The sequence below is a fragment of the Eulemur rufifrons genome, chromosome 1 (genome assembly GCF_041146395.1).
Source record: "Eulemur rufifrons isolate Redbay chromosome 1, OSU_ERuf_1, whole genome shotgun sequence".
Classification (NCBI taxonomy): Eukaryota; Metazoa; Chordata; class Mammalia; order Primates; family Lemuridae; genus Eulemur; species Eulemur rufifrons.
In genome coordinates, this window is record NC_090983.1 from 20342869 (window position 1) to 20631226 (window position 288358).

At 37.2% G+C, this 288358-nt stretch overlaps 1 protein-coding gene and 1 pseudogene across 1 annotated transcript; both read left to right on the forward strand.

Moving 5' to 3' along the window:
- The first annotated feature begins 46871 nt into the window (after positions 1 to 46871).
- Positions 46872 to 212529, forward strand: ABCA12 (ATP binding cassette subfamily A member 12). The gene is made up of 53 exons (XM_069467475.1): positions 46872 to 47361; positions 57952 to 58045; positions 97674 to 97827; positions 107130 to 107218; positions 109194 to 109291; positions 111977 to 112162; positions 113897 to 114075; positions 124383 to 124495; positions 128908 to 128983; positions 133760 to 133878; positions 134950 to 135056; positions 139904 to 140160; positions 140255 to 140367; positions 141585 to 141709; positions 143941 to 144114; positions 147217 to 147381; positions 147707 to 147917; positions 148860 to 148999; positions 150786 to 150905; positions 153631 to 153721; positions 155848 to 156027; positions 156573 to 156888; positions 159636 to 159750; positions 165529 to 165858; positions 167385 to 167454; positions 167543 to 167677; positions 168588 to 168734; positions 169671 to 169857; positions 171981 to 172199; positions 173411 to 173607; positions 174384 to 174544; positions 175930 to 176166; positions 176502 to 176652; positions 178952 to 179204; positions 179841 to 179927; positions 180706 to 180799; positions 184385 to 184512; positions 185871 to 185958; positions 187708 to 187813; positions 191957 to 192011; positions 192584 to 192761; positions 194252 to 194367; positions 195398 to 195557; positions 196667 to 196920; positions 199089 to 199293; positions 200523 to 200632; positions 200934 to 201075; positions 202127 to 202261; positions 204542 to 204645; positions 205905 to 205997; positions 207083 to 207188; positions 209834 to 209971; positions 211348 to 212529. Exons 1-53 carry the CDS (start codon positions 47293 to 47295, stop codon positions 211453 to 211455), a joined length of 7785 nt encoding a protein of 2594 aa, XP_069323576.1. The 5' UTR covers positions 46872 to 47292; the 3' UTR covers positions 211456 to 212529.
- A 37023-nt stretch (positions 212530 to 249552) lies between these two features.
- Positions 249553 to 250091, forward strand: LOC138382844 (signal peptidase complex catalytic subunit SEC11A pseudogene; annotated as a pseudogene).
- Positions 250092 to 288358: the final 38267 nt, after the last annotated feature.

Below are 288358 nucleotides of genomic sequence, written 5' to 3' on the forward strand. Positions count from 1 at the left end.
GAAAAGAGATGTGCTTCGATCAGCAATGGTTTCTGAAGTGTCCCTCTTCTCAGTGTCTAAGGATTCTTTTTACCTACTTTGCCTATCCCTGTCCCTATCAGAGATTGTGGATCCCTGTTTGAGGAGTTTGGGATTAACTAGAGTGATCAGTGATCTAGCTGGATTTGGTTCCAGCAACCAAATCTAAAACCCACGCTTGTCGTCAATTGGCCATTCTAGACTTCTTAATGCTAAAGTGCTATTTTGCACTCTTTGGGAAAAGTTCAAGGCTTGTTCCAAGAGGCAGTATAGCTCAATAGTTAAGGATTCTGGTTCTATAGCCATACTCTCTAGGTTTGAATTTTGGTTTTACCCCCTGTCAGTCACGTGGGCTTGGGCAGGTCACTTAACTTCTTTCTGCCTTAGGTTCCCTAATTGTAAAACAGGGACAATAGTTGTGCTTTTCTCATAGAGTTGAAATGAGGATTAAATAAGTTGATGTGAATAAACATACCTGACATATCTCAACTATTATATACATGTTAGCTTTTGTTCTAAATTGACAGTTTTAGTTCAGAAGATCACACTTGAAGGAATGTTTCCATAAGTAATAGACTTTCAGATATGTTCAAACACAAACATGTATATAATAAATTATATATACACACATACATATCAGAGATGTATAGATATCAACTATATATATTTACTTACCAGAGTTATATAGGTAACTATGTGGGAACATCTGCCAGAGAAACTTAATCAATAGGACACACACATACACATACATACACTCATATAGAAAGAGAGAGAAAGAGAGATTTATTTCAAAGAATTTGTTAACAGAATTGTGGGGTCTCGGTAGGCAAGTCCTAAATCCATATGTCAGGACAGCCAACTGACCACTCTTGGGCAGCAGCTGACACTACAGTCCACAGGTGAAGCTTTTTCCTCCTCAGGGAAACGTCAGTTTTTCTCTTAAGGACTTTCAACTGATTAGATTAGGCTCATGCAGATTATCAAGGATAATCTCCTTTGTTTAAAATCAACTGACTGTAGATGTTAACCACATATACAGAATACCTTCACCTTCTTAGCAACACCTAGATTGGTATTTGATTGAATATCCAAATGCTATAGTCTAGTTACGTTGACACATAAAACTAACCATCACAAGGAGCTTTCCATTCTAGGCCCTCTTTTTTGATGTCTAGGCTTTTTAATAAGGGATTGTGAGAGAGACTTTCATCCTGGCACCACTACTACTACTACTTTGCTGGCATCAATTTGGCTGGCATCATTTGTTTTTGATTCTAAGAGATATAATTAAGTAATTATTTGTTGACAATATCCAGAAGCTATTTTTTCTTAATTTTTTCCCACTTGAGAAGCACTGTAAGAAAATCTTCAGGAAGAAATAAATTGTTCTAGGCACAAGGGTTTGTCACTTTCCATCACCCACTTGGGTGGACAACTTCCGTTGTAGTAACTAAAGAGAGCCTTGGAGTTGGGAGGTAGGGTCTTGCTTTTCTTCACTTATGAATCCCAGAATTGTAGAATTTCAGCTGAAGAGCCATCCTCCTTCCTCATCTTACAACAGCGGCACTGAAGCCCAAAGTGTTCAAAATTACAAAGCAGATGCATGTCTGAAACAGGAATATAACCAAGTTTTCTACACATTTCCCCCAGCTATTCAGATCATAATAACAAAAGGCATGGCATTAAATCTGATGATGCTATAAAACATCTTCAGACTTTTTCAGGAAAGTTAATGTTAAGTCCAGGTAGTTATAATTTCATTATTTTGGCTTGTTTTCTTGCAGTGAATGGAGGAATACTTGGCGATATGGTGCTATATATAGATAAGCATAAGAAGATCTGAAGAGAGAACAGATACTTGAACTTGAATCACTATGAATCTAAATGAATCTTCATTTCTAAAATATGTAAGAAAGGATAGAAATCTTTGTTCCATTAGTTTATAGAACCAATAAGAGCTACAAAAGGTATCATCCAGGAACCAGTAAGATTCATTTTACATGAACACTCACCTATGTGAACGGAGAGGACACAGTCAGTCTTGTATTATTATTACCTGTAGGTATTTCCATGTCCTTATGCAACATACAAGAACCCTTAGATGATCAAGTGCCATTCATCCTTTTTAACCTCAAGCAACTAGAACAGTCCTTGGGATATCATATATCTGGCCATTAATAAGCATATGAGGTGAGTTAAGTGCCCTCCTAGCACTAAGGCTCTCTATTTGCCTTAATATAGGTGGTTAGTAAGGGCAAAATATTTCCTAGTTCTTCTGAAATGGAGCACATAACCATTGCTTGTTAGTTATCTGTAAGATATACTCTTCAGAAATAGGTTGGATGTATTTATACCAGAGCTATCTTCAAAGGTTTACAAAGAGGAATGACAAGGCATGAGATAATATGACCTTAAAAATAACACCATGAATTACAACCTGACTTCTTTGTATACAGTGAGAATGGGAAATGAGATCTATTACAGATTTTTGTGAATATTTTCCTTTTGTCTGTTAAAATGGAGTTTAATGATAAAGATAAGAAATATTAATGTTTAGCATTTACTTCATGCTATTGCACATGTAATTAAATGTTGGGCTTGCAATATATAACCAAACAATTTTCCAAACTGCTTATGAGAGGTCTTTGTTGTTTCAAGGACTGAGAAACTTTGACACAGTCCTGGATGTCTGTGAACACCTAAAACTTCACATGTTCACAGCTGACTCTTTCTCCTCCCATTCCACCACTCTGGCCCTGATCATGCCTTCTCTTCTTTCTTTCTTCCTTCTTTTTTTCTGTTACTGGGGCTACCATTCACATGGTCACCAAGATTAAATATTGACATCTTTAAATTGCTCCTAATATTCTTTTTTTTTTTTTTTTTTTTTTTTAGAAACAGGGTTGTACTTTGCTGCCCAAGCTGGAGTGGAGTGGCTCAATGATAGCTCACTGCAGTTTTGAACTCCTGGGCTCAAGCGATCCTCCTGCCTTGGCCTCCCAAAGTCCTGGGATTAGAGGTGTGAGACACCATGCCTGTCCTACTCCTGATATTTATTAATAATCTGTTGCAAAGCTCTATAGTGTCTTCTCTGCAGTGTGCCTTGAATGTATCTCTGACTTTTCCTACCTATTTCTTTTCTTTTTTTTTTGAGATAGAATCTCACTCTGTTGCCCTAGCTAGAGTGCGATGGCATCAGCCTAGCTCATAGCAACCTCAAACTCCTGGGCTCAAGTAATCCTTCTGCCTCAGCCTCATCAGTAGCTGGGATTACAGGCATGCGCCACCATGCTCAGCTAATTTTTTCTATATATTTTTAGCTGTCCAGCTAATTTCTTTCTATTTTTAGTAGAGACTGGGTCTTGCTCTTGCTCAGGCTGATCTCGAACTCCCGAGCTCAAAGGATCCACCTGCCTCAGCCTCCCAGAGTGCTAGGATTACAGGCGCGAGCCACCGCGCCCGGCCTTTTCCTACCTATTTCTACTACTTGAGCTCAGTGCTCATTGCTTCTCCTTTGGGAAATTCATTTTCTGACTAGTTCTCCTACCCCCTTCCCTGTTATTATTTCAGTTCATCCTAACATTATGCCAAGATTCATCCTAAAACTAAGCTGTGATGATCTGTCTCCTCTGATTTTTAAAAATAATTCTTTTATCTCTTTCATATATGAAATTATGCCCAAATTTCTCACTTGAGGCGGTGGGGAGATGAATCAAGACCTTGATTCCTGCTGCTATCAGGAAAGATTTGGGGAATTTTTCAACCAGAGAGAGCCATTATCCACGAAGGTTGTGGCCCTCACATTCCAGCAGCCACAGGAAACAGTCACATGCTTCTTATCATAATAAGCCCTGGTGGGTATTTCATAAGCAAGGCAATCAAGGCCGTGTTACAAAGAGAAATATGATTTCCTGGTAGTAGACTAAATTGTAAGGTTTGCTCTAATGAGATGTGTTTGCCCTTGAGTAACGTGATAGGAAGACAGCTGTAGCCTTTGCTGATTCAGCGTCTTCCCCGCCCCGGAGACCAGAACCCACGGACCTCTCTTCAGAGCCTGGAAATCCTAAGCAAAGAAAAGTCTGCATTATTATTTGGTTGAAGATCAAGGCTCCAGTGGAAAATACAAGATGGGAAGTAGCTATTTTCTTACAGGAAAGGGGTAGAGTTTTTAGTGACAGGGATTGAGAGTCCAGATGTAGGGAATGAGATAGAAAGGGATTATGAGATGATTGTGAGAGGGATTTAAAAGATAAACCACGGTTGGGAATGAGAGGGCAACCTCTCTCTCTATGACTCTCTAGAAATATAAACTCTTACTCTGTTTTTCTTTTCTTTTCTCTCTTTCTCCTCCTCTTCCTTCTCTTTTGCCTTCTCCTTCCACCAATCTTCTTCCTCCTCCCCTTTTTCCTCCTCCTTTTCCTCTCCTCATTTTTCACCACATGACTTTATAAACCAGTTTACCTGATTATTATCGCTCTCCCTCTATTAAAATGTAAGCTCCACGAGGGAAAGGAACTTAATGTCATTCACTGCTTTCTCCCTAAAGCCTAGAATAGAGCCCAGCACAAGTTAGGTGCTTTGTAAATACATGTTGAATGAATGAAGAAAGCATGAAAGAACTTCAGAAGGCACAAACTTTGAAGTCTGTCCCCATATTGTACATATAAAAGACTGAGTTGGGACTCTTTGTCCTTCTCCACTATTCAGCTTTGGGAACTTACCTGATCTTTTAGAAAGTGAATTGCTTAAATATGAATGAATGTCACAAACCTAATGTGGAGCAAAAGACGACACAGGGAATGCATATTATGTGATTTCACTTATATAAAGTTAAAAAGACAGAAAAAACCATTTTGTTAAAAGATGTCCTCATGATTGGTAAGACTATATTTTTTTTAAAAAAAGCAAGAAAATGATTATCACACATTTCAGGCTAATGGGAGAACGAAAGTGTGATTGACTGGGCTCTTTCTCAGTCAGTGTACACCCACATAGCTATACAGGCTGCTCTCAGTTGCTGCTATTCTGACTTTTCCATGAACTTGAAAATATCTTAAATAATACCCCTAGTAATTTAGAGGGTGTTACAGTTACAATTATTGCATAACAAACCACCCCAAAATTTAGTCATGTAAAACAACCATTTTCTTATGCTCACGGACTCTGTGAATTGAGAATCCATGCAAGGGACAACAGGGACAGCTTGTCTCTGCTCCATGGCATCTGAGGTCTCCAGTGGAAAGCCCTGGAGGCTAAGAGTGACTTGATGGCTGGCTGTGAGGAGCTGGGGCTGTCAGTACCCAGAGGCATTTTCACAACTCTGGCTGGGGTCTCTGCCATGGGATTTGACTGGAATACCTACAGGTGGGATGAGGAATGCCTACAGGGTGAGGAATCTCTGACCTGGGATTCCTCACAACACAATGCTTGTGTTCCAAAATCAAGTGGCCCAAAAGGCAGGAAGTGGAGGCTTAAGGCCTGTACCTGGAAACTGGCAAAGCACCTCTCTACCATAATCTATTGGTCAAGGAGTCACAGACCTCACATTCAAGAGGAGGGGGCATAGACTCCACCTCTCTATGGAAGAGTTGTCAAAAAATTTGGAGGCCTATTTTTAATACCACCACAAAAGGAATACTTAGGAACCTCTGGGAGCCACAATTTTCTATTTATTTACACAGGGAATAATTATATAGGTGTTTACTTTATAACTATGTTTTGAACTATACATATGTTTTCATGAACACTTCTGTGCATATTTAACAAAAAAAAGAGTATATGGTTAAACCTCTGTAGGAGCTCCAAGTGTGCTGATTTGGGGGTGAGCACGGCAGGATTTGGGGAGAGCACACATTTGCTTCCTGGTAACTCCCAGGGATCTGACAAGATAGGTCTCACAAAGGGAGGATAGGTGCAAGTGTACAAAGCCATAGGCTGGTTTCCTGGCCATTCTTTTTAGATCCCCACTGGTGAGGGAGAGACACAAATACTGCAGAGCCACGTGGGGGCCCCTGACACACCCAGATTACGTGGAATTCCAACAAGCCTGCTGTGACCTCTCCAGCCGCCATTTTCCCCAGGCAATGTAATTCAAGTCTCTGCTCAAATGCTGCCTTCTTCATGAGAACAATTCTCACCTTTCCCCAAAAGATGCTTATTTTCTGTTTCTTTTTCTCCTCTCTCTCAAACCTCCATAACACTTTCTTTGAACATTCTTTTTGAGATTTTACATTTTTGTTACATATTGTGGCTATTTGTCTGCTTGCCTTAGCCCACCTACTTGGCCATTACTGTAAATACTATTATTTAGTAAGCAAGAAAAATATTTAAAGTAATAATTTCCCAACTTTCAGTCCCGAGGAACTTTGATTTTTTTTTTAAGTTTTTTGGAAATGATTTAAGGCATATTCAACCTGTTTCAACATCCCAATACTGTTTTTAGCCAAGCAATAGCCTGGAGAGAAAGGTATCAGATAAAAGCTTTTGGTAACTCAGAAGAAAAAGTTAGAATCCTCCATAAGTGAGAACAATTGGCCTATTCTATCATCTCACTGCTTGCCAGGGAAAATGTGACTGGTCTGATTAACTAGGCAGGTCCCTCCTTCTCTTACTTCTTCATGTTTGTCTTCTTGAAACTTCTTTCTTGGTCAAGGAAGGTGAACCTCCCAGGCAGAGAACACAGAAACAAGTTGGATACATAATCCCACAGAAAAGAATATTTTCTCTCTAAACAGACCCTAGAGGGTCTGTTCCCTTCTTCCTCCTCATGTTCTCAGAATCATATCATTGGAAAGAAAAGGAATCTCTAGCGTGACAGAGGAGACAAAAATAGATGTCAGCCAGACTAATGCATTAATAATGGGATAAATAAACATTTACCTCCATTTCTGCAATTTTACTTTATTCTTTTTGCAGTTAGAGAAATAGAGACACATTCTCTGGGGGAAAGAAATTTTAGAATTTAAATTAACATGTCAAATGCATTTTTTGCTCCCTTATCACCCGTCAAAACTTCTATTTGTCAGCTATGTTCTCTATCTTGGTTATTGCTACCACCAACCAATTTCCCAAGATGGAAGCTGGGAATTACTCTTGAATCTTCCTGTTTTCATGCCCCATAGCCAGACAATTCCTAAGACTTGTCAAATCCACCTCCCATGTGTATGTAGATTTCCACCATGTAGCATAGTGTTGGCATAATAGTAAACATAGTAGTAATCTATAGAACAAAAAAAAGAGAGAGAAGAAATTAAGAGCCTTAGATGTCAACATCAAGATCACAGGGATAGTTAACAGCCAAACTGAGGCTTCAATCAAGGACTCCTGGGATTCTAATCTAGCTCACTCTTTCCCTCTTGTTTTATTTTGTCCTCGTCTTTTACAAGTATTTTGGTTTTTTAGGTATGCAGGGACAAAGCAAGAGGCAATTATCATCTCATGTCATTCTTTTACAAGCTAAATTTCAGAACTGGAGATGGCATTTGACCTGTCTGTTGATTTGTCTGAAAACTTCCACCCACCAGCCTCTACTTCAGGAAACACTGGGTCAAGGTGAGGAGAGAACAGAAGAACTAAAAATATGTTAAAAGAAACAAGTCAGCTGAAACATTAAGTAAGAAATTATAATTATGATAGGAGGAGAGAGGAATGGTTTATCTTAATTAAGCTGGTCAAAGAAAAGTATTAATAGTAAGTAAGGTTAGGAAGAGTGACACCCACAACTCAGAATTCAAGTCCTTCAAACATGGCAGTTTGATGTTTTGGTTGTATATAGCATCCCTATAGTTCAAAGTAAAAGAACTGCTAGGATTTACCAGTCTTCACACTGGGAGCGAGGTTGACACCTGGCTCTCCCCTCAGTGTAGAGCACAGACACTTTGTAAGCGGTATCTGCGGTAAAGACCACATGGTAGAAAAAGATTCAGAAGAGTGAAATGGCATAGACCAGACTGGCCTTTTACATTCCAACTATGAGTTGCTGGTTAGCTTTCTTAAATAAACACTTACCCACAAAACACTGTGCTGGCTCTCTTACACTCATGTTAGTTACTGGTTTCATTTCAAAATTTTCTCATAATTGCATTTGTCTACCCAGAGGAAAAAAAGACTTTGTCATAAAACATGTGGTGAAATGTTTGCATTTTTAAAGATTTAGGGCAAACAAACAATAATGTCCTGTTGCTTCAGGAAATGATGCTTCATGGGAATGTGTCCAGACCGTCTACTCAGGTCAGTTTAAACTTACCATCAAAAATTAAATCCCAATGTTAAGAAATTTGGAAAAAATACTAAATACGTTTTAAATAATTTTGGGGGCGAGATTGCTTATATGCCAACCACACCTGTGTGTTCACATCACTGCTTGAACATCACTGCTTAGTTTTTCACAGTGATGACTTTTAAAAAAATTGTACAGATTTAAGGTGTATATAACTTGATGATTTGATATAGGTATACACTATGAAATAATCACCACAATCAAGATCATTAACTAATATAGTTACCCACATAGTTACCATTGTTTTGTGTGTGATAAGAACACTTAGGATCCACCCTCCTAGCAAATTTAAAGTATATAGTACAGCATTGTTGCCTCTACTCACCACGCTGTACATTAGACCTCCAGAACTCATTCATCTTGCACAGCAGAAACTTTGCATCCTTGACCAACATCTCCCCACATTTCCCACCCCATCCCCTGATAACCACCATCTGCACTCTGCTACCAGTAGTTTGACTATTTTAGATTTCACATGTAAGTGAGATCATGCAGTAAGTGTCTTTCTGTGTCTGGGTTATTTCATTTAACATAATGTTCTCCATGTCCAGACGGTGATGACTTCTTCTCCTTTTTCCTTCAAATAGTGCATGAATGGCTCTTACAGTTTTCAAATGAAGGGACTTGCCTCACACACCTGTCCATCATGCAGCATCTTCCTCTCATTTCTGGGTGACCAACTGTTCTTCTGTGTCTACTCCTGGGCTTTCCTGTACCTCCTTGTTGGCTGTAGGTTACTTGCGTATCTACTGACCTCTTGACTTCCAGGGAGATAGAAAGTATCTGCATGGGAGAGGTTAATCAGGCTTTTCTTTCTGGCTATTCTCTAACGATGTGGATTTTAAGTGATTTTCAGTGGAAGTTAGGAAATAGTCAAATATCAATAAAAGAACAGGCACTGGGCTGAATAGAGAAGAAAAGCAAAAAAATAAAAATAAAAAAAAAACTGGATAATCCATAAACTGTACACTGTTGTTAATCACTGATTTTTAAGGTGGTAGAAGCAGGATTTTAGAAGTGAGGATATAAAGAATATTTCATTTTGTGTCTACCAAACTGATTCACTGTGAAATCTTCTAGGATCAAATTCTCCTTTTGTTTTTATTTCTCTCTTTCTGACTTTTTGTTATATTTTGGCTCATGGTACTTTGAAGGGATGCACTAATTACACATCAAATACCATAGTTAAGCTTGGTAGCAGCTGTTCCTACAAGCTCTAATACACTTCATTGTTTGCCAAAGGATTAAATATGATTGTTTTAACTCTTCATTCAAAGAAACAAACGGTGAAAGGTGAAATGATTTGTACACAAAGTCACTTTTTCTAAATGTAATCTGATAACCATTCCTAAAGTATCTGAAATTAAAGAAATAAGTTTAACAAGAATTGAGCATTCTGTTGTATATAATAAACTATGCATTGAAATATGTTCTCTAGGCTAATTGGAGCTTCTGAGACATTTTCAACTATCCAGCAATTTTTCCATTCTGGAAATTTGGTATATACAGGTCCTATCTGAACTTTCAAATTAACTTTTAAAGAATGGATGTGACTAGCCAACCAACCACTAGTTATATATAAATATATGTATATATGTGTGTATATATGTATGTGTATATATATTAAATTAGCTTCTAACTGTGAAAGACTGTAGGAAGAAAGGGGGCCAGGAAAGATGAGATCATTAGAAGGATAAAGAGAATGCAGATATTTTGTAGTTTAAAACTTTAGAAGAAAGCAGCAATCTACGTTTCACTGCAAGCTAAGTACTATTTACACAATTGTTTCTATTAAAATTAAAATGGTATTGTAGTTAATCTTCTACATTTAGAAGCTTTATTATGGAATAAATTTAAAATCAATACAAGTGAAGTTCAAGAGAGGGTCATTGCATGAAAATATAGGTAATAGTAAAAAGTGCTGCAATAAATGCCTAAAATGCAAAGGTTTCCACTATTTATAAATGAAGTGAAGATAAAAGCTAATATATCAAAATGAGTCTGTGTATAGAATTTTTCAAACTTAACTTCTGAATAAATTTGTCATCTTTCAAAAATCTAACCCTCTTTCTCTGCCCATGTAAAACCCACAGGCCAGGTTCCTCTTTGCATTTCCTCAGGGTTACACTTTCCTAGGTGCCACTTGGTGAGCAATGGGGCATTTCTCGCCAGGGACCAGATTAACAGTCTTTCTGGTTTGTTCCTTCAGTGGTATTTCCTTCCCACCAAGACATTTGTTCTCTTATTAGATCAAATGCACTCGTTTTGATCATATAAGGGCTGTTGAGCCTGGACTGGACGTAAAGCTTAGAAAGCCCTTCCGGCCACTGCTGTTCCTCCTCCCCTGAACTCGCACGCGGTTGCTTCTAAGGTCTTTGCTGCTGAGGTTGGTGTTGTCTTTTTTCATTTTCTTTTTTCTGACATGAACATAGCTTTATAGGTTTTTTCTCCTTTGATTATAAAAATGCATCACAGTTTCTGTGCTTTTTGTTTGCTCTCTCTAAGATAAAAGCTGACATATTTTTCAACTTTCCGGAAAAGTAGGGATTTTTTGGTAGATGCCAAGCAAATACTCCACTGACCCAGCCACTCTGCCATCTAATTCTGTTTTGGGAAAATCACGGGCAAGTTTTTCTTCCCATTATGAGAACTTTGTTTTGACAAACGTCCTGAACTGAATTGCCTTTCACTCGCTGAAGGACGTTTCGACCTGCTTCTGCTCTTCACCAGTGACGTGAACAAGAGCCCACAAAATGAACAGATATGGGCAGAATCGAATTCACCATTTGCAGACCATCTGAGAGGAATTGTTCCCAATTTTCTAATACACTAGTTTTGAATTAAATACAAATGAATCCAATTTTTTGAGTTGTCATTTGTTAGATTCTTTTGCTTCTATTTTGATTCAATTTTGAGATTCATTTTAAAATATTCTTTTCATTTGTTTTATTTCATTTCGTATATATGGTTCAAAATAGAAAAGTATATTAAAAATGTATACTCAGAAAGTCTCACTCCATTTATCCATTTCCATTCATCCATATAGATAACTGTTGTCATTAGCGTCTGGTTTCTTTTTCCTGTGTTTCTTCCTGCAAAATTAGCAAATATGTGTGTATGTTTGTGTTTATCATATATTTTATTTTCCACTTTTTTATTAAGAAGGCGGCATACTATATAGTATACACTATATACAGTATATTACAGTTAGCTATATACTACATGTGCTATATATAGCATATGTATATTCATTAATAATAATGATCTTTTGCAGAGATCTTTTTTATTCTTTTTGTTTGTTTCTGCATGTTGCTCCATTATATAGATATTATAACCAAGATTTGTGTTAAAAAAATCCCAAAATGAAACTTGCAATCATGGAAATTGCACATTATAAAATTTGTTAAATATTAAAAACTTATGGAGGAAGCACATTGGGAAAGATTAGACAAAGTTAAAGTTGGTAGAAATATTCATCAGAAAAAAATAGCATAATCTAAAATTTCGCATGATAAGGTTTGTCACTGACTAAAAACCAATATCAGAATCAAATCTTGGCAAAGTGTAGATATCCCAAATTTGACCTGGAGAAAGTGGGCTTGTTAGATGAGCTGTCAGAGAAGAATCACAATGGCAGAAGCTATAATTGGAAAACTATGATGTTCTCAAGAAATCCAATAGAATAATCATAGCTTCAGAATAATATTTAAGTTTGAAAGAATCAATCTCAATAAAAGTAATTGCAGTTGCATTAAAGACAAAGATAAAAAAAATTAACTGCACTGTATAGAAAATTGATCACAGAATCAAATTGGCTTAATGGAATGAGCTCCAGAAAATACTTTCTTGATGAAAACTGATCATGCTTGTATAATTCTGCTCAAAATATTTTACATAGGATCAACATATCTACCGCATCATAAGGTGGAATCGATACAAACTGTACAGATATGTCCTGGGCTTCCTTCCTACATATTCTGCTCTTGATTTTTCCATCTTCTTTCTTTTGTTCACTTGTACTCTTTGATGTGCCATTTCAGAGCCACTTAACGATCAATCAACTAGTCTTTTCTTTGAAGTATTTTTTTCTCCTTTCCACTTCTCAATGACCCACAGGCTCTTTCCTCTTCAGGCCCTTGACTTCATCAGGGCCCTTTTTCCTCCCTTCTACCCCCACTGTGAGTCACTCATCATCTTCGCTGACATTTGCATACTTCCAATATTCATTAGACGAGCACACAGCCTTCCTTGAGAGTGCCCTCACCACCTTCTTTTGAATCCTATCCTGACCTATCTGGCTCCCTGCCTCCTCTCTCTGCTCTCTTCTAAACCCTTGATCCCTTGTTGCACATTTGGTCCAGCTCTGGCTGAACCCAATCCTAGTCTTGGTTGGGGGAATTCCCTGAGCTCTCAGTGAAGGGATTCGATGACTCAGCGTCTCACCAATTCTGGGGCCAGTTCCACACTGGCATTGTGCTTTGGTGTGATAATTGTGTTTAGGTTTGTGCCTTAATAAATGTTCCATCATGTATCCTCATTCCAGACTCAGTATTCCTGTCTTCTTATTTTTTGCCTGAGTTTCTGTTTTGATAGCCTGCTTGGTGCTTCCCTTTTGCTAAGACTGCTTGTCAGTCTTCTTACGGGGCTGAAGTCTTACCCTTGAACTCCAGCCTTACGTCTGGGACTCTGTTTCCTGTTTCCAGAGCTACCAGATGTCTATCAGCTGCCTGCCTGACTAGACCTCTGAGTATTACCTGCTTCGGACCATCCAACTGCAGGCTCCTCCTGTCCATTGGACATATTCTCTGTCTCTCATTGAACCTTCCAGGCTTTGACCATTGGACTAGACTCCTCCCTTTGGCACCTGAAAATTTCTTCAAATAGGGCATAGTTCAGGTTATGCCTCCTTCTATTCTGCAGTAATGGCACCACCCTCCAGCATCCAGCACCTGCTCAATTTTGGGAAGTAATTTCCATGTCAAAGTCTCAAATTAAGCCTTCATTTCAAATCCTCATCTTGACAAAACCTTTAACATATTTAAATACCGAGAGTGACATTTTATTATATCACTCTCCACTCTACTTTCAGTTTATTTCTTAATCCTTAATCCTTTTGGGAGAGACTTTTTTGTCATTTTGACAAAAATGACAATGCTTTTAAGTATTCTTACAGTAACCAACAATTCACCTACTATCTATGGCCATCCAAAAACTTTGTATCATCCCTGTTTCTAAAGTAGAAAGGTTATTTTATTAAAAACTTGCTGTGTGCCAGGGTACCCGGGGCACAAAGATAAATAAGAGGCACTCCTTGTCCTTAAGGAGCTCATACACTACACAATTAGAACACAATATGATGAAAGTTCTACCATATGGGATGCGCATGGGTATCTGGGAGCACAGAGGTGGGTTTGGCTTACTTGCCTTGCAGTAAGAGGATAAGGGATTGCTTCACAGCTGATTCAAGCTAGTTCCTAAAGAATGAGTAGGAGTTTGCCATAGGGGGGCCGCAATTTGCCTGGCAGAAGAAACAGGAAGTGGAAATGTACCCAGGCATGTCAGAGCATGGCCCATTCCATTGGAGGAAGTGTGAATAATTTGGGTGGCTCCATTATAAGCAGTGTTGAGGGGGGAGGGGCAGGAAATATGGCTGGAGAGACAGGTTGAGGACCTCTGGTGAAAGATCATCACATGCTATGCTAAGAAGTTGAGACCTGATTCTACTGGTGATAGGGGCCTCTCCCTGACAGTTGAGCAATTCCTCACCTGCCTTATGGAGTAATCTGGTCCTTCTTCACTGCCAAAAAATGTATTCACACCATTTTAAGAAAACAGCAAGAATCTCACGCTCTGGAAGTTGCATAAGGCTGGCATGATTCTTCCAGAAGGCAGGTACCATTCTAAACAGCTCTACAAATATCTTTTCTCACATTTTACATGCAAGTATCTTTCCTTATTTTGTGGACACGTTGGAGAAAGATACACTTAAAAGTATAGCTTAGATTCCCCTGATATTTATTAACATATATTTAAATTTTATGGTGAGTATAGAATTTTTTTAATGGAAACAGTAAATGTGTGAATGTGTGAGAGTGTGTATGTGTGTGTGTGTAAGGAGAGAGATTGATATATATTTATATAGAAAGAGAGAGAGAGAAAGATTGGAAGAGCTTCTGATCTGGCAATGCATATTTTGTTTTTCACTATGTGTGGCTTCTTCCCTGACTTACTGTAAGGATAAGCTCTAAAACTTTTTGGCAAAAGACTTACAACTTTAATTATATCATAGAGTTCTAGAAAAGGAATTATCTGCCAAGTAACCATGAAAATATTTTTAAAACTCTTTGATTTCACAGGTATTTTTCAACAGCTGTGCTCTAGAAAGCATCACACAAACATTCCTGAGAATGTTTGATTTTCTGCCTTGTTTACACATGTGAATCTTAGCGAAATGCAGCCAGATGGGTCACTTCTTTGTGCAACATTTATTCAGCAGTTACTGTACACTGGGCACTCGGCTAGCTGCGAGGGATGAGGTTTGCAAAGATCAAGGGCAATTCCTCCTTCTGCTGCCATCTTGATATCTATTAGTCATGTCCTCCTCTGGCCTTCCAGCATGGGGCTGCTCCACTCCTGTGGTCTTGGCCTTGCATTGTCCCTCAGAGGACCATGCTTGGGACACTGCAGCCTGTGGTGAGGACCAATCCAGAGCGGAAAGTGCATGGGTACTTCTGTTCCCCCAGGGAGGCTGCAGCCAATGATAGAAGGAGAGGACTTGATCTGAAATGACTTCCGTGCCTGGCTTCCCGTTCTCTTGCTTGTTTCTTCCATTCTCCTTCTAGTTTCTTGTGGAAGCATTGGGGGCAATTTACAACCTCAGGAAATAGCCATGTGTATCAAGCAAGTTCTCCTTAGAAACAGAATCAACAGGATATAGATAGATCGGAAAACAGATATGGGTATATGTGTGTATGTAGCTGTGTACACCGTCGATTCTTGCTATTCACAGTTCATGGTAGTTACATTCTATTATGTTGCTGCAAACACTAAATTAGCAAATACTGAATCATTTTCCTATGATAATAGGAAATACAATAGGAAGTGTAGGGTTGGATTCCTGGACTCTCTGATCACAACATTTCATCAATTGATCAAGACATAACCTTGCTTTATGTACGTTGATGCTTAAAGACACCTTTCTTAACACAGTAACACACTGTATAATGACATTTCGGTCAAGGATAGACTGCATGTATGACAGTAGTCATGTAAGATTTCAATGGAGCATATATAGAAATATGATATATAGCTCTTGATATTGGCATTGCAGATTAAGTAGCAGAAGTGATTAATATTCAGTAATGGTGCTGGGATGTTTGGTTTTCCATATGAAAAAGTATATATAAATAAAAATATATATACCATCTAAGTTTGTGTAAGTACACTCTGTGATATTTGTACAACAACAAAATTGTCTAATGATGCATTTCTCAGAACATACCCCAGTCGTTAAGCAACACATGACTGTATATATTTTCGATTCATTAACATGGAGATGTAACTCATGCCTGGATGAAGCTTATCTAACACATGTGTTTTGCCTAGAAAGTATGTCACAGCCTTCTTGTATTTAGAACACTAGACAGCACTGAGGGGCCATTTTAAACAGCAAAATCAACAAAAAGTACAAAAATGCAAAAAACATGGCACTAAATATACTACAGAAAGGACACTTGTTTACAGTATAACAGTTGAAACCAGAAGGCAGAGCATTGCCTGTTTGACCTCAGATGGGAACATACGTGTGGGGCGGTGACTCAAAATTTTCACTACTCTGTGCATGTCCATGAGCAACTGCAAAAGTGCCTGAGTATTGATTTTGGGGTTACAAACAAATTTCAGCAAGTAGGAAAATTAGCAAATATGGAATTTGTGAACAATGAAGATCAGCTATACGTGAATACATATGTTATATATTGTGCATATATACAAACATATATACATACATTATGTACATTACATATATTATGTATATTATATACACGTATATTGCGATATATACTTATTATAATTATACATACATATATACAGGCTGGAAACTCAGACAGGAGTTAATACTGTAGTTCTGAGGCAGAATTTCTTCTCCAGGAATCCCTCACCTCTGCGAAGGCCTTCAACTGACTGGACGAGGCCCACACTGCTGAAGATAATCTATACTCAGAGTCAACTGTAGATGTTATTCACATTTGCAAGACACCTTCACAGCAACACCTAGATTAGTATTTGATTGAATTACTGGGCCCTACCCAAATGGACACAAAAACTAACCCTCATGCCATGCAAACAATTTTAATCTAAAGTTCATTTCTCCATTCTTAACGTATCTTTTGGCTACCTGGCCAGATATCTCTACTGGCTGTTTCCCTAAAGTCTCTATTTCGCCTCCTCCTCAAGACCTTTCACTCTCCTTTCCTGGAAGAGCAGGATAACCATTACTTTGGGTCTTGGGCTCATGCCTCCAGGGCACCACATTCCATCTCAAGGAGTTTAGCCAAGTGTTTTCTCATATAGCTGTAAAAATTAATTCAGTTTTCATCCTGTTTTATCTCAATAGGGGTCAGAAATAAAAGGTTAATGGTGACTTGAGCTAACTCTTGGAGAATGAATGGGATTGAGGTAGGCTAAGAGAGACTGGGTATGATCCAGGGGGAGGGATAAACACCAACCAAAGCACAGGATCAGGTAAGTGCAGAGCACAATCTTGGAAGGGAAATTGCTGTAAAATGGCTAGACATGAAAATTCATGTCTGTGAACTGTGCAAGATCAAGATGGAAAGGTGGGCATGAGCTATATTACTGACACGATGAGTGAAGAAGAGTTGATTGTAGGAACATGGCTTAGGTGTTATGGTTTTTTGGTTTGTTTGGTTTTTTTTTTTTTTTTTTTAGATGGGTCTCACTCTGTCACCCAGGCTGGAGTGCAGCAGCCTGATCATTGCTCACCGTAACCTCAAACTCCTGGGCTCCAGATGTTCTCCCACCTCAGCCTCTAGAGTAGCTGGGACTACAGGCGTGGCCCCCGCTCCTGGCTAATTTTTCTATTTTTTGTAGAGACAGGGTCTTGTTACATTGCCCAGGCTGGTCTTGAATTCCTGGCCTCAAATGATTCTCCCACCTCAGCCTCCTGAAATGCTGGGATTACAGGCGTGAGCCATTGCACTGGCCGGTATAGTGTTTTTATTTTCATGTTCACCCCCTTACCACCGCTGAGCCTCCTCTCTCCTCCCCAAAGAACTCCCTGCTTATTCATCCTGAGCTTCATTTAAAGGCTTAAAACTCAGGCTCTTGCTATGAGTACTGGGATGAAGGTCTAGGGACTCTGGGTAGAAAGGAAAGGAGAGAAAATAAAATTGAAAAGGAGGATTTGGGGCAAAACACTTAGTAAGTCATTAAAGAGTATAATATTTGCCCCATTTTTTACTTGCCACTTGAGTGAAAAACCAGGAGAAACGCTTATGAGGCAGTACCACGTGCAAACACGGCTGATAGCAGAAGCTGCAGCAACCCGAAAGGAGAGCGTTTGAAAATGTGAAATACAGCGTCTTATTCTCCACTCCGGAGAGTGACCCCAGAGAGAGTTGAGTGCATCCTCTCTTCTAACTTTCTAGCCTATGGAATGCAGAAATCACAAAGCACTGACTGAAAATGGCTGTTTCCTTTGTTCTCCCTCTGCAGAGCTAAGGGACTTTGGGAGGTATTTACAGGCAGTTCAAGTGCAATGGATGTCGAGTAGTTCTCACTTTCCAGAAAAAAAAAAAACAAAACTTAAACAAGTTGCCTCCAGGTGCATCCCAAATGGCATGTTGATTGACTCTGCTCAAAAAGAAATTAGGGATGTAAATGTGTTTGAGAAAATTATTACCCAAATCACAACATCCTCTTCAGACAGTTGTATGATTGAATACTGAAAAGAACATTTAAAATCTTCTAGCAAAAGCCTTTGCCAAAGTATTAAATGATAAACTGGTACGAATTCTCTTCTTGACCTCTGAGAAAAAGATCTTCTTTGCCTTTGATATTAATTCATGTTTGTTTGCATATATTAATTCAGACACATTTATAGGTGGCCTTCTGTCAAAATGTCATGAGATTTCATATTTGGAATTATGAATACTTGGAGTGATGTAGTGAGTATTAAAATTATCGGCATAGATAACTGTCACCATTGTCTTAAAGCAAATGGGGTGCAAATAATGTATCCCAAAGGTGAACGTGCTGAACCTGAAATGATAATAACAGCAATATTTTTCATTTGTATATTAGTTAATCTCAAAAAAAATTTCTTTGAAGATACAAAAAAAAGACTTTATTATTTATGGAGGCCTAATAAACACCTGAAGTTTCTTTGGATCAAAGATTTCTGCTTATTAATTGATCGATTTATTTATTTTACAAATAAAGGTTAGTGTTACACCTTAGAGATGTGGCAGTGAACAAGATAGACAAGGATGCTGTTTCTGGGAAGTTTATGTTCTAATGTGGGGAGACAAACAAGATAAATTGAACAAATATATAAGAACATCTCAGAGCCTGAGTGAATCCACCACTGGTGATTAATTTCATCAACAGCATCCATCTTGCTAAATTATTGTTGTTTATTCGATGGAGTTTCAGCAGTAATTTTCTAACATTCATGTGTGGAGTTAGGAGGAAGGAGAAAATAAAGTAGAATGTGGAGGAATTTTTCCTGATGTTGATCTTTATAAGTACCTAACAGGATGGACTTTCCTATGTTCAATCAAGTTTAGCTAATAGACAATTCTGGAAAAATAATGTGGTTATTTTACTATTAACATGACTGGTCCTTTTATAATGCATGGTTCTTGAAGGTTTCCAGGAACCAAGGAGCATGTATAAAAGCCCATAAGCAAAAAATTGTTTGTATTGATTAGTAATGCATTCGTTTGGCCAATGAATCAAAATTATATATTGCAAATCTTTCTAAACCTATATCCTGTAGTTTTCATCACTCAACCAAGTAATCAATGATTAGTTCTTAGTTGGACTGAGTCTCTCTCTCTCTCTCTCTCTCACGTTGAACAGCTCAATGGTCTCCCAGAAATGACAAAATTGGCAGAAGGGTTTCAAGATGGCTGACTAGAGGCATTTGGCAGTTTCCTCCTCCATAAAGAAGAACCAAAATACCAAGTAGATAATCACACTTTGAATAGATTTTCTAAGAGAGAACATTGGAATTCAACGGAGAAGTGACAGGAAACACCTAAAAGGAAGGAGAGGGAACTGAGGCAGACTGCTTGGTGGGATGGACTGGGATCCCAGAAAGGCTCCTCAATGCAGAGAAGGGTAGGTGAGAAAGCCCTAGTTGTCTACATTTCCACCTTGGACTCCTCCAATCCTAGCCATAGGAGAGCCCCTTGGCTATAGCAGGCCCTGAGACTAGCATAGGGAGCTGCCTGGAGACTGCGTGACGGCATTTGTTGCTCCAGAGGGGAGTTCACGCTGGGTCCCATACCCCTCACCCCGTGTCCTAAGCAGCTAGAACATGGTGCCCATTTTGAGAGCCCAGACCCCATCACACTGTATCCCTACCCTGGAGCCCCATAGCCCCTGTATCTATATATCTCTGGAGCCCCATTGACATACCCTGCCCATAACCACAGCCGCTGCTGGCCGCGGCCACCCAGGCTGAAGCGCTAGCCACTGTCAGTGACTCTCCCCTGCCAGCAGTGTGTCTGCTGTACATTTTTATGTGCCCTGAGGCAAGGTAAGCCAGCCCAAAGCCACTACCTGGGGTCAAAGTGTGCGCTCCCCAGCCACCTGCCAACCTCCACTGCCACTGAAAGCAACCCTGCCCTCCCCAGCAGCAGGGCTACAGCACAGCTGCTGCTATCCCCACCCCGCAGCGCTTCACCGGGGGACTGGAGATCACCCTGCCCCTACCCACCACAGTACTGTGCCCATATACACCACCTGGGGGCCTATGGACAGGTCTACCCAGTCAGGCATTGCCTCCACCAGCAAACTTTTTGGGGTCCTAGTGATGCTCTGCCCCATTCACCGCCATTGGCACCTGAGTATTCCTCCTGGATGCCTGAGGATTGGCCCATCACAGCCATTGCCAACACCAACACAGGCTACATGGGAGCCAGAGGGTTGTCTTGCCACTGCTACTGCCATTACACATTCCACACCCACTACCTAGGAGCCTGAGGACCCATCCACATATCTGGCCTATGCTGCCACTGCTAGTACGCAAGCTGCCTGGAGGCACCAGGACCCACTAACAGTGGTGCAACTGTATGCTGCCCTTGAATCCAAGGACAGGCACATTCGGCCAGCCACTGCCCCCACAGGGGCCTTAAAACTGGCCCACCTGACATCTCCATTGCAAATGAACCTTTACCACAGCCTCCACTAACAACCACACCCTAAGTCACTGAGGAAATCACAGACACCATTGATGCTATTTGTAGCCAAAGAAATTATATGGAGACTGCACTACTATATGCACCCAGAATCAATACCAAAGTGCCCTACCCAACCATAGATACATCTTCAGGAAAATGTTCCTAACCCTTATCAATTACTGATTTGTTTTCTGATCTTAAACTTTTATGCTTTCCTGAATGTCATATAATTGGAATGATATAGTATTAATCTTTTGAGTCTGGGTTCTTTTACTTTGCATAATGTATTCAAGATTCACTTATGTTCGTGCATGTGTCAATAGTTTGTTTCTTCTTATGGCTGAGTAGTATTCTACCACATGGATGTACCACAGTTTGTTTATTCACTTGCTAAAGGACATTTGAGTTGTTTCCAGTTTTTGGTAATTATGACTACTGCTGCTCTAAACATTCATGTACAGATTTTTGTGTAAATACATGTTTTCATTTTGCTTAGGTAAATACCTAGGAGTGGAATTTCTGGATCATATAATTACATGTTCAATTTTCTTATAAACTACCAAGCCATTTCACAGAATGGCTGTACTATTTTGCATATCCACTATTTGATGTATGAGAGTTGCAGAAACTCCTCTGTTAATGCTTGGTATAGCGGGGAGCTGGGGGAGGGCTGTTTGTTTTGTTTTTAGCCATGCTAATGGTTATGCAGTGAGATGCACACTTTTTATTAACTGCAAGAACACCTTTCACATAATTAAATGAAATACTCAACATTGCAATCTAAGGTATTTACATTTGTATTAAATTAACAATATTTGGAGCAATCCCAATGACCCAAGGGCCATGAGTAGGCATTTGACTTACATTCGCTTGGCCAAGAAGATGTATAAAAGAGATGTATCACAGGACAAAGACAGGCCCCTGCAATGATAAACTAGATATCTTGAGCCATACAAAGCAAATCATAGTTCTAGACTCGTTCTCCTGTCCCTATCACCTACTATCAAGAATTCAGAAATAATGAAGACCCCTTAGATGCCACCAGTATGCAAGTAGAGAATATGTAAAATAATAAGAAAGAAATATTGCTTTATAGAACAAGTTAAAATGTAGGACTGCCAACACCTTTAGTCCTATTTTTAAGAATTAAACCTGATTCCTTTCTTGGAATTGTCTTCTCTCCTGCTATCTGAATGCATGGAACTCCTGGTCTTTTAAGTGGGTTGAGTCTCAGACTTAGGGTGGCCCAGCCACATATTAGAATAGCTGATGACCACACCAAGACTTTTGTCCTCACGGCATCTCAAAATCTTTCTGACTTCCTCAGTGACTAGACTAGTCTGGCACTCGTGGTTTACCGTGTCTTGAAGCTGCTTAGAACCTGGTATATCTGAGTTACATCTTAAATGGAGGTTAAGTTCTCAAGTCAGTGGGAAAGGTAAAATTATTTATAGTCAAAGTGACTCCCAAAATTCTTTTAGGATGATGCCACGTTGGAGGCCACCACCCCATCTCAAAGCTGCATCCACCTCTGCCAGTTTTCCTCCAGCTTTGGAACAGGTGCCTTTTTCTTCAATCAGTCAAGCACCAGATGAAGGAGTTGGCTTATGTGTGTAGAGGGGCCATGTGGTAAGAAAACTGGCTTTGGCAACTGAGCACCACAATTCTATCTAGTGCATGTGATTCTCGTAGCAGGAAAGGCACGCAGGAAGTGAGATAAACTGAGAGAACAGGCTCACGTTTCCCACTCCGACTCATCTCGAGCATCTACTCAGCATGTGGAGAGGGATGGCAGCTGGAATTTCTGGCACCTTATTCACTGTTATTTTTCTGTCTTTCCTGCAACCCTTTCCCTACCTTCCCAAGGTATATCGTATTTTCACAAGAGAAATGTCACACACGTTTGTGGTGGAACTGTTCTGTAATAGCAGTGTAGTAGCTGGCTACTGTCTTCTTTTCCATTTCTTCGTGAGTTGAAGAAAAGTTGCCGGATTTTACGTATCCTCTTGATGTCTAGTGGCAAACTTGGCCAGCCCTTGTCCTGCCCCGGGCAATGCCTGCTGCCAGTGGCACAGTTGAGGAGCCTGCCCACAGAGCAGCCATACTCGACGCTGTTCTTGCTGGAGTGAGAGACATTCTTTTCAGCTGCTTCTAGCCCGAAGCCTTAGGGTACCCCTCCTGAGGTCTATAAACGCTCAGGCAGATTATAGAGCTGGGGTCATTAAAATCTGGCTGTACAGCAATGGTGGTAACAGAATATGGTGTGTTATTACTTCCATTTTCATTTTGTGAAATGGCTGTGGTATTACTCACTGGAGATTCATTAAACATTTCGGACATGTTTTTACGCAATCAATTTCACAGAAGTAAAAATGACAACAAAGTTCTCAAAATATGACAACACACATTTTCAAGTCTGATTTAATAATACAAAATAACTGCTGTTTATATGTAATAAACAACAGTATGTAAAAATAGTTAAAGGCTCATAAATGTCCTTAATAAACAAATTATGTAAAAAATAGATAAGAATTGAAAAATTGCTAGCGCAGAGCCTTACATAGTGGGCATTCATTTAATATTAATTGCCCTTGTTTTCTTTTGTTTTTAACCCTCTGTATTTAGTATATGGGTTTAGGCCTAAACATGACAAAAAGAAGATACAGTGCTTTAGAAGAGTGAGTCCTTGGAACTCCAATTTCCTTGTTTATTTGGGAAAGGCAGTGTGGCACAACAGAAATATTATGAATCAGACACACCTATATTCAAATTTCAGCTAGTTGTGTGATCTTGAGCAAACTATTTAATTTTCTGAGCATCAATTCCTTATTCTCAGAATAAGAGAACATTCTGTATGTTCAAGGCAGTGGATAATAACACTGCCTTGTGGAATTATTGTAACAGTTTAGGACGAGGCCATTAAACATTCAATTTATTGAATTTCTTTTGTTTTGATTCCAAGCAACCTTCTAATTATGTTAACTGCAGTTTCTTAGGTAGAATTTGTTTATTAAGTACATTTATGAGTCTTCTCTAGATTTTGTGGTGACCACATGGGCTTCTGAATCTTATCAGTTATTTCTCAGTGTAAACCAATGATTCTCAATTACGTAACAAGGCTGCTTTACCATAGAAAGAGAACACAGCATCTATGCGGACATGGGCATGTCATCTATGGTGCAGTGAGGTCTCATTCTAAATTAACATACCTGATCTCGTAAGTGTAATTAAAGTGAGTTTCACTGCTTCTCCCAAAGACAGACCTGCTTTTTATGGGAAGGTGAAATTAAGTTTTGGGGCCTGCAAGGTAGAGGACTAGCAGCTGAAGGTTATAAATTTAGCAAGGTAAGGAATGTCACCCAGGGAGACCTGGACGGAACGAGTAACCTCTTTCCAGACTATTCTATTTCTGCATACCCATTAAAATTTAAGTGTAATCATTATTAAAGTAATGACTGGACATAATTTAAAAATAAAAAAAATAGTATTTGACTTATAATGAAAAATTCTCAGTTCCTGCTACTTGGAGGCAACCACTTCAACTCTTTAAGCTATTTCTTCTGGTATTCACCTCTGCATTTCTAAATTACATGCCTCTGGTGCTGATTTCCTGAGTTTTAAATTTTCAGACATTTTCTATTTACTTCCTACTAGGGGAGAGGAAGATTTGCTAGCCTACACTGATACACATCTATGCTGCTAACGCACAACATACATATACACATGAAAAAGCCCCTCTATATAGTTATATCATAATTTTTGTTTAGAACAATTGAATCACTATGATGTTTATGTAAACATTGTTCATAGCTGAGACAGTATGAGTGAGCATTATAATTACACACTTTTTGTTGAACAATTTTTTCTTTTTTCTAGAATTTATATTGATGAAGGGATCAGCTACTCTATAAGATCACTCATATGATATGTGAGTGTTCAAATCTCAGGAAATGATACACCCTAAATATTCTAGTGGACAAACTCTGGGGTCTTTTTAGAATGTTTGTTATCTGCACTGCTTTCAAATGGCCATTTGGAATTTAGCTTAGCACCTATAAGGTCTGCACTCCATGGTCTCCTTGCTCAACCTAGAGATCCTGCTGACTATAAGTCAATTCTTGGAAGAGATCTCAGCTTTTATCTGAGTATAAAAGAAAATCCAACTCCAGTGTGCCTGGGAGGTGGGATGGTCCCTGGCCTCTGGCTAGTGAGCCAACCCTTCCTTTCTTTCCACAGAGCTGTTCTTTTTAGTGACAAAGGTTTATTGCTAGATTCTGAGGGGTGGATGGGCAAGATGGCAGACTAGCAGCGTCCTGCACGTGCCGCTCTCAAGGAGAGGATCAAAAGCTGCAGGCAGATGCCTATCTACAGATGGCTCTTCTTGGAAAAAACATCCTAAACCTCCAGAGAAACAATGGGGGAGCACTGAGAGTGAAGGAAGTGACAAGGTGATTCATTTGACAAGATCAAAAGGAACTTCAGAGAGGCATCTGCAAGTGGGGAAAGTCAGGAAGAGAGAGCCCTGGGGCCCAAACTCACCCCGAAGGCACTTGAACTGTGAGGCCCCACTGCCACCACAGACCTCTGGACTGATTGGGGAGCTGCTCAGAGTCTGTGCAGAGACGTGGCACTGGAGAGCAGGTGCAGCAGGGATTTGGTGGCTACCCATCTGAGTTACTGCAACTGACACCATTCTGAGTTCTCAGGTGTGAGATCCTAGATCTGCACAGGGCTCAGCTTTGCAACAGTGGTCTTTGCATCATCCCACCGACTGGGGAGGGAGTGGACAGAGCAGAAGCTCCCCCATGCTGCACCCTGTGGCTGGGAGCCTAGTGCTGCTCCCCCCAGTGCAAGATCTAAGAAGAGGGGGTGCTTCAGTCTCTACAGACACCACTTGGGAAGCCTTGTGGTGACTGCCCCAGCTGGACTGGTATGGGGGAGAACCATAGCCTCCCAATGGCTCAATGGAAGAGCACCCAGATTAATAAAGCAAATACTATTAGATCTGAGCAAAGAGATAAACAGCAGTGTAATAATTGCTGGGGAATTCAACATCCCACTGACAGAGCTGGATAGATCATTGAAGTAGAAAATAAATAAATACTGGATTAAATGGGACTCTAGAACAAATGGACCTAACAGACATTTACAGAACATTCTACCCCCAAACTACTGAATATACATTGTTCTCATCAGTGCATAGGACATTATCCAAGACTGATCATGTCTTAGGCCACAAAACATGATATATCAATGTAGCAAAATAGCACTTGTATCCCATAAATACATATGAATTAAAAAAAAGAGAGAACAGAAACCCAAAAGAACTCACCTTGCTCAAGGGCAGAAAGAATCTTTTCTGTGCTCAAAGAGAATTCAGGGCTCCTTCGTCCCAGGTGCCTGGGGCTTTTAAACAATACACTCCTGTTTTTGTTTTTATTTTACTTCAGAAAGCTGCTGTGAAGTCCTTTAATCCATGAAACCTAAATATTTCCCTTGAGAGGTGATCGCATTTAAATGATTGCTTACTCTTCAGTACATTTATATTTTTAAGATGTGTTAATATTTAAGGACAGATTTTATTTTCATAGAAACAGGAAGCATATACCGCCCAGTATACTTTTTTATAAGTATTTTGGCTGTTTTCTGTTATCCTTACAGAAACAAGGTGTCCAGAGGACTTTAGCAATAGGAAGATAAAATGATTAGTATTATCTCACAAAAGGATTAAAGAGGGCAGAGGAAGGCATTACCACATAATATCAAATGATGGAAAACTACATTACACCTTTTAGCAGGCTGGACTGTTGTCCTTTAAGGAGCAACTCTGAGACCTACTAATGCATTTCAACAATGGCTTCAACCATTACTGCATTTCTCTTTCTTGCTGAGATCAGGGCAGCTTGTATTCTCAATAGAGATGCCAAGCTTGAAAAGAAGCTGTTGTTTTTTTTTTAAGTCACCTATGGAAAGAAAGATCTTGTATAGCTATCGGCATCATTACCAATATACTGCTTTGTTTGTCTTTAATGTAAACAGAGGTCACCCAAAAGGGTAGCTTCTTCCTACCCGCTGTCACTTGACCATGTTCAGCTGCAATGGAGAATAATGATTTAAGCAAATAGTATCCATTCCACAAAAGCTTACTGAGTCGGGCACTATGGAGGCCCTGCAGAGACAATGTGATTACAGTATGGCAAAGATTCCAACATTTACAATCCAGTGAGGGAGACAAACAGTAATGAAATAATCACACACAAAATTGGAAGTTGCAACTATATTAAGTGCTATTGAGGAGATAAGCACAGTGCTATGGTTGTTAGGGTACACATTTTTAAGAAAGTGACCCAAAAAAGAGTTGGTATGACACTTGGAGAGGACAGGAGGGAAGTGTGTGTGAGACCCTGAGCCTGGGTTGAGAGGGAGTGTGATGACGAGGCACGGAAAGATGACCCGTGGAGAGAGTTCTGAAGAGGGTGGTGTAAAGGTAGGAGTTAGACCATAGAAGGTTTTGTGGACAATTAAGTAGCTATGTCTTTGTCCTAAGCACAAAGGGAAGCCATTCAAAGGCTTTAAAAAAGGGAGTGACATCTTTAGAACTGCTCTTTGAAAAAATTGTTTTGGCTGCAATCTGGAGAATGATTTGGAAAAGCAAGAATGTATGTGGATAGACCACATATCACTGATAAAACCTAATTGAGAACTGTTACATGAAAGCAGCATTTAATTTATAAGAGAATAAAACTGTGAAAGGTGTCAAGAAATTGAATCCGATATTCTCCTTTCAGACCAGCAGATGCTGAAAACTTTCAGGACAAATGACTTCATAAAGTTTTCCAGAACAGAAAACCTACCACATCTCTTCAGAATAGATACTGACATTTGACTTTATCACAGGGAGTCAATTCAGTATTTTAAAATACCATACCTCTTATTAGATAACCTTCACAACAATATTGAAAAGAAACGTGGGATCATAATTTTGATTTTACAGATGTGGAGTTTAAGAACTTAGGTGCAGAGAGACCCAGTGGCTTGCCCTGGGTCACGAAAGAATTGGGTGGCAGCACTAATTGTTGACTTTCTTCTCAAACTTTCAATTCTTTGTGTTCATCAGAAATGTCTTCGAGCATTTAAAGTTAGACCAAAATCAAGTATGATATTTTAGACTTGTTGGACATCTCCCTAAGGTTATTCTAAGCATGAAGCAACACACTTAACTTTAATTTTTACACATAGTATACACATATTGTGCATTTTTCCATTTAATTTTACCAATCTCTTTATGTTACCTATTAACCCTTAAAAATAGGTTTATACACAATAGCTTTATGACCTTAAAAGGATTCTGCTATGTTTTCATCCCTACCTCATATAGATTTGCTAAAGGCTGTGTTTCTAATGCAGTGGAAGTGACGGGATTTGGAAAGAATTGATGCATATTAATCCCATGGAAGATGATGTACATGAACTATGGCCCTTTAATGCAATCTTTCTCCATTCTTTTTGTTAGGTGCTAAAAACTGAAGTCTATAAATTGTTTTAAAAATTAATGATAACAGTAATATTCTTCTCTAAATGTTAATTTTAATTAACAGCTCTTGTTTGACCTATATTTTTAATATTGGCTGCCGATTATCTAGAGTTTCCAAGAAGCTTTAAAAGTGTATTATGTTCTAAAATTCCTGGAGAATGACAATAGGAGTACTTTCTTAATTTTCTTGCTTCCCAATACAGGCATACTTTTGGCCTAGAACCTGAACTTGGGATTTTTTATTAGTTCTTTTTAAATTGCATTAGAGAAAGTGGTTTGAATAGTTTGATTATTCACAGCAGTAGGGCATTAGCAGAGAAAAAATATTTCATATCATAAAAAGATATTCTAATAGATACTGAAATTCATCTTTGAAATGCTGGCAAAGCATATAACTTTACATCTTGGTCATTCAACTGTAATGATCTGGACAAATTCAGGTAAAAGTCATTTACTTGTTTTTAACTAAAACATCCGGTGACAGAAAGAAGCCTTGGCTTCATTGAAATTATGTACATTTTTTACCTAAACCTCTATACTCTATTACTCTACATTTTCCTGCAGAAATTTTTAATTTTACCATAATTTAGTCAAAGTATTTTGAACTCTTTGGATCCCGTAATCAACTACATAAAAGTCTTAAAAAGTGACTTCGTGGGTAAAATTGTGGTGAAAGTTTAAGGAGGAATAGGATATTTGCATAGTCTCAAAGTACCTCACCCAAAATAGTCATTTTACAGTGGAGAAAGCTGGCAGATATTACCTTAACCAAGATTAACATCTTGACATGACATATGATATAATGGTGATGTTAACACTCTTTCCTAGAGGGAAACTTCATGCTTTTTAGTCATGTGTTTATTGGCAGGGGCATACTCTATATTTGACATAATTACCTATTATACCTTGATGGCTTAATAAGTGTTCAGTGATAAGAAATTACTAATTCATTCAAAAAAACATCTATTAAATATCTGTAAGCAAGTCTAGCACAGAATACACACACATTGTTTATTTAAAAAACTCTGTAAAGAATTCTATTACATGATTGGAACTATACGGGTCCTCCTAGTCCAGGTATCTTTAAGTTAGGACTTTATAAAACCAAAAAAAAAAAAAATTTAGTTAAACATAATTAAAGTCAACCCAAAGAATAAAACAAATATCCATGAGTCCATACTGATATACATAAATAACTGAATACATACACAAATGGTAGACAAGTATTAAATATTTCTTTACGGAAGAATTCCAATTAGTAATTATAGATGGGAACATGGTAATATAAATTCACCCTTATAACACTACAGTAGAGAAAACATGGCAAAAGTAATACATTGGGGAGAAATAATCTTTTTAACAAATGATGCTGGAACAACTAGACATCCACATGTAAAAAAAAAAATGAATCTGGACGGAGACCTTACACCCTTCACAAAAATCAACTTAAAATGTATCACAGACCTAAATGTAAAGAGAAAAACTATAAATGTCCTGGAAGATAATATAGAAGAAAATCTAGATGACCTTGGGTTTAGCTATGATTTATGGTTTTAGATACAACACCAAAGGCATGATCCATGAAAGAAAGAATTAATAATTTGGACTTCACTAAAATTAAAATTTCTGCTCTGCAAAAGACACTTTTAAGAGAAGCCACAGATTGGAAAAAAATATTTGCAAAATACATATCTGATAAGGGACTATTATCAAAAATATATAAAGAACACTTAAATGTGAACAATAAAGAAAAATCTGTTTTAAAAATGGGCCAAAGACTTTAAAAGACACCAAAAAAGATATAGATGGCAAATAAGCATATAAAAAGATATTCCACATGATATGTCATCAGGGAAATGAAAATTAAAACAACAATGAGATACCACTGCACACTTATTAGAATGTCCAAAATCTAGAACACTGGAGATTTCAAATTCTGGCAAGAATGTGGAGCAACATAAACTCTCATCCATTGCTGGTGGCAATGCAAAATAGAATAGCCACTTTGGAAGACAGATTGGCAGTTTCTTGCAAAACTAAATATATTCATACCATATGATCCAGCAATTATGCTCCTTGTTATTTACCCAAAGAAATAACACCCAAAGGTGTTGAAAACTTATGTCCACACAAAACCTGCCCACAGATGTTTACAACAGCTTTATTTGTAATTGCAAAAACTTGGAAGCAACCAAGATGTCCTTCAGTAAGTGAGTGGATAAATAAACTGTGGTACAACCAGACAATGGAACATTAATATTATTCAGCACTATAAAGAAATGAGCTAGGTCAGGCACAATGGCTCATGCCTGTAATCCTAGTACTTTGGGAGGCTCAGGCAGCAGGGTCTCTTGAGGTGAGGCGTTTGAGACAAGCATGAGCAAGAGCAAGACTCTGTTTCCACAAAAAACAGAAAAATTAGCGGGGCATAGTAGTGCATGCCTCTAGTACCAGCTACTCAGGAGGCTGAGACAGGAGGATTGTTTAAACTCAGGAGTCTGAGGTTGTAATGAGCTGTGATTGTGCCATCTGGCAAACGACTAATATCCAGAATCTACAAGGAACTCAAACATCTACAATGAAAAAAGCAAATAATCCCATTCAAAATGAGCAAAGGACATGAATAGACATTTCTCAAAAAAAAAAAAAAAAAGACATACAAATGGCCAACAGGTATATGAAAAAATGCTCAGCATCATTAATCATCAGGGAAATGCAAATCAAGACCACAATGAGATATCATCTTACTCCAGTAAGAGTAGCTATTACTAAAAAGACAAAAAAATAACAGATGCCTAGTGAGGATGCAGAGAAAAGGGAACTCTTATACACTGTTGGTGGGAATGTAAATTAGTATATCCACTAATAGTATAGAGAATATAGTATAGAGAAAATAGTATAGAGATTTCTCAAAAAACTAAAAATAGAACTACCATATAATCCAGCAATCCCACTACTGGTATTTATCCAAAGGAAAAGAAATCGATATATCAAAGGGATACCTGCACCCCCATATTTATTACAACACTATTCACAACAGCAAAGATATGGAATCAACCCAAGTATCCATTAATGAGTAAATGGACAGAGAAAATGTGTAATATATACACAATGCAATACTATTCATCTATAAAAAGAATGAAATCATGTCATTTGAAGCAACATGGATGGAACTAGAGGTCACTATGTTAAGTGAAATAAGTCAGACATAGAAAGGCAAATATCACATGTTCTCATTCATATGTGGGAGCTAAAAAAGTTGATCTCATGGAGGTAGAGAGTAGAATGGTAGATACCAGAAACTCGGAAGGATATGTGTGTAGGGGGAGATATAAAGCGAGGTTGGTTGCTGAGTACAAACATAGAGTTAGATAAAAGGAATAAGTTCCAATGTTCAACAGCAGAGTAGGGTGACTATAGCTAATAACAATGTATTATATATTTCAAAATAGCTAGAAAAGAGGACTTGAAATGTTCCCAACATATAGAAATGATAAATACTCAAGGTGAAGGACACCCCAAATACCCTGACTTGATCATTACACAGCCTATGCATGTAACAAAATATCACATATACCCCATAAATATGTACAAATATTATGTACCAATAGAAAATTAATAAATGAAAACTTAAATAAGTAAACAAATTCTTAAAAAATTACCTGCTACCATCATATAGACAGAAAAAAACATAAAATAAATATCTATATTGATATAAATAAATAACTGAATAAATATACAAATGGTGGACAAGGAAAAACACTTCCTTACAGAAGAAGAATTCCAATAAGTAATTGTAGAAGAAAGGTGGTAAATATAAAATCACCCTCATGTCCTTTGCTCAATCAACACTACAAGAATAGTTACTTGGCCGGGCGAGGCAGCTCACTCCTGTAATCCTAGCCAAGGTGGGAGGAATGCTTGGGATCAGGAGTTCAAGAACAGCCGGAGCAAGAGCAAGACCCCATTTCTACTGAAAATGAAAAAAAAAAAAAAAAAAAAATTAGCCGGGCAACTCAGGTAAACACACACCAGAACCTGAGGTTGGCCACACTGTGGACAGAAACCAAGACCTGAGCCTTAGGTGACACAGGATGCCTGGGGAATCTGAGAGCTGAGAAGTGGTCACTTGAGGCCTTCTCTCCTGAGCAGGGCAGGATTCTTGAGGTTCAGGGTGAGCCAATTTTGTTCAGCAGATCCACCACTATCCAAGTTTCTTTCTTTCTCTAAGTGACTAACTGTTTGAAAAGACTTTTTTCCCCATTCACTTGTCATTTATATATATGAATATATATATATATATATATATAATGCTATATATACTGTCCTAGGCACTTGATGTGGCTTATATCATTAAACCTTGTAGTAATTCTGGAGGCAGGATTTTAGCAGGTCGGTTTTACAGACATATGAAGTAGATATGTTAAATAATTTTTTTTTTTTTTTTTTTTTTTTTTACAGGCTTCAGGTTATGCAAGACAAACCTGCAGGTCCTCAATTTACATAACAAATCACTTGAGTCTGGATATATGGCCAGCAGCTTGTATCTGATTAACAGACTTCCTTATCTTTTTTTTTTTTTTTTCATCTTATTGTTATGGGGGTACAGAATTGCAGGTTACATACGTTGCCCATGTACCGCCTTTCCCCCCAAGTCAGAGGTTAAATAATTTGTTCAAGGTCACCAAGTTGGTGGATCAAGATTCAAATCTTGACTCTGGCTCTCAGGCTGTTAATCATGACGTCTGTACTACCTGAGGCTTCAATAGCACTTTGGAGCGATTTCTGCATCAGACTGCAGTCTTTCAATTCTCCCTTCACAGCGTTATTTGCGAAGTACTGAGTGTTAATTAAAGCACTGAGCTCCTACACTTTTATTGTGCCATTATGCCACTATGATTTCTCTACTTCTTATATCGACTATTTTATTTCCTCACTTTGTGAGGACAAAGGGGCTCGAGGGTACGTTCTTTAGAGCTCTGAAGGGTTCCTCTTCAACCCTTCTAAGGCAACCAAAAGTTAAAAATGAACCAGTCTCCCACATAGATGACATTGCAGTATTCAGAATAGTTTATCTAGATTACCCTCCAGCCACAAAAGGTTTGTTCTTTTTTATCTAGCCTCTGTTGTGGAACAAATCTCATCAGAAGGAGTCCTCAGATAACATGTGAGAAGTCCGTGCCTGACCATCTGAATACTTACTTTTTCAGCAAGTTCTGGCACACAAAATCCGGTTGTTTTTTTTTTTGGCAAACAATCATTTATTCATTGGTAATAAGTTTTGCTGCATGTACTTGCTATGCGTACTTGCTAACAGCAAAGCACAATAGGAAGGATTTTTTGTTATTGTTGAAATGACTTATGTAACATGTAACACCCAATACCTGCTGTTCCTTTTCCATGAACATCTTGTATAAGAATATGACAAAGCAGTTCTCAAATCTTCTGTATTCTTATGAATTGGATTATTTGTGGTAGAATAAGGATGAGAGGGCCCCCAGTATATTTTCTCTTTATGGCTAGCAATCTTGCTATATTATGCTGTCCTGATTACTTTCTGAACATACACATAGCACATTGTATAATATTACTAACAGTTTAATTCATGTAATAGTCATATAATTAACAATACAATTTGGAAAAATTATAACATAGCTAATTATATCACATAATTGAGAAAAAAAATGTGCAGCAACATGTTTTCTAGAAAGAACTTTGTACCTAGGATTCATATCTTGTCAAATCTTAAAAATTCTTCAACTATAGAAAGTATTTGGAAGTCTATAGCTTTTTGTTTACATTTTAGTCTTCTTAGACTCTGAACTATAGGAAGAGTTTTTTTAAAAAAACAATCTTTCAAAGCCTATTATATTGTAGTTTGATTAATGAGAACAAAATGTGTTTGGAGTACCTCATTTTTCTTTAATATTTTCTTTTATCGATAGTTTTCATTATCACTAGATCAAAGATAATTTATCATGGATATTTTTAGATACAATTTTGGAAGTTTTTCTTCTACTAAAATTCTAAAGAAGTAAAGCTGACATTTTGTTTTCAACTCCTCCTCTCTGAATATGAGGAATTTCAAACTAAAACTTTTTCTTAAAATATTTAAGGGCTAAATGTAATTAAATAACTAAAAGTTAAGTGTAGTTCTCAAAAGTTATTTTACTTAATATTATAAGTCCAGTATATTAAACAATTCTAAAAAGATCAGAATTATGATATAATTTAACCTCAATTATTCTGTTATGTTTGTTATTATTTAATAAAAAATGTATTGGGTGAAGAACTATTACATTTGTAATAGTTATATATTGCTACATCAGAACTTACTCTAAAACTTAGTGGTTTAAAACAATAATAAACATTTATTATCCTCACAGTTTCTGTGGGTTAGGAGCTCAAATTGTCCTATCGTGGCAGCTTTGGCTTGGAATCTCTCTTGAGATTGCAGTCCAGATGTTGGCTAGGGCTTCAGTTGTCTGAAATTTTTACTGAGGCTGAAAGATTTCTTCCTAATTGGCTCACACAAGTGACTAGCAATCTGGTGCTGGTTGTTGACTGGAGGCCTCATTTCCTCCTCATATGGGCTTCTCCACAGGCTGCTTGAGTGTCTTCACAACATGGTGGCTGGCTTCCTCTAGAAAAGGTAATGCAAGAGAAAGAAAGGTGGAAGCCTCAGTGTCTACAACCCTAGAAATTATTCACCATATTATTAATCACCATACAATTATTATTTATAGAAGTCAGTCCTGTTCAATATGGGGAATACTAGACATGAATACCAGCAGGTAAGGATCCTTGGGCGCCATCTTGGAGGCTAGTTACTGCAATGGTCTTTCTAAAGGTAGCAAGCTTGTGTATTTTCTCTTAACATTTAGATTTACTGTCAATATATTTTCCTATTTACCTAACTATGTCAAACTTCTTAAAAGTTGTTCTTGCACATTAAGCTAACAGCTTTCAAGGCATACTATATTAGTGAAATTTTACTCTTGCTATGATAAATATACTTTTGTATTTCAACTGACACAGGATCTCAATACAACAAACACATAAACAGGTTTTGTTTCAATGTATATCTTGAAATTTTACCAACATTTGAAAAGAAAAATTCAGTTAATAATAATAAATCCAAATGACTTTTCATATTTATATTACTGGCAATGTAATTCTGATTAGGTATATTGATAACATACATGATGGCAAACAGATCAATCACACGCAGGTTCAGGGATGTCTGATACGGCATTCCCTAAGGTAGTCAACTCTTCATCTTCCAAAGGCTGAGGCTAGAGAACAGATTTGGGTCAAGTAATGAGGCCAAAGCCAAACTTCAGGACACTTCTACTGCATCAGGCCTTTAGTGAATTCTGAGCTGAAACTCCATTTCCTGCTCACTGAGGAGCTAGTGCCAAACCTTATGAAACTACGGCTGCTTTAGGGGACCGTTCTGGATTGCTTGAGATCCCTTTTGTCTGTTTTTTCTCCCTCCAAGTTTGCATTTTGCCAGAAGTTTTGATCTCCAAAGACTCAGAGCCTTAATTCCTGATTATAAATGGTTCTTAAACTTTGTTTGGCAGAAAGTCCAGTCTTGTTATTTTATTCTTATGCTACATATTTACCACATGGGCATCAAAGAAAATCTGCTTGTGCTAAGAGTTTCACAAAACTTTTTTTGACTCTGAACTCTGTGACTTCAATGACTCAAACTCAGTCCAGATTGTCTGAAAAGGAGCAGATACCATACATTCCCTCACATTATTTTTCTATTTTGCTTCATTTTCAACAAAATTCCTCTCTCCTTTTACAGTTATAAAATAAAAGGCATATTCCTGGATATGAATTGGGGAGCAAGTTTTGGAAAATTATTTGGATTGAATACTCAGTCCCAGGTCTTTCAGTAAAAGCCCAGAACACTTTATATAACAAGGTTGAAAATTTACATTCACTGCCTTTAAGTGTACAAATGAAATGTATTAATAGTTGCTTTCTTTCCTCTAGTGGATCAAATTTTTCTTATAAGATTTTACTTCACTGGATAACGTGGAGGAAAGACAATTCTACAAACTTTGTAGTTTTCGGTTTAACAGTCTTTTCCAGTTTATACAATCTTTTTATGATGGCTCAGTGTCTTTGGGATAAATGCTTAATATCTTATATTTCTTCTCATCCACTGCGATTCTCTTTAAAATGGTAATGGGATTTACTGAGGTTTAGTTTTATGAGCTTGAAGTATGAGGGGCCAAGATGCAGGTGAGATTTGGGAAATAAGAGAGTCACAGACCCACATTCATTCTGAATCCTCATTGGTCTTTGTTAAAGTGACAAATCTTGTCTCTCCTCTGACCTTGTAATGCCTGAGATAGTTCTATCTGATGGTTTGGGCATCATGCTAGTTCCCACCATTAATGGCCATTTGCCAAGACTACTAGTCTAGTACTGAAGTTTACCTACATTGCAGCCTCTTTGTTGCTCATACAGTAAAGTTTACAGCAATTGCTTGGAACTTCCCAGTTTTGTGATCAACAACATTACTTCATAAGAAGGAGATACCATTTTTAAAGAAAATCATTAAAGGCAAGTTCTTTTTCTTTTTCTTCAAGTATTGGGATACAGGCATAACTGTTTCAGAAACTTCTTGAAAATCAAGAGTTTTTCTTTTAATGAGGTATTAATTTTCAAATATCTATGAAGTTCTGCTGGATTAAAATATTTATTGGATGTTAATTCCTTATGAGACCTTATCAGGTCACTGGGGCCCTGTAATAGTCAGGGTTCAACCAGAGAAGTAGAATCAGCAGGAGATAAACATTAAGAGATTTATTGCAAGAAATTGGCTTATGCAATTGTGAGCACTGGCCTGGCGAGTCTGCTATCTGAAGAGCAGAATATCAGGAAGGGCAGACTGGAACTCTGGGGCTGAATCTAATAGCCACAGGCAGAATGTCTTTTTATCAGGGAAGCCTCAGTTCCACTCTTAAAGCCTTGCAACTGATTGAATCATGCCCACCCAGATAAACCAAGATGATATCCCTTACTTAAAGTTAACTGATCATGGACTTTAATCACATCTACAAAATACCTTTGCAGCAACACCTAGGTTAGCCTTTGATTGAATAACTGGGGACTTAGCCTAGCCAAGTTAACACATCAAAAGATCATCACAGGTCTCAAACTGTTTGTCCCCAAAGTTTCTCAGTGTTGCTCATGATCTAATTTTCTGTTCTTTATCCCTTTAATCATAGGGATTCATTTTGAATATTTACCTGATATTTTTGGATAATTAATTGGTTGATTCTAGCCTACAAGGAAGAGTCAGTATGCTCTAAATGTAAGAAATGCATGTTCATGTAAGTAATACATAATGCTATTAATTACTCTTAAGCTTTGTTTGCTAATTCAGACTTTACATTTAATGAGAAATTTCCAAAGAGCAATCTTCTCTTGACTTCAGGTATAACCGAGAAACTTTGATTTGTACACAAATTGTTTTTAGAATGTCCCAAACAAGTTATTTACTGCTGATGTCCTTTAGCGGTCTGCTGGCCAGCTCTGTGCTGAAACACCACTTAAAAAAACAAAAACAAAAAAAGGCCGGGTGCGGTGGCTCACGCCTGTAATCCTAGCACTCTGGGAGGCCGAGGCAGATGGATCGCTCGAGGTCAGGAGTTCGAGACCAGCTTGAGGAAGAGCGAGACCCCGTCTCTACTAAAAATAGAAAGAAATTATCTGGCCAACTAAAAATATATATAGAAAAAAATTAGCCGGGCATGGTGGCACATACCTGTAGTCCCAGCTACTTGGGAGGCTGAGGCAGAAGGATTGCTTAAGCCCAGGAGTTTGAGGTTGCTGTGAGCTAGGCTGACGCCATGGCACTCACTCTAGCCTGGGCAACACAGCGAGACTCTGTCTCAAAAAAACAAAACAAAACACTGGAATGCATTTGTTTAATACCACTGTGACTACATAATCTCTGTATTAAGTCCACCTTCTTTTCTCACCGACCCATTGCAATTAAAGTAGTGTTTACTATGCTTCACTATATCATGATGTCAAATCAAAACTTAATATAAAAAAGAAAAATTTTAGTTATGAAATATCATTGCTAAAGGGAGTATTACTTTTGTAACTTATAAAGGAATTTAACAATTCTTTTGAGTTTGAGTTACACTAATAGATACGTAACAATTGCTGTCATTTTTACATTAGGACATAAGAAGCTAGATGATCTTATTAACTTACTAAGTGGTTAAGCATTTCTACCAGATGATCACTTCATATTTAATTGTTCATACAGGGTCTTCCAGATGAAACAGAATAGGCTTACTTTAATTTTTCAAAGGGTATTATAAATATGAAAGCATCAAAATATTCAATCTTCAAAAAGAATTAATGAGCCCCTGAGAATATGTCATGGATCCCAGAGGGGTTTACACATCTACTCAAACTGCCCTGAGTACAAGGAAAAACAGAAAGTAACCATATTTCATACGTCCCGATGTATAATTGAGTATTGCTTTGAGTTTGAAATAATTGCTGTGGAATTAAGCTCATTATCTTCCTTGATTTTCATTGTTCTGAAGGTTCTAAGTGATCAAGCATTACTTTAGCCAATAATAATAGTAATTAACTGTAAAGAGTTGGTGAAATTTTTATTCTTTAGGAGCTGCTTCCAGAGTTTCTCATGGAGAGAAAAACAGAACAGCCTTTATTCTACTGACTGATGGGCCTGGATGGAAATTATTCCCCTGGAGTCTGAGGATCAAGAGGTACCAAAGCTCCAGAGAAGGATGCAAAACTACTCAGCAGAACAAAGGAGAAGAATTTAATTGCCCCAGAAAGGGAGGAGGAAGAATGGAGTAAAGAGAAGAAGATGGAAGCGTGAGAGAAAGAAGGGGAAAATTTGGGACATTGTGAAAGGCCACACATTGTACAACTTGTGACTCCACTCATCTCCAATAAGGTCCTAAACTCACCAAATACTTTGTGTGTGGTTTTTTGTTTGTTTTATTTTGTTTTGCTTTGTTTTCAATTAATAGACACCACCAATAAGTTGAGTTTTCATCTAGGTTGTGTAGGGTGTTAACCCAAGCCACTGTGTAGACGCAGGAACTGGGGGTGCAGAGAGGCCTCAGCTCACACCTAGGTTATTTATATTTGTTTCATCTTTTAGTAAAATTCACCAACAAATCTGTGTACTAAAAGTAACTATTACCTTACTGTCTAGAGAGAGCAATTGGCCCTCCGAAATCAACCTCACGAGAAAGTGGTAGAGTAGCGCTTGGTCCTTTCCCCCAAATTCTTTGCTTCCCTGTTAGTCAAAACAACTCTCCTTTAAATAAGCCCTTGTGGCATCCTCATCCCTTGCAGTAAGTTAGTGCCTTCTGTTCAATATGATTTGACATTTCTCATGTGGCCCCTAATTTAGAAAATGAAGAAGTTGCTTTATCAAAATGGCACCTTGCCAATGACCTTTTGTGTTACAGAACCACAGTGTCAACAGAACTCCAGTTTCATCGGCTCCTTGTGCTACACAAAATACTTGTTGTACTTGTTGTTTGCTCCAAGCAATGAACTTTCATTATTGAGGGAAGGCTGAAGATTTGAAGGTCAAGCTGTAGGATTGTGTTTCCCATCAGAGCTTCAGTGGTGGGAAAGTTTGTGCAAGCTTCTCAAGAGAGTTTTGGACAAATTTCTTTTTTTATTAACATCTATCTATAGATCATAACCAGCTTTCAAAACAATTCTACAGTCCAGAAAGAAAAGCGTAGGTAGTAACAGAATGGGAAAGCTTACCTTCATTGCTGTCTTTCAAATTGTTATTTTAGATAGCAATAAACTCATTTTGTGTTCTCTGTGAGTAATTCCCCTTTGGAAAAGGGTTAAAATATAAACTTGATGTTCATAATTGTAATAAAAATTAATGAATGTGCAATTATCTAATTTAGAATGGTTTTGAATTGATGTGCTTAGACAAATACTATGGGCAAATCTATACACTATAAAATTTGGTTCAAAATATCTGTCCAGTTCTTTTTAGCAAGACTTTCCTGATATCATGGCCATATGCTCTGTTTGTCACATGCTATCATTAAAATACTCATGAAAATGCATATCTGGAGAGCCAGATGTTTCATTTTTGCAATATACCATTTTCTTCACATTTACAATCCATGTGTGCCTATCTAATGGCTGAAATTGTGTGAATGTTTCTTTACATTTTATGCATATGCTTTGTGTCTCTGCTACATATCAGTAAAGAAGCATATATGGGTATATATTTTTGTCTATGTAAACACATACTTAAATGGATATTTTTGAGTGTGGACTTGTGAATTAATTCTACCCTATTTAAAAAAACATTCTTTTGTTCAGAGTCAAATCATCAGATACCAATATGTATGACAATGAATTGTCTCCTTTCATTTCTCCCTGATATCTTCTCTTCTCCTATACTTCCAAAATATTGCTGACCAATTAGTGCTTGAATCATTAGACTTTTCAACTAAATTATTTTATTTTTTATTTGAATTGAAATCATTGGCCAGTACTTTTTCCCCTAATCTTACCTGTTCAAAGTAATTCAGTAGTAATTGCACATGGAAAATATATAGAAAAATTGTGTGTTGTTCAAGATTGAAGGGACGGATAACTGGGTGACTTATTTTTCCTATACTGAAAGTTGAAATTTTAAAATGCTACGAACGATCATTTTCTAGCTTATTTAAGAAAACTCATCTTTTCTAAGATAGTTTCCATTGTACTCTAGAGAATGCATGCTGTCATGTAAATATAGACATCTTTAATATTTGTGATATTCCTTTTTTAATTGCTTTGGGGATAGGCCAGTCATCAAAGACTAAAGCACATGCAGAAATTGGTTTGTTGTACATTTTCCCATGCATAAATAAGTGATACTAGATAGACACATAGATTTATCTTTTAAACTCCTTTAGGTTTTATAAGGGAGGAAACATAAATTGAGAAGAAGAAAATAATAACATTTTTTATTTTCATTTTTTCCTCTAAAGTGGAAAGTTGATTAAAACTTACATTGCAAAAAGAGGAGGAGTGATTTTTCTTAATATCCTACCTCAAATCTTTCCTTCAGTTTTAATAGGTTGACCCAAAGAGTGCCAAATTTTACAACTTTCCATTGCTTCTTATCCCCACAGGATTACAGTGACACATGTAGTAAAATTAATTCAATCAACATACTTTACCAGTTTAACCAAACACATTATTACTCACCCTGGGTGAGTAGATGAGTAATTTTTTTTTTGCAACATTGGAAATCACCCTGAAGTTCCCACACTCACATGGCTCAATGGGAAGTAAGATAATCAGTGGGTTTATCAAGCTGGCTCCCTGACGTGACTGTTATTTGTGATGAGGAATTCTGAGCCATTGTACCGCCTTGGAGGGACAAAATGCCTTAAAACTTAGCTTGAAGTGAGTGAATCTTGTTTAAGCTCCCTTAAAATATGCCTTGCTTTCTGGTTTTGCAGATCAGATTTTTACCAGTTGCTTCTTGACACGATTTCTTCTGTCTACATTATCACTGGAGTGTCTCAGTGCTGATAAAGCACTTGAAAATCTTGAATCTGATACCTTCCTCACACCTACCTGCTTCATAGCATCTGCTATCAACGCCTTCCATCGCAGGTAGAGGTTAGGTAATAAGGTATTAGCAATTGGTGGCTCATTATCTTAATCCTCGGGTGGAGCTCCACCCTCTTTGTAAAAGAAGGATGCTGTTATTTTTGCTATGAGTTAGCTTTAATTTCCCAACTTATTGATGTTCTCACCTGGGTTAAATCATGCGCTTACCATGTTTCCTTATCCATACTTGCTTTTAGAGGGTCTACTGGAGAACAGGCTTTGCAGACACAGAGCCTATGTTCAAATCACTGCTCTGACACTAATTAGCTGTGTGACCCCAGAAAGCTACTTGACCTATACTTCTTCCTCTACAGAGTAGAGATAATATTGACCTCATACGTTTATCACAAAGACTAGATCCTGTAGGTGATGAACATCCCATAGTACCTTAATGTAAAAGCCAATTAATGGTTAAAAAAATAAAAACAGGTAAGTTGTCACTGATGCTATGGACAAAAACCAGTTTGGAGGAAAGGAATAAAATTATGGTCTAGTTGCTGTTAAAATTCCTAAACTATTTTACTTCATCATTAATTCAACTCACATTTTTTTCCATTTAAAAAAGGGGTTCCAGGTCTCAACGTTAATAAATGTCTCATTTTACTAACAGTTTCATCTTCCCACTGCACCAATTTTATCATTTTCTATCTCTTCGGAAGAGTTGGCAGGAACTTCTCATTCTAAATCCTCAAATGGCATCTTCTATTCTTTAGCATTCTGTCCCTAACTCTTCAACTTTACCTTCTACTGCTTCAAACCAGCTCTTAGATCTAGTCAGGTCAGCGTTCTCACCATTCTCCCGGAATACAGAAATAATCTCCAACTGCTGGTATTATATAAGATACGGCACTTGTATTCAAGGGGCCCGAGTGTAGACAGAAAGACAGACCAACTAGAACACAAGGTAACAAGGGAGTTGGCAATCTGTGTGAACAAAGGTTTATGGGAAAACGGATGAAGGGGTGATTAATTCAGCCAGGGGTGGGGGTGTGGTGGGTGGAAGTGCTGGAAAAGGCTTCAGAGAGGAAGTAACACTTGAGTCAGTCACTGGAGGATGAGCACGTTTCATTTTGGGCAGAGGGGACAGCATGATCCAAGCCTGAAAGTGAACAGTCCTCATCTAAGGCCTCAGAGCAGATGGCAGCAGGGATGGCTGACGGGGGAGAGAGAGAGCTGACGAAGAGGCACGAGCCAGGCTGGGAAGTGCTTTGATGCTCTACCAAGAAACCTAAAAGAGGAGCCTTCCTTTCCCTGAAGTCCTGGAGCAGCTATTCTTTGTGAACTCATTTTGGCAATCATTTTTTATGTGTGTACTTTTAAAACAATTTTTCACAAGTGATTTATAGGCCCCTAGAGAATCGGGAAAAAACTCCTCTAAATGTCACTTTCTTCCTCTGAAAATGAAGAAAAGGACAGTTTACCTATGTCATAGGGCTCCTATGATAATTCAATAAGTACTTAGCAAATGTTTGCTACTCAGTTATTCAATAAACAATAATTGACCACTTACTATGGGCGCAGGACCTGTACTAGATTCCTATTATACGGTAGCAAGTTAAACAGACAGGGCTTTGTAGTCTAGTAATTACTGCTATTATTATTATTAATGTAGATATTTAATAAATACTATTTAAACAAATTAATGTGTTTCAGCCACATCAATATCCTATCTGTGATTGGACTGACTCCCTCCTGCCCTGGTCCTGATCTGTGCTACGTGACTAGGTGACTGACAAGAGCTGCCACATCCAATGTTCACGGGGTCCAGCAGTCACAGGATTATGCAGCTTTGGTAGGTCCATTGTTCTATGTTCAGCAGGCAAAGTGACCCCAGACGGCTCTAGATAACAGCAACCTCAGAAGCATGACCATCTATGCTCAAAGTAGTTCGGGCATAGTTTAGTTAAATTTGGGCCGGCTGACCTGTTGTTAAAACTTGTAATCACTAGAGCCCAGGAAAGTGGAACTCCAGAATCCTGGAAGTCCATGATAAAGCTATATATTTGTTTTTACCGCTGGTAAAATGAGCATACAAAAGCAAACACTGCCTAAGTTCTGGAGATGTGATGACTCCTTGCTTGATTAAGGGATACACGTGTTTATCTCTAAGGGGAGAGTAGAATCACCAACCACAAATAAAGGGAGTGTAGGTATGTATATGTATTGAGACCTGGAAGTCATCCTTAAAGACAGCTTGGGTCTGGGCCGGGAGCAGTGGCTCACAGCTATAATCCTAGCACTCTGGGAGGCCAAGGTGGTAGGATCACTTGAGCTCAGGAGTTCAAGACCAGCCTGAGCAAGAGTGAGACTCAGACTCTACTAAAACTAGAAAAAAGTAGCCCGGCATGGTGGTATGCAACTATAGTCCCAGCTACTTGGGAGGCTGAGGCAGGAGGATTGCCTGAGCCCAGGAGTTTGAGGTTGCTGTGAGCTAGGCTGATGCAATGGCACTCACTCTAACCCAGGTGACAGAGCGAGACTCTTGTCTCAAAAAAAAAAAAAAAAAAAAATACAACTTGGGTCTGCTGGCCCCTGGCAGAAGCATTGGAATGACTGCACAGAGTATGGCACCATAGCCATGCCAAGTACAGTAATATTAACTTCTTGGTACAACTATAAGAATAAAACATGTAACAGCTTAAAGTAAACAATTTTTTTTTCATGTATTGTATTGTTTTAACTTCGCCTCTGTTTATTTGCTGCTCAGCTTAGCTTTTTGCATTTTTTAATTTTTTTTTTTTTTTGGCAGCTACGTATCCGGGGTGCAGATTATTTCTGGTTATCAATTGTCTTCTTTTCCCGCAAGGGGAAATTCTAATGTGCCTGCAGGCAGTACCCCAACCTCCAATCAGGAGTGGAGTACAGAGCTACATCCTCCTCTGTGCAAACAAGATAGAATCTTTAATCTCCTTGCACGTTATTTCTCCTGATTCCTTTTGGTTGGTCTAATAATTCCTTTAGGCTCTCTTGTGAACGGTTTATGATTCCTGATTTGTGTAAGCTATAGCTTTCCAAGATAAATGTTAGGCAACAACTTTTCTACAATTTTTAAACATCTTTAAAAATTCCCTTTTAAAAGGAATTTGCAAATTTAAAGAAGATACTACAAGCAGATGTGATCAATATAGATGACGAGATCTAACTATTTAAAATGGGGTAAAATTTGAAAGTCTGATCGTCTATGTGCCCCAACTTAAATCACTTTGAATTATGTTTTGTGAAAGATTACCTCAGCATCCAAGAAAGTATGTGTGGTGTTTGGAGCTGTGGCAGGGGGTACCTCCAAGTCAAAAGTCATGTTTATTAGAAAATTAGAAATGGTGGATGAAAGTATCCTGGTAAGAGAACAGCTGAGAGAGCCTTAACCAAAGTTAAACAAAGAACAAAAACTAAACAACTGTATGATCACACTGGAGAAGTGATCAGCAACCACTGGGAGAAACCATTTGGGACTTTTCAAGCTGACCTCTGACCTACATCAGCCCCACGATGAGTCAGTACTTTTTAACCTGAAGTAACCTGACTGCATAACGCACCTATTTTGTAATGTCCCTCAATATGGAGAGTAACATCCCCAAATCTCACCTTGCGTTCACAACTAAGTAACCTTTATTTGTGAACCAAACCCTGAGTGACTTGTAGACTGTGGCAGGTGGCAGCCAAAGGAGGCAGGGAAGCAGAAGCCCAAGTTACCCATAAAGATCATGAAAGTCAGACAAATCTGGGGTATCACATCCCCGGTGTGTTGAAGGAGGGCGTTATCCTGGAGGCCCTCAGCTGAAGAAAACCTTGTCTTCCACTTCGAAGAGAAAAAAAGTAAAGGGTCCAGTTCTAGATATTCAGGACCGACTGCCTGGTGGGGATTGCACTGACAGAGACTCATCCAGGAGGGACAGAGCCACAGCTGAGGTAATGGGCATGAGCCACCACAGCTGCAGGCAGCCCCAGGCCAGCTGCCGTCGACTTGCAGAGTCGGCATGGAGACCAGGCAGCTGAACCAGCATTTGCTCCAGGTTTGAAGGCAGAGCTCAAACAACGCTTTAACTGAGTTTGCAAGTAGAGTTTGTATTATTCAGGGCAAGGTGTGAGTTTCACCCAACCAGCCTTGGCTCCTATCCTGTATTCAATGGTATTCAGCAGCAATTATTGAGCAATAATCATACATAAATTGCTGTGATATAAAATAGTTCATGTCCTCAAAGAATTTACAATCTAGTGGGAAAAATAAAACATACAAAAATAACAAGATAAAAAAAATATGTAAGTTCCTTGAGGTAGCAACAAAGAATTATACTGGATTCAAAGGCAGGAAAGAGTGTGTCCTCTGGAGTCTGTCTAAGATGGAAGGTGTCAACGTGGGGATAGTTGTGAAAGGTAGGGGCCTAGAGAGGGAGGTATAAGTATACCTGGGTAGAGGAGATAGAAATATCCCAGGTCAGCCTGTGTCCCCTTTAAACATAACAGTCTGAAACAATGTGGCTTTCTATAATAGACGCATGAATTTCCACCCCAAAATGAGGGAATGTACTATTTGTCATTAATGTCACCTACAGCCTACTTTTCATTTTCTGCATCATACCTAACCTAGTAAATTGTGATTGAAGGTGGGACCTAGCCAACATAGTCACTTCCCCCCAAATCAAAGCATTCGGCTTTAGGTTAAAGATGGGTACTTTCCCTATTGTATCTGACAATGGGCTGAGGTTCAGAGCTTTTCAGCTGAGCACTAGCCTTATTGACTTAAGACATCTTAATGACACTTTAAATATTATAAGAGTCTCTGTGCCCAGAGTCTGTCAAATGATCTCTGTGCCCTGCCTCTTCTAGAGCAGACACTGTGCGTAGGGAAGAAGACAAGAGAATGTAGGACAAGTCCTACTGGCCTGACAAGGGTACCTCCTAATTCCTATGACGAGTCTAGTGCAGGTGACATGTTCTCTGAGGTGTGGATAGGCAGTTAATTTCGTGGAGAGTAGGAGGTGTGGATTCAGCTCTGTTTTTTTTTTTTCTTTTTTTCCAGTGGGGCATATCTAAACGATACTCATCCTCTCTTGAATCTAGACTTCATGCAACAAGCAGCACCTGGATGTTATTTTAAAACAAGCACAAGCCACTGAAACACACTGATCTGGGTCCTTCTTTTGGAAAAGAGTTGGTTGAGAAGTGCTTCTTGGCTAAGGATTAACCACACGGGAAAAGCCAGCAGAAACAGAAGAACTGTGGGTTTCTTACCCCAGCCCCCAAGGAAGCTATGCCATGAAAAGGCTACCGACCCACTGACACACAGCAAGTTGGACGGGGCATCAATTCTTCTTTTGAGGAGTGGAGAGAAAAAGAGGAAGTCTCTTATTCTGAGCGTCTGAAGGATGGCTTCCCAATGCCACCAGCTTCGGATCCTGGTCTGGAAAAATTGGCTAGGTGTTAAAAGACAGCCGGTGAGTTTAAAAAAAAAAAAAGGTGGGGGTGTGGGGCGCGGGGCAATACTCGAGGCAATCCTCAAATGTGATGTTAATGAGAGGCAAAAATAAGAGAGTTTAAAGGCATTTTCCAAAGCAGGAAATAAGATATTTAGAATTCATCCCTCCAGCTGTCTCATGGCTAATAGAGCGAGTCTTAACATGCCCCAAAAGCAGTCTTTTGAGTTCAGTAAATTAAAAGAGTAAAACCAGGACATGCCCCAGGCAAAGAAAAGGATGTGCCTTGTTAGTGGCTGAATTGGAATTAGTGTTGAATTCCAGGTTCAGGCCAAAATGCTTTCAGAATTTTTCTTAATGAATTTAGTTAAAGATGAGATGAAGGAAAACAAAGTATCATTTGAAAGGTAGGTACAATAAGTGGGAAGAAATGTACTAGAAAACCAAAAGCAATAATAAGCTTGGCTGAAAGGTAAGATTTAGAGCAGAAATAGTTTGAAGGCTATTAGTATAGGAAAGCTTTTAAGAAATTTCAGTATCCAAAAATCATTTCCTGGAAATGCCAAACAAGACTAATATGTGCCATGTTTTAAGAGCATTATTGAATCACTTACCTTTCCTGATACAGTCTGTTTTCTGTTTATTCGTTGCAGCATCATTTTGTGCTCTTTCCTTAATATTTGCTTGTTAAATTACAAAATCAGCTATTAGATCCTCACCAGGTAGAGTCCAGGAAGATTGAGAAATTGTCATATATTCAGAAGAATGTTTGAAAACCAGGGAAGTTCAAAAAGGCATTCAAGATACTTTATTTTAGAGTGGTAATTCCCACTCTAAATGAATGAGTAATATAAATATTATGCAAATAATATGCGTCATAGAAACCAACATTTTATCTATGCTCCTCATCTCACGGCTTGCTTGCAGTGCCTGACACCTTACTTGAGTGTTCTGATGAGTGTATTAAGAGAAGAAAGTAGATGTTCACTTACTTTTGTGAATTTGGTGGATAAGGTTTAAAATCATAAGGCATCGTGGGATTGCATGGGTGTGGGGTTTAGACATAAAATTACAAACTCATTAATATTTTTATTTGTTTTTTAACTGGAAAAATAAACACAAAAGAGAAACTCATGTGGTTGATACTGTTTAGCATTCAGCAGGGAGAGAGTCCTGAGTGTGTGGATGTGGTCAGAGGGGGAGAGTTGAGACTCCTGCCGTTGTTCCTCATGTGACTTAGGTAACACGTGACAATTTCTCTAAGCACAGGTTTTCCTGCTTATAAAATGAGCATGAGCCCTGCCACATCTAATTCATAGCAGGGGAAGAACCAAATATGCTAAGCATTTCAAAGTTTAATACTTTCTATGAATAAATGGTAAAACACTTGGCACATAAATTAGTGAGGGATTTGGGGTAATGTGAGTGTTCTGTTTTATTCAGCTCAAAGGTGAGAGGAAATCTAGGAGAAGGGAGTGTAGAAGAAAGGAATAAATTTACATACAGTAAAGTTCATAAGTGATGAAAATTCAATAGTTAAACACAAAAGCATAGAAGAGCTCAAAACTGGTATTTGTTATGCCAATAATCTGAATGCTGAAGTATGTTTTCCTTATGAGTCTATTTTGCCAAAAAAATTATTTTTTGAAAAACCTCAAAACCTCAGGTGAATAAATTTTTTTTCACTGAGAAATTTTATCTTTAGAAATTTTAATGTCAAATCCCTTCCTTATCTGTATAGTAGTGGGTATATCAAGTTTTAACTTCAGGATTTTTCTTCATTTTAGTCAGTTTCTGTTGGACATGGTGACATATTTAGAGATGATGCAAGTCAGACATGTGAAAAGTATTTTCACCATGATAACGGTATTGTTCTCATCTAGCCAAAATCTCTAAAAAGCCCCTCGTAATTATACTTTTCCTACAGAAGGAGACTACACGAGCTATTTGTTCACTTTTGGACATGGAATGACTTTGATCAATCTTTAGCGCACCTTGAGAGAATGGGACACAGGACAGATAAGTCTTGGTTGTAGGAAGTGAGATCAGAGAAAGTCCAGAATTTGGGGCAATACAGAGGCCAACCTGAATCCATTATTACCAACCAGAGGGACAAGAGAGACATGTAGAAGACGGTGCTGGCAAGAGAAGAAGGAAGGACAGTTTTAAGTGGAGGGCGAGGGGGCAAAGGAAGACACATTTCTTCCTTCCCAGTTTTGCCTGAGTTGAGCTCTAGCTCTTGGTATCGGGAAGAAGACTTGAGGATACAGGTGGAAAGGATGTACATGTGCTAGCATGATCCTTGAGAGGGAAGAGTGAGAATATAAAGAGATTGAGAAGTTGGAATTAAATATCTAAGGGCAATAAAATAGAAAAAATGTGTAAAGAGAAAATATAGACAAATTACAAGACAAGAACTGTGAAAAGAAGGTCATGTGACTTTGAGGAAAGGACATAGACTTTGTGTAGGAACTGGACTTGGTAAGTAAACATTTAATCAAGTAATCATTTAAGATGCAAGCATTTCCATACTTATATAACCGCCCTAACAATGGTACTTTAAAAATATACTTTTATTCCCAGGAAAATAGAAAATTAAGTTGTGGGACACTGGAAAGGTATGGTACTTACTGAATGTTAAAGAAAAATGCCAGCATCACCACCATAACAACCTCCCCTAAGTTTTTTTAAGAGATTCCATCACAAAGGAAGGTGGTAGGAAGAATAATCTATCAGGGAAGAAATTAGAAATCTATTAATGGAGAAGTAAATTATACAGAATAAAACAAAACAAAAAGCCCCAGAAGTATATATAGTAAAACTATTAAGGTAGATTGAGGCTTACTGAAGAAATATATTTATTAAAAGTATTAATATATGCTAGAATAGAAAGTAAGAAAAGAATTATAAACAGCCATACAGTCTGAGAAATACGATGAGAATGGGATAAGCTAAATGTTGAGTTTGGGTTAAAAAAAAAAAAAGTTCTGTAATTTTTTAAGTGACCTCCCACAAAACTGTTCTTGGTGTAAATAAATCTCTGTCTCTTTTTTGTAAAAGCAAATATCAGAATTCTGGAATATTTGGAATTCTATGACTCACTCACTTTTACAGGGTCCTAGAGAGCTCAAGGGACTCGTCCAAGGTCACCCAGTGAATTTAAAGCGCAAAGTCAGATTTCCAGGGATCTATTCTTTCCATGATCTCATGCTGTTTCTCTGTCCCCCCTGAGTTGAGTTTACTTTCCCGACATTCTCTGAACCTTGCTCAGCGTACAGCCCACCAAAGAAGAGATCACATCTGCTAAGGAGGCCTTAGAGATTGCTGTTTTTTCATATTTGTGGTAATATCAATTCTCAATTGTATTCCAAAAAAAACAATAGAATACTAAAGGATAGTAAAAAAATACATTAAGCACAACAGAAATGTTAGATAATAGAGAAAATCAATTAGATGCAGTTAGTACCCTGCTGCGCTTGTAATTTGACTCTAAAAATAATGGAAAAATGAAGATACGTTCCAGCAGAGATGGTTAGCACCAGGGAGGCTTACCTAATGAGTTGCTAGTTAATGGCAGGAAGACAACAGAGATTGCAGCCTGAAAGACTAGATAATACAAGATAAGAGTTTATCTTCTATTAAGAATATGAGTCCTAAATAGGCATATTAAGGAGTGACTTCAAATCTGTACAGAAGTGGAATCTAATTCTAGCATTCTCAACCTGAAGAAGGAAAATTAACTTCAGTTGTAGTGGATCACACTTTAGCTCGGTTGACGGCAGCATTAGCTTTTCTATCTCAGACGGTGCCGCAATTTGCAGAAGTCTGGCATTTTGGATCAAGCACGACAGCTCCTTCCACAATCCCTACCTTGTCCATAACACTTTCTTTCATAGTGACTAGAGAAAGAAGAAGACTGAGCTACAAAATTTTAGAGCAGGTTTGTCTATACATTAATTTTTAGATTAGAACAATTTAGGATTAAACCCTAATCTCAACATAATTCTAAATCAGATTAAAATAAACTAGGCCCTGCACAATTAACTGCGTGATCAAACGTTTCAGACCCTTTTACCTCTTTGGGTCAATATCATTTACTCCCTTAATCCCTTTTAATTGCTCAAAAATTTCAGTTCTACCTGTTGATGATAGTGCCTGACACTTAGTAGAGATGCACGTTTTATTAATGCAGTCAATCAAGAAAAAGTAACTGAGGTGAAGATGTTTCAGAAGTGGGAGCAATAGAGAAGTAAGTTGGCTTAATGTCTGATAAAAATGTGCTGTTTCCATATAAACCATGAAAAATTTACCCATCTCCAAAGTGCAAACCTAGAAGTACGGATTTCAGAAAGCTTTCTTGATTCTAGTTTTTAGTTGAGTCGTTTATATGGATGGAAGTATTATAGAGCAGAAAGCCCACATAACTGAGAACTCTGAGCCATTTTTATTTCTTCATTGGGGAACTAAGTTTTCTCGTTGGGAAACTAAGATTTCTCATGGGAACTATGTTTTATTCCAGCTCTCAAATACTAAGCTCTTACTTTAGAATGTGAACCTTGAAATTGTCTTATTACTGTCAAGTAACAGTCATCCTTCTCTATAGGACAATGCAAAAAGAAATAGAAAAGGAAGAAAGAGAGAGTGTACTTTATAAATGGAAGGCTGGACAATTTTTATTTCCAAGTTTGCAATAAAAAGTTATAATTCTAGGTTTCAGGAAGACCTTTAGATGACTTTCAATACTCTCATACAATAAATTAATAAAAGTATAGTATTCAGGTCAAAGAGAGCTACTAATCTATTTTGTAGTGGTTTAGCTATATAATTCAATGATTAATTCTACTGGTGAAGGCAGACTGCCTGGCTTCAAACACCAGCTCCACTGTTAGTGGCTTATGGAAAGAAAGCTTATTTTGTCTCTTTAAGATTCTGTTTTCCCAATCTGCAAGAGGAAATGCGGTTATTATGTTGAAATGAGATAATACATGTTAAATCTTTAACATAGCATATTGTACATTCTAAGCAGTCAATATGTTATGTTAGCTACTATCATTTGGAGTACTGTATTGAATTCTGACACTAATTAGTGTCAGAGCTTCTTATAATTACAAGAAAACCACTTGATAATAAGAATTCATTATGGGGAAATTATTTTGAAACAATATTTAACAGAATTGTTGAAAATACCCAGGAAAAGAGGGGACTTTGTCTCTCTTCAAATACTTATAGAATTCTCATGAGAAAGAGAAGGTTGAACTTGGACAAATGAGTGGTAGTCGTGGGGAGGAAGCTTTCACCTAAATATGTCAGGCAATATGAGTTGTCCGATGGTGAAGAAGTCTCGTGAAATAGTAAACTTCTAGGCACTAGAAGCTTTCAGTAGAGGTTGGATGACCATCTGGAATGTGCCAGTCATTCTGGGCTTACTTCTGTCCCTAGAATATCCCACCTTCTCTCCCATCTCTGGGTCTTCACACAAATGTTTTCTCTGCATGGAAGACTCCCACTTCTTTCTCACACTCCATCCAACACACGTCTTTTTTTCTACCTCTGCCTGACTTTTTTTTTATCTTTCAGGTTTTAGACTTAGCTTCCCTTGATCTATCTTCCACTTGCACGCTTTCCTTCCTACGTCATAGCATTATCCATTACATCCAGCTGTAATTATTTTTTTTACTATTTCCCTTCCTCAAAAGACTGAAAACTTTAATTGCTCTATTCCCAGTGCTTGGTACACAGTCGGTGCTCAACAATTTCATAGCGCATTCGTGAATGTGTAAACCTTATATAAATGATTATTATATTATTTACATTGAGCTCTAAGTTTCCTTAAACCTCTCCAAGACTCTGACTCCATGAAGGGGAATGCAGATTCTTCATCCTAGACACATTATTTTTATTTGTTTTCAGAGTAAGACAAAAGAAATCCTGTTGAAATTTAGAAATTATACTGATATTCAGTATCATTTATTTCTAACATAACTGACTTCAAACCACTCTAGTGCATGGGGCACAAACTCAAAGATCTACAGGTAACGTGATTATGTGATGTGCACCAAGCGCTTCATGAGAAAATAAGGAAGAGATACCTATGAGGAACTAGAGAGTGCATGGCCTATAAAGGCGTTCAAATTCCATTAAAAACAACAACCACAAACCTGTGTGCAAGAAACATCTCCTCCATGAGTCTGATTTGACCTTTTTACCACCAGTCAGGGACCTCTGCTCTAGGACAGTAAAGAAACCATAATTAAATTCACAGAATACTCAGATAATATTTTAAAGCTGTCCTCTCAAATTTAAAAACATATAGTAAAGCTTTACAATTTGAAATTCACCTGTATCTTATTTTCTTATTTACCTTTTAGTGATAATGGTAAGAGAATAATAACAATGGTAGACACAAATAGAATCAGATGGACTAGCAGGAATTAGAATAAAGGGTTCTGACAAGGTAATGGAGTATGGATGACCCAGAGTTGAAAATTGCAGGCTTTGTCTAAGTTTTTTAGAATATTTGATTTGTGAAATTTTCAAATATTTGAAGCAACAGCTTTTAGCAAATGCAGAAGCAAATGTTACTATTAATAGATAATTCAGTTTAATTAGTAGATAATATAGATCAGCTCAAACCTAACACTCAGGTGTCCACTAAAAGAAGATAGCATTTCTTGTATAAATAAGTATTTTCAGGGCTGGGATAAAAAAGGTACAAAACTGAATAAAGCAGAAACAACTTGTAGAACCAGAGGTAGGAAATAAATAATACACACACACAAACGGACATTTATATTTATATTTTATGTCCTTTATATATTTTGGAAATGAGGAGTGTATGCCCATATTGTTAATTCCAGCCCAACACTACAGAGTTCATTTCCCATGTAAAATTCTCCCCATGAATAGTGAGAAGCTGGCTCCCCGCATGGGAGCTATATTTACTTTTTTGGTCAGCCTCCTCTTATGTAATCCCTCTTCTTATGAAATCAATCACCTTCCACTGCCTCTGCCCTCTCTCCCCACGCTGACACCTTCTTCACCCCACTTGGGCTCTAACTGCCCATGTCCTCGTCACCCTGCTAGGGATCCACCTCCCTCACTGGGTCACTGTGGCTCCCCCAGTCCTAGCGTGCACACTGACCCAGCCAGGCTCCACCTAAGGACTTTTGGACTGAATTTTTCAGGAAAGGAAAGAGAAGAAAAAGAGAACAGAATAGGAAATCTCAGTAGACAATAAACCCTGGAGAAATAGAAAGACACAAATACCAGGGCCCACTAAGGAACTGTCAATTATTCAGTGTGCATGTGCCCTTAGATGCCCAGAATACAGGGCAATGGAAGGTAAACAAAGTGTAGAGTGTAGAGGGAGTGTGAGACAATTAAAATATTAGCAAAAATACTAAATCTTCTAAAACTGCTGTCCTTAAAGTTCTCAAGTAGCTCCTATGACTTTATGTGTAAAATCAATATATTAACGCTTTTTCCAAACAAATGAAAAAAATCATGGCTCACCGGTTTAGTATTTGGGTCCTTGATGCTGCATTTGCTTCTAGGTTGCTTATGATAATATTTAGAATGGTGTTGAGAGCAATCTTGCTGCTATGAAAATTTAAATTTTATTTATTTATTGCTTTTGTGGTTAACTTGTCAACTTTAACATTTCCAAGATCACACTGTGGAGGGCTTTGTACTTATTTTTCCTCAAAAATGAAGTATGCTGAAATGTTCTCCAAAGCTCTCTGACCTCAAATCCCAGGGAAATCTGATTAGAGATTTGCATATCAGCTTGCTGTGGTTTTTTGCCTTTAACAGAGTCTAAATTGCCTTAAATTTCCTTGATATAGATTACATTTTTACCTGGATTTAAAACATGTCTAAGGTAAATTTCAAAATTTACCAAAACATCATCGTGAAATCATCAAATTAGATCAATCAAAAGACAACTGAAAAATATCCTACAATAGATGCCCCTTATTTGAATGTGAATGTACAATTGTGTTGATACAGTTGATCTTAGCCACTGAATTCTCATGACGTTGCCACAGAAAACAAATAAATGCCCCTAAAAATAGCTGTGGGGCACTGTCTACTCAGATGAATACTTTCTTTAAAGAATAACAATGGCATCAGATACAAAACTGATAAATCCACAAACGTTAATATTTTTTAACCTTAATTCTTTATAGCCTACATTTCAAATGAGTCACATAAAATAAAAATGGCACTTGTATCCAGGATCTGAAGAAGAGGCTCTAATTTTCAAATATTTCAGAGACTAGGCTAGAATAATAACACCTCTTGTATTTCTGTAGCACAGTTACTTTTTGAAACACACTTTCTATGGTGTTTTCTTATTTGCTCCTCAGAGCAGCATGATAATTATAAAAAATCCTGGTGCATGTCCCTTGAGATTCAGATCCTTGTCCCCTGCTTTGCTCTACAACTGGATATGTGACTTTGGACAAGCTATGCACCTTCTGCACCCCAGGGAATACAAACAGGGAGTTGGATTAGATCCAGGGCTTTTATCATTTTCCACGCCATGGATGTCTTTGGCAGTCTGGTCAAGCCTATGGCCCTTCTAAGAATAATGTTTTTAAATTTGTCAAATAAAATAAAATATATAGGATTATAAATAAAACAAATTGTATTCAAATTCAGTTGTCAAAGTATTAAAAAGCAAGTTTATGAAATGGTAGTACGTGTGTTTGTTATAGCATTAAAACAAAAGTCTAGTGGTGAATCCACAACTACCATACTTTTAACACAGTGATGAGTGTATATAGCACTTTGAGACATCTGCAACAACTCTAATGTGATTTTAAAATATCCCTAATTTCTATTGGTGACAGGTACTGCTAATAACATTGTGGTTCATTGCCCGCATTCATCATTAATGGAAATGCTAAATTTCAAACTGGAGAAAATAAAAATGCAATTTTTTTCTATGCAAATTTGCAAATGTCCTGAATTCTATCCATTAGATGATCTCAGAGAAACGGCCCAACAAAAATATTCCAAGACTTTATAAACAATCCTGCTAGTTGAGGAGGGTGACACACATCCAGGTCCATTCTCCAACAAAGTGTAGTCCACGGAACAGCAGCATCAGCATCACCTACCCGGGAGCTTGTTAGAAATGCAGAGTCTCAGGCTCCCCCTAGACCCGCTGAATCAGAATCTGTGTGTTTACAAGACCCTCACGTGATCTGGGTATGCATGAGTGTCTGAGAAGTGCTGCTTTAGATTAAGTTGTTCAGCCTGTCTGGGTGCTTTTTAGTTATGAGCAAGCTGAATGCTTTAGGCCTCCCTAGGTCTACAGTGAACTTGCATTTCTAAAAACTTGCCCTTAGACCTAAAGTCTAAGAAGGCGGTGACAGGCCTACCAGCGAGGAAAGCAGTGCTCTAGGGTACACAAGGGAGATTTTAGTAGAAAATTTAGGTTAGGAATTACTTAAGGATCAATAATTGATTTGGTTTGGATTGCTTTGGAGAATTGAAGAGCCCCAGGTAGATAGTTTAATTTGGCAGAAGCAAATTGTCTCTGAAAAATGAGGGAGGAAAGGTAACAAGCCTGATTGTGTGATCACACAGAAACGTAGCCCCACGTTCCACTTTATTAAGTACAGGCAACGTTTGTCTCTGTGGTTTGGCTCGAGCACCGTAACTATTTGCAGATCACAGTTAATGTTCTTGTGAATATATGTTTTTCACTGTTCTGGAGCCAACTTTATAGGTATATAAAATATTAAGCAGTTAGTGGCTTTAGACCGGAATCATGTCTACATGGGGAGAAGCAGCAGCTTCTGAAGTGCTTAAAGTGAAATTCTCTAACAGAAATTTCAACACCATATGTATATTTTTTGAGCACTTATCTTGTACCAGGTAGTGGAAATTTAGGGATGAATAAGATACTATTCCTACCATAAAAGAACTGCCAGTTTATTTCAGGAACCAGACAAAAGAACACACAAAAAAACCATTGCCTATAACGAATGGTATAAGTTCTATGATAGAAACAGACACAGGATATGATAGTGGGATAGGAGGAGTTGTATAGAGCTTTAAATTCCTGTTTTCTCCTTCACTCATTGACTCAATTATTCATTTGTTGGTCCATTCATTTGTTTATTTATCATTTATGAACCATATCACACACCACTCTTTATGGCTGAGCATAGACTGCTGACATTGGAAGTGGTAAGACAGGTCTAGGTTGAAATTACGGTGGTTTTGTGTGCCCTGTTTAGAATGTTGTGTCTTATCCAAGAGCAACTAGGAAGCTCTAAAAGATTTTTAAGGAAGGAAATAACTGATCCAGTTTGAATTTTAAGATAATCACTCTTGGGGCAGTCATGAGAGATGACCAGAAAGGAGGCTTTGGAAGATCATTTCAAAGTTCTCAGCCTGGAACAATCATCCTTCTGTCCACTTAGAGGTCTTTTGCATTTAAAAAATTTTCTCATTCATTTTTTATTAATAATATTTATAGGTAGTCAAATATCCAGCTTGTGTTGAAATATTATAGTATGACATACCTTTTGTGGCCATGTTTTTAAATTTTTGGTTCAATCAATATAATTAACAATTTTTTGTATTGTTATTTTGCAGCTTTGGACTCTTGTCTTGATCTTATGGCCAGTCATTATCTTCATAATTTTGGCTATTACTCGGACCAAGTTTCCTCCAACAGCAAAACCAACTTGTAAGTAAATGAGATTTGTTTCCCTAACTTTTGGATTCTAGTTAAAATTTATTTTGGTATGGCTTTAGTGTTTTATTCTAAAAAAATTTTTTGTATAGTATTTTCACTTGGAAGTATTTGTATAAACAGTTTATGTGTTTTTTACCCAAGATTTTCAAATTAGTCAGAAAGTGAAGTTTGTAATATTTATCTAGAAAAATATGAAGCTTGTATGAGCCAGAATATATTTTAATCATTATAAAATTTTGACTCATTTATTATTCACATCATAAATCTCATGAGGGTATGCACAACATAAACAAGAGTAATCTCAAACTCGATCATTCTTTATTTTTATTGTAGAAACCCTAGACTTGTATTTGATCAACAGAACAAATGAAATCTGGAGTGGTATAAAAATTTCTCTCTTCAGTGCTGATATTTGAGTGATGTAAATATGTCAACACGATTAGTTTAAAAGAAGATTGTTTTCTAATTAGTGCTGTTTCAGTTACATTTAGTCATTGCCAAGTTACAAAATGGGCAGAATGCCCACATCACTTCATTATTTTCTTTTGGATCCAGAATGGAAATACAGAAAAGACATGGAGAAGTCCTCAAAACTGAGGGGGATGAGCTTTTTAACCCCAGCGATTTGACCAACACTGTTTTTGTTTTTGTTTTTTTCCCCAGGGACCCACTTTTCTTAGAAGAGGAGTAAAAGTCAATCAAATGTTTCGTGTTTAACAAAACAGCCATTTCCTAAAACCTTTTTATAAATCAAATTTCTATAAATCTGATTGTATTTCAGATAAATTATGGTAATTTGCTATATAAAAGAATACAATGTTGAATTATTGTGTAAAGAGAACAAGCTAGTGACTTTTTAAAACAAGAATAATGTTTTTCAATCACCCAGTCCTAAGAAATAAGATGAGAGCCCTGCAGAATCTACCTGAATCAGGCACAATAGGATCATTCAAAAGAAAATGTCAGCTCAATTAGTATACAGCATTTAAACTCTTGGTGCTAGAATAAATAATTCCTTATATTTGAATGGCACCTTATTTATAAAGGACTTTTGCACAAGTCATTACATAGAGTTGTTGATGAGATTTTATTAGGTTGTTTATAAAAACAGCATAATTTTTGTCTTTTCATATTGTGCATATATTAGTTCTTTATAACAGATTAACTCCCCTGTATACAATTGGAAATTATGTATTCTTGCATATCTTAAGTAGCTTGGGCTTCAGAAATAATGCATTGAGCACATAAGTAGGACAAATACTCTTTGAAATATTCTGGTTTAATTATCAATTTGCTAATGATAGTAATAGGAGGACTTTAATAGCTTGTTTTTAAGGATTTTTCAGTTACATAAAGTTCCCCTTATAAAACTTTCAAGAGAGAAATACAAGGTCTGTGAATGAGTGGTCTTTCACTAATTGGTGCTACCTGCTGACTTTTGGAGGTTCATGGAGACAATCCTAGAGAGCTCTTATAATTTTACTAAATTAGGAAGAAAAAACTAGAGAAACAATATGAAATGTGCTTTCAAGACCTAATCTAAGGGCTCTGAAAAGACAAAATATATGAAAGGAGATGAATAATCATTTTTACTATGGACCTATTGTCATACTCTAACAATAATTAGCTATGAAGTGATTACGTTTGTGGATAGGAGAGAACAGAATTATAGGATAGTTCAAACACTGAAAGTATGGTTACTACTCTCTTAGACCTTATAAGAGTCAGTCTAAAATATAGTTTTTTGGTTTGTTATTAGAGCAGGATGTGACCTTCTCATTTTACAAATGAAAAATCTGTAACCCAGGGAGATTGTATTAATAGTTTGCCAAAATTCAATCATGTAGGATAGGAGAGAAAGGTATTAGAAATCACCTTTCCTTATTCTTTGTCCTTGAGATTTGTATAGTATCTTGCCCTCCTACACACAAATTCTTTCTAGGTCTAGAAACTCCTACTTGGATAAATAAGAGCCAAATAAAAATTATACCCAGGGTTTCAATTCATTCTGTAATCAATAGAATAGAAAATGTAATTTTATAATCAGAGGTGTTGTAATTTGGAGAATCTAAGACTGATATAGAAGCAGTTACTTTTTCTCTCTCTGTGGTAGAGAGGAAATAACTTTGAGATGACAGTTTGGACTTAGGTATTTTTATTCTTTTTTATTGTTGTTTTTGTTTCTCATATTTATCTATTATACTGCAAGATTAGCATTGGCCAATAGTAAGTAATAACACTAAAAATATTTCTTGATCTCATACTATGTGCCTGGCACTTACTAAGGTGGTGACTGTATTATTCGTGTCATAGTTGAGAACACTATCGCACAGAAAATGTAAGTAACTTGACCAAGATTGCACAGTTAATAAGTGGTGGTGTCAGGATTTGAACTTAGGCAGTCTGACTGTAGAATCTGGTTTTGAGCTCATGAATTCACATTCCTTACATCTAGTAGTCAGTACTAATTTTTCATGTTGCATCATTTAGATTTTGTAAAAGTAGACTAAATATTAGAAACTGGTAATATAAACTCCTCTTCTTTATCTCTATGATGAAATCAAGAAATATGAGGAACAGGTGCATTCCAATATATATATCAGAGTTATCCTAAATATTAGTATTCAGTGCTACCTCTGTCTGACTAATTCTGCATGAGTCATTACAGTTGTAGTACCATAGAAATCAGGTCTTGTTTAATAGAGTTAAAATCCTTTCTGGGCTGCAGTGCTAGTTGGGCAATAGAGAAATGAAGATGAAACTCTAGAACACATTGCTAGATGAAACTTGGCTACGATGAGAATGGGAGTTGTAATCCCATGGGCACATTTTGCTCCCAGAATATGCAGGCAGATCTACAGGACTCGATAAATCATTTAAAACGAATATATTTAGCGACTCAAAGGACTCCCTCCGCAGTCTTTTTGACTGATGGGTGTCTGGAGAAGTCTGGGTTTTTGGTAAGGAACCAGCTGCAGTCCCTGACACCATGGGTGCTGGTCCAGGGTGACATAATTATTTTTGACATCATCTGCCTTCACTCGCTCCCTTTTGTGTTGTAACAAACAGATTAGGTAACTAGCCTCTGCAAATAATAAATTCCAGGCAACAAAAGCGCTTTAAGCCTGGCAGGCAGGCCTGATGCTGCTTTTTTTTTTACACAGGGAAGACATGAGCTGAGATGCCAAGTCTGAAGTAGTTTCAGCTTCGTATAATCTCTACATGCAGAGGCTTGTCAAGAGGCAAACTTTAAAGCCGAAACACCATGCTTCGGAGCAAAGGCAAACAAAACAACACAAATCTCCCCAAAACGATTTAGACTAAGCCCAGCTGGAATGTGCAGGAAGTTTACTTTGTCTCCTTTTAATACACACATACCTATGAAAGTCCAGGCAAGAGCTCCTAATTACTGCAGAATGATTCTTCAAGTACAATAAAACCCTGCCAGAATGAGATAAGTAGACTCCAAAAAATGCAGTCATGTCAAACAAGGAATCACCCTTTTGTGAAGTTAATGAGAAGCAATGTTTTCCAAGTGGTCAAAAATATCACTACAAGCACAATGGAAATCATACTGTGCAAATATCACCGTGCGCTGAATAAAGCTCCAGATATCTCAAGGCTGTCATTTTCTAACATCACTGCCCCCTCCAAGGATAAGAGAGTCAGCTCATCCCACATTTGAAAATAGGAGAAGTTAGTTGGATATAGAATTATAACCAAATTTATGTTACTACAGGGTTATACTGAATACCACCCATCCAGATGTGACTCAATAGCTTTGGTAAATGCAAGATCATTCAACATTCCTAGCATGACTTTTGACTTCCAAAGCCTACCTTTTGTCTTCAGGGAAGCATAAATAAAAAAACAAAATAAAAAGTAACAATAGGGGTGAACATTTATTGAACAGTTTACTAAATATCAGACACTGTGCTAAGCATTTTGCATATATTACCTTAGTTAATACTCATATCATCTTTTTGAACTATGTAGTATGATTAACCCTATTTTAAAGATGAGAAAACTGAAACACAGAAATGTTAAGAACTTTTCCAGTGTTCACATGGTTACTATGTGCCGGAGCCTGGATTTTAACCAGACACCTGTAGATGGGTGGTTTTATCCAGGTCATAGGTGCCAACAATGGCAATCCTGAGGCCTGGTTCATTTGAGTTTACAGTGTCTCCTTTTTCTTCTTCAAATCACCTATTGGCACTATCAGCGATGAGGCATGGCTGTAAAAGTGAACTCAATTGTTTTTTCTGCTTGTCAGCACCTCTAGGAAAAAGCCTGAGAAGGATGATTGAAATTGTTGATCACTTGCTGGTTTGTGGGATCTATGCCTGTTGTTAGACTTACAGCGCCTGAATTGTTAAGAGGAACTATTGTGTAGTCTATGTTGACAGAGCCGGTGAGGCATCTATCTCACTGGTGAGGGCTGTGAAAGTCAGAGAAGTGAGGTTTTGTCTGACCTTGCTCTTGCTGCTGACTTTTCCTGAGGTTTGTTTTCACGGAAGTGAAGGGAAATGCATGAGTTCAGGATTCCAGGGAGTACCTTGCTCTCGAGCACACCTGTGATTTAATGGTAAAAATTGAGGGACTTGTAAATAATTTTGCTTACTATCTAGATTGGCTCAAAATTTATGTAGTTTTTTGTTCTGGAGAGCTTAAAACTCATTGTCATTCATCTTTTGCTGAGGATTGCCAAATGCTGTTTCTCCCTTCTGATGAGTGCCAGCAATACTAGTCAGGCTCGCAGTTTAGAAACATTTGAATCATCTCTGACTCCTCCCTTTTCTTTTCCTCCCATAACCACTGGCTTTCAAGTTACAATCTGTCTTGTGAAATGTGTCCTGGGATGCCTTTCCATCCCTCTTGCCATCCCTTGGTCCCATTGTCTCATGCCTGGACTGCGTTGGTATCTTTGTTCATGTGAGTGTGTGTGTGGTGTGTGTGTGTGTGTCTGGAAGCTCTACCTTCAACTCCTCCCAAGTTTCATCATCAAATAAATCCCCTAAAATATTCTTTGGGCCCATCAAGTTTCAATCCCTCTTTGCCTGACTTTCAGGACCTTCATAACTTCATGTCTGTTCCATTCTGTGGTAGGATGCCTGTGCCTCCTGAGGAGAAGGTGTCTGAATGTCCTCCACACATCCCATGCTCACCTTGATGCATGTGTTCACGTCTCATCCTGAATGCCTATTAAAAGACAAGCTCACATCTAAGGCTTCCTCCTACCTTAGCCTCCCCAATCACTCAAACTCCAATCAGTTATCCTTTATATCTCTCTTGTTCAGTATTGGCTTATAGTGGTCTTTGAGTGTGTGATACTTCAATCTTGACTCACTCGTTAGATGGGTAGTACAATAACAGCAGAAATCACATCATACCTTCATAATCATATCAGATACAGCATGGTTTCTAACAGTGGACAAAGTAGGGGTACAATAGGTCAGAATGTGGTACACTTTGGAAGATTGATATAGGTGATTGAATTCCAAAATTCACCCAAAGGTGTTTAGTAAAAAACTCAATGTGTATCTGAGATGGGTAAAGGGCAAGGAGTTAGCTTGTTTTGGTTTGATATTTACTTTTCATAGCCAGGTAAATCTGACTGTGCTCTCAGAAATGTCTATAATGGTCATATTGGGAAAAGAAAATGAATAGAAAGCCCCATCACTCCTCTCCAGCTAGATCCACCTGGGAATTTCCACCATAAATACTTAAGAGTTCTGAATGTGTAGGAGAGATTTTTGTGTAGGAGAGCATACAGTCTGCTTCCTGCTTAAGAAGTTTCAGGAAATGTTGAAACAGCTTTTGAATTTCACAGCCAAAGCCCCATCCTTTACTTTTGCCAACAGCAAACCATAGTCAATGACTTTTTGGGAAACATTACTGACCCTTTAGATGGCAGCATGGAAATAAATTCTGTGGAACTCATAGGAGCTGAGATTGGGATTAGATTGGGATTCTGTTTCCTCAGGTGTCCTGCACAGAGCTGTCTGAAATAAGCAAAAAGGAGAGAAATATGAACATGGGGTGGCTGTAGCTCCTGCTGGCAGTCGCCCATCTCCCCCAGCTCCTGACTTGACTCTCAGGCGGTGCAGATGGGCACACCCTAATGCCAGGTAACATGATGCAAGGATTTCTCAACTCATGCCCTCTTAGGCTCAGTACACACAGAGTTGCGTCAGAGAACCAGAAATACCTCTGAAGTACAATATGACTTAATTTAACAAGTAGGAAAATAAAGAGTATATAACAGCTGTTGATTGTACAGTGATGGGTTTATTTTCTTTTATTTTCTATCATGCTGTATCATCGCCACTTTGGCTGATCTACCTTTCAAGCTTCCCAGAGGTGACTGCCTCACTGAAATTGGCCATGGGGGGAGCCACATGTCTTCTCTTTCTTAACTCCTTTTCACTTTTCTTCCCTTCATAAAAAGCAGAGGGCGTTCTGTGACTCTCAGATAGGGAGCACTAACATCCAAGTCCATCTGCTAAGTCAAGATGAATAACTGATGATTTATAACATTCTTATAAATATAGTGACATCTCTTGCTGAGGTTGCCAATATCAGTTGATGTTGCCAATATCCCTTTGAAGCTAAGAGCTTTAAGACAATAATTTTTCAGCTGATTCCCCTTCACTTACCAGGGAAATAGAGCCCAGACATGGGCTCACAGGTGAGGGGGGGGCTGGGCTCATGATTGGCTAACCATGTTTTCCCAAAGGACTATTTTTTTAAACTTTCTTCTAAGCATTGTCCAGGATACCTGGTCTATCAAACCTTAGTCACTTAGTGCCACTATCACTAGTCACATTTTCTCATTCTCTTTGATAAGATTACATTGTGTAGTTTGTCTTTGATAAATGAACTAGTGCATTTTTAGAGTAAAGTAGCCCTCATGGAAGAAATGCTATACCATCTAATTTTCTCTGGCTCTCTGACCAGTTAGAATTTCATTACGGATTAGAATTAGAATGACCAATAATATTTTCACATTTTAAAACACAAAATCTTTGTGTTAGTTATATATTTACATATTTATATTTATTTATATATAAAATTGTTATTATGGTGAGAAGCAACATAGAGATTGAGAGCACAGACTCCAGATCCAGACCGTGTGGATTAAAACATAAGCCTTGGACAAGTCATTAGATGCTCTGAGCTAGTTTCCACACCTGTATATTGGAGCCAATAATAGCACCTACCTCATAGAATTGTTGTGAGAATTAAATAAGTTAGTATTTGTTAAACACCTAGAAAAGTTCTTGGTATATAGTAAGAACTACATTGGTATTGGATGTTATTTTCTATATTATATTATTTATAATATATATGTATAGAGTATAGCATCAATCATTGAATATCTAGTATCTTGTCACTATTTGACAGATGAGGAAACTGAGGCTCACAGGAGGAAACTGAGGCTCTTAAAAGACCTGACTGAAGTTTCATAACATTTATTCTTGCCATCATCACATATTTAAAGGGCACCTGCCATGTCTCTTAAGTGCAGATTAAGAAAGCTTTGAGACATCAAAATGATCAACTGTATAGGGGAGTAATAAGTATATCAGAAACTGTAAGGCAATGTGAAAAATCCCACAGTGGAGGTGGGTCTAAAAGCAAAGCAACAAAGAAGATGGATTCAGCAACTTTGCCTGGGATCAGGGCTGGGGCTATGGTGAAGAAAGTGCAGTGCAAAATTCAAGGGGTTAACAAAAAGCTCAATGATCAAGATCACTTATATTTCAATAAAATATTTTTAAAAATCAAAATTAATACAAAAACTCCATGATGAACAAAATGTCAAAATTTAAAATAAAATCAGCATCAGGATTTTTCTTTTGTCTCAGGCTCCAACGTGGAGCTCCATGCTAAGACTCATGTCTTGGCATGAGTCTTGAAGAAGGAGCAGGAATTTGTCAGGCAGACAACTAGTGTCTTTGCATTCCTTACAGACAGCATGAGTGAGGACACTGAACGTGAAAGAGTTAGATGTGCCAGGAATTTTGAGTCTGTTTTGTCTGAAAGAGGAGGATACTTGTTGAATGGTGAGAGATAAGGCTGTTTGGTCAATACCAAAAATATTCAACTTTATTTTGAGGGCAATGAGAAGCCATTGGAATTTTTAACTAAATTAATTTTATTTTAAAATGTTCATGCTTTTTTCTGGCCATAGGAGTGAATGCTTATTATTAAAAATTAGAAAATATACTACAGGTATGCTTATTGTAAAAAGTGGAAGTCCTATGTAATCTTGACCTCTAAAGAGAATCCTTGTTAACATTTCAGTGTATATTTTCTCAAACATTTTTCTATGCATATATGGAACACACACATATGCACACACTCACATACATGTGTACCCCCAACAGAATAGGACCACTGGTACCAGATGATGTTTTAGAAAGAGTCCCTGCAGCAGTGGAGAAGATGGCTCAGAGCAATAGAAGCTAGTGACTGGGCTGGGCATGGAGTTCTGGTTTTAAGATTCCTATTTCAATTTTCCTTTTCATGATCTCTTCTTAATTGCCTTGGAAATGCTCTGGGGCTAAAAGTCTGTATACTTCTCTATCTTAGCTAGCTATTTCCTCACATTTTTAACACCCCCTCCTTTGATCTTTCACCTTCTTTCCAGATTTTTTCAAATCCAGATTTCTCTTAAAAATAGAGAATTACTTTTTATAATATGGAGGTTATCAATGCAAGGTTAGCCATAACCCTCTGATTTTATACTGTCCAAATGAGATTCACACAATTCAGGAAAAATTCGGGGAATGAAAATGTCACTAATTAAAGAGAAAATAATACAGGAATCACAAGCTATTATCAGTATTTTCCCTCTTTATCTTTTCTCTATCTTTGTGAGTTATGAACAGATGTACTCGGGCACTGTATCTTAATCAAAATGATCTAAGTGTGTCTGCTGAAATAGATAGATTCCAGAGCATTACCCTAGACTTTCCGAGTTGGCATCTGATGGTGGTGGTGAATGGGGTGGTGTTAATGGCCAGACAGCTTGAATTTTGAAGAGCTCCCCAGGTGATTATTATGCTACTTAAAATTTGAGAGTTACTTTTTCCTTTTTTTCCAACTATTTTTTTTTAAGTTTAGATTGGTTTGTATTTTTCCCTAGCTCACCAGTATGAAAGCAAACCAGAAAATAGATTTAATTCTTTAAATAATTTCAGGAAAGAACTTGCCTTTACCTGAGTGACCTTGTAGAATTTCAGTGAAGGCCAGCAATCTCTGCTTCATTTCATCACGGGATCTTTCACTGTAGTCCTCAGGATACCAAAAGTCTCACAGTATTGTTCACGTTTTATACTGAAGACAACAGTTGAGAAGAGGAAGAAGCCTCCTCTCAGAGAGCACTGTCATATGATGACTACGGAGGGAAGTGTTCACAATTTCCTGAACAGGTGTTTCCCAAGGTGGTTTCATGTTGAAGTTACATGCCCAGGGAAACCCAGTTCCATGCAGACGAGTGCTTCACACTCTAGCATTTCAACACGGGGCTTCTGGCTTCATAAATATCAGGAGAATGAGAAATGTCAATATCTTTTCATCATTTTGACATTGCTGCCCTATATGGAGATGGTGAAAAAATGCTTCTGGAGATTCCTATTCTACAAGGATGTGCCTAGGGCTGCAAAGAATAGGACTGTTTCTGTCCTCGAGTTGCTTGTGATCTAATTGGGGAGTGAGGAAGCACAAAAGGTTATGTGCCATAATAGATTTAAAAAAATAAAAAAATATATATAAGTGTAAAATATGTGTTTTGGTGCAGCACTTTGCATATAGTGAGAACTCAGATATTTTTTGATGAATTAATAGTGACATGTAACAACAGTTCAAGTACTTACAAAAATAAATATTAAATAAGCAGCATTGGCAATGAAAACTACTGGATGTTTAAAAAAGGAAAAGATTGCTATGAATTAGGGTAATCAAGAATTACTCCAGGATTAAATTAAGCTTGGGAGGAAGAAAATGAATATGCAACAAGAATAGGAAATGGCTTTCAAGAGGCGAAAAGGGCATGATCAAATCTTGGAGGTAGGACTTCGCAGGGATAACTGGCTGAAGACAGATGGACTAGTGTGGTCGAAGTGGAGTGTTTTGCTTGAGAGCAGAAGAGATCAGTTTGAGTGGGGTTTGGGCATATAGGGTTTTGAATGCTAGATCTAGGAGTATGAATTTTTAACCTGTAGTAAAAGAAACACTGAATATCTATGAGGAATTATTTAATTGTGCGTTTTCCAACATGGGAGATAAACTAAAGGCAGTTTGACAGGTGTTCCACCAAAATTGTTTATATTCACCCAGATGTTTCCATCACATCCAGGCTGTATTAGTTATCTATAGCTCTATAACAAATTGCCCCCCCAAAACTTGGTGGCAACAATAATAAACATTAATTAATCTCCAGCTCCTAGGGGTCAGAAATTAGGAAGTGGCTTAGCTGGGCAGTTTTATCTTAGAGTCTCTCATGAGTTTGCAGCCAGGATCTCAGCTAGGACTATGGCTATCCAACAACTTGGCTCTGGCTCGAAGATCAGCGTCCAAGGCAGATCGCTCACAGGGCTGGCGCCTTGGTACTGATTATTGGTGGGAGGCCTCGGCTTCTCTCCACAGGGGCCTCACGGCTGCTTGTATGTCCTCATGACATGGCAGCGGGCTTTCCCCAGAGCAAGCAATCAAACAGACAGCCGGGAAGAAGTTATCCTTTTTCTGACCTCGCCTTGGAAGCCTTGAAGAATCACTCTGCCACATTCTCTTCGTGAGAAACAAGCCTCTCAGCCTGACCTATATCCAAGAGAATTAGGCTCCACCTTTTGAAGGAAAAGTGCCAAAGATTCTGTGGACAGATTTTAAAGCCACCACACAGACTAACAAGATTCTATGGTGCAATAACAACAACATAAATATGCTTGACATGTTTAGCTGCATCAAGGCAGAGTCTATCTGCTTTCGGCCACACTGCATTCCCAGTACCTAGCACGGTGCCCACACGTTGAGGAACTCGTTAAATATTTTTGAACTATTACTATTTTATAGATGAAGACATTTACCTTCAGAGATTCTAGTGACAGGCCTCCGTAAGTGTTGGAGCAATATTTAACTGGGTCTTATTACCCACAGCTTCTTACTACTCACTATACTACCTGTCAAAACAGAATCGCTCATGGCTGTCAGAGATGCTCACCTTGCTGTTGGCACAGCTAACAGAAGCACTCTCCGGAATATTGCCTGGTACTTACTCGTCACCGACAAATATTTATTGAACGAATGAATGAATTTGGCTCTACAGTCATTCATAGCTAGAGGTATAAAGACGTCTGTTCAAATTTACTCATAAGTCAGTGGAAAACTGAGGAATACGGCCCAGAGTGCTTGCCTCTTACACAGGTTATTATATCATCATACTTACTGAAAGGGTGCTGTGTGTAAAGTGCAGACATTAAATACTAAGAATACAGAAGATATGGAACTCCTGTGGTTTGAGGAGCTTTATGATGACCACACACAAGGATTCTGCGGCTAATGAACTTTCTATCATTGCACCATTTTTGAAACATAGTCTTTTCAAGAGTGGGGACACAGTGGAAGGGCAGTCAATGTGCATCAGCTGGAATTCCTCCTGTTTGAGGAGTGTCGTGCTTTGACATGTAACCCATAGGAAAAGAGGAACAAACAAATTAGGATATCACATACCATACCTAAACTCTCATGCACCTCACTACACAACTCTAACGCGATTTATTCTGGAAACATTTTGGACCAAAATTGAACCTAACTACTGTGAAAACTTCACTCATCTCCACTGAATCCTGTTAGCTTTAATTAGCTGTTTTTAGGTTGTATAATAAGCAGAGCTCTGGAAACCAGAGAAAATAATTATAGAGCTTTGTTACACAGATGACATTCCTTTCAGAAGCATACCAAGAGCTGAAATTTAAAGTCTTCATTTTGTTGGCTTACCTTTAGTTTTATGTGGATATCCAGCACTAAATATATAATCCAGAAAGTAAATAATAGGGACCAGGGAATTTCATAGGCAGATTTAATTTGGGGTTATTAAGAAATTTGCATTAACAATAGGTAATAGAAATGTAGCCAAACTTGCAGAACAATAAGCAATCAGTTTTTCTGCAATGTTAATACAAAGAGTATGAAATTTTAGCTCAAATAAAATGTAAAGCAAATGAAGAAGAGTGGGATTAAATTAATCTCAAACTTTAGGAAGGTTGTTGAAGGGATTAGAATGATGATTCTAATCCCTGCATTTGTGACATAGATTTCTAGATGTGAATACCCCTAAATAATGACATTCGGCTACTCATTAAGCAAATGTTTATTTATTATAGTTTCACATGAAATCTAAAGGAGAAGAGTACAGGTTTCTTAGGCAAAAACATTGATAACGTGGTAACTCTAAAATCTATGATCTATTACATAATCTACTCTGGTAGCAGGAACTACATGCACCAAGATTAAAAAAAAATAAATGAACAAAAAGAAAAACACATCAGATTTTTGGAGGCTAAATAAGTTAGGCAAAGCCTACTAGCTAAAATAGGACTTAAACTATGTTCTCAAAAAGAAAAAAACTAATAAAATAATTGGATTTGCATGCAGAAGAATAGGGAATTATTTAAGGGACGGAGGAGAATGAACCAAATTCCTGACGGGTGGGGGTGAATGGGCTTATTTTGCTTCAGGGAACCTTCCCTGAACTTCTGTACTAGGTTAGTTTTCACCCACCCCACCCCTTCTGTGTAATTTATTGAGTATGCATTTATTTATTTGATGTCTGTGTCCCTTCACAAGATCTGTGCCCTGTCTAAGCCTGTTTTTTCCACCAAATATCAGCAGTGCCTAGCATGTTACAAACATTCAGTAGATAAGAAAATGCCCCCCTTCCCAAATTCCATCAGATTGTACTGGGAAATAAATTTGAATGGATAAAATAGGACCGAGAAACCTAGAGTTTCAAATACCAGGGTGAAGATATTGGGATGTCTTTATCTGATAAGCAATGAAGAATGACCCATGGCAATAGGAATATGGTGTTTTGTGCATATTAATCAGAAAATGTGAGAAGGCTAGATCAGGATGAGGAAAAGCTACAAGCAAGAAAAAGAATTACACAGTTATCAGAATTATAAAAAGCATTGGTCACTCTCTCTAATATAAAAGGAGAAACAAAAATGGAGAAGAATAAATAAATCTTAAAGATATTGGGAAGAGAGAGTCAGTAGAATGTGATGGAGATTGGATTTAGGTGATAAAAGGAATGATTTGAAATAAAAGCATTCTTCTGGCTTTTGACTTGGAAGTCTGAGAAAACAATAACAATAACTTAACAAGAACCATGATCTCTTTTATGTAATATTGTCTTTGAATTCTTGTAAATTTAAGTCCAGCTTGACCTTTTTGACCTTGGGAAGTTAACTTTTCTGGGCCTCAGTTGAGGATACTTAACATACCTACGTCATAGCATTTTGGGGGAATTTAAATAAGAGACTACAACTAATAAGATAATATGTACTAAGGTAATTGGTGATATCAGGAAAAAAGGATGCTTACAGTCTACAGATGCACAAAGTAAGGGCTCAGTAAAGATTACTATGATTAGGTAACTTGCCCAAGATTAAACTGCTAGTGAGTGGCAGGGCTTCTTACTTGAACCCAGGACTTCTGATGTATTTGTTATACTTGAGAAAAAAATAAAGGCACAGGGGGTAGAACTGAAACATTAGTTGCTTATTACCCAAAGGACATCACTCGTTTACTGTAGTTCGTGCATTAAGAATCACTGATCTGATATTTGGAGGAAAAAAAAAAGAAGTCAACCATCTTATCTTAGTTCTGACAATCTAAATTTTCCTACGACTGGAGAAAGGACCCAAATTGTTCTTTGGTTTCTATACTTATGTACTGGATCATGTATGTGAAATTGTGCCAAGAGAAACACACTGGATAAAAATCCTCTTAATGCTACATTAGTCCTATAATCTTTAGCGACAACCACTGTTAATGGACCTTGTTTCTCTGAATTTTAAAACTGAAGACAATAAAGATGCTTTGCAGAAACAACATTTGAAAGAATTCTGTCTCCAGTAGGACCCATATAGCAATCACACAGTAGAAGTAAATGAGGAGAAGTAAATTGAGGAGAAAATGTTTTCTGAGAGCAGAAATATTCAGAGGCTTTCGGGCTTTTGCACACTAATTCGTAAAATGTAGCCCTTGTTTTACTATCATGTCCTTGCTAGCACATGTCTTGATTTTCCTCAGTGTAAGAGTTCCTAATAGTTTTAGAATAGTAACAATCATCCTTTTTCTTTCAACATGTTCTTTTCCCATTCTTAGGAGAAGGAGTATGAATCTCGTGAAATAGTAAGCAAGAAAGGATTACATGGTTTATAAGGAAACTGTCTGAGCATAAGTAAAGCTTAAAAAAAATTTGATCATAATCACAACTAATCCAACCACAAGTAGGTGTTAATCCACTTTAGTTATTCCTATCTTATCTGCTGGATTCAGTGTTTATCTCCAGTGGAGGTCTGAAGTACTAAAACATTCCTGGAGTGTTCTGACGACAATTTGATTCTGTCCTTTTAAAATTTGTCCAAACTCTCCCAGCTCTTTCAATGTGCATGGCACTTACCAGGTGTTCAATAGATATTTATTTAATGGAGGGATAGATGGATGGATGGAGGGACAGATATATGAATAATTTACAGAATGATTAAATCAATGTATCATTGAAGTTTCTGAAAAAAAATACCAACTCCCTTTTTGCTACTAAAACTCATTTGGGGAGCCACTATGTCACATCACCAACATCATTCAGCATTACTAATGACAAATGCTTGATAGTGACTAGGAATTAACAGTCTTTTTGTCAAGAACAGGTGTCTCCATTCTCATTTCCTTTTCCTTAATGAAATCAATTTTGCCTCTTCCCATTTATTAAAATTCTAGCTTGGGCTGATGACAAATAACCCCAAACTAAGCCTCTGACAGCTTCATTTCCAAATCTCCCAGTCAACTCATGAAAAATGAATCTAATCCAACTCAGTTCCATTAGATGTTGGAATCTAATGGTTTTTCATTATGTTAGACTAACCCAATTGCAATACTTGAAGAAAAATAATTAAGGAAATGTGGGTTTGTTATGAGTTTACAACATATGTAATACTTAATATCTAATACTTAATCCTTTATCTTCCCTTTTCCCCAAACTGGCCATTGCCTAATGTGGGGAATGAATCCACCTTCCACCAAATCATCCAACACCATAAGATGGCAGCCATCTTTTCCCACCACATCCATATCCTTCAGTCTCCATGTTCTATCAATTCATCCTTCCAAATGCCTCTTGAAACTCTTTCAGATCTTCGTCCTGTGTCTGTCATATTCCAGTGGTATTTTTATCTGATTTCTACGTCTCTGTTCTAGCCCATTTAGTCTATCCTTTATACTGATGTCAGTTATTAGCCTGACTGAGCACAAATCTGTTCATGCCATTTCTCTGTTTAATGTCCTTCTGACTCAACATTACTTTCAGGATAAAATCCAGACTCTATCATGTGACACCTAAAACCTTTCATGATCGTACCATGACCTAACTCGTCAGAGCCATCTACTGTCACCTCCCGATCACTCACAGCCACATACTTCATAGTCCATCCACTTTCAATGAACTAAAAAAGGAAATGCTGCCATAGGAGTATAAGCAGAATCTAGAACATTCAATCATGTAAAATGCAGAAGCCTGTTTGTTATGCAAGGATAATGAAATGACCAGGTGAGCCAATTGCTTTATATCTGAATTCAAGTTATTCCATTATCATGGGGTTTTATTGTACTGCAGGCTCTTCTAGGGTTTTCCAATATTTATGCCTTTGCATATATTATTCTTTTGCTTCCCTGTCATTCTCTCAGCTAGTTCCAATTTGTCCTTCAAAATACACAGCAGGTACTACTTTCTCTAACTAACCTCCACCTGCCCACTCCATTCTCTGCCACCAGATTGTATTAGGAGTCCAAATTTTATACTTTAATATCATAACCTGTGCGTGACTCTATTACCATAGCAAGCATATGCCAGTTGTAATTGTTCGGACACATGCTTCTCTTTTTTCTCTTATATTCCTGAACCCCCCCCCCCCCACCACCACCATGCAACACACACACAGACTCACGCATAAACACACATTTACACACACACACACACACACACACACACAGAGTTTATATGCCTATTTAAGGCTAGACTTTTATTTTTCATATCTATATTTTCTCTTAAGACCCAGTCCAGTGACAAGCACATAGAAGAAATCCGTGTTCTAAAGGGAAGCAAAAGATCTGTATTTGTAGTAAACCATTTGAATGAATATTTGACAGTCCTTTCCAGTCTGTTAAATCCTAAGCCAATTTGGCCATTCACGATCATTAGGTTCTTCTTGGTAGACACTATTAATAATTAAGTGATAGTTAGAGAAAGGTGAACTCTGTGGGCCTCCTCCCCCACAATCTTGTTTGCAGTTAGTATATTTACAGTGAGAATAAACCTCACAGTTTGCCACTCATGGCAACATTTATTAGCAAGCATGCACAAAAGCAGTGACACAAACCCGTTCATGAGGCTCGACAAAGTCCCAGCTCTTTGTCCTCTAACAAGGGCCTTGCTGGAGAAATGTATTGGAGGCACATGCAGCAATACATTAGCAGGAGTGAGCATTAGCTCCAGAATCACCTGGTCAGTGGTGGGACACAAGGCTGAAGGGGACTTCTAGGCTACACGTGTGCTCTGGAGGGTATTAGGAGCCTGGTTTTGCAGATTCTTAGACTCTGTTCATGTAAAGGTGAAGACACCTTTACAGTATTTCTAGCCAGGCTACATTAACTTGAACAGCATTCATGTCACCAGTGAAAACTCACTTTGGACACCCCTGTTGCTACCTGACACATCCCAGGGCTGACTGAAGAGAAGGCAGGAGAAGTATTTCCACGCAAAGGCCGCCCTGGCTCAGATTCTCCTTGCAGCTCTCGTTTAGACTTAACTCTCTGGGGCCTGTGTATTCCTGATTTGGAACTTCGAAAGTTGACTAACAGCCTCTGGATTATAGATTAGAATTAGGTTAACATTAACTAACATTCTTAACCCACTATATCTTAAGGTACTTTAAAATAAAGTACAGATGATCTCGGATTCTATGGTCAATCATGATGGTGGTCTACCAGCCTCTCCTAAAGATGGCACACAGTAAATACAGCCACCAGCATGGATGCTGGCCAGATGACTGATTAGCAAATGCTCTCTTGCAATGGCTTAAAATATTTCCCATCTCTTATTTCCTCCCTGCACTCATTGTCGTGCCTTCAATCCAGGGGTCCTGACTTCTTCCACCACTATTATTACCTTTTTTTCCTTACATAAAAACTACATACTGGTCTTTCATTTATATCTGCAGTCTGCCAATTACGTAACATTACTTGACTGCCCAAGTACCTATGTGTGTAAGGTTCTTGTGGAAGTAGACTGATGCTTTGTAGAACATTTCTTCCCTTCTTCCTCCCCTCTTTCATCCCCTGCCTGCCCTATTAACTGTAGTGCAGTTACTTAACAAGCATACAGTGCTAAGATGTCTATAGAATGAATGAATGATATTCCAAGTTACAGAAGGAAGAATCTTACCCTTGTGACATAAAGCTAAAATGAAGGAGACAGAATTGTTTCATACAAAAACAAATTAATTTAGGCCAGGTCTTGTTGAAATAAATCCCATGACAAAATATTTTTGTATAAGAAATTAACATTGCCGGGTGCGGTGGCTCACGCCTGTAATCCTAGCACTCTCGGAGGCCAAGGCGGGTGGATCGCTCGAGGTCAGGAGTTCGAGACCAGCCTGAGCAAGAGCGAGACCCCCGTCTCTACCAAAAATAGAAAGAAATTATATAGACAACTAAAAATCTATATAGAAAAAATTAGCCGGGCACGGTGGCACATGCCTGTAGTCCCAGCTGAGGCAGTAGGATCGCTTAAGCCCAGGAGTTTGAGGTTGCTGTGAGCTAAGCTGATGCCATGGCACTCACTCTAGCCTGGGCAACAAAGTGAGACTCTGTCTCAACAAAAAAAAAAAAAAAAAAGAAAAGAAATTAACATTAATTGTTCCAGGACTATGGTAAATCTTTTACATGCAACAGTTCATTTGATCCTCAAGACATTACTATGATGTAGATGCTGTTGTCTCATTTTTGCCCCTGTGGGAAAGAGGAAGTGAAGTTGGCTGGCCAGGAACATACAGTGGTAGAGCTGGAGCCAGGCCTTGAGGCTCACACCACACATAAATCTTCATTGCAACCTGCTGCTAAGTATTTTGAAACCTTGATTCAGTTCACTTACTTTCAACTAATATTTACCACAGTAAAAGTCTAGTACATTTAAAACACAGAAAGCTCATTGTAATTGAGATTTGGGCTTTATAGCACCAGCTTCTTTCATAGACACTGAGAACTGTGTCATTTACTCCCTTGTTCATTTGTCCATTCAACAATAATTTTTTGAGTCCCTTGTCCAATCATAATATGACAGATCTATATATGGCATGGTATACATATAAACCCTTGCCAGTCAGGCAAAATGACCTCCATGGAGAGTAGTAACTATCAGTAAGTTCCTGAGATCAAATGAGCACATAAGTCTTTATGCAGTTGGGATAATAATTATGAGAAGCTTCTGGCTAAGCTCCCTCTTTTGAAAGTTAAGGATTTCCATTGGCCTTGTCAGTTGAAAAGGTTTAGTCTTATAGCCATTCAGGCCAGTACAAGATTGCCTTTGACCTTAGCAAGTTCCTTCTCCAGTTTTCCACCTTTGGTTTTAAAGAATGACAGGAAAAAAAGTGCAACTATTCTATTTAATTTGGGTAACAAGACAATCAACTATTGTGACTCGGATTGACACTTAATAAACAAAGGGTCATTGCACTTTTTGGGGGGTCTGAATAATGAAGTCTATAAGCAGAAGCTGTGATTCATGTGTAAAAATATGTATCTTGGGTGGAGATCAAAAATATTCCTTATAAAAAAGATAAAAGGTAAAAAGAGAAACTTCATAATAAGAAACATGAAAATCATAAAGACCATGTCATACCAAAAAGATTTTTATTTATTTTGATGGTTTAAGGGGGAAATATGCATCAACAGTTAAAGCTGGGGCACCCAACACCACATACTACATACTTTTGTCAGTGGCTTGACTACCTATGACAAAGCTGCCTGGTATGTTGTATGAGCTACTCTGCCTCAGTCTACCCATCTGAACTATAGTTTTCAACCTCATTGTCCCCAAGAGAGTACCATGATGATAAAGCATAGGACTTCTAGTTAGCATACTCTAGATAAACAATGAAAAGCAGTATTATACTCATCCAAAAGACAACTGAGTGTTGTTAATTTTTTCTTTTGTCCTTGCAAATTCTGTCCTGGTTGTTTGGTATAAAGAGACTTAGACATAAAATTGCTTATGGGGCCCAAAGGTGATCAGTGCTTTCAGACCATAAGACACTCCCAACCTCTCTCCTTATCTCCCATGATGAATCCAAGCCCTCCCTGATATCTTTGTAGTGAACCTTGATGTCTAGACCTCTCATTCTGATGTCCTCCTCAGAGACGAGCTCATGCTCAGGACAGCTCCCAGCCTAACCTGTCCCTATCACACTCACATTCTACTACTCATTGCCACAGACACTTGATCTCTGCTAGGTGACTCTAGGTGGTAATGACTAGCAGGCACTAATCTCTATAGATATGTCAGATATCCAATGTCTTACACATCTCAGTAACATAGCCTATTAGTCTGGTTTAAGTGCGCACACCTCCATAGAGCCATTACCATATGGAAATGACCAACACATGGCCAAATTAGGGAAGAGGTTTTAATTAGAGGGGACTTCCATCAGCTTTCAGATCATACAATATACATAGAATCATATTGTGGAAAGAGTATGGGGCTTGAAATCACAAATCCTATTTAAAGTTCCAATTTTGTTTACTTACAAATGTCCCCGAGCTTTTATTGCCTAACCCATAAAAATGGAAATGATGCTTATCTCCCACAGTTATGCGAATAAACGCAAAACGGTGTTATTTGAGAAAGTATTTTTAAAGCTAAAAAAGCATTAAAACATGGTACAGTTACATATGTTATTATTGTAGTAATTGAAAAAGAGACCCCTTGAGTAAACTCTTTAAGAGATATAGCAGGTTATATGCATTCTAGAAAACTACAAGAGGACTGGCAGTTAGCTAGGGGATTGTGTGTGGAATGGTGGGTCACAGACTTGAATATTTTTTTTATTTTAGAATATTATGGGAGTGCAAATGTTTTGGTTACATTGATTGCTTTTTTACTGCTTGAGTCAAAGTCATATGTGTGCCTATCACCCAGATAGTGTACAATGTACCCATTAGGTATGATTTCACCCATCCTCTCCACCCCCTTCCACCTGAATGATTTCTGTTGAGTTTTACTTCCATCTGTACACATGTGTGCTGATCGGTTAGTTCCAATTCAATAGTAGTGTTTGTTTTTCCATTCTTGCAATACCTTACTTAAGAGAATGGTCTCCAGTTCCATCCAGACCGTTACAAAAGGTATTAATTCACTTTTTATGGATGGGTAGTATTCCATGGTATACATATACCACATTTTATTAATCTGCTCATGAATTGGTGGGTACTTGGGTTGATTCTACATCTTTGAGATTGTGAATTTTGCTGCTATAAACATTCAAGTTTGAGTGCCTTTTTAAAAAATGTCCTGTTCTTCCTTTAAGCATATACCCAGTAGTGGGATTGCTGAATCAAATGATAGGTCTACTTTTAGTTCTTTGAGGAATCTCCATACTACTTTTCATAGAGGTTGTACTAGTTTGCAGTCCCACCAACAGTGTATAAGTGTTCTTTTCTCTCTGCATCCACACCAGCATCTATTGTTTTGAGACTTTTTGATAAAACCCATTCCCACTGGGGCTAGGTGATATCTCATTGTGGTTTTGATTTGCATTTCTCTGATGATTAGTCATATTAAGCATTTTTCATATGTTTATGGCCATTAGTCTATCTTCTTTTAAAAAGCTTCTGTTCATGTCTTTTGCCCACTTTTTAATGGGGCGATTTGATTTTTCTTGCTGATTTGCTTGAGTTCTTTGTAGAGTCTGGTTATTAGCCCTTTATTGGATATATAGCACGCAAATATTTTCTCCCATTGTGTAGGTTGCATATTTGCTCTGTTGATATTTAATTTATTCAAGTCCCATTTATCTATTTTTGTTATTGCTATGATTATCCTTGGGGTCTTCTTCATAAATTCTTTGCCTAGGCCAATATCTAGAAGAGTTTTCCCGATATTTTTTTCTAGAATTCTTATGGCATCATGTCTTGGATTTAAGTCTGTTATCCATTTTGAATTAATTTTTGTGAGTGGTGAGAGATATAGATCCTGTTTCAATCTTCTACATGTGGCTCTCCAATTTTCCCAGCACCATTTATTGAATAGGGATTCTTTTCCTCAGTGTATAAAGCTGTCTACTTTGTCAAAGATCAGATGGCATATGTGGATGGTTTTATATCTGTGTTCTCTGTTCTTTTTGTTCTATTGGTCTATGTCTCTATTTTTGTGCCAGTACCATGCTGTTTTGGTTCCTGTAGCCTTGTAGTATAGTTTAAAGTCTGGTGATGCCTCCAGATTTGTTTCTTTTTCTTAAGGTTGCTTTGGCTATTTGGGCTCTTGCTCCAAACAAAGTGTAGAATTATTTTTTCAATGGGCACTGTACAAATCAATGTACTATACCAATCAGTAGCATTCTTATACACCAACAACAGTCAAGCTGAGAATCAAATCAAAGATTCAATACATTTCACAATAGCTACAAAGAAAATAAAATACCTAGGAATATATTGAGCCAAGGAGGTGAAAAAGATCTCTACAAAGAGAACTATGAATCACTGAGGAAGGAAATTGCAGATGATGGAAACAGATGGAAAAACATATCATGCTCATGTAGCAGAATCAACATTGTTAGAATGTCCATACTACCCAAAGTGATTTACAGATTCAATGCAATCCTCATCAAAATACCAGTGTCATTTTTTGCAGATCTAGACTTGAATATTTTTGCATCAGCTTCTTTAATGACTCTTTACAGGCCACTAATTCTCTTTCTTGTCAACCCAGCCTTGAGACCATCAGGCTGGATGTTGTGAGGAAAAGGAAGGCAATTGCTTGAACAAGGAATATTGATTGCCCTGGATCTATGTTCCTGTCGACCCTGTGGCACAATTATAAAAATGTTATTGCAAAATATAACCAAAATGATTCATTTTAGTAGGCGGGAGAGACACGTTATGGTTGAAAGTTAGCAGAGGTGTGAGTGCTGGCAGGACTCCTACTCAACGCTAAGGTCTGGGCTTTATTCTGAAGGTGGGAAGGCTGCTCAGAAAAGAGGGCATTAAAATGCCAGGAAGAATCAAACAATTTCCATGTAATGTCTCCATAACACACAACTACATATGGACTTGTAAAGAGGGGCTCATATTTTCAACTGAGGTCAACACAACTTGTGTAACACTATCAATAAGGGTAATTCCAATAGTCTAGTAACATCAATTATCCAATGCCCTTTTGACATTGGTTTTATGTTAGAAACTTCAAGATCCTCTGTTTATTTCATAGGGGACTAAAACTCCATTCTTTTTTTTTTTTGAAGGTGATTTTTTTTTTTAATTTCAGCTTATTATGGGGGGTACAAAAGTTCAGGTTACATACGTTGCCCATGTACCGCCTATCCCCCCAAGTCAGAGCTCCAGGCGTGTCCATTCCCCAGACAGTGCGCATTGCACTCATCATGTAGGTATATACCCATCCCCTCCTCGCACACCCCCCTCCCCAAGTCAGCACCTTCAAGCGTGACCATTCCCCAGACAGTGCGCAATGCACTCATCATGTAGGCATACACCCATCCCCTCCCCCCACCCCCCACCTCAGTCTGATATTCGATTGGTATCATTCCCAGATGTGAATTTAGGTGATGATCAGGGAAACCAATTTTCTGGTGAGTACATGTGATGCTTGTTTTTCCATTCTTGGGATACTTCACTTAATATAATGGGTTCCAACTCTCTCCAGGAGAACCAAAGAGATGTTGTATCACTGTTATTTCTTATAGCTGAGTAATACTCCATGGTATACATATACCATAATTTACTAATCCAATCATGAATTGATGGGCATTTGGGTTGTTTCCACATCTTTGTGATTGTGAATTGTGCTGCTATAAACATTCAGGTACAGGTGTTTTTGTCATAGAATGACTTATGTTCTTTTGGGTAGATGCCCAATAATGGGATTGCTGGATCGAATGGTAGGTCTATTTGAATCTGTTTAAGGTAAACCCCATTCTGAATCTTTCCTTCTGGAACTCCCTTTTGCCCTGTGTCCTAATATCCTGTCTTATAATCTCTTGGGCTTTTTTCAAAAATGTGTATTGTTTGTGTGTATTTATTTAAAATTGTATGTATGCACATACACTTTGATGTGCAATTGTATATATTAGCTCTGTGATGAGCTATAACATAAGTAGTATGCGTCCAAGCATTTCAATGGTTAAAAGTAATTCAAGTAGGGGTGTAATAATTGGTCACCTTTATTTAGGGAGCAAACTAAATCCAAATGCCTCCCCTCGTTTTTGTTTTGTTAAGAAATGAAGGTAAGTAGACTAAGAGAGTCAATTAAGGTAAATTTTAACTGGAGCTTTTGAATACAAATGTGCACAACGGAACACTTGGGGTAATTGACACTTCCTTTTCATGGCCAGAAATTGGCCTCATAAAACCAGGCTTAGTGTAGGAAGAAAAAATTAATGATAAACCAGGTGATTCTCAACTTCTTGATCAACTAAAAAGGGAATTTTCCAGCACCGGTTCAGAAAAGATTTAAAATAATATGGTTCTGAGGAGGAAATAGAAGGATGTGACTTAGAATGTCTTTCAAGGGTTACCTGGTAGTTCTAGTACTCTCTGTATGAAACCGTAGTTACTGCTGCAAGCAGGAAAATGGACCACTGAGTCGAATGTGGCACTTAAGATACAATCTTGACTTCCCAAGGGAGCAGCCCACTGGATGTGAGAAGAAATAGGTATAATTTGTGGCCACTGACTGGGCTGCCTTTGGCATATTATTTACTCTTACAGTGTCTACCTGGTGTAATCTATAAAGTATGAATAAATAATTTTCCTTTCTTAAATGGCCTGAGGCAATTGTTTCTTCGATTTATAAGTATATATATTTAAAGCATTTTGAAACGTAAGTAAGAATATTTCTTAGTTCTATGATAAATCCCTGTACATTTCAGACTCTCAGTTGCATTTTAAGGGCAGTATCCATTTTATATATATACTTTTAATTTTAAATAACTACATTAAAAATTATTAATAATATATCCCATTTTCCTGTGAACAAGCAGGAAAAATAACATGGGACTGAAGATGAAAGACGGGACTTTCAAATATGTGCAGAATTCTTCTAGGTACCATACAGAGTAAGAAGAAAATCCCCACCTAGCATGGGTGTTATAAGAGTTAAAGATAATATAGGTCACAGATAGGGAAACATTAGGAATATAATAAATGGTAGTCATTAATGCATCTATCCCTAAGCAATATTTTGGTAGTAATCCTATTGGTATGTCTAAATTTAATTTTTTTCCAACTTTATTGTACCTGATTTCACTGGCCTATTTTAATGTTGAAAGCCACTTCCCTAGAATTTAAAGTTTCTGTTCATTTTTTTCCTAAACATTTTATTAAGAAACATAATATTAAGAACTGTACGATCTTACCAAAAGCAAAAATTAAAACACTCTGGTGCTGATGGAGAATCTGTGAGTGTCTGGGAGCACAAAGCAAAACCTGGCAACTCACTTTGTTGACTTGAGTGATACAAAACACGAAAGCCAATGGCAAGGGAAAGAAAAAATTGAGTTGGACGACATTAATGACCTTTACTCTGACTTAACTGTTCCTTTAAGCATACTAAGCAGTCACTGATGAAGTTACACCGACTTTGACTTTGATATTTGAAAACTGGGAGATCAGCTCAAGTTTTCAGACACCTTCCATGTTTCCTTTCTATTACTTATTTATCGACATCTTCCAAAGCTGCCACTGGGGAGTTGATATTGAATACCGACCATTGAGTCAGGTCCCTTCACTTACACTTCATTGTCTCAGAGCCAGCAAAGGAGCGCTATGACTTCCAAGCTCTAAGCCTTCAGTTTCATGTAGTCAGTCACATTTTTCCAAAAAGAAATCCACCACTGTCTACAGGAAGGTTTTCTTGTGTGTTACGATGCAGCTTCGTGCCTCTTTCACTTTTTCTGTGTTGAACTGGGAAGAAAGGAAGGTGTGAGGGATGCAATTTTAGAAACTGTTATCTGTGAAGAGGAAGCACTTGAAGAATTTTTCTTTTTTTTCTTTTTTTTTATTTTCTTTATTTCAGCTTATTATGGGGGTACAAAAGTTCAGGTTATATATATTGCCCATGCCCCCCACCCCCCCGAGTTGAAGAATTTTTCATATCCTTCTGTTTTCCTTCACATTATTAGGATAAAAGAACAAAAGCATCTGCTTGCCAGAGACATGGAAAGGGGCTGCTACAAAGTCCACTAAATACACATAAAAAGGGATGTGAAGGAAGAAGCAAAATGTATTAATACTACGTTGCTCACCTCATACACGTGCCCATTCACATCCCAGTTTCTTTTAATTATTGGGCCTGTGGGTAGGATTTAATTTTATTGTTGCCTTAGAGAAGTCTAATCTTGGATGGGAAGTTCCAACATAGTAAAAGAGAAGTAATTGCCTGGAGGTTATTGTGTCTATGAGATCTAATTCTTAGGTATAATGGCCCAAAATAAAGATGAGGTGACTAGGGTTTGTTTGGCCCCATAATGAACCAGTGGGTTTTTTCCTGTCTTTCATTAGTGTCCCTAAGGGTAGGGATAGTTATAATTCTCGTGTCCACAAAAAGCATCTCCATGTTATAGAAGTAAAAGATATTTAATAGCCATCAGCCCTCTGTGGATTGGATGGATGAATGAATGAGTAATGACACTGCAGTGCTGATGTAGACGCACATATTGGAACAATATCTACCAAGTAAAAAACAATGAAGTGGATACCTATCAGCTGGGACTGCATAAGAACTAGGACTTTTAAAATTAAGAAGGGATTTGACGGCAACATTACTCACAATCTGAAAGAGTAACAGGAATTCTATGATAGCATGCATGTGGTAAAATCCGCCGAGTCTATTAGATCAGTATTCTCTCCAACAGTCAAAGAGGATGAAGATAAACACAATGTGGCATGATCTCCAGTTACTTTTCTTTACAGAGTGGTGGAGATTGCTGCCTTGAGTTTGCCAACAAAAGCTATGGGAGTCAAGGGGAATGAAATGGCATTGTTTACCCTGGCTAACATTTTTAAAAATCTGAAGAAACTACAGAATGAAACCAAACCACTAATAGAGCTGTATCATTTACTATTAATTGTGAGAATATCTTTAAAGAGCTGCCAGCTGGCTAATGGCTAACCTGTTTTTAAAAATGTGAGGCAAGAGATCCTGGGAACTCATATTAGAAGTTAAGCAAATTTTCCTTTAGCAGGAAAAAGCAATGACTGCCCAGGCAGCTCATTTGGTATAGTTTTAATAAATTAAGTTGTGTCTTTCTAACATGCTGAAATTGGTTGGAAGGATTAACTGAATATTTGTGGTGAGGAAAAGCCAGTGGTTTGCATTTTTTGGTGATCGTCCCACACAGGGCTATGGACAAAGCTTCCATTAAGTAATTTGAGGTATAATTTAATAACAGATAAAAGGTCCAATTCCTGGAGAATTCTAAAAACCAGTTGAGATAGACAAATATATAAAATAAGAGCATGGCATTCAGTTTGAACATTGAGTTGACTTTCAGAAACCTATAAACAATTTAAAAACAAATTTATTAACATTTCAGAAGCAAAGCAAAAAAAATGGTACATATTTGCCAACAAGAAGTTTAGAGGATTATGAGAAACTCTTGAAGGACTTAATTAAGCTCGGTAATGGAGTAAACACAATAGCAGATGATGTTCAGTGGAGAGAAGATGGAGGTAATATATAATGGAACAGTTTGGAGTCATGCATTTAATGGGCTCTGAAGTAGCCATACCTCTCAGGAAGACAGGTCCCAGCTAGCATCAGAATAAACAAGGCAAGGAGGACAGTGGGGAGAAAATCAAACAAATGTACACCACAACAACAAAAAGAACCCTAGGTCAATGAGTTATCCACAAAATTTGCAAAAGGGAATGGAATTTATCAACTCTGAGAGCATTGTTATAAAGTTATTGTTGAACTGGCTTGCAGGTAAGATTGCATTATAATGAGCTTTCTCTAGTACTTCTGTAACTAAAACCTTCTAGTTATGATTTAATGCAATTTCAGTACATCCTCATTGAGAAAGTGTGAATTATTTCGAACACATTAGCAAGCGCAAAAATGACACAGACATTCATGTATTCACTACTCAACATTGTCAAATCGTAACATTTTTATATCATATTTGCTTCAGCATTTATTTGTGTTAATGTTTAAAAGAAAGCAAACATTAAGGGTCCCACTGAGGCCTCTGTGTAAACCTCCTAGGTCCCATTCCTCCCCTGCCCTCCTGCCTCCTGCCTTCTGTTCCTGAAGGAAACCATTATCATTAATTTAGCATATAACATTCTCATGCTTGTTTTGTATTTTTTGCTATGTATTTGTTTACCTGACTACATCACACAATATTATTTTGCAGGTTTCTAAACTTTATGTACATGATATCCCACTATCACATCCTTTTGCAGCATGGTTTTTAGGCTCAACATTATGTTTTGTTCCACACTGTGTTGTGGAGATTTATCTCTGTTGATTTATGCAGCTTGAGTTTATTCACTTTGATCTGTGTGCCCCGTGCATAAACATGCCACAATCTATTTCCATAGTCTTTCGGCGAACATTTAGATTCTTTTCAATATATTACCAACAACATTGTGAATTGATATTCTTTTATATGTCTCCAATGTAGATTTCTCTACGGTATACACCTAGAATTAGGCACATTTTCAACTTTGTCAAATATGGCCAAATGCTTTCCACAGTAGCGTTACCAATTAACTTTTCCTCACTGTGGAACGAGAGTTCTCGTTGCTCTCTGTTCTCTCATTGCTCTCAACACTCGGTGTGGTCAGATTTTTTTTAAACTTTTGCCAACCTGATAGACATAAAATAAAATCTCTTGGTTATAATTTGTATTTTTCTGAAGTATTTTCTTTTCATAGAAAAAGAAATTTGTTTTAAAAGATAGAAATACGAATTGCTATGTTAATTTTTTGAATATTGATAAATTTTGATGGTACAACTTAGAAAAATACCACTGAGGAATTATTCTCTGCTTTTTACCCCATAATGAGACAGGAGTTTTGATAGAAGGTGGTTCTGCAAAGAGGGAGGGAGAAGGCCAGTAATATGTTGTGAGTTACAAAGCAAGCCACGGGTCACATGAATTGTCTCTTTCGATTGGCAGAGGTCTTGGTAGGGGAATCTTTGGTTTAGGAGAAAAGTCAAGTCTGACAAAAAGATGGGGTTGCAACTTGTCAGCTGTACTGTTAGAAAGAAAAGGTCGTGACATGCATTTTCCACTGGCAGGCTGTCACAATTATCATTTGTAAATAGACAAAATATGAATACCAAAGATCTAAATATTACACAGGCTGTTGAGGAGTGATAAAATCTGGAACCGGACACTGAGCTTCCCAAGTGAACAGACCATCTGTTGAATTAGAGACGTGACTAAGCTTCTGCCTTGATAGGGTCTATTTTTTTTCTATACACTGATCTCAGCAATGTATTATTTCATTAGCTTTTATTTTTATACCATAGTACACAAAATAGTCTGTAATAATAACTGAGTCAGATTTCTGGATGAAAATATAGTTTTTAGTAACATTCCTCTTTTGGAATAATTACTAAAATTCTTTCCTCCATATTATTACTCTTAATGGGTTACTGAAATCACATTTTAATTTCCAAACATAATTTTCATCTTAAGTGCTTAATACTTCGACATGCTAATCTCCTTTCACAGGAGATACTTCTTGTAACAGTTGTGATGGATGGGTGGTCCAGATTTTTTTTCCCTGAATAAATGAAGAAATTGACTCAAGGTAGAGGGTGATGGTTGCATAATAAATCATTTGCAAAGCTAGGATTAAAAATGATGCCTTTTAACTCTTGCTCCCGTCTGGTACTTCACTCATGAGAGTAATTCCTGAAAGTTTTGTCAATATGTAGTTGACTGGCAATAACTCATAATTTAGCTCAAGTTACCAGATGGGCTAAGATTTGGGGGAGAAATTGAAGAGGAAATTTTCTCTGACTAACCCCTAATGACTTTGCACTATTTTCATCATCTTTCTTGGTATTTTGCACCATGTACATCATGTACACCAGTACATGATGATGGGGCCCCAAATTGGCAGCTACCCCTTTATAAATGGTGAAGGGAGAATAGCACCTCAGTTTCTCCTCATCACTGCGTGCTGGTGGCAAACACCGTCATCCTCCCCACCCCTTAAAGGATCAGTCACTGGACTGTGGGTCACTGTCACTGATGCTCCTGTGCTGGGTTGGGGGAAACACACTAGGACACACTAAAGAAAAGCTCTTGGTGCCTGACAGGTGTGATTTCTCTCTCTGCATAGGAAAAGCTGTACCTCCTCCAATACATTTATTTATTTTTATTTTATTTTATGGACACCATGGACTGGGTAAATGATCACATTTCTGTAGTTCCTTGGGTTGCTTAGTGTATCCAGATCCGAATGTGTGGCCAACCTCATATAACACACAGACCTTTGGTGCACATTATGGCGGTGGCTTCATTTTTTCCTATCCATGTTTGCTCTCATTCTGATTTCCTCATTACTTTGCTTTTTCCCATTATAGAGTGTGTACTTTAATAAGCCTCCTCAAATCCTTCTAGAATGAAATTCCCTTCTCCGAGCAGTGTCTTAGACAAGTTTTGCTGAGGGATTCCCACAAGCAGCAGTGCACAAACACCGGGTGCTTGCTGTATTACCACATTTAAGCCATGTTAATAAGGTGACAGTGTATGAGTAAGTTTTAGTACATCAAGACTTGAAACCACAATGTTTTCTTATGTAAGAATTTTCCTCCTTTGGGAGTGGGAGGACAACATATTTCCAGTTCCAGGTGGCTTTTCAGCTGAGAATATGTGAAATCGTGGATTAAGGTGGTGTTTCCCAAAGTGTGCCCCATGGAATATTCAATCCCAGGATATTATCCAGTATTGCCTTAAAGAGCAGGAAGAAAAAGAAAAAAAAAAAAAAAGGAAAGAAAAAACTATTCTGTGTATCACATTGTGGAAATATGGAATTAACCAAAGTTATTCAGATTTTTTACTGGAAAGCTTCTCAAGAGTCTTTAATATGCAAATATATTCTGGCTTTCCCAAAAGGGGAGATAGAGTTTTTGTTTCCTAAACTCATTTGGCCCCAGAGTCTGGTTTATGAAAATCCCTTATGCTCCTCCACTCTGCATTCCCTAAACCCCAACTCACATTGCAGATCACAGTAATAGGGGAGGAAAGAGCAGGCTTTGTGAGTTAACTACTGCGATGCCTGGGTGATGTGCGGTGCAGGTAACCGTCAGCACAGAGCTGCCCTCACGCATCAGAACAGCCCATGCAGTGGCACTGGAGGAAGTCCCACTCCTCCAGCTGCTCCTCCTTGGCTGGATGCTACCTATGTTGCTGGATCTGTGGAGGAGGACAGTGTCTCAGGGGTCCTGAGCAGTGGCTCTGAGCGGTGGCACCAGCACCAGGACTTTCTCATATGACAAATCAGCATAGTCATACATACTCCCAGTGTATGTGTGCCCAGCTTCATTCAGCCCTGCGCAGAAGCTAAAAAACATTTTCCTAGTTAGCCACATCAAGGAGAATTAGGAGACTACGTTTTAGAGGGAGAATGTCCTATACAATGAAATGAGGACCCGGGGTTCATTTTTCTTTCAGATTTAGAGGAGAACAAATAGCTGCCAGGATTCTGTTTGCAAATGGCCATAGCAGGGAGATTTTTTTAAAACGCAATTATAAATCTTTGTTACTAGAAGACAAGTTTCAGAAAAGCAAAATATTGTTTACTGTTAGGCTCATCTAACAAGACTAATAGACCCCATTCACCCAAGGTGAGACATAGACTTCAGCATTCCTGGTTAAATGGAAATATTTTGAATCGTATGAATGAGATTCTTATTTTTAAACTACCCCAGATTTAGTCCATAAGGGAGTCTATTATCTGCCATGTTTGTGTTACTGTTATGTCTCTTAAGCTTGAATGAAAACATTTTGTTTTAAATTTAAATAGATCGGGTCATGGCCTTTTGAACTCATCACCCAGCTAGGTCTCCTTAACATTCGGAAAGGAGGGAGGAACATTCCATTCAGGATACTCAGCAAGGGAGGGTTATGGAGCCCTCTGGGATAACCATAATTCAGGTGTGTATACTTAAGGATCAAAGAGACAACAACCAAAGAGACAGCAAGTTCTCGAATACAGACTGCTTTCTAAAAAATCCTCTTCTCTTAAAAAATAATAATAGTAACAAGACAAAGACATAAAGAAAGCAGGAATATTTCCTCACTTCCTCTCACCTATAGTTTCATAGCCAGAGTCCTAAAATTATCTGTACAGGGACACTCTTTGTACCTTTCAAAAATCTGTCTGGCTGTGGTACTTGGCAGCAACTTTGAGTGATGAGAATGTGGAAAGATTCCAGCCTTGTAGGACACCATCCCAAATGACCCAAGGTTTGTTTTTGTTCTCTGTGGTTATAGCTGTTGACCACATGCAGATGCCAACCTTCTCAGTATAAGACCTTCTTACTTGCTGCTTTCAGCATTAGGCATCTTGCCTCAGCCCTCACCATCAGCTACAGTCTGCCCTTTTGTCCATGGATTTGAACTTGGAAAAGAACCTGTCCTGTGAAGCAAGACTTGCCTGGGGAGAATTAGGGAGAATGCGTCACGGCACCACACCCACTGAGCACACAGTAATTTAAGCACTACACCAGTGGATACAGGTACATATTATGAATTACTAGGGAGAGGAACACTTCATGCAATACTCCTAACCATTCATTGGCTCAAGACCTGAGATGGGAGACCAAGCAGAGAAGCAAAGCCTCAGCCACTGAGTGGAAAATAAAACAAGTGATGCAACAGCAGCCTGATGAGCAGTGGTAACTCATGGCTGTACAGGGCCTCTCGTCGTCAGTGTTCATAGGACCTTACACAAACCTTATCTAATTGATCTTCCCTGTGCCCTGTGAGGTGGCGAGGCCCATTATCCTCAATTTGGTAGATGTGGAAATAGAGACCTTGGTTAATTTACCCCTGGTGATTCAGTGATTCAACAGTAAAACCAGAAGTATACCTGTTTTTCCAACTCTTAGTCTGTTTCCTTCGCAATACTGAAGCTTAGCTGAACAAAATGTGTTTTCATTATTGTCATCTGTCATGTAGTTCTAGATCCATCTCTGGCATTTTCATACTCATGTAACCTTGACCAAATTGCTCGATCTCTGTGAGGTTCTCTTCAAATGGTATAACACTTGCCCTTCCTATCCTATGGGATTGGCATGGGGCTTGTATGAAATGATGTCTGTTAAATTCCTTCAGAAACCATGAAGGTTTATTTTTAACCAATGTTTTACTATTTGTAAAACACATTTTTATACATAATATTTCTGGCAGCTCAAGAAAACAAATATAAACATTTTTATATATAATATTTCTGAGAGTTCAAGAAAACAAATGACTTCTGGATGCATTTTATTTAATAAAAGTGTGATGAGCTTAAAAACCAGATCCTCTCTCTCTCTCTCTCTCTCTCTCTCGCACGCCTCCCCTCTCCATAATAATCCAGAGTAATATTTTTTTAAAGTTAAGATGAGACATTTCTTTTTAAATAGAGGACTGAACCTTACTTAATTCCTTACTCAGTGCCAAGCACACAATACCTTTTGGTAAATATTTATCAAACAGATGATGGATGGATTCACTTTGTGGATAATAAATCCAGTGGTTGCTATTATGGATGTCAATGTGTATTAGTGAGATTTTTCAGAAAATCAAGACCTAAAGGACCTACAACAATAAATATTATTGGTTTTATTAATCAGTTGAGTCTATTTTTACAAGGCCCATGATTATAATGCAATATTATCTATTGAACTTACTATATCCATTGAACTTACTATAACATTGGGGTAAAGTTTGAAACTTTGTCCCACAAATAATAAGAAAGATGTATATTATGTTAAATTCCTAAATCATGCAGTCTTCCTAGGACCCTTCCTCCAGGGGTTCATACCTCCATTCATTTATTCATATACATAAAAATTGTTTACAATGTGCTAAGCCTTGTGCTAAGAACTATGTAAATATTTTTCATTCTTTCAAATAGCTTATTCTTTATCCGATCTCTCAAAAAACTGTAATTTTACTAAGTTATTGTTTCTATTTGAAGGTTCAAAGTCATATCAGTTTTTAACCCTTGTCTAAGGTCACTCTCGGGCACACAGGTGTAGAAGCCCTCATTCTAGGCACTGAAATCTGGAAGCGCTCGTGTATTTGATTTTACCTGGTGGTGGGTGGCAGAACAGGACAACTCTCCTCAGTAAATAGACTGATCCTCCAAATGGGTATAATCTTATGAAATACTTGGAAAGGCCCAGTTGATGTCATTTACATTTTTAACTGTATCTTTTAAAATGTAATTGAGAACAAAATGTGCTCAAGAAGAACAGCTACAAGAAAATGTGCCACAAGACGAATAATAAAAGCTTAGTTTATAAATTATTGCAAATATACTTCTGAGATTCATTTCCTTACCCATAACTTTTTAAATTCATATTGAGGTATTTGATTATTTTCAGGTGATGTTTTTGGGTATGCTTGTCTCATTTTGTACTCTTGTCATGGCATTAAATTCTTGTCGTCGTATTTAATAAGGAGACATCATTTGAATATCAGGCCTGATGCTCATTCTGCCAATGTGACCCTGTATCTAAAAAGTTAAGAAACATGTAATCCTTCAGATGAGTAATTCTATATTCTTAAAAAGTCCGATTTTCCTTCCAAGATTTATCATTCACACCTTCACTGGGGTAAAGACTAAATTCCTATCACCTGCAAACACAAAAATACCATCTAGGTTGGGTTCTGACCTGTTTTGAGAAAAACACAAAGAAACAGTGGAAATTCTCCAATTTTACCATTGCTATAATAGCTGCAAATGTTATCAAAGCAGCCTACAGAATACTTCCTAAGCCTAACAATGTCAAATGGAAGTAGCTTCATTCCCCAAAAGAGTGTGACATTTCTTTGTCCAATAATGAAATAAATAGAAAATAGCACTTCTCTAGACAGTGCCAGTGAGCAGCGTGCTCCTGAATTTATTATGGAACTGGGCAAAACTCTTTTTGTGGTGGTGAAAGAGACAAAGTAGTGACGGAGGATGTTGGGAGAGAGCTACATCCTTGGCTGTATCAGTGAGTAAAGGTGGGGAGGGGGAAGGACGGAGAATGGGGAGTAGCAGTAGAAAAAGAGAAAAGAGGAATTGGAATTTGAGTAAAAAGAGGAAGTGGTGAGTGGAAAGAAAAGAAAAAAGATTAAGAAATAGAGGAAAAAGGATACTAAGCAGATTAGATGCAGTGAGGGAAGAGGAAAAGAAGGATGGGAGAGAAAGTGAAACCAGGAGATGAGCGCAGCAGGGGAGGTGGCAGATGAATGTAAGAAAGATTATCCTCCCAGGGGTCAGCAAACTACAGCCCACGTGCCAAATCCAACCTACTGCCTGTTTTTGTAAATGAAGTTTTATTGGAATACAACCAGGCCCATTGACGTACATTACATGTCCAAGGCTGCTTTCACACTACAATTGCAGAATTGAGTAATTGTGTTGGAGATGGTATGACCCACAAACTTAAAATATTTACTATCTGACTCTTATAAAAGGTTTTCAGTCTAATCAAGTGGTTCTCAAACTTTGATGTGCATCAGAATTACCTAGAGGACTTGTTAAAACACAGATTGCTGGCTGGGTGTGGTGGCTCACATCTGTAATCCTAGCAACCTGGGAGGCCAAGGTGGGAGGATTGTTTGAGGTCAGGAGTTCAAGACTGGCCTGAGTAACATAGCGAGACCCCATCTCTACAAAAAATAGAAAAATTAGTGGTGCGGTGGCACAAGCCTGTAGTCCCAGCTACTTGGGAGGCTGAGGCAGGAGGATCGTTTGAGCCCAGGAGTTTGAGGCTTCAGTGAGCTATGATGACACCAATACACTCTAGCCGGGATGACAGAGCAAGACTCTGTCTCAAAAGAAAGAAAGAAAGAAAGAGAGAGAGAGAGAGAGAGAGAGAGAAAGGGAGGGAGGGGGGGAGGGAAAGAAAGAGGAAAAAGAAACACACAGAGATTGCTGAACCCCATCCCCAGAGTTTCTGATTGAGGAAATCTGGGATGGGATCTGAAAATTTCATTTCCAGTAAGTTCCTAGGTAATGCGGATGCTGTTGGTCCTGGGACCACACTTTGAGAATCACTGTTCTCATCTTTCCATTATGTCACGCTAATATTGTTCTGAATAAGGACTTTTGCGTAGAAAGGGAAAGGAAAATCAAAGTTGATCCTCTTTTTAGGTAAGCATAGATGTGTCCATTGATATCACAATTATTTGCAAAGTATACATTTTTAAAAATTCTTAAAACTGAATCTTTTTATAATCCTGGTTTCATTCTTACAGCAATGAAAAATGGATTTGATTCAGTTTAAAGCTTAGTTAATTGGTGGTTTGTTGCTAAAATTGTTTTATAGTTTGGCTTCCTTCAGCTCCCTGAAACAAAGTTGGACCGTGTCAGTGTTATGATTGGACTGAGTCAATACTATGGACTGTATCCATTTAATGAGAAGCCTCTCTCCCCACCCAGAGGTGGCTGCTCACCGCCTCTGCCTGGAGCCACTGAGAAATTAAGCCATAGATGGCTTGGGATTTTGCTTAACACCCACCTTGCCCCACTCCCAGACTCTGCTAGAGTCTTCTGAATTTGACCCCATGAAATTGGCAAGTTCTTCAATAGCTTTTCTTTTGGAGATAGGCATAAATGTTGTCCTGGGTATGAGACCTTTGAGAATCATACTACCAGATACCAGAGACTTTATCCTTCTTAAACAGTGCATCCCAAGACCCTGAGATCTATTTTTTTTTTATCTGCTAGTGGTGTCATGGTTTGTGCACTCATGATCTTCTACCCGTGCCCTTAAATCTGTGCTCTGGCTGGGAACACAGACACTCAATTGTTAGGCTTAATTTTGCATTTTCTGTGCTTGCTGCATGGAGGTTTTGTGAAAGATAGAGAAATGTTTCTCATTTTTCTTTATCCTACCCTTTGAAAATACAGAGGAAACATAATTTTAGAACCTGAAAGTACCAGAAACACCTCCGGGATAGAATGAGTACAAGTTACAATTAGCAGCTCTTTAAAATGTGGGATGGTTTGCTTCCACCATGGCTCTGAATGTTTACTCTTTGCACACATAACTGAGATGGGCGGAAGACTGAAAAATCCACATTTTTCTTACAAGAAAGTGACCATAAAGTTTAATTCAGACCTGTTAGTTCTAGAGGATTTCCAGATTTTGTGAAAAGTTGAAGTGCATAAGGAAATATATTATGGACATCAAGAAAGGATGAATAATGTAAATATATGTTACATGCCTAGCTCAGTGCATGGGATACAGTAGATACTTAATAAATCCGTGTCATTGCTATTGTTGCAACAGGCCCCTTACCTTGATGAATGGACAATTGTTGGTTAAAAGATCATGGTAAAATAAACAATGCAGGCAGTCCACACTCTGCACTGGCACTGTGTTAGCTGAAACTTGTGCATCCCTGAACCAGTTCCTCATTTGCACAATCCCATTGTAACAGGTAAAATATCAGTTATCAAAAAAACTATGCAAAGCATAGACTGTCTATTCTTTCAACACCATGGGAGCTTATTTTCAAAGAAACTCTATGATGAATTTTCCTATAAAGTGAGATTATGCTCTATAGCTATCACATCAAAGAATGTTGTGGATTTTAATTCCTTCTAATTCCTCTCCAATAATTTGCAAATTGTAATCAACACCACAAAGGTAAAATTGGATATAAAGTGCCACCTCTCTTCAACTCTTCTTCCCATGACATCTTTTCCCTCCTTCCCCTCTCTTTGCGTGACCGTGCGGCTTTTCGTAAGCTTCCGCTTATTCTGCACTGCCTGACTCAGTGACACCACCACGCTGATAAGTGGCATGGAGCAGAAGGGTCACCTGGTCATCTATTGCTGTTGTCCTGCCATCTACCTTCCGTAGAGTAGGAACAAGTCCGTTTACAGACCCACACCGTGAACGAGCGTCTACAGTCAAGATCTGTACAACAGGGTAGATTACAGTTAATGGCGAACTTCCACTACAGACTTTTTAAAGGTCTTGTTGTATGCAGTTTACTGTGGCAGAATTTTGTTATAGAGGGATGATATGAAAAGCTAACAGGCAATTTGACTTCAGCTTTTAGTTTATTCAGGGAGTTACAATGCAATGAACACATTGATGGGAATTACTGTTGGTTCAGTGCACTTTTCACTGGAGTTTAATATTAGGAAAAGCACCAGTCTCTCTGGTATCAAAAAAGGGGGTTGCTTAGAAGGTACTAGTGAATAATTCGGTGAACTTGATTTCTTCTGAGTTTTCAAAACTTTCATACTGGTATTAGTTGCTGTTTTATTTTACCATGGCTGCTATGATAAATTACCACAAATGGAGTGCCTTAAAACAATACAGATATATTATTTCCCAGTTCTGGAAGTCAGAATTTCAAAACTCAGTCTTGGTGGGCTAAACATCAAAGTGTCAGCAGGGCCTCATTCCTTCTGGATGTTCCAGCGGAGACTGTTTTCTTGTCTCTTCCAAAATCTAAACACCGCTCCTCTAGACGCCGCTCACATTCCCTGGCTTTTGTCTCCTTCCTCCATCTTCACGTTAACAGAATAGCATTTTTCAATCTCTGTCTTTTTCCCTCTTTTCTTTTTCCTGGCCAACTTTCCTATTGCCCCTCTCTTTTTTTTTTTTTTTTCCCAGTTCTATCTTTATGGATATCTGTATTTAAGTTATTTGAATCAAATTTCTATTTATCATTCTCTTTGCTAGTATATTAATGCATAGCCATGTCGCTCTTACCATTTTCTTTTTTTTTTTTAACTTTTCCTCTTTCTCTTTAAAATGAAAATAAACCTGTACTAACGTTCTTTTTAACACATTCATGAGGAAATTAAGGTTTTGCTTTTTAGCCTACTGCCTATAATTTTCCTCATCGTTCCTAAACTTGCCTTTTTTGAAAGTTCATTGTCTGTATGTTCCCCCAAAGGGGGGAATCTACTGTTTAATATCAAACATAATTGTGGAAAGATTTGTGCTTCACCGCTTACGTATCTTGACTTATGTGTATGCCGTCATCGCACTTTATAAAGCAAATGTTAAAGTTTGTAAAACCCTTTACTATTATAGTTCTTGTTTTCTGTGATTAATTTTAGGGAAAATCCGTACAGTCATTCACACCATTTACTATTGGTTTTTAAATAGGAAAAAAAGTTGTGCATATAGGATAATTAAAATGTTAAATTTTGAGGAGACCAAAAATATCTCCTGGTATTTGGAAGATTCACTGCATTTATGCCTACTTTGAATACAAAAGTAGACATATACATTGTGAAAAAATAGTTAATATACAGTCAAAATGAAGAAAATAAAATGAACTATATTATTCAGGAAAAAAAGCTATCAACCAAATTTTGGTGATATAACGTTTCACATTTTTTAATATACAGATATTTACATACATCTTAAAAGATTAGGACTCTTCTGTTGATACTATTTTCTGATCCATTCTTTTTAATTAACAAGACATTATAGATACTTTCTGTATTAATTGATAGCATTTTTATTGACTGCATTGTGTTTTATCATATGGATACTCTGTGATTTATTTTTAAAACAACTTAGCAAACATACTTGCAACTACTTGTAAGCATTTCCTTAGAATAAATCCCAGGAAAAAGAATTCTTGAAGTTATAGGCATTTTAAAGTCTTTTGATACATATTAGCAGATCCAGAAAAATCAAGTTAAATAAAACACCCGCCAAGCCTACTCCTACCCAGCAGCAGTACATACTAGTTGTAGAGTTGGGGCTAGTTTGAGAAACCTAGACAGTCATGATCCACATGGTAATTTCACAAAACAGAGATACTATACTTCTTTCCCTTCCCAGGCAAATGTGTCATGGTGACACATAGTAATAGTAATTATTGTTTTTTGATTTCAGGTTACCTCGCACCTCGAAACCTTCCTAGCACTGGATTCTTCCCATTCCTGCAAACCTTGCTCTGTGACACAGACTCTAAATGCAAAGACACACCCTATGGGCCACAAGATCTGCTTCGTAGGAAAGGGATCGATGATGCACTATTTAACAACAGGTGGGGCACTTCTCAAGTGTTCAATTTTTCTGAGAGATCGAATCTTGTTTCCTTATGCGATAACCAGGAAGCCACCCCAGCTTAGGTATACAATTTTATTTTCAATGTCTGCAAATATGATGATCTAAATATGAATGAACAACGTGGGTACCAGCTGTAATCACCATGTTTATGTGAGATTGAGCATAATCTACTTTGGATAAATTACTCATATTTTGCTAAATAAGATGGGTGACCAAGCCTGCCTTCCTTTACTTCCCTCAAAGTTTCTCTGTCTCACCTCAAATTGTCTGTGACACATTGCCCTAAGGCTCAAGCACAAGCATAAGCTGTCACAAGTCAGTGTCAGGGGCATTATCTCCCGGAAGAATGACATACTTATATTACTCTATGTGGTACTTCCATATATAATAAAAATCAGGAAGTGCAAATAAGAAAATTAAGGATCTTGAAATTCAAAGTAATAAAGTTGAACATGTGCATAATTGAACAACCACCTTTAAATGAGGTTAATGCCTATCCTATTTTATGGTATGAGAAATACTTGAAGAATGAATAGGGAATCTGGAACATTTATGACCTGATTATTTACAATCTCAATTTTCCTTCCTGGGATTCTAAACTTAGAGACTCTCCGGAGCCTACCTGTCTGTAGAACTGAAAACAATATTGTAATCTTGAATCAACCATGAAATAATTCTGTTACAGATTTTTTTTTAAGTATCTCTCAAGAAAAGATTATTTATCTATAATCCGAGATACTTGGTTCCCAAACTTTAATATTAAATTCCTTGACATGTAGCATAGTTTCTCCTTTAACATCATCATAATGATTCCAGTCATCAAATAATATGGGTAATACTTTAAGAGTTTAGCAAAAACCATCAACATGTCAAGAATTGTCATGGGAAGTGACTTGGAACACACAGTTGTTGGGTTGCTAATTCACAGAGGTCTTGTGGTTTCAATAAGTTAATTAAGCTTGGTGCTTTAAACAGTCTGATGTTCATTCATTCATTTATTCAAGAAATAATGACTGAGAAACTTCTCAGGTACCATTCCAGGCACTGGAATAGAAAGGTGAATATGAAAATTTTTCTACCCTTTTGTTACTTGCATTCTAATGGAAGGGGGAGCAATAAAATGATCAAATAAATAGCATAATCACATGATAATAAATGTACCAGTAAGAAAATGAAGATGGTTAAGAGGTAGAAGTAGAATATGTAGGGATTTAACAGAGTGTCAAGAGAAGACCTCTCCTAGAAGTGACATTTGGATAGGGACCAACAAGGACAAGGAGAAACCAGCAGCAGCATGTGAACATCTGGAAAAGAGTGTTGCAGGCAAAGAAACAGCAAATGATCCCAAGGCAGGGACAAACCTAACCATTTAGAGGAGCAGAAATCAGGTAATGTAGATGGAACCCAGCAAGGGATGATGAAGTGATAGGGGATGTGTGAAAAGGATCACAGAAGACTGAGCATGTGAAGTAGATTATGAAGGAAAGGTAAAGGGATTTGTACTGTATTTTTAGCATAATGAGAGGCCATTGGAAAGTTTTAAGCAGGGAAAGGACATGACATAATATTTATGAGAATTGCACATTCTAGGCATTTACAAGCATGATCTCAATGAGCAGTAGTGTGTAATTCTGTAAGGAGACCAAAGCCAGATCGAGCCTATGCTCTCTTATGCAATCAGTGCAAAGGTGAGATGCAAGGAAGAATGGCATTCTCTCTCATTCAGTGCTGATGGTCTATGTGTCCATCACCATGTGAGTGACAAAGTAGGCATGATCTACGCTGATGTTCTAGCAAGGGAGAGAAAATACTAAATCAATGAGGATAATAGGAGATACTGTAATGCACACTGCCAGAGAGATACTGGAGCCAGACACCCTCCACACTCAGTGTAAAAGGGAGCGTTCAGCTGGGGTAACCAGGTAAATCCTCATGAAGAGGTTTACTTGAGATGGACCTTTTGTGAACCAGGCCTTAAAGGAGATATGGGAAAAATTAATATCCATCATTTACAAATTGGATTACAGTTCCACCTGGGGCTCTCTTCTGTGTACCTTTTTTTCCCCATGAAGAACTAACTATGAGGAAAATAATTAGAAATATCTAAGAAGTATGTAACTGCACTTCTCCTTAAAGGAGTATTTTTCTATTTAATATTATAGAAAACCAAACTTATGGGTTTGCATGAGATGAGACATTGAGTTGGTTTTGGAAGTAGGATTAAAGTCCAGGTTTATTTTATCATCGGTTGATTAGTCTCTAGATAGCTGATCATGTCTGCTTTATTTTGTTTGATTCTAACCTCTAGGTAGTTTGTCTAGCTTACGTTGTGTATTGCTGTATATTCGGTGTTTTCTCTAAACTACCAAGTAATTGGAGCTTCATTTAGAAAATTATGTACAATCATAAAATTGCATTAATGACATTTCCCACCATGCTATTAACTTTTATGCTTTCTATATCCACACAATGAAACTGGTGCATGCTTTACCAGGTAAACCGTTCCACTAAATTGCTTCCCTTTGGTGAGGGAATATTCACCAGCGTAGCCTCATTAAAAAACAAAACAGTCTTCTTTTTCTGTTCCGTAAGTGGGGAAAGAAATGCCACCTTTGGTCTCATCAAAAGAGACCTGCCATGTTTCCTTTAATAGAATGTTCTTCTGAAAGACACGATCACACTGCAGTCACTACTTCCTGGCCAGTCGCCAAATGTTTTGATGTGATTTTGCGTTTGGCAACAGCCTTCTGTTATTAAATTCATACTTCTTTAGGCATTAGCTTCAGGATGAGATGCTTTTAAAAAAATCCAACACTGTATTCAGCATCCACTCTAACTAGCTATTTTTCTGAAATAAATAAATAAATAAATAAAAATAAATTACATTTATGATTTTCGTGCTCATTTGCACAACAGATGATCCGACATCCCAGATCTTACCCTTTTCTTTCTTCCCTGCACTGCCTGTTAGAATCCATCGGCACGGTGGGAGCCCCTGGCTGTGTGCCATCGCTCACATAGTTGGAGGATGGCAAAGCTCGCCCCCAGAGCTCACAGGGTCCTCATTTGCAGGAGTGATTCAGCATCCCTGCAGACCTTGCGGGGGAACTGCCTCTGTGGATTCGCTCCCTGTTTCTGTTGACTCTCATCCCCGACCGCGGCTTCTAAATTGGTACCTCTGCTCCTATTGCATGGCTCCCACAGAACTTGAAAAAAGCTAATCAGATTTTATTCAAGGATAATTTTAAGTGCCAAGGCTTTTGTTTAATACTTTTTCTTTAATACAATTTTGTTTAATATTTTTATTAAATAAAATTTACTTAAATTTTTTTATTTAATAAAAAATATGAATGAGTTTAGAAATTGACCTAAAGGTATACATGGGAATATAAGGCAAGTGGAGGTAAAAAGGATATTTGTCCTCATTTGACTATAAAGATGAGATAGGATGAAGAGGTCTCATACGGTATGAATTTTTGACTAATTTATGATAATTTAGAAACCATTTTAACTAGAATTAGTGTAAAAAGAAAAGAAACTAAGAGTCTAAAAGTTTAAAAACTTTCCACTAGCTTGTGTTATTACATTTATTATTGTTACACAGGTAATTAAAAATGACATTAAAATACATTATTTAAAATATGATTACATATAATTAAAACATAAACATTGATAATTGTTAAATAAAATTTATTGAAGTAAAAAAATTTTATTTATAAAAAACAAAGTAGGAGAATGTCTTAACTGCCGTGTAGGCCAAACTGTTCATTCCCTTGGTAAGAAAGGATTGAATTTGTACACGTGCTGGAGGTGACGCAAGTCGCTGTAGATACAGAAATGAAGGAGGCACTTTCCATGCCCTATATGAACGTACAAGTCAGTGGCAAAGAGAAACAGAGAGACAAGATAACAGGTAAATTACTACACAACATAGTAAATGTGAGGAATGTTTGTTTATGTCTCACTGTGCCCAGGACATTAGACAACAAAGAGCTAGGCGGGTACCATAAGGCATTGTTTGTGCTGAGGATCAGGGATCTTACTGGTGGGTGTATTATTGGAGGGGAAATAAGTTTGTGCAGGGAGATGTCAGGAGAGTTCTCCCAGAGGCTTTTGAGAGTGTGGTCATTAAGGACAGATAAGGTGGTGGTTACCAGAATAGAGGAAGGTATATTTGAGACAAGCCATGGAGAAAAAATGCCAGACCTCAGTGAAAGAAACATAAATGGAGGAATTTGCATAGATGGGTTTGAGGAATAGGCAGATATTTTTGCTACTGACTGTGACAGAGAAATAACAAATTTCCTTACAGTGTTCCCAAATTGATCTGCCCGTTTCACAGTTAGGTAGAATATAGTCCGTACAACATCATCAGAGAGATACTGTGATATTATCTCCTTCCCCCTATTCTACATGTTCCTGTCACACATCTACCTCCTAAAACTTCTCCTCATCTGCCTGTGAGAGTGCCTTTAAACACTTTTAGAAATGTACTAGTTCAGATTATATATTATAACTCCCAAAGTCCTTCATAAGAATATTAAAAACCCTAGGAGAGGGCAACATATTAAAGAATTTCTAAATCTTAACTGGTATTGATTGTTGGATTATAGCTGGGCCACTTAGAGAAGAGAGATGTTTTGAATGTGGTCAGGCATCCATATCTGAAGCACGAATGACCCTTAAGGAATGGAGGTCAGGATGAAATACAAGAAGATAATTAAAACAATTAAAATTTTTCTGTGAATGACTTCTGCTTGGGGAGAGGCAGGAAGGACAACTGCATGGAACCACTGAGGGGGCTGCAGTGGCCATTACAGCATCCTGAGTCCTTATTTACAGTTAAAAGTCAATGAGGACTGTTGTCCCCCACTGGGATCGGAAGTGAGCTTAGAGCACAACTCACATCTTTCCAGGTGTCACTATATACTCATATAATTATAATTCTGGCAAAAAGAGAAAAAATACATATAAAAATTTTACTAACCCTTAGAGACAAAAAAGAATGTCATAATTTTCTTTCCAGGATAAGCCATCTGGCCCTTTCCTGATAGTAATTCCTTTTATAAATAGAAATTATCATGGCACACACATATACCGCTTGTACAGGTACTCTTTCCCACTCACAGGAAATACAAAGACACTTAGTAAAAGTGCATAAATTGTACCATTACGATGATATATATAAATGTGACATTTCCTGAATGTAACTGTTGGTAGACATGTCTGAAAAGAAGTAAAATCTATTCTGTGTTTAGTTTTCCTCCAAGTATGATGGAATTCTTAAATCCAAGATGTTTCCCTTATTGAATTCCACTCCGAAATAGAGTGCTATAAATGCCGCTGAGGCAGAATTTATGTCTTCAACATCTTAGAGGAGAGGTCCTTAGCCATCCCCATGACACCTTACATGTAGCTGGGTCCAATAAAAGTTAGTTGGATTATGCCAAGGACCACTTGGTGATTTGATCCAGGCTTTCTTGGTTCACCTCGAGGGTTGAATTTTCTGGAATCAGATGGTCCTATGTGCCAAATTCAGGGGACATCTAAGTTTTGCACAATGCTTTAATATACTTCTCAGAGATATGCAGCATGAGATAGAATCTATGAGACTTCCTTGGAGCTATTTAGAGCACCTGAATAGAATTTTTAAGTCTCCTGAGTTGATCCTGGGGAGTGGAAATAGGGATGCATTGAATAATTCCACTTACCTGCCATGGTCTAGTGCAGGGTTTCTCAATCTTGATTCTCAATTATTGATAACTAGACCAGACAATTCTTTGTTGTGTTGTACACTGTAGGATGCTTGGCAGCATCCCTAGTCTTTACCTACTAGATGCCAGTAGCACCTCACACACAGTTGGGTCAACCAAATATATCTCCAGACATTGGCAAATGTCCCCTAGGGGAGGGAGGCAAAATTGTCCCTAGTTGAGAACCACTGCTCTAATGGAAGTGTGAAGGAAAAATTCTAACGTGGCAGGAAACTTGAATTAAGATTATGTCTCAAGATCTTGCTCTAGAAGAAACGTAAATGATAACTGTGATCTAGGGTTCCTGTCATGTGTTCCCATGCTCCTCTGTGTGTGTCTTTACTTAGCTATTCTCATTACTGTACTATAATCCCTTGTTTTCTTGTTTGACTTGCCCATTATTTTACATCCAATAAGAACTAAATCAATGTTAGTGAGTTAATGAATGCATATGGTAAGCACAGTGTAAGATTATAACTTTGGGGCTATGGTACCATCTGTGGGTGTTTCCTCTTCCCAGGACCTTGGCAGAATCAGGTACACAACCATGGAGAACAGATCGAGGCCATTTAAAAAGATGCTTCCTTAGGTATAAGTTGTTCCAAGTGACATTCTTCATTATTAAGGATCCAATGCTTGTCATGTGCTAAACATCCTACCATCTGCCAACACAGTACACTGTAGACTTTTCTCAAGACTCTTATAGTCTAAGAAGGGGAAAATTGATCATACCTACAAACGGAAAATTCTTCTCATAAATAGAGGAAGTTCTTGAAGGTTCTGGTATTCTAAAGGGATTGTGTCCAGAACACAGATGCATAAGTATGGCCCTTCAGCTCTCTACTGATGGTGAAGTTTGTGCCTTTGCACATCCTCTTTTGGGAGTATTTTGACAAAGAGCTAATATTGGCAAGAGCCTGTGATGAAAGGGTGCAGACAGACACTCAGTACATACATCTTGTCCCATACTCACAACCACCTTGAAAGACAGGTGTTATCATTCCTAACCAGCAGATGAGGGAGACAATGGCTGAAATCTTTAAGAAAGAAACAGAGCTAAAAATTCCAAAGCTGAGTTCTAACTCTTAAGCTCTTCCTGCCACACTCCAGCAATATGGTCTCTTTTTATTTAACCAGCCATCAAATCTTATGATCCAGTACTGTACTAGATTCTGGAACATAAAGGTGAATGAGATGTGGTACCTGCTTCCAAAGATGTCATAACCTAGAATAGAAAAGTTCTGGGAATAGATACACATAAAATAAGCACATACAAAGTGGTTGTGTGAAATAACAAAAAGGGTACTGTTTCTCACTCATCACTCTAAGAAGTATGTTGTATTAGAAACTTCAGAGAAGGCTATTACTCAGTAAGACTGGCTACCTGCTTGTCCTCCTAGGGAGTTAATAGAATTATATTTGTTTGGGGGAAGTAAGCTGTACTTCAACTTACAGCTTTAATTTATCTTTTTACTCACTACTCTCTGTTGGACCTTTTTTTGTGGTTTCCATCTTAAGAGTTTAAAGAAAACAGTTTTGATATGAATGGGACTAGACACATGCCATCACCCCACACCTTGTAAAGGCAAAATAAAATTGGAGAAAATTTTCAGGAAGAGACACGGCAAAGCACACAAGATATCCCAAGCCCTCACTTCCACAAAAAGGCACACTGAGGCCACTGAAAAGGATGTGGGCAACCACAGAACCATGGGCATTTTCTGGTGAAGGAAAGGTTCTGCATCGTTCCTTTCCTGGGAGCAGTTGTTTTACTGTTGAGCAAACTCAGGACTGCTGAACCAACTGCCTGCTGGGAACGGAATGAGCTTGTCCTTCCTTGGTATTTAAATATTTGTAGGAGTAATTTGGGGGCTCTTATCTGAATGTGGGAAGATGGGTAAAGTGTCTTCTGTGGAGCAGATGGAATTTTACTTCCCCAAGTGCACACATTCTTAGTTTCTGATTGCTGCTTCTTTCTTTTTTTCTTTTTTCTTTCTCCATTACCATTTACTATTCAGTCTGTTATCCCTTGCTCCTTCATTGCTCATTTTCATCTTTGTCATTCTCCTTTTGGTTTTTGTTGCTGTCCTTAGTCCTTAAAATTTTTATGAAGGCAGTTTTTCCCTTTATATTCAAAATATGTTGATATTCAATAGTCTTTCTTGTAGTATTTCAAGCTGAACTAAAAAAATGGTGAGGAAAAGAAAAGTAAACACGACTTTCTCAAACTTTCTAAAACTTCTTTTTGAGAGAAGGGAAAAGGTTCAGGTCAGTTCTTATTTTCATCTGAACAGTTTTCCCATCCAAATAGTCAGCATAAGGAATGTAAAAAGATTTAGGGGAATACAGTCAGGGTTATGAATAATTCAAATATACATTAAGAATGCAGAACTTTGGAGCAACCAGTACATTTTATGGAGAATATTGGAAAAACACTAGGGAATGGAAACAAATATATCCTCTTTTTCTTCTTCCAATTATAAATCACAAAGTACTCTGGAACTAGGATTTGGATCTTATTTCTAAAATAGAAATCAAATTGAACCACAATGGTAAGCAGAATTTCTTGCTTTTCCATTACCTCTTTATATCCATTTTATGTCTCTTTAATTAAGCTTCTTTATATACAACTTAACCAAGTTTTTGGAATTCTGAAAATTATTTGCAACCAGACAATTTGGAATGATTTCATTTTTAAAATATATGCATTTATTTTAGGCACTTATGGGTACATCCAGTTTTCAAGAAAATGTGATTATCTCTGTTTTAATAATAAACTAAACAGGAGACAAATTTTTAAAAAAGAAGATCACTAAATTGTGGGAAGGTCTAATAATGTTTCATTCCAAAAGTTAATGTGATCCTGTCGTGCAGGGATTCCTGGCACCATAGTGTGGTTATTACTGCATTGACACATTCAATACAATTGAAAATTTGTTTTAATACCATTCCTTTCGTACCTAGGGCCACTGGTAATGACACCAGCCACAGTTCCCGGCACATACTGGATACTAAATAAATGTTTGTTCTTTTTTTTTCTTCCTTGAATCTGTCTTGCAAGTATTCAACTTTGAAAATCTTCAAAATGTCATCTATAATTTAATATAGAAAAGGTGTTTTTCTTTTAATGTTGACAAATAAGCAGACCTTTGTTTCAATCCCCAAAGCACTCTTGGACTTTCATTTATTTTGAATCTATCAACTTTTTAAAAGAAAGGAAAATCATAAATCTTTCAATATTTGGCCCTAATGTCTTTTTAATTTCCTTTCTACATCATTAAAATAAAAAATAACTATATTAAACCTCATCTAGGCCATTTTCTCTGCATAAAAATATACCTTGTAGGAGACCTTATATATTCATTAGTGTATGGTTAGGTGAATTCTTCCATTAAAATTCTAGAAAGTATATTAAAAAATTCGAGGGTCCTCAGAAGAGCCCTGGAATCTGCCACATAATACATTGCTGTAACTAACTAAAGTTAATGTGGGAGAAGTTATAGAGCTCTTGGTTTTTTTTCTCTAGTGAAATTCTGAGAAAGTCGCCCAACTTGGAAGACAGCAATTTATCACTCCAGAGCACCCAAGCTCCAGAAAGAAGGCATGCCTCACTGGGTAAGCTATTCTCTTCTGCAGAGTTTAGAAGAAGCCTTTTGGAACAGTAAAGGTCTGATCTTTAAAAGGTTTACACTTTAAACTTTTCAAACAAAGATGGAATGCTTAGAATATCCCTAAGAGATCTAAATGTTCCTCACGGCTGCCTGAGAATGGTGGTACAATTGTGGAAAGTTGTCGAGAATAATTAGAAATTAAGTTCTCTCTGAAATACCCTCTAGGAGCAAACACCTGGATGTTGAGAATTGCACTGTTTCCTAGAACTGATTCTGGACTGCAGTTGTCTGCAATTAGATGATGCTGGGTGGTTAGAAAGACCATTAATAAAAATTATTGGAATGAGTCTCAGAGATTTGTCCAGACTTTCCATTTTATAGATGAGAAATATGAGGCCCCACAGGTTAGGTACTTTGTCTGTAGTCATGTAGCAGAGCTGGTATCAGAAGGTCTCCTAGGCCAATACTCCAGCTATACACTGCTGCTTCTCGCTTAACACTCAGAGTCACATTCTTCAGTGTGATTGTGTACTTGTTTCACATGTAGGCCAGTAGCTCTCAAACTTTCAGGTACAGGGAATCCTCCTGAGTTGCTCTCCAAAAACAGCACAGGTCTTTGAGCCTCATGCCCAGGTGATTCTGTTGCAGGTGGACTTGAGAAACGCTGATTAGAAGCCACAAATTGGGATTAAAGTCTTTAAACAGCAGGGCTGTTTTACATTCATTTGACAAATATTTGTTCCATGCCTGCTATTGTGTAGGCACTGTCCTGAGGACGGGGGATATGTTTGTGGACAAAACAAGATTCCTTCATGTTGGAATGTGATTGGTGCTCTGGATAAAAAGGGAGTATCTGTAAAACTGCCAGAGAATATTTGATATTCTATGATATTAAATAACATTCCAATACAAGTTGATGGACCAAGTTAAAAAGAAGTCTTGTGTTAATGGAGTAGGAACGTGGTGGTGAATGGTTTTGAGGAGTTAATGTTCTGTTGTGAATGATCTGTGGGTGTCCGGCTGAGTAGGTTAAAGCATAGTAGAAATAAGGTCATAATGTCATGGTCCAGTAACCTTTGCTTTGCCTGCTAGCCACAGCTTATTTTTTCTCACCCTGGCCAGTCATCTCACAAATGTGTTGTCTTGGTCAAGGAATCAGATAGCAAATTCTTTAGTCCCATGGGCACTAAAATAAAACCTAGGGCCTATTGATGATGGGTTACTAGTATCTTTGAATGTTGAGATTCTTTGCTGTGAGGATAACAGAGTACTTTTGTCCAAAACTTATAAAATCAACATACTGGCTTAATGAATGTCCACACTACAGATAGGAATGTACTCTTCTAGATAATTCTCCAAGCTCAGAAATCTTTGCCACATCATAAATAGTACTAGATGAGACCACTTTGGGAATTACTTAATTAGTGTATATTGTAGTCTGAGGCTAATTGCTTTATCCCATTCATTTGATCTGAAATATCATCCAGAAACCACTTTGGGGAGGAGAGAATTTATGATCCTAAGCAGATTTCAGCATCTCAATTGGATATATTTTTTAAAAGATCATTATCACCAGATGTGCATTGGCAGATCCTTTGAACAGATGTTGGGTATGATGGATCTGCGAAGCCAGTGGAGGCACCTCGAATCCTCTAGGCCTGCACAGAAATGATTCGGTTTATTGGGCAATAATACTGGTGATGAAGTTTAATGACACAAACTGGAATGAAAGCAAATGATATCTAAATGATTGGAAAAAAACCAAGAGCAGACTAAAACCATCACAATTTTATATGAAAAGAAAGACCCATGGAATTTGTCATTTTTTCAGTATGAAACTTTCATGGAAGAAGCATATTTGAGCACATTTTTGCTGTGGGATATATAAGGTCACAAGTGATGTTTATGGATTCTTATGAGATCCTGCCCATTTTGACGTGTGTGCTTGGAATGCTAATCTGTTCTTTCTTCTACTACAGCCGCGGTATTTCCCAGCCCCAGTTCTGATTTGGAAAGTATTGGAAGAGATACTTTCAATGGCAGTCAAGTGCTTGCACGAATCCTTGGTTTGGAAGAGGTAACTTCATTCAGTATTGTTATGGATAGATAATAAAAAGCAGTTGAAAAAATACCTTTTAAGTAGATACTTCTAAGTCAATAGAAGTATCTCCCCAATAGGAAGAGATTTGGAGCACCTTTCCTATTTAGAGTAGTATCGCAGGTGTAGTCTTTTCTTAGGAGCTCTTCAATAAACAGCTTAATTTTAAGACATTCTAAATTCCTTAAGGTCTTGAGTATTTACTTCCTTGTTAAGTCCCTTAATTGAACTTAAGGTTTTTATTTGGTAAGAAATAGGGTGGCATTATATGTAATCTTTTAATTTTCTGAAGCAGGGAAGAAAACAAGACCAAATGAAGCTATAACACTCTCCGAACTTGCTGCCTCATCCATATTAATCACATCCTTGGAAAAATTAGAGCTATGGAAAATATTATCTCAAAGTAGGAAAATCATTTTCCTTAGCATATTGTAGAGAGCTTATCTATGGATTTCTCTGTTTCCTAATGATCATCCAATTTAGGATTTCTCAGATTGCGAGATAATAAACATAATTTATCTCAGAGGTATGAACTGACAGCGTGGGAGCTAAGTGTGTGTGTGTGTGTGTGTGTGTGTGTGCATGTACAGAGATTTTAAGAAATTTAATTTGAATACCTTTAGGCAGAACAGGTGCTTTTTGTAACTACAGTGCCCACCTCTCCTTATTGTCTTTAATACAGCCAGATTCATACATTTAAGTTATTTGACTGGTCCCATTGGCATTTGAGTCCTGTTTTATATGCTCTTCAGAAATAAAGAAGAGATAATTTTCAACATTTTGCCTTATAGAGACTATTTTCTTCCTCTCTTTATCTCTCCCTCCCTTGCTCTCTTGTTCTCTCCCTCCCTTCCCTATCACATCCACACACACATACCTGTATTTTTAATAATTTACCCATGTTTTACATAGTAGACATTTCTTCCATCTGAATCATCAGACATGTCTCTGACATTTATTCACAGTCTAGTAACCGTAACCACTACTTCTGAATATGTCTTTGTTAGTTACCACTGAATTACCATTCTGTATAACTGAAGCATCTGAATAAATTGGATTATATATATAAGCCAAAGAACAACAAAAAATGGACACCACGAAAAGGTACCATATTCATCAAGGCAACTCTGACCGTGCTGGCTGAAATAGAAGGCTTTCCCATTCAGGCCAGTCTAGACGTTGAAAGCCTAGTATAAATAATATTGGAGGTCACTAAGGCTCCCTGTCTGGCATAGAAGTCCCCCAATACGCCTAGTTAATTCCAGTCTAAGCTTCCTCCAATAAGGCCAGTGTGAAAACTCAAGAAAGTTATTCTATTCCATTCTATTGCTTCCATATTGGTTCCTAGAAGCAGACAGTCTTGCATTGGATCAAATAAATTCTTTAATGCCTAGAACAGCAATGCTACTCTAAAAAATACCACTTTATTGTATTGAAACTCCCAAGTTCTTTTTCTCACATGGAATAAAATTTTAGATGTTTGTGAGGCAGCACACAGAGCCATATATCTAGGGGAGATAAGCCAAAAATGAATTTTCTATGTATAGATACATATTTTTAGAGAAGTTGAAGTAGGGAAGGGATGTAAAAATTAGGATGATATATTGATGCCTGTGTCAGCACTCTCTCTGATTCCTCTTCCTTTCTCTTTACTGCTTTCTGCAACCCTTGCAAGAACGAGTAGAGAAATCATTTTGGGGTGAGTTTATGTGTAATGTTAGAAAAGAGATATGGATGAATGACTAGAAGATCTAGCACTTATAGTACATCCTAGATAAGTGGGTCTTGTCTTGTTCCATTACATTTAGAAGTTGAGTCCCTAGAAGGCAGAGTGTAGATTTTGTGACATAAACTTAAGGGGAGGATGAAGTCAGCTTCCCCTCACAGGGTTATGAGAATTCAGTATTAAGAGGGACCCTTTAGGTATGACAACAAAATATAATCGACTCTGTAAATACTCAAACAACTTAATAATGGTAAATGCACTCAATATTATAGGTGAATTAAAATAGTGCTACATCTGTGAATGGTTTGCACTATAAAATATATAGGGTGATTATAATGATTTCCAATTATTGATTTTAGTAATTATACTTGCTTTTATGTACTTTTGCTTGTGTTTTTCTTTTTTCTTTCTATATATAAGACTTAAATGGAAGAATTGCTTTGCTAGTGAAACATAATCCATGTTTGTCCACATCTGTAAATAAACACTGTTGGTCCTTTGCCCTTGAAGCTCCTTCTTTTGGAAGTCTTTCAAAGATCACAACCAGCTTCTCATGATGTGTTACAAAGGGTTAGGACACCTGAGTTTCTGCTGCCCAAAGTCCAGAAAAAAATGAATAAGATTTTTTTGCATGAAGATTTTTATCAGAAAAGGCCTGGTCCATTTAGGTTTTCTGGTCAGAAACAGAGTTCAGTTAAACAAATCATATGTAAATCATTGAAATAATAACAAGGACAAGAATTTACCACATTCCCACATTCCTTCTGCAAGTTCTTATCAGTAAATTCAATGCATTTTATGGTTATTTTAATAGTTGCTATAATGGAGGACTTTAAAATGGCTATTGTGAAGACAGGTCAGTTTCCTTGAAGACTAGACTATTTTAACATCTACATTTACTAACATTATTATTTAACTGTTCTCACACATGTTTTTAGCTATTAGAGCAAAATTCAACTTCAGAAGATATACGAAGAGAACTGTGTGAGAGCTATCCAGGGTATATTGCGGATTATGCCTTCTCTTGGACCACTCTAGGAAAAAATGTTTTCAACAAATTCTGCCTTTCCAACATGACCCTTTTAGAGTCTTCTCTCCAAGAACTAAATAAACAGTTTTCTCAGGTGAGTGTAGATCTATTAATATTATCAAGATCTCATAAACAATAGAAGGAGGGTACTGTTTCCATTCTTGGATTCTTAAAGTGATTGAACACGAGTCCAAGAGCAAATTTGTAGCCCATGTGGACTGGGAGATGCTGACTGGGATATATGCTCACCTTTGGCCCATTTTCCTCACATAGACGTTTGGACATAGGCTTAGTCTTAAGTAATGTTCACTTATTTAAATACGAAGAACTGAGATGGTTTCAATGCTGAACCAAAAATATTGCATTATGGCTAATGTAGACACACCTTTATAGATGAAATATGGCTTTGCTCTGTGGTGCATGAAGATTGACTGTTTGGAATCTTTAAGTGAGATTATTCAGGATGTAATACAAGATTAATAATTAAACTATCAGGGCCATATAACTATCAGAAGTTAGAATAATAGGTAATGTCTTTCTATCTTTCTCACTGACCTTAAATCTAGTTTGAAAAGCTAAATTTTGATGAAACAATATATCCCTCTCCCCAAAATGTTACATGTTAGAAGCAAGAACATTCTACTATGGAGTGCTAATGACCATTTGCATATGCAAGTCTTAAATGATAATGGTGAAAATGAGGCACCAATAATCTATATTTACTGAAATCCTGTATACAATGAAAGATCACAAAAAGTATTCAGAACTTTCTTGAAATATTAGGGACCAGAATAAATGAAACGTGTCCACTTCTAATATTTTCCCCTTGATTCTCTGAATTTTATTGTAAGTAATTTATTTTAAGTACAGAATTCTTAACCCTTTAATAATCTGAGTCTTCCAACTAACTCAACTAGAAAAACTGTTATTGTAACCTCAATCCAATGTAAAGCACTTAAAATCCTTTCTTAACAAACTTGGCAGTTAGGTAAAGTAAAATATATGGTCAAAAATGCATTGTTCAAAATTACATTCTCAGCATGAAAGACCTTGATTTAAGACAGATCAAAAGCTCAACTTTACTAGTGTAAATGAACTTATTAAGAAAACACTTTGTATGGAAATATAATGAAGAAAATACTTTACCTCTGAAAGTACTAGTTGGATCCTATGATCCAGACCAAGAGCAAAAATCATAGTTTTTGTTTATTTGTTTACAGTACAAGGTGTGATTATTATACATCTTCATTCACTATTACGACTAAAGTTCCTGGTATTGCATTAGATCTTTGAAAATATTTTATTACATTAAGTATGAGTAGTTGTAATGGTAAACATTTTCCTAAATATATATATATATATAAAATGAATATATTTCTATCATATCTCTATATCGCTACCTATATATTAGTTTTAAGTACACTCCATCCGAACAATATAAGGTCTAGCAACAGATACAGGGAAGATATGTCTGCAACTCCCAAACCAGGTCCTAAGAAAAAAGAAAACCATTAGTCAGAGCTAATTTTATTTTAGGAAATTAACTTTAATTTCTAAATATATAATTTCAAATATTTTATGTAAATACAGCTTTTTAACCAAACTTAATATATGCCAATTTCTGGAGTTAGAGGGGAAAAAATCCAATTTTATTTAAGAACATTAGAAATGATTGCAGTTTTTCCGAGTAAAAGATGGCTTCAAACTGTGTGAAGATCTGAAAGAATTGCTTATGTGGAAATCTAGAGTTTTGAGGCTTTCAAAGACAGTCGGCCATGTGATTCCAAATGTTAAAGTCTTATTTTACTCTGTGGTTTTATTTTTGAAGCTATCGAGTGACCCCAACAACCAGAAGGTGGTGTTTCAGGAGCTGGTCAGAGTGCTGTCCTTCTTCTCGCAAGTGCAAGAGCAGACAGCTGTGTGGCAGCTCCTCTCCAGTTTTCCAAATGTGTTTCAGAACGACACATCACTAAGCAATCTATTTGATGTTCTTCGAAAGGCAAACAGGTGAGGAAATGTAGGAATTAAGTGGAATATTATGGTTCACAGAAAAGATTATTATTATTTTTTTTAATGTTGCCTGTGAGGATTGCTGCTTGGTAGGTTATTTAAACACATAGCAAACTGGCCGGGTGCTCATGCCTGTAATCCTAGCACTCTGGGAGGCTGAGGCAGGAGGATCACTTGAGCTCAGCAGTTCAAGACCAGCCTGAGCAAGAGCAAGACCCCCGTCTCTACTAAAAATAGAAAAATTAGCCGGGCATGGGGGTGCACACCTGTAGTCCCAGATGCTAGGGAGGCTGAGGCAGGAGGATCGCTTGAGCTCAGGAGTTTGAGGTTGCTGTGAGCCAGGCTGATGCCACGGCACTCTAGCCCTGGTAACAGAGTGAGACTCTGTCTCAGAAAAATAAATACATAAATAAGCAAAGAAACAAACACATAGCAAATAATCCTTCAGCACCTTAGTGTAGATTTGAGCAATGAAAGTGAGTATATTTGTTAAGCAAAGAAGAAACACACATTGTGGTTATCAGGGTTATTGAAGTATCCATGAGGAGGTAAGGAGGAACACTAATCCTAATGGTTGCATTGTCACTTGGTGTCCCAGGGCTTCTGAGAATGAGGTGTACAGCAGGATCAACATAGATTCCAACAGTGTCTCAGGCTCACTCAGGGACAACCTGAGCTCTGTGCATCTGATATTTAAACTGCCCAAGAATAACAGACCTCGGTGGGTTTTGTTTGGTACCATCCATGATAAAACAGTGCTGTTGGTCAGAGTTTTATTCCAACTTATCGCAAGAAAGTTGGCCTCCCTTGTGCCCAGCTGGCTTATAAATGACCTTTCTAAGCCTGCCTATTGGGTTGGCTTTGTTTGGTATATATGTCACAAAGATTTAAAAACTTTTGCAGAAGAAATCCCCTTTAAACGGCTGCTTTTTTCATAAAAGATATTTGGACATGGCCAGTATTTAGAGTTTAATGGGCAGTGCTCAGGTTGTGACTGTCCTATTTAGCTAATTTGAAAATGTGCATTTAAAAAAATGACTACATCAACAATTGTCAATTATTAAGTGCCTATTACATGCCAGACACTTTACTGGGCTGCTTATATATACCATTGAATCTTACAACAAACATTATTTATTTTATAAATGAAGTAACAGAAGGTCATAGAAATTAAATATTTGCTGATCACGCAACTAGGAGGATTTGAAACTGGGTTTCCCAACTCTAGAACCCAGGCTGCCTCTCTAATATGTCATTAATAGTCTGGTTCTATTTTAAATGTTCAAAGCATCAGAAGAGATTGTTCTTACTTTTGGAATGCTTTTAAGAGCTTATGTCTGTTCAAAGACCTTATAATAAGTCCTTGTATTGATACACTAATCTATTTGATTCTTACCATAATGCTTTGAGATTGAGACAAGAGATTTCCATTTTACAAAAGAGGAAACAAACCCTCATGAAGGTCAAATGTCTTCCTCAAGGTTCTACAACTAGCAGTGGCAAAGTCAGGACCTGAACTCAAAAAATTGGCATCCAAGTCCTATGCTCTTTTTATGATAGCACTCCATAAATGAAGTACAGACAGAGCAAGACATTAGGAAGTTTGATTCCCAACATTGGTCCTCATTTTACCTCTTAAGGAAATTTTCATTCACCTGGAATTTTGACACTTGCTCCTCTTCCTCCTATTTATAGTTGATCTTAGAAAGTAAACAGGTGAATCAATTATCAGAGAAGAGGAAATAGGAGATACCATTTAACCCCAGTTAGAATGGCTATTATCAACAAGACAAAAAAATAGCAGATGCTGGTGAGGTTGCAGAGAAAGGGGAACTCTGGTACACTGTTGGTGGGAATGTAAAGCAGTATAGACGTTATGGAAACCAGTATGGAGGCTCCTCAAAAAATTAAAAATAGCTAGGCACAGAAAGACAAATACTGCATGATCTCACTCTCATATGGAATCTAAAAAAGTTGATCTCATAGAAGTAAAGAGTAGAATAGTGGTTACCAGAAGCTAGGAAGGCGGGTGGGAAGGATGCAGGACAGCTGGTCAAGAAGTAGAAAGTTACAGTCAGGTAGGAGGAATAGGTTCTAGTGTTCCATTGCACAGTAGGGTGATTATAGTTAACAGTAATATGCTGTATATTTCAAAATCACTAGAAGAGAAGATTTTGAATGTTCTCACCACAAAGGAATGATAAATGTTTGGGGTGATGGATACGCTAATTACACTAATTTGATCATTATGTATTATATACACATATCAAAACATCACACGGTACCCTATAAGTATGTACAATTTTGTTTAAATTAAAAATAAAATAAAACAAAACAGAAATAGCTTCAAATTATTATGAAGCAAATAGAATTTGACATTTAAAAATTTTATTGTCATAAGAACATTTAACATGAGATCTACCATCTTAACAAATTTTTAAGTAAATTACAAGTAAAATGCTATACAGCAGATCTCTGGAGCTTATTCATATTGCTTACCTGAAACTTCATGCCTGTTGATCAGCAACTCCTTGTCTCTCTCTCCCCTCAGCCCCTGGAAACCATCACTCTACCTTTGATTCTATGCATTTGACTTTTAGATACCTCACATAAGTAGAATGTGTAGTATCTTTTTTTCTGTGACTGGCTTAAGTGATTATGTGTTACCACATAGCATGATGTCTTCAAGTTTCATCCACGTAGCTGTATATTACAAAAATTTCCTTCTTTTTTAAGGCTGAATAGTATTCCATTGTATGTATATACCACATTTTCTTTATTCATTCATCTGTTGATGGACATTTAGGTTGGATTTACATCTTGGCTATTGTGAATAGTGCTAAATGTAGGAGCGCTAACACATCTTTGAGAACCTTACCCAGAAGTGGGATTGCTGGATCATAGGGTAGCTCTATTTTTAATTTTTCAAGAAACCTCTATACTGTTTTCCATAGTGGCTGTACCATTTTGTACTCCTTCCAATGGTGCGCAAGGGTTCCAATTTCTCTATATCCTTGCCAACGCTGTGTCTTTTGTTTATTCAATAATATCCATCCTGACAGATATGAGGTCATATCGTGGTTTTGATTTGCATTTCCTTGATGAATATTTCCTTGATGAATATTTTTTTTAAATATCTGTTGGCTATTTATCTGTCTTCTTTAGAGAAATGTCTATTCAAGCCCTTAGCGCATTTTTAAATTGGGTTGTTTTGTTATTATGGGTTGATTTTTATTTTTTGCTATTGAGTTGTAGAAGTTCTTTTTATATTCTGGAAATTAATCCTTTACCACATTAATGGTTTGCCAATATTTTCTCGCATTATTATGTAGTTTACCTTTACAACAGAGTAGCATTTCCCTTTGATCTAATGTGAACAACTCTTTTTTTTTAATAGTCCAGTGTATTATTGCCAATTTATATACTTGGTCTTTCTAATATGATAGCCCCTATTAATGTGGTTTTTGAGCCCTTAAAATGTGCTAGTGTGACTGAAGAACTGAATTCTTAACTTTATTTAAATTTAATTAATTAAAATTTTAAAAACTAATACTTGGTTCAGTTATTGGAAAACTTTTTAGTATGTTTGGAACAACTTGAGTATGTGAATCTACTTTTTCACCTGTAAATATAATAAAATCTAAATTAATTTTCAATTAAATTTTCAATTAAAATTCAGCATCTGTATTGAAATGCCTCATAAGTTCAAAGATTTAGTACAGCATATATAATATAAAAGACTTAAAATATTTTATCAGTAGTTTTATATTGCTTAAAAGTTGAAATAACAATATTTTGGATGTATTAGGTTAAATAAAATACATTATTAAAATTAATTTCATCTGTTTCTTTTAACTTTTTTAATATGACTGCTAGAAAATTCTAAATTAAATATGTGGCTTGCATTATATTTCTCTTGGAGAGCCCTTTATAAACCATTTTTTAAAGCCATATTTTTATTATCATTATTATTTTTAAGCTGACAGTGTCATTAAAAGTCATAATTTCCTCACAAATGAGTATATTGTATCAGGAAATTTTGGTCTCAGTGGTTTATCTTAGTCTTTGTTGAACAAGTAATAGGGACAAATGAAACCTACAGAAAATTTCATCAATTCTTCCAGCAACTTTTTCTTAAGCTGCAGTCACCAAAATCAGATTATATAATGTTAAGATTATGACAGAAATGAGCAGTCTCAAAACTCAAGAAGGGTATATAAAACACACGTGATTTTCACCTTGTACGAGGAAAAGGCTATGCTGTGATATGAATCACAAAAGCTCTTTTTTAAAAAAATTATCCTTACTTAGAAGAAAACTTGTTCTGGATAATTTCCATTTTTATATGATGAATAGCAGAAAAAGAAATCTTTGAAGTAAAATAAGTTTATCTTGATCGAGTTCAAAGGATTTCAGAGGATGGGAGTCAGGTGTCATTATTTTTTAAGTTATGTTTTGTCAGAAAAAGATGAACTAAGTCTACTGACATTTTATTAATAATATTAATAGTAATGATAATACTGATAGTTTGAATGAGATTGCCAAGTGTTCAGTCTTTAAAGGTGTCACTTTGGAACAACAGATCAGGTGAGTTAGCAGAGGGCCAGGCTGCAAGAAGGCTGGTCCGGATCTACAACCTGAGACCTTTTAACGGGTCTCTGTGGCTGCCAGGGTTTCAAAGCAACCCAAAGTCTGAGAACCAGGAGATTCTTGGGGCAAACATAAAAATGCCTGCAGTATTTATTACTTGTCACGTATACAGAGCAGAGAGGAAAAAAATACAGCCATGCCTCTGTGGCCAAATATTTGGATAAGTCAACGATGCCTGTGGGCTTTGTGCAGAAATGTTCTGTACTTCTCCTCCTCTGCTATGTTGAGGCGAAATTTCTGGGCCAGGCCAGGAGCAATGACTCATGCCTGTAATCCTACTACTTTGGGAGGCCAGCAAGGGAAGATCGCTTGAGCTCAGGAGTTCTGGGCAATAGTAAGACCCCATCTCTACGAAAAATAGAAAAATTAGTTTGGTGTGGTGGTGCATGCCTATAGTTCCAGCAACTCAGGAGGCTGAGGCAGGTGGATCACTTGAGCCTAGGAGTTGGAGGCTGCAGTGAGCTATCATGACTCCACTGTCCTATAACCCGGGTGACAGAGGGAGACCCTGTCTCAAAAAAAAGAAAAAAAAAAAAAAAAACCAATTATATGCCAGAGGCAACACAAAGAATAAAAAGAACAAACTTTGAAATCAGACAGACCCCAGCTCTCCTTATAACTGTTTAACTTTGTGTAAGTTATTTAACTTTTTGAATTTTAGTTTTCTCATCTGCAAAATAGGGCAAATAAAATTGACTTCCTGGAATTATCAGAGAACTAAACTTAAAATATGTATATTTTAATTATATACACATATACATGTGTTGATATAAACACATACACATAGCTATATGTGTATCCTTATGTTATGCTAGAGGGCACTCAAAATTTTGTTCTCTAAACAGCTTTCATTCATATCTAAGGGACTAAAATTAAAATCATCTTAATATAAATTTTAAAAATTCCCAAAACATTATAGAACGTTTAGACACATACTGTATCTATTGCTGAAGTAAGCTTTCAGTTTATTAAGAAATTTAACAAAGAAAAACTACTATTAGTTCATTTGTACTGTGTTTAACTTCATAATAATAAATTGTTAACAAAAGCTTTTTGTTCTAGTTACTACTCAGGTTAACTAAAGCATTGACTCGGCCTTGATTGTTGGTATAAATCACAGCATTTATGAAATTTAGACATACTTGTGCAAAAGCAACATTTCTTTAAAAATGTACTGACTGTAAGGGGATTAAAAGGCATTTCTCTTTTTTTTTTTTTTTCACACGAGCAGCTTTTTCTTATAAAACAAAACAAATCTGTCTCTGTGAGTGGAGAGAGACAGACTGACTCACTAACTTACTAACTGACTTGTATAGTCAAGAAAAACCTCACTGATAAGGAACCATCTGAGCCAAGGCCTGAAAAGACCCATGTGAACTAGCATGCAAAAAACGAAATGGTAATAATCATTGCAGAAGACGCTACGCTGTTGGTTGTCCATCCAACATCCAGTTATTCCTTCCTTCTGACTAACAGAACACTTTTTCCCTTGCCATAATGCAGCCATGTGATCAGGAGAAAGCTGGAACCCATCTCTAACCATAGGGGTGGATCCCAATTAATCTAAGCCAGTAGTGCTACCCAACCTCACTTACCAGTCACCGGTTCAGGAAGCCAGGTTTAAGCCAATCAACACAGGGAATTGCCCTGGTCACTGTCATTGGTCCAGGAGTAGGCACATGAGCTAAGCTGGCCTAAGCAGATTTATATTTCTGTTTGAGGGACGAGGTTTTTTCCCTCTGTCCATGATGGATGTGAACAAGGAAGCATGTTGTCACAATTGCACAGGATTTGGTGACACAGCCATCTCTGGACAATGAGGGAAGCCTGGAGACAGAACCAATACAAAGAAGAGGGCCGAGCTGGGAGCACCGCAGAGAGAAGGAACCAGAGCCCTGGTTATTCCATGCCTGGAGCCTGCTGCACTTTCGGACTCCCCATTGTGTGCAATGAAGAGTCTCCTTACTGTTTATGCCAGTTAGAGTTTGGTTTTTTATTTCTTAGTGTTTAAAAGGTTCTCGATTATGAAAGTAAAAATAATAGCAGCCAATATTTCTTAAGAATTACCTTGTGCTAGGTACATTCTTTATATTTGTAATTTTGTTTAATGTTCTTGACAGTCTTATAAGGCAAATACACCATTGTCCTTATTTGTAAAATGTAAGTGATTTTGCTCAAGGTCATGTGTGTAGTAAGTGGCAGAATCAAATATTTTTTGCTTGTTTGTTTGAGACAAAGTCTCGCTCTGTTGCCCAGGCTAGAATGCAGTGGTGTCATCACAGCTCATTGCATCCTTCAACTCCCGGGCTGGAGTGATTCTCCTGCCTCACTCTCCTGAGCAGCTGGGACTACAGGTGTGCACCAACATGCCCGGCTAAGTTTTCTATTTTTGTAGAAATGGGGTCTCATCATGTTGCTCTGGCTGGTCTTAAACTCCTGGGCTCAAGTGATCCTCCCGCCTTGGCCTCCCAAGTCATTGGGATTGTAGGCATGAGGTACCCTGTCTGGCAGAACCAAAATCTTTCAGCGCTCAGAGCCTGTGCGCTTAACCACTATGATGGTTCCACTGATAGATGAGGCAGAGGAAAAGAAAGAGGAAGGAGCTTGTGAAGAGGCCTCACGAAGAACAGGGGATGGTGATATTACTATTAATTTTATAATTATTGATATATAATCTTGTTCTCTCCACCTGGAATACCTCATCCCTGGGACACCTTTTCCCCATGCCCACTTCTCTGCCTAGGAACTTCTCTTTGTTCTTTAAGAACTCCACTCAGATGTCACCTCCTCTGAGGAACCTTCCCACATTCCATCTCCCCAAAGTTCCAACCCTCTGAAATCCCACAAAAATTTGCTGAGATTTCTTTTATAGCCCAAGTTATAAAGTGCTCATTTTCATACCTTCTCCTTGTACTAAATTCAGAACTCCTCAAGGGCAAGGACTATGTCTAATTATTCCTTGTGTTTCCACTGCTTAGCTCAGCTCATTGCAGGTGCTCAGGGAAAGTGAGATTGTATGAATCAATCATCATACCTTGAGGACCCTCTGTCTTACCAGGTACCATGCTAAGAGATGTAAAGTTAAAAAGATCAGGCCTTTGGCCCCTTAAAGTTCATAAACAAATTGAGGATGCGTTCTTACCTTTCAATTCTGCATTATAGAAACCCAACACGAAGTAGCTTAAAAAGAAAAAACGAATGTAAGCAGGGGACAGAATTTATTTGTCCTAGGCAGGTTACATCTATTAATAGTTTCAAGGTTTCCAACAATGTTATCCTCCAAATTAGGCCTCTTTCTATCCCCTGTTCTTGTGCGGCTTCATCCTCAGGAATTTTTTTTCCATGTGAAAGCCCCTTGCAGCTCCATGTTTACATCCAATTGTAGCAAAAATAGAGCTTTTTATGCCAATGGTCCTAGCAAAAGTCCTGGGAGTAATTCTCAATGCTTTTAATTGAGTCACCTGCCCTTCACTGAACCCATAATAGTAACTCTGTATAGGCCTACGTCACATGCCTACCTCTGGATTTAGAAGTGGGGTTGACCCCATCCAAATCAGATGGATTAAAAGTGAGAGAAGGTTGTTCACCAGAGGAAAATCAAGTTGCTGTTACTAAAAGGGGGAGAAGATATTAGGCAAGCAAAAACCAACTCGTGTCCTCCATAGAGGAGATGTCCTAAACATCAGTAATTTTATGGTAAGGCTAGGAGTGATGCCTGTCTTAAGTGCTGACAGCCAAAGATTAGGTAGGAGAAGTGGATCACCTCAAGGACAGCTGTCCACAAACACCTTCTAGGAGGAAGCTTATGAACTATGCCTTTTGGATAGGTAGGATTATGGTAAATGAAGATGAGGAAGCCTTTCAGATACATGGAGAGGCATGAACAAAGGCAGGAAGGTAAGGATTCTTTGGAGATTTTCCCAGTTTGCTGGGAACTTCTGGGAATTAAGTCTGGAACTTTGGCTGGGGGCTAGATCTATACATAGTCCAATAAGTGCTAATCCTTTATGCAGATTTCTTTTATATATGATCTCAAAAAAGGGTAATTTTGGCAGGCACCAGGAGTAGAATTATTCTTCCCATTTCACCAATGGGGCAAGTGAGGCCTAGTGCAAGAGATGCCTGCTGAGAATTCACCCTCCTGTGTCCAGAGACAGAACAGCACAAGAAGCCCAATTTCTGCCCTCCACCCCAGGACTGTGCCGCTCCCCGCAACCCAGTAAAAATAAAATCTGGGGTTGGAAATTACCAGGACAGCAGCTGTGGCTCAGCCCCAGGGCCAGCCTGAGGACACCTTTGGAGGAAGCTGTGGGAACAACCATATAGGCAGAAAGAAGGTATCTGACTTGCATAATGGGCTAAGAGCAGAGACTCTGGAGTCAGGCCTGATTTTGATTCTCAGTTTCATGAGTTAAGGTGTTACCTTGGGCAGATTACATAACTTTGCTAAGCCTTAGTTTCCTCATCTGTAAACAGCATAAAGAACAATACTTATGTTATAGGATGGTTCTTGAGGTCTGAATGAGGTATTGCATATTAAGAACTTAGCACTCTCTTCCTCATCCGGTCTGGTCTCCTCTTCCTCGTCTGGTCTCCTCTTTCTCCTCTGGTCTGGTCTCCGCTTTCTTGTCAGGTCTGGTCTCCTCTTCTTCCAGTCTGGTCTCCTCTTCCTCGTCTGGTCTCATCTCCTCTTCCTCATCCAGTCTTGTCTCCTGGTCTGGTCTGGTCTCCTCTTCTGGCCTGGTCTTTTCCTCCTCATCTGGTCTGGTCTGGTCCCATCTCTTCTTCCTCATTCAGTCTTGTCCTAAAAGGCATTTCTTAAGTAACTAATTGCTTTTTGGAAATACAGAATGAACTCAATCATAAGTGAATTTTCTGATTATCTATCCCCAGTTTAAACTGCTCATCTTATTGTTGACATAAAAGTTACAGAAGCCAGGCTCAGTGGCTCCTGTCTGTAATCCTGTCACTTTGGGAGGCCAGAGTAGGAGGATCACTTGAGGCCAGGAGTTTGAGACCAGCCTGAGCAACATAGCAAGATCCCATCTCTATAAAAAAAGTTTTAGAAAGACAGTGTCACTTAGTATGGATGTTTAGTTTGAGCTACCTCTGGAGTAGTGCCTGTGAACTATTTAAAGGATAGAATACAGTCTTTAATTAAGGCAAGTTCCATTTTTTTTCAAAAATATTACTATTTGTTCAGCAAAAGATAAATATTTATCAAATGCTTAAATAATTATTTCTGAATCTGGTTCCTTTATTTGGGTTTCATTCTAATGAAAATAATGTTTAATATTCAATTTTTTTCTGTAATTAATAAAAAAGAGGTATTCCTAATTGGAAGTTCCTTTTCCTAATGACTTATTTATAAGTCTTAGAAGAAACTAATATGAACTTCGCTCTGTTGCTTTAAGCCCTGTGAGTCCTGAGGTTTTCGAAGCCAGGAAACAAAGTGCTCTGTCCTGGTTAAAGAACATTTTGTTGGGATTTATACATGAACAGACAAGCAAGTAATTAAGTTACAAAAGCAGCACCTTGTCTTTTATGTTAAGAATAATTTTCTATACTGTAGCCATTTTCTCCTTGAATAACCTTTTGTTTTTGTCTGCAAACCTTGAAACACAATCTGGTTTCATTGTTTTTCGACTTGTTAGTGCGCTGCTGATCGTGCAGAAGGTTTATCCACGTGTCACAACTAACGAAGGTTTCAGAACCCTCCAGAAGTCTGTTAAACATCTGCTGTACACTCTGGACTCCCCAGCTCAAGGTATTATATTTCCATCTTCCTGTATTAAATTCAGTGTCACAAAGCCCATTGGAAATATAAAGCAGAGTGCAACTGAAGTAATCATGTAGAGACGATATTATTCTTAGGTGGGGACATATGCTACAAATAAATCTGAATCTCTAGTTAATCAAAGTGTGGAGAAAGGGAGAAATTAGGCAAAAAGAGGGAAGTGTGACTTTCTAGGGGTTTGATTTAGGTGAAATGATCTCTCTTAGCTTGTAAAAAAACTATGTTTATACTTAGTATAGAAAATAAATATTGGGGAATAAGCCTGAACAAATAGATTTCTACCACTACTTTTTGGAACAAAAGCCTAAACTGAATTGCAGTGTTTCTGCCCTCATTTCCACACTTTGATTTTTCAATCAGGAGGAATCTTTCATTTGTAAACATATACCCCTCAGTCAGCCATCTTGAAAAGGCACGATGAACTTCAGCACACAAGCAGATCCACTGTAGCCCCAGTAAGACAAGGTGTGCCAGGTTGCTAGTGAGCCAGAAGATGTGCCCTTGCCATGTTTAGATTCAGCCTTATCTATCACTCACGTGGAAACACACACAGATACAGACACGGACACGGACAAAGGTTTAGGGACGTAAGGAATAAATCCCTACTTGCCAAGTGAAATGTTTGGTTAACATTTACCTCTCCTGAATGAATTTAGGATTATGCTTTCTTAACTGAGTTTGTCACCTTTTGGACATATAAACTTTTACCTTTGGATTACAAAGTAAGCATCCTGAGAACATCAGGTCAAAAGCTGATTATTCATTATACGGTCTTAAAATATCAATTTTCATATGAAAAACACATTTGTGAAGGCTTAGAAGAATTCTCACTATAGGGTCCAACTGGATATCAGTTTCTATTACCCTGGAGCATTTTTTTATGTCTACAATTACAGAACTAATGATTAGTTTGCAAGACTGACTGTGGTTAAATTTAACATTCTTGATGAGCATTAGAAACAGAGGCTTATTCTTAAAAAAAAAAAAAAAATTCCAGGTTAGAAAACCAGACAGTGCACTAACAAACACTAATTATTTCCTCCGTATTCTTTTTATGTTTGCATTTTAAAGACTTGAGGAACTTTACGTTTCTCCACCATCCTTTTCCTTTTCATCTTCAGACTCACACCTTATAATAAACATAAAGTGATAAAGTTAATTTTTTTTGAACAAAGGACAAAAGCTCACCAGTGCCTTAGAAGCTGGAGAAGTAAGCAGCACTTCTTATTAACTAGGCAGCAAAATACTTTTCCTGGTGAACAATAGAATTCAGTTTTCAGTATTTCACAACAGCCTTGTCTTAAGTCTGTGGATATGCTAATGATTTTGGCAAGTACCCAAATACGTTTTTGGTGGTCCAGATGACAAGGAAATACATCAAGGAAATGTATTTTTACCTGTAAAACCTAATGTGCTTCACTTCTGTTTGTTTTTATATGTCATGAACTTGTGACTTCATAAAGCTGTGGATTACAACGCAGATGCATTAATGTCAGTGCCTAAAAGTTGTTAAACCCAAACCTCTACCTGCTTGAGCAGAAATTTTATTGCCTCTGAAAGAAAATCCTCCTAGTTATTTCTGGGAATCCTTCAGGGAACTCAAACTTGTCATTGAAGGCTGAACCACTGATTCTAGTTCAACAGTGCAGAGGTCTCTGGCCCCACGTACAGATACCTGCCCCATTGCCCAGGCCACCCCATGCTTAGTCTTCATGGTGTTCAGCAGTATTTTTGAAGCAAAGATACTTTCTCCCTTGATTTTACACTCCGTTATGCCGAAGCAGGGTGGTATGTCATAGTGGAGTTGCTTGGGACCTCTCTAATGTATCATGGGGTGAAGATGGCTTCTTGGGTTTCACACCCCTCTTAAATATAAGGAAAATAATAGTATTTATCGTGTCAACTCTGAGTGCTTTATTATCTTAAATTCCTCTTATCATTAAAATAACTCTGTAAGATACAGTTATTATGCCATTTTACAGGCAAAGATACTGAGGCAGGAAGGGGTGGGCACTTGGCCTATGTTACATGCCCAGCAAGTGGCTAAACTGAGATTAGAACCTGGATACGTCCATCCCCGAAGCCAGGTCCCTTGAGCTCATTTATGAATGGCCTCATTTACATTTTCTTTCTGGGACATATATACACTTGCTTCTAGGGTATCTCACTGGGCCATGCAAGTACCTGGTTGACCTCAGAACTGTGCCCACTTCCAGCCACTGCCGGAGACTGGTTTCCTTCCCACATGATACGGCTTTTCAGAACCGTGCCCCATTCCTTTCCACGCACTTCCCCCACCCCATGTCGATCTCTGCTCCAACCTGAATTATGAGCACACTGCAAGGTTTCTTCAGAAGCCTTCTCAGCAACTGTGGAAATACGGAGATGCTAATAAACACTGGAAAATAAGGTTGTCTCCTCACTTCCTGTCTTAAGGGATCTAATTCTCAGCTTTGTCCCAGGAAAGATCCCTGCTGCGCAGTTAGTAAGCTCTAGTATTTCCATTTATAAATGCTGAGTTTGGGGAGCAGATATTACCTGTGTGACTCATTGGAATTTGCTATTTTGTAAAGTAGTAAATTATATGAAATTATATTTTTAAATAGAAAGCAATCCTTTTTGAGGAAAAGAGGTTATCCATGCACTAAATTTCTTTATATGTCTATGGGTACCATTTAAAATATGCCTAATCCTACAAATAAAAAAAGAAGAAAAATATCACTTTTTAAATCTCTCTCTACTTCATAAAGGCCTGTTTAGTACAGTATTTCTTTCAAAATACTTGATAGTCCTCAGTGGCTAGAGGGAAAAGTCCCTAATTAACCTCAGCGTCAAGTCTATCATTGAGAGTATAAAGTTGATTGTCTATTAATTACTTATTTTAATAGCTTGATGAAAAAGAGAAATTCTATAACCACTTAGTATACAAATGTCAATTAACTTGCTCAGCATCACAAAGGAGTTCAAAATGAGCAAGATTTGATCTTGGAAAAAGAGTTTTATATACTTTTACATTGCAAAAGCATAAATCTCAACAGATTTCTGTCTTTGGTTATTCTATATGTGGAAGCCAATAAGTAATAGGTATTACTATTATGAATTAGGTTTATTTATTCTGGGCATCTTCATTCTTGGTCCTTTTACCCACTGATGCATTGCTATCATTAGAGCAATCGTATTCCGCTGTACCTTGGGCACAGCTCTGGAAAACTCCACTCTGCTGAACAGGACAACTGAAAAAGCCATCCCACCAGTTTCTAGGGGCCACACAAACATTACTTAAACATGACTGATACAGGAGACAGATAAGGAAGTTTTTAATTCTGGGATAGTCTTTTTTACACACGTGCTATCTTAAATAAACAATCAGCACCAGAAAAGCATAGGTGATTGCATAGTTTTTGCTAGGACTTTTTAAAAGGCTTTAGAATGTATTAACTAGAGACAAGGGAAGAATTGTTAAAACTGGTAATAAAATACCCAATTGACAGAAATTAGGCCAATGTTAAAAATGACAGCATTGAAACATACTGGATTATTGATAAGGAATGAGTAAAATCTGAAGAGAAGACTAAAATAAGTGAGACTATTTCCCTAAAGAAGCCAAATTAAAGCACTGGATTTATGGTGTTTTTATTTATGCATTGGCCATTTAAAGCATTTCCATTTTCAATTTTTCATGTGACTGTTGTTGCACACTTACTGTTTTATGATACAACCTATGCGCCAGGCTGAATCAGCAGCACATTTAACTTCAATGATGTTGAATTAGAGTGGTTTCCAATTAGACCAAACTTAGTGATTGCCTTCCACACTCTACACCTTCATATTATTTGAGACCACTCAGAACGGTTCTGTTAACATTAGTCAATTTGCATTCACAGCTGCATTCAATTGAGATCACTGGCTGCTTTTTGAAAGATAGAAAATATAGATTAGTGATGGCAGATGTTTCCTAAGGCTACACTCTAGACAACTGAAAGCAAAAAGTATCCAGTGACCCATAAGACTAAAATTGGCTTCATTTGATTAACAAATTGTGTATAGTCAATCTTCATTATAGTATTCAAGAGTCATCTACGTGTACAGGTCTTGGGATAAAATAATGTAGTGGTTTGATGCATAGAGAAAGAATTTATTAGAAATGCATGTACTTGACTATTGGGATTATTTTGATTAATAGGCATCTATTTCTTATAACTATCCTAAATGTTTCTAACAAAAAGAGCATAAATGTCTTTTGTAAAATTCTTTGGAGAAAGATTCTGCAGATTTCTGCATTTTTCTCCCCATTAATTTGAGCTGGGATGGTCTATGCTGGGGAAAAAAAATCATTAAGCAAACATATTAAATGTTTACCTATATAAATGTTATTACTTTAGGTGACTCTGATAATATAACACACGTGTGGAGTGAGGATGATGGACAGATACTATCTCCAAGCAGTCTGGCTGCACAGTAAGTCTTCGTTTATTTGTTTCTAAATCGGTAGGTAATGTGGTCAAATAAACCATCAAAACAGTTCATAAACATAATTCTCTTACTAGTGTGTAAAACCATGGAATCCAAAGATCACCTACTGACTGAGTAAAGGAAAGGACATAGTTGAAGTGTCATAAAGTTGAAACTTATTTTTCTTTTGGTATTATTCTATCATACTTGTGCATAATACAACATGAGGATCTCTTTTTCAGTTCTAAGATTGCATAACTAAATGTAATCTGTCATGTCTAGCTTGGTTACCTTGTGCCTGTGAGGAGAATCTAGCTGGAGGTGTAGTTGCCAACTCTTTTAAGGTCTTTCACCATGAAAAATGTATGAGCATCTGTCTTAGTCTGTCCAGTCTGCTAAAACAAAATACCATAAACCAGGCAGATTATAAACCATAGAAATTAATTTTTCATAGTTCTGGAGGCTGGAAAGTCCAAGATCAAAGCACGAGGAGACTCAGTGTCTGGGGAGGGCCTGCTTTTTGGTTCAGAGGTGGCGTTTTCTTGCTTGTCCTCACATGGCGGAAGGAGCAAGCCAGCTCTCTGAGGTCTCTTTTATAAGGGCATTAATCTCATTCATGAAAGTCCTGATCTCATGACCTAGTCACCTCCCAAAAGCCCCACCTCCTAATACCATCATACTGAGGGTTAGGAGTTTAACATGTGAATTTTGGGAGGGCACAAACATTCAGACCATAGCAGTATCTGATTTTTCAAATTACTGTTTCTTTGGGTCTTTAAAGAATCAAAATATTTTTTAATGCCCAATTAAGGTAATGCAAAATTTGTTTGCTCTTAGTGGTATTCAGGTAGGCAAAACTGTTTATAGGTAATGATTTTGGACTTTTACTGGGGTATGTAAATTCCACTACCAGGAATAGGTAGTGGAAATAAATAGCAGGAACAAAGGTGTCTAAAGACCATTAATGTAGGCAGATCCTTGAAGTCACTGTAATAGTGATGGTTGGAAATGCAAGCTGTTTCTTGTAGTAGCTGATTGAGATAAATCCCTGTAGTTCAAGGCAAATTTAGAGACTAGAGGGCCTGTTAGATAAAGTTTGCTTTAGCCTGTACATTATACTATTGAAATTTTTTGACTTTAATCCCAAAGGGTATATTTTTGTGCTAATGGAAATTTGTACAAATAGCGGCACTTATTTTTAAACCATTCATTTATTTTTCTAAAATAGAATCTGTGTAGTTGTTTGTAAACTATTATTTAATGAGTTCTCCAACTCTGAGTAAATTCTAGGCAAAATCCTTACATAAACAACCACCTCCTGTTTCTGCTCCATCTCCCTTGTTTGCCAAGGTGGCTAACCCAGGTGCTCCTCTCTTGGGCAATTTTCCCTCATCAGGCCGCCAAATTCGAAGTAGTTGTGTCTTTTAAACATCCTATATAGCCATCAAAATAATAATAAAAAAGATCTTTAAATTGAGATAACTGGATGCTTATTGCTGAAGCCAGGTGTGTTTATCAGAGACTGGGAAACCCATAGTGTTGGCAATGCCAGCACCACAGACCTGCAAATTCCACAGCAAATGTAGTTAGCTGCTGACAGCTAGCTGACAGTTTATTAGGAAGAATTCAATACTTTTAAGATGACTCTTGTTGTGATTGATGAAATTAAGAGATTTCTTATCTTCAGACTTCCTTTCCATTTCTGCTTTAAAATAATCACAGAGTGGCAATACAGGCATAAGATAAAAGTTTTTTGGCCCAGAATTTCTAAAAGAAGCTGCTCAAAAATACTTTCCCCTCATAGCTCATCATTTTTGTTCTGAGGGCATTATCTTTATTGTTTTGTATTTGTGTGTGTATGTATGCACATGAGCATGTACATTCATAAGCTTACCTTTTATTGTAAACTCTCTTGGGAAGTAGGTAGGATTTTGTGTAAAAGATGCATCAATTAAGTGACTTAAAGGAATAATTGAGTGCTTATGTCAAAACAGTGGCACATAGATATGGAATTTTAATTTTGGGAGTATATTAAATCCATTCTCAAAAATCTTGGTAATCACATGTCCTTTATGTAACTTAGAGAATGGCTTGGATGATATTTCAAGGTCAATTCTAGCCCAACTGTCCTCTATTTCAAGCTTGACAATACACCACGGGAATCTCTTATTCCAGTCCATCTGGAAGATTAAGCCAATATTTTACTATTGAGCACTGCACCGGGGAGAAATTGCTCTATGCTGTAATGACTATGACAGGGAGGAGGACAGACATGAAGGAAGGAAGGGCAATGTTGGGAAGGGTGGGGAAAGGTGAGAGAGGGACGGGAGAACCACCTCACTGAGGCAGGAGAACCACTCCACACGTGCCCATCCAGAGATGCCTCACTGGGCACTTCTCAGATAAATGGCCAGTATCTCTGAAGCTTCCTGGATCTCTTTTACTGATGTGTTTATCCTTTCAACAGCTGTTAGGTCTTTGATGTACAAAACAAAAATGCTAGATATTCTGTGATAGGGATGGAGTCAGGGTGAACAGGGAGTCAGATACAAAATTAAATGGATCATTCTTTCAAGTTGTTCACAGAAGAAATAAATTTATCTTGAAACCTATGGCAAGTAAAATAAATGGATTATTTCCCCTCCCCGTGGGAAAAAAATAGATACAATAAATTTACAATTATTCCCCTAAGTCCATTTGTTTCTTCTTTCATGTTTTAGATTCTCAAATCTCATCTTCTAGTTTATCTTTACAATCTTCTTTCTGACACTGGTCCCTACTTCCCTTCATATTCTTAAAGATATCATATATTCCAAAATGCTTGCTCAGGGTTTTTTGTCTTAGGTTAGTGCTCTGAGTACATTGGTCATTATTAGATAGACCTTGACTTGACTTGATTCGACTTAACTCACTTATGTCATAGGTGTTGATAAAGTCCATGAAACTGGATGATATGCAGGCATGACTTGAAATTATATGGGTAGCCTGTACAGGAGAGTTAGTTTTGTCATATGTCATACTCCTGTTAGATTTTTAATAATTATGATGTGATTTAGAAATTTGCCTGATAGATGGTTTCTTTTATCTAGGACAGAAAATCTAAGAATATAATTTCCTGTCCTCCCTTTGTGAATTGACAAGTGGCATTGATTATCTACAAGAAGGCTTTGATAAATAATAAGGCTAACTGTCTAAAAGCTCAAAAGTCTAGGCCAGGTGCAGTGGCTAATCCCTATAATCCCAGAACTTTGGGTGGTCAAGGTGGGAAGATCACTTGAGGCCAGGAGTTCAGGATCAGGCTGAGCAATACAGTGAGAGCCCATCTCTACAAAAAATAAAAAAAAATTAGCCAGGCATAATGGCACACACCTGTAGTCTCAGGAGCTCCTCCAGAGGCTAAGGCAGGAGGATCACTTGAGCCCAGGAATTTGAGGTTGTGGTGAGCTATGATCACGCCACTGTACTCTAGCCTGGGCAAGAGAGGGAGACCCTGTCTCAAAAAGAAAATAAATAAATAAATAAGTGTAAAATCTCCAAAGTCTGCGACAATCAAATATAGTGTAAATAAGAGTCTGTAGTCAAGAAATTGCCTAAGCAAAAGCAATGGAGTTTTTGGAATGGGTGCTATTTTTTTTAATGTAGAGGCTATGAGTAGTATTTAAATGAGAATCAGCCATCTGACCACTTAGACTGCCAAATTAGAGACTTTTCTTGCCATTGGTTTTACTTTTAAAGTTCCTCAAGGATCCACAGTTGTTAACCCACATCTAAACATCCTGAGTCTTCTTTAATATTAATGCAAACATTTTCCTACCTTTACTAGCTATAGCAAGATAAATCTCTCCCACTCTCGTATTTTAATTAAATCGAAGTTAAACACCTGATAGGACTAGTTAATTTGTGTATTGCACAGTTTGATTCAAAGCAGATGATCCCCACATCAGCCATGGACATTTATTCCATCTTTATCTACATAAAATTCAATAGTAGACACTGAGGGAAGAAGTTACAAAATAAAGAGAGATGCAGCCTCACAGGTGAAGTGACGGGGCACATATAACACACACATACTTATTCACATACACACGCCTTAAAAATCTTAGGCTGTGTTCTCACATTTCAGTCAATTTGAAAGGAGACCAGAAAGTGGTTAATTTGGGAACACTAAATTAGTTGTCTGGAGAAAAAAAGAACTTATATTGGTCAATTGGATTGACTATTTGTTTTTAATCGCAATGAAATGGATTCAAATGTAGTTATTGAATGTTATAGGTGGGAGGATCTAGCAGATCATCTAGCTTCCTACATCTCAACTGACAAGAGAAGAAACTGAGGCCTAGAAAGGGGTTGCAACATTTAGGGGAAAAAAAAAAAAAGAAAAGAAAAATATGCAAGACTCATGGGACATATTCACACTAAAAAAATTTATTCATCATTTATCTGTAACTCAACTTCAGCTGGGAGTCCTGTATTTCATCTGGCAACCCCAGCCCAGTGATTTTTTCTTTCATACCTAGAAATGGCTTTAAGATCACTTATGATGGAGTATTAAAATAATTAAATATAAAGATAGTGCACATGGAAAGGTAAATGTTCGGAGAACCTAGGCAGTGCTGCCGTGGTGCAGCTGGACGTGATGAGGGAAGATGTCCAGCTTCCTGGCAGTGCTTCAGTGCCCAAGTCAGCCGATGCCGGACAACCAGGGACTGAAATGATCTCAGCAAAATGGCTTTGCTTTCTTTTTATATGACTTGATTTATATATTCTTTTCTAACTCTATAGGCTCCTGATCCTGGAAAACTTTGAAGATGCCCTCTTAAATATATCAGCAAATAGTCCTTATGTTCCTTACTTGGCATGTGTGAGAAATGTGACTGACAATTTGGCCAGGGGGTCACCAGGTAATGCTCGTCTCAATCATCGGAATGCTGCTCTTGGTTTCTAATTCTGTCCTAAAGTAGTAAGTCTTTTAAGACATTCGCTTACAAAAGAAAGAAAATTTTTAAAATCTGGGTTTCCATATGCATCAGTTTCAATTTGGTGATTGGATGAATGAAGGGAATATCTAATCATATTATTATATTATTCTGTTGCTGCTGCTAGTCCCACCTGGTTACCTGGACAAACTTTAATATATTAATATAATGGTCGTATAATGGTTAATGTGATAATGGCCCCCTGGACAAACTTTCCAAGTGTTCAGAGTTATTAGGGGATCACATAACCCTTCACGATAATTTCTATGCTCTTAATAACCTCAGTTGTTAAAAAATAATGAAGAATGTTAATATGTTAATACAGAGTTCTAAAAGCAGATGTAATTTACATCAACAAAGGCATTTTTGTGGCAGATTATTTTTACTTCCTACTCTCACACACCTTTTATTTTTAATTTTCTGCCTACGTGGGCAACCACAAAGATTGCACTTAATCAAATGTTTTGTTTCTTTTCATAAGAAGAAATATCTATTTTCTCACACTTTCTAGGAGACACACATTCCTTTGTTCTATACCAAAATAGTTTTTTGAGAGTTAATGGCAGGCAAATAGCACAACAAATATTTAAACCTGGTCTTTGTTTACTAGGCATGAATTAATCAGGTTGGAAGGGCATATTTACTTCACAGGGATGATACAACCTATTCCTCCCAAAATACTTCAACTGAATAGTATATCCAAAAGTCAGAAATAAAAGCATATTCAGTTCACAAAGAGCCAAAACTATGTAGCACCTTTCCTAGAAATATTTTTATCTCTAAGCAGAATACCTATGAATATTTTAAAAATAATGAACTCTATTGTCCCCATGGTTCAAATAAAGGTTAAACTTTTACTCGTCTTATATTTATATTGAACTAAGCTGTTATCATAGAAAAAATTTAGTAATAAATCAGGATAGAGGTGTCTTTCAAATGGATTTCCTAAATGACCTTGCAATTCACATAAAGTAACTCTTCTCCCCTCTTTTACAGAAAATATAAGACTCCTTCAGTCCACAATAAGATTTAGAAAATCTTTTCTTCGAAATGGCTCCTATGAGGATTACTTCCCTCCAGTTCCTGAAGTCTTAAAATCAAAAGTAAGCCATGAAAGAAAAAAATAAACCTCCTATAATACTTTGGCAAGATACACTTTTAGTTTAAGTCTGATCTTTGTAACTAATGATCCTATTTTAACTCTAAATTTATAATGGTTCTACTTATGACTCTAGAAAAAGGATGACAAGACTTTGGTGTTGTACAATGGTATTTTGTTTTTAATCGGTGGAGATTTCTGCATGAAATGACCCATAAGAGCCAGATTACAGTATGTGCATATATAAAGGAATGGCTAACAATATAGTTACCTTATTAAGCTTCACAGCTTGAGAAAGGATTCATAATATGATTTCTAATTTGAGATGTCCTAAGTTTTAAAATCTATCAAAGTAGATTTTAAAAGATGCTGTTTTAGATTTCACAGCATACAAAAATATCAAACGGTGACTCATCCTATTTTTATTATTGTCATCAGAAACAGAAACTAATAAGTCATATTTGAATGTATGCTATTGAGAAAAGGGGGAAGAAAGCAAGCCCAAAATTTAAAATCTGAGGTTTTAATCTGTTCATGCTTATTTCTTATTATTCTTTGTTTAGCTCATGCATATAGTATACAGGTTATCATGAAAATCACTTCATTTCTTAAATAACCCTATTAAATTTTGAAAGCAGCTTTCCTAGTAAGAACAGCAGTTTAATTGGATTTATGTAGCCAGGAATAAAGTAAAATTAGAACTGGTTTATTCAGGGCAAGCGAGATGACTTGCTGTATAGTCAACAGGGTATCATTAAGAAGGCATGCAAAACATTATATCTGTGTATATTACAAATAAATGTGCTAGTTGGATTACCTACATTTTAGCCCTAGCCTTCTACATGCATCAAAAATTCTAATATACTTAATTTAGCATTATCTTAATTTGTTTGTGCAAATGAGAAGGAAGTTATGCATTCATCTGGAAAATTCCTACTCATCCTTCACAGACAAGTTTATTTATTTATTTACTTATTATTTCTAAATACTAAGGGGCTACAAATGTTTTTGTTACATGGATACCTCGTATAATACTTAAGTTGGGACTTTTATGGTGCCCATCACCGTAATAGCATTCATTGTACCCAATAGTTTTTACTCGTCATCCCCCTCCCAGCCACCCCTCTTCTTGGTTTCCATTGTCCTTTACATCTGTTTGTGCCTGTATATGCCCACTGTTTAGCCAAGGACAAGTTTAAATGTCACTTCTATAATATTAGAGAGTATCACCTTTCTCCCTCTTTCTCAGCCAGGGTAATGACTTTATCTTTTGTGCTCCTATAATATTTATTCATTCTTTTCATTCATTACCTGTGCTCCCATAATATTAATCAATTTATTTATAAGACATACTCTCTAACCCCCAAATGCTTATAATCGAGCCAAGGAAGGAGATGGAAATGCAAAGCAACAATTATAATACAGTGAGGTAAGAGCTCTGGTATGTGAATGGACAGGATTCTGTGCACAGAGGTGGGATAGCTAACGTGGATTGCAGGGGATGGAAGTGGAGAGAAGAAATTTTATAGAGGAGATAATGCTTATTCTTAGCCTTGAGGACTGTGTAGAATTAGGTTAGAGTTGTACATTCTAGATATAGAGACCTGAGTTTGTAAGAAGACAGAGGCATGGACCGGAAAGAAGGTACAAGTTACCTGCATTCATATGTGTCCAGCTGGAGCAGAAGGTGCCCACGGGACAGGCAAGAAAGGGGGCTGCAGAGGGAGACGGAGGCCAAGTCCTGAAGGCTTCCTAATGCTTAGCCAAGGAGTTTGAATTTGATCCTGAAAGTTGTGAATTTGGAGAAGGTGAAATTTGCATTTTAGAAAGAGATCTCTCTGGAAGAATTATAGACAAGAGATTGGAGGGAAGCCAAGTAGGCTATTTTTGCAGGAATCTAAGTGAAAAGAGAGGGCCTGCACTATGCCATTGGCAGAGGATAGAAGAAAGAGACAGTTCCAAGACTGATCAGAGTGATTTAGGAGGTCAAATTGAAGCAATGTGGCAGCCAGTGAGAAGTGAGGCATAAGGAAGAGGAGTCTCTACTGACTGATATTTCTGGCCTGTGTAACTCATTCCTTGGCATTATAGTTTGTGTATGTGTAGGTTCTATGTCCCTCCCTAGAGTGTAAACTCTAATGAAGTTATGCCTTCTTCGTCTCTAAAGCCTCACATGGTAGGAGCTTAAGGCTTGGTCCGCGAAGGCATGAAAAAATAAGAGTGTTAAAGTAGAGCACTGGCATTGTAATCACACTCCCTGGGCAAGGACTCATGGTAGTTCTTGACTTATGAAATAACCAGGAAGCACACAATATACGCTAGGGAAATGGAGACAACATGGTCTCAACCATTTATACAAATGGGATGGGACTAGGGTTAAGAATAATTTAAAACATCACCCACAATTTGAATATAATGTTCCCCTTGAGGATCACATTATGAAATAAGTCATAGAAACCACAGAAATGGACATAGGCCATAACCCTTGTCCCTTGGGTAGAAAATCTTTTGGCATTTATGTAATAATAAGCATGGCTGCTATTTGAAATTGACAGAAGCCATTCAGTCCTAGACTACAAGCTCCGTGAGGAATATTGCCAGGTCTGTCCCTTGGCCATTGTATCCCCAGCACTTGGCACAGAGTCCCACACACGGGAAACACTCAGGACACATCACTGGAAGAATGAAGACAAACTCCTAGAGTTTTACAACTGGAGATGCTCTTCCTTCCCTGCTTTGCCCACCCTGATAATTAGTATCATGATTGTGACAGTCAGTTAGGGCCCACTCATTCCAAAGCTTGCTTCGTGGTATTCCCAAGGTGGCAGGGAATCCTGTTACTCATTGGCGACTCTTCCCTGTTTCCCAGCCTTCTGGCCCAGCCTGAACATTTTATTCTTCTTGAGCTTGTGTGTTTTCTCCTCCCTTCATTGTCTGTGTTACCTTTTTCTTTCTAGTCTCTTTGGTGGGAAGGGTAACTTCCTGATTGGGGGGGCCGCACCTAAAATGGGTGTTCCCCTTATTGAATAGAAATACAGATAACACAATATTTTTATTGAGACACCTCCCTCCATGTACCCACCAAGAACTCAGAAGTATTGTTTTATCATTTTATGGCCCTGATATTATGAGGCCTAGACAATTGTGTCCCTTACAATTCTGACTCAGATGCATTTGGGAACCAATTATTTGATTTCCTTTTTTCTCTTTTTCATCTGGATATGGAATTTTAAGCCCTTTGAAGCACTTCCATAGGACAAAAGCACCTCGTCCCCTGCAATACAGAGGAGGGCAGGAAACAACGTCAATAACAATGCAGACACTTCTGAAAACCCAGATGTGTTGTCATCCAGAGTTTAAACACAGTCTTATTAGAAAGCATGTGATTCTCATGCTGCAGTTTCAGAAAGACTGTTTTATTTTTTGTCAATTTTTAAAAATTGTGGTAAAATAAGCATACCATAATATTTACCATTTTTTACTGTACAGTTCAATTGTGGCAAGTACATTCACATTGTTGTTTAACTAATCTCCAGGACTCTGTTTATTTTGTGAAACTGAAACTCTGTACCCATTAAACAACTCCTCATTCCCCCTTCCCCCAGCCCCTGACAACCATAATTTTACTTTCTGTCTCTATGAATTTGACTACTATAGGTACCTCGTATAAGTGGAATCATATAGTATTTGTCTTTGTGGGACTGGTGTATTCACTTAGCACAGTATCCTCAAGGTTCATCCATGTTGCAGCATGTGTCAGAATTTCTTTCCTTTTTAAGGCTTAATAATATCTCATTGTGTGTGTGTGCGTGTGTGTGTGTATTTACACACATCACATTTTGCTTACCCATTTATCTGTTGTTGAACACTTGCATTGCTTCTACCTCTTGGCTGTTGTAAATCATGCTACTATGAACATGGCTGTACAAATATCTCTTCAAGACCTTGCTTTCAATTCTCTGCAGTTTATACCCAGAAGTGGAATTGCTAGATCATATGGTAATTCTATTTTTAATTTTGTGAGGAACCACCATACTGTTTTTCATACCATTTTACATTCTCACCAACAGTGTACATGGCTAAAATTTCTCCACATCCTCACCAACACTTGTTATTTTCCATTTTTTCAATAATAGCCATCCTAACGGGTATGAGGAAGAAAGACTTTTTTAAAGTTCCAAGTCAAATCTGCTTTCTATCTGCCCTACACATGATTTAAAATATAAATTAAAATATAAAATTAGGACTGGGTGTGGTAGCGCATGCTGGTAATCCTAGCACTTTGGGAGGCAGAGGCGGGAGGATCACTTGAGGCCAGGAGTTCCAAAACCAGCCTTAGCAAGAGTGAGAGACCCTCTCTCTACAAAATATAGAAAAATTAGATAGGCATGATGGTGTGTGCCTGTTGTCCCAGCTTTTCCCTCCTTGCTGAGGCAGGAGAATTGCTTGAGTCCAGGAGCTTGAGGTTGCAGTGAGCTATGATGACACTACTGCACTCTAGCACGGGTGACAGAGTGAGGCCCTTTCTCTAAATAAACAAAAAGATAAAATTAGTTACAGTATTTATGATTCAAATTTGGTAAAACTAAACTACATTTTTTTAAACCCATGAATCTATAGAGGAAGACAGGTCTAATATGTCTAAATTTTTATAAAATTCTTAAGAGAACAATAAACTCAAATGACAGAAAACAGTGCTTTGTAATAAACCTAATGCCCAATGCCAGCTAACCAAACACATATGCAGAATGTTTTTAAAAAGGAAATCAATTTTGTTTGCTTATCATGAATGACTAAATATGTAGAATAATGTAACTAATCTATTTCCCACTCTTTCTCCTTTTTGGAAAGCTGTCTCAACTTCGAAACTTGACCGAACTTCTTTGTGAATCTGAAACTTTCAATCTGATAGAGAAATCATGCCATCTTTCTAATATGAGCTTTGGGAGCCTGTGTGAAGACAGTGCATTTGATCTGCAGCTCCTTGAAGCAGCAGAGCTGGGCACCGAAATAGCAACCAGCTTACTATACCATGACAATGTCATATCTGAAAAACTGAGAGATTTACTGACTGGGGATCCAAGCAAAATTAATTTGAATATGGATCAGTAAGTTTTTCCATTGTCTTTTTCCTTCAAGGCATCCCTCTCAAAATATTGATATGCATAGTTGAATTTCTTCTTCTCTTCTGTTTCATTCCAGGTTTCTCGAACAGACACTGCAAATGAATTACTTGGAAAATATCACACAGTTAATACCGACCATAGAAGCCATGCTGCATGTTAATAGCAGTGCAGATGCCTCTGAAAAACCAGGTGTTTCCCCAGGCACATTTTAAGTCCTGTCTTATTAGAATGCATGTGATTCTCATGCTGCAGTTTATGAAAGGCTTTTTTGAAGTTCCCATCCAAACCTGCTTTGTTATTTGTGCTTACACGTGAGAAACCTGAAGCTTTCAAATATGTTTACATGTCTAAAATAAACACATAGAAAGGTAGCAGAGAATGAAACAGGGAAATTTGATTTCATAGCAAAACGATCTTCAAAAATTTAACTTAGACCATTCACCTTTTGTTTCTCTGATATGTTACAGTGCATTAGATAGTCGGCTGCAAGAGCAAGAATGAAATTTATTTGCTTCTGTGAAAATAATCTGATTGAAAAAACAAAAAGGATGCACTGCTGTCTACAGAAATCTCAATTCAGAACTTTCTATTAGTATTCTGAGCATGATGTATCATGCAATATGTTTCTCTTTTGCATAATGCCTCAGTCCTGAAAGGAAAGGCATTCAGAATTTTGGACAACAGGCAGCCACAAAATTGGAAGGCACTAAGTCCAAAAATAAAGAAGGTATATTTGCATGAGGGATATTAATAAAAGAAATTGAAAGGCATTTGCAGAATGGAGATTACAATCTGCTGAAATAAAATCAAAATATTGTTTATTGTGCCTTCAATGACCCAAATATGAAATAATTATAATCATTGTCCTAAAAGAGTTTGAAGTGAAACACATTCTATATAAAAGTGAGATAATGATTATAAGAACCCTTTATAAAGTGTAGTGTGCTAGGCAAAGTTAAGGAAAAATGCCCTGTGGTGTTATGTTGTGAATTTATCAAACCCTGTCCTAAGTTGACAATATTAATATGATCCCAGGTTTAAAAGCACTTTAAATTTGTGTGATGTTTTAAATCAAATGGAGAGATATTTGTTTAGTGCGTTATGTGATCAAAGTATGTGAGGAAACCATATTTTCTTTGAATCACCTTTGTATTATAGATACCTAAGGAAAATTTATAACCCAGAGCAATCTGTTACCTTGGCTTAATGATATGATAATAAGAACAAGTCTAATGCAGATAGAAATAGATCCTAAAGATACAAAAAGTTTGCCCAAACTGGGAGATATCTGTTCCTGACAGGCATGTATGTTGAATATGTTTCAGTCTAGAAAGTTTCTGTATGCAAGGGTGACTAAGCAGAATGACATTACAGCCAGTATGTAAGTTGTTTTCCTTTTCTTGCAGGCCAGTTAATAGAAATGTTTAAAAATGTTGAAGAGCTGAAAGAAGAACTGAGGAGAACAACAGGAATGTCCAACAGGAGTATTGATAAGTTGCTGGCAGTTCCCATCCCTGATAACAGGGCTGAGGTAGAGTGTCATGTGTTTGTACTTACATGCAGTTTTTACATTTTTTTATTTTATTTTATTTTATTTTTTTGAGACAGAGTCTCACTCTGTTGCCCGGGCTAGAGTGCCATGGCATCAGCCTAGCTCACAGCAACCTCAAACTCCTGGGCTCAAGCGATCCTTCTGCCTCAGCCTCCCGAGTAGCTGTGCCACCATGCCTGGCTAATATTTTTCTATATATTTTTAGTTGTCCGGTTAATTTCTTTCTATTTTTTGGTAGAGACGGGGTCTCACTCTTGCTCAGGCTGGTCTCCAACTCCTGACCTTGAGCGATCCTCCCTCCTTGGCCTCCCAAAGTGCTAGGATTACAGGTGTGAGCCACTGCGCCAGGCCTACATGCAGTTTTCAGAAGTTTAAGTAGCATTTAGCATTTGTCAAGAACACTAGCAAGTTGCATATAAATCTGGAGGATTTTCTATACAAATGATAAAATTAGAGGCCTAATTTTTACATGAAGACAGAAGAAAAATTCTGAAGCAAGAGTATTGTCACTGTGTGTTCCTTTCCGTTTATTTTTCCTTCTCCGTCTGTCCCTTTGTCTCTTTTAGTCTTTCCTTTTCTTCACCCCCAGATGGCTTCCTTAAACAATTGGTGCCATCAGTAAAGAATTGTATTCATTATCACAATCACATTGTCTGAGCTGAATTTGCACCTACTGTAATGATGATATCAAAGTTAAATTTCAGTAACCTAATTGGGGAAAGAAGTATGGAGACAATTTTCTGTTTGTTATAACTCAAAAGATGGATACTCATTTTTATTTTTTAAGTCCCAAAACAAGACATGGCATATACAATAGATGTGATCAAGGGAGCTATGGGTAAGTTTGTGGTTGTAGCAAACATTTTTTGGTGTGAAAATGAATAATGTCTTTTCCTCATAGGCTGATAATAAGTTTTTCCACTCAGAATGTCTTATCTTTTATTCCTTTTCCAAGTCCATTGTCTGGTAGTGTCATAGAAATTTTCCAAAAGAGCCGCAGAGCTTAAGGCCTCATCCATTTAAAACTTATGTGTGACAGACTGTGTCATTTCTAAGCACAGCCCAGTTATTTTCCAATATTGGATAAAGTTTTTTAAAAGCGTTTAACGCTCCCTTTGAAATATATTGAATTTACCTCATGTCATTTTAGTTGGTTCCCCACATAAAAATTAAAACAGCTTTGCCTTCACATTTCTTCCTCTTGTACTAGCAAATAATATTCGTTTACCTTTTCCCTTTGATCTCACCTTTTGCTCCTTTGATCCTAAGATCTACTCTCAGCAATCATGTTTCTGGCTTCTGAAGCACAGGTTCATTTTAGTAAATAAAAATATGTAAATGGAGAGCTTACATTTTTATTACTTTCAAGAGGAAAGAATGAAAAGTTTCTATGATATTGAATTTCATAAGATTTTCTCTTTATTTTAACTTGGGGGCAACAGAGATGGCATCTTATTCCCCACAATCATACCTAAGTGTCTGTAGGAGCTTCACTGTCCAGGGTGGGTGACTCACGTTACTGTATGATCCTGGGCTTTTTGTTTTGTTTTGTTTTGTTTTGTGTGTTTTCTGTCTCTGGACCCCCATAGTATATTGTATAAGATTATAACTTTGAATGATTATAAAAACTAAATGCCATCTGAATTAACTAAGAGTAAAATTTTAAAGGCAGCAGAGTCATTTTTTTTATTTCAGCATATTATAGGGGTGCAAATGTTTAGGTTATGTATATTTCCCTTCCCCCCCCTTCCCACCCCCAGTGAGAGCTTCAAGCCTATCCCTCCCCCAGACGGTGCGCATCGCACTCATTATGTATGTATATACCCATCCCCTCCTCCCTGCTCCCATCTGCCCGACACCCGATGAATGTTATTCCTATATGAGACAGCGGAGTCTTAATCTAATATTTTCCCCAAACTTATTCCAAACCAATTATCTTTCTTGGTACCATGATTCACCAGCTGTACAGACAAGAAATCCGGGAGTCATCCTGGATACCTCTGTCTCTCTTTTCCCACCTTATTTTGTAAGGTTTCCAGTGAACTATGGGTTCTCTATAATAGTAATTAGTGCTTTAAATAAGGACCAGTTTGATTCTTGAGGACAATTTGTCATATTTTAAAACTTAGAGTGTATGAAAAAAACCCAAAATGGATAGATGACTCTCAAGTGATTCACAGCTAAAATATTTTTCTTTTTCCAATTTGTAGATTATTTCTCGGGTGTTCTGGTTGCATTCTTGTGATGCTAATGTTACTAATCCCAAACTGGAAGATGCAATGAAGGAATTCTGCAGCCTGCCTCTTCCAGAGAGATCACATCAGTCTTACCTCATTGGACTCACTTTTCTGCACTACTTAGACATTTATAACTTCACATACAAGGCAAGTTGCTGTTGGTGAAACATATTGATGTTGATGGTTTAGTATAAAAATATTTAATTACACATGTATGCTCTCTGATACTATAAGGGATAAGATCCATTTATCCAGCTTTTGGAGTTAGAACGTTATTTTAGAGCTCAATGAAACCTTAGAGATCATACATTGCAATTTTGCACATTTTATAGATGAGGAAACTAATATGATTGCCTTATTAACTCTCAGTTTGTGTATCAGAGACCAATAATTAAATTCAATATGTACCATTACTGTAAAATACAAATGTATTTCGAAAGTGTAAAATACAAATGTTATAATTTTTTTTACAATGAACAGGCATTAATTTGGTAGGATAAAAATAAAAATTAGAACAAGGTTTTTTTTTTTAATGAAAAAATAGGATTATTTTTGGTGTCCTCAAAAAAAATTTTGTGTTTCCTTCATCAATTTAGGTAGAAGCTACCATTACTTATCCAGTAGGACAAAACAAATGGTCATTATTAGGGCTTAGTAAAGTCAAAATGACTTCATCTTGCAATAATCAGGTGTTCTATAAGTACTTATTTAATAAATAACTGAAAAAAATATAAACATAGAAAAACGAAACACCTATGTTCACCCAGATCTCTACTTGGGTCAAAAATATTTACATGCTCTTAAAAACACTGAAAAATTGTTTTTCTCTTTAAAGTAAGAAAAAACAGAAGCAAATGGCTGACTTATGTTGCTGAGACATGTTAGCCAAAGGGAGAAAAATGGTTCAGGACTGGTCATAAGTAATCCCGTTCCAAGTTATCACCACCACCCTACACCTGCATTTCTGCAATGGCCTCCTAAACAGTCTCCCTGCTGCCACACTTGCCCGCTTCCCCTGTGCCCCCCACCTCCAAAGCATCAGAGTGATCTTTTAAAAGCTTAAGTCTCGTTATGTTACCCTTCTGCTCAAAGCCTTCCAACGACTCTCCATTTTATTCAAGGAAACCTTCACATCTGCTTCATGACCTACATGCAGATCAACTACTTTTCATCTCTAAGATCTCATTTCCTCCTTTGCTACTCTCTGTGCCTGTGGCTACTGCATGGTACTGCTCTGGGGACACCCTTCACATGGTTTGCAGGGCTATTTTTTTGCTTAACATTGATCTTCTCAATAAGGCCTACCCTGACCACCCTATTTAAAATGCAACCAGTGCTACCTATAGCACTCTCAACCCCCATTTTCCTGTTCTATTTATTTTCTATTGCACTTCCATCAAACTCTATATTTTATTTGGTTTTCATTTTTCTAATTTATTTTCTGTCTATTCCCACTAGTATGTAAGCTCCACAAGGGCCTCTTTGTTCACTGAAATATTTCAAATGCCAAAAACAGTACCTGGCTCATAGGGAAACTCAGAAAATACCCATTAACTAAACTAATGGTTATTTTACATAAACTATAACCTAAAATACATAGGACATGAAATTATGAGTTTTGTTCACCTAAAATTTGAATTCTTATTTTATAATATCTCTACAAAGCAGAACTCATACTAAATATTTCTTGGTGAGTCTATTAATTAAACATGTGCATTTGACAAGCAGACCATTCCTAATTCTTCTTAGTATTGCAAACAAAAATAATAAAAATTTCCCATCATTAGTCAATTTATCTCACATCAATATAGGAATGCCTAGAATTTCAGAACTAGAATAGAAAATAGAAAAATAGAAATGTTGGTTTTAATTTAGAAAAATCTGATTGCAATTACTAGCTGTGCCACTGAGGCAGCTATACCTTCACGAATGAGAGCTGAACAGTGTGGCAGATGCAAATACAAGGTTATCTCTCCAACTGAATCTTGTGCTCATTGTCATGGTTTTTGACTTCCTTGGATAGGCCACGAGCTTTCTCCCCCTTAGGGACCTCATACATCTTTCTCCCTCTGCCTATACCCTTCCTCTTCTTATTCTTCCTATGATACGTTCTTTCTCCTCTTTTAGGATTCCATCTTGGAAAGAGACCTCCTTTGATTTCTTAGCTAAATGCTCTCTACCTTCTCATACTCCCCAGTCTTTGTTCATTGCCTTGTCTGATATCTGTGCCTCCTAACAGACCAAAGTTCTCTGAGTGCAGGGATGATGCCACCTCGTGCCCCACTGCATACCCGTTACCTCGTGCAGTGCTGGCAACATACCAGGCACTCATTGTTTGCTGGATAAATGAATGAATCAGAGGATGAAATTATTTTAAGATTTAAAAAATATTTTCAGTGTTTCTTCCTGTAGCAGGTAAGCATTATGGAATTAAATAGCCTGATAAATCATGTAAGCTTTTTGACAGAGTTTTCCTGATTTTTAGGATCACATTATATGATTTTTGAGCAATGGTATGCATGAAGAGTTATGTAATTGACATTTGCCTTCATGACCTCTAAAATCATTTATTTTGCAACTTTATTGAGGTATAATTTAGGCACCATAAAACTGACTCATTTTAAGTGTACAATTCAACAATTTTTTAGTAAATGTATAGAATTGTGTAACTATTACCACAATGTCATTTTAGGACATTTCTAGTACCCCAAAAAGAAACCTCATATCCATTTTCTGTTACTTCTCATTTTGACCTCTCACCCAGGCAACCTCTGATCTATTTTCTGTCTCTATAGATTTGTCTTTTTTAGATATTACGTATGAATTGAATCCTACAATATGTGGTCTTTTTGTCTGGCTTCTTTTGCTTAATATAATGTTTTTGAGTTTCATACATGTTATAACACATTTCGGTATTTCATTTCTTTTTACTGCCAAATAGTGTTCTTTTTTAAGGATATACATTTTGTTTTATCCATTTACCTGGATTGTTTTCACCGTTTGGCTATTGTGAATAATGCTGCTATGAATATTTGCATACAAATCTGTGTGTGGACATATGTTTTCAATAATCTTGGATAAATACCTAGGAATAGAATTGCTGGGTTGTATAGTACGTTTACATTTAGCTATTTTACAACTTTCGAAATGTTTTCCAAAGTGGCTGTACCTTTTTACATTCTTACCAACAGTGCATGAGGGTTCCAGTTTCTCCACATAAATGATTTATTTTTATTCTGTTTCTGTTAGGTGTTTTTCCCTAGGAAAGATCAAAAGCCAGTAGAAAAGATGATAGAACTCTTCATGAGACTAAAGGAGATTCTCAATCAGATGGCTTCCGGCACACATCCGCTGCTGGACAAAATGAGATCCCTGAAACAAAGGCATCTGCCCAGAAATGTTCCATTAACACAGGTAGAAAAGTTACCCAGGAATGTTCTTGTTGAAAAATTCCTTCTGTCATATTAACTTGTTTTTAAGATTAGTTATAACACAGCTTCAAATTGAGTACATTGAAAAAAAAATCACCTACAAGAAAACTCCTCTACTCTAGCCACATTTTTTGCCACTTCAATTGGTGAAGATTATCATTCTGCATTTACATCTGGGATACACATTTTAAAGGAATTATAGAACCTACAAGGATCCTCTAAGCATCATCAGGTGTTCTTTCTATATTGTTTTCAGTAGCATCTATAGTTCCTATAATGTTAATAAATCTTGGTTTTTTGTTTCACAGGCAATGTCCAGAAGCAACCGAATGAACACACCCCAGGGATCATTTAGGACCATTTCCCAAGCATTGTGTTCACAAGGAATTACCACTGAATATTTAATTGCCATGCTGCCCTCTTCCCAGAGGCCAAAAGGAAACCACACCAAGGATTTTTTGACCTATAACTTAAGTAAAAAGCAAATTGCTTCAAAATATGGAATCCCCTTACATACCAGTGAGCATACTTTAATGATGATTGTTCTTAATGACAAGTTAAGAACATTGTCTATTCTGTCTTAGCTTTTCATGATAATGAAGTATTAATTTTTCCCCAAGAATAAAAGTAGAAAACACTTATACAGCACTTACTACATGTTAAGCATGTTATGTACATAAGGGGAAATGAGGCACAAAGAGCATAGGTAATCTGGCCAAGGTCACTCAACTTGGAAGTATCAGAGCTGTTATTTGAACCCAGGTAGTCTGCTGCAAGGCATATCTTCTTAGAATTTGTCAGTGATATGCACATCTTCCTGGCCTGTAGATAATACAAAAACTTGCCTTAGGTCTGTTTGAGTTGATATTTTTTCTTAACTTTTTAGAATTAGAAATTTATATCCTACATGGTAGAGCTGCAGAAATGCGGCAGAAGCATAAATGTTTAGTGGCACATTAAAGTCGTTTACTTGATCTATAAACTTGGAGATGCAAAATGTGATCTGCGAGCTCTGTCAAATAATATACGAGTGTTTAGTACAGCAATTGGATTGACTCATTTATTCATCTTTTTATTCATTCACCAAACATTTATTAAACAGCTCTTATGTATCTGGTACTATCCTAGTAGTAGGTTTTTGTGTATTTTTAGAAAATTAAATGCTGGTGAAATGGATCTGTTGGCAATTCTGAAATGTGGTTTTCAATCTTCCTATCTCCTCTTGGCAAAATGCCATCACTTACTCTGGGCTTGTTTATTGGGTTAAACTTTCTCACCTAAAAAAGATTTGTTACTGTGCTTTCTTACTTTGCTACCAGATGCCTCACATCTGTTAATAATATAAGAAGTGCTAAGGCATGTATTTTTGGGTGTGATAAGAATAATCTGTGTCAATTTACCATGAGGAAATAGATTTGAAATACATCTATTAAGTGGTTTTATTTCACTTTTTCCTTCCAGCACCATTTTGCTTCTCCCTTTATAAAGACATCATAAACATGCCTGCTGGACCTGTGATTTGGGCTTTCTTGAAACCTATGTTGTTGGGAAGGATTTTGTATGCACCATATAACCCAGTTACAAAGGCAATAATGGAAAAGGTTTGACCATTATAACTCAAAGTTTCTATTTTGAGTATTAAGATGATTTTTAAAGTAGTCAACTTCTAAATTTACTTTAGCTGACTCTGGTTTCTTTGTATTTTACTATTCTTACCCTTGGCTTTCTGAAGCTCTTAATAATTCTCAACTTCTGCCTGGGATATGTGCAAGCAATATAGATTGGGTGGTAGCCCTCTGAAGCAAAACGAACCATGTTGACACTTGAGAATGAGGTTAGTTGAAGCAGGACCTCAGATTTTTCAATTTATCCCAAAAAGCAGAAAAGTTTTCTACAACTGGTGCCTAACTTTCAAAGTATGCAAAAATTGTGCTAGAAAAAATAATATTGGGCATTATATACCTACTTTGAACAAAAACAATCCCTAACATATAGATTCTGGGCTCTGTATTTAGTTGTACAATTTAACATCTCATATTTATACAGAAGATAGATACTGAGAAAGACAACATTATTAATAGTAACTATTCTTATTAACTGACTCATTTAACCATAATAGTTCTTCCCTATCACTTTTAAAGTTGACTTTGATGATTAGAATTATAAACTTCATACTTTTCAAATGAAAAGGCAAAAGTGAAAAAAAATACTCTGCTTCACCATTACTTGGTCATTAAACTATAGTTTACATGAATATCACATTATTTTTACTTTTATATAAAAATGGATAGGAGATCAACACTGAATGTTCTTTGCTCGTATTGCTTGTGATTTAATACCTTATTTGCTTCATGACTATATACCTCTACATAATTTTGCATAAGTGAAGTTATATGTATGCTTATTTTCTAAGTGCCATCTTTTTTTTCTTTTCATTTTGTGCTTGGCTCTCACCTCCCCTTTTTCTTCTCTTTTGATCCTACTCTCCCTGCATATAAACTAATATATGTTAGCATTCCAATATATGTCTTTCTATAACTTATTCACATGGTTCTGATCTTCTATTGATTATTTTACCACGTATACAATGAGATGCAGAGTTCTTTGGACATCCTTTGCATTATTAAAATAAGATTGCATTATAATACTTTTATACAGGTTGCTTTTCTCACATAAGAATATTTTGTGGAAATTCTTCCCACTCAATACATATCATTTAATTTATACTTTTTAAAGATTGCAAATTTTTTCATAACATGAAATTTAGTCCTCCAGTCCTCAGTTATTGGACATTCATTTTTGTTTCCAGGGTTTGTTTTTGTGTTTTGGCTACTGTAAACAATGTGACAACAAACAATCCTGTGCATATGGCTTTACATAGTGGTATTTTTATGTCAGTTCAATGCATGTTCAGGATTGAGGGATTGAAGGATATTGTATTTTATTTTAATAGCCATTGTCAGATTGCTTCCCAAAAAATGCTGCAACATATTTATTCCCACCAGAAATATATGAGACTATCCTCCTTATATCCTTGAACTAAGATGTTTCTTCAGTAGAAAACTTAAGCGTATCATTGGTAAAAATGAAAAACTTGTGAGAACTCCAGAAGTCACGTGTACATTTTGGCTGTAAATTCACTTGTGGTTATGAAACAAACTCTAAGATTTCCAGAATTTTTAAAAATGATCTTGACCCTATAAAAGCTATCATTTAAAGCTTTCAGCTATGTGGGAAATTTTTCCCAATATTTTTTTACTAGCTTTACCTTTTAGAACTGGTTTTTAAAGTTATGTAACAAAACAATCTTAAGAGACCTTTTTGGAATATGTAATGGACCAGCAAAATACTAATGGACCAGATCTCTTTTGTTTCTTTGTCTTTAAGTCCAATGTAACTCTGAGGCAGCTGGCGGAATTAAGAGAAAGATCTCAAGAATGGATGGATAAGTCGCCACTTTTCATGAATTCCTTCCACCTGTTAAACCAGGCGATTCCAATGCTCCAGGTACGAGATGGTTCTGTCATTCACTTTAGTAGGAATTATAATTCTTTGAGGCTTTAAATGCCTTCATTATGTGAATGGGAGATAGTCACTTAGAATGCACATTCAACAGATTTAAATTGCCTCTCTTTCAGAGAGTGGGTCTGAGACAGGATAATAGATCTGTCACTCACATTCATAATCATCCTCACCTCTTGTACTGCAACTTCTCTGTCTGTAATTCAAAGATAAGACATCTTACAAGTTGATCTAGAGACCTAACTAGTGGTATAAATCAGTTTTCCAAAGGTATTGATAAAATGCTATAAAATATGTTTATGTTATTTATTTCTGTCCTTTAAATTACTCTCCTTAGCTATCTTAACTAAAGCAGAATTCCTAAAATCGTAATATTCTGGAGAATGTTAAATTTGGGGAGTTCTGTGCTGGAAACATATGACATATGTGCTAAAAAAAATTCCAAATTTATTTTAACATATTGTACACAAGATGTTCTCATTAGTTATCTAAGTGTCTTCAGTTCAAAGCCACCTAAGGAAGCAAAAGCTACCGTGACTAAAAAAAGTGCTCTAATAAATTGGCCCCTTCAAAACTTTGTCCCCCTCAAACAATCTTTCATGTTCACCCTAGTTTAGGTTAAAGATATGACAATACAACTCAAATCCGATACCCATTAGTTGAAAAGCGTAATTTGCAATTCTTGTAAAAGATGCAGAATTTTCTGAAGACGATGCAAATACTTTGGGGAAATGTTCCAATCACAAACAGAGCTATTGACAAGTGAAGATTGAGCAGCAGAGTTAGCCCAGTCATCAGTTGCAAAAAAGAAAATTGGCAGGAATGATGACAACCCAGGAGCTTCAAGAGAGCCTGGCTTGCATATCACAGAGAGGCCTTTGAAAAATTGATGGAGCCCTAGAATATTTTTGCAAAAAAAAAAAGAAAAGGAAAAAGAAAGAAAAAAGCTCTTCTTTATCATCAGGCTCAGGAAGTTAAACATAGAATGGAAGATATTGTATAACACAACTTGGTCAGAAAATTTATACCCCAAAGATACTTTACTCAGTTTTTGTCTTGACTAGCAATTAATGCATAGTTACAATTACAACCTGAATTTTATTATAAATGATAAAACAAATCTCTAAAATAGATATTTAATACATTTAATAAATATAAAATAAATGTTTCATCAAACATCTAACACACAATTTACTATTAAATTTTGTATCTAATTTTAAGCATGCTCATTTTAAGTGGCCTTTTCTAGTGACTCTCACTCAGATAACAAAGGCTACTTAGATAGTACTTTATTGACAAATGTATTTTCCTAAGTGGTAGATTGATCTTTTTTTCTAAAACTTTTTTTCTGTGAAGAGAAAAGAAAAGGCCACATATTGTTTTATTAAGAAATTTTGTTAGCAAAAGTGCTGAATTAACAGGACATGCTCTATACATAATTGTTCTATCAGGGTACATGCTACCAACTACTCTTAGAACCCACAGAAGCTATGGATTTAGAAAATTACTTCTATTATATGTGTGCTCTAATGATATATGCTATTCTTAACCCTTCATCTCCATGATAATAAAACAAAAGATATTGGTAAGAAAGAAAGAATAAGTGGTATCAAACTGCTCTAAAAGGACAACCAACTTAAGCCTAGCTTACATAATATCTAGGCCATGAATGTACACATGAGATGAATAAACATTTTTTAATTGAGTTGAATTCTCTCTCTTCAACTTTTTCCTTGTCCCTCATTAATTGTGTGTCCTTTGGAGAATTTACATAGCTTCTTTAGCCCTAGATTTGTCATCTATTAACTGGAGATAATAATAGCACTTACCTCAAGTGCTATGAAGGTGTTGTTGAAAACTAAGTGAGAAAGTTAAGTTAAACTTTGTAAGCCAGTGCCCAGCACATAGCAAAAATTCAATAAATATTAGTTAACATTATTCCTGCAGTGGTAGCAGTTATGTCTTCTAATTTGGAAGATAGCTATAAAGGCCTTTATAAAAGCTTTTAAAGCAAGTATTTTTTTTTAATTTTTCAATCTTTCCATGGATATAGATATTTAAAGTTTTATCACCAACTTATTCTTTCATATTCACATAGTTGCACTCATTACAGTACAAAACAATATTATAATAAGTTATACTGACTATTCTGATGAGATGAGTCATTCAGCCCTACTTTACAGAAAGGTACCCTAAAGCTGGGAAGAGCTGGGTGCATGCTAAAAGCCTCACCGCTGGGAAGTATTAGAGCTGGAATACAAATCAGTTGACATGTAATATCTACATGTCAAATTTCATGTAGATATTATAATTTTAAAAAGTTGTTTTTGTTTCAGTTGAATAAAATTCAACCATGAACCACAACATTGTGCATAGCCTATATTAAAAAGAAATAATGTAACAGCTATGTGAACAACATCTGTTAAAGTGAATATAATTTCCTAATGTTGATAATTATGGCCATATCTGGCCAGTTTAGCATGCCGACCAATTTGTGTCTATAAACAAACAAAAGCCCAGGCTTTCAACACATTCCCAGTCACCAACCTTCTCTTTTTTTCTCAAGGATTTGTATGTGAGCCTTTGCAAGATGGTGCATTGATGATGCCCAGTGGCGGTTACTTCATTTCACTGTCATTGTTTTTAGAGAGGCAATGTTAAACATGTTTTCTTCTTGCATTGAAACTGATTCTCTATTATTGTTTGTTAGAATACCCTAAGGAACCCGTTTGTGCAAGTTTTTATAAAATTCTCCGTGGGACTTGATGCTGTTGAACTGTTGAAACAGATAGATGAACTCGGTGAGTCCAGATTCACAAAACTTTTACTCACTAGTCATGTCAGAAAATCATTGTTCCACATGATAACTTCCTTTCCTTTCCTTCTGAATTTAGTTTCTAGCTAGGTTTTCAAAGAAAAGTGAGACCTTGGACATACCCGTCCATCTTCTTTCCAGTTAGTTGTACAGTTATAAGTACAAATCATTGTTTGGATGCTCAGTGTCTGCAGTTAGTTTCAATAATTATGATGCAATACACTCCATGTAAATGCAGGTTTTTTTTTTTCAATCTTAGGTAGGTTGTTGGAAGTATGAGAGTGCTTTTTTTTGGAAACTTGATGAAAATCAAATCCTGAAGGACAAAGGAAAATAAAATGATTTATTTCTGGCTACATTTAATATCTTTATCTTCACTGGCCTCAGTGTCACTTGACTAACCCAGAATGCAATTGGAAGAGGTTATAGAGTTAGCAAAAGCAAGACAAAGGCAATGGGCAGACTCAAAAGAAAATAAAATCAGTATTCAAGGTTGGGTCCTCCTCACATGGTCATTTAAAAGGAACAGGCTGCAGAGGATCAAAGGAAGCTGTCTGAACTCATGCATTCCCTCTGCCACTTCCGCACCTTCAACCTAATGGATGCAAGACATCTAATTCAGGCTGCGTCTGATTCACTGTTGCTATGCAACCACGGGTATGAGAAATGGATTGAGAGCATCAGAATTTGGCAGTAGTGAAGTAAATGCCCCTCCTCCTCCCCAGCACTGCTGGGATATAAATGATTAAGGTTGTAAACCAGTGGGGAGGAATTATGCCTACAATTGTACATATATTATGATAGTCAACCCAGTTGGATTAAACAAAGGTATTAGTGGGTTTATTCTCTAAAGGAATCATTTGGGTGAGGAACTATTAGATCAAAATATAAGGGATAAACTACAAAGTTCTTATATAAATTTTGTCATTCCTAACTTTTGAAATAGGAGGTGAGGCTTAGAATTTAAGATAAGATTAATATGAATGTAGCAGTGAGACTTGATGTTTGTATATTTACATATGTAACTTAGTATCTAAAAGGTAATATATTTCAAATTTGGGGGCCACTGAACCCCCAAAGCATGTCTAGGATTCAGTCTACCAGCATTGCTAAGGGATCCTTTGGAGCTGTGTTGATTTCCAGTGGCCGCTGGAGGCCACTGTTCAACCACGAATTACCCCTCCCCCACCATCTGCATCAAGTAAAACATTTCACTTTAAATTCTAATGAGAAATGTGTTTAAGAAGTTGCCCTCTGTGAGAAATTTAGTCTTCTTTTTGCCACGTAAGAGACAAGTCTGGATTCTGTGAGGAGAGATTTATGGTATTCACAGCCTTCTCAGTATTCATGATGATCAAGACAGTCAAAATTTAATTGGCCAAATGATTTGTTAACTTGCGATTTCATATTTACCCTCTGTCCCAGTTGGTTTCCTCACAAGGAATCATGAAATTGAAGAGAAATGAAATCCTCTTTCTTTCAGAGTAATTACCTAAAATAAAATCTTGATCATTTTGTCTAGATTAATACAGATATCAAAAGAGGTAAGTCACATAAGGTTTTAAGTCAAACAATATTAGCAAGGTGCAACTATGTGGCATGTATTCTCAAGTACTTTAAATGTTTCTGTAGCATAGCCCATCAAATAATCTTGTTTATTTGTCCTGCATACTCTACACAGGCTTTCCCTTGTTTCAACTTGTACATTCACACTCCCTGTACAAAGCAAGCATTTCTTTTTAGTTTCTTCCAAAATCTCATCTCTAGTTTGTAGTTTTCTTTCTAACAATATGTATAGAGATTTTTAAAATTATTCATCTTTAGTCCTTTGTTAATTAAATTGTAACAGAATATACTTTTATCTTGTATCTTTATTTGAACTTGGGTTTACTGTATTTGTAACTAGCTCCTCTCCTCAATGAATATTTGCCTAACTGAACACATTTTCCTTGGTAGAGAATACTAGATATTTTTAGGGTAAATTCTACAGCTTGCCATTATTTATAATCTAGTTTAATGTTTGATGTTTACTCCCTAAAAACCAGTATTTTGTCTTAAAACTATTAGAATCAAGATTATAATGTTTTTGTCTCTTTTGCTTTGCTTCCTTAGATATTCTAAGGATGAAATTAGAGAACAACATTGACATCATTGATCAGCTTAACACACTGTCTTCCCTGACAGTAAATATTTCCTCTTGTGTATTGTATGACCGTATTCAGGCTTCAGAAACCATAGATGAAATGGAGAGAGAGGCTAAAAGGCTCTACAAAAGGAACGAACTCTTTGGAAGTAAGTGCTGTTCTATTAGGGTTTGACCTTCTCTTTGTACTAAAATTGTCCAAATTCTTCCCTCACCCCTTTCATCAGGAACTCAGAAAAGTAGTCTGGGGGTCATTGCCCCCTCTGATGTCTTTAGAATTTAGAACCTTTCATGTAGTCAACCAACTATATTATCTAAGTGTGTCTAATTTTGTTAGCGTAGTTCAAATTAAGAGTGAAAAAGATCACATAGTTACGGGGTGAAGTTGAGTCCAACATCATTACCAGTCAAGATTATTCATTTAAAAGTGTTTCTTTTTTACTTTAATAAGTGGCTTAGAGTGATGTATTTGATCTGGCCACTTAGTTTGTGATTATATTCTTAAACTCTAGTTTTCAATCTCTGAGGTTGACACCTCCAATTAACCATCTTTTCTGTAAATTAAGAGCCCGAACCTACTGTGACATCACTAACTCAGTTGACTGTTTGGCTGCCCCCTATGTGTACCCTCCAAACAATGAAAAATGTCAACCATAAAATAACCTTTCTGCTGTTGTTGCCATTTTATTTTTAGGTGTTATTTTTAAGCTTCCTTCTAACAGAAGCCAGCACGGAGGCTATGACTCTGAAAATGTCTTTCTTCCTCCTGTCATAAAATATACCATCCGCATGAGTCTCAAGACCGCACAGACCACAAGAAGCATAAGAACCAAGATTTGGGCCCCAGGGCCACACAATTCGCCATCAAACAACCAGATCTATGGCAGGGCTTTTATTTATTTACAGGATAGTATTGAAAGAGCAATCATCGAATTGCAAACTGGAAGGAACTCACAGGAAATAGCAGTTCAGGTTCAAGCAATTCCTTATCCCTGCTTCATGAAAGACAAGTAAGTCTGTGCACTTTCAGCCCTTTTTAATGCTCAGCTACTTTTTTGAGAACTCACTTCAGTTCATTCATTCGATGTATCAAGTGAAAGGTATAATATTTACCAAAGCTTTGCCATATGCCTATTTCCAGGAAAGGCTACGCACTATAGGCACAGCTCCCTCTTAGCTGCTCATCACTGCTAAAATGATGGTAAAGTGCTTACCAAATGATCCATGTTTCCTTTCTCATGACTCTTACCTCTGCAAGAACTCTGGCCCCAGAAGTGGGAGAATTGGACTCCCACATTGCTGCATGACTTTCATGTCACTACTGTCTATTTGTCTTACCTTTCTCTAATCAAATGAGGGAGATGAACAAGATAATCCTAAAATCCCTTCCAACTCTCCCAAATTTGGTAAAAATCTGAGCACAGGGTCAATTTTAAGGGGAAAAAAAGGATGAAAGAAATCTTAAACACGTTATTGATCAATTCTGTGAGATGAATATTGTGCTATTCTAAACTGTCATGTACTATCCAATTTGTTTGCTAGGGAACTTCTCTATTAATAAAATGGTTTTTCTAAATGAGTTTAAAAAGGTAAAGATATGCTTTTAGACAACTGAACTTGAATGTCCAAGAAATCAGCCAGTTGGGTAGCACTGAATGTCTTCTCCATTTTGTACACAGTTAAAAAGTAAGGTTGGAGGACTAAATTTTCCAAGCTCACTCTTCTACATAAAATATTGAGGCTGAATATTACTTTAGAGGAATCGAACTTGCTTCTCAACACAGTTGTTGCAGTTTATGTACAATTCAGATAGTTCCGGTTTTTTCTTTCTTTTCTTTTTTCTTTCTCTCAATGCTTTTCTCTCCCTTGGCTACTTCAAGAATTATAGATGAGATGAGGTCATGTAACCCTTTGTGGGGGTGCAACCGTGATATGGGGAGACAGATCAGGATGCCAGCAAGTGGGCCGTCAAGGTTAGCTGGCTATTGTAGAGGCCAGTCACGACTTTGCTGCCTGAGCTGTGTGTGAACTGCAATGGCTTGCACGAATATTGAAGACCTATGGGTTCAATTAAATTAAAATGCTCATTGATTTACCTGCTCATTTTTTTTACCCTTCTGAATTTTGGTACCTAGGATGGTGGGTACCTGGATGTTTCTTTATAGAATAAAAGTAACTACCCTCTTTATAGGAGTATGATCATAATGTCTCACAAACACATATAAACTCTTTGTTGCATGCAAAGTGCTGTCACATGTTATCACTATTTCATTTGTTTCACCCAAAAACCTCATAAGGTAAGTGGGAGCAGGAATTATTGTCCATATTTTTCAGATGAAAAACTGAAATCCAGAAAGGTTAAGTAATTTGCCCAAGTTTATACAGCTGGTACCACATGCTCCTTCCTATTACAAGACCAGCGATTTCTCCCATCTACACCAAACCTGGAAAACACAATCAGTTGGAATTTATCATTGATGAATGAGGGCCTTGCTTACTTCTGGATCCAGAAACAGCATCAAGGCTGGACCTGAACCTAAACAAAATTCATTTGATAAGTAATCTTTAAGCACTTATTCCATGCCAGACAGTTTCCCAGGAAACAAAAAAATTGGATATGGCCCCAACTCCCCCTACTCTCCCACCCAAAAACACCTCATCTTTCTGATGACCATACACTTCTGCATGCTAGAGGGATATTGAATGGAGTGATGCCATGTTCCATAGCTACTCGTATTTTTCTTGGGATACTTGAAGGTAATTCTTTAGCCTTACAGAATAGAAAGGAAATGGCCTCGGGACCTTTCTCCAAGTGAAAGCTTCTGCTAAGCCCAATATGCAAAACAGATCAATTTAGAAAACTACTGCCTTAGCCTCAGTCCATAGAAGAGGGGCAATTGTCAGAACGGTGGCTGTTAAAATATGCATGTCAGCATCACCTGGGAAGTTGTTTAAAATGCAAATTCCTGGCCCCATCCCAGAGATAATAAATCAGAAGCTTATGGATGAGGCCCAGAAGTTTGTGTTTTAATAAACTCTTCAGGTGCTTCTAATGCAGTCAACTTTGAGAACCTGTGCATTTGGACTTTCAGGTGCCATGGGTAGGACACTGGGAAATGTATCTAGGGCTTGATGAGGTCTTCCAGTGACCCTCTAGTTTAGCATATCATCAGAAAAGACATTTCTATACCATTTATGAAACGTCTCCCAGAGCATTACTTTGTGGAGTCCAAGTTCTTTGTCCACATTTTAAATCAAATGTTTTGGGCTTCATTTCATTTTGGAAAATTTAGTTTAATAATAACTATAAGTGTCCTAAGAGTAGATAAATACAGTCATTTTGGAAGATATGCTTTTAGTTAGATAAACCAATCATCATCTGATTTTTAAATTTGCCTTTTAGATAAGAATTTAGTTTAAACAGGAGGGTTTTGAGCCTTGCAATTATATCTACTAATAGATAATAATTATTTTCCCAGACAGGACATAGTCAACACAATTTAAACAATGTGGCAATTTTATCTAACAATCTAGAGCTGTTTTTTCACTCTTGCAGCATTATAGCAAAAAAAACTGTAGGCCCACTCTTAAGTCACCTGCACATTTCATAAATAATGGGGTAATCATAATTATTTTCAATTTCAAAACAGGAGTATAATTTCAATGTAAGAAGGCGTGTGTTCTTCATATATTACAATCTGTAGGTGTCACATTCATTTTGGTCACTGGATTTTTTGTTTTTGTTTTTGTTTTACAGTTTCCTAACCAGTGTCTCTTATTCTCTTCCGATTGTGCTTATGGTTGCCTGGGTTGTATTTATAGCTGCTTTTGTAAAAAAGCTTGTTTATGAGAAAGACCTCCGGCTTCATGAGGTATGTTGAGAATCTCTTGTTATTATGAATATAATATTCTATAATAATAGAACAATTAATTACCATGATTTTTGTCATGCCTACACAAACTCAGAAAGCCTAACCCATACCTTATGAATTAGATAGAAATAAAAATATTTTGCAAATCACAGAGGCAGCTGATAAGGGAATATTTTGTTTTCTCAAAAAGTGACATACAGTCACTTAATAAGTGGCTCTCTGAAAAACAAAATCTGAATAATTATAAATAAAACATGAGTACAATTATCCTAAGAATAATTTTTGCTCGAGAAATTACCTATAGAACTTAGGATCTAACAGAGGAAGTTTAAGTAATAAAAATAATAACTGTTAAGGCAGGAAGATTGTTGGCAGGGTAAGTAAATGGATCCAAATGTAGCTATAGATATAGGTATAGACATAAACACAGGCATAGACATATGGTTTATTTTGGCCCTCACAAAAAAAATTCTCTTTCCAGTATGCCTTGTCTCCTTCAATTACCTTCTCCATTTTCCACCGATTTCTTAAGAAACTAAGAATTTGATCCTACTGATTGGGTTACTAACAATATCATAATGGAAGACAGGACTAGGAGTATAAAGAATGCTTTCTTCCTGGGCATGTTCTTTATCAATAATCGAAAATCCAAAATATCTTACTTCTTTTTAGAATTTATGATAAAGCATTGTGTGGTTTTTAGATTATATTTGAACAGAATTTATTTCATCTGCTCATCCCAGAGTGAGTCTGTTCCTATACTTACTCAGGTGGTGGTAAGGAAGATGAAACATTTCAAAACTCGGTCACAATAACTATTGCAAGACCTGGGTGAAAAATCTGAAATAATGAGGTTGGAGCAACCTGTTAGTACACTTATACTTTTCAGACTTACCTTGCCAATGCTTCCAGGCAAGTGATTATTTCTCTTTACAAGATACAAATCACTGCCTCATATTTCTGTTGTAGTTCAGGATCAGCCTTCCACGGTTGGCCCCGAAATGTAGATAAGAGACCTACGTTTCTTACCTTTTCTATTTGAATTCTGGTTGATCTTCACAATTGCATTTCTATATTTCAGTTACAATTTGGTGAATGTCTCATCAACTGGTTTGAGTCCTGTGATATGCAGGCCTGTTTGCAATGGTTTCCTAATTCCAATTTAGAAACTTAAATCCATGCTCTGGACTCTAATTTTGATTGCAAGTCCCTACCTTATATTTCTCTTTCAGGTTCCTACTACTCAGAAGTGAAACAGATTAAAGGAAAACTCTGAAGTAAAAAATTGTGATAGAAACTGAGTTGTTTTTTACTTTGGAATAAATATCTATCTTAAAAATATTACTTGTGATAGAAACAGTAAATAAGTGTATATGAGTACAGTACATATACACATATATGTGTGTGTAATATGTATGTGTATATGTGTTACATACACATTGTATTATTTTGTGTTTGAAGATGGTGCTTTCTGAAGGCATCCATGTATGTCACCAAAAACTATCAAAGCATAATGAAGAGTCTTTTCTCAACTGAAAAATCTATTTTTAATAGCAAGCCAGTTTCTGTTTGGGAGCTCTGTGTCTTCATTTAGTAGGCATCTCCTTTCACAGTGTAACCACCTGGTCTTGGGGTGAAAGTTAGACAGAGAAGATCACTGAACTTGGAATCAGAGTATCAGGTTTTGTCTTCCAGTTCTACCAGCCGTGTGCACTTGGGCCCAATCCCTTCAACTCTCAGAGTCTGATCATCTGTACTTCATTCAACTTTGTATTGCCAGAATGTAGCTCTCTCACTGCTAGAACAGAGGAGCTGCTCAATTACTCATATTTTATTAATCCTAAGACATTGATTTTTTTTCCCACCTTTTAAAGCCTCTGAAATTAACATGCATTTGATAGTGTCCTGATTTATTTGGCAGTGATTTTTCTTTTTTGGTGGCATGTAAAATAGCAGCACATCCTAAATGGTGTCCTAAATTTAAAGGAATATGGTGCATTTGTAATTGATGGAGGCAGGCATTGAAGGAGTAGGATGTTCCCGGTACCTCCTGCTCAGCCTGTCTGCACTGCCCACAGTTTTCATCCCCCCTCCTTCTTTTGGAAGATGACAAAATTGAGCTGAGAACATGAGAGGTGACTTGCTGAAGACTCTGAGCTAGTTTATGGTAGATCTGGCACTAGAACTCAGGTATCTTTTTTCATGCCGTAGCTACCTTCTCCCTTACAGTCTTATTTTAATAACGTAGACACTTTTAAGAACTATTTAGGATGATGATGGAGAATCTCTTAAGTTACCAGAGACTCAAAATCATTTTTTAATATCATCATTTTATATTCTGTTATGGTCTAAAGCTGCCCAAGCCCTACTTTCTTCTCATTCAAATTAAGTCAAAAAGGTAAAGAAAATCAATATCCTCTCTTTTCCTTCTGTAGCTATTCTAAAATCTGGGAGAGGAAGCTAAGTTAGTTGCTATCTCAATGAAGCCATCAATCTTTGACCTTGTTATAGTATGATTTCGTGAATTACTTTACCTTGTTAAAGAAATTAGCACAAATACTAATGTCCAGTAAGTTTATTTATGAAATTGAGCCTGTCATTAAAAAGAAAAACTACCTTAAAAATGCCTTTCAGTTGAGTTTTGTTCTGCATTCCTTGCTGTTAAAAATTAAAATATTAAAGCTACAAAAAGCTGATTTTATAACAAACACAGAAAAATATATTTTTTCTCACTATTTTCATGGTTTATGGTTTAGCTTCATTTATTTCATCTAATACAAATCATTGATAGGGCTTTCAGTGCTTACATTTAGTTAGAGAAGAATTTTGGATCATTCTCTCAGTTCAAACAGGTAACCTGAAATATCTGTGGGCTGCAGAGATATTACCAAGAATTATGCAAGGATTTTTTAGTCCACTGGTTCTTCACATCAGACAATTTTTATGCTTTCCTGACATGCACTCTCTACCCTACTGATGAGAATTTGGAACATTCCAAGTAAATATCACAACATCCTTTATTTTGTACTAAAAAAACAATATATCTATTGTTAAGAGAATTACAAAACTGGAGATAGAAAGTGTTATCATTCCCCATAAATTAGTACTTGACATACTTGCTGAATTGAATGAAAACATTGCTGTCATGTAAGTATATGAGTATTTATGACTTCTTTTCCTGACAGTTTTAATGTCAACCCCTGTGCATAAGCTTCTCATAAGTGTGACAGAACATTCATCCAAAATCTTATAGAATCATCCTCTGCTGTAAACTGGTGCAGATTTTGACCACTGTGCAGAGGAGTGTTCCTTGAGCAACAAGTTATCAGATATTGATGAATTGCCCTAGCAGATTTGGGAGGTTTAAGACAAGTGACTCTTTGATTACAAAGCTGGCACCTGACATCTGTCACTTTGAGGAGGAACTAAAAGCATCCAGGAAAGCACAGCCAGCCGCCCTCTGTAGGCCATCTTCCATCCGCAAGTTTGGCCTTGTTTATGACAGCGCAGTTGGCAGTGAATCTGGGTAATTTATGGATGACTTATATGCTCTCATTGCTTTTCCTCTTTATGAATAGCAACCGTTCTCCTCTTGGCATAAAATCCTGAAGTTTAACACTGAAGTTTCATGCTGGCATGCTAAATAGTGAATAGTTCTGGAAGCACCTAGCTCAGCCTGTTTCAAGAAAGAGCAAAATGATCAGTCTCCAACTTTTATCAACTCCTGAAAATAAGAGTTTGATCTTGAGTCTCAAAAATTTCAAAATTACAGTGATAAATACCTTTAGTCATTGTCTTCAAGCCTACCAAATTATCTTTTAACAAGTGTATGAATGGAGAATATTCTAGATATATAAGATTTACACTGCAGCTATCAACTGTGAGGGAAGAAAAGCATGTTTATACACATGATATCAGCTTTATTCCATGGTCTTGATATGTCCTAGATATTTTATATCCACCTCATGAAATATATTGACATCATCCCCTACCAACATACATCACTCTTGGGGGAAAATATTTTTGTACAGGCCACATAAAATTAAGTGGTAAATATCAGCTTTGGAAGTAGTTCTATAGGTTCCATAATCCTTCAGATAATTCTAGTCAAGTAGGCATAAACTCATAAAAAACTTCAAAATACATATAGCAGGAAAGGCAAATATCATAATCAGTATCATAATCATGCTGGAACAGAAGAGTATCTCTGAAATGCAGTCATCAAATACAACATAGTAATTTTTTTCAAATGGGGTGGGGTAAAGGCAAGGAATTTCTGGAATAAGATCTTTGAGGTCTTTTTCACACCAAAATGTAATTTTGTATTCAATGATAGCCTATGTAGCAATTAAGGGAAACTTTCCATAGTGACCTTGGTTCTATGCTAATTTTTTACTTTGGCCCACACTTCCATTCCCATGGAAACCTAGGTTGGGTCTTTACTGCACAGGGTGACAGGACCTAGGAGGAGAAAAACATTAGGAAGAGAAGAAGGTGAGGAAGAAGGCAAAGTTCGGAGGAAAAGTCACAGGCTTTTCTTCAGTGGTGATTAGTTTAAAGCCCACAGCTTAGACTGTTGGCAGTCAGGTAGCTGTTTCCCTGGTAACAACAGGAGCAGCAGAGTTATCGAAATGTGATAAGTTACAAAGGCAGAAAGTAAAATTCACTATTTTGCTTGCAGAACAAAAGAGCCAGTGCATTCCTTATTATTTTTTTTCCTAGACAAGTTAGGTTTAAAGGGCTGGGGCATTGAAAATCCTTGATTTTTGCAAAAAATATTGGATTATAATCGGTTAGTGGAGCATTTCTTTTTTTTTTTTTTTTTTTATGGGACATCATGTTCAGAGGCTTAACATTAATCATGAATTGTTAAAATGAGGAACCAGGATATCCAGATTCCCCCAAAGTACAACATGTCACCCAATTCAAGACAACCAAGGTCCAGGGGACTTTAGATCCTTCAGAATCCTTTTCAGTTAATGCACAAACAGATCATGCTGGTTTGTTTTTCTTCCCTGTAGAATGCCTTGGCCTCTGCAGAGATCACTGCTTTATATCAAAGAATATCAGTTGAGAGAGAGGTATAGAGTATCTCGGATACATGAGTTTGCTATGGATGTACGAATGTCTTTTTGGAAAACAAAGGTGACAAACACGACCTAGATTACCAGTAAATGTTAGGAAAGGGAAGTTATAGCTAAAGCCAGAAGGTCTCCCTTAAGTTTCCATGTTTTAAATTCTTAGGAATCAGGTCTATTCCTTTTCTCTCCAGAAACATGAATACGATAGTGTTGTTCATTAATGTGTAATAAAAAATTATGTATTTTTATTATCTCAGTCTCTACATTGAACTTGTAGTTAAACCATGCTTTTTCACCAGCTTGAAATATTCATGCCTGCACAAATGTCAAAGTCATATTGTAAAATTCTGCAGGGGCTACCATAAATTTGATGATCTATTCTAAATTAGTTTAATCTGGAGACATCAGCTAGATACGAATTATAAAGTGGAATGGTAATTAAAAAATAAAGAACCTCATCATCCAAATCATTTATTATATAGGGGCATTCTGAGAGTATACAGTCTAAGATGGACTAGTATGCATAAGCATATTTCACACAGCAAGCCTGAACAAGTACTTGATTTATGTAAATCATTAAGATGCCTAGTTCTATATCTGTGGAAACTGCCATGGACATTTTGATATGATACAGGAATAATTGTTATTGTGGAGACTATCAGCATAAAAGGCAGCTAACACTTTTTCCTTCTTACAGTACATGAAGATGATGGGTGTGAACTCCTGTAGCCATTTTTTTGCCTGGCTTATTGAGAGTGTTGGATTTTTACTGGTTACCATCGTGATCCTCATCATCATACTCAAGTTTGGCAATATTCTTCCTAAAACAAATGGGTTCATTTTGTTCCTGTATTTTTCGGACTACAGTTTCTCAGTTATTGCCATGAGCTATCTTATCAGTGTCTTCTTCAACAACACCAACATTGCAGCTCTGATCGGAAGCCTCATCTACATCATTGCCTTTTTTCCATTTATTGTTCTGGTCACAGTTGAGAATGAGCTGAGCTATGTAATAAAAGTATTCATGGTAAGTCAACTGTTGCAATAGGGTAGGAGATGAATAGACTAAATAGACTCTGTTTGTTTTTAGACTTTTTTTGTTTCATTTTGTTTTGTTTTTTTAATTTCATAATATTACAGGGGTACAAATGCTTTGGTTACATAAGTTGCCTTTGCACTGCCGAGTCAGAGCTATAAGCATGCCCATCCCCCAGATAGCTCGCATCACACTGCATCCATTAGGTGTGAATTTACTCATCCGCTCCTCCACCTCCCACCTGCCCAACACCCTATGAATGTTACTTCCCATATGTGCACATTAGTGTTGACTGATTATTACCAATTTAATGGTGTGTACATGTGATGCTTGTTTTTTCATTCTTGTGATACTTCACTTAGAAGAATGGGCTCCAGCTCCATCTAGGATAATGCAAGAGGTATTAATTCACCATCATTTATGGCTGAGTAGTACTCCATGTTATACATATACCACATTTTATTAATCCACTCCTGTATTGATGGGCCCTTGGGTTGTTTCCACTGAAAGTTCACTAATCTAAATTTAAAAATTCCATAATAGCAAAATAAGCTTAATGTCCTAATGATAGTCAGTTTTTGTTCTACGTCATTGTATACCATACAAGTATAAGACAATGAAAACCTTCCAAAACCATAATGCATTCATGCTGTTAAGAAGTACTTGCTAAAGAAAGAGCAGTTAAAATGGGATACATGATATTTTAGAGGTCATGAAGAATTCTGACTACTCTCTGGTCCAATATCTTAGACATCTTGGAGCCTCTAGTGTTGGAATTATTCTCATGTGTGAACAGTTCTCATGGTTTTCATGACACATAATGCAGGCATAAAGACAAATGCACTGACAGCATATAATCAACTCTAAATTCTTTTCTGCCTTTCAATTCAAGAGCACTAAATTAATTTAAGAATTTTAACAAAAGCATTAAGATTACTGACTTCAAAATTTGGAAAGCCGGAGCACATCTCATCATATTAAAACTTTGCTGTTGATGGAAATAGAAAGTAATGAATAACTTTCATCTAGCATTGACTATTTTGGATTTAAACAAAAAGTAAATTTGTAATTTGTTGCAATTGTCAGCAGGCAATCAACTGATATTTCAGTGTATTTTCATTCATAGTCCTTCTATTACCTGAAATAAGTTTATGAAATGAAAACATCTTCTGGCCTCTAATGTTTTCATTTAAGTTTAGTCTCAACACTGGGTTACTCTGTAATTACCTATTCTATAAATTGCTGAGCAACATTTAATAAGCTTACATATGTATTTTGAATTTTTAACAAATATTTTCCAAGTTGTAATTTTCCTACTTTTGTGTTCTGCTGTTCCTACTATTCTTCTTTCAGAGATGTAGCATGCTTGATAAGGGACCTCTATTTTTAAATATGCTTAGAGAGTGAGCATCAATTTTATCTACACAACTGTCTAAAGTTTTAAGTATATTAAGATCCCTCTGGGTGAAGTGTATAAAATCTACAAGAACTATCATTGCTGTTCATTTTCTTCACAGAGCCTGCTGTCCCCAACAGCATTCAGTTATGCGAGCCAATACATTGCACAGTATGAAGAACAGGGCATAGGTAGGTTCACTTCCTCTAAAACTGGATTTTATCTTTCACAACTGTGATATGTGTCACAGAAGAATAAACATCTGTGTCCACTTTTTAGGTCTCCAGTGGGAAAATATGTACAGCTCCCCGGTTGAGGATGACACCACTTCATTTGGCTGGCTGTGCTGTCTAATCCTAGCTGACTCTTTCATTTATTTCCTTATTGCTTGGTATGTCAGGAACGTTTTTCCAGGTATGAACATGCTTTCTATGGATATATGCTTTTTATGGCTGTCATCCTTATAAATCAGGAAATAGGTATATATTCTACTATTTGATTTACCACATATAATCTCCAAAAAAATCACTCTAATCCCAAAACTAACCAAAACTTTTCAAGATGAGATAATTTACTGCTGAGTTCCCTCTCTGATATCCCTTTAAAGATGGAATGAATTAAGAAGCAGGGAATAGTGTCAAAAATCAACCCAGTCTTTCCAAATAAGAGAGTGAGAGACTATCAGGCAAAAGTTGAGTCTCCTAATTCTAAGGAGAATTTACCAGATTCTAAAGGAAGAAGACAAAGTTGGGATTCTCCCTTCTAGGTCTCAAGCAGTCATGCCTTCCAACATGCTTAGGTGTTTTTCCATTAAGTCTTATTTATAATTGTGCATTTTTTGGTGCTTTAAGCGAATAGAGTATGATTTCATTTGTATGATATTTCAATAAAAGACAAACTATGTAGAGACAGAAAGCAGACCAGCGATTGTCTGGGACTTGGGTGGGAGCAGGGATTATCTGCAAATGGCCATGAGAGAACTTTCTCAAGTGATAGAAATGTTCTAACACTGGACTGCAGTGACGGTTACACAACTTTATACATTTACTAAAATTCATCTAATTGGACACTTACAATGGGTAAATTTTATGGTATGTAATTATACCTCAATGAAGCTGCTTTTGAAAAATAAAAAAGAAAAAGAAAACAAGAAAGGTTATCTTTGTTACTGTCCTTTGGAAATAGAGACCATCCTCTAGTTTTATGTACTATCAAAAAGTGAAACTACTTCCTGAACCATATATAGTATTCTATTGTTTAGTTTCTGATGCTTAATGTTAAGAATCAATTAATAATCACTTTTCTTAATGTATACTTATTACAGGGACATATGGCATGGCAGCTCCATGGTATTTTCCAATCCTTCCATCCTATTGGAAGGAGCGATTCGGGTGTGCAGAGGAAAAGCCTGAGAAGAGCAATGGCCTCATGTTTACTAATATCATGATGCAGAACACCAACCCATCAGCCAGTAAAACGAGTAGGTCAACATGAATTATTATGAGAGAATTGATATAAAAATTACATGACTAATAGTTTTAATTATGTTTTTCTAAATGGCAAAATTGTCATCCTTTTAGTCATGGATGACTATATCTACACATACATGTTTGGACTCTTTGGAGGATTAAATTGTGGCTTTTTCTGGGCTCATTAGCTCAGTTGGTCAGCATATGGTGCTAATTAGACCAAGATTGCAGATCCCTTTGTGGTCCAGTTAGATTCACACAGAGAAAAATTTTGTTCCTTGGCCACAGTTTACACCCTAACTCCAGCCATCTGTCACCAGTCGTAAGAAGTAACAAAGTAACAAATATGCGTAATTTAACATAACTCATCACTAACACTGGAAAAATAGTTTAAAGCCTGTCTTACTAACATTGGGTGGGTAGTGTCATCTTTATAAAGTGAGTATGACCCACATAAGTGGTCTTTTTGTGATGCCTGCAAGAGGTGTAGATATGAATAGTAATGAATGAACTGGATTCTATAAACTGCAGATCTGAACTAGTCTTGTTATTATAAAATCACAACTTGTAGATATTTATGCCATAAATTTGTATCTTCCTGCCAAATCAGAGGACCAAGCCTTAAGCCTTAAACTTTGCTTTTGAATATGTGAGATCTGTTAGATAAAGTAGAATTTATAAATATGATTCTATATCCTGGGACCACTTTTTCCAACAGAGAAGGGTGGTGTAAACCTTAGTTCCCCACTCTCATCCAATCTGTAACCAAGTGAAAAGGAAGCTGAAGACTACACTAAATCATTTCTTTCTGGATTTTTTTTTTTTTTACTTAGAGAATTGTATTTTTATAGTCTTCAATTTTTAATTAAGATTAAGTCTAACTCTAGCTGCATTGTCTTATTTGTGAGCTTACAACTCTTCCCTTGATTTCTCTCCAGGTCCTGAGTACATATTTCCCTCCAACATTGAGCCTGAACCAAAAGATCTCACAGTCGGGGTTGCCCTGCATGGGGTCACAAAGTTCTATGGCTCAAAAGTCGCTGTTGATAACCTCAATCTGAACTTTTATGAAGGGCATATTACTTCATTGCTGGGGCCCAATGGAGCCGGGAAAACTACTACCATGTATGTTACTTTCCAACACATTGTCATAGAAGCATATCACAAAAAAATATAATTTAATTAATAAACTAACCTCTTTTATAAAAAAGATAAAGTTATTACATTTCCCAGATGGAGTCAGATGGTTCAACTTGTATACTGTAGAATGGAGTCTAAATATGAGGTTCTAAATTGTGAGCTCAAACATCAGGTCAGGCCAAGGATGATTTGGTCTACCTAGCAGTGGTGGCTTACCCAATACTTTTCAAAATTTTTAATTCAGTGCCAACATTTAAAAATGGGAAGTTTTCTAATAAGAATAAATATTCTTGGCATCTCTTAGATACCAGAAAATTCTATAGCATTGAGTGCATGTTCTTATGTTGAGATTACCTGTGGGGGCTCGTTAATGACTGATCTCTTAAAGGGAACACCTGCTGTCTGTTTCATTCCTGATCTCTACAGATCTGTACTGCCTCATACACCCAGGCTGTTTCGTTTCTTTGCATTTCTATCCTGGCCCATGTATAAGCTTGAGTTTGCACATCTTGGTGTAAACACAGCCCCAGCTGCACCATCACAGGAAACCCTTGCCTTGATTACTAAAGAAACAAAAGAACCACCACCTAGCAGATGTAAATCAAAGAGGCCAGGAGCAGTGCTTGGGCTGTTCTTCCTTACTCTTCACTTAAGTAGCATATTCTTGTGTCAGAATGGAGAAGAGATTCAGATGTCTTTAAAGTGACATTCTTTTGAATTTTTATGTGTGTGATTTGCCTCCAATGCTTCACATTCGCTTCCCTGGTGAGTCAGCGCTAAGATGCTGTTGGCGCTCTAGCCCTTGTTTGAGAAAAAGCGTCGCTTTGCTGCATATCCTATTAAGCATCATCACAAGTAGGCTCAGCAACTGCCAAAACATTGGGATTAAAAATGTTTTTGGTAAATAAAAGAGGATAAAGGAAGATCATGAGATGCGGGAACATATAGCCTCTCTTATTTGCATGACCTGTGTAAAGTCAGAGTTGGCTTTCTAGGGAGAATACAGTGCTTAAAAGGGCAGATTCCTAATAGGCAATAAGAGACCAGTGGAAAAAAGGAAGAGAAAAAGCTTTAGAAGAGGCTATAATTTTAGCTGAGAATGCTCCTATTTTATTGTTCTAAAAATAAGCCTTTAATATAAAGAATAAGGTATATTATTTGTATTTCAATGTGTTTTTAATGAGAAAATTGCATATTCTGTTGATTTCTTGTTTAACCCACAAGGCTTCAATGCCAGGCACTGGCTAGGCATGGCACTGAATGCTGAGAAAACAGGTCCTTTCCTTGACCTCATGGAGCCCGTAATATAGTGGAGGAGATGGGTACTAAATACGGTCCAGTTTACTAATCGTCTGAAAGATGATAGGAAATTACATAGGTGAAAATACTCTAGTCTCAGTGTAGGGAAAAAGACTGGAGATGACTAAGCAGCATGTGGGAAGCAGAGTTAGGAGCTTACAGTGATGGTTAAGGGGGGTGGTAACAGGGGCTGGCCCTGTGGTGGTAGCCGTGGAAATCGAGAGATGGGGGTGCTAGCCGTGGAAATGGAGAGGTGGGAGGGGGTGTGAAAATGACTTCCGGATTCCAGTCTCGTGCAACCATTCCAGGAACGTATCGCACAGTGACAGTGGTAAGTTCAATGAGGGTGTGGTTTTGAGGGCACAGATCATAAGCTCAGTTTTAAACATGTTGAGTTTGAAGACACTGCAAGACATCTCACCGAGAAGTGGCAATATCTGTGAGAGGTATAGAGCAAGGCTGGAACTGAGTGATGAGGCCGGGACTAGAGATATAAATTGGAGACATGTCAGCCTGTAGATACTAAGGGATGTCAGGGAAGTGCTTGAGTTTGCTCAAGGAGAGAATGTATGTGCAATGAAAAATCATAACCACTTTTGTCATTATTACAACTACCATCGCCGTGTAGTGCTTACTTAACACTTAAAATTACTTAGAAGCAATTTAATACCATTTTATTTCATAATCTGTCCTTGCTTAAGAAGATACACTGTAACATTTTTTTTTAACTAACAACTGAGATATATTCAGTCCTGACATCTAGTTTAAATGCTTGGTTCATACCTAATGTATGATTTCTTCACTTCCAGTTCCATGTTGACCGGGCTGTTTGGGGCCTCAGCAGGTACCATCTTTGTGTATGGAAAAGACATCAAAACAGACCTAAACACCGTGCGAAAGAACATGGGGGTCTGCATGCAGCACGACGTCTTATTCAGTTACCTCACCACCAAGGAGCACCTTCTCTTATATGGCTCCATCAAAGTTCCTCACTGGACTAAAAAGCAGCTCCACGAGGAAGTAAAAAGGTGAGTTATGACAGGAATGAGAACATGAGTTGCTAACTCCTCTCAAAGACCCATAGCTTGGTTGGGGAAGGTCTGGTAATAATACCAACAGGAGATGTTTTCTCACAAAACAATTGCTTTTTAGTCTTTCTACTTCTTAGATATTGCATACATTTAATTAATATTATATACATTTAATTATCCTCACCAGCCAGTTATTACACTGAAATTGTTTAACTCCCTTCACCTCTGGCTCCCATATTGCCCCAAATCCTTTGCTTCCAGTCTCCATGGATACTACACTGGTCCAAGCCTCCTAACTAGACTCTCAGCTTCCACTCTTCCCTTGTTCAATCTGGGAAGAGGGACCAGGGTGATGTTTTTCAACCACAAATCAGACCATGTCATGCCTGGGTTCAAATCCTCCAGTGGCTTCCTGCCGTGTTCGGTGTGACACTCAGTAAGGTCCTTCTCAAGGCCTACAAAGTCCTTCATGACCTGCCCCCAACCTCACTTCTGATTTCATTTTCCCCTACTCTCTCCCACATTCGCTCTACTCTAGGCACACTGGCCTAGCCGTGTGCTTGACTACACCAGGCCTGCTCCAGTCTTTAGCTTTCTGTTCCCTCTACTCACAGCACCCTTCCTCAGACAGCCATTTGGCTTATTCCTGGTCAAATGACCACATTCTTTGTCTCTGCCCAAATGTCACCTTCTCTCAATCGATCACCACGTATAAAATGGATGCCTAAAATAGCATGTGCCAGACACTCCTTATCTCACATGCCCTGCTTTATTTATTTTTTATTGTACTTATCACCACCTGACATATTATAAACTTACTGAGGAATATGTTTATTGATTGGATTTCCATGCATCCCTCTCGATATACACACATACTAGAACATAATCTCCTTGTGAGCAGAGACTTTATCTGCTCACTGCTTTTCCCAAGCACTATAACAGAGCCTGTCAAAAAATAGGCAGGCACTCTATCAATATTTGTCAAACGAATGAAGTATATATTCCCTTGTGATTTTTTTGAGTATTAATTTGGTACCTACAACTGGGTGACAAATAATAGAAATATATCATGAATCCTCAGTAGTTTATTGTATCCTACTGAGCACATAATAGTTGCAAGGTGAATACCTATCACTATGTTTATTGTATTTTTCTGGTATTCAAATAGTCTATCTGTAAAAAATAACCATTATACATTATTTTCTAAGGACTTTAAAAGATACTGGGCTGTATAGCCATCGCCATAAGAGAGTTGGAACATTGTCAGGAGGAATGAAGAGGAAGTTATCTATATCCATAGCTCTCATCGGTGGATCCAGGGTAGTAATTCTGGATGAACCGTCTACTGGCGTTGACCCGTGTTCTCGCAGAAGTATATGGGATGTTATATGCAAGAACAAAACTGGTATGAGTACTTTTTCATAACTTCTCCACCCAACAGTCATAATTCTGCCCTACGGGATACACAAACGCAAGTCGAAGCCTTTTCTGTGTATGATATCCTTTGAAGGTCTAAGATTGGCTCTTTCTTTTCCCAAGATTTTTCTTCTCCCAGCCAACTTTCTGGGTCAATTTGTTATTATCTATCTAGTTCCCACTGTGAGTTGAGCATTTAACTGGCCCTTTTGAGAGCCCACAAATTCAACAGAAGTTCCAAAGTCTGCTTAGAGGAGTGAAGAATCTAATTAGAGATATCAAACATACACAAACAAAAATAAACTGAAAACAGACTAAATAAGTGCTAACAGGATGTGAAGCAAAGGAGTAATCAGGGTGGAGTGGATTAATCAGAGAGGAATATTCAAAAAGTCTTTAAAATTATCACTTTCTTGTAGTGAAGAAAGGGAATAAAAACAGTGCAAAACGAAGCCACAGGAGCAAAACTGACAGATTGGGAAGAATTGCCAGTGCCCACACGACAAATGATGGACATTTAGCCAGTCAACATAATACTAATTTGCTTCTGATTCATATGAAAAACACCCCCAAATATTTAAGAACACCCCTTCTGAATTTTTCTTTAGTCATTTTGGAAGTTCCTCGTGGTCAGTTTTTCAATTAGGTCATAAAACGTGACTCTTCTTCTCATGACGTCACAGGATTTACTCTTGCTAACTCTGTGTATCTTGGGACCTGTGGCTTCGTTTTTCATTCTCTGTGGGTCTCCTCTGTATTTTCAAGCCAGAACAATCATTCTGTCCACACACCATTTGGACGAGGCTGAAGTGCTGAGTGACCGCATCGCCTTCCTGGAGCACGGAGGGCTGCGGTGCTGCGGGTCACCGTTTTACCTCAAGGAAACGTTTGGGGATGGATATCACCTCACGCTCACCAAGAAGAAGGTTGGTAGGAGAGAAAATACACCTCCTTATAGAGTCACAAATTAATGTTTTATGGGAAATAGAGGCAGAATCTCTCTAACTTTATTCATTGCTAAAATTCATTCATATGCTAGCTTTGTGGTTCTTAAACTTGAGTGAGCTCCTGAATTCCTGGAGGTCTTGGTTAAAACTCAGATTTCTGGCCCCACCTCAGGAGTGTCTGATTCAGTAGGTCTAAGAATGGCACCGGAAGTTACTCCATTTCTAACAAGTTCCAGGGGATGCTGCCCTGCTGGTCTGGGGCCTGCACATTGAGAAGCAATGCGCTAGGTAACAAATGACCTGCACCTTAACATTACTGGTGGAGAATCAGCTTTTAGTTCCTCTAACATTTCAGCTTATGTTGCTAAAAATTTGACTTTCTGCTTTATCAAGAGAAAATTAAAAGAATGTGAAGTTATGTATTCACTTCCTAATCAGTACTTCTCAAGTGACAGTGTGGAGACTATAACTTAAACAGGTCAGTGGTGCTTTTACATCTTTTGAAGAACAAAAAAGCTCACAAAGGATCCCTGTACCACCTCACATAGTGTATGATTTAACAATACTGTGCAAGATGTTTATACTATTAGGCAGGTTTTGACTACAACCATTTATTTAATATCTAATCATCCTGATGTGACTTCAAATATAAAAAAATAGTTCATTGGTATACTCATTAATTCACTCAGGAATTTGTGTATTAGGTATTTATTATGCCTTATGATATACCCAAGCACTGTCATAGGCACTGGGATACAGCAGTGAACTGATGAAAATTCCTGCCTCGTGGAGTTTATATTCTGATGAGGTGTGATGAAGTCAGATGACACAATCAATAAATAAATTATTTAGTAATTGCTGTGGATGGAAATGAAGCAGGATAGAATAAGGAAGTAATGCTGACTGGTGCCATGTTTAAGTAGGGTAGTAAGAGAAGAGGGCTTTGAGAAAGTGACAAGTGAGCCAAGAATTGGAGCCAGTTCGAGAATGGACCTGTCACAATCTGAGGGCAAAGAAAGAGCAATTTCAAGGGTCCTGGATGGGCACGGGTGTGTGTGTGTGTGTGTGTGTGTGTGTGTACCTGAGCCTGAAGCCCTCTAGCAACAGAAAAGACACTTGCTAACATAGAGCAAGCGAGAGGGAGGACAGTGGACAATGAGGTGGAGTAGGAGGATGGGACCGGTAAAGTAGTGACTTGCAGACAACCACAGGAGCCCTGAGTGGGACAGGGAGCACTGAAGCAGTGATGTGTGATCTGACTCAGGTCTGCAGTGGCCTAAACGAACTCACCTCCCTCTCGTTAGGACCCTGGTTCGCTACAGCGTAAAGAGAAGAGAGTGTCTAACTTCTGTCTTTGTCTCTAGAGTCCAAATCTAAATGCAAATATAGTGTGTGACACCATGGCCGTGACAGCAATGATCCGATCACACCTTCCCGAAGCCTACCTCAAGGAGGATATTGGGGGAGAGCTTGTCTATGTGCTTCCTCCGTTCAGCACCAAAGTCTCGGGAGCCTATCTGTCGCTCCTGCGAGCGCTGGACAATGGCATGGGTGACCTCAACATCGGGTGCTACGGCATTTCAGACACCACCGTGGAAGAGGTACACTTTGCTCTTTTTTTTCTTAATGCTGATATAACTTGCTGTTCTCTTAGAATAAACATGTGCAGGGTTTTTTAAAAAAAAATAAATATTTCACAAAATCAGAATAGTTTAAAATTATTTCAATCCTATTCTTATGTAAGACTGACTTCTGAGAATAAAATGTTGGTCCAGCTATAGAACACATATCTTTTACGAACAAAAATACTCACTTAAAGTCAGATGGAAAATGTTTGTCTCAATAAATATGATCATTCAAAATCAAAATTAAGTTTAGACATTAGAAAAGACATGCACTTTTTACATTAATGAAGTGATCTGGTTTCTCTTTCTAGGTCTTTCTGAACTTGACTAAAGAATCACATAAAAATAGTAACATGAGTCTTGAGTACTTAACCCAAAAGAAAATTGGGAGTTCCAGTACCAACGGCATCTCAACTCCTGACGATTTATCTGTGAGCAGCAGCAACTTCACAGACAGAGACGGTATGCCTCTCATGTGGATATTTTGCTTAACTCCAAGAAATGATATAATTGAGAAAAATCACAGGAAAGATTTTGATTTTTTAAAATTCAACTGTGTAAAGTTTCATTCTACATTCAAAAAACTAAAGAAATATAAGCTTCCTTTTTTATTATAATATACAAAATATTCATTAAACCAAATCAAATTCTCTATTTCCAAAGTACTTTGAAGAATGAATGTAGAAGACCTCCCTTGATAGGGTGGTGATGAGTATTCCTGCTACCCACCAGAAATCGTTTTCAAGATGTAACTTCTACAATTTCAGATTTATGCTTGGGTTGAGATTCTTCTTGTAATTGGTGCTGTCCAGCAACAGACAAGTTTACCTTGTGAGGTGGTTCACTCCCTGTTTGTTATTAGACATGCCTAAGTGAAAATAATAATCATCAAAAAAAAGTAAAAAAAGAAAAAAAAAGAATCATCACTCCTTATGGTACCTCATCGGAAAACATGTCTAACCTCTCCTGACTCTGGACCATTCAGGTGCTGAGAAAATGCTTTTGAAGGAAAGTCTCCAAATTCATTAAATTGGACTTGATGGCTAAGAATCTATAATAATAGGTTCCCCCCAACTCAGCAATCCTTCACACAGGATGTATTTGATAAATCATGTTTCTTGACATGACTTTAAGGGATTGGGCTCTATTGAAAATAACTTGTATGGTCTCTTATTCTCTTTCTGACAGTTAATTTATACCTCTGGAAACTCTATTTACTTAAGGTAGCATATAGTAAAATGATATATAAATTATGGAATAGTCATTTCGACAGTTTGCTTAAATTGGGAAAAATCTCTAGGAACAGAACTTTTAATTAAACATTTGCCTGGCTTTAAAACTCATAAAAGATCATCTCTGGTGTTTGTATAATTCTGGGACTTGAAGCAAATATGTCCTCATCTATCATCTTTTGGGGGATACAGTTGTAGAGTCCATGGAATTTAGAACTTTGATGAGAAAATGGTCATCTGCTTTAGGAAGTAAATGCTAAGTATTTGCCTCAACATTTGTCTCATAATTTAAAACTATTCTTCAGTCAAAATGTTCTCGTCATTGACATTATCTTTCAGAAAGCACATTTATTCCATTTGATACACCTGTAAGTCATCCACATGTAATTTCTCAAGAAACAGAAAAGCATACTAATTAACTCAAAATATTCATCTCCTTCTTCAATTCCCTTTTGTGGAGATATGAGTTTGCATTTAAACGTGTTCACTCTGTTTAATTGGAATTCATTTTAAATTAAGCAACTTTGTATTTTTCCTTATCAGCTAAATGAAGATCATGAGTTTTGTGCTGCATAATTTGTGACAGAAAATTTAAAATATACACAGAGTTGAGGAATACCATCATCTTATCACGTATGAAGGAGTGCTTGGTGGCAGGCCTTTGCTGAGAATGCTGTATTTGAACCTATTTTTAGAGGGGGCTGCTGAAATTATTAGGTATAAATCTCTATTGAGGAAGCAATGGTTTATGCCCTCCACAGCTGCTCTGACTCAGAGCCACAGAATTTTTCTTAGCATCTGAAAAGCATTTCAAAGTAGGGGTGGAGGAGAGACATTTTTCCAGTGAGTTCTCTCTTGTAACTCTAGTGGTAAAAATGGAGTTTGGAAAGGCCATAAAATCATTCCAAATTTCCAAAGAGAATAGGTTATGAGTACGCGGTTGAACTAGAACTACACTTTAGAGGAGAGGATTTTCCTTTTCCCTCACTTAGGGTGAATTCACTGGACCTCACATTATAGTCAGAGCCAAGCAATTAGACTTGGAATCAATAAGTGACTCATAATAGGAAAGAGGTCTTAGACTAGGTTGGTGTTTTAATTTCTACTTATTTGAATTCAATCTCTTAATGGAAATTATCTCTTGAGTATCAGTAAGTAGGAATCCATACTTAGTATGCATTGAGACTTTGGAGTTTGAGGACAATATTCACCTGTGAAATTCTAGATATCTAACTTTGATGTAAAATCACTATGTATGTGGCTGTTTTTTGCATAGGGAATTAGAATTTTTAAATGATTTTTACATGCAGTTCTATATAAGGTGTGTTTTATGGTCCTTTATTTTCCCAGTGGAAGGCTCAGGACTACAGCTGATACATGCATTGCTGAACCTGAAATCCAAATCTTTAAAATATAAGCATTTCCCACCACACCGTATTATACCATCCATCTATAGTTTTTGAAGTTACTTTATTACATTATTTATCAAGATTTTCCAGAAATACGTCAAATCTCTTTTTCTTTATTAGACAAAATCCTGACAAGAGGAGAGAGGTTGGACGGTCTGGGACTGTTACTGAAGAAGATAATGGCTATACTCATCAAGAGGTTCCACCACACCCGCAGGAACTGGAAAGGTCTCATTGCTCAGGTTATCCTCCCCATCGTCTTCGTAACCACGGCCATGGGCCTTGGCACATTAAGAGATTCCAGCAACATTTATCCAGAGATCCAGATCTCCCCCTCTCTTTACGGTACCTCCAAACAGACAGCCTTCTATGCGTAAGTTTCTTTCCACTAACTGAAAGAATGTTTCCAAAAATCTTCCAGGAGTGTGGTTGTACGTGCGTGAATCCCATGGAATGCTGAAGAATAAAGAGCTTAGGGCCCATAATACCTGCTTCTGCTAAAGGAATGGACAGTTTGATGTATTGCAATATGTTACTTCCATTGCCAACAAATAGCTTTTTAAGATTTTTTTTTTTTTGCATTCTCCTGAAAATAAAGTTATAGTAGATATTTGTTTTTAATGACTAGACTTTAATTAAGAAAGCCAGGTTATGTGTATATTACCTGTATATTAATATATATATCTGTTGTAATATACAGAACATAGTTTTTTATTAGTCTCACAAATATTGAATAGCAATGTCAGAATTCTGTATAATATAATTTTATTTATACAATAAGTGATCACTAAATGCACAATTAGAATAACAAAGCAGCCAAATAGAGACATGTGCATATTTTTTCCTGTGATACTTTTTTTTTTCCTGAGACTGCATCTTTCTTAGATTTTTAAGAAAATAGTCCTATAAACAGCATGTTTCGTTTCTTCAAATTATTTGTGAGCATGAGTTTAACATGGCAGACTAGTGGCAATGTCATGAATCTGTTTCTATCCTTTAAACATTTCAGGAATTCTCACCCAAGCACGAAAGGACTGGTCTCAGCAATGTGGAACTTCCCTGGCATTGACAACCTGTGTCTGAACACCAGTGATCCGTAAGTAGTTCCTGCTTTTTGTTTGTTTTCAACGTTCTATTTTGTGTGTGTGCAGGTGTATGCAGGGGTGTGTCTGTGTGTGTATTTGGCTGGAAGAGGACAATTCCCTGTTAGAAATCTCTGTTTAACAGATTTTATCTATCTCCTTTAGTTCATTCCACAGCTATGATGTACTGTAGTGATAAACATTATATGTCATAATTTGTACAGCTCTTTTGTATACATATTTGCACAACCTTGTGAATTATTAATCCCATTTTACAGCTAAAGAAACTGAGGCTTGTATAAGGTACTTGTCTAAAGAAATCTAGATAGTAAATTCTACAGCTAAAGCTGAGACCCAAGTCTTCTGACTCTAATTCCTATACGTTTGCACTATGCAATGTTGCTTATTCAAACTTCCAAGATAGTACATATAAACCTGACCTTGGTATATTATTAATATTATGCTAAAGTATTCCCTTCCTGTCAGAAGAGAGGATGAAAAGAGCAAAGAGAATAAAGGAGACAAAAAGCCCCAGCCTGACATAGTAAGACAATTCAATGAGATTTGGTTTCAACACTACTGAATCAATAAATGCTCTCCCTCAATCCCCCACCACAAAATGTCAAATCACTAGGAAATGGCCATGCAATGTATATTCAAGTTATGAAAAATCAGCAAATTGTAACTAGTACTACACACCTGAATTTAATACCAAGTACTTATTTATATACTCGTACATAAAGATAAGAACACACGCACACACCCTCATGTTAATATCATTTTTATTTGCAGACGGTGTTTAAAGAAAGACAGTCTGGAAAAATGGAACACCAGTGGAGAACCTATCACTAATTTTGGTGTTTGCTCCTGCTCAGAAAATATCCAGGTAAAATGGAATTCGGTTGCAGTGAAGTAGGAAAAGAAGGGAATAAATATTGAAACTTGAAAGATCTATCTAAGTTACCAAAGAGTTGGTATAATTTCATTTTATGGAAGCTAGTAGCTCAGAGATATGGACCCGGGCAGCTCAAAAATATTGACTTTGAATGTCAGGTCACTATTTTAAATCCATCTCAGGACAAATCTCCAAAGGTAGGTGATTCTTTGATGGTCTTTGTGGAAACCAACTAAAAATGAATTTTTGGTCTCGATTCAGTGCTAACTGGAAAGCTCTATTTTTCACACGAAAAATTGCCACCATAGCTGTCATATTTGAAAATTCAGTGAGACTGCCACTGTAGTGGTCAGATAGGAAGTCAATAATGTGTAAGTCTAGAACAGAGTTACATATGTCTCTAAGAAACATCTCCAGGCTACAGGAAAAATCATTTCCTGAAAGAAATAGAAAAAATTATCTATCACTTACTCTGTTCATGTTCGATAGATACAGACCTTAGTTTTCTAAACTTATCAATTCACCAAGCTTCTAAGAGAACCAAATTCACTAGGGAAGTTAAAGTTTGTTGAAGAGTTGCTATATGGTCAACTTACTTTCTCATGGGGGTAATCTAGCAACATTTTCTTCAAAGTGACATATTGTTGTGCCCTGAACTGTCTTGGTACAATATTTTAGAATGAAAATATTTTCAGTAAATGCAACCCATTTTGGTGTTCTCATGCAAGATAGTTACTAACAATAAGAGCTGGGACCCAACAAGGACCTTTTGGAATCCTTGCATATTTAAAAATTAGTCCTACCCAGTATTCAGAGTTTTTTAATCTCTCATCTAATTTATTTAATTTCTGAAATTCTTCATGTATTTTCTTCAGTTCACAGTAAAAGTTAATTAACTTAATATTTAAAATTAGAAACTGGATAATTTTTAGTAATCTAAAAATCCAGTAAATTTATAATTTTTTCAGCCTATTTTGTCATTTAATTGACATCTTCAGATCTATTTCTACCTGTTTAATAACAGTGAGGTCACTTTGCATAATGGATGCTGTGTACATCAGACATGCATTGCAGATAAAGTTCTAAGTTTCTTGAAAAGAAACAAATTATACTGCATGTACATCAAAAGATTAAGAAAGTAAAAAGGAAACCCATAGTGTGGAAGGCAATATTCACAATACACAGCAAAGGACTCATGTCCAGAACATATATACAAAGAACTCCTGCAAATTACTAAAAAAAATAGATAACCCAATAGATAAATTAGCAAAACCATGAAGAGACACTTCACAAAGAGTATATACAGGTGGCTAATAAATATATTAAAAGGTAAAGCAATATCACTCCATACTCACCAGAATGACTAAAATGAAAAAGGAGGAAAATTCAAAGTGTTGGCAAAGATGTGCAACAGGCGGAACCCTTGTAATCTGCTGATGGGAGTTTAATTTGGTACAATTTTTAAACCTGCTTGGCAATATATACTAATGCTAGAAATATGCCTACCTGTGGGGCCTGCAATTCCACTCCTATTATATACTCATTAGAAAAGTAAATAATGCCCACCAGTGGTAGAATAGATAAGTCGAATATAGCATATTTCCATGATGGAATACTATCTAAGTGAAGTGACAGTGATTGATCTACAACCACACACATGATATGGAAGATTCTCACAAACATCATGATGAAGGAAAAGAGCTAGACACAAGATATTATATATTATATTATTCTATTATGTAAGATATAAAAATGGCGGGGGGAGAAAAAAAAAGATATAAAAACAGGTCACAGTGGCTCATGCCTGTAATCCCAGCACTTTGGGAGGCCAAGGCAGGAGTTTGCCGTCTCTATTTAAGAAAATAATTAAAAAATTAGCCACTCATGGTGGCACACACCTGTAGTCTTAGCTACTCTGGAGGCTGAGGTAGGAGGATTATTTGAGCCCAGGAGATTCAGGCTGTAGAAGCTATGATCATGACACTTCACTCCAGGCTGGAGTGGCAGAGCAAGGCCCCATCTTAAAAACAAATAATTAAAAGAAAAGAAAATACAAAAATATGCAAAACTAATCTGGGTCTGTTACTTTAGGGGTGGTAGTGATTTAAAGGCGGTGTGATGAGGGAGTTTCTGAGGGGCTGGTATTGCTGTTTCCTGACTTGGTTGTTGGTTACATAGATGTGTTCAGTTTGTCAAAATTCATCAAGAAGTGCTCTTATAATACATGTGCATTTCTCAATGTATATTACAATTTAATTTTAAAGATTGCACTGTATACATAAGGGTATCTTCCTTTAATTATTTGTGAACCTAGTACCATTCTGGAATGTGATCTTCAAGTTGATGTAAGAGGAAATCCAGCACTGCTTTTTTTAGAGCAATTTTTATGTGGTGCTATGGAAAAGTGCTAGACTTTTCCCAAACTAAACTTCATCGCAATGAAGCATGAGAAGCTACACTAAAAAGTAAGTTATCAGGAGGTGCAGAAAACTATGAGCATAAGAATAAGTGTTAAAACTAATGTGTAAACAAACGTACATGGTAGGCGGGGAGTGGTGGCTCACGCCTGTAATCCTAGCACTCTGCGAGGCTGAGGTGGGCGGATCGTTTGAGCTCAGGAGTTCGAGACCAGCCTGAGCAAGAGCGAGACCCTGTCTCTACTAAAAATAGAAAGAAATTATATGGACAGCTAAAAATATATATAGAAAAATTAGCCAGGCATGGTGGCTCATGCCTGTAGTCCCACCTACTCGGGAGGCTGAAGCAGGAGGATTACTTGAGCCCAGGAGTTTGAGGTTGCTGTGAGCTAGGCTGATGCCACAGCACTCTACCCCAGGCAACAGAGTGACACTCTGTCTCAAAAACAAAAAAAACAAACAAACAAAAATGTACATGGTAATGTAAAGTGTTAACAGAGGAAAGTAGCCAAGGGTGTACAGGAACACTTTGTACTATCTTTGTGACTTTTCTGTAAATCTAAAATGATTCCAAACTAAAAGTTTACATATGTGTGTATGTGTGTGTGGAGATACATATCTAGTATATATATATATACACACATATAAAACTAAAGTATACAATAACTAAACTCTGACTCCTAGATTATGTACCCAAAACTAATGTATCGTGAATTTTTCATCCACTGCTGTCAGTTCCTGGAGCAGTTATGTCTGTTCATGTTATCATTTCAATTTGGGGCAAACATTTTTTTTCCTTACCTGTGAATTATTGAGGGAATTTTGAGTCATTTTAATATTTAATGTTATTCTCCAAACATATTAAGCTTGTCAGCACAGTGAAGGAAATATCACACATTTGTTAACTTGTGTTCTTTGTTGGCTTCAAGTGAGTGCTAAACACATGTATATGCGCTCCACATAAATAATAGCTGTTTGTTCTAATTTTTTGGCATAGGTAAGATTACTTTTTAAAGCTCTTTGGAGTCAAAGGACAGTCTTATCACACTGTACCAGATGCAGTAGTAGACAGATCATGAAACTGAAGCTCCTTGATACTGTCGATTTAATTTGCAAAGCATTGGCCAGAAAAAACTTAATTTTTAACTTTATTTTCCAGGAATGTCCTAAATTTAACTATTCCCCACCTCATAGAAGAACTTACTCCTCCCAAATAATTTATAACCTCACTGGGCACCGTGTGGAAAATTATCTTATATCAACTGCAAATGAGTTTGTCCAAAAAAGGTAAAATACTCTGTTTATAACATATATAATTGCTTTCTAATTTTAATGATAACTGCCTCCTAAACTGGAGACAATAGAGACAACAGATGCAAATTCCTGTTGCTTATATTTTACATGGTTACATTCTCAGTTTTATTTAAACAGCCTTATGTACTGAAACGTAAGTATCAACTCTAAATTAAGATTTGTTTGAAGAAACTGAAAAGCATTGGTTTTTTTCAGGCCTCAAAAATGTACTGTTAAATTTGTACATATTTTTTCTGAAGCAAGAAAGAACTTACTGACTAGATTATAACAACTTGGAGAGTTTTAAGGCATGACTTTTGGTGACAATTGGCCTTAGTTCCAATATGAATATCTGAAAACTTAGACTGTGATATCTGCATGTGGACAAAGCATGTCCATGTGTAGCAAGGCAGTGGGCTTGTACCTACACCACCTAAGCATTTACCACGAATGTAAAATAATTAGAAACTATAGATAAGCACAAAGAAGAAAAAATATTTCTTCACTCAGATATGCCACTATTGATATTTTGGTGTATATCCCTTCAGAAATTTTCTTGTCACAGATATACGTATAAATATTTTCAACAAAATAGGTTTTATTATAAACAGTTCCAAAACCTTACTTTTAAAAAAAATGAACACTATAATATGATGTTATTTGCGTGTCAAAAACATAGTTCTATAGCATGACATTTACGATGATAGTCACAAGATTATTCTAGTATGACTGCACCATTATTTATTTAACCTGACGTAAATTTGGTGGCCATTTAAATTAATCTATTCTTAAAATTACTACTTGGACTTTAAAAAGTAACTTTTCATTTTTAGGAGACCATGAACTGACAAATAGTTAAATAAACCCAACTCACCTTCAAACATCAGAGAAAAAATATAGTACCAGGGGACAAACTAGGGGGAAAAAATCGGGATTATATTAATAGAAAAAATTGAGCTATTTGAAAAAAAGATATGAACTGATATTATATTGCTTCAGTATTAATTATCTAAAAGGAATATTTAAGCATTAAAATATTAAGATTTTTGAGATGATGCCTGGGTCAGCTATGATGGAGAAATTGGTGTTATATGTCACATTTTTAGGATGATTACTACGCATATGCAATTGTTTAGAAGGACTTTTTCCCTCTAGTTATAATGCACACTTGAGATTAAAATATGACAAAGAGAATCAATAAAAAGATAAAATATTTGTCAGGCAGTATTTACTTTATCCTGTAAGTGTGTTCCTAATGGAAAGAAAAAAATGAGCTCCTAGTTAAGTATTTTAGATCTACGTAGGAAGGTTTTCTCCATTAAAACAAATATAAATTTTACTGCTCTCTGTAGATATGGAGGTTGGAGTTTTGGGCTGCCTTTGACTAAAGACCTTCGTTTTGATATAACACCGATTCCTGCCAATAGAACTCTTGCCAAGGTAAATTATGATCTTTCTTCTGGGATGTCATAAAAATGAGAAGGTGAAGTTGATAGGGTCAAGCATTTTCATGAGGTAAAAACAAAACATGGGTACAATCTGGCTTTATGCAAACCCCATAGCACAGTTATTCATGTCTTTTGTGTATTCCCTAGGGAAACGGATACACATAGCACTAGGACACGTGTACAAAAGTACACATAGTAGTATTTCTCATAATAGCCAAAAACATAACCCAAAATACCCATATGTAGTAGAATAAGTTGTTTCATATTCATCCAATAGAACTTTCAGCAATGGAAATGAATGAACTCAGCTCCATATAACAAGCAATTTCAATCTCCCAAACATTATTAATAAACAAAAGAAAAGACAAAAATGAATACATAGACCATGATTGCATTTATTATAAACTTTGAGAGGAGGCAAAACTCGACCATATTGTTTAGGGGAAAGGGAGAGTATTGTGATTTGGAAGGACACAGAGAGTCAAGGAGAAGGTGTTCCAGATGCTGGCAATGTTTATTTCTTAACCTGTGTGATGGCTTAATAGGTGCACGCCCTTTAAAATTTTTTGTAACACCATACATTTATGTTTTTTGCATTTTTCTTTATGCATATGTCTTTTTAGAGAATGGAAATATGTATGTTTAGCCTTGCTTCTTGAAGAACCTGGAAACCTAACTGAATTTGATGGAGATAAATAATCCTGCTTGCTTTTTTTTTTCTTTTAGATCATACCAAAAACAAGCTAGAGTCACAGGATCAGACATATATGATTACTCACATGGCCAGTAGTAGCCTTAGGGACTTAAATTGTGCTTCACGTATTCTCATTTGGTAGTAAGAGACACGTACAGTCTTGGAGAGTGTGGGGAAACTCATATTCATTCAGTGACTCTTATATGGCAAGTTCCATTATCACCTTTTACACCGACGACCTAATTTCCTCCTCACAACATCCCTATGAGATAGAGACGATTGAGCCTATTTTAGGTGATTTTGACAAGTCATGTAGACAGTAAATAGTAATGCTGGGGGTTTTAATGCTCTCCTTTTCTCCCTCTCCTCCCTCTCTCCATGCACAGAGTAAATATTCTTGCATAAACAGGAGAGTTTCTAATGTAAAATTGTTTCTCCATAAATCAAATTTGTAATTTTGAATTATCAACTGGGTTTCTTGAATTGAGGTGGACCAGTATTTTAAACCCCTCTGTGTTTTGACATAGAAGGTCAAGTAACAAACTGTCTTGTGGGTTATGATTAGGAAAGGAAAGATAATAGAGGAATTTCAAGGTTATCAGTCTTGTTGCTAAGGACACGATGCTTGTATATGTATTTTATTTGTTTTTCCAGCTCCGTCTTTACGCCATTTGTTTTTATTACTATTTTTGTGAGCCAGGATACCTTAGTTCTAGTCTCAGAATCACCATGAATCCACCACAGAGCTGGAGATGAGAATGTTTCCTCCAGTTTATTTCAAGGCTTGCCCATAGAGTAGATCCTGTATAACTAACAGTGCTAACACACAACTGTCTTCCCAAGCTCTGCCCATTTCTACACTGGAGACCTACTAATAGGTCTGTGGTCAGTGCTCTAGAGTATAGTTCATAATTGTTCAAGAGCAAGTAAATGATTGGAAAATTGGTGCTCTTATTTTAAATATAAATAAGGTAGTCTGTCAGATGTTGAGGCAGCCTAATTTATTTGAACACAACATTGATCTTGCCTTCTTTTGGAATTTAACAGGTATGGTATGATCCAGAAGGCTATCATTCCCTTCCGGCTTACCTCAACAGTCTGAATAATTTCCTCCTGCGAGTTAACATGTCAAAAGAGGATGCTGCCCGACACGGTAAAGTTACTTACACAGAAGCATCTTGTATTGCAACTTTTGCTACTCTCCATATAAAAATACACTTTATATCCTGTTTCCTCCCAGTGGCAGGTATTTTATAGTATCTAAATCACGGGTCTTTAAAAGGAGTTTGGAAGTAGTAACTACTGCCAGATGGAACATTCTGGATAACACCCTTAACTTCAGGTTAATTTAGTTTTCTCATTTATCAAGTCAGGATAATAATACTGACTTCATGATCATGTCTGCTCCCACACTTAGTGGTTGTATCTCATAGGAAAATATTTTTAAGCTATTTACTTGCCTATTGGCTAAAAAATTTTTAAAAATAATTAATGTTTTATAAATATTGTTCACAAATGCAAAACATGAAGACAAGACTTTCAAACTAAAAAGTACTACACCTGAACAAAAATGTTACCATTTATTGAGCACTTGAGTTATGACACATGGTTTATATGAAATGATGTTGATCCTTACAGCACCCTTCAGGTGAGTATTATTATCCCAACTATGAATTCTCCAAGGCCCGGATGTGGGATTTGAACCCAGGGCTGTCTGATGCCTGCCTGTTCATTATTCTAATACTCTATACTGCTTCTCTAGACTCAGCCATGTCTATCTACTTCAGATGGGTTTTCCAAGAGACTTCCATATAGGTTTTTTTTTTTTTTTTTTTTTTTGAGACAGAGTCTGGCTCTTTTGCCCGGGCTAGAGTGCCGTGGCATCAGCCTAGCACACAGCAACCTCAAACTCCTGGGCTCAAGCAATCCTTCTGCCTCAGCCTCTCAAGTACTGGGACTACAGGCGTGTGCCACCATGCCCGGCAAATTTTCTCTATATATTTTTAGTTGTCCATATAATTTCTTTCTATTTTTAGTAGAGACGAGGTCTCACTCTTGTTCAGGCTGGTCTCGAACTCCTGAGCTCAAACGATCCACCCGCCTCGGCCTCCCAGAGTGCTAGGATTACAGGCGTGAGCCACCGTGCCCAGCCCTGTATAGTTTTTAAAATAAGGTTTAGAATTTAAAAGAGACCGATTCTTTTTTTCTAATCCAATTATTGTTCATCAGACCATTTCATCTTCTTGAGCCTTGCTCAGATTTATTTTTCCATACCGATCCTAAAAAAATACTAATAAAAAAGATGGATAAAAACTGACTAACACATTTACTGGCCAAGACCAAGGTTACTAGCCTAATCCATAGCCTATTAAGTAGGGGGGAAAACCACAACATATCTTTTAGAAATACCAATGTCTATTTTTCTTTCATCTCCTTGCTATTGGGCTTAATAGTGTGGACCAGATGTACTGGTGATTGTGAAAAAAAACTGAAGACTCAAATACTCATTCCAGCAACAGAATCTTTACGAGTCTTCATTTCAGAGAAAACAGTATCTTTTTCACAATTTCTTTGGCGTTTTCTTAGAAGGAACCAAGAAGAAAATAACAAGATTGATAGTCCTTAGATCTAGAGCATCAATAAAGAGCATAGTCAAAAGCGGTAAATTGAATTAAATGGTGGCTGAAGCCAGGTGGGTCTAGTGTAATCTGGTTTGAAAAACTATTGGACACTTGACTTTCAGTAGGATGCTTTATTCAGAGCAAAAGACATTTATTGTCGTGACAGATAATGAAAGGATAAGAACTATAGACATGACTAGACGAACATGTAGCAAAAATATAGAGAACAAGAGAGAAGGGTCAGCTGTTTGAAACCTGTGTTCCAGTTTCCTTTATAATTAGTGTTCTTTCCTTTGACCCAGGCAATCTGAGTCACTGTAGACTCCAGCAGGCTCGTCGTAGCTCCTAACATGGTATTTTAAGTTACAGAGTGTAAAGAATTAGGAATTCTAGAATAAAAACTTTATATTGGCCCTAAACTGAAATTTATTTTTTTAATGTAAAATAAGGCTTAGCTTGAGTTATATAGAGATTAGCATTAGTGTGTCTTCTGTTCTCTATTAGTTTTTCTCATGTAGACTTATGAAAGTGGTAGATTTCCACCCACTCTGGAAGGAGTCTGATTTCTTTCAAAGAAGAAATCTATACCACCCTAACATACTTTTGTTTCATAATGCTTATTTGGGGTCTACCATGATAATAATATTACTTGCTTTAAAAAAAATCAAGCCAGTTATTCTCCCACCAACTCCCCCAACACACTACTTGTTTGAAGGCATGTTTTTTAGATTCTACATGAACTGAAATTTTACTTTAGCTGTAAAATTGATTTTCTTTGAATTCTAACATGCTAATAAAAATCTTTTAATTAGCTTTCCTGTCCAAAGTCAATATCTGTTATATTCATGTGGTTCCCTCTAGTGGTTAATTTAACATGAAAATTCTGTTCTTTCTTTCCAAAGAATACAGGTTTGCTTGTTTTCCTAACAAATGTTACACAAGTAGGCTCTTTTTCAAGAATACTAAAACACTGCCCCTTCCACTCCAGCCTTCATTCTTACACTTCGTTGTATTAGTAGCAGCGGTCAATGGGAAGCATCTCATTTTACATTTACAACTGTAGAGACAACAGAAAATGTCTCATTTTTAGTATATATTATATCTGGAAAATATTAACTGAAATTTTAAGATTTGATTTGATTTAACAAGCATTCATTGACTAATCACTGTACTTCAAGACATTATGCTGGATGCTATAGAACCTACAGAGTCGCTTATGGTATAGGTCTCTAACTCAGAAACATTAACTTGATCTTTTAGCTAAAAATATGTTTCAAAAAACTGGTTCCACAGGACTTTTCATAGTGGAGTAAAATGTATTTGCAAAGATTCTCTGATGAAGTAGAGTATTCCTTGATTGTGAAATACAAAGCAGAAATAAAAGTTTTCCCTTGCCTATATTATAATTTAACAACATGGTTTAAGTAGGCCCCAAAGAAATTTGAATCTCCATTTAAAAAGAGCCCATTAATTTACACAAAGATAAGAAAAGTACATTCCCCTAATGGCGTTATTAAAATTATAGGTCAAATTGGTTTTTGTTGTTGTTAGTTTCTTTGTTTTGCTTTAACTATATATTTTTCTTTAACATATAACAGTTGCAAAACTCAACTTCAAAATATGTCACATTCTACTTAGTAAAAATTATAAATTAAATTAATTGAGAGAATCTACCTTTAAAATCATCTATAACATTTGGGTACTCTGCATGGACCTTAGTATCCTAATATGAGCATGTACCGTATGAGCAGTAAGTGAGAAAGTTCTTGCTCAGTTTATGATGCTATAGGAACAAGTACTTAGGAGATATCCTCATTCTCATCCCCTACCATTCTTTTCCACAATTACTCAGACAGTACAGCCTCTAACTTTGCACTGTGGTTCTTTGGGAAACTGTTGTCACCCCATTTTTTATTCTGTCTAACCAAGGTCCTCTAATGAAAAGGAGAGAACCTTGCTTTTAACTCAAAAGTATAACCAACTCTGAGAGATCCCAGGAATTTGGGATTGGGACTATGTGGAAATTAAGTGACTACTTTTCTGGAACCAGTTAGAATCTCTGGACCTTTATGTCTCAGTGGAAATTTCTCGGGCATGGATGAAGTTCCTAAGCCCTACTCTGGTAGAGCTCTAGAACAATAGGCATCTTAGAAGTAGTAAAGGAGAAGGAGGGGTCCTCTCAGGCTACCATATTTCTCCACCACAGCCATGGCAGTAAGGAGGATTGGTGGAGGTAAGTTTCTGTTCTTTAGAGGCCCCTCATATAGCTGGTCCCCTCACCCTTGAATTGCTTATTTAAATGTAACACATTCCTGAAGTGCTGCTGAAATACAAACATGTATTAATACGTCACCAGATAGAGGAAAGACAGTGGAAAACAATTATTTAAATGTAATAGACTAGGGGAAATGTTATATAAGAAATGTAAATTTTTGTCTCTTTCCCAAAGGTTCTATACACCATGTGAAAACTTTTCTTTTTATGTGAGTGCCACCAATTGTATGGCATTGATGGGATTAAAGGGAAAAAAATAATTTTCCTTTAAAGGAGGATCTGCAAAGTACAATTCCTTAGATCATAGCATAAGGAGGAATGTATTGTTTATTATTCATCTAAAAATTGGTATTTCTGATTAACTGAATACCGACTAATAGAAGAACTGTCTCTTCTTGAAGGCATCATCATGTACAGCCATCCGTACCCAGGAGTGCAAGACCAAGAACAAGCCACGTAAGCAGATATCTCTGGCTTGACTAATTTCTCCTTGGCATAGCTGAGCCTCTGTGTAAAGTGCTATAATTGGAAATCACAGTTGTATCTGAATGAATGTCAATCTAGAAGGGCTGGCAATATAAGTCACTGGCTGGGATAAAAGGAAGTTTCTGAAAGGGTGTAGAGTGGGCTTTCCAAGCAGAGCTTGTTGACTACAGAGTCACGGAGTGTGCTGCTTTCATGAGTCAAGTGCATAAGTGCTTCATCATTTCAACTTCCCTGCGTAGCATTTAAGTACTATTTCTATGCTCAAGAACTATATATCCCTTGCATATACCCTGTAACCCTTGGAGACCGAAGCTTTTCTATCAGATATCCCTAGTCAATTCAGATGCACTAAAACTACATTTATTCCAGGATCACAGTAGAGGCGCATTGGAGATATTATCTGGCTGCCTTGCAGGAAGCCATATTTGTGTCACAGCCAACTCTTGCACTGTTTTGTTGATAGCTTGAGTCATGAGTCTCTCTAAAAGGAAAAGAGCTCCAAAAACTTATGTGTGCTTTCCTCTCCCTATTGCTCACTATAGAATCAGCAGTTTAATTGATATTTTAGTGGCACTGTCCATCCTGATGGGCTACTCTGTCACCACCGCCAGCTTTGTCACCTACGTCGTAAGGGAACATCAAACTAAAGCCAAACAATTGCAACACATTTCAGGCATCGGTGTGACATGCTACTGGGTAACAAACTTCATTTATGACATGGTGAGTAACTTACGTCATTGCAAGAAAAACAGGATTAATTTGGATAGAAGCCATCAGTTTTATATTCAAGAATTATTTATTCTAGTTTGTTCAAATTATTACCACAAGGACAGTAAATTACGAAAAAAATAATTTGAATCAGGCTTACCTTCATCTAGTGGTTAGAGAAAAAAGAAAACCACCTGCCTTTGTCCCTGTGGGCTATACCAGATTCTGTAGGGCACTTAAAATGTAGATTCCTGGGCCCTACTCCAGATCTATTAAATCCATATCTTGGGAGTGGAGCATGGAGAACATGCATTTTTTAATAAGATCCCTCAAGTAATTTTAAGCACCCTGAAGTCTGAGAACCACCAATGTGGAGAAATCGAAGCTCAGCAGCAAAATAACCTTACCCAATTTTGCCAAATAATCAAGCTTATAAAAATTTAATCAACTAACAGTAAAAAATTCAAAATAGTAGCCCCTGAAGAATGACACATTAGAGAAGATTAGTAGGGAAACGAAGGGATGAATTTCATTTCTCTCATTTGCATAAAATGGTCCCAAAGTTTAGATGGTTGTTCTTGACTTCAAACACACCAGTGTTAGCCAAAAGCCCAGATGTGTTTGCCTGCCTAGTGATTATGGTGAAATTGTCTGAGTTGTTGTCAAGATCATTGGCTCAAAGGGTTGGAGAGTAATTAACTGTATATTCATTTTGTTAATGTAGCCAGTGAGGTTTGAAATGTGTTTGTTGTAGAAGTCAAATCTAAAAGAATAGTAATAACTGCTCTGGACTTAATAGGAGCTTTAGTGTTAAGAAAGCTTCAAACACACACTTCCATGAAGATTTACTTACTACTTAGGATTTTGTTGTCTTGTATTTGGAACTCATTCCAATTTAGGAGTTCCACCCCCACCGCCACCACCACCAATTAAATTACCACTGCCTTCATTGTGTACATCTTGCTGCAATCATCCTCAGCATTTAGTATTTCTACTTGCCAACAAAACTCTAAGTTCTTTGTTTATATACCTGTGATTCTAAGAACGTGTGGGACCCGCTGGCCTGCTGCTTTGCACAGAGTGGCTCACACTGATAACCAAGCCTTAGAAATCAACCATCTGAGAGAGTTCCAGCATTCCAAATGAAATCAATACTTTGAGGACTGAATCTAATACCAAGAACCTGGCTGTCTTATCTTTCTCACTGAACCTCTGTCACTGAATGATCCCAAATCTCAAAGCCTAGAGGCAGGAACACCAGGGACTCCTTGTATATCTATAAAGATGGAGAGTGGCTTGACCTCATATTGGAGGAGACAAATTCTAAAGTAAAATCAATGTAAAATAAGCTGAACATTACAAGCAATGGGAACATAAATAAAAAATTCATTCCTTTAAATATTTCTAGGTCAACTTGTTGCAGTTTTAAACTAGATGGGTTATTGATTTTTTTTGGAAAAATACTTGCCATACTTTCAACATCATTTTACATATTCCCATAGGTCTTCTACTTGGTGCCAGTAGCATTTTCAATTGGTGTCATTGCAATTTTCAAGTTACCTGCCTTCTACAGTGAAAATAACCTAGGAGCTGTATCTCTCCTACTTCTGCTGTTTGGGTAAGCTGCTGATTAAGCAATGAAATAAGAATTAACAGAATTAAATGCTTCTAGACACAAATAGGACCTAAATCTCATTAGCTAAATTACAATTGCCTTGGGGTTTCATTTGACATGAGTGATGACTAACAATACATTACACTTGCTAGTCCATAGGAGTATTAAAATATAATACTTCTGAAAATTAATTCTGTTATTATTGTAGTAGTAATACCTAACATTAATGAACACTTACTGGGTGCCAAATGTCGTGCTTACTAATTTACATATGTAAACTAATTTACATAAAAATGGACACCTTAGAACGACTAGAAATTTATGTGTGAATTTATGTATTGACAAATTATATGAGTGTATATAGTATTATAAGGTATATAAAAATTCGTGTATACGTATTTGTGTTTATCTTTTTATAGATGTCTAAGGACACACAAATAATATTGTTGTTTCTGTATTAAGATAATACAGGTTGATATAAGCAATGCTTAGTGTAAGAATTCTTTCTGTCCTGAATGCTTGAGTAGTAACCCTTAGTTAGCAATTGTAGCTGATGCAGGAACACTCTTATCTCTATTTAATTGCCCCAAAAGTTGCTCAAGTCTTTGCTCAAAACAGGCTATCCAGTTTCTAAGCATGCTCTATTTGTTTAGCTAGCCCACAATAATGTCATTATTTTTCCTAAACTTTAAATTATAATATTTATATTGATTAAACTTCTATTTCTGAGCAACAACAACAACAAAAAAAATCCTGCCTGTGTGGGATAACACTATCTCCAGGGGGGATTAATTTGTAGCTGTAATGAGGTAGGATTACTCAAAGGTTTGTAAAAGAGGCTTTTTATTGTCATCTTTTAAAACCATCCTTTGGATTTTTTTTGTCAAAAAGAGGACTGCAAGAGATAATTACAAGGCTTACAAACTCACCTCTAATGTTTATTTTGATTTTGGAACTCCATCTAATTTCTTTTCTTTTTTAAAAATAGAATAACCAAGGTATAATTCTAATTCTTAGTATCTTTAACCTGCAGGTATGCAACATTTTCTTGGATGTACTTGCTGGCTGGGCTCTTCCATGAAACAGGAATGGCCTTCATCACTTATGTCTGTGTCAACTTGTTTTTTGGCATCAATTCCATTGTTTCCCTGTCGGTGGTGTACTTTCTTTCCAAGGAAAAGCCTAATGATCCGGTAAGGTACTTTATTAGTCTGCTAAACCTCAGTGAATGTATCAAAAGCTTCAACATGTTCCAGGTGGAAAGATTTTTTTTTTTTATTCTACATTCTTTAAATAGAAAAGAAGAATATCGTTTGATTCTATTAAATTTAGAGAGGAGAAACTCTCCTTTAAACAGCTTTTAAAATTCTTTTTAGGCTTCATCTAGGTTAATGCTTATCATTGTATTTACTCAGTGCCAAAGCTATTGACATTTGATAGGGCTTGAGTAGGGTAATGGAGGTGAAATCAGGTATATTTTATAGCACTACATAAATCATGCAACCAATTGGTCAGCTGAACTTTTTACTCATTAACAAATACTTGTGGTATGGTGGTGACAGACAATGACTTAGTTATATGACTATGGGCTGGGAGTCATTTGAACATTCACAGAGAAAAAACTTCATTCTTTCCCTTTTCAATCAAGTATCGGCATCTACTTCATTGTAAGCATCACTTTCCATTCAGAACTGACAATTATGATTAGTGAGAAGAGAAGCACTAACAGTGCCAGGCAATTGAACAGAAAAGAATAGAGAGGAAATGAAGTGAATTGAGGAACAGACAAGCGAGCTCCACGAGGAGGAAGAAAATTCATCAGATGGAAGTAGTTGGCCCCAAGTGTGAATAACGTGAAAATGAGCCATTTGCTCCTCTTGGAGACATGTTGTCTCTCCTTCCGTCTCATTTCACCATTTTAGTTCCTCTCTAAGCAGGAATTATCTTGGGTTCTAAAACTACTGTAAAGCGCCTCCCTCACTCAGGCACTTACCAATCTCCTATACTAGACCCCAACACCCCGGCTAGCCTTATACTGCTAAGTGATTTTGCCTCCAGGATTGGAACCAACATCTTCGATTGCCTCAAGAAAAATATAATCATTTTCTGCTTGTATTTCAGTGATAAACCTCCACCATTTGGTTATAGTAAATATTCATATGCAAATTCAGCATACCTGGGAAGTAATTGCCAATCTAGATAAGCTTCTCAGGTTTCAATATCAGTCCTTATCTAATTTTAAATTTTTGTCAATTTGTTGGAAACCTAACACTGACCTTTATTTTTATCTCTCTTATTTCAGACTTTAGAACTTATTTCTGAAACCCTCAAGCGCATTTTCCTGATTTTCCCGCAATTCTGTTTTGGCTACGGTTTGATTGAACTTTCCCAACAACAGTCAGTGCTAGACTTCTTAAAAGCATATGGAGTGGAATATCCCAGCGAAACCTTTGAGATGAATAAGCTGGGTGCAATGTTTGTGGCTTTGGTTTCTCAGGGCACAATGTTTTTTCTCTTGCGACTCTTAATTAATGAGTCACTAATAAAGAAAATCAGGTAAATATAATGAAAATATAGTGTTTGACATCCATGAGAGAATGCAGTTCAAAATATTCAAGCAAGAGTCAATAGTCTAAGCTTTTCTATTAGTAATAGGGAAATATTTGGCTCAAAAAACTTTTAAAAATTATATAATACAATTCACCATTCATTTTATTCTGATAAATGGTTATCTAACCTTACTATGTGTCTGCAAGTATTGCTGTAGAATGAGGGAATAAAATCAAATAAGCACAGTTGTTAGCCTTGGAGAGATTAAGATTCAGTGGTGGGGTGAAAATATGTACATACACAGAAGATGTAGTCTTTGAGTTGAGTTTGGAAAAATTGAAAACACTTTTAACAGGCAGAAATCGAGAAAGAATTGCATGTGTAGCATGTTGGCAACGTGTTTGGGAAAGGAAGACTGAGATAAAGTGAAGACAGTATCATAAATGAAAAGAAATACCCATACCATTGATACAGCAATTCCATTTCTAGGAATTGTTTCTACAGATATACTCACACATATACAGACTTTTATGTATAAAATTATTCATTGTAGTAACCATTTCTAATAGCAAAAGAATGGAAGCAACATAAGTGTCCTTCATTTAGAGACTAGTTAACTAAATATACATATATTCACTAATACAAGATTTTGCAGCCATTAGCAAAAATGACACATTTCTCTACGTAATATTTGGAATTACCTCTAATATTTATTAAGTGAAAAATACAAGGTTCAGAACTCTGTGTAAAACATATTACCATTTGAGTTAAAAAATATATACATATTATTTATGCATACATATCCATAGACTATCTCGAATTGTGAGTGCCTCTGCTGAAGAGAACTGTATATGGTTGAAGATGACTTAGTTTTCACTATATATCTCTCAGTACCATTTGAATTTTATTAATAAGACCATGTACATGTATCACCTATTAAAAAACAAAATTTTAACCAAATAATAATAATGAGAGGAAAGACAGGAGCAGAGATAGAGAAACAATATTATGGCGTATTTAAGAAAAGAGTAATACAATTTGATTAGAACATAGAATAAATATAATGAAATAGGAGTGAAGGCTTAAAATGTCATTGGAAGATTATGGAGTTTCCTAAATGCTTGCTAAAGAGATATGGTTTGGGCTTTATTCAACAAACAAATGGTAGTCCATTAAAGATTTTTTGAACAGAGAGCAACATGATCAAACTGTGCTCAAGGAGGTGTAATTTTGTAGAGATAGTGTAGATTGGAAAGGAAGAGTCAGAGACATTGGAGCAGTTTCAGGTTCCCAGAGAAATCTAGGTGAAGAGTGAAAGCCTATAATAGAAATTGACAGAAAATAATCCATGATAGGGTGTTATAAGGCATTTCCAGTGTTTGGAGTGTGACTGCATAAGTAGATTTTGGAATGGGGAAGATTCAAAGAAAACATCACAATTGGGATCTTTGGGGGTATCATTAAAAGAAACAGAGACATTGGGAGGAAGACCTGGATTGATTTGTTGGATTTTTAAATTTTGTTTGTTTTGTTTTATTTTGCTATGTTAGGCAAGATACTGAGGTGGGTTTGGGACTTAGTTTGCAGGGCTGATAATCTTAAAATATTGGCCAGATCCTAGGTGAGACATGAACAGTAAAAAGAATATAGAATAATATTTATATGATTGATGATTTAAAAAGTAGAGATGTCTACTGTGTAACATTGTGCCTACAGTTAACAACAATGTATTGTGCACTTAAAAATTTGTTAAGAGGGTAGATCTTGTGTTAAGTGTTACCACGATAAGAAAAAAAAAAAATAGAGAAAATTAAATTAAAAGGTGCTCATTGGTCTTGGGTTTGAATTTTACTAATGACTCTGGACTGTCTGTTAGAAACTAACTTTTAAACACATATTCACTTCCTTATTACTGAAATTAGGATGTTGAATTTTAACAGTGGATCTGTAAACACTGAAGGCATGGAAAGCAAAAGCTGTTTCCCAAATTTCATCGTGAATATGGTGAAGAGAGTCCATATTACTTTCTTAAGCTATCTGAGTAGCATAATACATAATAAATTTAAAAGAAGCTTAATAATGAATAGTATACTTTCAGTGAAGTGAAAACATTTCAAAATTGAGTGGTGTCATTTTTAAATCATTGATGTAAAATCACTGGGTCCATCTTTTAGGCTCTTCTTCAGAAAATTTAATTCTTCACCTGTAGTGGAGACAATAGATGAAGACGAAGACGTGCGGGCCGAGAGATTAAGAGTTGAGGGTGGTGCAGCTGAATTTGACCTGGTCCAACTTCATCGTCTTACTAAGACCTACCAACTTATCCACAAAAAGATTATAGCTGTAAACAACATTAGCCTTGGGATACCTGCTGGAGAAGTAAGGAACTGTGTTTTGTTTCTAACTGTCCTTTTTATTGGCATAAGTGTAATTAAAATCTTTAATTATTTTTCCTTTATTTTTTCCTAGAAATATAAAAGTCAATCTGAATATTTCCATGGATTATATATATCTATATATCTTATATATATAATCACCATTTGGTATCCGAGGAGGATTGGTTTCATGACCTCCTGTGGATACCAAAATCCATGGATGCTCAAGTCCCTGATATAAAATGATGTACTATTTGCATACACCCTACACACATCCTCCCATAGACTTTAAATCATTTCTACCTAATACAATGTAAATGCTACGTAAATAGTTGTTATAATGTATTGTTTAGGGAATAATGACAAGAAAAAATCTGCTCATGTGCAGTACTGATGCTTTTTTTTCCCTGAATATTTTCAAGCCGAGGTCTGTTGGAGGCAAGGATTCAAAACCCATGAATACAGAAAGCCAACTGTATATATAATTTACATATGTTCACATATTAGTTACCCCTATAGTCTTTCCTCTTGGCAGGGAGAATTTAACCAGTCCTACCAACTACTGTCCGCTGTTCCCTCTGGGGTAAACTTTGGTCAGGAAGCCTGTTCAGGCTGCTGGCATCAGCCTTTCATTTCCAGTCCTCTTCAAAAAGCAACATAAAGATGTCAGTTTTCAGAAGTGAGGTCCTAGAACTACATCTATTTATTTATACCTTTGCTGTTTTCACAGCAGTAATATTAAGGCGGCTTTGAAAAGAGAAAGAGAATTTGGCTATTTCCCTCAGTTTTCCAAGCAGTCCTGCAAACTACATGCATCAAATTTATTTGACAGTATAAAGAAATTATTGCTTCAGGAGCTTATTCAGTAAAGTTGTGAGTTTGTGTGAATAATGTTAAATCTACAAATATAATTACTTTGTCAAGTTAGCAGATCTTATTTGTGGAGTGTTTTATCATGTCACATAGAGGGGTACTATAACAATATGTAAAACAGGTCCTGTGTATATAAACAAATGTTCAGATGGTTAAAAGAAAAAAGATAACATAAGTATCCATTTGTTTTAAAAGAGAAAGTTTTACCAAGTGCCAGGGAAGCACAATATCCATGAATAATTCCAGTGATTTATTTTTCTCAGTAATTTATTTCACCCAGGGAGAATGAGGGAAGAGATACAATAGCAACATTTCTTTGGTTTGGGCTAAGGTTTACATCTTTTTCCCTCCTCAAACCAGTGCTTTGGCCTTCTTGGGGTGAATGGAGCAGGAAAGACCACTATATTCAAGATGCTGACTGGAGACATAATTCCTTCCAGTGGAAACATTCTGATCAGAAATAAGACTGGGTATGAAAAACTACTGCTTCAATTTACTGAGTGCAACATATTTAAATGAGAAAAATAAATAAAATGAACAGTTTAGTTTCTTTTGTGGTTATATTATTAAATCCTCAGGAGAGAAAAAAACTATTAAAATGAGTGGAAATTTTTAAACCTTTAAGTGTGACTATGATAGTGGGATTATTTTACCCCTTTTTATCGAAGTCACCAACTCCCATGACCAAAATAGAGCTACCTTCCCAACATTTGGGGGCCTGGAGGGATAAATCTTTTGAAACTCATCTGTGTTTTCCATCCTCTCATTCAGATCTCTGGGTCATGTTGACTCTCACAGCTCATTAGTTGGCTACTGCCCTCAAGAAGATGCCTTAGATGACCTGGTAACTGTGGAAGAACATTTGTATTTCTATGCCAGAGTACACGGAATTCCAGAAAAAGATATTAAAGAAGTGAGTACACGTATGAAAAACTGATTAATGTGAAACCATTATTGTTTCTAGTTTCTTCTCCATATCAACCCCCCAAAACCAACTGGAAAATGATGACATTTTCCTTCTGGCAATGACAATGAACCCATCCTAGCTTGATGATGTAATTATACACACACACACACACACACACACGCACATATATGTATATACACACACCTATGAAATCAGCTTTAGAAAATCCTTGGCCCATATATGTTCAGCTACCCTGTTAAGAACAATCAAATAGCCGATCACACTTGCATCCAGCTCTGGGTTGAGCAGTGGTTGATGATGTCTATACATTCTTTAGTGTTTAAGCACTGGCACATAGAATTAACTGCAAAATGCCTAAGCAAAATAGAATAGCTTCCATTTTGATTTTTAATCTGTGACTTTGCACTTCACTGCAAGTATTTGCCTTTTTAATGTAATGGCTAACCTTTAGGGCAGTTTCTTCTATTTTTGCAATCCTAGGGACCTGTTGTATAAGTCCAACTAGGATTTCATTATTTGCCAGGACTATTTAACTACAGAAATAACCTCAAGAACCCATGATTCCTAATGTGCTAAAGTTTTCATACTAGGTCAGTTTTAAATAGACTTAAAGCCTTTGTGACAGCTCACCCCTCAGTAAGAAAAAAGAGGAAGCAATGAGGACAGTGAAAAACCTGCCTTGTGAATTCTGTTTTAGCTCTTTTAAGCTTTATAAGAGAATCCCGTGGTAATATAGCATAAAGTACAATCTGTAATTGTAAACACACACACACACACAGATACACATACATTTGGAGGGGAAAATTCCCTTTAAAAGGAGCCTCCAAGGAATTGCTTTTATCTCTTCAAATAAACTATTAATTTTAAGTTGGTCTTTGAAAACAAAAATTGATGTTGAATTTAAATGTTTTAATTTTTTCCATATATATGTTCTCCATGAAGAAATTTTCTTATCACAAGCAGATTTTTTTCCGTTTAGTGTTTTAAGGGTTTTGGCAGGGGAAGGTCAACTCAACTCCTCTTTTATTGTCCACAGACGGTTCACAAGCTCCTCAGGAGGCTTCATCTGATGCCCTACAAGGACAGAGCTACCTCTTTGTGCAGTTATGGCACAAAAAGAAAATTATCCACTGCACTGGCCTTGATAGGAAAACCTTCCATTCTACTGCTGGTAAGAGACTCGTTATGAAAAGGGCTCCTACATAATTAGGACAGCATATGCAATTGTGTGTGTTAGCATCTCATTATCATGATTGCAGTCAATATTTATTGAGGTCTCACTGTGTGCTAGTTATTGTGCAAAGCACTTTCCTTATACTATCCCATTAAGGGAATTTCTATCAGCAAATGATTTGTAACCACGACAATATGCCCTCAAAAATGTTCTGTCTGAAGCAGTGGGCTCAGTGGATTTCAGAAGAAACACTGGCATGGGAGTGGGAAGTAGCTGAAACCAATTCAAATAAGTAAAGTTATGAAACATGATAGATTTTGATTCCCATCTCTTGAGGAAATCATGTCTCTTTTTCTATTAGGAACTGATTAAGTGAACTAACATTTTCCAACTTCTACTATGAAGGACAGGCACATTTTAGGACAATGTATTATGCTAAAATTTTATTTCCCTGTTACTTAAAAACATTAGTTATCTAGCTTGGGATATGATTGATAATATACCATACTAGTTTATTTGAATTTGGAGGGGCAAGAAATACATTCCACATTTATATTTCTGTTAATATGCCCGAGGTGTATTAATAATATATTAATATTATAGTATTTTTATATTATATTTTGATTAAAAGCTCAAAATTAAATTGATCAACTAGAAATATAAGTTACACACAGTAATGATATAGCATTCTGCTCCCCAGGCCCAACATTGTAAAAGAGAAACAAACTTGCCCTTATTTTGGAAAATTCCCTTCATCCAAGGACCTCTAAACTCTGAAAAAGCCTTAACTATATGCAGTAGTAATCCAGTTATAAGTCACCACATTATTCCAGGAACTAAGTCATGCAGTGAATCAAATCATTTAAACTGCCAGATAGAATGATGCCCAGCCTACCTTTCTATAATACCAGAAGCTTATAATGCATTATATCTCTGCTAATCGATGCTTCTAATGGAATTCTATTGTGTAAATGCCCCTTAAATTGAACAAAACAATTTTTAGACGCCCTTCTGAGATAATAGATGTAAACCACTTTAAAATGTTAAAAGTGCTATGTAAATGTTATGTATTAGTGAGCTGAACTGAAGTATGGACTATAAGAGAAAGATACCATGTTTTCTTCTAAATGCATGTACTATATATGCTATCTGCTTCATAAATAGGAGTAGTGACAGTATATCCTTTAATGTTTCCCCAAATTAACACTCATTCCTTTATTTCCTTATTTTTAAAAAGTGTAATTATTATTTTTAATTGACTTATAATAATTGTACCTATTTATAGGGTATAGTGTGATATTTTGATTCATTTATACAATGTGTAATGATCAAATCAGAGTAATTATCATATCCATCACCTCAAACATGCATCATTTCCTTGTGTTTGGAGCATTCAAATCCTCTCTTCTACCTATTGAAAATATACAATAAATTATTGTTAACTGTAGTCACCCTACTCTCTACTTCCATAAGCTCAACTTTTTTAGCTTCTAAATAAATCAGTCCTTTCTTTAAATTTAACACCTTACTGTAAAAACAAGCCTCTAGTTACCCTACGTACATACTTTCCATTACAAATTCCTTTTAATTTTTACCTAATCATGAGCTATAATTTTTTAATCACCTGTCAGGATTTATTATTGTTTAGGTTATCTATTGCTACATTTTCTAATTTGTATCTAAACAATTTTTCAAAATATCATTTACTTTGAAAAATAGTATATATTTTTATACTTGGCAATTTCTGCAAATTCTTATTTTTATTTCCCCAAGGAGTGTTAAATTTCAATTAATAACATAAAACTAAAAATACACCTCCAACATATTAACTGAAATATCAAATTGTGCTCTTTTTGCTTCACATTGCATATTATCCCTCACAGCCACAATTCTGTTATCAGGAGCATGGCAATCTTGTTGATATATCTTCAAATATATATGTAACAATGTAGAATTAAAACTCCTCTTTGTCAGTAAAAACTCCTCTTTGTCAGTAATTGAAGCAGAATTTTTTCCAAAGAAACATAAGAGATGGATATAAAGTAACAGGGTGTCAACTTCACTGAGACACTTTTTTAAACAGATTGACAATTTTAAATGATTAATTTTGAGCTTTTTGACAGCAGCAGAAAGAAGCCTATTAAGTATGAAACAAGTTAGTCACCGGACCTCGAAAAGTGATTTCTGTTCTAGGGAACTGAAATGCAGTGATTCATGTAAAGAACCTCATCAAAAATTAATTAATTTGATAAATTTTTCTTGTAACTTTCTATTAAGGATGAGCCAAGCTCTGGGATGGATCCTAAGTCGAAAAGGCACCTCTGGAAGATCATTTCAGAAGAAGTACAGAACAAATGTTCCGTCATCCTCACATCTCACAGGTAAACTGAGGGTGGGATCTTTAAAGTCAAACCACCCACTCTTAGAATGATAGATGGGAAAAGGTAATTCTATGTAATAGATCGATTGATCAATGAATAGACAGATAATGAATGCCCACAATTGTATCAGTATGTTTATAGTAGTAGGAGCAAGTCAGGCAGGTTTCATGGTGAGAATACAGTTCTTGTGGTGGACAGGGTCTAGGCTTTAAGCACTCTTTTTAAAATCAAATTTCTCATGATCTATGGCCCTCTTAACTATGGCTCCTTATTGCTTGTCAGATAAATTTCAGAATCCTTAAACTCAGTGTTCAAGGTCTTTTATTCTCTGGCTTCAGCTAAACCTCCCATCTCTTTTCCCTGCAGCACCCTCTCCCATCAGTCGATCTGAATGATGTGGTTGTGCGTCCGCACGCTGGCCCTCCCCACCTCCACGCCCTTTTTTCAGCTCTGCTTCCTACTTGAAACAGTCTTTTCATAAAATCTCTCCACATCCTAATCCTACCAGTCCTTCCAGAATCTGCTCATATGCCTTTCCTCCATGAAGTAGACACTTCAATCAGCTAAGCATAAGAAACACTAAATCATTTTTTCTGTGCCTCTCTTGTGAGGTTGGCTTTGTATATTATAATTTTTATTAAGTTTATCTTTGCATTATAATTATCAATGGTAGGAGAAGTATTAAATTTTTTTACTATCAAGAGACTTATTTATATCCTAGCTTTGCCCCAGCACGCTGGAGTCAATCATTTAATGTCCATTAAGTTTTGTACCAAGCGGACAAGGTGATATTTCGAATCACCTCCAGTTATCATAGTCTGTGAAATTAGAGATTATATAATCAAGTGCAGGTTAACTAGTTATAAATCCCACAACATAAGATCCAACTGAACAGGGGGTATGAGGCATAATGAAAAAAGCTTGATGTCATTTTGGAAATGTTTCGGAGGAAGTGTAGGTCTTGAGTCAAAGCTTGATAGACTTGAAAGAAAATACTAGGTTCAATGGGGCATTCCAGGTGAGAGAGATGGCCTCAGGTTTTAGAAGAAACAGTAATAAACCCTATCTGAAGACATTTAATTTAAATTAAAAGATGTTTTTGTTCTCCTGCAAAAGAACTAAAAGCTAAAAGAGAACTAAGGAAGGAGCTAAAATAATAATGCTAAGGTGCCATAATGAAACAGGTAAGCCTATGCTCATGAACTTGAACCCGATTTTCTGTGCCCTGAATGCTAGCGTGATTCTTCTCCATCTTTTAGCATGGAAGAATGTGAAGCTCTCTGTACCAGGCTGGCCATTATGGTGAATGGAAGGTTCCAATGTATCGGATCTTTGCAGCACATAAAGAGCAGGTGAAGAACAAACATGTGCACAGATGGCGTACAGGAATCAGTCTAATGGTGCTCTACTCATTTCCAAGGATTATCTCAGCAGCCTGAGTAGTAAAACTGAAATGGAGAAGTTAATCATTGATTCACCTTACATTTAAATTATTTTATTGAGGGTTTGACATGTTTTTAGTTTATAACTCAAAAACCTAGAAGGCCTATAGCTAAAAAATAAATAAATAATCAATCATTCACAACCAAAATACTCTCAGGAAGAAATTTTCAAGAGTTTATCCAGTAACAAATTACATTTTGACAAGTGTATGAAGGCATAGATTTTAATCTAGCATGTTCATTTGCCATTTGCACAGGCTTTCAGTAAGCTATTTAACATTTTCACCACAGTCAAAACCTTTTAATCAAGCATACTTTGGAGAAATGTGCATAAATATCATATCACTATAAAATTAAAATTAATAGTTTATGTTCACCAGAGCATATATGCATTTATACATATCTACATTAATCTCCAAACTTCAGGATGTTACTTTATATTTTTCTATACAAATTGACTTTCTTATAAAATAATATTAACCAAGATAAGGAAAAAAGGATGAAAAAGGTCTTATGTTGCTCTTAGAGAGTCTGTTGTGACTTGTTTGCAAACTTTTTCCTTGCTGTTAGCATATTGTTTTACTATTTATCTTTAAAACCCAATGATGTTACTCTTTGCTGTTGACACCAAATCTCCAATGACCTGCCTCTGAAGTGTTTGCTTACTTTAAATTAGAAAGTATTTAACCCCAGAAATTGATATCCATGGCCAACTCATGAATGTCAAAGAAAGTCAAGATTTTATGTCTTCTTTTCAGTGCAGCTTTTCCCCACAGAGTTTGATTTTGTATAGAGGTAGAAATAAATAAAAAATCATGGCAGTGCACTATTTCCAGTTTGCAACATACCCTGAACCTTTATGGCAAAATGACAGTCTTTATATAAGAAAAGGGGCTGTAATGGTTGGCTTGGGTCCTGTTTCATTATCTAGAATTCCAGGGGAGCTATTTCGGCAAGATGTAACTCATACCATATTTTGTACTTTTTCTTTCTAGGTTTGGACGAGGATTTACTGTTAAGGTTCACTTAAAAAATAACAAAGTGAGCATGGAGACCCTCACGAAGTTCATGCAGCTGCACTTTCCAAAAACATACTTAAAAGTAAGTGATTGTCTCACCTTTCCATCTTGACTGGTTTTGACAGTCATCATCTAATATCATAGTGATGTTTGCCCTTTCCAAGTTAACCACAGCCTTATTATTAATCTTAATATGTTTATTAGGTCCAGATGCATAAGATACTCCAAAGCACACTTACTATGAGCAAATAGAATCTTCAAATTAATTATATATTTTTGTAGCTATTTATTTAACTTAGTCCTTTTGTATACATTTATTTATTTCTTCCTCACAAAGTCTTTATGATCATACTGTATTGGTTTTCAAGTTGTTTATGTTGCTAGTTTACTAGTTATATATGTTAGGGAATTGAGGAGTGACGGGTATTATATGACCAAGAGCATTTCTTCTTAGAAAAAAAACGACAGAGTTCTGAAATGTCACAACTAGAGGACATTATCTCCTTTATTTCTCTCATTGCAAAAATAAGCCCACAAGAATATTTCCTCAAGTCCTCAAGTCCCAGACTAGTTGAAATATTGCAAAATTGATTTTATCTTACCTAGACATAGCCATGGATGGACACACACAAATATATGCGTGTATATCTAATATAGCACATATTTAAAATAAATGTACTTGACAGAAAAAGTTATCATTATGACATCTTTGATGTGCAGGCAATTTGTAGAAGATGATGATGGCAAATGATTATTTTTAAAAGGAAATCAGATGTGGAATGATGAAAAGAAATTGGAAAGACTTGGATGAGGTCCGGCTATGCCTGTGTGATTTCCAAAAAGATATTTATTTAAAATCTCTGAGCCTCATTTTCCTCATTTGTATATAGAAATACAGTAGTCCCCTCTCATCTGAGGGAGATGCATTCCAACACCCCCAGATACCTGAAACCATGGATAGCACCAAACCCTGTATACACTCAGTGTTTTCCTACATAGTAACAGGCAGGTAACATGTATAGCATGGACACACCGGACAAAGGGATAATTCACATCCTGGACAGGATGCAGTGGATGGCTCAAGATTATATCCTGCTACTCAGAAAAGCGAGCAATTTAAAATTTAAGAATTGTTTGTTTCTGGAATTTTCCCCTTAATATTTTCCAACCACAGTTGACCACAGCTAACTGAAACGCGGAAAGCAAAACTGAAGATAAGTTAAGGGGTGACAGCAATAACACCTACTTCACAAAATTGGTGTGAGAACAAAATGATTAAGTGTCCGCAAAGATAATCCATAAACTTTATGGCACAATATTAAAGTGAAGTGATTGTAGAAAACAAAATAGAATGCAGTTTTAAAAAGAATTCATCTTTACAAAAAATACCTTTGCCTCAGCCTCCCCAAGCTTTAGTTAGGTAACTTCTCTAGGAAATAATGGCTTTCATGATTCTTATCAAAGCCCATTTTCTATCATCTAAATTTAAATCAAATTTAAAAGCCAAAGGACTTCTTTCTTGCACAAATTGTATTGGTTGTAAAGCTTTTTCTTTTAGTGAATTTCTGTGTTTATTCACTGAGTGATGAAATTACAGTCTCCCTGGTCTGTTTCTCCTGGGACCAGGGCTATACCAGGCAAATGCAGTGATGACAAAAGTTTGATTTTTCCCTGAGCAGACCATTCTTTACAAATCTTCGGTGGTTGCTAGGTCTCTAGAAGGGAAATAGCCAGAGCAACATTTTGAGAGCAAAAGTAAGCAAGATGGCCAGATCGCAGTGTCAGATATAATGCAACTACAAGTCGATGGGAAAGGCTGTGAAATGCACAAAGGGATGACGAGAAGGAAGTCTTGAACCTGGCTGAAAAACACAGTCTTGATCTGATCCATAGAGGTCGCAGGGGAGATTCTGGAATAAGAAAACACCTTGATGAAACTAGTGTTTAGGAAAGATTATCCTAGCTGCTCTGTGCCAGAATCAATCCATATATATAGTTTCCAGGCTTCTGAAGAGGCTGAGGGAATAACTCGGAGGGGGAGTGATGAGCACCAAGTTAATAATATTGATAGTACAAATAGACAGGAAAGGTTAAACTCGAGAGACATTTTAAAGGAAAAATAAATAAGATGTGGTAATGGATTAAATATTTGGAAAAGCAAGATGTTAAAGATACTCCAAGGCCATAAGAATAGATTACTAAATAGGTGGTGATACTATTGATTAAAATAAATTAATGGAAAAAAACTTTGGGGTCAATCAAGAAAGGATGCAACATCGTTCGAATGAAGTTTCCTCTAGACCATACTCAGAAGTATAACACCTTTAGCAGCTAATTTGTAGCCTTTTAGAATAATTCTAAGGTAAAAATAAAATTTCTAAAATTGATCACTAGAAAGCTTGAATGAACTGAGCACAGTATGACATGTGAAATACCATTCCACAAACTTTTTTCCCAGCAAGATTATAATGACTTTATAAGTTCATATGAATGTAGAATGCCTTGGGATTTTCATTAACTTTTAAACTTTTTTCTCTTTGACATTCATAAAACTTTTCATCTCATTTTTGCAAGCTTTAGTTTCAAAACATACCCATTATTTACACTGTCACATCATTTTCAGTGGAATGAATTTCAGTATTTTCCTTAGCTCTTGGTAAAGTTATGTCTAGTCGTGTCACTATTACCTGACATTGTAAAATAAAACTTTTTCTTTCGGTCCCACAGGATCAGCACCTTAGTATGCTAGAGTACCATGTACCAGTCACAGCAGGAGGAGTAGCAAACATTTTTGATTTGCTGGAAACTAACAAGATTGCTTTAAATATTACAAATTTCCTAGTGAGTCAGACCACTCTGGAAGAGGTAAGATATGATGCATGTGTACAACTTCGCATATTAATTATTACGCATTTTGGTTATTTCTTTTTAATGACATTTAATTTATTTTTAATTGAATTAATATCTAATCTTGCGCCTGAAAAACTCAGCAAAGAGCCTAATTAATTTCTGACTTCCTTTGGGAATTTTTTAAAAAAAAATATGTGAAAGGCACTATTTTTAATAGAGAAAATGAGTTTTTTTCTCCATTCTATACAACATCTATATCCATAAGATTATATGTATATGTAAAGCAACAAAACACTATTTTCGCCAAGAAAACAAACAGCTATTAACATTTTCCTTACTTTTTCCATGGTAGGTTTCTTAAAGAACATTTCTATTGATTGGCTTCCTGGATTAGAGTGGGATGGGGGTAGTTAGAGAGAATTTGGTACCAGACCTTTAGATCTGCTCAATTCAGGCAATTAAAGTGGCAAATGCAGAATCCTTTCCTTTCACTTACATCATTTGTCTTAATTACATTTACATTCAATATCTAGAGGCTTCATAGGTAATCCTTCATCACCTCTGGACTGTTTTAATTTTGTACAGTTCAACTAACATGACATATACAATGTTCAATTGCAACTATCATTGGGATGGATCTAAAAGTAAGGCTTTAGGAGCCTCTGAGTCATTGCATGGTGCTGCATTCTATGGACAACTTTTTTTATGTGGCTTTAGGCATTTTAATGGGGTCTTTAGACAATCATGGGTTTGCTGACACAGAAGATTTAGTCTTTGACTTATGACCGGCTACCAGCACCATGCCTGGCAAAAAAAAAAAAAACAGACTTTCAAATCGTTTTCATATTAATCTATGACTAATAGATTTAATGATTTTAAACAAAGTAAAAAGGTCTGCCTGTTAAATAGTTGGCTCACTGAATATGCTGTTAATGTGGGCTTTCTATACAAATTTTATTTTAGTGCATCGACTCTTAAAACTAGTGAAACTTCTTTCAACATTTGTGAACAAACATCTGATAAGGGCTTGAGGCTGAGCTCCTTGTTTATACTTGATATTGATGTATATCACATGGATACAGATCGTTGGCTATAGATACTCAATTATAGGTTTAGATTTAGATGATAGTTTCAAATATAATCATAGTCATATATACAGTCATAGATACAGGTGCTATTTTCAAACCCCAGTTATATTTGAGTATCTAAAAGGTCTTCTAGGGAGTGTGTGTATATATGTGTGAGCATGCCCCTATAAAATCTAGTTTTCTTATTTGCTTTTCCAGTGTGTGTGTGTGTGTGTGTGTGCGCGTGTGTGTCTGTATGAATTAACCTTATTTCTTCCTTTGGTCTACTGGGCACTAATGGTTTTATTTTCCCTAAAAAATCAGGTTTTCATCAACTTTGCCAAAGACCAAAAGTCCTATGAAACTGTTGATACCAGTAGCCAAGGTTCCACTATAAGCGTTGACTCACAGGATGATCAGATGGAGTCTTAACACTTCCAGCAAATTCGATCTCAGCCTATGGCCAACGGCTTCATTCTGAGAAAAAGCCACAGAAGATACCACTTCTTCAAAATGTCATTTTAAAGTATTCTGTATGGAAGGTTACAGTTGTGTAAGACTAACAAGTATTGTAAATGGAAAGATTTCCTTCTAAGGTCAGTGAATGTTGCCGCTACTGAAATGAATTCCCGTACACCCAGCACTGTGAACGTGCTAATGTATATGCGGGTGATTCTCAGACAAAGGTGAAACCACCTCAAGATGAATGTCTTAATTTATTACTTTCAATAAAAAGACAGCTTAAAAGGCACGGATATTAGTAGTTGAAAAGTAAGAGTGGAAAAGAAAAGGAAGATGGTTTGTGATAGGTAGGACTGGGCGAGCAAACAAAATAATTTATTTCCAGGAAAATAACGGAATGGGCATCACCATGAGGACATGAATCTACTGTGACGTGTAAAATGCTAAGGGCCAGATTAACATTTGCAGAGCAGTGGGTACAATGTCCACGACGTATGTGTATGTCATTTGCAGTACCTGTGAATAATGGGGACATAAGCCAAAAAAATGCTTTTCCACAAGAATGCAACAGAGAGGGCAGTTTACCCTGGTGGTAAACAGAATTTAGATTCATTCCTGCCATGCCTTGCCAATAGATTGTAAGGGGCAAGGTCGAGCAAGAAGCTACTTGTACTTTGGGGGGTGGGGGGCAGAAATGGGTGTGTCAGCTAGGCGGATACAAGTCCTGAAAAGAGAATTCACATGCTGCTGGCAGGCAACATTTTTTAAAAACTCTTACAGAAACCCTCATATTCTAGGTTTCTTCTTAGGAAACATTCCTGTGGAGGGAAAATGAATATGAAGATAATTTTCAGCTAATTAGCTGGCTGACACAAAAATCGTGTGAATGGCTATAGAATAGACTTAATAATGCCAAATGACGTGGCCCTCAGTGCTTTATGTACCGTGTGTGTGTGTGTGTGTGTGTGTGTGTATAAGTTTACTAGCTTTGGCATGACTGTTCCCTCTTCAAAAATCAATAAATTCAAAGTTTAGAAAAGATCATTCATGCTGTCATTTCATTTGTTAGGGAACAACCAAGAAACTAAAAATAGGACTCATGTGTCCTGCAAGGTCCCATGTGATCTGGCCTGCTCTCTCCTTGCCACCCTATGCCCACCATGCTCCCTTTGCTGTTTCAAATGGAGCTGAGCTGGCCCCTACAGTTCTTTCAGGGCTCCACACGCGTCCCCATCTCCAGACCTCTGCACGCACTGCCCCCTGCTGGCAGAGCTCTTCTCCCACGCCTGTGCCTGGCTAAGGCTTCAGAAATGTCAAACTCTCCCAAACATCTGACGACCCTGCTGTCTCATTTTAAATCCTGCTCCCCATTCGAATACTGTATTTTGTTGTACCTGCCTCCTACTTTTCTGTCAGAGCATGTATCATAATTTGTAATATATCCAGACTAACTGCATGTATATGTGTATATATATTAACAGATGGCAACACCATTTCTCTGAGGATAGCAAATGTCTCTGTTGAGTATAATATATAGATGAGCCTTGTGGAGTAGAAGGTATACCTCCAAGCGCATGAGTGTCTTCGGAAGCCCAAGTGACAAAACAGATAACCAAACTCCCTGAAAAAAATCAAAGGAAATTTTTTGTCGTTTATTATTGTCTTTGTTGTGGTTGGTTGCTCGTTTGCTCTGAGCAGCAGTAGGAAGGGGAGCGAAAAGAGGAGAGAAAGGATGTGGCGGGAAAAAGCACCTATGAGATGGTGGAAGGCTGAGTGTTGAAAGAGATGGAAGTCCAGTGAGAAGGTGCAGCCCTGCTGTGGGCTGTGCCTGTCACCGCTGAATGTTGGTTAAAGTTAGCCACGCGTGCACCTGCTTTATGTAAATGCGTGTCTTGTGGAGACTGAGAAAGGTCTATGTTAATGCCTGTTTTGACAGAGGTGCAGAACGGTGACTGCTTCATCCCAGAATGGGAACCTAAAGGCAGAGGAAACCATGAGACAGGAAGGCCAGCCAGGGACACGTGCTGAGCAGAGCTTCCAACCAGGGGACATGGCTCCGGGATTCCAGCCCATCTTGTACGCCCCTCGATGGGCAGGGAAGCCCCAGCTGGCCTGTGGACCACAGTGGTTGCACCTTTATTTGAGTAGTATTCCTCTCCCTCACTAGACTAGAAACTCTATGAGGACAGAGATCTATTTTGATCTTCCTGGCTTCCCACCAGTATCTACATATACAATAAATATTTGAGGTACTCAGTAAATATTGGTTGATTAAATGAATAAACGAAAGAGAAGCTGGCATGGTTGGTATAGAAACCAAGCATCCTGATTCTGTTTACATTTCTGAAATGCAGTAAAGTTTCCCAGGAGGGAGTTTATTCAGGGAAAAGAAAAAGGAAAGATGTTGCTTCATTCCATATTGCAGATATTACATTCTTCTATGGGAAGATTTTTGTATCTTCTATGGAATTAGAATTTGAATGCTTTGCTTTTGTGAATTTCTGCACATTTATTTCTTCTTTCTCTTTTTGTCTGTTAGGATGTACTATATAAGAGTTTCATGGTATATTTTTACATATAAGGAAGGAACACACATAAAAAATATTTGAACAACCCACACCCCTTGGGCTTCTCTGTGGTAGGAGAAATGTTTTGAGAATTCCCAGTTCTTGGAGGACTGCCTCAACTCTAAATAACACCTACAGAATCTTTTTTTTAATCTGAGTTACCTGAATTACCTCTAAGAATTGTGGCAATTTCACATCATTTATAAAACACAATTTTTATAACATTAAAATATTGGATGCAAAATCCCAAGGATGGAAAAATGATGTGTACAACTACCTTCTTCAAATATGCTCGCTGCCTCATAGATGCTGGACAAACAGCAAATAATCACCTGAACTTGTAAACAGAATCTTCCCCAGTCGGACATGCAGATGAGAATTCAGCCCTGGTCAACACCTTAATTGCAGCTGTGCAGAGAACCCAGTGAAGGTGTGCCCAGATTCCTCACCCACAGAAACTGTAGATAATAAACATGTGTTTCTTCAAGCCATACAGTCTGTGGCAATAGTGTTAATGCAGCAATAGATAGTTATTTATACTCATAGGTAGACTAAAAACTCATATCTAACTACCTATATAACCTTAACTTTCATTTTCTTCTTTGATGACATTTTTCCCTAACATAATCATTCCCAAAGTATGTACCTCTAGTCATCATTTGCTTAAGTATGTAATTAATTACCTATCTACTCTGATCTTCAAGATGATTTTTATTCCTCTCTTTCTGTTTAAGGCATTAACCTTCTAATTGACTTTTTGCCAATTTTTTTATTGTGATAAACTACAAAATAAGATTTATTAGGCCGGGCATGGTGGCTCACGCCTATAATCCTAGCACTCTGGGAGGCCGAGGCAGGAGGATCGCTCAAGGTCAGTAGTTCAAGACTAGCCTGAGCAAGAATGAGACCCCGTCTCTACTAAATATAGAAAAAAATTATCTGGACAACTAAAAATATACATATAGAAAAAATTAGCCGGGCATGGTGGCGCATGCCTGTATTCCCAGCTACTTGGGAGGCTGAGGCAGAAGGATTGCTTGAGTCCAGGAGTTTGAGGTTGCTGTGAGCTAGGCTGATGCCACAGCACTCTAGCCTGGGCAACAGAGCCAGACTTTGTCTCAAAAAAAAAAAAAAAAAAGATTTATTAATCATTTTTAAGTGTACAATTCAGTAGTATTGAATACATTTATAATGTTGTGCAACCATCACCACCATCCATCTCCAAACTCTTTTCTTCTCATAAAACTGAAATTCTGTACCAATTAAACAATAACTTTCCATCCCCCACTCTCTCCAGCCCAGAACAATCACCATTCTACTATCTTTGTGATTTTTGACTACTCTAGGCACCTAATATGAGTAGCGTCATACACTATATTTCTTTTTGTGTCTGGCTTATTTCACTTAGCATAATATCCTCAAAGTTCATCCATGTGTTAGCATACATCAGAATTTCCTTCCTTTTTAAGGCTGAATAGCATTCCATTTTATGTATACACCACATTTTGCTTATCTATTCATCAGACAGTGGATACCTGAGTTGCTTCCACCTCTTGGCTATTATGAATAACACTGCTATGAACATGGATATACAACTATCTCTTCAAGACTCTGCTTTCAATTCTTTATGCTATATATCCAGGAATAGAACTGCTGGATCATATGATAATTCTATTTTTTATTTTTTGAGGAATCACCATACTGTTTTCCACAGCAGCTGTACTATTTTACATTCTCACCAACGGTGCACAAGTGTTCCGACTTCACATCTTTGCAAACATTTTGTATATTCTGGCTTTTTGATAGTAGCTACCCTAATGGGTGTAAGGTGGTATGGCATTGTAATTTTAATTTGCATTTCTCTAATGATTAGGGATACTGAGCATCTTTTCATATGTTCATTAGCTATTTGTATATCTTCTGTAGAGAAATATCTATTCAAGTATTTTGCACATTTTTGAATTGCATTGTTTTCTGTTGTTGAGCTATTGGAATTCTCTATATAGTCTGGATATTAATCCCTTATCAGCTATATGGTTTACAAATATTTTCTCCCATTGTGTAAGTTGCACAATTTTTTATAATTGACATGAAGTTCAAAGTTGTCTATTTTTTTCTTTTGTTTCCTGTGCCTTTGGTGTCATATCCAAAAAAAAAAAAATCACTGCCAAATTCAATGTTATAAGCTTTTACTCTTTTTTTTCTAAGGACTTTATAGTTTTAGAACTGACATTTAGGTCTGTGACCTATTTTGCATTAATTTTGTATATGGTGTTAGGTAAGGGTCCAACTTCATTCTCTTACATATGGATATTCAGTTTTCCTAGCACCATTTGTTGAAAAGACTGTCCTTTCCCACAACCCAAATGCCCATCAATTCATGAATGGATTAGCAAAATGTGGTATATGTATACCATGGAATATTACTCAGCTATTAGAAATAATGGCGATATGGCATCTCTTTGGTTCTCCTGGAGAGAGTTGGAACCCATTCTATTAAGTGAAGTATCTCTAGAATGGAAAAATAAGCACCACATGTACTCACCAGCAAACTGGTTTCCCTGAGTGCACATTTGGGCATAACACCAATTGGATATCGGACAGAGGTGGGGGCTAGGGGGAAAGGATGGGTGTATACCTACTTGATGAGTGCTATGCGCACTGCCTGGGGAATGGACACGCTTGAAGTTCTGACTGGTGGGGATGGGGTGTGGGGAGGGGATGGGTGCATACCTACATAATGAGTGCGATGTGCACTGTCTAGGGAATGGACACACTTGAAGCTCAGACTCAGGGGGATAGGGAGGCATGGGCAATATATATAACCTGAACTTTTGTACCCCCATAATGAGCTGAAATTGAAAAAAAAAAAAAAGAATAGTAACAAAGTTATTGTAATATGCATATAGTTAATGCTAAATTTATGTTCATTAGGGATTATTGTTTTTTTTTATATACATATGAGGAATCATAAAATTTGATACTCAAGTGCATTTTGGCTTATTTCTAAATGTTAAATATTCCTTAAAGGTATATGTGGTATAACAAAACATCAAGATACTGGCAATTGTTAAAACAGTGTTGGCTATGTGAAGTCATTATAGTCTTTTATACACTGTGTACATGATTAAAAATAATCTTAATAAAATGTTTTAAAACTGTCATCGAAAGGAAAATACATGCAAATGACACACACACACAAAAAAAGACTGTCCTTTCCCCATTCAATGGTCTTGGCACCCTTGTCAAAAATCTTTTGACCATATATGTGACGGTTTATTTCTGGGCTGTCTATTCTACACCTTTAGGATATATATCTGTCTTCATGCCAGTGCCACACTGATTACTATAGCTTTGTAATAAATTTTGAAACTAGGACGTATGAGTCCTCCAGCTTTGTTCTTCTTTTTCAAGATTGTTGTGGCTACTCGGGGCCCCTTGAGATTCCACGTGAATTTTAGAATGTACTTTTCTATTTCTGCAAAAATTCTCATTGGGATTTTGATAGGGACTGCATTGAATCTATAGAAAGATTTGGGTAGTAGTGACCTCTTAACAATATTGTCTTTCAATCTATGAACATAAGATGTGTTTCCAATTATTTATGTCTTTGATTTTTCAGTACTGTTTTATAATATTTGTACAAGACTTGTACAATATTGTACAAGTCTCTCACTTGTATAATAAACATTTGTTAATTCCTAAGTATTTTATTCTTTTCTTTTCTTTTTTTTTTTTTTGAGACAGAGTCTCACTCTGTTGCTCAGGCTAGAGTGCCATGGCATCAGCCTAGCTCACAGCAAATTCCAGGAGCCTCAAACTGAGGTGCTCCTACTGCCTCAGCCTTCCAAGTAGCTGGGACTACAGGCATGCGCCACCATGCCCGGCTAATCTTTTATATATATTTTTTTAGTTGTCCAGCTAATTTCTTTCTATTTTTTTAGTAGAGACAGGGTCTCGCTCTTGCTCAGGCTGGTCTCGAACTCCTGAGAGCAAGCAATCCTCCCACCTCAGCCTCCCAGAGTGCTAGGATTATAAGCGTGAGCCACCACGCCCAGCCAATTCCTAAGTATTTTATTCTTTCTGATGCTGTCTTAGTCCATTTGCACTGCTGTAACAAAACATCTTAGACTGGGTAATTATAAACAACAGGAATTTATTGCTCACAGTTCTGGAAGCTGGAAAATCTAAGATCAAGGTGTCAGCAGACTCAGTGTCTGTTCACAGCCCAGACTTTATAGATGATACCTTCTTGCTGTGTCTCTACATGGTGGAAGGGACAAATAAATTCCCTTAGTCCTCTTTTATAAGGACACTCATCCCATTTATGAGGGCTTTGCCCTCATTACCTAATCACCTCCCAACACCACTACATTGGAGATTAAGTTTCAACATATGAATTTTAGGGAGACACAAACATTCAGACCACAGCAGATTCTATTGTATAATATATACAATTGTTTTAATTTCCTTTTCAGATTGTTCACTGCTAGTGTGTTGAAATCTAACTGATTTTTGTGTGCTGACTTTGCATCCTGCTAGTTTGCTGAATTCACTTATTAGTTCTAACAGGTTTATTTTGTTTGGAATCTTTAGGGTTTTCTCCATATAATATCAAATGATCTGCAAGCAGAGATAATTTTACCTCTTCTTTTCCAATTTTCATGATTTTTTTTCCTTGCCTAAATGCTCTGGCTAGAACTTCCAGTACTATGTTAAATAGAAGTGGTAAAAGCTCTTTGATTAACTTTCATCCGTACCTATGCTATTGTTATATTAATAAATCACAGGTCACCCTCTATATCTGTTCAAATTTTGTCGGCCACTGATGAACTACTCTAGACTTAATAATAGCTAACATTTATATAAGAAAGTATAAAATTCCACCTTTTACAAGGAAACTTTACACATATAAAATCATAGCAATAGCAATGATTCATAGCAACCCTGTGAAGTATTATTGCTCCTAGATGGGGATATAGGATCAAATGGATTAAATAACTGACTTAAAGCAACAAATATAATGTACTAAACTAGTAAGATATTTTTTTTATTTGTCCTAAATTCTTTCCCAGCCTCTCTTTTCTGATTTCTGTGGTTCCCTTGGTCCTATTCCAGGTTGTTTCAATAAGGCTGTCCCTTTCCATACCAGCAACTAGGGTAAGCATATGACCCAGGATGGCCAGAGTAGCTTAATTCTCTTCACCACTTTAATTAGTTTGGATATTAACACATGACTCCAGGAAAGTTAGTCAATTATTCCTGAATAATATTTAAATTTGGGGAGAGATAGTTCCTTCTCATGTGATTGCTAAACTGGGTGGAGATGAATCCAGGGTTCCTAGTTGCCATCATTTCCATAACATAGAAAGAGCTTGCATATTTAATAAAGATGAGCAGAACCAACAAATAAAATAATAGACCAAGTCCTCCTGACATTTTTTTTAACCACAAATCTAGCAAAGCCTAAAGGACTGCTCTGGAAGCTATGGAGGACATACAGTAGGGGCAAAAGCAGAAGTCGGGGTAATCTAAAAAACTAGTGCAGCAGAATAAGGTGTTAGCTGTGGAGATGGTAAAAAATGGTCAGATTTTGAATTTATTTTGAAAGTAAATCTGATAAAACTTGCTGCTAGATTAGTGAGGAACGTGTAAGAATAAAGGGAGTCAAGAATAAACCCAAGGGTTTTAGCCTGAGCAACTGGATAAATGGAATTGTAATTTATTGGAGAATGAGAAAATTGGAGAGACAAAGGCAGTTTAAGGAGAGAAAATCAAGAGCTGAGTTTAAGGTGTATCAGGTCTGAGATGCCTAATAGACATTCTAGAGCTATGGTCCCCAAACCCCTGGGACCAGTCTGATACCAGTCCAAGGCCTGTTAGAAATAAGGCAGCGCTTCACCTCCTGAGCTCTGCCCCACTACCCCACCCCATCTTTATTTCCCCCATCTGTGGAAAAATTGTCTTCTATGAAACTTAGGAACCAGGCCACACAGCAGGAGGTGAGCAATAGGCAACTGAAGCTTCATCTGTATTTACAGCTGTTTCCCATCGCTCGAATCACCACCTGAGCTCCCCACCCTCCCCATCTGTGGAAAGATTGTCTTCCATAAAACCCGTCCCTGGTGCCAAAAAGGTTGGGGACCACTGTTCTAAGGAAATGTTGAGCAAACAATAGATCTAAGTGTCTGGAGTTTGGGAAAAGGAGCTTGCTGGAGAAAAAATATGGAAGGTATTGGCATAGAGATGAAAATTCAAGCTACAAGTCTGGACAAGATTATGCAGGGAGATGAGTGTGGCTAGAGCAGGGAAACAATCTAAAGAGAGCGACCTGGGGCATTACAGTATTTTTGAGGTAGAAAAGGAGCATCCAGAAATAATTTGTAACACACAAGCCAAGAAAAGAAATTGTTTCTAAAAAAGAGAGTGTGGCTGACCTTGTCCAGACAGCTGCTAGTCGGATTAAAATAAGGACTGAAAATTGACAGTTGGATTTGATATATTCATGGGTGACCTTGACAAGACTCAGGAATGAGTTGAATAAAAAATAAAAGAGAAAGTAGATATGAAGTATATCATTAATTTTTTCCAAGAAGGATGGGAAAGGGGAGCAGAGAAATAGGTGGTAGTTGTAAAGGAATGACTAGTTATATCAAAAGAGGGAACTTACATATTCTAGTGGGGGCAAAAAAAGGGTCAAATTTGCCAAGGATAGTGTTCTGTGTCTCTGACAGTCACTGGGACGGGCAGTGCCCGCTGTTCTCTGGGTACTGTTTTCCTTGTTAGGATTAGTGACTGAAGCCTGGGCCGACATAACTTGTGATCTAGTCTCTTTCTCTTTCTTGGCTTAGTCAGAGTCCAGCAGTGCTTCTGGGCTCATTCTTACCTTGGGTGGTTGTTACATCTTCCATTTCTCCCATGGGCACAGCAGCTCACACTTAGAGGTCACCTAGCATACCATGGGGTTCATGATAGAAAGAGAACACTGCTCTCTAGTAGGTGACAATGCCATACTCAACTGAAAGTGGCTAAGCTGAAACCCAGTGTCTCCTTTGGTGCACCACCCTGCACAGTCTGGTTTACTTTGGTGTGGCATGTCCCAGAGAGGTCTACAGCAGCTCGCCTTCCACATTAAGCTCATTTAATGACTACTTCACATGCACGGACACACATGCTTCCAGGTCAGAGCCCAAAGAGTAGAAAATTAGCATTGTGTCCACCCCTCTCTCGTCTTACCATCTCTCTCTCCTTTTGTTTGCCCTTAATATACTAAGGACAGACAGCAAGTAAGCTTTCTCTACAACTTATCTCTCTTCCACAAATGAACAGAAAATCTTAAGACAGAAGATTTCTTTACATTATAAGAGAACTCTATGATCTTGAACTCATTCCCTAGTTTTCCAGGCCATATTGTTAATCTACTATAAGGGATGGAGAGATGAAAGTCAAAGAAATTAAGCAAATCCATTCTTAAAACCATACTGGGGCCTTCTGAGTTATTATCTGGTTGTATACTCCTATTTTGTTTGTCATAAACTGAATATTACCTTGGTCTTTTCCTCCACATTCTTTCTGGAACTTTTCCAATCCCCCAACTTCTCTTCCCCCATCATATTCTCCTCCTACCCCCAGCAGATAAATGCCTTGGACTACAGTGCACAGGCATGGTAATCAGAAAGGCAAATGAAAAAAGCTTCAAAGGAAAGAAGCTATGGCAGGTCTATTCTTTCTCACATTGGATAGCAAGGCTTTCACCAGATCTCAGCTCTGCAGCCTCAGAACCATAACTGAATGGCACAGAGGGGATATATTTCCCATGGGTGGACTCACATGAACGTTCAGAGCACTGATGGATAAAATCTGGGTGTCAGATTATTGATTTTCCATGAGAACTTTAACTGAACACTCCTATCCCTCAGCCAACAAATTTTCTCTTCCCACAAACACGCTACATAGGGAGTCAAGCTTTAATCAGAAGTTTGCCTGCAGAGACGTGGGGCAAGTTGAGTTAGTTATGTGAATCCAATGTTTAATGTCATCAGGCTTCTTGAGCCTGAAGCATCCATCTCCACAGTAGGATACACCTTCAAAAGACACAGAAGGATGTGGGAACTTTCTTCCCTCATCAGAACTGAGTGGGCCTTGAGCTCTGCCATTCTCTGTCCTTCATAAGCTCTCTTCTATGATTCTTCCATAGCCAACCAATCCCCTTTGATAGACCCTTATTCGTCTGACACAATAATCTAGCACTTTCAATCCAGATACAGTTTTTCAGGTGTAATGATTTTGTGTTTTCATTATTTATTGGTTGTAAAGCTTAACTTGGAGCAATATTCCCAAACCTCCCTTATAATAGGAATCACTTAGGGCCCTTTGTTGAAAAAAAAAAAATACAACTTCCCAAGCTCTTGCCCTGAAGATTCTGATACAGTGGGTCCGTGATTAGGGAGTAAGTTGTAGTGTTAACAAGCATCCAGGTGATTTTTATCTCTAGGGAGATTGGAGAACCATTGCTTTGGAGAACAATCAAATGCACCTTATTTCTATGCTCCTGACTAAGCTCTTCACTATGGCCAACACATACTCACAACACGTATACTCATTATATGAATACTTTTATAAGCACTCATAAAATTGATCACATCAGATTTGAGAGGCAGTACAATACAGGGATTTAGAGAACTGCTTCTTAAACTTAAATGCACACATGAATAGCCCAGGAATCTCAGTAGAATGCAGATGTGGACGAGTAGGTCTGCCATGTGGCCCCAGATGGGGCATTTCTAACAAGCTCCCAGGGATGCCTCTGCTGCTGCTCCTCGGGCACACTCTGAGTAGCAAGGCTAGAGATTGTGTTTAGAACCGACTGCCTTGGTTCAACTCCCAGTTTTGAAGTTCACCACCCAGTTTTAACACTCACTCTCAGTTGCCCTAGCGAGGTGACATTGGACATTTTACAATTTCCTTGTTTTTAAAATGGGGATAATGGTAATATCTTTCTCACAGGATTGTTATGAGGATTGCATGGATGTTAAAAGTACTTAGAAGAGGTCCTATAGTAAATTCTGCATAAAGGCTCTCTCTCATTAGCATTCCGGTGCCACAGCTAGGTTTCAGCCATGAACCAGTAATGAATGCAGATTTAAAGACATTGTTGCTCATTGTGTATCCTCTAAAAAAAAATCCTAAAAGCAACAATTTCTTTAGATAATAAGATGACTGTTTTCATTTAACGTAACAGCGGTATGATGAAGTTTCTGCATTTTGTTGATTTCAGGAATTCCCTTAACTGGGTTTTGTTAAGCCTATTCCCCTTAACATATCTGCCTAAATAGTACAGACAGTCACAACACAAGATCTCTAGTTGACAAAATTGTTTCTATCTTGCCCCATGGTTTGGGTATTTGTCCCCCCAAACCTCATGTTGAAATCTGATCCCCAGTGTTGGAGGTGGGGTTTAATGGGAAGTGTTTGGGTCATAGGGGCAGATCCCTTACTAATGGCTTACTGCCATCCTCACGGTAATGACTAAGTTCTGGAGCTATTAGTCTCTTAATTCCTACAAGAGATGGTTGTTTAAAAGAGTCTGGACCTCCCTCCTGTCTCTCTTACTTTCTCTCATGCAATCTCTGCACAGGCCAGCCCCCTCCCACCTTCCACCGTGAGTGGAATAGCCTGAGCCCCTCATCAGAGCAGATACTGGTGCCATGCTTCCTGTACAGCCTGCAGAACTATGAGCCAAATAAACTTCTTTTCTTTATAACTTACCCAGCCTCAGATAGTCCTTCATAACAACACAAATGGACTAAGACCCATCTTATTCTGAACTCCAATTGTTATAGAACTATTCGTTTGCTTTATCCCTTCATGTCAAATTCTCACAAGAAAGAATCAAAGTATAGTCTTCAAAAAGATATTTTCCATAATTTAAGATTATAGGAGTCCACTTGCTCAAGACTTCTTGGGCGTGGCTTCAGGTAAAAATAAAATAAAATAATTTAATAAAAAAAAAGATTATAAACTCAGCCCAATTGGGCACATATTAGAAATCTATAAATGCTGTTGAATAAATAAATGGATGGATGGATGGATAAATAAAGGAATAAATGTAATAATTCCTAAAAATCCTATTTCAACTTTTCTCTCAACAAAATCTAAGACTGAGCCTCACAATATAACATTTTATAAGGAGAAGAAAATGATTTAAGCACACTTCTCCATTACGGTACTTTCTATTTCAGTGATTCTCAATTTGAGCTGCACATTGAAATTACCTGGGGAAATTATACTGCTTCCAGGGTTTCACCCTTTCCTGGAAAATCTAATATAATTAGTTCAGGGTGTGGTGGGGCCACTGGGAGTCTTAAAAGTTCCCCGGGTATTTTTAATGTGCAACCAAGGTTGAGATCCACAGTTCTATCTGCCATGGATAATTGATATCTTGCTGACAAAGTAAATTCAAAAACAATATATAACTCTTCAGAGTCTTATTGAATTTATATTAGACTTATTAGATAGAATTATAAATTGTATTGCTTCAAGATAGATCCCAAGCACTAGTGCCCCTGGAAACTTGTATTATAATCATACCACTAAAATTAGAATTGGAAAGAAGAGCCTTTGGAGAGATCAAATAATGCTTCTAAATGATGTGAAAATCAAGTTATGCCCTAGCTTTTTATCCTCTTAAACTTAGATTTAAAAACTAATGCAGCCACAGAAAAGAAAAAAAAAAAAAGCACATGTGCTCAACTGTCATATACAAGAGAAAGAAATAGCTAAGGCTTTTTGGAGTCATTATTTTCAGGAAGACATTGCTATATAAAACTATCGTGAGGAACATTCTTTTCTTTTTTAGCCAGGTGGTTCTACAATACTTACAGGTACTGAAACAGCTTCTAACATATTTGTCCCATCTGCTTTTGTAGTTATTGCTCCATTCTTTCTTATTGTCTTAAAATATAGCACAGAATATGAATCATATTCAGCATCATATTTGAATCATTTAACTCCCACCTAACAATACAATTAAAGCCTTTAGGCATTATGTTATGTATCAGTGAATAAGAACTACCACAGAGAAATGAGTTTTCTTAGTAAATTGATTACTTTAAGAAAAGTGGCAACACAGAAGTAGACTTCTATTTCTGTAGATTTTAGCAGTGGAAAAGTACATGTTTCCTTACAATATTATACAAAATTATACTTTGAATGAGCTCCCAATTTTTAAAATTTAAACCTCTTTTAATCAAAGCAAGAAATGCAACAACATAATATATATTTTTATATTAAAATTCCATTACAGAGCTATCATATTAAACAGATGGATTAAGATTTAATTGAGATAAAAATCATGCTTCTAAGTAAAACATTAAAAAGAATAAAAACAGGAAGAATTTATTAAATGCTTCCCCTTATTTTCATTGTTTTATCTCACTAATGTTTAAGTGAATTTCAAATTATTGCATATTTCTAAAGTTATTTTTGACACCACCCCCAATTTGGGTTCCTTCCTCATATCCCCAGAGATAACTGCTGTAATAAGTACAGTGTGTTTCACTACAGAACTTTCTAGTTTTAAACATATATGCCAACAGAGAAGAGAGAATCTGCCTCTACATCCAGCGCTGCTAGACCCACCTTTACTGTAAACACAGAACAACAGTACATAAAATGTATTAATAGAAGATGAAGCAAAACCATCACTGAATTCAAAAACAAGATACACAGACCCATGGACCAGAAACAGAACTGAAGTAAGAGCCATAAGTTGCTAAAACTCTGGACCCAACAGCAGGCAGTGGTGGCCAGGAATCAGGTCTGGGAAAGTAAGGGAGACTACAATTACCGAAATGAGATGAGGGTAGGTACCAGAGCTCAGTTGCTTACCCAGAGGTCCACAACCCTTTTGCCACCAGGGACTGGTTTCATGGAAGACAGTTTTCCACAGGGGTTGGGGGTGGGGGTGGAGGTGGAGCTCAGGTGATGATGCGAGGAGCAATGGGGGGGGGGGTGGCTGTATAAAAGTGGGGGTGGGTGGGTGGCGGAGCTCTGCAGCCAGGTCCCTAACAAGCCACCGACCAGTCCGCCCGCGGGGTTGGGAACCGCAGACTTAAGCAACCTCAGTGAATCTTCTCTTTTAAGTGAAAACAATGACTTACCTTAGCATGTAGAGAAAAGCAGATCCATAGGGTAAACATAAGACAATTTGCCAAACGGGGGTGGGGGTGGTATATAGGAAGAGTCACATGGGTACATAATACATTACACACTCTTTCTCGATCTGGTTTTTTCTCTCCACTTGCTACTTTTTTCCTGTGGTCAAAGGTGGGACAGTGGGATCTGTCCATTCCAGTGCAGAAATTGGGGTTCAGTGTCCGTAGAGAATTTAAAAATCATAAAATCAATTAAAAGTTTCCTTTGTATCTTCACCAAGTGTCATCAATTCTAAACAAAGTCAGTGATCAAATACTCCCACCAGAAAAGAAGCTTTCACTGGGCATAAGTTCTAAATAATTGATGTGGTTACTACTGAGTTTTAATAATATATTTGTAAATTTCTAACTAGAACTTTTAAAAATTATTTATCCTTTGATAAACATTGTATTCTACATGGAGGAAAATTCAGAGAACTCCCAGTTATACATTCATATCATGACACCAGCGAACTCATCCATAGGAATTGTTGGAAGTTCAAGACCATCGGGAATCGTTCCAGCTTGCTTGATAAGCAAATGATAGCAGTGTGATTGTAAAGATGAAGAAACAGAACTTTTTACTTCAATTCTGTCATTCTATGTAGCCACTATGTAAAATTTTTTGAATACAAAAACATTTGAAAGCTGCTAAAAATCCCAAAGAAAGAGAGATGTGAGAGTAGTAGGATATCTGGAATTTATTGTGAAATGAGATTTTTATAAATCTCTGCTAAACTTACCATTATTTTTAAGAATTTTTCTATTTGAGTAACTGTTGCTTTGTGCCAGAGAAACATTTCAAAATTAAAAATAATAAAAAATATTCTTTTAATCAACTAAGAGATGACAGATAATCTGCCTATACTTGCTAATGAACTTAAATATGCAAAAATCTATTTCAAAGAAGCCATTGACAGAAGCCTGAAATTTGCAGAAGGCTTGAATACAGAAAAGATAATGCTATTGATTTAGTGATAAACCAATACATAGATATAAGTTATTTTTCCTTTTTTAAAAAAAATATGCATTAAAGTGATTAAATGTTATCAATTCATTACTTTTTCCTCTTGAAAATAATATTTATTTTATTCTCTAAATTTATTAATTTTTAAACTTCTGACATGATTATGAAATTCAATAAAAGATAAATCTTCACTGTTTTCATTGCTTTTCTGCCTACTATTTTTAGTTTTATTTTATGATAAGTATTAAAAATAATTTTGTCATATAAGGGGGAAGGTGTTAAAGAAAATAAAAAGATCCAGGCTAGTGCAGTGGCACACATCTGTAGTCCCAGGTAATCAGGAGGCTGAGGTAGGAGGACTATTTGAGGCCAGGTATTTGATTTTTTTTTTTTTTTTTTTTTTTGAGACAGAGTCTCGCTCTGTTTCCCAAGCTAGAGTGCCATGGCGTCAGCCTAGCTCACAGCAACCTCAAACTCCTGGGCTCAAGCAATCCTACTGCCTCAGCCTCCCAAGTGGCTGGGACTACAGGCATGTGACACCATGCCCGGCTAATTTTTCTATATATATATTTTTAGCTGTCCATATAATTTCTTTCTATTTTTTTAGTAAAGACGGGGGTCTCACTCTTGCTCAGGCTGGTCTCGAAGTCCTGACCTTGAGCAATCCTCCAGCCTCGGCCTCCCTAGTGCTAAGATTACAGGAATGAGCCACCTCGCCTGACCTGAGGCCAGGTATTTGAAACTATAGTGAACTATGATCAGGCCTGTGAATAGCCACTGCACTCTAGCCTGGAAAACATAGCAAGACCTTCTCTCTTAAAAAAAAAAAAAAAAAAAAAATCTACTTTCAAAATCAAATATGCTAAGTAAGTCCCTGTTCATCCCACTGTCAAATCTTCCAGTTCATGAAACTGATAGGTACAGATAGGTATTGTAATAAAAGTCATTGTTTCTAAGTTAAGAATAAATTAGAATTAGACCACAATGAGGTCACAAATGTGTAGTCCAAACCCCAGATTCTACACAAAGATGTATTTTACTCAATTTGCACAATGTTATGGAAAAGAATAAAAAGCCAACATGTAACATTCTAAATATTTGGCTTAGAATTCAAATTTCTGACATCAATGGACCCCTCCCCCTGCTTCCTCTGTGCATGACAACAATTGGCTGGGGCTTCAGGGGCTGATTTTAGTGGAACACAACCTCTACCACTCACAACTGTAGACCAAAGGATTTACTCCTGGCTGGGTTCATTCCATCCTATACCTGCCCTGAGATATATTTGAAATTGCAGCCCTGCAAAACCTCCCTGCAAGGGTTCCTCATGCCTATCTTTTTTTCAGCTTTTAACCAAATAACATTTATTACATCTGAAACTGTCATTCATTTATTCAACAAATATTTGTTGAGCACCTTTTATTACATCAATACTTCTGTACCTATCAGCTTCGGGAACTGGAAGGTTTGATGGTGGGATGTGCAGGGGCTTACCTAGCATATTTGACTTGGAGAGTGGACTTTTTTTTTCTTTTTGAGAGTAGAACAAGAAGTTATTGCTATAGTATCCCCCAGTTGTGATGGAGGAGTGATGTAGTATAGTTCAGTCATATGCACCTTGAAGAAGTTATAATGTTGAAAATTTTGAGTACACAGGGTTTCTCTAATTGTAGGAAAGGGAAATTGGTTGTTTCATTTCCTTGCAAATATGTACTCTATACATCCTGGATGGGTAGGGAAAAGGTGCCTGCTTATCTGAGGAAACTTAACTCTTCATCTTGAGAAGATGCTTTTAGAAGTAGAAAGAACATTCATCCCGATTTGCACAGGACAGTCCTGGTTTATATCTGTTAGCCAAGATCAGTTATTAAAATGCTCCCTTCCTTACATTACACTCTCAAAACAGTACAATAAACTATATGGTCAATCATATATTGGAAGGACTATATAAAATGTCATGAAATATTACATAAATTATATAAAACTTTCAAAAACTATACGGTTACACTACTTAGAGGGCAGGAAAATATATAATATGAAATCAATCATAATTAATAAAATATCAAATATTAATCAAATACATCTTAATTTCAAACAAATGCTGTCAGAAATTATATAATTCCCAATAGCTGATGACTACTGGTCATGTGATCATTACATCATTGGTCATTTCTTTAGATAGGGACTGGGCAGAATGCTTGAGGTTAATAATAAGAATTTGTTATCAGAAAAAAGTTATTAATACTAGAATGTATGGATAAAGAGGAAATAGAATTTCCTTCCATGGAATGTTTTAAACATTGGATGGATCACATCAGTTAAGGTCATGGAGCAGATTTTATTGTATGCTGAAGAACATACCCTGGAGATGAAATGGTAAGTAGTTGTTAGGTAATGGCAAACCTGGTAGTTTGAATATGGCGATTCCAGGTTGGGGGGCATTCTGAGAGTTTATATAAAATGTACAGAGTACAACTAGGAGCTAAGTACAGGTTTCACGACGCTATTTGCTTACTTTCTGTAAGTGACTTGAGGAAAACCAAACTACATCCTCAGTAGCCAAACTGAAAAGCAAAATAGTCCTCAGACATCTGCTTTCATAGCCAAGATCCAAACCCACCTAGCAACTCCATCCTGCCTCCTGCATCCTGCAACGCCCATACTCACAGCTCACCCTCCAGAGTCCTGGCTTCACAGAATGGTCTATACAAAATCTCTCTTTGAGCCACAGTCTAACTTCAAAACAAGCTCATTTTGCAGAAAGAACAATTTATAGCCTATTATATCTCCAAATGGACAATGTAACAGAGAGGTCAAAATGGCATTCTGAAGAACAAACAGTTTCCTTCAGTTTCTCAGAAAGAAAAGTCTATGTAGAAGATACTTTTCTCCCTGGATCAATATAATATGTTTTAACCTCTTCAAAGTACATAACATTCACTAAGATTTTAAAAAGAAAAAAAGAAACATACTGCAGGTAATTTCTAAGTGGTTGCATTCAGGGTGTAAATATGCTATCTAAAACAGCATGCTCCACTCCTGACCATAAGAATAACCGTGAGAATACAGGAAAGTGAAAAACAATGAATTTGAACAAAGAAACTAAAAGCAATTAAGGCCATTGAGTTGGGTATGATTTTCATGACTGTGGGTAAGTCTTACAGAAGATGGTTCTAGTTTTTAATTCGAAATGAATTGGTTCACATCTTACTTAGCTGCCTAAGCAAATGGGAGCTTTTCTCCTTATCCCCATCCCCACCACGATTGCTGTGATCGGCATTACAGGAGATCCCATTGCCCTTCCCAACGCCATCTGTCCTTGCAGAATAGGTTCTCCGGTCAAGAAAGATTTCCTTTAAAAGGTTTGATACTTTTTTTTTTCCTTCTTTTTTTGGTAAGCCATAAAATCTAAATTGTGTAATTATTTTAATTTTTAAATCTATTTGTAATGTAAATAATTTGTTTTCCAAAAGAGTTTACCCTGGGAAGTTTTTACCCAATTAATTTAAGTAATTCTTAAATAAAGAGTGCATTATTTAAGATATTTTATAATCTAATTTATTTTCATCAGTTTTTGTGGATCTGAAATGTTTCAAAATTAAGAGAAAAGTAAAACTTGGTCACTTGTCTTAGAAATCATTATTTGATTTGAAAAAGGACACAGTGGGAAAAAAATCTAATTGTATAAACACATGGGAGATTGCTGTTTTTTTCTTTAAAAATCAAATACAGAATTGCTTATAATACTCTCTGTGCTTCAGGATCAGAAAAATAAAGGCTCTATTTAGAAATGATGAGGCATTAACACTATGTGGCATGATTTTTCCAAGAATCATAGCCAAGGTCTGACATTTACGCTGAGATGTGAAGAAGGAGTTAGACAGATAAAGAGGCAATGGAAAATGATTCCAAGTGAACATAAAAGAGAACATAACTGAAAATGCTACAACTAAATATCATTTGCTTCTTGCCACAAAGCATGCATTTTAATTTAATTTTATAAAGGATTAGTCACAATATCTATATGCTATCCCCTTGTTAAGTCAAAGTATCTATGTGTCCAAATTTTTATTTTCCTTCCTTCCATTTATTTTCATTTAAACCAGTGGAGAGACCATAGCCGGGAAATTAATACATTTTGAAATATACCTATAGTGGTTTGTAATAAAATCTCTGAATAATCTTAATTATCATGCTTATTGACATCAGTTTAGTTCCCATTGTTTTTACTTGTCTACATGGAGAGGGAGCTTTACAAAGGGAAAAACAGGTGGAGACCTGTGGCTGTAACTTGAGGGAGCATGAGCCAGGCAACTATTGCTCAGCAGTCTCTTTTTCTAACATGCCTTACTGCTCGAAATGCGTGGAAAGTCCTGGTTATGTTGTCAATATTACTTCTGGAAGATATACACATTAAGCCACCGTCTACTATTAACATCTTACTATTTTATTAGATTAGCTTTAGATAATCTAGACCGGAAGAAAGATCTAGAGCAGAGATTCAAAGTGCTGGTGTCCCTCTTCCCTGATCCAGCCCTTCCATGAATTTGGTTCCCAGTAGTATAACGTTGGTTGGCAAATGTTCTGTATTATGTGTGCCAACATTTTAAAAGGCAATATCTTGTTGAAATCTAAATTTTAGGCTTCTCTTGAAAAACTAGATCTGGCACCATCATTCCTCTCTCCCCATTGCCAAGTGGAAATAGTCTGCAAGAGTCCAGTGGCCCTGGCTTGTTTCAGATGAGACATAGTTTCTCAGCTGGTCACAGGTGTCTTCATCCTTGAGTTCCTCCTAACCTTGAAGCTAAATGTCAGATGCCATCAAGAGGCCTTTTCTGACCAATCACACTGAAGAACTCCCCCATCCCTAAACCTGGTGATTCTCTGTCCCATTTCACTCTCTTCTGTTTTCTTGATGATACTTATTCTCTGAAAGAGCCTTATTTCTTCCCTTGTTTACTTGTTATTCTCTGACTCCCCTATACTCTAGAATTTGAAGTTCCAAGCTAGCAGAGACCTTCCTCATCTTGTTGACTACAGTGTTCCCAGTGCCTACTAGAACACTACTTGGTACATTGCAGGCACCCAATAAATACTTGTTAGATAAATAAATGCATTTATCATCACGGCTGCACTATTGTTTTTCATAGAACAGAGAAATATATCTCCACCTACCCAAGTCCTTATCTAAAGGCCATGAAGTAAAGAGTTATAGCCTAAGAAATAAAAATCCAACAGAGCTTCTAGTGTATTTATATCTGGTCACTTCACTGCCTACAAAACAATGGGAACTAAACTGATGGTAATTAGCATGACTTTTAAGATCATTCAGAGATTTTATTATGTAACACAATGGGCATATTTACAACTGCATTAATTTCCCAGTCATGCTCTTTCCTCTGGTTTAAATTAAATAAAAGAAAGAAAATGTTTTTTTCACTTATTTTTATGTTTAATTGACAAATTATAATTATATATATTTATGGCATACAATGGGATGTTTTGTATACTATGTAGAATGATTTAATCAATCTAATTAACATATCCATTACCTCACATACTTATCATTTTTGGTGATATAAACATTTGAAATTTACTCTGTTAGCAATTTTAAAATTTATGATAGATTATTCTTAACCATAGTCTCCATGCTGTGCAATAGACCTCAAAAGCTTATTCCTCTTGCTTAAATGAAACTTTCTACTCTTTCATCAACATCTCTCCTTTTTCCCTTACCCCTACCCCCAGCCTCTGGTGACCACCATTCTACTCTCCAATTCTACGAGTTTGACTTTTTTAGATTCCACATATAAATGAGATCATGTGGTATTTGTCTTTCTGTGCCTGCCTCATTTCACTTAGCAAAATGTCCTCTGGGCTTATCCATGCTATCACAATGACAGAATTTTCTTCTTTTTTAACCTAAATAGTATTCCATTGTTTATATATAACACATCTTCTTTATCCATCCATCTGTTGATAGACACTTTGGTTGATCCATGTATCAACTACTGTGATTAATGCTTCAGTGAACTTGGAAGCACAGATATCTCTTCAACATACTAATTTCAAATCTTTTGGATATATACCCGGAAGTGCAATTGCTGGATCATATGGTAATTCTATTTTTAGTTTTTCATGAGACCTCCATACAGTTGTCCATAATGGTTGCACTAATTTCCATTCCCACCAACAATATACCGGGGTTCCCTTTTCTCCACATCCTCACCAACACTTTTCTTTTACCTTTTTGATGACAGCCATTCTAACAGATTTGAGGTGATATCTCATTGTGGTTTTAATTTGTTTTTCTCTAATGATTAGTGAGGTTGAGCATTTTTCACATACTTCCTGGCCATTTATGTCTTCTTTTGAGTAATGTCTATTCAAGTTTTTCACCCACTTTAAAATCAGGTTATTTGTTTTATTTCTATTAAGTTGTTTGAGTTCCTTATATATTTTGGACATTAACCCCTTACCCAATGTATGGTTTGCAAATATTTTCTTCTAATCTGTATGTTGTTTCTTCACTCTGTTAATTGTTTCCATTGCTGTGAAGAAGCTTTTTAGTTTGATACAATTTTATTTGTCTATTTTTGCTTTTTGTTTTGATGGTAAAATTTTTTAAATCATCACTCAGACCAATACCATGAAGCTTTTCCCCTATGTTTTCTTCCAGCAGTTTTATACTTCTAGGTCTTTGAAAAAAATAAAATACTCAGGAATAAATTTAACTAAGGAGGTAAAAGATATGCATTCTGAAAACTATAAAATATTGATGAAAGAAATTGAAGAAGAAAATAGAAAGAAATTCCATGTTTGTGGAGTAGAAGAATTTATGTTGTTAAAATGCCTGTACTACCCAAAGTGATTTACAGATTCAAGTCAACCCCCATCAAAATCCCAATATCCTTTTTCACAGAAATAGAAAAAAACTCCTAAAATTCACATGGAACCAAAAAAGAGCCCAAATAGCCAAGACAATTTTGAGCAAAAAAAAAAAAAAAAAAAAAAAAAGCTGGAGGCATCACGTTACCTGATTTCAAAATTTATTATACAAAGCTATAGTAATCAAAACTGTATGGTACTGGCATAAAAAGAGATACATCAACCCATGGAACAGAATAGAGAGCCCAGAAACAAACCTACACATGTACTGTCAATTGATTTTCAACAAAGATGCCAAGAAGACACATTCGGAAAGGACAGACTCTTCAATAAATGGTGTTAGGAAAACTGGATATCCACATGCAGAAGAATGAATTTGGACCCTTCTCTCCTACCATATACAAAAATCAATTCAGAATAAATTAACGACTTAAAAAGGAAGGAAATATTTTCAACATAACATTGGTGCCCACAACAGTTTGACTTAATTTTATTAAGGTGAGTGCTTTGGGAGGTCAAGAAAGGTTCTCTGTATAAAGTTATGCTTAGGCTGAAACCTGATGGGCATATATATCCTCTATATGGGTGGTTATATTTTTCTGGGTCCTTTAGTATCGCTAGAGAATCTTTCAAAAAAATAGGTTTCAGAATTCTCCACCGGACTCTAAAGACAAAAACAAAAGACAGAAAGAAGGCTGAAAGTTGAGGGAAGAACCTATAATTTGTTCACTGCTGTGTCCCCAGTATTTATCACAGTGTATAGATGGTGTTCAATAAATATTTGCGGCCTTACTGACTGACAGAAGGAATAATCAGATGCTGAGTTCTTAATGGCTCCTGCTGACTCAAATACTTCACAAGTTAAACCAAATATCTTCAGCTCAATTAGGCTGCAATTAAATGACTACTGGCTTTGCCTATTGTGTCTTAGAGGAAAAGCCATTTGTTCCTATGAAAAACAATGATTGTTTTAAGACCTTTAAAATGGCCCATTAGGGCACATTCAACTCTAGCAATTTGAATGTGATCCCCAATCCTGTTTTTCACACTGGGCTCCATACACATTTTTAAAAGTACATAAAAAGGCTCTGTGTCCTGTCACCAAGCAAATCTGGTAGAGTTAGACATAAATATTCATTAGAATCTCTCCCCACTTCCCCTTAAAAACACTCTATTGAAATGGAGATTTTCACTTTTAGAATAATGAAGAATATAAAAAGCCTTTATTCTTGAAAAATTAATAGATTAATAAAATGGCATTTCTCTATTTTCATTAGGATGAGGTTTTTTAAAGTAAATTTGAACGTAATTTGCTTGTTCTCATAACAAAAGCACATTATCTTTCAGAGAGTGGAATAACTCTTTAATGACATGCTATAATTTTTGCACTCTCTATTAATTCTCAATTAAATTGTGAACTAAAATAAAATCTTATGGTTCACCCCCAACGGCTGACTGAATGGACCCCCTCTTGGCCAAAGGAATATCCCAAAACTAAATTGCCTGCCATGAGGAGGTAAGTCAGACATGCCTCATCATGTCCCCCTCCCTTCTTGGGGACATCCCATTTAACCCATTAACAGGTCTAACGTTATGCAAGACAAACATGCAGGTCCTCAATTTACACAACAAATATATGTCAGGTGCCTTATCTCTGATAAACAGCTCCTATGTTAAAACATTCCAAGCCCAAGCCTTTAGACAAAGCTTCATGTCTTTAACCAATTACAAGTCAAAGAATCTTTAAACCCATCTATAACCTGTAAGCTGCTCCCCTCCTTCAAGATGGCCTACCTTTTCAGGCCTGCCTTCCATTTAAGACTTTACTTGTAACCCCTGTTTCTCTGAAATATATAAAACCAAACTGTAACCCAGCCACAGCGAGTCCACTTGCTCAAGGTTTCTTGGGCGTGGCTTCAGGTCATGATCCTCAAATTTGGCTCAGAATAAATCTCTTTAAAGTTATTTTACAGAGTTTGGCTTTTTTTCCGTTGACAAAATGCAACCAGGATTGTTTTCATTTTGGTGCTTGGTGAAAAGTTTGAAGTTCTCCTTTGTCTTTCGGGAAAATATAAGGTGCCTTAGATTCTGTTCATTTAGTTGGGAACTTATTACACAAGCTATCTTAAGTCGCTTTGCAAACTCTTAGAGTTGTTTTCTGTCAGAAAAGAGGGAAACAATACGATAAGTCATTGTGAGGATTCATGAATTCCTGTTGACATGGTGCTCTTGAGTAATATTTTGCATTAAAGTTTGTTTGCTTGGGGGAGAGGACCTGTATTCTTTTTAGGTAAAACTAGAAAACTGCAAAAAGAGAAGTATGTGTTCAGAATATTTCAGAATAGGATCATTCAAAAGAAGGTAAAATTTTTGTTTTAGTGTTGTTTTTGTTGTTTAATTCTTTTTTGTTGTCACTCCTTCCTGAATGGAATTGTCCCACTCCTAGAAATCTAGTTGCCTTCTAAATGAATAAAGCCAAATGAAGAGAGATGATTTACTGTTGCCCTCTGCCTCTCAAACCGTGTCTATAAAATCTAGCTTCGGTTTGAACAAAACAGATGCCCTCATGTTTTCAGTTCTACATCTGCTGGGGAATGTAATTATAGCATTGATGTCTGTTTAATCTGATTGATTTTCATTGTGCCTTTGTCTATGCTCAGGGCCTTGTTTCCTAATCATTTTACTAGTCGGTTGGTCTTTGCCACATTCCATTGAAAGAGTGTGATGTGGTTTCTCAATTCATCACATCTTATTGTTTTCTGTTACTTGGAACTGCAATAGCACAATAAGGTTTCTTTTCTTTTTCTCAGGATGTTTAAAAAAGGACTTCTAAAATTTGAGAACAATTCAAGAAGTTTAAGTACAAATAATCTATGCATCTCCCATTAAAAAATCTGTAATTTATTGTTACAAATTACTTTGCAAAAGCAAACAAAAGTCTACTTTAAATAAAATTACACTTAATTCTTAGTAATTTTATTTACCAAAATATAGTGATAAAATGTGATATAAACTATTGGTAGCCAACTGTTATCTTTCCAACTGTCAAATTCCTTCCTCTTCCATACTTCTTCCTATCTGGACAAGATGTCATTCAACTATAGAGTCTCAAAATGTCACACATCGTTTTCTTAAATTTCTTTGCAGCCAACTTGTGACCCAATCCTAGCAGAAGAGACCCAAAGGAAAGTCTGCCAGGAAACTTCTGAGAAAAATTTTCCTTCCTGTTGAAAAATGTGGGAGGAAACTGTCTATCTTTTATGACAAATGATGTCATCTCTACATGTGATACCTAAACTACAACCACACTCTCACATCCAAAAGGTTTAGGGTCCAAGACAATATTCTGAAATTGGAGAGTTGAAAGATAGAAAGATCTGAATCTTTCATAATATTATTAAGATGTTAAGCCAACCCTGAAAGCACTCTGCCTCTGGGCTTCTTTTTTGGTGAGATGATTATATTACTTTTGTTAAATCATTTAAATTGGGTATTCTAGTACTTGTAGCCAAAGGAATACAATAGAAAATTAACACATTAAGTGATAGTTAAATTTAACCATTATTGTGTAATGCAGAGCTATATCTGTACAAATAATATTTACTTAAAATTCTGAATTACATTTATTGGAATGGTATCTACTATATTCTCTTAAACTAAAACAAACTTTTCCACTGACAACTATTGTTATGATTTTGTACTAAAAATCATGTTTAAATGGATTCAAATCCTAAAGATATTTTTCCCCTGAAATATGATACCCATAACTCAGCTGAGGGTCTTTATAGAGTGGTTTTGTTTAGTTATTTATTTGTTTATTTATTTTTTTTACTTTGGGATGAAGTTGAGGCAGAGTTTCTATAAAGTCAAATAGTGCTCAGAATTTAAATACGCTGACATCTGGGATTTTTTTAAATTAAGATAATGTAGATTTTTCTGGCAAATTAATAAACTTCTCTTTCCTTCTAAAAAAAAAGAAGAAAGAAAGAAAAATATTATATACTTGGGTAGGCACACATCCAACAAAGCAAACTACAAATTGCCAATGATAAGTGGTTTTTAAAATGTATACTAATGTTACAGTTTGATTCATTTTGAGTACACAAAGACGTCTTACCTTATTTTTCTCACAACTTTTAATATATGTTCTGAAAATAAAAGCCCTCTTTAAAGTTAATTCCAACAAAACAAGTGGATAATTTATAAGCTTGTCACCTACCCATGATCCACAATAACTGAGTTTACCTGTTTTTTGCAGCAAGGTCAAAATAGAGTTCTAATCTACCGTGGGTAATTTGGATGAAGAGACAGGCTTTAGGAAGAAAGTAAACAAGCACTCCACTTTTGCTGATAGCCTAGATAAATTTACTGTGAGAGTGGAGTCACAGAAATGGGATGAGGATTAATGGAGAAAAAGAAACATGAATTTCACATTTAAAAGATTAGGGAAATCCCAACCTTTATTATAAAATATCTGTGAGCCTACACAGATGATTTATAATACTGGAAAAGCTTTAGTTATGCTTTGGCTAATGCTCCTGGGAAGCTCAGAAAACATAATCCAATTTCCTAGTGGTGTACAAAAGAGACATACTTTAAAATAATTGCTATTTTAAACTGTAGCCTTCATGGAGTTATTGGCATCTAACCACAATATAAGGATTAACAGAAATTGTTACACTGCCACTTTAAAAATGTGATATATTTGTGTCCCATATTCCACACAACCCATGGCATGAAAAGCCAACTGTATAAAAGAATTGTTTGAACTAATGCACACACCTTACCTGGCTGAGTCACTTCAGAGGGGGAAAATCAGAAACGAAATGAAAGTCACGAAGCAATATAACCTCTTAATTAAGCTTTTTGAGTCATCCAATTGCTATTCTTTGGGAAAACAAAGCTTTGGCTATCACACATAACTTATGTTTTCAAAAGCATGTCCTTTCTTTTAGGCATTTATTTTTGCAAAACTCCCTAGAAGATTCAGAAGCATTTCAGTTCCAGGATTAACTGTAAGCCCAAACTAGAGCAATACAGGAGATGTATTTACCTGTCTGACATCTCAGGCAGTCTTATTTAGCTCTTAACCAGTGGAAGAACATGTTCCTTGGAGGAGTTTTACATTGTGAATTACGTCTTAGAAAAAAGTGGGCTCCAGAAATTTGGCTTACATCTGCTCTACTTTAGCCCAATCATCAGCCTATAAATGTTTTTCTGCTACAAGCTACTCTGATTGTTTATTCCATTCTGAAAGCCAGGGTTACAACTTCAAGTATTAAGGTAGCATCAAACCAGAGTCAAGCAACTCTGTTCTAGCCCCATTATTGGTATGATGGACACAGACTTTAGTAAACAGTTTCTAAGGGCAAAAAAAATCTGCCATAGCTGAAGTTCATTTTCATGATTATTTTATCTAGAGATACTGCTTCGTAACCAAAAAATCTTGGCAAGTCATCAAGACATTGATCAGCTTAAAGAAAACTTTAATATTTCTGAGCTTTTACCATCTCTCTGACAACAGTCAGAGAACAGATGTCAATTTGGCAGTTTTTGAAAGAGGCTTGTGATATTCCTGTTTAAATTTACTGAAAAACACTGGGCATGGTGTCTCATGCCTGTAATCCCAGTGCTTTGGGAGGCTTGCTTGAGGCCAGGAGTTCAAGACCAGCCTAGGCAATGTAGCAAGGCCCCCATCTCTACAAAAAATAATTTAAAAATTAGCCAGGCATGATGGTACACGCGTATAGTCCCAGCTACTCAGGAGGCTGAGGCAGAAGGATCACCAGAGCCCAGCAGTTCAAGGTTCCAGTGAGCTGTGATCATGCCACTGCTCTTCAACCTGAGCCACAAAGTGAGACCCTGTCTCTAAAAAAAAGAAAAAAATTACTGAAAAAGCTCAACTCCATTAATTAGTTGACTCAAAGTGATGGTCTGAGGTAAGACTGTAAGATAAAGTTTAAGTTAAATATAAATAGAATATTTAGTCATTCAGTAAATATTGAATGCCTTTCATGTTTTAGGCATTGTTCTTAACGCTAGACATACATATGTGAACAAAAAAGATTCAGTCTCAGATTTTCTTTAAAATAAATCATGTTGAAGGCCATGGATTGAAAGGTATTAATAGACAAAAGATGGGGAGCTTGGTTTGATGATTCTGACACATGGGTGGTGGGTATTGAGGATTTATTACTCACTACTTTTATTTATCTTTGAAGTGTTCCATGAAAACATTTTTTAAAGAAAATAATAAAGACCATAGAGGTCCTGAAATAAAAAAGATAAAAGAAAGAAATACACAGTCTGTGCTGTCATGGGGTTTACAGTCTGTCAGGGAAAGAAGATAGACATTCTGCAAGTATTTAGAAGTGTTAAGAAAAAATTCAGGCCGGGCGTGGTGGCTCACGCCTGTAATTCTAGCACTCTGGGAGGCCGAGGCAGGAGGATCACTTGAGCTCAGGAGTTCAAGACCAGTCTAAGCAAGAGCAAGACCCCGTCTCTACTAAAAATAGAAAGAAATTAGCTGGACAACCAAAAATATATAGAAAAAATTAGCCAGACATGGTGGTGCATGCCTGTAGTCCCAGCTACTTGGGAGGCTGAGGCAGAAGGATTGCTTGAGCCCAGGAGTTTGAGGTTGCTGTGAGGTAGGCGGACGCCACGGCACTCTAGTCCTGGCAACAGAGTGAGACTCTGTCTCAAAAAAAAAAAAAAGAAAGAAAGAAAGAATTCAACTCATTATCATTAGTCATTAGGAAAATTCAAATTAAAACCACAGTTAATATCACTACCCACTAGAATGGTTAAAATTAATAACATGGGTAGGTGAGGACATGGAGCAATTACTAATTCTCAAATGCCTCAGGTGGAAATTGCAAAACACTTTGGGAAAACCACTTGGAACTTTTTATTAAAAAGTTAAACATATACCTACCATATGAACCAATTCTACTCTTAGTGAATGGCCCAGGAAAATGAAAACCTGTCAACAAAGATGCATATTTGAATGTTCATAGTAACTAAGATGCCAAAATACAGTAGCTCAAAAGTAGAAACAACTCAAATGTTCAGCAACTCTTGAATGGATTAAACAAATTGTGGCATATACATAAAATGGAATTCTGCTCATCAATAGAAAGCAATCAGCTACTAATTAATATACATACTATGTGTGAATCTTAAAAGCATTATGATAAGGGAAAGGAAGTAGTCATGAAAGACTACAGACTGTACGTATGTACTGTTTCTTGCTGTTCCATTCACATATAGTATACATGAGCACAGAATTCCAATAGAGCCATGGTGCATGAGAGTTCAGTATGACTTAAAGCACACAGAAGATAAGTGTGTGATATCTACAACTAAATTAGCAGGACACTGCCCTGACATGCCAGCCTTTCTCTTCAAACCAAAGCTGCTTCAAATAAAGAAAGAAGGCACTGGTATTCTAGGAAACAAGGACAATTAAGAAGGCCAATCATGTTCTTTTTTATGTTACTTCCCTGTATTATGTTCAAAATGATGACACAGAAATAAAGAAAAAGTGGGACAACCTCTAGAGAGTGTTAATGAAATGTGTGTATGTATATCAGGAAGTGAAACACAGTTGAGTTGGTTTTGTGTAGCATTTCCACATATGCATATAAAGCTATAAAACACAATCTGTGTAATTTTGGTGATTCTGCATTGAAGATAACTGCTCATATTTACATTTAAAACTGGCATTTCACAATATAAAGATGAATGGGAAAATTTGTTCTAATAATTGAAAATTTTAATTTTCTTTATTTAGAACAACATTAAATAGCAAATAAAAATACCATGACAAGCTGAAAGACACACCACAGAAGCAAGTAAAAATCTTTATATTGCATTACCTTATATGGCACTGTTTTCCCTGCTTTTTTTTTTTTATTTCAAAGTATTGTGGGGTACAAATAATTTTGGTTACATGAATCATTTGTATTAATATCATGCTGGAGTCATGGTTACAAGAGTGTCCATCACCTAGATATTGTTCATTTACCCGTTAGGTAAGTTTCTGCCCTTGTCCTCCTCCCCCTCCCCCCTGGCTGCTTTCCGTTCAGTTTTACTTCCCTCTATGCACATATGTGCTCATCAGTTCCAATTTAGTAGTGAGTACATGTGGTGTTTGTTTTCCCATTCTTCAGATACTTCACTTAGGCTAATGGTCTCTAGTTCCATCCAAATTGTTGCAAAAGGCATTAAGTCATCCTTCTTTATTGGTGAGTAGTATTACATGCTATACATATACCACATTTTGTTAATCCACTCATGAATTGATGGACATTTAGGTTGATTCCACATCTTTGCAATTGTAAATTGTGCTGTGATAAATTTTCAAGTACAGGTATCTTTTTGATAAAATGACTTATTTTCCTTTGGGTAAATACCCAGTACTGAGATTGCTTGATCAAACGGTAGGTCGACTTTTAGTTCTTTGAGAAATCTCCTTATTGTTTTCCATATAGTTTGTACTAATTTGCAGTCCCACCAACAGGATATAAGCATGCCTTTTTCTCTTCATCAACACCAGCATCTATTGTTTTTGGATTTTGGGAATAAAGGCTCTTCTGATTGGTGTAAGGTGATATCTCATTGGGGTTTTAATTTGCATTTCAGTGATGATTAGTGATGTTGAGCATTTTTTCATATGTTTATTGGGCATTTGTCTATCTTCTTTTGAAAATCTCCGTTCATGTCTTTTACCCACTTTTTAATGGGGTGGTTTGATTTTTCTTGCTGATTTGCTTGAGTTCTTCGTAGATTCTGGTTATTAGTCCTTTATTGAATGTATACCTTCTCCCATTCTGCAGGTTTTCTATTTGCTCTGTTAATTATTTCCTTAGCAGTGCAGAAGCTTTTTAATGTAATCAAGTCCTGTGTATTGATTTTTGTTATTGCTGTAATTGCCGTTGGAGTCTTTTTCATAAATTCTTTGCCTACGCTAATATCTAGAAGAGTTTTTTCAACATTTTCTTGTAGAATTCTTATGGTTTCATGCCTTACATTTAAGTCCTCTATCCATCTTGAATTAATTTTTATAAGTGACGAGAGATATGGCTCTTGATTCATTCTTCTGCATCCAATTTTTCCCAGCACCATTTATTGAATAGGGATTCTTTTCCCCAGTGTATATTGTTGTCTGCTTTCTCAAAGAGCAGTTGGCTCTATGTGGATGGTTTTACATCTGGGGTTTCTGTTCTCTTCCATTGGTCTATGTCTCTATTTTTGTGCCAATACTATGCTGATTTAGTTACTATAGCCTTGTAGTATAGTTTGAAGTCTGGTAATGTGATGTTTCCCTATTTGTTCCTTTTTCTTAAGATGACTTTGGCTATCAAGCTCTTTTCTGGTTCCACATGAAACACAGAATTATTTTTCCTAGATCTGTGAAATATGGTGTTGGTATTTTGATGAAGATTGCATTGAATCTGTGAATCACTTTGGGTAGTATGGACATTTTAACAATGTTGATTCTACCAATTCATGATCATGATATATATTCTTCCACTTGTTTATATCATCTGTGATTTCTTTCCTCAGTGTTTCCTAGTTTTCTTTGTAGAGATCTTTCACCCCTTGGTTAAGTATATTCCTAGGTATTTTATTTTCTTTGTAGCAACTGTGAATGATATCCAGTCTTTGATTTGACTCTCAGCTTGGCTATTATTAGTGTATAAGAATGCTACTGATTTGTGTACATTGATTTTGTAACCTGAACTTTGCTGAATTTATTTATCAATTCCAGGAGTGTCTTAGTGGAATCATTGGGGTTTTCTACTTATAAGATCCTGTCATCTGCAAAAAATGATATTTTGACCTCCTCTGTCCTAATTTGGATATCCTTAATTTTTTTCTCTTGCCTGATTGCTCCAACTAGGACTTCTAGTGTTATGTTAAATAGAAGTGGTGACAGAGGGCATCCTTGTCTTGTTCCAGTTCTTAGTGGGAATGCTTTCAACTTTTCCCCATTCAGTCTGATACTGGCTGTGTGTTTCTCATATATGCCTTTTGTAATTTTGAAAGATGTTTGTTCTATGCCTAGTTTTTTGAGGATTTTGATCATGAAAGAGTGCTGGATTTTATTGAATTCTTTTTCTGCATCTATTGAGATGATCATATGATCTTTGTTTTTGCTTCTGTTTATGTGATGAATCCTATTTATTGATTTATGTAAGTTGAACCATCCTTGAATCCCTGGGGTAAAGCCCACTTGGTCATGGTAGATTATTCCTTTGATAATCTGTTGATTTTGGTTTGCTAGTATTTTATTTAAGATTTTTGCATCTGTATTCATAAGGGATATTGGTCTGTAGTTTTCCTTTTTTGTTGTGTCCTTTCCTATCTTTGGTTTCAAGGTGATAGTGACTTACATTAGAGTATGGTAGACATTGACAAATTTTTTCCTAAAGGGCCAGATCATATTTTAGACTTTTAGGGCCCCATGGTGTCTGTCATAGCTACTCAACTCTGCCCTTGTAGCCCCAAAGTATCCATAGATAATACTATATGAATGGGGGTGGCTGTGTTCCAATAAAACTTTATTTGCAAAGAGCCAGGCCAGCAGCCACAATTTCCCAGCCCCAGCTTAGACTAGTGTTCTCAAGCTTGCTGCACATCAGAAGTCACTGGAGAAATTTAAATATACAAATGCCCAGGGCCTTTTATAATTCTCATGTGATTTCAGGGTAGAGAAATGCCCACCATACACTATCTTGCTTTTCAATCATCATCAATGTTGGATATTTTCAAGGAAAAAATAGCTAAATGTCCTGGATGGTTTCTTTTTTATGTTTATGTGTTTTTAATACCCCTATCTGCCCTTTCTCAGCAAAGATTTATGATAGCAAGTTTTGTTTAGACTTTCAGTAGCCTAAAGGCTCTGAATGCTAATGAGATAATTTGGCAGTAAACTCCAGATTGATGCAATTAAATCATGACCTGTAACAAACTAACTGTGCCTTAATTGTGAGGTAATTGAAATTCATTTTTTGAAAAATATACTGTAAAAAACAAAGTTAGTTTCATCACCTGCCCAAAGTTTTAGCAAAATGAAATTAATAGTTATCATCTAAGTTCTACAGATGTTTTACAGGAGAAAAAAATTGATAAATTATTTTCAGTTTTGGGTTTAAAGGTGGATCTAATATACTTTTTTTAAATTCTTGATCAAAATTTTTGAAAAGGGCTTTGTAATACAAAAATTACATAGCATCAAAATGCATTAAGCCATAAATAAAGTTGTTTCTTGTATGATCCAGAAATACGAGAGGTCTACAAAAAGTTCATGCAAAATGCATGTTAGGAAAAAAATTATGCATGGAGTTCAAAATTTTTTTGTACCAAAATACTCTCATACTAACTTATAACATGTCTGAACAGAATCTTGTTTGAGGCACTAAGAAAGATAAGACATCAGTATGAAAAAAAACCCATATCAGAGCAACATGAATTCTGCCAAAATTGAAGCAGGGAAAAACATCAAATTTATGGTGAAGCTTGGGTGGAAGAATGGCGAAATCATTGATGCTTTACAAAAAGTTTGTGGGGACAGTCAGTGCCCCAGAAGAAATTAGCAGTTTACAAATAGATAACTGGTTTTAAGAAGAGATGAGACAATACTGAAGATGAAGCTTGCAGCAGCAGACCATCCACATCAGTTTGCGAGGAAAAATTAATCTTGTTTGTGCTCTAATTGAAAAGAACTGATGATTAATAGCAGAAACAATAGCCAAACCATAAACATCTCCATTGGTTCAGCTAACACAATTCTGACTGAAAAATTAAAGTTGAGGAAACTTTCCACTCGATGGCATTCTGACAGAAATGATTCAGGTTGCCTCTGTTCCCTTTCTAATGGCGTACTCTTTCCCTTTTAGGAGTCATGCAAAGGTTTGATCCTGCCGTCTGTGTCGGGTGGGTCCCCCTGCAGATCTCTCCTGTGGTGCTGTGGATCACCCCCCTCAGTTCTCAGCTCTGCCATGGAGCTGCCCTTCTGTAAAGCCAATAACTGTCTGAAATCCATGTTACAGTGCACCCAGTAAGCTTATAAGACGACAGTGGTAGATTCAATACATCCAGAAATTCTTTGCTGCTGTCTCATTGAAAGGCATAGTTTAATTCCTCTGCTCTTAAATCCTGCTGGCCTTAGAGACTTACTTGAGCAATAGAATGTGTCAGAAGTGACATTTTACAGTTTCTAAGGTGAGGATGTAAGAAGCTTTGCATTCACTCTTGGAGTCCTCAGCTGGTGTGTAAAAGCGCTGACCTTCCTGAGGCCACCTTGCTGGTGAGACTACATGAGAAGACATACATGGCCGGCTGCTCCAGCCCTCAGCCATTCGAGTATTTCTGCAGAGGCCTTGCCCAATTTGCAGATTTGTGAACATAATAATATGGTTGTCATTTTATGGCTTTAAGTTTTGGAGGTGGCTGTTATGCAGCATGAGACAGCCAGAACTGCCACTTTTCACTGGGACCAGAGACTCATGGACTAAGAAAGCCTCCTTTCCTTTTATTAACTCATCACTCTAGTCTCAAGACTACCACACCAGATGGTTAGCCAAATGCAAATTTCCTTACTAATAGGTTAGGGCAATTTCAGGAGAGAAATATAACATGGATGACAAAAGGTTATACTTAAGTACAGAAAGGGAAGTCACCTAAGAATTGGGTCCTTAAAAGGAAATCCCCTCAAGGGCTTCTTTGAGCCTCATTTGGCTGCCATGACCTCAGATACATGCATCCCCTCCTCCAAGCATTTCTATCCTCGAGTCACCTGCCTGAATTCCCACCCACCTCCACAGAACACTCTGCCTCTCTCTGAATCCATTCCCCCTCCTCCCTTAACATAAACACCCAAGTCTGAGACTTGCAGTGGAGTAGCAGCCCCAGGGATTGACAGGATGGTCAGTGAAGCAAGTGGATACTCAAGTCTCACAGAACAGGTAAAGAGCAACGGCTCTGAGCCATTGTTAATGATGCAGATGGAGCCTCTTTGTTGTATTTTTTTTTCCCCAATATTTGTACCGGTATGTGCTACAGTTGAGCTGATCCCTATAATTAAAGAACTTGTAAGTGAAACACACATCCAAGAAAAGTCATTAATTTGGGGAGAATAGGGCATTCTACACTAAGAATCATAAATTGAGGCATTCAGACTTCAAGCAGGTAATAAAAATGAGTGAGGTGGACTTGGTGTCCTCACTGGGGAGAGATGGGGATCGTGGCAAAGTGGAATGAGCTTGCCTGCCTAGGCAAAGGGCACAGTTGTCACACACGTCCCAACAACAGCTGTTTTGCAGGAATGCAGACAGTGTTGCCTTCTCTCACGCGCTCTCTCTCTCTCTCTCTCTCCCCACCCTCTTCAGAAATCTGAATTTACATGTGGAATGCCCAATTTTCAAAATGCTAAGAAGGAAAAACAAAACAAAACACGTATTTATTCACTGAATTTGGGGTACCAAATGAAAAACATTTTGAGAAAGTAATCTTCTTAGTTATCAAGACACCTCTACCTTCTCTTTTCCCTGAGCTCCATAATTATATTGAGTAGCATTTAGTGTCATGTTAGCCTGGGGATTCCTCCCGAATAATACATTCATTACATTGGGCTTTAATATTGACTCCCCTTTTTTTCTCAGAGTGACTCCCAGATTTGATTAATTCCTAAACTTTAGCCATCCCCCTCTAGTCTGGAGAGTACTTGCCAATTCTTTTCTCTACAAAAATTTTAAGAGGCTTAAAGATACGACTTTCACTACTATGTTAATTCTGAGACTCTCTACCTCCTTTCACTCTTACTTAAGTAACACTGTATTAACCAGGTAGTCATTGGTCCCTATACTAGGTGTTTCTGCTACAAACAATGCCTGGTTAGGTCTCTTACCTTGAGATTTGAAACAGAAAATAATTTAATGAATATCTCATGGGAAATGATAGTTGATTTGTTAAGAATTAAAATAAGCATACGAAATTAATTATTTTTCTCTATAATGTAAATACTTCATTGAATTTCTGCCTCTTCCCTCTCTCCAACCCCTAGTTCTTCCTGGCAGTAATTCCTTACATTAGGATGACATAATTTTATATATATATATATATTTTTTTTTTTTTTTTTTTTAGACAGAGTCTCACGCTGTTGGCCAGGCTAGAGTGCCCTGGTGTCAGCCTAGCTCACAGCAACCTCAAGCTCCTGACCTCAAGCAATCCTCCTGCCTCTCAGCCTCCTGAGTAGCTGGGACTACAGGTATGCATCACCATGCCTGGCTAATTTTTCTATATATATTTTTAGCTGTCCATATAATTTCTTTCTATTTTTAGTAGAGATGGGGGCTCGCTCTTGCTCAGGCTGGTCTCGAACTCCTGAGCTCAAAAACAATCCTCCTGCCTCAGCCTCCCAGAGTGCTAGGATTACAACATAATTATCTTAATATAAGGAATGCCAAGATCTGCCAATACTTCCTACTCTAGTCTAGACAGTACTTTAAGTCTTTTCATTATAACAATATGGAAAGGATGTGTCAGCAAGAATTCATAATTCTTTCCTCTCTATCAATTGCAATGTCAATATATGTCCAGATGATCACCAAAATGCTTCAGCCATCGGGCTGAAGGCGGGCTCCGAAATCATCTGACCTGCTCTGATTCTCTAAGCTAGCACTGCTTAACTCTTCAAGAGTGGGCAATGAGAGGCTGGAATCCCAGTTGGAAGCAGAGGCAAGCACTGTGGTCCTAAAGTTTTTACAACTTGAGGGCCCTCCTTAAGAAAAAGAATATAAAATTACCAAAACAAACTTAGATCTGAAGTGCCCTAAAAAGAGTAGACATTATACTCCCTTGAGTTTGGGGTTTTTTTTTTTGTTTTTTTTTTTTTTTTTAAAGAGAATAAGTAAGAGTGGCAATTCCTCTTGTGATGGTTAATTTTAGGTGTTGACTGGATGGAGGGATGTCTAGATGGCTGGTGAAGCACCTACTGGTTTTGTCTCTCTGGAGAACCCTGACCAATGCACCTCTCAAGTGATAAAACCAGGAAATATGAGCCAGGGAGTTATTGGTGGCTGGATCCTCAAAGGTACTGACTGATTACTTTAGAACTTAATGAAGTCCACACATAGAAACAGTTATGAGAGAAAGAAAGAAACAACCTAGTTGTGTTTGTTCATAGGCCCATTCTGCAATCATTTTTTAAAATGCTTCAGTGAAAGAAATGAGAAATTACAGACACTGACTTAAACTATATATATGGCACCTTCTTTACATAATACATCCATAAATTGATCTATTAAGGAGCTAAGAAAATTCAGATCAAAAATGGAATATGAAACAAAAGGGATGAAGAACGATAAAATTAATGGAGATTATTGAGATACCACACCTCTCTCCTGCTCATGTCCTGATTGTTGTCCCTGCCACACTGCTAGACTTTTTGGAAGACGTGCAGTGGATGAACAAGTGGCAGCTCTATTATCAAGTCCTAAATTTTGGAATAATTTTCTCCTTAGCACTAATGGTCTGGAAGGGGTTAATGGTAATATCTGGTAGTGAACTTCCTATTGTAAGGTGCTCGGTGGCAGCATGGAACCTGGTTTCATAGAGGAGATCTTCTCTTTCTAACACATCCAGTTGAAGATCCCATACAAGTGGGAGAAATTGCTGTTTTTAGGATAGAAGGACAAGAGATTCTTACAGTTCACCCAGGCTTGATGATTCACAAAAAGCAAAATGGACATAGTAAGTTTTTGACCAAAGGAGATAATAATATGGTTGACGACCGAGGCCTCTATAAACAAGGACATTGGCTAGAGAAAAAAAGATGTCATGGGGAGAGCCAAGGGATTTGTTTCTTATGTTGGAATTATTCCTTATGTTGGAATTGTCATGAGCCTCATGAATGACTATCCTAAAAGTAAGTATACAGTGCTCTTTTCTCTGGTTTTATTTGTACTGGTCTATTATCAGTAAGAAGTCCACCTTGCTGTTCCTGGGAAGATGCCATACTTTTTGTTACTGAATATTGGCAGTAGATATTGGTCTATGCTTGGCAGAATGGAAAACACACAGGTTGGTGTTTCTTGATAGAGTTGGTTTGCATTAATTTATGTTCCCACACCAGAGTATGTGTGAGTGGGTACACTCAAGGGGATTTTCAATCACAGGATTGAATAGCTGTCATTGTCACATTTTTTCACATTTTTGTACATCATTGGATTTTTTTATATTAAAAGTTTGTGCCAAAGCCCCAAGTGTATGTATTTTGAAACCAAGCTTCACTTCTGAAGTGCCTACAGAGTTCTAAAAATGAAAATGTAGCTCTGTGTGGGTTTGAAACCATCATATCTCCTTATAATGGGAATGGCATATACTGAGGTGGTCGTAACTCTTAACTTTTCAAAACTTTAAATAAAAGACTTTGCATATTGAAAAAAAATTGAAACAACAGCAAAAAAAAAAAAAAAAAAAAAAAAAAATCAGATGATACCCAAAGCATTAACTTCTGTTAATAGAGCTCTAAAGCTCTATTATCATTAGCTTCATGATAAATCTGCCTCTACTTAGAGACTCCATCCAATTTCCAACACAAGATGACCTAAAACCCTTCCAGGGGATTTTGGCCTTTGTTTACTAGTTTACTCAAAGCAGAATGTGTGGGTTTAGTAAAATCCAATTACAATTTCTTTGTGCCTTATTTGGGAATAGAAAGTACACATTTCTTCCTCATCCATGAGTCATACAGATAAAGAGAGTAAACAAAGAGACTCCCTAACAAAGGCACTTTCAGAAGGAAAGTTGTAGAAGTTACTCATGCTCCCTCAGGGCCAAAATTCAGGGGCTATTTCCAAAGGAGATTCCTTGAGTGAGAAGACTAGTTGAATGTTTGTTATTTCCATCTGCTCTCTTAAGGAAAAATTATGTTATATGTTAGTAACAAGGTTCTCCATTCAACTGGAGATTTTCCCAAGCCTCTTGAGTAAGTCTTTCCCTTCTGTCTTCTAGACTTGTTTTTCTCTTTTGCTTCTCCCATAATATCCTCATTGATTCTACCACTTAAGCTGTTATCCATCAACTCTAGGAGAGTTTCTAACTATAATCATATTCCTGTTGTGGTGAGATAGAACATGTCTTCTGCAACTATCTCAATGTCTAGATAGAGCCATGTTTTACTAGATCTTTGCTACCTTTAGTACAAATCCTTGTAAGTTTGCCTTACTTTTTCATCCTTTTCCTTTAAAAAAAAAAAAAAAGCCTAATGTTTGTGTTTTTTGTTTTTTTTTTTTTTTTGAGACAGGGTCTCACTCTGTTGCCCAGGCTAGAGTGAGTGCCGTGGCGTCAGCCTAGCTCACAGCAACCTCAAACTCCTGAGCTCAAGTGATCCTCCTGTCTCAGCCTCCCGAGTAGCTGGGACTACAGGCATGCACCACCATGCCCGGCTAATTTTTTCTATATATATATTTTTAGCTGTCCATATAATTTCTTTCTATTTTTAGTAGAGATGGGGTCTCGCTCTTGCTCAGGCTGGAAGCCTAATGTTTTTACTTTAGTGACTCAAGGTTGTTTTTATTTCTTTATTTTTTCCTATTGTCTATACCCTCCATGCTCTTTCTGATCTGATTCTCCCTGCACACTTTCCCTCTTGTTGCTGATATTTGTCTTGGACTGTACCTTTTATGTTGTCTTCTTTGGTTTTTTCTCCCCATAGTTTTGGGGGTTTTTTTGTTTTTGTTTTTTTACAATATCACCTTTACAGGTTCGATCTTCCAATAGTTTTAATTCTTGGTAAAATGAGAAGAGATGTGATTATCACTTAGAGAGTAATAGACCAACTTGATCAAAGAGAAACTGCTTTCTAACTCCGTTACTCTATCTTTACAGGGTGTTATTTTTTCATTCACTTTAAAGCATCCTTTTGGTCACTGATATTCTATTTCGAGACAGACAGAAATGCCAAATTGGAAATTTTTTGAAAACTTTCCTGACCATAAAACTATTTTCAAATTCCCATTAATTGAGACTAGGAGTAAACAAATAGCTGGCTAACAAGAGAGAGTTTTCAATAGAGCTAGGAAGCCCTCAGGTAAACTCATTAGGACTTTACTCTTGCTGGGAGCATAGATTCCCACGGCTACCAACATGCTACTCATCATTCTTACTAATTAGGGGATGAAGATTCTCTTTCACTGTTATAGGAATAAACTGTCCATAATGTATCTTTCTTTTTCATTCTCCACTCAGATAATTAATAGCCTGTCTTCTATCTGAGATCCATGACAGACACTGGAAACAGACTATTACATAAAATTAAGAGTAACTCTCTATTTGAAAAGGATTTTAAAGAAACATGGTGATAGTCTGTGCTATTTCTCACTGGGAGTGGCAAGCCATAGTCACGGTGCAGAGAAGTAGGGTATAGTAGTGTAAAATTGCTAATCTGTAAGATAAAGTATAACTGAGTGGTGTCACTGATAAATACCCAATTAAACAAATGAATTTATGTATTAAATAATCAGTGGTAATAAGTTGTAATTATTTTTTTCTACCCCACTTTGGGAAACTGATTTTTGAGGATTTACCAGTAGTAAATTAGTTGTATTTTTAGGTGAGCCAATTGGTATGCTTTCAGTGACTGCTATGAATTATAATTCATCTTATACACACAGCCAATTACTTCTCATAGAAAGGGTTCAGAAAAGTTCCCAATACACCAAAGCATAGCCTTGACTTCAGAAAATATGTGTACTTTGGTGTTTTTCAATTTTTTTCTTAATTGAATGAAAGAAATGTGAAGTTCAGCTATTCTGTAACAAAGTATTATGTTTCTTCAAGTTGGAATGACATTAGGATAAAGTGTTTAAATCTTTGTTCATAGTGAATATATTTTCTCTCAAATTTTGGAATATCATCTCAAACTTTAAGAAAAAAAAATCCTGAATAAGAGTGGTAAGAGGGGGAAAAAAAGAAAAGAAAAGGGAAAGAAAAACACCCTGGGATAACTCTCCTCCTAGAGAGGCATATTGAGTTACCGTAAAAGTGAACTAGAGTCTAGACCAGGTTACATTTCTGGGATACAGTGAAGATTTAGTATGAACCAGTCAGAGGTTATGTCAGGAAGCTGTGAGGAATGAATTGCAATTTATTGGTAACTGAGAAAATGGGATTCAGGTCACAGCAATATACTATAGATTGGTTCAGAGGTTGGCACTCTATTTAGTTCTGAATGACTACAGCAAAGTGAGGTAAAAAATGAGAAAAAGAAAGGAGCGTCAATAGGAGGTTTAGCTTGAGATACAGACCATCGTGTGGAGGAAGGAAAAGGGAACATGGGAAAGGAGAAGCTATACAGGTAACACCAGGACACACCTAGAGGATCACGGACTGATTTGGGTTTTTAGGGCCAGAGTATGGCTGTTTTAGTTCTCAGCTTTTCTGATTCTTGCCTTCTTGTACTCAGTTGTTACTACAGACATGGAAAAAACTTATGGTTTGTCAAATTCATAATCTCTGAACCCTAGGCATACGTGAAATGATAATGGAATCCAAACACAGGGCATCAAATGGGCATTCAACACTGGACATTGAGCATAGATGTGTGTGCGTGGGATAGAGGGCCATATGACCATTTCCTGATTCAATATCCAGGGACACCACAAAAGACTCCCACCAAGGGTTTTCTACACGTGCTATGACCACAGTAAATTCTGCCCTTCCTTTGGGAAAATGGTAGCTTGGAAAATCAACCATCTTAGGACAAGGGAGCTGAGATTAAACTAATGTCCTGAAAACATAGTGATAACATGACATTTCAAGGTTTCTGCAGTGTTCCTGAATGGTGAGAAGAGGCAATTATACCAAATGAAAAGAACATTTAAAAGTAATTAGGGCTGAACTAGGATAAAACTGTGAAATATAGAATTCCAGACCATCTTTACAACAATTCTGCTTCCTTTTCTCTCGTGCTGAAATCCCCCATTCCCAATACATAGTATCTATATGTGCCCTCTCCTGCTATAACACACTGTGGAAACCTTTTATTCTCTCTAAGGTATAATTGGCTGACAATTTATTAAAGCATTATCTACCCTAGAGGAATTTTTATTACAATACGGATCAAAGCAGTGATCTAAAGAAGGATCATCAAATATAAAAGTGGCTACCTTTCTACTTTGATCATGGCAAAAATGGCAAAACGTGGAATTCTTTCCCATGGAAACCAGCTAAGCCACAGAATCTTCCTCAACATTGGTGCCCCAGGTAGCCACAAACAACTGAACAAAGTGGATGAGAAACTTAAAACTTATCTACAAAGTACCACATGTACTCACCATCAAATTGATATTTACTGATTAATACTTAAGTGCACAGATAATAATAACATTCATCGGATGTCAGGCAGATGGGAGCGGGGAAGAAGGGACGGGTATATACACACCTAATAGGTGTGGTGTGCACTCTCTGGGGGATGGACACGCCTGAAGCTCTGACTCAGGTGGGGCAAGGACAATATATGTAACCTAAACATTTGTACCCCCGTAATATGCTGAAATAAAAAAAATTTTTTTAATTAATGAATTTAAAAAAAGAAAAAACTTATTTACCATTCAGGATCTATATCATAAAACTCTAATGGTTACATTTTAAGCACCAATCAAGATGTATAAATATGGGTTAAGTATAAAATATAGGGAATGATGAAAGGATTGGGACTGAGGAATGATAATTTATACAATTATAAATCTAGTTCTTTATTAGATATGATATTGAAGGAATATATTAAAGAAATCAATAGTTAATGACTGAACTCATGGCAAAATTGTCATAGACCCAAATAGCCAATAACTACAAAATGCAAAGAGGTCACATTCAAGATCATAGGTGTAGATTGTTGAGCAAAGATTGAAGCACTGTTAGAAAGCTTTTATTTAAATTTCTGTTGTTGTAGTTGTTGTGTTATGGATGGCCATCATTTTCTGCACACTCAATATAGAATGTGTTTGTAACTCTTCAAGAAACAAAACCGAAATTACAGATCCAAATTACTATATCCCTTTCAAAGTAGCTGCCCTGACAGGATATACATTTATTCCAGCAGTACTGCCATTGCTTAAAACAGTTTTAGAACTCCTCGTGAAATTGCTTTCAGAGCCTGAAGCTAATTTCTTTGACTATCCTCAATAGTGGCAAATCTTCATCCTTTGACAGGGGATTTGATTTTTAGAGCTTGCCAAAAGTCAAGACTAGTGAATAAAGTAGTTGGTTAAATTGGATTGTAATGTTTGGGTTTCAAAAATAAGGTGAGCTACAAAGTTATGAGCCTGGTTTTCTCATGCAGCTGATAAACCACTTTAGAAGGCAATTACAAAAGGGAATTTTTAAAGTAATATTTTTAGTTTCCTCCTCTATAAAATGAGTGGACACCACTAACTGATTTCTAAATTCCCTTATAGCTTTATGATTCTGTGTTTCAGTAATTTCTTTCTTTAAAAACTCTTGAAAGATTTGTCACTATTTTAAAGAAAAATAAAACAAATCTTGAAATAATTGAAAACATTTTTATATTAGAAGAGCCCTTTGGCAGGGCATGATGGCTCACGCCTGTAATCCTAGCACTCTGGGAGGCCGAGGCAGGAGGATAGCTTAAGCTCAGGAGTTCAAGATCAGCCTGAGTAAGACTGAGACCCTGTCTCTACTAAAAATAAAAAAAATTAGCTGAGCGTGCTGGAGTGCACTTATAGTCCCAGCTACTCAGGAGGCTGAGGCAGGAGAATTGCTTGAGCCCAGGAATTTGAGGTTGCAGTGAGCTATCATGATGCCACTGCACTCTACCCAGGGTGACAGAGCGAGGCTCTATCTAAAAAAAAAAAAAAAAAAAAAGAGCCCTTCATCATATACCCTCTGTTATCAAATGAGGAAAAATCTTGGATTGATGACCTGTTAGCTGTAAAATGATATAGTTATTGTATTAGTTATCTGCTACTTTATAACAATTTATTCCAAAATTTAGTGGCTTAAAACAACATTTATTATCTCATAGTTACTCTGAGTCAGGAATCTGGGCCCTGCTTAGCTGTGGCCTCTGCTTCAGGGTTTCCCATAAGGGATAGTTGAGGTTTCGTCTGGGTTGCAGTAATCCCAATGGTCAGCTGTGGAAGAATTTGCTTCCAAGCTCACTGCGTGATTGTTGGCACTATTCCATTCTTCATTGGCCTTAGTCTTTGCTGGCTGTTGCCAGAAGGCTGCCCTTGGTTCCTTTTTCACCTGGGCCGCTCTATAAGGTATCTCATAACATGGTAACTTGCTTTATTGAAGCCAATAAGCAAGAAAAACCAGAGAAAGAGAGGTTATAAGCAAGATGGAAGTCATAGTTTTTATAACCTTATCTCAGAAGTGAAATCCCATCACTTTTGCCAAATTCCATTCTTCAGTAGTGAGTAATTAAGTCCAGCCCATACTCAAGGGGAAGAGGTTACACTGTCCATTTCAGTCCATTCTGGCAATGTTTTTGCTGACATAACTTTTATCCTCTGAAGGGGATATTCTAGAATCCCTCAAACCAATGAATTCCTAACAATTTAACTGACATGGCAGGTCCTTGACTCTTCAGAGTGCTTGTCTCCTACACTCCGGAGCATGTGTCTTACCTAGTCATCCGATGTACTTACCTTGCCACTTTTGGATCATCTGGTTCGATTAATATGATATCATCAATATAACAGACTACTGTGATGTTCTATACATGTCTGAACAATCCAGGTTCCTCAGAAAATATCACCTCAGAGGGTGTAACAGTTAACCTAGTAATGAGGCAAAATCATAAATGTTTATCCCACATGAATACAAACTGTTTCTGATCCTCCTTCTGAAACAGACTTTTGAAAAGATAACTTTACTAGATTAATGACTGCATACTATATACCTGAAGTTATATTAATCTGCTTTAACAAAGATATCTCTTCTGGAATAGTAACTGCAATTAGTGTAACTACTTGGTTGAGTTTGCAGTGGTCTATTTTTATCTTCCAAGATCCATCTGGATTTTTTAGGAGCCAAAATAGTGAATTGAATGGAGATATGATGGGACCATGACCCCTGCATCTTTTAGGTCCTCTACTATTCCCCCTGGAATGCAATATTGTTTTTTTAATTTAATATATTGCACAGGTGTGGTGGGGGAAGGGTATATTAGAAATTCCCACTTGGCCTTCCCACTAGAGTAATTCTTACTATGCACTCTAAAAAAGCATTAATTACCAACCATCTCCATTCCACTCATATATCTTAGGATCAAGGAAAGAATTACTTTGTCAGTCCATGAACCCAGTGAACCCACTCCTGTGAGCTGGACCTATGCCAGCATTCCATTTATTATCTGATCTCCAGATACCCTCACTGTAGCATGGGGAGGGTGATGATGCTTTATGTCTCTGGTTATCAATGTCAGCTCAGACCTGACATGTAACCATCCTCAAATTGTTTGGGTATTTCATTTTCCCCACAGCTTAGTTATACAAGTAAACAGCTATAATTCCTGTTGGAGAATGACTTGTCTTTCTTTAGTTGATAAAGTCAGGGCTGAAACTGACTCAGGTATGGAAATTGGATGTAAGTTTGTAACTTTTTACTTAGTTGATTATCTTCAGTCCCTGATAACCTATTTTTGATTTATATTCATTTTATGGTTTGAGCAACAGACACCCTATTGGCTGCTCATCTCCCTTGTCTCCAGGGATGTTGTGTCCTCATCGTGGTAACTGAACTGTGATGGACATACCCCAATGAGTTATAACCCTGTATAATCCCCTCCAGTTGAGTGCAAGTGGAATCTGTGACATGTGCGTGCCTGTGACTCAGCTACTTGGGAGGCTGAGGCAGGAAGATCATTTGAGCCCAGGAGTTTGAGGTTACAGTGAGCTATGATAATGTCACTGTACTCTAGTCTGGGTGACAGAGGGGGACTCTGTCTCAAAAAAAAAAAAAAAAAAAAAAACTAGACACTAATTTATGCCTAGATATAAATAGAAATTTATAAAGATATAGATATGAATGTAGATATATAGGAATTTACTTAAGTGAATTACAAAGAAAGATATAACTTATTCTGGTGTAGACCATAAATCCTTTCTCACTAAGGGTCATTGGAAGCACACTTAGGTCTATAATCCATCTGTAATGAATTTTTGTGAATGGTGTGAGCTAGAGACTATATTTTTTCATATATGGATATAAAAATTTATAGATTTAAATTTCAAATTCTGACTGTCATCAGCCCCCCAATGAACTAATTTTAATGATCCCATATAAGCCTCTCCCTTAAATAACTACTTGAACTTCTGAGTTGTTTCCCAGAAATGGTTGATTTTCTGAAAGACAAAGGAGTTGATTTTCAAAGGCCTCTGAACAAGATTCCTGTTGCCAAGAATCATCATCCCCCACAACCAGACCAAGGCACATGACCTGCCCCAATGTGCTATAGCCTCTTGGGAGATACACCAGGACATGCACCAAGGTGCACACCCCCTCCTTTAAAAGCCCATGATATCCCTTAGTCAGGGGAATGGATTTGAGGTAGCTCTCCCATTCTCCCGACAAGAGTCTGTCATCTGTATTAAAGAATCCTTTCTTCCTTGGCAATGTTTGTTGTCTTAATAATTGGGTTTTTGTGCAACAAGCAACTGAACCTAGACTGAAAACCCCCTTGTGGTTTCAACAACATGACAATATCAAGTTCTCGCAAGAACAGGGAGCACCTGGAGCTCTAATATACTACTGGTGGTAGTGAAAATTGCTACGACCACTTTGGAAAAGGTTTGGCAATATTAAACTAAAGCCAAAGTCATACCTTATGATCCACAGGTTCACTGCTAGGGATACATTCCATGGGAGTGTATACACATATTCGCGAAAGTACACATACATGAATGTTTATAGCACTGTTAGTCTTAATTGCAAAAAAAATTGGAAATAGCTTAAATGGCTATTAACAATATAATGAATAAATACATTGTATATTAATAATATAATGAATAAATAAATTATGTATTTCTAAAATAAACTGTATATCATATTGCAACAAAAAAGAACTTCACCAACAATATGCATAAAGCTCACAGACATAATGATGAGTGAGAAAACCAGACAAAGAACAATATGCTGTAAAATTTTGTTTATAGAAAGTTAAAAGTCAAACTACTTAATGGTGGAGAGAATGATTATTTTCAGGAGGGCAAATGAATGGAGGGGGCATGAGGAAAGCTCCAAAGACTCTAGTAATGTTTACAACTTGATACATAGATGGTTGTTACATGAGAATATTTCCTTTGTAAAAAAGATTGATTTATATATATATACATTTAGTGCATTTTACAGTATGTTATATTTCAATGAAAAAAAAATCTTATACCCTCCATAAACAAATAGTAGTTTAGAGAAGAAGAAATGAAAATGTCCATTGCACATATAAAAAATTATTAAATTTTACTCATAATAACAGAGATGCAAATTTAAGCCATATATTGTAATACCATTTCTTCCCTATCAGATAGAGAAAAATCTAAAAGTTGGATATATTCTACTGGATGGGATGTGGGGAAACAGGCCCTCCCATGTGTTGCCAGTGACAATGCAAAATGATATAACTCCTATCAATGAGGTGAACTTGGTGACATCTAGGAAAATTACACAGGCATTTATCCTTTGACCCAGCAATCCCACTTCTAGGAATCTATTTCACATATACACTGACTTAATATGAAATTACTTTTTATGCTGAATCCTTGTTTTCCACTCCAGAGCTATCACCATTCTTCTCCACCCTGCTCTGTGCCTGAGAGACTGAACCTAGGTAACCTGCATCAGTGATCAGCAAATATTTTCTGTAAAGGGCCAGACGGTATATATTTTGGTCTTTGGGGGCCATACAATCTCTGTTGTAACTATTAATACTAAACTGCTTTTATTGCATGAAAGTAAGGACAGATAATAAGTAAACAAATGAACATGGCTGTTGCAATAAATCTCTGTTTAGAAAAGCAGGCCATGCTCAGCTGTCTGTAACACCAAAAAAAAAAAAAAAAAAAAAAAGAAAGAAAGAAACCAACCAAAAGCAGGCCATGGGCAGGATTTGGCCTGCAGACCACAGCTGCAGTGCACTATCTGTTTCCTGCCAGTACTTATTGATAGGTTATTCATTATGGTATTATTTACAGAAAAGAAAAATTTGGAAACCAAACATTCATTACCAAGGTACTGGTTGAATAAATTATATTCAATCCATATGTTTCTGTGTGTGCATATGTGTGTGTGTCTCTGCATATATCAAATATCTTTGTTTTCTTCCCTCTCTTCCCCCTTTATCATATATCATAAAATGTATCAACTTTATATCATAGTATTTAAGTGTTGTTAACTTTACATTAAACTATTTAAGTTTCAGGATATCAAGGAGAACAGTGAATAACATCCAAGCACTTTGCATTCTTTTCTAGGGAAAGAGCTAGTACATTTTCTGTTGTACACAGAATAGTTGTATCAAGTTAGACAGAAGTATGACCTTGTTATTATTTTTATTTGGATATTAAGAATAGTTTATGGAGATGTATATGGATGCCAGATTGACATGGGGTAGACTTGTGTTGGTTAATTTTGTGTGTCAACTTGGCTAGGCTACACTCAGATATTTGGCCACTTTTCTAGATATAGATATTGCTGTGAAGGTATTTTTTACATGGAATTAATATTTAAACCACTAGGCTTTGCGTAAAGCTGATAACCCTCCTTATGTGAGTGGGCGTCATCCAATCAGTTGAAGGTCTTACAGAACAAGGACTAATGTCCCCAAAGAAGAAGGAATTCTGCTAGCAGACGGCATTTGGACTCAAGGTGTGACAACTCTTCCCTGGGTCTCCAACATGCCAGCCCACCCTACAGATTTTGGACTTGCCAGCCTCCAAGATGGCATGAGTCAATTTTTTAAAATAAATAAATCTCTCTAGATAGGTAGATATAAAATGACCTTTATGATACATTCTTTAAAAATCAAAATGCAGAACAAAAAGTTAACTATTTACTAGAATAAACAAACAATTCTCAGAAAATGATGAATTTCAGAGTTGCTGGAATGTCCAACTTTCAATCAAACCTTCTAGACTTGTGAAAAAATAGAAAAATGTGATTTATACTCAGAAAAACAAAAACAATCAGTAGAAACTGATTCTGAGTTGGCCTAGATGTCATAACTAGATGTTTTATTTAGGAAAGTATTCAAAGTAGCTGTTATCAACATATTTAAAGAATTAAAGAACAATACGTTCCAGTAATTAACAGATAGTATGTTGTTAATGAGTTGAAATATAGGTAACATTAACAAGAGAAATAGAAATTATAAGAAATAGAAATTCTAGAGATAAAAAATATAAGCAGAAATAAACAATTCACTAGATGGACTCAGTAGATTTGAGCTAGCAAGAGAAAGAATACATGATCTTGAACTGAAAGTTACTGAATCTTACCAGAGGAGAAATGGATTCCACAAGTCATACTTCTTAAGGACACACCTTTTAAACTCCCACTTTCCCTATACTAGCTTCTCCTCTCTTCTCTGATGACAACAAAATGTAGGAAGTTATGTACTTGTACCAGAGAAACAGTTCCACTCACATCTCCAGAAAAGGCAATTGTGCACCTGAAACTTCAAAGCCTTCTCTATGTTCAAGCCTCAGGCCTCTACCATTACTCTTGTCTCCTTCATCTGCCTATCCAAGATTTCTATCACTTCTGCGACTGCCACTCCCAACACTGCCATTCTTTGATCTCAACTACAGACTAAGAAAGTTGCAGTATTAGTTTGTCTTTAGTGCCGCTCACCAATTATTTTTTATTTGTACTATTATGCTTTCTCTCCCCCTTGAAGATGTTTGTGACCTTGAACTTGCTTTAGGCAATAAAGTGTGAGTGGAAGATGAGCAAAATGGATGTGTGTTTCTCTGGACATAAGTATTAAAAGCCAGTATGCAATTCATCATGCTGTTCACTTTGGGTGACTTGCAGTGTTCCAAAGAGTGGTTTCTTGTTTAATGAGGACCCTGGAGTAAGAACGATGGGGAGTAGAGCCCATATACAACTTGTAATGCACGTATAATGTGAGCAAGAAATAAACTTGGTGGTTTCAGGGGCTTTGTTACTTGAGAACAATAGTCTATTCTGATTGACATGTATATTAATAGTTTTCTCCACACCTCTCACTTATATTCTCTAGCCTATCCAGAGGAATGATGCCTCTGCCTCTGTCCTTGAACCTATGCCTTACCTTTTAAAAGAAGGTGGTGGTTGTTTATCATTCTGTATGTACCTATTTTAATTTTGCCTCTCTCCAGGTCTACTGACTTGAAGGTTTAACACAATATTGATGATGATTACATGTCTTTCTTTGATCAGATTAATATATATCTCGTGGATTACTTCTCTATTTAAAAGAATGGAAACAAAATTCTCAGACTTGGAACAGTAAGAAGCATCACAGAGCCTATTCCTCTACTCCCTCAAATACACTTTGAATCAGTTTTATCAGTAATATTTGGATGTCCATATTCAACCAACAAACACTACATGCTACAACATTGGTAGAACGTGGTATATTACGAGTGTACTTTTCAGTCCAGAAAGGTGAGGTGACCTTCATCCCCAGGTAAAGTCACAGTACTGTTCACAGTTTTGATCACACCTAAAACTGCACGTAGGCATTTTGGGTTCTGCCAGTGAGGCTGTTGGTAGACAACAAATGCCATAGGATACCAGATTTGTCCTAGATTCTTTTTTATGACGTGATAGAATGTTATAGAAAGCTTTGGCATAGAAATTAAGCTATCTGTGACCTTTTCTGGCTCTACTTACGGCAATTATGGCTCAACTTCTACAAGAAAATCGATATAAATCAAGGTTCCCAATCTTATCAAGATCCCCTAATGTGCCTTAAAGCAATAATATGTGACTTACATTCTTGCTTCAGAAGCTTAAATGTAAATCATATATTCTTATCCAAGATACTATCTTTTGAATCTGACAGATATTACCTTTCTAAAATCTTATATAGCCTATATAAAGTTTAATAAAAATAGTAAATTTCCCAATGTAGAAGCTAATATATAATTATTAGTTTGATCCATCTGAAATTGCCAATATTTAACAATATTGACCTATACACATGGCAATTTTACATAGTTTAACCTAATAACTTTCTATGTATTATATTGTTGCATTTTCCTTCATACACGTGATGAAAATGTACAAGAAGAAATTGGTCATTTTATGCCCCCTACTTTTATATTCTTCATCTTTATGAATGCATCATTAACTACCCAGTTGTCCAAGTAAACCTGGAAGTTATAATTAAGTCTTCCATCTTCCTTTCCTTTTACTCTCAATTGGTAATGAACTCTATTTTTCCTTCAAATATCCTAAAAATTCTATGCTGGCTCCATTTGCTACCGCCACTGCATTGGCTCAGTTTGTAATGTGCCACAGATAGGGTTCCTGAGGAAGCAGACTGAGATAGAGGTTATATGCAAGAGATTTATTACAGAATGTTCTTGAGAATGCAGCATGTTGAAGGCAAGAGAAGGAAGCAGGACTGAGCAGAGGGAAAAGTTGGGCTTTGATGCAATCTCAAGAAAAGCTTCGGCAGACTCCCCAAGGACTTCTATAGCTGAAATGGCCATTCCAAATTATACTAAATCGTGGCAAGGGGATAGGCCTTTATACCTCTGCATCAAAAAGTCCTTGAATGTGGCCTGGGAAAGAAGTGTGGCCTTAGAGGTCACTCTCTTCAGGAAATTTCTAAGATGGCTGGCAGCTAAGGGCTGTCTGCTGGCAATACTCAGTTCTAAAGGGAAATCTGGGTGGCACATTACAGTATCCACTAAAGTCCATCCTTTGCAATTCTCAGATCCATTTCTGCACATAAGTTCCAGAAGTAGTTCCTCCAGGGCATCTTTTTCTCTATGGGCATCTTTTCCTAAAGGGACTTATAAGAGGAAGGTCAGTAGAACAAAACATAACCTTTACCTTTGTAGCTGGTCTCCAGGCCATAACTGATAATCAATGTCTCTCTCTCCACTATGCATTCTAGGTTCCTTTTACTTTCAGCTAGCATTTCTGCTAGCCTTCCTGTCTTTCCTGGTGATGTGACCCAGACCCTCATTCTCAGGGGTCCACAACTATCATAACTATGCTTTTTTCAGGCTCCAAGTGCTATGCTTGTCCTTTTAACCTCTAAATTGGAAAAGGGATGTTCAAGCAGATATACAGATGCCAAATATACTTCTCCTGTCCCAAGAAGTAAAAACAGCTCCATATCCTCTTGATTAGGGGTAGTCACCCATGCTGAAACTTGCAGGTCTTCTTGCCTGCTGGTCCCTTGGTAAGAGGAGCCTCAATTGCCCAGGCAACAGCTGCAGCTTTTAGTCTAATAGGACTTTCGTGCATCACCACAGCAGAATTCTCCCTTTGAGAACCAATCCTCTAAATTCATGAAGTCCAAAATTGGAAAAATAGAAAACCTCCCCACATAAGTCAATAGTAGTGATGGTGAGGGGCTCCTTTGGCTTCCAACTCCTGGGTCCAAGATCAATGTATCTGAACTACTGGGAAACAGCATGACATAAAAGTCATTAGTTTAAAACAGGGTTTCTCAACCTTGGCACTATTGATATTTTGGGCTGAATAATTCTTTGTCTGAGGGGGCGGTGTCTGTTCTATGCATTGTAAGATGTTTAGCAGTATCCCTGCCTGCTATTCCCTAGATGCCAGTAGCAACACAACCACTCCACCCCTGGTTGTGACAACCAAAATTGTCTCCAAATATTGTCAAATGTTCCTCCAAGGGTAAAATTGCCCCCAACTGAAAACCACTGATTAAAGTGTATACTGGAGGTATATACTGGAGGATGGTGCCCCATCATTGCAAGGTATTGCCTCTAAACTGGCATTTCAGCTGTGCCTTCAATAGGCCATTTCATTGCTCTATAAGGTTATCAGCTTTCTGGTTAATGCAGTATGTATTGTACCTAGCAGATCTAATGTTTATACACCCACTCCCACATTTTGTTTGCCATCAAAGTATTTTTTTAGTCTAAAACAATGTAGGTAAAATGCCATATGAATGGAGAAAAAACTATAAATCCTCATCTAGGGTTGAGGCCCTGTGGGCAAGAAAGGCAAATCAATACTGAAATATCTATCTCTTCTTATCAAAATAAACAGCTGCTCCTTGCAGTATGAAGGGGATCTGATGGCATCCATGGAAGGTGATAGCTTGTGGATGATACATGGGTCTAGACTTGTGCAGCCAGCACACATTCTCCACACTTGTTCATGCTCCATCTCAAATGTACCACTTCCATCTGACCACAGACTGCCCAATCTTATCACACACTAGGTCTCTCAGCTCTTGATGGGCAGTTCTCTCAGCTCCAGGTCACTTGTTGTCACATGATCAGGCATTTAGTTTTTATAATTTTCCACTGCAGATGTCATAGCTTTGTTCCAGTATCCTGGGGGTCTACGTGATTTGTGATTTTTCCATTGGTGCTTGTCATAAACACCACAGAGCATCTCTTTCCAACCCCAATACCTCTAATACAATACAGAACCCAAGGTTGCGTAGCCAAGGTGATAGGGCTACTATTCCCACAGCATGGACCTGCTGCAAAGCTATTTCCTGCCCTGGGCTGGTTGTTTTTCCTGTCACCTGGTGTATAGTTTGGAACAGAATTCTCAGCTGTGAAAATCTTCTGCCCTTGCCTCCTCAAAATATTTAAGGCCTGATAGGCCTTATGTTGCCTTCTTTCAGGTATAAAGTTCAAAATGCAATAATTTGCCTTTTGACTGATGTCTTACAAAAGCCCCTTGACGCCATGTGTAGAGTGAAATAGTGGAATGTCCTGTGGAATGCCAAGCTAGTCCAGGTTGGTTCTGAATTTGTTAAAGGGCAGAATAGTTGACATAGCCCTGGGGCAAGATTGTGACATATACAATTGTCTGTTCCAAGTGAGTGAAAAGTTTTCTGATTCCTTCTTTGATAGGGATGGGAAAAAATACATTTGCCTGCTTTCTGGCTACATTACTTACAGCCACATCAATATATTCTAGCAAAGATCCCACATCGACACAGAAACTACAATTACGGATACTATTTGGCTGAGTTTTTGGTAGACGATTGTCATCCTTTAGAATCTGTGTAGTTTCTGCAGGGGCCAGACTGGTGAATAAAGTGGAGCTATGAAGGGAAACATTACCTTTGCATCCTTTGGGTCTTAAAGGGTTCCACTAATTTGTGCCATTTCTTTAGGATGCAATATTGCTTAGATTTACTGGGGAGCGGAGCAGTTCCAGAGCATGTCCAATTCTCTGAGCCTCTTAAAACTTTTCTTCCATTGTCTGCTATGGCAATTCAAGTACTTAACCTCATTTATTATGAGCCATCGCTGTTCCATGCTTCTAGGAAAAACCACCACACCCTGGGTCTTTTCTAAGTATTAAATCCTATATATTGGAGACACCTCTCAAATCAATAAGCAACTTCATGTTTTGCCCCCTTTAATCCAGTACTCTCAGAATCCAGTCCCATGTGTACTCCCCAACTCCTATGGATATATTTTTGCTAAGTCCTACAGAAATTTGGAGGTTTTGTATCAGTTTTCTATTTGCTGTAGAACAAATTTCTACCAATTTAGTGGCTTAAAACACTACCCATTTTTAACTCACTATTGTATAGGTCAGAACTCCAGCACCATATGGCTGAGCTCTCTGCTCAGGGTATAAGAAGTCTGGAATCTAGGTGTCAGTCGGGTCAGGTTCTCTTCTGGAGGCTCTGGGGAAAATCTGCTTCCAAGCTCATTCTTACAATTGGCAAAATTTAGTTCCTTAAAGTTGTGGGACTTAGGTCCTCAATGGTTTTCTTGCTGGCTGCCAACCAGGAGCCTCTGTCAATAACTAAAAGCCTACGGCATTCTTTGACTTGTGGACACCCTCTTCTCACCCCATCTTTCAAGTTAGCAATCTTTCTGTGTCTAATCCTTCTCTTCCTTTTAATTGCTGACTTCCAATTCTTCAACCAGCAGAGGAAAGCTTTCTTTTTAAAGGTTCATTTGAATAGGTCAGACTCACCCAGATAATCTCCCTATCTTAAGGTCAACTGATTTAAGACCTTAATTATATCTGCAAAATTCCTTCACTGCAATACTTACATTAGTATTTGATTGAATAACTAGAAGAAGGTATGCGTATACCAGGAATCTTGGGGGCCATCTTAGAATTTTGCCTGCTACAAGAGCAGGGGGGCACCAGTTATTGGATGTGGGCTGTCACGGGAAGAGAGAATGATCTTAGGGAAGACAAATCTGTTCAGCCAACATGATTCTGTAGGGAGCTGAGAACTGAGAATTGCCTGTCAGCAGCACTCCCAGGAGGTAGGGGATAAATTCTTCCAGTAGAATGATTTATCTCATCTATTGCCTCACCCTTCTTGTCTAGATTATTATACCCACTTCCAGTTCTGCCCTTTTCTAATCCTCGCTTCACACAAATGACAGAGTACTCTTTCTACAACCAATTCTGATGACGTCATTCCCCTCATTAAAATAATTCCCTACTGGCCCAGTGGCTCACGCCTGTAATCCTAGCACTCTGGGAGGCTGAGGCAGGAGGATTGCTTTGAGCTCAGGAGTTTGAGACCAGCCTGAGCAAGAGCGAGACCCCATCTCTACTAAAAATAGAAAGAAATTAGCCGAACAACTAAAAATAGAAAAAATTAGCCGGGCATGGTGGTGCATGCCTGTAGTCCCAGCTATCCGGGAGGCTGAGGCAAGAGGATTGCTTGAGCCCAGGAGTTTGAGGTTGCTGTGAGCTAGGCTGACGCCATGGCACTCTAGCCTGGACAACAGAGCGAGACTCTGTCTTAAAAAAAATAAAAAATAATAATTCCCTACTTATTCAGAGCATTCATGCCTTTACTCTTATTACCATGCAATACAAATTCTTCATGGATGGTCCTTCCTCACCATCCAATCTAAGACTACAGTCCTGTCCATTTCTTATTCTTTTCCTGAAAAGCCTAGTCCATCCTAACTCTGCCCTTTTACCTGAGTAACTTTTCCATCCTTGAAAACTGACCATATCATCTCCTCCAGATAGCCACCAGAGAGCCCTTTTTTTTTTTTTTTTTTTTTTTGAGACAGAGTCTCACTCTGTTGCCTGGGCTAGAGTGCCGTGGCATCAGCCTAGCTCACAGCAACCTCAAAATCCTGGGCTCAAGCAATCCTCCTGCCTTAGCCTCCCGAGTATCTGGGACTATAGGCATGCACCACCATGCCCGGCTAATTTTTTCTGTATATATTTTTAGTTGTCCATATAATTTCTTTCTATTTTTAGTAGAGACGGGGTCTTGCTCTTGCTCAGGTTGATCTCGAACTCCTGACCTCAAGCTATCCACCCACCTGGGCCTCCCAGAGTGCTAGGATTACAGGCATGAGCCACCGCACCTGGCCACCAGAGAGCCTTTACTTCTGGCTCGTTCATCATCTGAGCTGAATCCATGTCCTCTGTGCTTTCCAGAGAAGCCCATGCTTACCTTTATCACACTATGTGCCATATGATTTAGTAGTTTATATTTCTTTGTATCTGTTGGACTGGAAGCTACATGAAGGCAGAGCATTTTTTAATCTCTATTCTCATCACATTTCTAAATCTCTCTCATTCATCCTCATGCACTTCCTAATAATTAGGTGCTCATTAAACATAAAGGTAAGCAGATTTTCAATGACCCTTGTATTAGTCCATTTTGCATTGCTATAAAGGAAATACCCAAGACTGGGTAATTTATAAGGAAAAGAGGTTTATTTGGCTCATGGTTCTGTAAACTATATAAGTGTGGCTCCAGCCTCTGCTTCTGGTGAGGGATTCAGGGATCTTTCAATCAAAGAGGAAGGTGAAGGGGGAGCAAGCATGTCACTTGGCAAGAGAAGGAGGAGAGGAAATACTGCCAGACTCTTTTAAACAACCAGCTCTCATATGAACTAATAAAAGCAAGAGCTCACTCAGTATAGTGGGGAAGGCACCAAGCCATTTATGAGGGATCTGCCCCCATGACCCAAACACCTCTCACCAGGCGCCACTTCTAACACTGGGTATCAAATTTCAACATGAGATTTGGAGAGGCCAAAATCCAAACCATATCAACCTTGTTTTTGTTTCAACAAATAGAATACACTAAAAGATAAATATCAAGATATTAATATCGGTTGTCTTTGAGAAGTGTGAAAATGTGATTTTTTCTTTTTGGCTTACGTTGCATTTTTAAATTTGTAAGTCATAATCAGAAAGGATTACTATGAAGATCAAGATTAATCACAGCACCCACCCACCTCTCTGTCCAGAATTCTTTCAGATAACAAGAAAACACATCTTTAAAAAAGTATTTCCATCACAGTGCTAGAAAACAAGAGTGCCATCAGTGGAACAGAAAAGTCCTTATAGAAAACAGATGGGATCATATTGACAGAGAAATAAGATTAAAAGAAAACATGCTCAAGAGGAAAGGTCTGGGGAGAGAAGCGAAAGTCCAGAGATGTTCCAAGCTCAAAGTAAACAAATACGAAGAGCGTGAGAAGGCATAGAAATATCATCAGGGTATTAATTAATTGTGTTTGGAACAGTGGTGGAAAGCATGGATGCTGCTCTCCAGGCAATGCTCTAATAACTGCTTTCTAAACCTAGTAAACTATATGCCTAGAAATTCTCCTGCCGTGAGTGCCAGTGTTGGAAAGAGATGCAGAGCTGACTCTGAGTTACCTACAGACCTCTATAGCAACAGCCGGACCAAAGAAAAAGCAAGAGAGAATTCGATTCCTCCCAGGACAAAACTAAACCATGAATATTAATTTCTAAAGTAGAAATGCTCAAATAGGAGGTGCACAGAGTGGGTACCAATGCCCTGGTAACTCAGTACCTCTGGGGGGAATGAGGACCCCAACGTTTTGATGCCAGACCACCCCCATGTGCCCAGACTGGCTTCAGGTGCTATCCCTCCCCTATCATCACCAGAGGCAAGCTGCTGCAAACAGAACAGAGAAAAATAACAATTTTCATAGATTAACATAAAGAAAAAAATAGAATTATCAAACACTTAAGGAAAAACTATGAAATAGAGGCCCTAGAGTCAACAGAAAACTCATCGCAAAGGATACAGTTGATAGAGCAAACCAGACAAAGCAAAGATGCAACAAGTAGAGACCAGAGAAATGAAAAAATCTGATCCCTGAGATAAAGCATCCAGTAGATGGGCAGGCTAGGAGAGGAGGGTGGAAACAACTGAAGGTTGACTTAGCTAGGGGGCCAGCTGAGCTACGTGGTTCTTGTGAAGCTCCGGAGAGCAAAGGGGCAGAAAGAACCACAGCGAAGTTAGGGCTGGAGCACACCTTCAGATGACCCCACAAGCATTCCAGAAAGAGAGAGAAGAGGACATGAGGAGAGGAAATTATATTTAAAAGAAGGAGAGGGGAGAAGGAGGAGGAAGAGAAAAGTAAGGAGAAGAAAAGTAAGAAAAGGGAGAAAAGGATATGGAGGAAAAGGTAATTTTCCACAGCTGCAAGGTCCACCACGTGCCTGAGCACTGATGCAAAAAGACCCACAGATAGACAAGTTCTACAAATATTTTAGAGCCCTAAGAATAAAAAGAAAACATTCAAAGGTTTTCAGAAAGGAAGCGAACAAACATGCATTTACCAAGGAATGAAATTAAAGTCAGTGTCAGACCCGGGGCCCGACGATTTTACAACCCCCATAATGCACAATTCAAACCGTGCTCCCGAGGGCGGATCGCACAAGACAGCGACGTAGGTGGCGCCTCCCGCAGTTGCGCAGTACAGCACCCCGGCCAACTTGTCACTGCTCACAGTAAAAGCTAGAAAAGGTGTGAGAGCAAAATAAAGACATTTTTTCAGACATACTGAGCTCAAAAAGATTACCATCTCCAGGTCCTTTCTGAAAGAATTCTTTAAGATAAACTCCAGTAGGACAAAATAAATACATAATGCCATTTAAGAAGGAAGCAAAGACACCTGAATTGTTGATGTTCTATATTTAACAAAAGCTAATTTGACCATGGGAGAGGATGAGAAAGGAATGTAAAGTATAAACTGAAAGCAAGCTACTGTTGTCTCGTTCAAGGAGAGGCTCTGTAGTTATTACTTGGCATCAAATAATAGAGAAATCCAACTCACAGAGGGATTTTTTTTTTTTTTTTTCATAACAATTTTGGAGGAAAGAAGCTGCTGGATATTGATCCAGAAACTTGATGCTATGTCAGGATAGGTGTCTCTACAGTTCTCTCAGCCTGTCAGGCTTCGCATCTCATGGTTGTGAGGATGCCTGCTGCAGCCTCTTATTGATAACAGCAAGGACAAGGGAAGATGGCATGTCATTTCTGCCTCTCATTGTAAGAAGCCAGAGAAGATTTCTAGTATGCCTTATTGGCCCCAATTCATGTCATATGACTGCCCCAGCTACAAAGGGTCCTGGAAAAAGAATATTTCGCCCTTACCATCCCTATATGGAAGAACACAGGGAAGAAGGGATTGGGGGAACAATGGTGGATCATCTGACCAAAGTGTCTGCCCAGAGGCTAAAGATGCCGATTCACTATAGACATTGACAGAGAAGGGGATCAAGATATGCCACCCTAAAATATGCTTCTTTGGCAGAATGTTTATTTGGAGCTGGTGGCAATTAAGAATGAACAAATACAGGAAGAGTTCTCTGTCCTCCCCCTTCTGCCTTAACACAGGGCATAAATTTCCCTTTGTGAAGGTGGCATAAATTCCACACCCCCTCCTGGACCAGGATGAGGAGAGGAGAGTGACTCTTATCACCTGAAAAGGAGAGACAGCGCCAAGATGAGTCTGCATAAACAACCTTATCTTCCATTAGTTCCCTCATGAATTTCCTATATAGTCACTGCCCCACAATTTATCATTACTTGAAGCCCAAACCTTCTTTCCTTTGTTAAGAAAGGTATATAAGTTCTCAAATCTAACTGCTGTTTTGAGTTTCACTTCTTTTCTGTAAACTCCCATGAATGTAAAAGAAAAAAAATTAATAAATTTCTATTCTTTCTCCTGTAAATCTGTCATTTGTCAGACATCAAACATAAGAGAGTAGAAGAAAAGTTTTTCTTCCCTGACAATAGAAAAGTATAAGTTCAAACACTTGTGGTTGCAAATAAAGGGTAACCACAAACATAAACGTGGGAAAAAACTTAATAGCAGCAGGATGCCAAATCCCTATCTCCTAACCCTCATAGAGGAGACTAAATAGTTTGTTCTGCCATTTGAGACTGAGTATGAGCTTCCAAAGATGCAAAAATGAAATAGTCTTTGAACTATTTCCTCACGTGGGTAGAGTCAGTTAACTACAGGACTTTTGTTTTTGCTGAATGTCACATACAGAGCTGATTGCTCAGAATTTTGAGAACTGGGTGACAGGCAAGGGAAAAGCAGAGCAGTTAAAAGGGCAGGTCTCCAAGTACTCTCACATTCATCAAATAAATGTTTCTGGTGCTCTAAAAAAGTAAACTCCAAATATGCAGGGAGCATGGCCCTATCTATAAAAATACAAGAGTATGCATCCTTTGTGTATGTGTGCTTTTAGTTTAGAAATGATGAGCTGCTATACTGTTTACTATGTGAGGACACTAGGGACAAATGATGTTTTATTACTAATAAAGCTGAATTTCTTCTTTCCTTTTTTTTAAGATGCAAAATAACTATAAACATCTTAACATTTTCTTATTCACCTCACTCTAGAGACCAGTGTTCCAAACACCAGATTTGGAAACAACTTTAAATTTCACTTGAAAAAAACTGACCATTTCCATAACTTGCCTGATAGAAAATCCCTTGCATAGCTCAACCTGCCCAATCTGCTCTGAGGAGGTGTTCTGATTCCAGCGATGCAAGGCATTAAGATGGGAAGGCTGCCGAAAAGAAGATTGTTTGGGGATTTCTTTGTACTGTGATTGTTCACTCTGGTGATTGTGCATGGAATTCAAATCATTTTAAACAAGCAGAGGAGTTGCTGAATCACCTTGACTGTGGGCTTGCAAACCTGCAGCAACAACCCAGAGGGAGAAAAGGTTAAAAACGCAGTTAAAATTCCTAATTATAAAAATGCAAAATGGAATTAAAAATTCTTTAATCATAATAAACTATAGGTGTAAAAACTATTATTTGCTGTTCTTGTGACTTGTAATAGACCACAGGCAAAATTATTAAGATCTATTCACAATACTAACATTTTTCAAGAGAGGCTCCCTTTTTTAAATTTTGCTTATATGGTGTTATCATTTGAGTTTATCACTTCTGTAGCATGAAACAAACATAACCTTTTTTTGAAGCACATTTAAATGACGTCAAAATCTAATAAAATTAATGGCCCAGTTCTTTGCAATTGCCCTAATATATTTTCTTTCTTTCACTAAAATTATGAGTAAAGATGCCATTTCTTTTTAAGTGATTTCACATAATAAAAATATGAAGTCTAGATTAAATTGATCTTTCTACTACTGTTCATTCTGCTATATTCCCTCTATGAAATTGATGTTTCATCTTCAATTGTTTAATTTCAACTAAAATTGGAAGACCAAAGCAACTTAGGCTATATAATAATAAAATTACCTTACTCTGGTACAGTTTTATATTTTCAAAGCACTTTCCCCTTATTGAATTTTGTCTCACAACAAATCTAGTTATTATTATTTCCTTTTTGATATATGAGGAAAATGAAGCACCAAAATGTTAAGTGACTTGTTTTTTAGCTACACCATTAAATTAGTGATAAAGCTAAGGCTGGAACCGAGTGTTTCTGTTTCTATTATAGAGTTCTTTTCTTCTCTGACTGTTCCATGAGACCTGATATTTTCAAGAAAATAACTCAGGAGTGTGTGCCCTCATCAGCTAAATCCTAAGCTCTTCAATGAAGAGTTCAAGGAGATTGACTGTCGGTTCTTGGAACGCCCTTCCAAATTCCACAATTTGGAAACTATAATGATTATGGAAACTATAATGAGATTGGCAATCTAATCTTTTCTGTCCTTCAACAGCTGAACTAGAACTTCACAGCAGGTATCTATCAAGCCAAATCCACACATTACTGGAAAATATAAGCATTTTCAAGGCAGCCAGGACCAGGGACTAGAGGGGAGGGTTTTTTGATTAAAATAAAAATTTCAAGGTCTGGCATTCAGAATTATTCAAGATCTCAAGGCCTGAAATGCCTCCTGCTACTTCAAACAGGTATCTGGGAATATGGATATCCAGGTATACAGTTCCCAAGACTGTATATCTCAAGTCAGATATCAGTGCTGACTACACAATTAGAAGGCCATGAACTAGAGAGACCCTGTCAATATGGATTCAAACAAGATTCTATGAGACAAAGTCAAAAAGATAATCCCAATCGCTGTGGGTAGTTGCGATGGTTTGAATGTGTTCCCAAAAAGCATGTGACGGAAACTTAACCCCAACGTAACAGTGTCGGGAGGTGGGACCTAATGGGAGGTGTTTAGGTCATGAGGGCTTCACCCTCAGGATTAGGTTAATGTTGATTATAAAAGTGCCTGAGGCTGTGAATTTGAGCTCTAGCACTCACTCCCACGGTCTCTCTCTCTTCCCCTCCCCTTCTCATTGTTTGCCCTTCCACCATGGATGACTCAGCAAGTAGGCCCTTACCAGATGCCAGCCCCTTTATCTTGGCCTTCCCAAATCCCAGAACCATAAGCCAATACTTTCCTGTTTATTATTAATTACCCAGTCTCAGGTATTCTGTTATAGCAGAACAAAATGGACTAGACAGCAGTAGCTGGAGCAACTTACTGTAAGATTTTTCTGAAAAAGCTCAGACTCTCTAAGAGGCAGACGCAACGTTGGAAAGAAGTCTGCCAAAATTTCACTATTAATGAAGATAATTTAGGCGGAAGAATAAAGGGAGAGATTTGGCTACTTTGAGATTATAAAACCAAAAACAATATTTTGCATGGAGAATTAACAGTTCAGAGTTGAGGAACTTAAGAGTTTCGTGTCATGATTCATTCCCCCAGCTCTAGTCCAATTCCCCACAATAAGATTTTTGAGATATGAGAAAAACAAGCCCCAGAAGAATGTGCAGAAAAAGCATCAGGCCCTCCTTAGACACTTTACCCACCAATGCACAGGTGGCATACGCACAGCTATGTCCCAGCAGCACAGGTAACCACTGAGCACCAATTCCCTGGTGCCTTAGCTCGTGTTGCTATAACAAATTACCATAGACTGCGTGCCTTAAACAACAAACATTTGTTTCTCACAGTTACGGAGGCTGAGAAGTCCAAGCCAAAGTGCTGGCAGATCTTGTTCTGGTGAGGGTCTGCTTCCCAATTTGCAAATCGCCTTCTTCTTGCTGTGTCTCATACGTTGGAAAGCAAAAATATGGAGAATAAGCTCTCATGTCTCTTCATTTAAGAGATTTAATCCTATTCATGACTAATTGCCTCCCAAAGGCCCCACATCCTAATGCCATCACATTAGGAGTTAGGATTTCAACCTATGAGTTTTGGGGGACACAAACATTCAGTCTATAATACCTGGTATTCCGAGAAAAATAAAGGCGTGCTGGAGACATTGTTGAGAGCAACATCAGCATTTGTTTCTACTGTGGTGTGCTGAAGCCAGTTCTCACCCCCACTTTTTAGCCTCCGTAACCACATGAGTCAATTCTTCATAATCAATCTTTTTCTGGCACCTGTGGGAGGCTTGGCCAGGAGGATCACTTGAGCCCAGGAGTTCAAAGTTGCAGTGAGCTATGATGACACCACTGTACTACAACCTGGGTGACAGAGCAAGACCCTGTTTCTAAACAAAAGATAAGAATAAAAAATAAATAAATAAATCTTTTTCTGTATATCTCTATATATCCTATTGATTCTGTTTCTCTAGAGAACTCTAATACAGCCTATGAGAAATAAAATGCTTCAGAAATACAGTTGTTGATCCCTGTTTCATCAGATGCCTTGTAGTCCTGAAATATTTTCATAAAATTATTATTTTCTGAGTTCTTTGCAATAAAATGATATAGATAAATAGTGCGGTATCATCCTTTCAATTTTGCAGATGAGGAACTGGGTTTCACAGAGAATAAGTAACTCGGCCAGGTGTCAAGTAACTGAAACGTTGATTCTTGTCACTGACTTTTTGGTTTCAAGGGACCAAAACCACTTATACTTGCTAAATAAAGGGTCCCTGTAGTGTGCTGGTAAATGTTTAACAACTGGAAAAAGGGTCAGGGTGTGTAATGTTTGCTAGATTTCCATGGTGTAAATACTTTTCACCTGTGGCTAATTTTCAACTACCAAGCGTGATGTCACTGAATGAAGAGTTGGGAAAAGATGGGCATGATCAGCACAAGTAGGTGAGAACCGGCTCCAGCATGCTACCAGGTGTTCTCCAAGCAAGGCTGCAATAGGCAATCTCTGGGACAGCCAAGGCTAAGAAATGAATTATAGCTAGGACTGCTTTTAAAGCATTTGATGAGCAATTTTGAACCCTTTTTTGATTTGCTTTGGACATACTCATTGATCTTAACCATGTCTCTGACAAGTTTACGGTACTAAAGTATGACTTTCAGAGTACAAGACAGAAAAGGGAAATAGTGTGTAGAGTCACTTACAATGCTATTTTTCTCCTTATAGAGCCTGTGTAGGGGCAAGTTCTGCTATTAATGGGGTACAAAGGTAGAAAGTATCAGTGCTTTCCTGTATAACTCAGTGGTGTGCCATGGGAGACAATCACCTTGTAAAATACAATTCAGGAACATGCAACAGAAAAACTAAAATTCACAGGAAACTATTTTTCTTCTAATTTCTGTAACTTCTATCACAGTCATGGTGACAAATCTCTAGGAAGATCCTATCAGAATCTCCTGAGAATGGACAATTCCCTACTAGACTGATGCTATAAAGAAAAACTAGAAATAGGATTAACTACCTTGGAAACTTCCATTGACTGAGATTCTAAAAATTAGTATCTTGTATCTTGAACACTTTGAGACAAATAGTAGACCACCAATAAATATTTTTGAATTGATAATTTTTCAAAGACTAACATATACATTTATTTATCATAGAATTTTAATGTGATCAATTAAAATATTAAAAATTTCACATACAACTTAAAACAAATGGTTCTGCCTTTCTAATATCTACCTTCCTACATCTTGGGAGGTTAACTATTTCCCCCTAATGAACAATGAAGTATGCTCTATGAACCAAGTTAAGGGTTAGCTGCTGCAAAAAAAGGATTCGTACAACACAGCCCCTGTGGGGAGATCTTAGACTAGCTTGAATCTTCAAATTAAAATCCAAATCAAAATTGTGAATTTTTTTTTTCAAAAAATGAATTCAAGTAAATCCAAGAGCCATGTTTTAATCATCTTAATTTTCCATGTTTAGGAGTAAATATCTGGTGGTAATGCACTTTTTATTGACTTTCCTTTCTTTTTTGAGAGAACAAAAACAGTAATTCTAATAAAATGTTTAGCACAGGTGCCTGGCATGGCAAGCATATGTGCATCTTTTATTTAACACCATTGTCAGTGGTTACTATTGTCAGCAACCAGACCTCAAAGTTGCTGTGGACTTTCTGAGAAAATGTGTGTTATACCATAATTGTGCCATCGAGGGGTGAAGCCCAAGCAAACCCGTCCCTTATTTGTTGAGGATTGGGTTGCTACTACTGGCACTAACTCTTCAGCATCGCTAGGTGGCACAGGCAACACCCTCACTCACTGTTGTGTCTCATTGCCTAGGGACAACTCAAAGACTTCACCTGGGGCAGATGCTTCACAAAATGTTTGTCCTCAAGATCAGCCTTCATCTCCTCTCATTGCTTCTAGACCAATGGCTGGGGTCAGGTCCCACCATAGCTCAAGCGGGGAATTACTGTCCCTACTATTTACGGAAACAGATAATTTACCCAAAGAGTTTCAGAATCTGGCTAATATTTGTCAGCAAGAACCAGTAGTGTATATATGATATAAATTTTGAGGGTGTTGAGTGAAGATTGAAGCAGAGACAGAATATAAACTTAATAAGGAAGAGATCATTGATATGGGACACTCTCCTGTCACTCAGACTATAACATCTTGACAAGGAGGCCTGGATGCAGTTCTAATATGCTGTTGTATGTCTCCTTGAAGCTTGGAAATAAGGATGATCTGCCAGCCTGAGCAAGAGCGAGACCCCATCTTTACTAAAAATAGAAAGAAATTATATGGACAACTAAAAATATATATATATATGTATATATATATAAAAATTAGCCTGTAGTCCCAGCTGCTCGAGAGGCTGAGGCAGGAGGATCGCTTGAGCCCAGGAGTTTGAGGTTGCTGTGAGCTAGGCTGATGCCACGGCACTCTAGCCTGGGCAACAGAGTGAGACTCTGTCTCAAAAAAAAAAAAAAAAAAAAAAAAGGATGGTCTGTAGTGGAGATGCCAGCACTGCCTTGGCAGAGCATTGAGGAACGGGTCCTCATGTTCAAAGATATAAGCTCATTATATAAAACCAGAGAACCCACCAGACTCTTACTTGGAAGGGCCTGGGCAGGCACTCTCCCCCAAAACTATAAGGAATGTACTAATGAGGGAGTCCTGGCATCACTGAAAAGCTATGAAATCGAGCTTTGTAGTGATAATGGAGATGATAAGATTCTGCAATAGCAGAGGCCAAGCAGCATCACTTAACTATCAGAGGTAAGGCTGACATGATTCCTATAACTTGTAGACACAGTCTGTAATGGTAACCAAGGAAATTTGACCCAGAAAGATCTGTGGTGATGACTAATTGACCAGAGTGTTCCTTGGAGTAAGTTAAATTAGCAAACAAGGCTCACGCCTGTAATCCTAGCACTCTGGGAGGCTGAGGCAGGAGGATTGCTCGACGTCAAGAGTTCAAGACCAGCCTGAGCAAGAGCGAGACCCCATCTCTACTAAGAATAGAAAGAAATTATATGGACAACTAAAAATATATACAGAAAAAATTAGCCGGGCATGGTGGCTCATGCCTGTAGTCCCAGCTACTCGGGAGGCTTCAGGCAGGAGGATTGCTTGAGCCCAGGAATTTGAGGTTGCTGTGAGCCACGGCACTCTAGCCTGGGCAACAGAGTGAGACTCTGTCTCAAAATAAATAAATAAATAAATAAATTAGCAAACAAAAAAAATATCATTATTTGGTTTGTATAAGCAAATACAATCAAGAACTGGAAGGCAAATAATTGGTGTCAACCATTGCAATGGAAAATCATGATCACTTATCTAGTGTCTACATCTGAGCCAGTTCTCAGACCTAGGGCTCATCAGTTGAGAAGGAGGAGGTCAGATTCCCTTGCAAAAGGTCCTTGCCATGCCATAACAAGTATATAAAATAAATATTTCACCAATCCTTAATCAAAAGAACCTAGAGCCTTTATCATAATTAACTGTACACTGTAGAAAGAGCAATAGCCACATCTTTCAAGGGCTGCTAGAAATAGGGTCAAAGATGACACTGATGCTAAAATGACACAAAAAGGCATTATAGCCCCTAGTTAAAGTGGGGATATATGGAGGCCAGGTAACAAATGGGGGTCATACCCCAAGTCCATCTCACAGTGGGTTCAATGAATCTAAGGCCCCCCAGGTGATTATTTTCCTAGTTATAAATGCAGTATTGAATATTCTAAGCAGCTAGCAAGGCCTTACATTGGTTTGTTGACCTATTAAATAAGAGCTGTGTTGGTAGAAAAAGCCAAGTGGAAGTTCCTAAAACCACCCTTGCAACTTGGCCAAAATAGTAAATCAAAAGCAATCCATATCTCAGCTGCAATGGCAGAGATTTGTGCCATCCTCAAAGTTTAAAAGATGAATGAATAATGGACCCCGTCATATTCTCATTTAATTCACTGGTATGATTCCTACAAAAATCAGGTTGAGCTGGGCACGGTGGCTCATGCCTGTAATCCTAGCACTTGGGGAGGCCAAGGTAGAAGGATTGCTTGAGGCCAGGAGTTCGAGACCAGCCTGAGCATGAGTGAGGCCCTGTTTCTATAGAAAAAATAGAAAAATTAGCTGGACGTGGTGGGGCTGAGGCAGAAGGATCACTTGAGCCCAGGAGTTTGAGGTTGCAGTGACCTATCATGATGTCACTGCATTCTAGCCTGAGCAACAGAGCAAGACCTTGTCGCAAAAGAAAAAAAAACCCCACAAAAATCAGGTTGATCTCAGCAAATCATAGTGGACTACCATGAAATTGACCAAGTTGTAGTCTGAATCACAGCTGCTATGTCACATGTCATAGTGCTACTAGAACAAATCAACACAGCTGCTATTGAACTGAAAGATGAATTTTTAAAACATGTTATCAGGAAAAAGGACTGAAAGCGCTTAGCATTCACCTAGGTGGAGGGCAGTGCAAGTTCAGAGTCTTGCCCCAGGTCTATGTTAACTCTCCTCCTCTCTGTTTCAATGGTCTAAAGGGACACTCCACAAAATATCCTGGGAGTCCACTGAATGAATGACATTATGTTAATCAAACTAGTGAGCATGAGGCAGCAAATGCTCCAGATGTTCTGGTAAGTTATAGTGAACTGGAAGGAAGATAAACCATAGAGAAATTCAGGGTAGATCAGTGACATTTTTAACGTCCAATGTTTTGTGGCCATCTCTTCAATGTAAGGAACAAGCTATTACATCATTCAACTCCTATCATAAAGAAAGAGACACAGTGCTTTAGTCCTCTTTGAATTTGGGAGATATCCTATTAGTTGGGTTCACTATCTCAAGTTTCTTGAGATGGCACAATTCAGAGACATGTTCCACTCAGTCTCTCAGAGAGTCCCCAGCAAGACTGAGCCCCAGTTGTCCACAATAGTAACCTACTCATTAACACTAAATCCTTAATTGGCTTTTCTCCTTACCCTTTTCTCTGCACAACTCTCTACAATGCTCTCTGGGATCACCTCCTAAATAAATTACACCCAAATTATTGCTCAGGACCCACTATTGGAGGAGCCTAAGCCAAGACAGTGGATAAAGGTAGAAACGAGGAAGCTAGCTACAAAATTATTAAAATAATCCAGGCAGGAGACGATGATGGCTAAATCAGGGTGGTAGCACTTGTGAAAATAATAAATTGGTCAGGTACAATGGCTTATGCCTGTAATCCCAGCACTTTGGGAGGCTGAGGCAAGAGGATCAATTGAGGCCAGGAGTTTGAAACCAGCCTGAGCAAGAGAGAGAAAAATAGAAAAATTTGCTAGGCATGGTGGTGTGTACCTGTAGTCCCAGCTACTTGTGAGGCTGAGGCAGGATGATCCCTCCAGCCCAGGAGTTGGAGATTGCAATGAGCTGTAATGATGCCACTGCACTTTAGCCCAGGCAACAGAGCAAGACACTAGCTCAAAAACAATAATAATAATAATAATAATAAATTTGGAGGCCATTAGACTGAAGTTGTGCCCTTGGTTCCTACTTTAAGCAAGTAGAAATCCAACTCAGTGTAAATGTTCTTAACCAATCAGAAACCACCATCCAACTGGGTCACGTTAACCAATCAAATATTTTCTTTGCCTTGCTTCCTCGTTCACCCTTTAAAAGCCTTCTTCTCCTGCCCTTTTGGTGGAGACATAACCACCTGTGGTCGGAAGCTGTCTGTTCATGAATTGCTGTCTGCTCAAATAAACTCTTAAAATCTTAATGTGCCAACTTTATCTTTTAACACAGTGGAGGTAATTGGATATGGTCAAGTGTGGTTGAATTCTAGATGTATTTTGAAGTTAGAGGTGCAAAGTTGGATGCGTAATGAATGAAAGGAATCCAGGATGTCTTCTAAGATTTTGCCTGAATCAACAGGAACGATCAAGTTTCTTTCAAATGAGACTGAAAAAAGTTCAGGAAGAGCAGATTTTCTAGGGAAGACAACAGAGTTCAATTCTGGTACGCTTAAGTTTGAGATACCTAGTTAATATTTAAGAGAGCTTTTCCAGTAGGCAGTTGGGTACCTGAGTCTAGTGTTCGGGTGGAAGGCCCACACAAGAGATATAAATCTGGGAGTCATTAGCATATGATAATATTTCAAGTGATGACACCAAATGAAATCACCAAAAAAGTGAATGTAGAGAGAAAGAGAAGAGGACCAAGGCCCGAGTACTGGAGCCCTCCAGTGTTAAAAGATAGAAAAAAGGAGATGGACTGAAAAGAAGCTGTCAGTGGGATAGAAAGAAAACCCAGGAAACAGGATGTCCAGGAGGCCAATGGGGCCAAAAACATACAGCATGTCAAGGAGGAAAGAGTGATGGGCTATAACCAAATGCTGTTGAGAAATCAGGTCAGATAGGGACTGAGCACTTATGAGTGGATTTAGCAATGGGAAGATCAGCTCAAGCCTGGTGACAAGCATATTACAAGGCACACTTCATGAATCCAGTGAGGTTCGATGAATATATGAGCATGGGCGGGGGTGGGGGGTGGGGGGTGGGGCAGAATACAATACAGCCTTTCTCAAAAAGATGGGAAAGGTATGCATGAAAAGAAGAAAGGACTCTCACAATGAACTGTGGCAATTTTGCCTAAGGTCAACTATGTCACTGGCAATAAACCATTGGGAATAATATGATTATAATAATAATAATATTATAGATGAACAAACTCACCTGGGTGCCCTGGGAGGAAAAATATAATAACACTAAAATCTCCTGGCAGTCGAGCCAGATTAATTTACTGAATGCTTTTGTGATGGATTTTGCTGTAAAATAAATTGGATAGTAGACTCCATAGAAAAGCAGTGCCTAAAATTTCCAGTTGCACAGTGTTTTGGCTTGTTATAATCAGTGGGAAGCCCCTAGATGCTCTGAAAATGATGGCTGGATTCAGGCTGGTACAGCCACCTGATAATAACGCTGGAAGTCATCTGTCAGCAAGCCCTAGTGGCTCAATGAGAACCTGTGAGAGAAAATGCCAAAAAAGCCTCACACATGAAAAGCAACTGACACCCAGAAAGTAGGGAGCAAAATAAGTCCATATAATCATTTCATCCATTCTCTATCTGGCAAGCAGTTGTTCTGATGTCTGGTTTTAACTTTGGTACAAATAATAGCTTTTTTTCTTTCTTATAAAAGCATTTGATTTTGGCCTAGGAATTACCTTTAGTTTATTTCATCAGTGCTCAATGTCATCTGCTCTTCTGATAGAAAATGTTGCTTCCTTGCTGTTTGCATTTCTGTTTTTTTTTTTTGTTTTGTTTGAGACAGAGTCTTGCTCTGTCCCCTAGGCTAGAGTGCCGTGGCATCAGCCTAGCTCACAACAACCTCAAACTCCTGGGCTGACGTGATCCTCCTGCCTAGTCCTCCCAGAGTGCTAGGATTACAAGCGTGAGCCACCACATCCGGCTGGTATTTGCCATTTCAATAGTCACGCTCAGGACAATAATAGTATCTACCTATATGGTTGTTAAGAAGATAATGGGACTTAATCTAGCTAAATCATTTAGGATAGGACTTGGAAAAGAGCTTGCGCTCTGTGTATGAGTGTTACCTTTTATTTTTACCTTTATGACACTTCCCTAGGATGCCTTGAGGAGGCAGAGTACAGGTCTACCACTTTCAGATCCTCTAATCACCAACCCTTCCAGGACTAGGTGCCTCTTTCAGTTTTTGTCAAATCTGATTCCTGTTCCTAAGAGTCCCAGAAGGCCAGGCACAGTGGCTCATGCCTATAATCCTGGCACTCTGGGAAACCAAGGTAGGAGGATTGCTTGAGGCCAGGAGTTTGAGATCAGCCTGAGCAAGAGTGAGACGACCCCACCTCTACAAAAAGTAAGAAAATTAGCCAGGCATGTAGGCACACACCTGTAGTCCCAGCTACTTGGGAGGCTGAGGTAGGAGGATCACTTGAGCCCAGGAGTTGGAGGGTGCAGTGAGCTATGATGTCGCCACTGTACGCTAGCCTGAGAACAAAGCAAGACCCTGTCTCAAAAAAAAAGAGTCCCAGAGTCCTTCCCTTTTTTTGGACTATCTTCTTATCTTCTTTAAAAATTTTTTTTTACTCTGCAAGACAAGCCCCAGGTCTCCATACAACCTAAAGCCTACCCCAGACAGAGAGGGGAAGAGGGAGAAATAAAAACAGCTCTTGTGCTTCTGATCCATCTATAGCTGTGCAAACAAAACACAAATTCACAGCTCAGTGGATTCGTGTGGCACATAGTAAGAAAATGGGCCAAACCATCTCTTGCCTCTGGCCTTCTCACATGTTGCTACTTCTGCCTGGAATATGCTGCTTCCCCTCCTCGGCTGGCTAACTCCTACTTACTCTTCACATTTTAGCTGAAACATCACTTCGCAAATTTAACCGATGGCTTGATTCATTATTTCAAAACATCAACACAGATTAAAGATTGCAAAAAGATGAATATACTTTCATACATGATGTTTATTAGCAGCTCAAAGTAAGGACAGGATAGCTTTAGAAGAGCTGTGAAAAAGGCTGCGTTTCTCATCAAGGGCTCCCACTTCCTTCCTGCAGCCTCCTCCTCTTTGGGTAATCCACCTTTGCAAAGGCGTGGGCTTCAGACCCTTGCTTTCTGCCTTTCCCCATGTCTTCCCACAGAAAAGGATCATTAATCGCTTATTTGCATCTTAGTGAAATGTAAATGGAAGCGTTAACTCTCCCTGGGCATTCCAAGGCTAAGCCCAGGTACTGTGGTGGAATGACTTTGTTCCCGAATAAAGTGATGCTACACTGCAGGAGGAAGGATTTACTCACTTCAGTTTAGTACTAAGTGACTTGGGATCTGCACTAACCTTTCTCTATCAGTAAAATAACGCCATATGTATTCTGATTTTCCCAAGGATTATTTTGAAAACCAAATGAGATAATGTATTTGAAAGTATCCATAAACTATCAAGTACTACATAAATGCTAGTGCTATTATTAGTAACTTTGAGGAAATTAACATTCATTGGCATTCAAGGCAAATCTGGAGATCCTTTATTCTTAACTTCTATTAATAGTTTGCAGTAAAGTTGCTGTATTCTATTCTGCATGCAGGAGTCGTAAGGCCATGTAGATTTACGGACAGGTTCAGACTAGTTTCATAAAGCTAGAAAGTATATTTCTTTAAGAATAAAACAATACATGTGTCTTGAAATGATCTTTTTTTGTAATCTTTTAGAATTTTCTCTTTTGTCTCAGCGGAAATCTTCTGAGCTTTCCTTACTTTTGCACCAAACAGCATTTTATTTTCCCATATAACTTGAAATTTTTTTTGCTGTCTGACCCAAGAGCTGAACTTTGATATTTGTTAAAACAACTCATTTTTAATAAAAATTTATTAGATCCTCCATCATCTCCTAATTAATTAGAAAAAAATGTTTTATTTATTATTTCTTATAGTTGAATTACACAGATCTCTTGAATCTTAACTAAAAAAGAAAAAAAAGAAAAAGAAACTACATTTTTCTGCCATATCAAATGTGTGCAGTACAAACATTAGCATACACTTCATATTTCCTGCATATCACTAAGGCACAATAGTTTTCCTTTGATCAAATATTATGCATTTGCATGATTAAAAATGATCATTGCCTACACATATTGAAAGTTTACTCAAAGATTTCCAAGCAGCTTAAGTTTTCCTGTTAGTGATTCACGTGAATCTGTTTTTTCCTAAAGTCAAAATAATTTTAAAGAGTAGGCAGTCAATTATGCTAGGAAAAAGGAATTTTAAAAATCTGTTAATTTATTCTCTGTTAAAATGATATATACTAGGTAAGAGTATGGCTGCATATATGGCTAGGTCATAGGCAATATCCTTTGAACCCAAATCAAATAAGTCACTGAGCTTTTCTCAAAGTGATGCACTTAAGCACAATCACTCAATCAACCATTCCTCTACATAGCTCACAGTATCAGAAAAGCAAATTGCTCGTCATGAGTCAGTATGTCTAGATTCCAAGAGTGTTTACCATTTTTTTTCATTTATTCATTTACTCATTCATTCAACAGATATTTTTGGCCATCCACATGCCAGACACCCACTTAGATGAACAAGTGCCTGAACTGGGCATTCAGGTGAATAAGAGAGACAAGATCCCTGGCTTTCATGGAGATTATGATCAAGTCGGAAGACAAACAAAGATATATAACAAGATAATGATGAAGCAGGGTAATGAAGAAGACTGACTGACATAGGAAGGGAGGGCAACTAATTTAGATTGGATGGCCAGGAAGTGCCTCTCTGAGGACACAAAACTTGTTTGAAGATCTGAAGAAAAAGAGGGAGTCCACCAAACGAAGAACTAAGGGAAGAACATTCCTGGCCCACGGAACAGAAATGCAAAGGCCCTAAGTAAGGAACAGACTGGCCTTCTCAGAATTTCTGCAAGAAGCCAGTGTACCTGCAGTTCAGTGACCAGAGGGGAGAAGGTTGGGACGCGAAGTCAGAGACAGAAGTAGGGCTACATCATGAAGCTCGTGAAGACCAAAGTAAGGGATCTGGGTTTTCCTTCAAGTGGGAGAAGCAGCCATAGGAGAGTTCTAGTCGTGGAGCAGTAACAGGCTCTGGTTACATTTACAAGACCACTCTGGCTACTCTGGGGAGAATGAATTGTAAAATTGCAGAAGTGGAAACAGGAAAACTAATCGTGAAGTTATTGCAGTGATCTAGAAGGAGATGTTGGGGACTCAGACCAGGATAAGAACAAGGGAGATGGAGATAAGTTAATGGATTTGTGATACATTGCAAGGTAAAGCCAACAGTTATCAAAATATTAAATTAGATATTGAGAAAGGGATAAGGGAAAGGGAAAAATCAAAGATATTTCCTAAATGTTTGAACTGGGGGACTGTGTTGATGGCATACCATTTCCTAAGAGGAGAAGGCTAAGAGAGGGATCAATTTTTTTTTTTTTTTTTTTTTTTTTGAGACAGAGTCTCACTCTGTTGCCCAGGCTAGAGTGAGTGCCGTGGCGTCAGCCTAGCTCACAGCAACCTCAAACTCCTGAGCTCAAGCGATCCTCCTGTCTCAGCCTCCCGAGTAGCTGGGACTACAGGCATGCGCCACCATGCCCGGCTAATTTTTTCTATATATATTTTTAGCTGTCCATATAATTTCTTTCTATTTTTAGTAGAGGTGGGGTCTCGCTCTTGCTCAGGCTGGTCTCGAACTCCTGAGCTCAAAGGATCCGCCCACCTCGGCCTCCCAGAGTGCTAGGATTACAGGCGTGAGCCACCGCGCCCGGCCGAGGGATCAATTTTTGATGGAAAATCAACAGTTTCACAAAGAGTGTGAATCCCAGGTAGAAGAAAGTAATATACCAGAATAACATAGGCTGGAGAATGAAGTATAACAACCAGTTTTGGATGATCTGCAATTAAGCAGGAAAGAAACATGCTTCTTCCAGAGTTATCTTTTTTGTGCATAGAAGACTAATAAATAGGCACAAGTAATTTAATAGGCTGCAGCTTGAGGAGTGCAGTGATTGTGCTTAGGTGGCAAAGCACATGGACTCATGGTACTTTTTATAGAACATTATAAAACATTGATGGATTTTATCATATAAATTAGAAAATATTTTATTAGCAGAAATATATATGTGCATATATATTTTATATATTAGAACTAAAAAAAGTACCTGGCATACAGTATATGCTCAAGAAATATTTGCTGAATGAATACAAATCTGTTTAAAATATAAAATAATACAGGTACATGTGCTCATAAAAAAGGCAACTAAGCATCATAAACTATGTGTCTAATAATGCTTGATTGTTAGAGGAATAGTAGCAAAAAGCAAAGGTGAACACATAGCAGCAGGCTTCTGGCAGACATAGAGTTTAAGATCCACTGAGACAGAGAATCCATTCTGAAATGGAGCAAAAACTAGATCCAGTTATCAGTTCTGCACAAATTACTTCATTTGGAACTCTCCAGCACAAATGCAGCCAGGCAGGAAATGAGTGAGCAAAGGGATTGGAACTATCGGGAATGGTGAACATGGGATAAACTAGAGGACACTTGCTTGATACCAAGAGGCAGATATTTCTCAGCTTTAGGAGATAGTTACTGCCATGCTGAATTAAGAGTCCCACAGTGCCAGATTTTTTCATTTTTCAAGACTTTTTTTTTTTTT

Coding starts and splice junctions, on each gene's coding strand:
- ABCA12 (XM_069467475.1), top strand. CDS start 47,293: ATGGCTTCCCAATGCCACCAGCTTCGGATCCTGGTCTGGAAAAATTGG. Junction 174,545..175,929: donor TCACGCTCACCAAGAAGAAG/GTTGGTAGGAGA, acceptor CTTTGTCTCTAG/AGTCCAAATCTAAATGCAAA. Junction 187,814..191,956: donor AGAGGATGCTGCCCGACACG/GTAAAGTTACTT, acceptor CTCTTCTTGAAG/GCATCATCATGTACAGCCAT.